The sequence below is a fragment of the Acanthopagrus latus genome, chromosome 3, assembly GCF_904848185.1.
Source record: "Acanthopagrus latus isolate v.2019 chromosome 3, fAcaLat1.1, whole genome shotgun sequence".
NCBI lineage: Eukaryota > Metazoa > Chordata > Actinopteri > Spariformes > Sparidae > Acanthopagrus > Acanthopagrus latus.
Window position 1 is genome coordinate 6,795,339 of NC_051041.1, and position 266,605 is coordinate 7,061,943.

At 43.7% G+C, this 266,605-nt stretch overlaps 8 protein-coding genes and 1 long non-coding RNA gene across 25 annotated transcripts; 6 read left to right on the forward strand and 3 right to left on the reverse strand.

Moving 5' to 3' along the window:
- Positions 1-7,096: 7,096 nt before the first annotated feature.
- LOC119016931 lies at positions 7,097-55,716 on the forward strand. Of its 4 annotated transcripts, none has more exons than XM_037093301.1 (24): positions 7,097-7,662; positions 16,301-16,397; positions 22,384-22,539; positions 23,213-26,064; positions 35,472-36,630; positions 37,525-38,289; positions 43,921-43,968; positions 46,619-46,737; positions 48,246-48,471; positions 49,372-49,511; positions 49,646-49,772; positions 49,873-49,908; positions 50,006-50,145; positions 50,262-50,388; positions 51,651-51,814; positions 51,910-52,036; positions 52,140-52,172; positions 52,550-52,662; positions 53,412-53,541; positions 53,634-53,773; positions 53,895-54,018; positions 54,215-54,373; positions 54,464-54,623; positions 54,722-55,716. In XM_037093301.1, the coding sequence occupies exons 1-24, from the start codon at positions 7,106-7,108 to the stop codon at positions 54,808-54,810; spliced, it is 7,788 nt and encodes a 2,595-aa protein (XP_036949196.1). In that variant the 5' UTR covers positions 7,097-7,105; the 3' UTR covers positions 54,811-55,716. The 4 variants fall into 4 exon arrangements, with proteins under 4 accessions (XP_036949196.1, XP_036949197.1, XP_036949198.1 ...); XM_037093302.1 differs by having other exon boundaries at positions 37,546-38,289; XM_037093303.1 differs by having other exon boundaries at positions 7,519-7,979; positions 16,260-16,397.
- A 733-nt stretch (positions 55,717-56,449) lies between these two features.
- On the reverse strand, positions 56,450-57,444 carry LOC119017184. Its single transcript, XR_005074359.1, has 2 exons — positions 57,296-57,444; positions 56,450-56,829 (listed from the first exon to the last, which is right to left on the reverse strand). It is a non-coding gene; the product is annotated as an uncharacterized LOC119017184 (long non-coding RNA).
- Positions 56,816-63,052, forward strand: zgc:101785 (uncharacterized protein LOC450032 homolog). Of its 4 annotated transcripts, none has more exons than XM_037093685.1 (13): positions 56,816-56,893; positions 58,088-58,132; positions 58,637-58,733; positions 58,879-58,967; positions 60,650-60,763; positions 60,875-60,965; positions 61,076-61,155; positions 61,263-61,301; positions 62,195-62,285; positions 62,379-62,474; positions 62,564-62,619; positions 62,702-62,809; positions 62,924-63,052. In XM_037093685.1, exons 2-13 carry the CDS (start codon positions 58,106-58,108, stop codon positions 62,981-62,983), a joined length of 948 nt encoding a protein of 315 aa, XP_036949580.1. In that variant the 5' UTR covers positions 56,816-56,893; positions 58,088-58,105; the 3' UTR covers positions 62,984-63,052. The 4 variants fall into 4 exon arrangements, with proteins under 4 accessions (XP_036949580.1, XP_036949576.1, XP_036949579.1 ...); XM_037093681.1 differs by having other exon boundaries at positions 56,869-56,928; XM_037093684.1 differs by lacking the exon at positions 56,816-56,893 and adding an exon at positions 56,938-57,111 and having other exon boundaries at positions 58,083-58,132.
- Positions 63,053-72,306: 9,254 nt separating this feature from the next.
- LOC119017355 (integumentary mucin C.1-like) lies at positions 72,307-80,496 on the reverse strand. Its single transcript, XM_037094009.1, has 3 exons — positions 80,376-80,496; positions 75,644-75,781; positions 72,307-73,525 (listed from the first exon to the last, which is right to left on the reverse strand). Exons 2-3 carry the CDS (start codon positions 75,707-75,709, stop codon positions 73,142-73,144), a joined length of 450 nt encoding a protein of 149 aa, XP_036949904.1. The 5' UTR covers positions 75,710-75,781; positions 80,376-80,496; the 3' UTR covers positions 72,307-73,141.
- zgc:114119 (uncharacterized protein LOC619273 homolog) lies at positions 80,474-84,832 on the forward strand. Of its 2 annotated transcripts, none has more exons than XM_037094006.1 (5): positions 80,474-80,634; positions 80,980-81,222; positions 82,509-82,667; positions 82,813-82,902; positions 83,873-84,832. In XM_037094006.1, exons 2-5 carry the CDS (start codon positions 80,992-80,994, stop codon positions 83,966-83,968), a joined length of 576 nt encoding a protein of 191 aa, XP_036949901.1. In that variant the 5' UTR covers positions 80,474-80,634; positions 80,980-80,991; the 3' UTR covers positions 83,969-84,832. The 2 variants fall into 2 exon arrangements, with proteins under 2 accessions (XP_036949901.1, XP_036949902.1); XM_037094007.1 differs by having other exon boundaries at positions 80,478-80,634; positions 80,984-81,222.
- A 1,743-nt stretch (positions 84,833-86,575) lies between these two features.
- LOC119017160 (exostosin-1c) lies at positions 86,576-174,896 on the reverse strand. 4 transcript variants are annotated; one of them, XM_037093637.1, is made up of 12 exons: positions 174,594-174,896; positions 161,981-163,380; positions 101,579-101,672; positions 97,939-98,046; positions 95,167-95,286; positions 92,316-92,448; positions 91,642-91,760; positions 91,304-91,399; positions 90,745-90,831; positions 90,473-90,633; positions 87,449-87,620; positions 86,576-87,363 (listed from the first exon to the last, which is right to left on the reverse strand). In XM_037093637.1, exons 2-12 carry the CDS (start codon positions 162,925-162,927, stop codon positions 87,178-87,180), a joined length of 2,223 nt encoding a protein of 740 aa, XP_036949532.1. In that variant the 5' UTR covers positions 162,928-163,380; positions 174,594-174,896; the 3' UTR covers positions 86,576-87,177. The 4 variants fall into 4 exon arrangements, with proteins under 4 accessions (XP_036949532.1, XP_036949535.1, XP_036949533.1 ...); XM_037093640.1 differs by lacking the exon at positions 174,594-174,896 and adding an exon at positions 174,372-174,466; XM_037093638.1 differs by lacking the exon at positions 174,594-174,896 and adding an exon at positions 173,389-174,352.
- Positions 174,897-176,641: 1,745 nt separating this feature from the next.
- On the forward strand, positions 176,642-180,053 carry LOC119017229 (probable thiopurine S-methyltransferase). 6 transcript variants are annotated; one of them, XM_037093765.1, is made up of 9 exons: positions 176,642-176,789; positions 177,342-177,464; positions 177,555-177,647; positions 177,744-177,876; positions 178,958-179,010; positions 179,099-179,173; positions 179,464-179,549; positions 179,656-179,700; positions 179,796-180,053. In XM_037093765.1, the coding sequence occupies exons 2-9, from the start codon at positions 177,367-177,369 to the stop codon at positions 179,912-179,914; spliced, it is 702 nt and encodes a 233-aa protein (XP_036949660.1). In that variant the 5' UTR covers positions 176,642-176,789; positions 177,342-177,366; the 3' UTR covers positions 179,915-180,053. The 6 variants fall into 6 exon arrangements, with proteins under 6 accessions (XP_036949660.1, XP_036949661.1, XP_036949656.1 ...); XM_037093766.1 differs by having other exon boundaries at positions 176,644-176,789; positions 177,339-177,464; XM_037093761.1 differs by having other exon boundaries at positions 176,731-176,878; positions 177,339-177,464.
- Positions 180,054-180,282: 229 nt separating this feature from the next.
- LOC119017228 (protein phosphatase 1 regulatory subunit 36) lies at positions 180,283-187,532 on the forward strand. 2 transcript variants are annotated; one of them, XM_037093758.1, is made up of 11 exons: positions 180,283-180,441; positions 180,674-180,738; positions 181,504-181,587; positions 181,765-181,901; positions 182,177-182,246; positions 182,357-182,455; positions 182,599-182,739; positions 183,075-183,117; positions 183,792-184,021; positions 185,394-185,597; positions 187,003-187,532. In XM_037093758.1, exons 1-11 carry the CDS (start codon positions 180,412-180,414, stop codon positions 187,244-187,246), a joined length of 1,347 nt encoding a protein of 448 aa, XP_036949653.1. In that variant the 5' UTR covers positions 180,283-180,411; the 3' UTR covers positions 187,247-187,532. The 2 variants fall into 2 exon arrangements, with proteins under 2 accessions (XP_036949653.1, XP_036949654.1); XM_037093759.1 differs by lacking the exons at positions 180,283-180,441; positions 180,674-180,738 and adding an exon at positions 181,104-181,364.
- A 3,495-nt stretch (positions 187,533-191,027) lies between these two features.
- On the forward strand, positions 191,028-236,400 carry sdc2 (syndecan 2). The gene is made up of 5 exons (XM_037093679.1): positions 191,028-191,562; positions 228,708-228,822; positions 229,475-229,647; positions 231,986-232,115; positions 235,773-236,400. The coding sequence occupies exons 1-5, from the start codon at positions 191,503-191,505 to the stop codon at positions 235,934-235,936; spliced, it is 642 nt and encodes a 213-aa protein (XP_036949574.1). The 5' UTR covers positions 191,028-191,502; the 3' UTR covers positions 235,937-236,400.
- The last annotated feature ends 30,205 nt before the right edge of the window (positions 236,401-266,605 follow it).

Below are 266,605 nucleotides of genomic sequence, written 5' to 3' on the forward strand. Positions count from 1 at the left end.
TTAGAAAGAACATGTTCTGCTAAAAGAAAGCGTCGAAAAGCATACAAAAACGAAATATCGAATGCAACCAGTGTCTCTCACAGATGGGTAGCCAGCCGAGTTCCCCACCCCTCCCCAAAAAACTGCAAACAGCTTTGTTTACCACATCCTGTGAAGCATGAGGTCATTCGCATGTACATGATGTTCATACAGGATTGAGTTGCATCAGCTCTATTTCCAGGTTTGTGCTTGAAACACACATTCTCACTGCAAGTAAGCACAATGGGAACCTAAAGAAAATGTCTTGGGTGTATGTAAAGTGGTTGCCATGTTAACTGGAACTGTGACATCACAAGTAACATGAATTCAAAAACAAAAAATACACACAAAAAATACAAATTTTAAAGATACCCGAAGATGTATTAAAAATAACTGTATACGTTGCTGATGTAGTTGTGGCTTATTGTTACATATTTACAGGTATATGGTTTTGCTATAGCCTACCTAGCATTATTTGGTCATCCAGCCGAATGTAATTTGAGTTATATTCTGTCACCTTTGTTAACTGTCATTCGAGTATTCTCAGTTTACATTGCCATTAAACAGAATTCTAATAAAATGTCAGGTCAGACGCGTCGGCTGCATCCAGTTACAAATATATTGGGTGTTGTTTCTGGACTCTCCTCCTCAAAGGTGTTGGCGTGTAGTTGGATGATAAAAGAATTATACCGAGGCAAGGCTGGGTAGAATGATAGAGCAATCTTTATTGAAACAGTTCTTCAAGCCAGCATCCGAAACAGAGTGCGGCCACCCTCTGGAGTTCTCAAATCTATGGTGAAAGTACTGCCAAACTGCTTCGCCCTCTGCTCCCTTAAGAAATCTACCAAAATACCACCCCCCGATTCTTTACTCGTGGGATCCCTCTTAAAGTCAATCAATCAACTAGAAAAGGAGGTGGTCTGTCTCCCTGCTCATCTCCCATAAATCTAAATCTGTTACCGTCACTCCTTGGGTCTTGTACGCCAAAATTAACTAAATGATCTCTCTGTCCCCTCCTGGAGATGTACATGTTTAGATATCTTCCTCCATCTGACATAGGAGTCAAGTTCCATGTAGTCCCTATAGTGGCCTTGTCTTCTGCTAACCTTTGACCCCCCCATGTCCCTTGGAGCTGTGAGCCCCATACTGTCTACATTCCCTAACTCACACAAGGAAGAGGAACAGGTTAAATTTAAACTGAGTTGGATTAAAGGCCAGAATGTATTGCCGTCCAGAAACCTCAGGGGCTAATATACGACCTAGAAAAGGACACTTTCAGTTACTGTCGACTGTGTGGTGAGGAGGACAGGGCTCAAGCGAAGCAGACATCCTGTTCATACTGTTTTTTTGGTTTTGTTTATTTGTTTTTTTTGTTCACTCTCCTATCACAAGACATCGTTTCTTCGAAAACAGACAGGCTAAAGTTCCCCTCTGTCGCAGATTCAGTTCATTTAACCTGTGAGAATCACTGCAGCACACCCACCTACACACACACACACACACACACACACACAAACAAATGAACACAAGCGTGTCTAAATATTGTGACAGTCGTTCAAGTAAATGAAAAATAAACAGTAACAGCTTCAATTCAAATATGGATGTGTCACATAGTTGCCTGACAAGGAAGTACTCCTCAGAGCGCATGTTAGGGTGCCAACAAAAATTTCCAGGGAAGTCATTAACTTGTGTCAGAGTGCATCAAAAGGTGAACACACATTTCACTTCCAGAGAAAAAAAATGGACATTCAAAGTTTCCAGTTTCACAGAGGAAAATCACAGCACGCTTTGTGATCACTAGAAGACTTTTTTTTTCTTACGAGAATCATTGCTTTGCAGAACAATGACATGTGCGCCTGGGGTAATTTTCCGCTGTTGTTTTTTCTTTTCATTATTTATTCCAAGGAACAGCGTGCCTAAGGGGTTAAAAACACACTCCCACAGATCCTCATCTCTTACTCACTCAACAAGTCAGGGCCACCGCAGACTGAACCCTGACCCCTCTGTTGGCTGCGACACACAGCGGATGCTGCAGCTACCGTCTCTGTTTCCAAAGTCCAGCTTTCTTGAGTGAAAGCGATACTGAATTCACTTATCTCTGCGCATCATGTCACTGCCATGTTGTCAGGGAAAGCATTGTCTGGACACAGCTGGTGTCAGCGCCTGCCGATGTTGCAGCCACGGCCCTTTTCTGGGAAATGATGATGCTGAGGAAATTCACTGAAATCCTCACGTTTTATGCTTAGTGCTACGGTAAATGAGAGGATGCTGACAAATTACAAGAAAGAGGCAGGCAGACCAGAGGCGCTCCAGTTGGAAACTGTTAAAACTTCTGCAGATCTTCACTTCAAAGAGGTTGCATCATATCCTACGCAGTACGTCATCAGATCCATACTGTTCAGTCGCAGGAAAAAAAGACAGCCGTGGAGAGAGAACATTTCATCACTGTGAGACGCTTAAAACTTTCCCTGCTCAGGTATTTATGATCCCACTCTCCGGAGAAATACATCGCAGGCTCCTTTTGCTGATGTACTTTGAATTCTTCCCCTTGATTTGATCAGATCAGCACTTCTTGCAGATTCGCTCTGGCTCACACCCATCGTTCCTTTCTTTTGTTTTTGCTCATTTATTCATATTAGATGTATTTTGTGCACGACATTACACTGGAAACTCCGTATTGTGTTTTCATCAGATACAGAAAAAAAACATCCAGTCATTGCTGTCGTTCGCTCACGTGGAGAGGGTTGTTCACGCGTTTGTTCAGTCTCACCTCGACAACTGTAACTCTCTGTAGACGCCTGCCTTAAAAATGCCTCCAACTTATACAAAATGCTGCAGCTCGACTTCACATAGGTTGGAAAAAAAACATGACCCTTGTCTTTGAGAATAGATTTTGAAATTCTTTCAACCCCCCTTTTCAGGCCCTGTCTGTCAGAACACTTGTGTGAAGCTGCTGTTAACACCTGATTGAGATTATTTCATCATCCAGGTTTTACTCATTTACATTTAGGGCATGCAACTTACAGTAATTCATACCCACATTCATACTCTGACGGAAGTGGCTGCCACGCAAGGTGCCGACCAGCACAGCAGGAGCAGATTGGGGTTCAGTTTCTTGCCCCAAGGACACTTCCACATGCAGGATCGGGGAATCGAACTAACAAGACGCTGCCTCTACCCCGTGAGCAATGGCCGCTCCTCTCATTTCATCTCCCGGCCTGTGTTACACTATCTGCACTTTAAACACGAAAGCGCTGACTAAAAACTAAAATCGTTGGTCACTATATAAAGACAGCCACTGAGGACTTGCAAAATAGCGGTTATGATTCATTTTAAAAGAGAAAGAAGTTTTTAACAGAAGTCAGAATCCAGATCTACGATTAAAACAAAAAGGAATGTTTTAATCAAATGGCGGTATTTCCATTTAAAAACGACAGGCAGTTCCTCAAGAAGAAAAACCGGTGATGCAGAAGTGGTGCTTTGGTCGGCAGCCAACCCGCCGTCACATTTTATCTTCTTACTTGGAAGAGTCGCGTTGCATAACTGATAGATCCTCACAGTGTTTTACCTTCGGATCAACTGATGAAACCCCTGATAATCAGACTACTTTCTCTTTGATTTCTGTGGAACGATCTCGGCAATGATGTGGCACTTGATCACGGGGCCGTGTTGTGTTTGCACGTGCGCTGACCGTGTCGACAGCAAAGACGCTCTGATGCAGGCATTCCCTTTTGTTTTTGAAGCTGCAGAGAAAAGACAGTTGAAAATCTTAAGAGGATGACAAACTTTAATGAAATGAACAGGCTTTATTATCAGAGGCTGACGATCTGTCTGTGCGTGCCTTTTAATCGTACGTCATCAGGGTTCAAGCGCCCTGTGTTCATCCCTCACACCGTTAACTCCAGGCTGATCTCATGTTTGACTTTCGGTTGCAGTTATGTTTTAGTCAGCAGCGAGGGCCATATACATGGGTGTGTTGCTCTGACTAATAACAGGAGATTGTGATGCAGCAGCGATCAGCCGAGCGGGTCTAAAGGTTTAACACATAAAGATAAAAAAAACAAAAAAAGTGTCTATGGCACCGTGTTCAGTGAGTTCAAGACGCTCTTAAAAACATCATTCATTGGTTCTCTGTTATAAATGCTTGTGAGAGACTCGTTGGAGCCTTCTGCTGACAAATGTCACGCCTACTCGTACAATATGAGACGCCCACAAAAACATATCAGGCTCAGCTGAAGCTACAGTAAAACAACAGCGGGCGACTTCAGACCTCAGGTTTAGCCCTTCGTTTGAAGAGCGGCCTGGACGTGAGGTTTTGTTTCGCTGTTTCGTGATTAGGAAAAAAACACTAAACCCTGAATATATGATAAAAATTCAGTCGTCATCTTCCCACCCCACGTGCCGGTTACAAGCCAGGTGAAACATTGCTGCGTTTTCCTCAGTAACTGTTTCAAAACAGAAAATAAAACACAACTGAAAAAAAACACAAAATGACTCCATGCAGAATCCCCGACATCCCAAACTGACTCCTGATCCTGGATGTGAGTCAGGACGGCTACGTTTTCATCCTGCTTGTAGATTTTTTCTGTTAAGCTAGGCTTAATTTCACAGGTCACAGGTCAGTGTGTTATTCACGTTAGTCTCCGCCTGAGTGCAAACAAGCGTACTTCCCAAAACGCTAAACCTTTATTGTATGGTAGGTTTTTGCTTCCTTGAGGGCTTGTGATCTATTTTTATCTGTTGGCACATTTCATTTCATTTACTCTCATTACACAGCAATTATCCAGCATAATTACACTGTGCATGACACACAGAGAGGGCGAGGAGCAGGTGTCGATCCAGCCGTTGATCCAAGTTGTTCATGTGCTGTAACCCTGATGGCTGCTACAGGGGATTGCCAACACAATCCACTGATGGCATGAGCTCACTTTAACAGCCCTTCATGTAAGTGTAAGAGTGGAGTCTTTCCATATCCTTATCTCTCTTAACTGTCATTACCAGTGCAACCAGTGTGGGTGGCTACTGTTACAGCAAAGTAATACAACGCGTCCTGAGTGTCTGATTATCATAATGATGACATTTAACTGCATCACCGCAGTTATAGGGGACCTTTCTTTCCCACGTCAAGGACTTTGACTGGCACAAATCAGACCACCGTCCTCCGTCTGCTAGAGTTTTGTCCCAGGATCCCCCATCAGATTCTTTTTCTATTTTTTTATTTATTTATTTTTCCTTTTGGATGCGTGACTGCAGAAAAATGTTTGATACCCACGACTTAAAAGTTGACACATTCTGCTACTGTGTTACTTCTGATTCGAGTAAAAAAGTGAATATGGTGAAAGTAGCCTCCACCCCCCCACCCCCACCCCACTTCCTTCCAAGGACCCCGCAATGAGAAGCAAGTCTGGTTTGGGTCCTGTTTGTGTCACTTCATCAGTCATTGCATCAGTCAGACGTGTCGCTCCCAACTGACTTTTTTTCTTTTAGTTCTTACATGTACAGTAAACACTGTCATCTATGATTGGATCCAGCATGCCGGCAGTGCCACCCTGAGGCACAGAGGGACACAGGCATGCAAACAGGCAGGAGCCTGCTGGAGCGTCCTTGTATTAAATTTGTGATCAGGTTGCAAACTGCAGAGAGACCACAAGGTGTCGCCGTCCATCCACTGACTTCACAGGTGGATATATCGAGAAGTCGCAGTATAAATGAAAGCTGTATACAGCTGCCTCAGGTGACTATTACTCTGCTCAACTGTTTTCATAATGACATGGTTATTATTATTATTATTATTATTATTATTATTATTATTATTATTATTATTATTATTATTATTATTATTATTATTGTTATTATTATTATTAGTAGTAGTAGTAGTATTATCATTTGGAACACACACTTTAATTTAAAATAAGTGTATATTGTACTAAAAGTGTCCATTTATGCCAAGTACTCCATTACAAGTAAGTCCTGGATCAAAAACCTAAATTCTTCAGATATCAATCTAATTGAGCGTCTGCTGGATGTGCCAGAACAAGTGTGGAGGTCCCACCTCGCACCCTGGGGCGTCAGACTGTGGGTGGGGGGGGAATGAGTGCACAGGACCCTCATGTGGGGAGGACCACCAAAAGGTAGTAGAATGAAAAGATTAATAAATTAACTACCATGGATTTGGGGAGAGGTCCTCTGATATCTTTGTAGAGGGTCTAGAAGTTGGTGCTGCAACCCTGCTTGCAACCGACAGGACACTGGGACAAGACGATCAGTGTATTTAATACATACAAATAGGAATACAAACATCATCTCAAAGGTCCAGTTTGTAAGATTGCTGATGATTGACAAGAGACTTAAAAGTCATTCATTTGTTAGATTAGTTTTTATGTCCAAACAAACTTGACTGAATGAACAAACTGACCTTAAAAGGACGACACAGTTTCATGCTGTTTTACTTTGTTTATATGTGGCGGACCCTGCCACCTTTCTAGCTTTAAACATTGTTCTGGGGACCTTACTGTTCTCTGAGAACAGCTTGTTTATTCAGTTATGGGAGTTCAGTTTGTATTATTACCTCATTCATTTTATGAATGTTGAAATCCAGAGTTTGAATTTCTTCTACAAAAAAACCACAGTGCCCCTTTAAACTACGTATTCATCTACCTATGTCTTGTCTGAAAAAAAATGTACTCTAAGGGTAATAAGTTACATTGATGTTAAACAAGATTTCTGACATTAGATCTGTTTTGTCTTCTCTAGTTTCAGTCATATCATCATATCATACAACTGACAGATGTGAAATCAGGAGTATCTGTCTTCTGTTTTTGATCCACCTTTAAAGGAACACCACATAGTTTTAGGGACTACATTTTTATGCCCAAATAAACAAAACTCTCTTTGTTTTAACGACTGAATAAACGCACAAACTGACCTTAAAGGACAACACAGTTTCATACTGTTTTACTGTGTTCATGTGTGACGGACCCTGCCACATTTCTAGCTTCAAACATTGCTCTTCATCTGAGAACAGCTACTTTATATAAGTTATGGGGAAAACTAAATATTTCTGAGTTTGTGTTCTTACCTCATTAACATGGTAAATCTTAAAAGCCCCAGTTTGAATTTCCTCTCCAGCTCCGCACTGTGGCCCTTTAAGGTGGAGGACCAGCCGTCAGTGGCGGTGGTGTGTCGCTGGGAGGCTGCCCGGCTCTGGGTGGTGCTGCTCCTCAGGGGCGTGTCGCCACACCTGAGCTCTGCAGCGGCTCCAGGAGCAGCTGACATCTGTCAACAGGAGCCATCCGCGCGCTGTGCCTCGCCTTTACCTCCCCCTCGACTCTTTAAACGACCGGATAACCAGCGGGGAGGAGAAGGACAGTCCAGGCAGACTTCGCCCCCTGAACACCCTCCCGCCGGTCCTCCTCTGACCCTCGGTGCCAGACCCGGAGAGATGGCGAAGAGTTCCCCCAGAAAGTCTCTGAAGAACTTGTTCTCCCGGAGCGAGGCCAACCTGAGCGCTCCTCCTCCGGCGGAGAAGGATGCGGACAGTAACGCGGGAGAGAAGAAGAAGTTCAAGTTCCTGAAGTTCAAGACGAAGTCGAAGGGGAGCTCTGCCCCGGAGAAGCCGGCTAACGAGAGCCAGCAGGTGGCCAGGTACGCTCCAGAATCCTCCTCCTCCCGCTAGGTGTCTGTGTTCGTGCCTGTGCGTGTGTGGTGCGGCTTCATATGGAGCAGCAGCAGCAGCAGCAGCAGACACAGATGCAGAGCTGTGAACAGCCTGCAGTGCTGAGCACCTCAGGTTACCTCCAGGTGCTCCTGATTTATTGCCTCAGACTTCACGCACCTCTCAGCTGTGAAGTGATCCATGCTGATGTTTGGGGTCTTAATATCGTCTCTTGTGACTCTGATCACATCTTAAGATAACTCAGCAGTCAGTGCAGTCAACTACAGGCTGTTTAATGAGGTTAATGGTGAGTAAAATGAGATTTCCAGCCGCATGCCAGATCAGATTCCTGTATTCAGAGATAATTCAGTTGATAGTCATATAGATAGACAGCGAGTACAGCTCTGTCTAGACAGGACTGTTGAAAAAGGGGGAGGCTGTGAAGTCCATGAAATCAGTCAGTCCTCTCAGTCGTTATGCAACCGTGCAAAAGAGCAAATGAAATGTGCAGAAATTCAACTTCAGGCTCTAAAATTCTCCAGGGAACATGCAGTGAAATAGCTTCTGAACGGTCTCACAAAGTTTTGCAAGCAAAACAAAAAAAAGATATTGCAGCAATTTGAGGCTGCTACATCATATTTTATTTTGGTCAAAGTACATGATGAAATGTTTCTTGTGTTTTACTGATTTGATGAGACCAGCATCAATTCTGCTCATTTATTGACTTGAAAACCGGCTGCAATGTTTCAGTTGTTCACTCAACTGACGAGTGGATAAAAAAAAACAAAAAAAAAAAAAAACCTTTGGAATATCTATTAATCGTCTAAATCATTTATAATCACAACATATTCTCTGGCTGTAGCTCCTTTATGCGTTTTGGTCTTTGAATTGGCTGGCATTTTTCATAGGCTGACCTACGAGCATATTTTGACTATTTTATATCCACAAAGTTTGTGTGAATAAGGAAATAAGGGACCTCAATGTCATGTTACTCTCAAACAGGGGTGTTTTGATGTCAGCACTTGTATATTTCCTTAGAAAAACACTGGCTAAGACTTCTCTATCAGTGATATTGTCATTTAATTCGAAACTGTACACTGAAACACAGTATGATGTGGAACTATTGTGTTTTCCAGCTAATAGGGGCCGTCACAGGTCATCTGCAGGCTTATATTTTTGCATTAAAACATTCAGGCGATAGATAAATAATTCAGTGTGTTCCATCTCCTGTAGATTAATGCCAGAGGCCCTTACAGAGCTTTTGACAGCATCGGAAACAAAACAGCTGATAACCTTTGATATACCTCACTTTTTTTATGAACATTTCCAGGGATAAGAACAGGTTGATATGAATATTTGCTGTTTTTCCTGGTAGTTTATGATATTTAAGTGAATGTCTTTGGCTTCTGTACTGTTAGTTGGGCAAAGTAAGCAACTCTGGCAAAAAAAAAAAAGTACTATCTTTTCTAATTTATGACTCTAACCCATTGCATGCAGTGTTTAAAAGTAAATACTTAAATGTAAAAATCAAAACTAGCAATACCCAAAGCGACAAAGAAGAAGCTGCATTTATATTCATTTCTGTTCCTGTTTTTGTCTTCAATTAAAATTAAGAACCCGCTCAGTCGAAGATGATACAACCAGTGATCCCTGATATTTAGCAGTTAATCATCCGACTGAGCCATAAAGTCATTTCCCCAAAAAACAGAGCTGGAAACGCCATCTGTCCGACTGTGATATGCCCGTTTGTAAACAGTACAGGCTGCCTGACAAGCTGGACAAACATATGAACGGCTTAAGATTATGATCCTTCAACAAAGATCAGTGTTTCTGAATTGCTACAAGTAAATATTTGTGATTAGCTCGGTACAGTCCAAACAAGAGTAGGAATCAGAAGTGTTGATAGACCTGCTCTTCATACTGCTTTAGTTCATGAGTGCCTCTATCTGTGGTCTCACACTATGTAATTTAAAAGCTCTTGTGCTCGCCATACGACAAAATATAACATACAACTGGCTGCATGGCTAACTGAGCCAGTCAGCTAACAGCATCTACAGTAGGCAGCAGTTAGCAGGGATTCCGGGGATACGCTGCTCCATATTTGCTCTGAGTGTGAATCCGACAAGACGCTTCACACTGCACCGTTAAACAATCACCGTCGTGAATGACAATGTTCACGGATGAGGTAACGCTTACCCATGATGCATTCAGTCACGTTGCTCGCTTTCTCTCGTCACCCATCATTTTATGTTTTCCTGGAACTTATAACAACAAGTGGCTAAAATAAACACACCGTTGCCTTGAGTGAACTCACTGCCATGTGGGGATGTGGCCGTAATGATCGAGTGCAACCTCACCCGAGCAGGACGGAGACATGAGTAAACTAGAGCCTAGATACAGCCACCAAAAGGCCCAAGAGCCCCCGTTTTTTATATACCAGCAGTGGCAGACTTGGGATGTTTGGGGGTCAGGGGTGAAACAGAATTGCGCAGAAAGTTATGAGATATTTGTAGCGAAGATAGGGTACTTTAAGAGCACCTTAGAGGGCACTTTATCATGTTTTATCGAACATAACACTTTTGTGGAACAAATGCCACCTAAATGTCCCATCTTGCTGTGTTAAAGAAGTTGAGAAAACATTCCGGACCCCTGTCCCTTTATCCGGATCCTCACCAAAAGATAATGGGATCTATTCTGGGTCGAGACCCGTCCTCCATCCTTGTTTCCTGGAAACCTGTTCAGCATTTTTTGTGCAGTCCTGCTGACAAACCAACCAGCTTACCAAAAACAACAAACAGACACCAGTGAAAAGATAACTGGTCGAGATAATGAAATGTTCGGCATTTAGGCAGCGTCGTACATGCAGGAAAGAAGCATCGGACACTTTTAATGTAAAGTTTGGAAGCACTCAACACTTTTAACGTTGCCGTATCGCTCTGAAAAGTTGTAAACGGCACAGCACTCTCTTTAATAAGCAGAGGTGTGTGCACAAACACACAGATGGAGGCGGTTTGTTTATACAGGTCACATGCCATGACGATATAATCATGTCCTTTGTGTGGCTGCGTCGACCAGACAGGGGTTACATCTTGTGTTTGCACAGGGAGAAGAAAAAAAAAAAAAGATGAATGATGAGCTGACACTGCGAGAAACGCCTCAGCACACAAGAGCCGCACACAGAGGTTACACAAAACCCAACAGTGCATGGAGGAGACGCATCCAGTCAGGAAAATAAATAATAATAACAAGCATCAGAGTCCTTGTCAGTATCAAATTTCAGGTCAAAATGTGTCATTCCTCCTTAACTGAGATATTTTATTTGTTTTTACAAAATATGGTTATTTTTTTAATATATTCTTTAATTGTTGACACTGTAGATGGATGTCCTAGATCAGAGTTAAATCCCGACATAGACTTAAATCTGTTTCTGTTGTTAGTTACGGATTAAGTTTTAATCCTCGTCCAGCGTTTTATCTGACACAGACTTGAGGATTTTCACGGTGTAAGAAATGCATCTTCAAGTTATTTAGTTTGTTTTGACTCATCTCCTACAGTTCAAGGGGGATGTCAAAGTCACGACGGACGTATTTGAAACTATAGCAGCGACACACACAAGTCAGACACACCCGCAGTTTTAGTATCTGGTAGAAGAATTGTCGGGCTCCCTGAGCTGACTTGCGGATTAATGGAGGTACTGTTGAGAAACCGGCCCCTCCACATGCCTGCCGCACACTCATGAACCTACTAATCAATTACTCAAGTTTGCCACACATGGAGCAGCATTGTGCCGGTGCGTAAACGCGGCAACATCTTAGTCACAGTCGAAGGTTAGATGTCTCGGCTCAACCAGGTTTTTAAATATCTGACATAATTCAGAACAATTGAAAGTGAGTCACTGTATCACCAAACCTGTTGCCCTTTTTTTTTTTTTTTTTTTTTGCAGGAAGTGTAAGCAGGTTAACACTGTGGTTACCGCAGGTGACACACACACACACAAACACCTATCAGTATTGCATCCTGAAAATGGCACCTGCTCCTCCTTCTACGTCAGGACAGGTTCCAGAATGTATGAACATGCAAGCGCTTTTCATTGTATCTGTTAGATATGGACAGAATTTAATTTTAAAGCTAACATTATCGACAGAATGTTAAATAACAGCACTATTGAGATATTGGATATCTGTCAAGCCCCAGCTCGTCCTGTCTCGTACAGCCCTCCATAGTTACCTTTCTTGACATTTTGTGAGCTTGAGATGAATGAATCTACAAAATAAACTCACAAAATGTCAAGAAATTAAAGTCTCTCACTTCAATTTTCCCAACTAAACATACACAAATGTGGACTGTGCACCTTCTGGTTTCAGGTTTTGCTCTGCCTGAACTGAGATTAGCTTAACTGCCTCGTGAACTCACTGTCGAACACACTTCATTCAAATACGACATAGATTAAATAAAACTCACCAAAAGCGTCTATCCACAACAAATCCACGCTCTTCTCAACCGCTGCTTATGTCAAATTCTCTCTTGCTAGCTAATTAGCGAACATTAGCTAACTACAGCCAAGGATAACTAGCAAAACAGCAGCAGGCATCAGCTACTCTGTTGGTACATAATGTTTCTACCTTTGAATTCTGGATGCATTTTACAAATTACACCTTTAACTGCTGGACTCGTCCAATCTCTGTATCAGTAATAAATGCGAAAACAGAAGTTTAGCGTCAAACTCTTGCACATACGTCATTCTTCACAGTGAGGCCCAAACATTCAATTAAAAAAGTTAGAAAGAAAGTTAAAGTGAAGTTAGTTTTACTTCTGTCGCCTGCTGCTCATGTCTGCTTGTGATAAGCAGCTTCATGCTACTATAGAAGAAGATATTTGAATCTCCCAACCGAACTGTCGGCAAGTTGCATCATGGGCAACGTAGGACTCAGGGTTTCAACGAGGAAAGATGCATGGGGGGAAAAAGGCGATCTTGGGTTCTGCTGTGTAATTGTCCCATCTTTTAAAAAACATTTTGAGCTCAGTCATGTTGTAAAGGTGCAGTAGAGTTTAAAGACTGATGATGTGTGGGCTGAGGCTTACTGGAGTGAACGTATGAGCATAAACAAATACTTCTGTGGAGGGTGAATTGTAACCAAGATGCACACTAAGCCAAGCATGTGTCCTGTACATTACGTTTACATATTACATGACATTGTTTCCTTGTTATGTTGTGCTGTCAGGTGTAACCCATGCCTGGATTAAGTTCCTAGGCAATGTTGTCTTTGAGTGAACGGAGTTCCACATTTATCAGGATGGATGGCAGCTGCACAAAGCACAGGACTATGACAGCGGAGTCCAGCGTTTGTCTGTGGTTAGTTTTTTTTACAACAATAACACTTGAGTTCAGGTGGTAAGAAAGATTGTGACTTCGGCGACATGTTACAAATCTCATCGTCAAAACCATTGTCTCTCCCTTACCCGACCCATTATAGAGGCTGTCGCAAATTAGCTCAAAACAAATGTCGTTTGTGTGAGACAGATTGATGAAGCAGGACATTATATAGTGGTCAAATTAACCTACCATTGCTCACTGATGACAGACTATATCGCCCCAGTGTTGTTTTTTAAATGGATGACACAAACATTTATAGGTACACATCTGCGAAAAGCTCATATCAGTTGGGAAATCATTGTCTGGAATTCATCCCGGCAGCTTTTTGCTTTGCTTTACCATTGTGTGGCCGTTATCGACACACCAGGTTAAACAGCGGTAGTTAAAGACAGCTTTGTCATTAAAATCAATGGCTGGCTTCGAAATGTGAATCGGTGACCCTGCTGTCGAGTTAATTTTTTTTGTCCGTTCCATACGTTCTATTCTTCTCTCTCAGATAGAAATATTGATTCCGGAAAGATGCCGGTGAACCCTCGTTCAGCGGAGAGACCTCTTCTGTCTCTGCTAAACTCTACTCAGTAATTTATTGCCACGATATTGGAATTAGTGTGTCGCTTTTGCGCACAACATCATCTGATGCGAAGCGGTCGCGGAGTAACTGCACGCCTTTTACATTTTTTGTTCCGTCTTCACATGCCCTTGTTTGTGAGTTCAGAGTTCAGGAGCAGTTAACTGTCATCGGGCTTAGCTGCAGGGTGTCTTCCCACAGCTGCCAGAGAGCCATGATTATGTTTTATGATCGAAAACAGAGAGTGACGGTGAAAGCAGCATAGCAGTGTACCTTTTTTTTTCTTTATGAATGTATTCAAAGAAGAGTAGTTAGTGATGTGCACAGCATCAGCTAACTGTTGCACATAAAGTAATAGCTTTGTGCTCTGAGCCATTCAAATGCTTTTAACAACTTGTAATGGCTAAGTAGTCTACTAAACAGACTGTAAAATGGAGAATGACCTTAAAAAAGTTCTTATCCCATGTGTCATCCACCTTTAGATCGATTGTTTTTGTTGGTTCCCATTAGCTCATCCAAGGCTACAGCTGCTTTTCCTGGCATCCTTAAGTCCTGTTTATGCAGGTCACACACGCTTGAATATGGAAACCAAGATGCCAAGAAGGGCAACAGGCTTTGAGGCCAGGTTTCACAGTGGCCAATTCTTGTGATTACATTGTTACAAATTACGCGATGCACTGGGGCGCAAAGAAAACATTCAGTTGAATGAAATGTATAAAACACTAAAAGAGCCATTCAAGTTAGCACAGAAGAACCGGATACATTTATAGCTGAGATGTTGACCCATTTTGGCTTAACGCGCCACTGAGCAGCTTTCTTAGGAATGAACCACTTCATGAATGCAGTGACCAGGCAACACAATTAAAATAAATACAGTTTTGACCTGATTTGATATGATCAACCCCATTTTATTAACAGTTAACATTAAAAACAAGAAGGGACGAACAACACATTTCACATGTAGCTTCATCAGATTCGCTCCGACGTATTGTGACTGCAGTCAGGGATGATTATTGGTACTTTCACCAAATATTAAAACAATGAAAATGTGATAAATGGGAAAATGACCAGACGGGTTAAGATTTAGAACAGATGGAACAGTTGATGAAATGACATCACTTTACTGTAAGTCAGCCTTTCAATTAACACTAATACCATATCTTGATATAAAGATATCCACAATCAGACGATATCCAGGGTCATAGCTTGACAACGATATGTGATGAGCTCTCTCTGTAAGTCGATCGAGGCGTTTCCTACTTCAGTGCATCTGCATACATCAGACATGGCTTCGCTGTGAGCCGGTGTCTGTCGGTTTGTAGATAAAGATGCAAATGTCTTTTAAAGCGTTACACTTATGTCGCCCTCGCTTCAGCTCCCGCTGGCCTCTCGCTCTCAGTATTAGTCTTATGCAAACATCCTCACATTTTATTGAACAGCCAGAGAACGTACAGGCGGCTCTTTCATCCCTCAGTTACATCCTGTTGAACTTCATCCAAATCAAGATATTCTTCGGATTCCCCCCCCCTTTTTTTTTTTCTTTACTGAAGGACAGGTGTTGTTAGTTTATGGAGCGAAAAGGCTTTGTGTGTTTCCGGGTATTGTGGTTGTGTTGATATGTAAACGGAACATCGCCTAGGGACAAAGATATGACTCATCCTTTTATGATCTCTGGACATGATTTCTGACAACGATACGGCTCTCGTGTCTCACACTAAAAGGACGAATACGCTGCATTTGGAAGCTTTTTAGCTATGAAAAGTGTGTTTATACGTCTGTCTTTTAGATATAAGACCATGTGAGCCTGTCTCATTAGACACTTGTCACCTTCATGGCTACACAGGAAGGTCAAGTTCCTACCTGCACAGCCAACACGTGAAATGTTGTCCACATTTGTTATGTGTTTTGTTTCTGTTGGCTATGAACCGCAGCACTGCGATTAATGCTTGCGTGTCATGTGGCTTCCTGTTTGGCGTTTTAGTTGTGCAAAGGAAAAAAGCCTTTGTGTGTGTGTGTGTGTGTGTGTGTGTGTGTGTGTATGAAGGGACCTTTGTAATTTGTCCCATGTGTTGACACTTATGATTATTGATGGAGCCGCTCTGTTGACTCTGAAGCCCTCGCAGCCTCGCACTGACGCCCACGTATCGGGGCCCAAAAGCCTGTTGTTTCCACAACCAAGTGGACGGAGATGTAGTTAACAATCTTATTTAGGCTACCAGTTTCTTCAAAGTGTAGTACCCCGAGGAAGATTTACGTTCACCTGACGACATAATTCTCCTTTGTTCCACACAAAAGTCACACTTAAGATGGAACGCTGCTCTATGAAAAACAAAGTCCCCTTTCTGCTGAGCCGGTTCTGCTCCACATTCCCTCAGCAGTGATTCATGGTTTTCATTTTGCCGAGCAGCATATTTTCCCTCTTTTTAAGGAAGCACGGATGGCACTGCACCCACTGGATGACACATCTGTATGATATTCCTCATGCGCCACCTCGTCGCAGCTGAGTAATATGCCTTACGTGGGACAAAGATCTCCGAAATCAGAGTTTTATTTGTCTTGGGGATCCCGTTTTGTTCGTCTACGGTGGTTCAAACGTGCTGTTTATTCACTCACTCACCAATTCTATCTGATGTATTTTCAAACAGATTCTCTCCTAATGTCACATGCTGCACTCTGTGCCCCTCAGTGCTGTCGAGCCCAGTAAAGCTGAGGAGAATGGAGAAGCCTACGCCGGCAGCATCAACAAGAAGTCTATTCTCTACGCCACCGCACCCAGGTCAAAGGTCAGTCAGCCCGTTTACACTGTCGATCTCTTTCCACAGGTGCTTATTAAGCGAGATCAAACCCCAGGTGCACGGCTGCACCCGAGGGTGTAATTGAGGACTGTCTGCGGCTCGCTCTAAAAGCATCCTGAGGACTTAATTGAAGACGGTTCACACCTGCTCATTTTCTAGTCTAACACTTGACTGACCAATGATGTGGCTTTCATCGCTGTCTCTCAGTCAGGGGACAGACTTTCTCTTGTAAAGGGCTGGGCCTACATCACCACCCGACAGCATTGTCGCCATTTAAGTCATTTCCTGATGGTGCAGTTGAGCTGAAAAGAGTTTTGACTGGAACCCATTAAAGGGGAAATCCACTGATTCGACACATTTGACACATTAAGTCAGTTTATAGGTCTTGGGGATGTACTGCAGTGAAAACGTAGTATATCCTTCTTTCTTTAAAATACCTAGTGCCTACACTGAGCCTCATCTGGTTTCGTGGAATCTGAGTATCTGTTTGAAAAAAGATTGCCTTTAGTTTTAAAAGCAGACAGTCACACATCCGTACACCTGAGGGAGCGCCTCGGCACGTAAGGGATTAGAACTCATTAATGAAGTAAATGCCATGATTACGCCACTATAGCCGTGACTATAACTAATATGAAGATGGCAGCTCAACAGACAAAAGAGGATGGCTAATTGCCACACGGGCAACCAGTTTTAAAGGATATGCTCTGCCCTGCCCTGAAGTGACCCCCTTTAAACTAAATTGTTGCCAGCTTCCTCATCAGTTTGTATTGATGCCACAGCTTCAGTGTTTTCTGTAATATAGATTCTGAATGTAGAATATCTGTTTGTAAGCATTTTTACAGCACTGTACGCTGATTTGACTGATCGAGAATGTTTTGAGACAAAGATATTGATTGGCTGGGTTTACCCTTTTATGACGAGCCAAACTTTTTACTCTGGGGTGTCAAACATACGGCCCGCGGGTCCAAAACCGACCCCACTCTATGACTTTTGTGTGAAAGTGTGAAAAAAGATAATGCATTCCTGATACACCGCATCGATAACATGTGGTGCAATTCCAGATTTGTCCACTAGGGGTCAATGCTGTTGTCAAGCATTTAGGCTGCTTCATTCAGGAGCCACTGATCCAGACAGTCAAAAAGTAGACAAGTACAGGTGAACCGGTAGCTCACCTGGTAGAGTGTGTACCTCCACATACAGAGGCTGTGGACCAGGGCCCAGATTCAACCTGTTGCCCAGGTCTGCTCAACAACTTATTTAGAGGGCCAGATTTTAAATAACGGAAAGTGCCAAGCAGTCAGACTTTTACAAAGCAGGCCAGACTTTTTTTCTCTATGTGTTTTCACAATTGAAAAAATAAATATTATAAAAGGCGTAGGGGAAAAAAACGGGCCTCTTTATTCTTTTATTAGTTAAGTAGGTTGTCAGTTTGATTCTGCTTAAACAGCCTTATACTGAAGCCGCAACTGTCACGAGTCTGTCCTCTCAAGATCTAGAGAATGTTATCCCATCATCTCTGGAAAACGTTTGTTATTCAATCATAATGACATAAATAACATCATAACCAGAGTAAGCCCATAAACTAAACTGAACCTGATACTCCCAAACCTCAGAGAATGTTGTGTTCTCTTGCTCTACTGTCCGGGAGGATGATATTAGGTTGAAACTTGATTTTAGCCCCTGTGGCTAAAACAACACATGTCAAACGCATTATGGCAGCAGCTTTAAATGTAGATTCTAAACTCGATTTTGCCCCTCAGGTGTTTCACGTGCAAACGGTGATGGAGAAATCACTCAGGGTCCACATAGATGGATTAATTAGTATCGTAAGACTAATCGTGAATCAGGCCTGTATGTTTTCTTTCAGCATTCTAAAGAAGAGTCCGTAAACTTGCCTCAACAAGATTATTGGGGGGGCAAAAGTTGCTTGTCAAAAGATGAGTAAAATGTCCCCCAATTAGGTGACTTCAACAATGATGGTTTGCATTCCACCTTTGGTTCGTGGAATCTCCCGAGGGGTCTTTTTTGCATAACTACACTTACAGAGATTAAAAACAAAAGAACAAAGAAATAACCCTAACCCTAACCACCCCAGCCATCCATGGGACAGCACCCCCAGCTGCCAGACCGGAGGCAGCTCCCAGTCTGGCAGGCCCCCATGAGGAAACACCAGGAATTAAAAACTGACAGACTAAAACAGTAAAATAAAGCAAAAAGCATGGAAGCTAAACACAAGAGAGACTAAAACATAAATATGTAGAGGCTAAAAACACGAGAGGCTAAAACATAAAAGCATAGAGGCTAAAAACGTGAGTGAAAAAATCAATTAAAAGCCTGGTTAAAAAGGTGGGTCTTGACCCTCTTTTTAAAACTTCAACAGCCTCCGCAACACTGAGGTTCTCCAGCAGGCTGTTCCACAGTCGGGGGGCCATAACTACTGAAAGTCGCCTCCCTGTGCTTTATAAACACAATCATATTTGCCCACTGGTATTATTTGAGTCCCACTGGGACTCAATAACCTGAGTTGCACCCATATGGAGACACACAGCTGATATACAGGAGTCCCCACTAGAGGGAACCATACCTCAAAGAATAACACACAACACAGTCTGCTCACAGTCACTCATGGTTGCTGCATACTTTAAGTACCACAGTGTAGAGGTACTCTGTTGCATGTGAAAGGCATGCATTTGAATTGTTATTTGAGGAAAATAATAAAAGCAGAATGCAGAATGGCATATTTCAGAAAAATGTATTGTAAATAATTTGATTATGATCATTGATGGATGAATGTGTTCATCACCTGAAAGTGTTTAACTGCTTTAGATAGTTTGTGCTTCGTAACTTGTGAACCAGTAAAGTTTCATCCTTATCCATAAATACATAGATTAGGTTGGTTATATTTGATTATATTTGTATTATTTAACTAAACCTGCCAAAGAGTCAGAGTCAGAAATTCCTTTATTAGTCCCGCAAACGGCTAAATTTGTATGCCACAACAGCCAAAGGACAGTTCAATATAACAATAACCAAAAATAAGTGTAAAAAATAAACAATATTATAATGAGTTAAGATGAAGAGCTAGAGCAGAAATAGAAACAGAATTGTATATACATAATATGTACTAAAGTAACGAGTGGCAGAAAAATTAATTTACTTTGTCTAAAGTACAACTGCTTGAAAACTGAACTTACTCGATTTTATTTTCATTTCATTTGACCTTTATTTGATAAGGACAGACACATTATACATGGACAGCTGCACAGCAGTTATCCAGTACAGATGCATCACACTTGATCCTGTCATTAGAGGGGCCTTACTCCATCCAGCAGAGGGAGCCAGAGCTTAACTTAGCAGCAGCGTTAGAGTGAAGCTCAACTGTAATCCATTGATTTGTTAGAAGCAGCATACAGAGAAGCATACTTTTTTGGAGTATGCAATAAACCACTCTGTGTAGTTCATGGTCGCCATGATCGCTCAAGGGGATGCATACATTCATGCAAGAAAAGTACATCTAGAATCACGCAGGATGGGACTGAAGATCATTGAACACTGTGATAATGAGCCCAAACGCACCACCATAGAAGAAAAGATTCCTATTATCTTTTGTTTTGCAGCGTGAGTCACTGATGGTCAAGGTGTAACTGAGACAAGGAATGCCACGGGTTCCTGTTTGTTTGCATAACTGTGCATGTACAACAACAGCGAAAGGGGATAACAACACATCTCTCCACTGTGCAGATAGGGAGCAAGAAAAAGGGTGTGTGTGTGTGTGTGCATGTGTATAAAGCTAAACACTTAGAAAATGAACAGATATGATGAAAATAACGTAAAGCAATATACAGGGGAAATCAACGGACAATCATAGAAACTGTACGTTCTGTGAAATCAAGAAAAAGTTAAAACTTATTAAGTCAGGAGTGTCATCAAATATCATTTACATGGTGCATTTATGTCACCGGTAATAACACAACTGAGTGCATTAGGATCCTTTTCCACTAATCATCATGACTAGTAATTCTCATGCAGCCACCCAACAGCTGCGGTTTATTGACTTACCGTGTAAAGGCATGTCGTGTAGTCAGTTGTTTGAAACGTTAATATAGAAACTTTAGCCGGTTAAAACGGGCACTGTGGTTATGACTGACACTTAAGAGGAATTGCATTGTCAGTGCCAAAACATTGTCTAACAGTGGCCCGATCGCAGATGAGTCTTGAGTCTTGCCTGTGAATTCAACTTGCCATTTTTCCTTTTTCTGTTAGCACCATAATCTCGCTCTGATTTTTAGAAAATACAGACCCGATGGATTTTTTGTTTCCGTTTATGATAAATGTTATATTTGTAAGACAAAGACGGTTACCCCCTCTTTCAGAAGTTCCTCATAACTTTATATGAATCTGGCAAGTTTTATCGTTTTGATGTATGTTGATGAGGTAAATGTTGATTGCACAATCTAATGGCTATGAAGTAATGACATAATTGGTGATTAGATTGTTTCCCCTCTGCAATTTTTTTAATTTTTGTTGAAATTTCCGGGTGAAAATTACGGTCGACTGGTGATATAGTCAGGTTGGCACCAATTCCATCTGCTTTCACGTCTCTATTACAGATAATATGATTTTTTTATTGGTCGGTGTTACTCTGAGGAAGACGGAAATGATCCGGTTGTTTTTACAACAGAAGCGCCAAGAATAATACAACTTTATTACACCTTCAGGTTTCCACACAAAGGACGTGTGCATAGGACTGAAATACTGGACCCACAGTGATGATGAAAACAGAAATTTCACTTGTGTTCTGATCCGCCGCCAACTTGATATATTAGCTTTGTCTAATGTAGAGTTACCCCGTCCCACTCCCCTGCAAACACAACTCCACTTCTGATTCTGGCACTTTCCGAAACTATCGAGTCAGAAGAAAGAATTCAAGCGGGCACACCCAGTTTTAAAAGCTGGCAGATGGCACTGACACACAGACAACCTCATGTTCCTTTGTCATTTGTCACCTCGCCTCAACAAAACATCCAAATATGATCACCAGAATCGCACCGCCTCCATTTTTTCCATCGATGTCTGTCGGCGTGATTGGTATCTTTTTGAAACGGGAGGTGTGGGAGCACCTAAGATTTACACTCATCTCCATCACTTGAGTAACGATAATGACACAGTGTGAAGAAATGTAGACGTCGCCTTTGTCACTTATGACTTGTACCTTTTTAAAAATGTTTCTACCCAAACTAAGCAGTCGGCCCCTGAAGATTGCATGATGTTATTTGCTACACATCCCTCATATACTGTGCGCTAGGTGCTACAGTGCACAAAATGGAACAGGAAGTTGCGTTTAAGTTGTTTATTTTCATTCCCAGCACCTTCACTGCATCATGATGCCAGATTTAGTGGATCGTGTTCTACCAGTCCTCCATTTTTTTGAAGGGCGAGGCAGCTTTTTAATGCTTGGAATGAAGTTTGGGTGTCAACCGTTTTTCTTATTTAAATGTGCATGTACTCATCAGCGTGGTGGAATATCCTCATTCTTACCACTGAAAGAAGTGTGTGGAGGTTTTCTACTGAACCTCTGACATGGCTTTAAACATTGTTAGGTATGTTTAGTATGTTTGTACAGTTTACTCTTTTTATGTTGTTGTGTTCCGGAAGTTTCTTTTTTGGAAGGCAGTGATTCTGGAGAAAGATAGTTGATCTCATTCCAGGTTTGTCTTGATTGGTTGTCAAATACCGACGCTTTAGGTTGGTGGCTTGCCAAGCTAAAGGGTTGGTACTTGGCAGAGAATTGCTTACAGGACCCATTCAGTATTATTATTCACGATCATCAATGGACAATTCCTGCCTAGTCTGCCTCTAATAAAGGTAGAGACTGAGATAAAGTTACCCTCCCAATACTTGATAACAACATGCACAATTTGTTAAAATAATACATCTCTATTTTCTTCCCTCCATCACTTTGTCCTCCTCTCAGAGCAAAGAACTCAGCTACTCAGAGTTGGACCTCCGCAAGCCCAAAAGGTTCGCCACCTTTTCTTTTGGCCTTAGAAAGAAGAAGAAGAAAGATGAAGAGAATATGTCCAAGAGCACGTTTGGCCTTCATGGCCCAGGCATTGAAGAGCAAGAGGAGGTAAACCTCAATCCCATGTTTCCTTGCTTTTTATTTGTACATTTGTAAAATGTGGTGCATCAGCTCCCTGTGCAGTTATAGATTCATGTTGTTTTGTGTGACCTCTCCATCACCCCACTTTGTGCCTGTTGTCATTATATTTATGTATTTATACCTATGGCTGTATAACCAATGCGTTGTTAAGCATTTGTTTTTCTTTTTTTTTTAAGGTTTGTTTTATTGACACTTACAACTGCCTTGACTCTCTGGTATTTCCAAAATCCCCAGAGACTAATTACCCATCAGTATGAAATGTTCTTCCATCTGCTTCAAGATGAAATTGTGTCTGTTGAATTTAATTCCAGGTTGTGAGTCAAGCAAACATGGAAGAGAGAAGTAAACAGAAATAACATTTCTCCTTGAATTGCATTTTTGTAATTAGTTTATAGAGTTGCAACTTTGGAAACTGTTCAAAGGTGTTTTCTTTTGATCAGCAGACAGAATATGCTTTTGATCCAGATGTTATGAAGGTCTTTATAGCAGCTATAATCAATAGTTTTAGGGTTAGGGTTAATGACGTATCAAATGACTATGTCAATCAATCAATCAATCAGCTATCTTTCTCTGTTGACTTCCCCTTTACAGTTGATACCTTATTTCATGAATCAACCTGTCAATGACCTTCTTCTTCTAGACTCTGGGCGTCAGTCAGATGGAGTTGGACCAGACCAACATGAAGAGGTTTAGTATGTCTCAACCAGAGCTTGACACCAGCGATATATTTGACATCCCTTCTCCTCCTCCTGTGGCCACAAACCAGTCAGAATCATATTTCACTTTTCTTAACCAATCGGAGTCATCTATCGCTATAAAAACCCAAACGGAAGCAAATGGGCCGCGGACGAATGCCTCCCATCCTGTTGATGTACATCAGGAACCGAAGAGAGCACCGATTGCTACCATTCCTGAGCTTCAGCTGGATGATCCAATCTCATCAGAGATGAAGCACGTTCCTGTTTGTGATAACTCGTCCAAAATAGATCCCAGGTCATCTGCCTCCACGACTCACACAACGACCACCTCTGCGGCTGATGACGAGACTGTAGCTGTCGTTCCAGTCAGACAGCCTGGAGTTGAGCTCGAAACCTCAGATCTCAAAGCAGCACCTGTTGACTCGGCACGCAGCGGAGAGAGTGACAATGTCATCTTCCAGCAGTCTGATACAAAAACAGACACCTCTCTTACAGAATCCACTGGAGTTTCAGTGTCAAATTATCAGCCTCCTAACGATAAACCCTACACAGGAAGTGTCGACGCCCAAATAGATGCCGTTATCACAGAGTCAAGCCCTGTTCCTCACACTGACAACTCGGCTCTCAACACATCAGCCGTTGGCTCCATAAATAACATCCTGTGTGACAATGACATCCTCCGGCAGTCTGACACTAAACCACACACATCTCTCTCCACTGGAGTTACAATTTCAAAACATCAACCTGATGCCCCCAACACAGCTGGCTGTACAACTCCCAATGATAGACCCTCTGTGAAAAGCGTTGACTCCAAACTTAACAAAACTATGGCAGAGTCAAGCCCTTTTCCTCCCACTGAGAACTCAGCGCCCAATGCAGTTTCTGCTTCTGCTTCTGAAGCCCTGATTTCTCGCACTGAGAGATCTCTTCCTGAAACCACCAACAGTGTCACCGCTGTTAGTGGTGAGAGGAGTTCTCGTCCTGTTGATCAAGACAAAGTCTATGGGGAGCTGTATGATTCACTTTTCCCCCAGAATTTCACCTCAGAAGTCATATCGTCCCTCTTAAACCCTCCAGCTCAAGTCTATTCTGAGATTAGGCACCTTGATGCCAAATCAAAACCCGTCATGATTAAAACTCGTAATGAATGTCAAACGGAAACTAACGTGATGTACTCTCACCTGTCAGCTTCACCTACATTTGACTCAGCTGCTCACAGCATGGATGATGCTGTTGCTGGTTATACAAACAGTGAGGTAATTTCTGCTGGTGAGAGCTCCAGGTCTACTTCTTACCAAACCTCCGCTGTTTCGGGCCTGGATGGAGACCTAGATATCCACCACAGATATCCACCCTCCTCCTCTCTTCTTTCAGGCTCTGAACCAGCTGACAACAACACCATCCCTTACTCAGAGCTGACCCATGATCCTTCAGAGGTTAAATCAGCCAGTATCAGAGACACTGTCAAGTCAGTCCCTGTGATTCAAAGCTCTGCCCCTCCTGTTTCCGACTATGTAACACCCCAGGGGACAGATTCTCAGATTACTGCCACCATACGTAGAGTGATCCTTGTCAAAGAGTCAGTCGCCGACAGAGCCAGCGCTGATAGTGGCTCTCTTGTCCCTGTGCCTGATAAAATGAGTGCAGCGGAGGACCTTGAGAGAAAACTTGAAATAGCAGTTCCTCCTGCACGGATGGAGGGGCTTGACGGGCCTTTAAGTCCGACATATCTGAGTGTGGGATCAGATGATGGCAGCGCCATGGAGATCTACTACAGCGCTGAAGAGGACAATGCAGATAGTGGAGAGGAAGAGATGTACAAGGTGGATAAATTAGAAGACCTTCACCTGGCAGACAGGGTGAAAGAGGCCATCAGACTGCCTGAGGAGTTTACGCAGCAGGGGGAGGTTACAGGAATGAGCGAGAGAGACGGGGGAGAAATGAGGGTGGTGAAAGTGCTGAGCGAGGGGGGCAAAATAGACACGGAGGAAAAGAAGGACGTCGGTAGCTGGACTGAGATACAGCAACAACTGAGAGGTCAGATTTCCTCACAGGCTCAAGTACAAGAACCTGGATTATCTGAGTTTCTTGAAGGCAATGATGCAAAGAGTCAGGCAAAAGAGGAAGCTACCAAAGTGTTTCTACAGGTGAAAGAAGAGGGGCAAGAGGAGAGAAAGGAGGAGTTACTGGCCACACCGGTTCAGCAGGTGAATAAACTGATGGTATGTGAGTTTGCTCCACCCTCCGGTGAGCCGCGAGGCCAGGGGGAGGGCTCGGAGGGAAACTGGACCAAGGAGCTGGAAACAAAAGACCACCGCGCTGGAGAGAAACTGTACCCGAGCCAGGAGATACAATACCTGGCTCACAAAGACATTAGTCCTGCACATACGCACACTGCATCCGGCAACACAGGAGAGGTAGACACGATCACACCCAAAGCTGGAGGTGAAGGGTGCAAAGCAAGCACAATAACCAGCACCAGTGCCACAACAAGTCCAGCTCAAGATTCCTGTGGTGGAGTCAAGGCTGTCACGGGTACTTTGACATGCGGCGCTGAGCTGCGATCAGATGCCACAGGGACTGAACACAATAAAGCTCCAGTAGAGAACCAGAGTAGTGAGTGGGTGGATACAATTACTCAGCACACAGACAGAACCTGGACGATTCAAGAGCAGGTGGCAGTTGAGCTGTCAGTCCCGGAGAAAGGCGCATGCCATCCTGACACCGACGCTACAGATTCGCTCTCAGAGAGATACGAGCATCCAGCGGAGCCCCAACTCGACCTGAATCAGGGGTAAGTGGAAAGTCGTGTTTTTTTCGTCAGTCACAATTATTTTTTTGTGTTTTGGGGGATGGCTGCTTTTCGTTAATCTCTGTGTGGAACTGTTAGTTTGCTATCAGTACATTCCAGAGTTAGCGAGCAATGCGGGAAAGTGAAAACACGTGAGAGTTATTTTGACTTGAGAGTGTCATTGAGGAAGATCGTGGCTGTGTAGCTTCCTGTTCTGGTATTTAGAACATACAGCCTGTGGGGAATGTTAAACACTTGAATTGGCCTCGATGTTGTCGTTAATGTAGAAAGATATACTGGTACAGCCCAGAAGACTGACTCTGACTTTCTCACCTTACCGTGTCGTAACCCGATGAGGGCCTGAAATGTGCGATGGATAAACATTTCCCCTGGTAAAGAATTCAGCACCTTGTTTACCAACAGAGCCGCCTGCATACCTGCGTAGTCCTTCACATTCCCTTTTTTTGCTGCAGTGCATGTTGATTGATATCACCTGACACCACTGGGTGTTCTGAGCTTTTGCTGTCACTTAGCCTTCAGCTCCGTGACCTGATTCAGATTGACTAATCCAAGATGCGATCCTAGACCACATTGTGATCCACTGGCAGTGTTAGACAGTAAACGGCTAACCCTCAGATTCTACAGTGCAGCCGTACTAGGCCATGTTTGTGGTGCCATCGGGCACCCCATTGTTTCAGTTAGTTAACAGTCTAATACAATAACCAATACAGTGATGAAATGAATAAGGCCATAAATAAAAATTCCTTCTTTTGTCCAAGACCCAAAGACTCTTTATCTCCTGTTATAAACGACAAAGAAAGGCAGCGAATCCTTCGATTTGAGAGGCGTGAACCAGCGACTGTTTGATATTTTTGCTCGAAAATTGTCGATTAACAATCAATTATCACAATAGTAGGTGATTCATTGTCTTTCAGTCGATTAACTTGGATCTATAAAACACTCAACGTATTGCAACCATTATAGTTTCATCTTGTTTTCAGTTTTGTTTTTTCTGCCATGTGTTTCTTGAAGAATTGATTAACAGCTCCAGTCATCAGTGTGAGATAGTGACAAACAGTGACAGATGAGCAGCACAAGTTCTGTGAGCTTCTCTCATGTTGTGTCTTCTGTCTGAACATCAGTTGAACATTCGAAAATATTCATTTTACAATAATCTAAAACAGAGGACAGGAGCAAATCCTCAGGTTGGAAGCCTGAACCACTTAATGTTTGTCATTTTTGTCATCATAGGTTACTTGAATGATTAAACAAGAGAGTTGCCCAGTCATCTTCTGTCGATTGACTAATTGATCAGTGAATTGTTTCAGCTCTTACTATAATGTGGATAGATATACCACTCCCCATACTGCCCTCATTCAAGCTCTGAGGGCCAGATGCTCTGCTTTGTTTGCATTTTGGTGACATTATGTTTCAGCGGCAAACAGATGGCACGAAAATAAACAGATAATTGCACGGCACTGTTGGAGAGTTTCGTTTAGGTGTTTACGGCCGCCTTTCAAACCTAAAGTGAGTTGGTGTCTCTGATTCTCCAGATTTGAGTGATTGGGTCACTGGCTTGGTCACGCTTGTGGTTTCAGTGTTCCTGGATGTATCACATGACCACACAATACTAACGCGTGTCATCGCTGCAGGAAACGCTTACAGTGTGGCACTGGGTCTCGCGGCCAGATGGCTCATTTGCATATAAATGTATGGACGGTATGTCACGCGGTTATGTTTTGGTATTGCGTCAGTTCCATCTGAGGCTGGCCTTCGTCCAAGGATTTATATTAACTGAGGGACAGATGAGGCTGAAGGTGATCTCACAGGGAAGAGCAGTAGAGACGTTTGAAAGGAGAGTTGCTGTCTTTCATGCGCCAGCTCCAATTTGCCCAAGGAGTCAAGTTAATTACCACGTAACACTTAACAGAAAGCACAGGTAGCTACTTTGCGTGACAGTAATGGTGCATTTGGTGTTAAAATCATTTAAATATTGATTGCTGGTGTCAGTTTCATACAGTAAAAACAGTATCGCAGCGTATCAGGTGTGATGTGCAGCACTACACAGTATGTTCTTTTGCATTTTTTAACACCACAAGATGGCAGCAAAGACATGTTTTCTGCTGCAGTGGAAGACACCAGCAGATCTTATTACCACACATAGAAACAGGAGACAGTGAAGACATCAGATGAGGGAAGAAAAAGGGGCACTACTCTATATGTCGAATACCAAGATCAACTCAAACAACCCTCCTCTGTGACAGTACAAATATGAATAAAGCATTGAATAAAGCTTTTATGCCATGTTTTTTATTCATGCATTCCACAGCAAATCAGCTTTCTGCTGTTGTTGTAAAAACCGAAAAGATCACATTTCGGGAGAGGCTGAGTGAAGGCAGGGAGCTGAATTGTGCCTCTTAGGAATGAATATCGACAAAGAACAAGTTGTTTTGGAGCGAGGGGTTTTGTGCGTGCTTCTGTTTCACCATTTTCATATATTCTTTTTTTTTTTTTTTTTTTTTTTTTTTTTTACATAATCTGCCAACGAGCAAGCTGTTTCCTCCTACGCTTAAAACAGCACCAGTGATCAGGCATGCTAATGCTCACTGAAAGATGAGGCAGTCAGCCAGCCCCACCTGTCTGACTGGGTTCTGTCATGACCAGTACTGTGCGTTCAGACACCCGCATCTGAGGTTGGAAAAAATGTGTGTTTTTGTCAGCCTCGTTCTAATTCTTGTTTTCCTTTTTTTTTTTTTTTTTTTTTTTGCTGAAAACAATGTTGTAACATCTGCCACATCATTAAGGCTCGTTTTATTTTTTCCACGATGAATTTATTAAGTGTAAAACACTTAATCAAGTCTTATTTTTAGTGTTTTTTTTTTTTTTAACAAAATGTGAACGAGACAGAGACGCCTGCGACAGGCGACATGTTGGTGGTAGGATTAGATATGAAGCCAGTTGAGCCACTTGTTGGTCTTAGTCAGAACTTCGCCTCATGAGCTTTGTCCCTTTTGTTTGTCTCTCATGTATGACTGACTGTTGTTTGACAGCTTTACCCTGTGAGACATGTGGAATGAGTGACTTACCTCTGCTTGTAAATCACCTGTCAGCTGAGCATGTGGACGGACCGCATCTTGACCTGACGGAAGTCATCGTCCTGAAATCCTACCTCTTCACAGCTTTATCATGCCGAGACCTTGGGCGTCATTCAGACGAGGCATGGGACGACATGAAGATGTAATGTCATGGTCATCCTGGCAAAAATATATGCCATTCACAATATTATTGTGGTAATCAGGAAAATGTGCCTAAGACTCTCATAATGGCATTAAAATATACAGCAATCACTTGACCTTACATTTTGTAAAGTTACATCCATTTTATTGAGTCATACATATGTCAAGCATGTTTCTTAACACCTGTTTTAGTGAAAAACAGTCAAACAAATCCAGTCATCCTTAGTTAATTATTGCCGTATAGACAAAGGATACATAAATGTTGGCCAGCTCTGTGAAATCCATAGTATTTCCACACATCTGTGCCCCGCTGAGCCTACAGCCATAGTGACAGGCTATAGGATTTGAAATGACTAGAGAGATTCAGGCTCCCCTTTGTGGCAATTCAAAAACAAGCGATATCATAAGTTATCGAGCCGGACAGCCTTTTAAAGTCACAGATATGAGGATATTCACTATTATCAGGGTAATAGAAAATCACCACGATCAACTCATCCGAAGTCTCTCTGTCCCGATCCAAGATAACATCTTCTGTCTTCCCGTCCCTGAGCCCAATCATTCAGACGCTGCAGTGAAAACACCAGTCCTCACATGCATTCTCAGAAAGGGCAGTGTGCTTAAGGCTGCTGGTAGCAATTGATGCTAACAAAAACCACACACAATGGCCCTGTGGTGAGAAGTTGAAACAGAATCAACTTCTCGAGGAAATGCAACCCAGCGTCACGCTGTGGTGAGCAATCGCATTAGCCGCCCATATTAAAGGACATCACAACCCTAATACTTTTAATCAATGGATTTTATGTTTTCTCATAGGCAGTAGTTGACCTGCTATGTTCGATGTGTGGGTAAGTATGATAGCGACACACGCACGAGCATTCAGAGTTCAAGTTGCTTTGAGAAAACCTTAAACATCATTCTGCTGCCAGATGATTGCACCAGCGAGGGTGGAGAAATACACTGCATGCTTGTTGCAGATGGAGAAAGGAACCACTGTGGAAAGGTTGTTGCTCCCAAGCTGGGAGCTAGAAACCAGGCGCTGTCCACACGGAGTTCACTGACCAACAGATCACACTCCCCCAGTTGGAACTTCTGATTTGGTCTGAATACAGCCGGTCGACCAAGAATCTGTCTGGTCACTTCTGTAGAGTCTCAGCCATTTTGTTCTGAAGTCTCCAGTCAGACCAACAAAAATGTTCCAGTCATTTCTTTGCCGTTGTCCTACATGAGCCAGCTTTATGCTGTTCGGACTCTTGGAGCTGCTGTTCTTCATGGAGAAACAAACCTTTCTCCTGAGCTTCCTCCTGAGCTGTCATTTAGGTCAACCAACTCTGAGTGGGTCATTTGCATCCCAGGAACTGCTGCACGGCTCATGTGCCATGCTTGCGAATTGCATGTTCTTGGGCAACAGCGTGTGTTATCACTGCAGGAAATCTTTATGATTCTTACCACGCATACTCATAAGACAATGACCCCCTTTTAGCTCCATAACATGTCCCGAAACCTATAGCACTGCATCTCTTGCCAGATGGCTCATGTGCCAACAAACATATACATGTGACACAAGTTATGTTAAGCTGTTGCAGCAATTGCAAGTATTTTCTGAAAATGCCCACCCTTTTCCCACACACTTCTTTCAACGCCTTTTTATGGTCCTGTGTGGAAACGATCCATCTGGCGCTTTGGGTGACCTGCCGCCTACATTGGCCAGCTTGGTCTGAGATAGAGTTTGATTTGCTGGTTGCCGCTAATGTGGCCACATGCTGCTAGACTCAAGCAGAGATGACGAGAGGCCCACAAAGATCTGGCAAACTCCTTTGGCCTTTCTATCTACACGCATGATATTCTTTTCATTTTCAAAGTCGTAGTTATAAGCTACCCTTAGTACCCTTTAAACCCTACGTAACCCTTGGTACCTACTGTATGACTATGGGTGTTCCGACTGGTCCGCAAAGTTTTAATTCTAACTTTTAGAATCGGATCAGTGTAACTCAACAGAAGGGTTGATGAAAGAATGCGAAAAACAACCGTTTTAAGGTGTACCGAACTGAACTGAACCAATTCACCCAGTTTGGCCTAGCTTCCTCTGGAACCAAAGTCACTTGCTTGAGACCTGTGAACAGACGTTTACATGCCAAACTTGAAAGGTGAAGTAGACAATACTGATTGTTTTAATCTCATTAAAGTTAAAAACCACAACGCTTTGGGTTGGTACTCTTAGTGAGCTACTGGGAAGGTGGCCAACCCAAAGCGTCAAGAGTTTTACGACATCAGGGTGAGACTCAAACATCAGCCGACTTTCTCTAGAAGTGTGTGCTTCACCTCCAGCAAGTTCAGTGCTAATGCTTCATTGTATGAATGCCATGTAGTAACAACTGGACTTAACATGATTTTCATGTTTGCCGTTTAACTTTTAACTCAGTGATTGATGGAGTGTAAGCTACACTTTAACCCTAATCTCTGAGCTCGGTAGCTCTGTAGGGCTGGTTGGTGTTTGACATCTGAACAGATGGCTGTTCATGTAGCAATCCAAACAATCAAGAGTCACACTACTGTACACTGGGTAATCCCCTGTAGGCATGGAGACAGACGAAAGTAAACTCACTTTTTAGCTTCCTTGGAGAGAAGGGAAGCTAAAAACGAAAATCCACTCATAGATTTTAATGTATTTTCAGAAAGACATTCAACCAGGTCTGACAAGATTTTTTTTTTCATCCTGTTATTATGGAAGGTATCACATGTCGGCCTCCTGAGACTTGCGTGTGTTCTGCTTGAGCTCGTCAGTATTTGCAAAGCGCTCTAACTGATTGGCAGTAATTCAAAATCAATGTTGGTAAAGGCGCCACCCTTGACATATCTGTTTCCAGTTGAACATCTCCACTCTGAATATGCTGCCATGTTTCTATGTGTTTTCTGGAAAGAGTATAAAATATCCCAAACATCCTTTTGAACCTTTTGTGTGCACATGGTTGCCATTCTCAGACCTGGGGGGCCTCAACAGGAGCCATTCCAAACAAAAGGCATGTTTCACAGTACTATTTGGTGTAAAACATGTTGGCTACATTCCAACATATTTTTTTTGTCACCAAAGGCGGAAGAGCAACATTAGAATTTTTTTTTTAAGGACTTTACTCAGTATGAAATGAACGGTATTTGCTGTGAAGTAGAGTTAAAGATTTGCATGGAGGTCGAGTGTCCTAAAAAAAAAAAGTCTACAAATTATAGCATGCTCATATATGTAATTACACAGGTCGTTTGCCGTTTTTATGTGCAACGTTAACATTCCCCAAATGTGGTGTCACACCATGTTCTAGTACACACAGATATGGGGTCGCTGTAGAGGCTGGTGCATGTTCTAACACATGTTATTTGCATTGATTTTGATTCCCAGGTGTGTATTTATAGAAGTAGTTCTCAAACATTTTTACTGTCAGATTACAAAAAAAGTTCACACCACCCACCCGACAACTTTTTACCAATCATATACAGTAATAGAAAAGCTGATGTAAGTGCTCACTAACATCAGCAAACTCTTTAACTCTTTAGTGTCACCCCATATATATCCCCCTGTCATACATGCCCCCCCCACCCCCGAGGGGAGCCCGCCCTCCAGTTTGAGAACCTCTGATTCTCAAAGAATGTCCCGGCCAGCACCTTTTAACTTGATACACTAATGTATCCATATGTGCCTCTCATCCATCAATCCTCCCATCCGTCTCCTCCAGTCTTATTGTGTCATTAGTGTTATAATTTGCATGCTCCCGTGAAGACTTGGATGAGGTTTGGGATCGCTGCCAGAATTTTGTAGGTGTGGTTCTGTCACTGGAACAGCAATGTGCTCATGATGTCCCAGGAGGACGTGGATGATAGAGGGAAGAATTTTTTGAGTCACGTTGCTGATTTGAAAGGGAACTTTAGTCAACAGCAGTGCTGATGTTTTTACACAACTCACCTGAGTTATTGCCACACGTTCACAAGAAAGAGCTTAGTATGCAAATGCTTGCTGAATTTTTCTTGCCCTAAGTCAACCTCCTGGGCTACATGCTTGACAGGCTGCTCCCCCTTAATTGATGGAGGTTACTGGGGGTGTATACAACGTGACATGAATGCCTGCAGACACTACAGCACTGACTGCTTGAACATTGGTTCTCAACTTGGTACTAGTGTCCCAAGGGAAGTTAATTTCCAGGGGTTGCACAGGAAAAAATCTAAATGAACATATATAAGACGGGTTCATTGAGTGTGTTTGTGAGTGCCAAGGTCAAGTATAGATTCAAATACAACATTATCAATCAAGGTATCAGATACATAATGTAGGATGAAAACAAAAATGTAGAGGATCAGTGTATCAACAGCACAGAGGTTTAAGCCTTTTAGTTTTTTTGTCATGCTGCCATCGTACTACTGTTATTATAAGCACAATAACAGGCTTCATTAAAATGTATGATTTGCTAGATTGATTAAATGTATATAAATAGCGTATATATTTATTTGTGTGCCCCGCACGTCTTAAACCAAACCTATGTCTCTGTGGGTGGTCAGAAAAATTCACCTTTAGGCTGAAAAGTACCCAATTAAGCTTAAAATCGGAAGGTAAATATAGTGTGGTTTGTGGTTAAGTGCCCAATTGTCATGCAGAAACCAAGCACTGTGTTAATCCTACTGTAAATACTGTCTCTATTCATCAACTTTTAGCTCTCATAGTTCAGGCCCACCGATACTCAAAACTTTTGCAGCGATGGTAAAAAGTCTCCAACACCAGCATATATTACCGTCGTCTTTTATTCTTTACCGCAGAGAGAGAGAGGGAGAGAGAGAAAAAAAAGCATTTTTATACTACTTTCTGCTGCTAGGTTCAATGTCAGATATTGGAGAGGAACAGAAGAAATGTACCATAAGGTCGAGTTGTGACCTTTTCGTAACACGTCACCAAATGCCTTCAAGTAATTCACAAAGGCAATTACATTCTCATGACCTTTCTGTTTAATCCACCCCGGGTGTACGCTCATCTGTTTCACCTTTTTGATGACGGTGAGTCACGGCGTCCGTTCATTGTGCAGTTTCACAAGCTCTTACACCTTTACTGGTATCCACTCACACAGTCAACCTTTTAGATAGACAGTTTTGGAATCCTACCCCTCCTTGAAATGTTCTCGCCATGCAGACTGCGGAGATCAAGATGTTTTACAGGTGAATGACTCCACTGATGGAGGATCCGATGAAACTACTGCTTGACTTCTGACAGCTGCTTGACATCCAAATTAAGGCATAGTTTTCATGCGGCAAACGATACTTGTGGAGACGATTACGCTGGTTTTTCTGTAATGCCTTACCTTCATCAGCTTGTCAGGTCTAAATGCTTATAATTCCGGCTCGCCTTTGGTGTACGCTTTGAAGAAAAAGCTGTGCAGATGTGAGAATGTCAAACTGTTTGACACCCTATTTACAGTGTACAGATATTTCCATAGTTGTCTCAGCTTTTGTTAATAATCTATGTTCTGCGACAGAGATGAGAATTCAACTTCTGCTTCACAAGGCAGCTGTTTATGGGGGACTCGTGAGAGACAGAACACATGTAAGAAACCATAACAGCAGCAGTTGCAAAGATATCCAGACTACTTGTTCCTAGTATTGGTCAAACTCCAGAAACACAAGGCACCACAATTCCCATAATTCAACTGGATAGCGTCTCAACTTAACGTTTCCAAGGGTTTACTTTCCATCACGATTAATTGTCTGCTAACCATTGAGTTCATCGCAATTTCTTGTTGCGCGTGCTGTGATTTAAATGAGGAAAAACATGTATTTCAACCCTTATTGTGCCTAAATAATGTGCTGTTGTAACTGATAAGCACCAGGAAGTGTCAAAAGCTAGTCTGAATTCCTGCGTATTGTTCTAAACTTGTACCGTGTTAAAGAGATGTCTAATTGTTAGAGCCATTATATTATATTGTACTAATTGTGAGGTCTTTATGAACTGTGTTTGGCACTGCATCCAAGGCGCAAGATCATCAAAGTTGCTTTGCATGATTTGCATTTTGGCATAATGTGACACACCACGCCCCGGAGGCTCTGCAGCCCTTGACACACTGATCAAATCCAACTCCCTCTCTGTCCCTTGTCTTTCTATTTTGTCATCTGTTGCCCTTTTTTCTCCTTCCCTCTGTGTTTATCCAGGTCCCCAACAGCTCCACAAGTCTTTGCTTCAGAAAATCAGCCGCCTGAAGCCGACCAGGAAGTGGCTGACAATATGAATTCAGGCTACAGCAGCCTGAGCACCAAACTGACCATAAAGAACATATCTGCCTCGCAAGAGGATGAATCCAAACGTTTCCGTAAACTTTCCCTGATCAGTGAGGGTGGTGCCACCGAGGCGGGCCAGGATGCAGCGGAGTCGAGCACAACTAGCACCACTGTGACTGAAGTAAACGGAGCAGATTTACGCTCAGAGTACAGATGGAAGAACAGATTCGAGTGGGTTTCTCAGAATAAACCATACAGACCAGAGGATTCCTCTTATGCTGATTCTCTGAGCAACACAGAGTCTGACACCTACTCCCGTCCCTCCTCCCTGTCCTCCTCTGCTCTCCCCGAGGCTACAGCATACAAATATGATAGCCACGCCTACTCCTCGGAAACCTCCACCCCCCCAGAGGAACACATTACCCCTGGCAACAGGCTGAATGACAGGGCCAGTGTTTATCTGAGCGGTGAGGGCGAGCCAGCAGGGGAGCGGAGATATGAGTGGAGGAGAAGCTTAGTGGAGCAGGAGGAGCCTGCTGCAGCTGCAGGTGAAAGAGAGCGACTGAGGGAGGCAGAGCCAGAGAGGATAAAGTCACGCTGGGACTCACCACAGCTCCACGTTTCCGGCCTCTCCTCCACACAGCAGAGCAGTTACGACGCCACAGACAGCTTCAGGGGCCACGACGACTACGACTCATCCCTTTTTACTGGAGTGTTCCAGGCCACGCGCGTGGAGCTGGTCTCCGAGCCTGCAGCTCCCCCCTCCACTCCCCCCGCCTCCCCCGACACAGACTCCCCCAGCCAGTTCGAAATGGATAGTCTGGTGGACACCCTGAAAAGCATGGGACCTACCCTGAAGCCCAGGCACACGCTCATGCGCGGGCCAGCTCCGACCCTCATCTCCTCCCTGCCACCGATTGTGGAGGATGCTCCCAGTCCTGTCACCGCCGACGTCCCCGATTCCGGCACCAGCGCCCTCAACGGATTTCACAGTCAGCCCACTCTGCCAACCCTGCCTGCCGACCTGGGATTAAAGAGGAGCACCGTCAGAGACACACGTTCACCGCTGGAGCTGATGAAGCAGAGCCAGCAGGTATCGTTACATTCAGAAAGAAAAAAACTTCATAGCTCTTTACACAGACTTCACAAAACAACAGTGAAAATCTATTTTCAGAGTAATTGTATGAATGTAGCATACATTAACTGAATAACTACACATTGTTGTTGTTATTATTATTATTATTATTATTATTATTATTATTATTATTATTATTATTGTTATTGTTATTGTTATTATTATATTTTTTTCTGGTTCTTCATGTTCCATGGCTGAGTTCCAAGTGTGATGGAAACAAACAAAGCAGTACCAACAAATTAATCAAGAAAGTCAACTGAAGAGACAAAAACGTCTGATCTGTATCATTATAAACGTGGGAAAGGTGGCAAATTATTATATCAGTCCACCACTTGATTTATTAGCAACTGAATGACAATGTATAGTGAACATTTGAAGGGACCTGGACCAAACTTTTAAGGTTACGTTTTCAAGGTTTTCCCTATCTGTCATCTTTTTAGTTGCTGATTGATCAGATAGTGGTGAAAATGGGAACATTTTTTCAGATTCCCTGCATTTATACAAGATGCAACCTGGAAAACAGCAACATAAAATGATCCAAGCATTTGAGCTTCTGTGACGTCAGAGGAAAATGGCCACCGTGTGAACCTAGCACCTAACAGTAATGGATGGAAACACACATAAATTCACTTGAAATGTGCCCAAAATATTGAGAATGATTTGGTCACAGTGTTTAAAAAAAAAAAAAAGAAGATAAAACATTTGGTTCTGCTCAAGGTTTCTGCCTGTTGAAAGGTAGCTTTTGCTCATGGGAAAATGAGATGACTTAAGACAAATAAAGATGACTGATTGGTTGATTGATTGAAAAGATAACTTTTAAAGGGATATGATTTTTTTCATTGCTACTTACAGAATGTGTTCAATCACCTGCAGGACCAGCAGCAGATTGGAACAAGAAGTCTCACCTTGCCCCTCAGAGCATCTGCCACCAACAGTATTGTGATGAGGAAATCCTCTGACTCTACAACTGATGACTTATTGTCCCCAGTACATAATGGAAATGGAATACTTCAGTCCCCCAACACTGGCTCTCGCCTTGATAACAGTGTCATCTTTGGAGGCTACAGGTCGTCCTCTGTAGATCAAATGCATGAAGGCAAACAGGCCCATCGTCAACTCTTCCGCGCCGCCTCGCTACCTGAAATAGGGCCGAAGGAGCCCGACGTGGGCTCTGGAACAGACCTAGCCTCATCCCGCTTTGAGCGCTTCTCCTTCCTTTTGAACTCCTCGTCCTCCGCGTCAGGCTCCTTGTCCGGGGCCGACGATTCTAACACTCGCATGAGTCGGCCCCCACAGTTAGGCATCACCTCTCCACCCTCAAGCAACAGTCCCACCCGCCTCCTCAGCCCCACCAGCTCCATAGACCTCCACAGACCGTTCGCACCAACAGACTCCCCCCTGTCGATGTTTGGCCAGACACAGGGGCTTGGGATGGGGATGGGTGTTGGCAATGGAGGACTGGGCACTCCCATCCTGCAGCGCAGCTTCAGCAGTGATGGCATCATGGGGGTCCAGCAGACTCCATTGTTCATCAGTGAGCAAGGGGGGCCTCAGTTCCAGAGCCAAGAACCCGAGAGGAATTTAACAATGAAATACAGAGCCTTCCCCGACGCTTACGTAAGTATTACCAGTGTGTTCTTAGGCCCGTGTCCACGTGGTGTTTATTTCTGAGCAGAGGGTTCTTTTCTTTTTTTTTCAAATGTTCCCAAAGTTCAGAGAGCGTAGAGACGACTGAAAAAGCAAGCAGCCAATCATATATTAGATGAGTTGTGACAGCATGAGCAACATACAGCATTTTGTTTTAGTCTCACCGCACAAGCACTTCAACCCAGAGCTCCCAAGCTCTTTTCTGCCTTGAAGAAATGCTATGTGAACACAGGCCCTTGCTAAGTCCTATAACTGCTTAGTTGACTTTATATGATAAAGTGATATGAGCTGTAGCTGTAGAAAATGGAAATGTAAAAGAAATCATATTTCTACTTTATGGTAATGAGCTTGTACAGCATGTTTATGCGGTAGCAGGCCTCAGCTCATGAACAGACATGCACGCGGTGTGCAAATTATGCAGCTCTTCCTGCGTACTGAGGCAAAGATAAGATAGTGGAATCATTCCAGTGTGTACATTTGCAGTCAGTGGAGGGTTGTGTGCAGCTTGAAATGGCACCAACGTCTAAGGTAGCAACATCAGAAAGAAAATCCTCTACATGCGTGTCTGGCTTTCGTACAATACATGTGTTTACTCAGCCTCGCTCTCAGATCTCCCCCCTCGCCACTGTACAGCAAGACAAACAACAGGTCGGCTTACAATAGGTGAGAGAGATGACATCACGTGCGGTTTGTCGCACACGCAACGAAAGTCCCTCTTTGTGTGGCTCTTGTCGACGTACGTATACCTTCAGGTACAGCGACATGTGCAATTTATAGAGCTGCTCATTGCAAATATTTGTAGAGCGCTCGCTGTCACTAAAACAGAAGTGGCTGCACGTGTTTCCAGTGTGTCTGCAGTGTCGAAATGTTCTCTCTCTGGCAGTGAGGGAACAAGTGTACTCAGCGGCTTCCAAACCCTCCACCTGCACCTGCACCTCCACCTGTCGGGTACATGCTATTCCCACTCAGCATCGCTAAATCACATGGCAAAAAGGGCGTGTATCCAGCCTCGTCCAAGCACATGTGTGCACTTGTCCTCACATGCAAGCATACGTGTGGGCTTAACCAATTAGGGCACGTCTTAAATGTATTTTTTTTATTGGCACGAGAGGTTCACGCATGGAGGCTCTCTCTCCCTTTTTTACATTCCCGTCTCTCGCACAAACTGATTCTGCACCACCGACGCTTCTTTTTAGTTCTTCCTCCTGTTTCACACCTCAGTGAAAGAAACCACAAAGTATTGATCTCACAGTCAGCCATTAACCATTACCGTCAAATGCAGACAGCGCAGTGTGCCAGCAGTTGAGAAACCACAGAACCGATCCCCGCGGGGGACGCAAGGATGTCGTGACAAGCAGTTAAACCAGAACTGTGCCCTCCGCCTTTTAATAACGCTGCTCTCTGCAATATATCATCTCGTTGATCATTTATCTCCACATGCAGCGATAGTGATGTTATTTTCTCTGCACGCAGACGACAAAAAAAGGAGCGTCTGCCGGCTGCTGGAGGTGTAACTACTCGTTAGACTCCAGCTGTTCGGCGCGGTTTAAATACAAATGTTTGCACAGGATGTTTGCTCGCGCTCAAACAATGCTTAGTTCACCCTCCGTGATGATCAGTAGCACGGCTCCTTTTTTACAGGCCGACTGCAGCTCATGTTACTGACCAGGCCGCTGAGACTGAGACTAACGTAGAATGATGAGTTTGGGCCTCTGCAAAATCCATGTAGGGAAATATCACTGCAGTAGCAACAGTTTAGAGACTTTTACAGCAGGGCTAGAGAGCAAGACAAGTAACAACATTACACTGTGCTACAAATACATGAAGCTGCATCCTTGCAGTGTAAACCCACCAGTTGGTTTGGTGGAGTAGCCATTTGAAGCCTCTAGTTTTGGCATTTCTTTAGTTTAGTTTTGTTTTCTGGAGCTCACAGTTACTGTATTTGGACTAGAGGGAGGAGCCAAGGGTGCAAAAGCGTTGCTAAGCGTGACACAATATATTTGACTCTAAACGGGAGCATAGCGTAATAAAATCAACATCACGCTGTATTAGAGAGGATTTTAAACAAATGATCGAGACCATAAACTCACCAGGAAACTGTTAAAATCGAGTGAGAAGTGGGTTAATTTCCACATAAGCTCATATACAATCGGACTACTTTTTGAAACCAGCGGATTCACCCCCACAATGTTGTGCTGAAATGTTGATTTTTGACGTTTTGTTGCAGCTTCCACACGCTAGATGTCTGATCTAAATGCCACTGGCAGTATCAGTATTAGAAAAATTGCAACTATGCAATCCTTATTTTTTTGCAAAATATTGCACGTGAATCTACATAACCTACTTTTTCTGTTTGTGTGACTTCTTGTGCCAAGGTACCCAGACAGTGAAAGTCGGCTATTAGCATCAAGTTGTCTGTTCTATCCTGCAGACAACTGACATAAAGGAGAATTGGAAGGGACTTTTGAACACGCTGCAGGGCTGATTGCTGTCTCTGTTTGTCAAGGCATTAATAAGGTTACATGCTGTAATCTCTAACTCTCAGTGGCACTTTCTCAGCCAGCCAGCCAACCAGGTGGGCGTGAGGCCTCTCAATCATTTAATCCCGAACACTGAACACTTTCTTCTTCTTCGTCTTCATCTGTTTTTTTTTTTTTCCCTCCTCCTGTCTCCACTGGGCACCACACCCTCTCCAGCTATCTGTCTGTTCCTGCAGAGACAGGGCCACACCTCGTCCTTTTGTGTTCATCTTCACATTTCTCTGCTTGTTTGTTTGATATTTGATGAAGTGGAGTTGACAGGGAGAAGTTTTAAGTTGGGATGGGGCAGGGTGAGAGTAGATGGCAAATGCGATTATCTGTTCTGTTCCATGAGGTGGCTTTTGCTTTATTCCTCAACTATAGTTAGCAAACATTCTTTTATATGTGATTTGCTGAAACCGCACATTCCATCTGCGGTAACTAATTTTACAGGAGAGCAGGTCTTGTGTCGAGGCTTCAGGGAGGGAAGGGACCAGGAGGGGAAAAGGTGTCGGGTCGGAGTTTTAATTGATCATCAAGGCAGCAGTGAACACACCACTTCCAATGAATGACACAGTTTTCTGACCTTGTTTTCAGCTGTAGAGTGAAGCAGAGAATGAAGTGAAGATATGAACCATACACAGACGTATCCTGCATTGGCTTCTTCTTATTTTTAGCGAACTGCTACTTTTTTAGGCTCAAGCTAAACTGTTAATCTTGCTGATTGCTATTTAAAGGAGTGCATCTAATTGCAAGAGCTGCCAGAGCCCAAACAAGCTGTAGCAAGTGGAAGTTTAAGCTACAGGCTGTTGATTTCACCAACTAGCGTGAAGTTAGCATTAGCACAAGGTGCCATGAGTCAGGTTGTAAAACATTGTCAAGTGAAGTAATTTACTTGCAGTTTATGATTAATACCATCAACTATCCAACTATGTAGCTGTAAAAAAAAAAAGACATGTCATGACATGTTTGAACATCGCAATAAATCTGAATATTAGGCTATGTCATTTTCAACCATGCTCTGGCTGAACACTCGATTCTGTTTGGCTGCAGGTTGGGCAGTTACGTGGCTGGATAGCCAGCTAGCTAGTGCTTGTTCCACATATTTGTCATACCCTCAAGTACCAGTTATTGCTTGTAAAAATGTAGAATTTGGTAAAAAAAAAAAAAAAAAATGCATGTAAATGTATGAAATAAGCGTAATTTTCTATTTACTTTTACACATAGCATAGCTATATTCAGGATTAGTGCCAAAGTTTCCATAATCAGGAATTAATGGCCTCCACATCGTCCATTAACTCCTGATAATGGACACCTTGTCTGGCAGACTGCTGTCAGCTTAATTAAATCCAAAATGGGGAAACCGACAGCGTAAAGACATCCAACGGCGGCCTGGAGATTATCCCATCTCATGAATAACCTTTAGATGTCACTTTTCCTTTTGACTTTTCTTCTGACTGTTTCACGCACACCAGCACTGTGAATTACTTGGAAGGAACACCTGTGAGACCGAGTCGAGTGTCGCAACACGTCAGGCTGTGATACCATGTCAGCTCTCCTCACATCGTCTCACACACCAGTTCTGATCAGGTTTTTCTGCCCAATAGCGTTCACATACAGTAAGCCGTTCATTTTACAGGCTAGAGAAACTTAAATGTTGCCTTTTTAGTTTTTAATGACTATGTAAAAATGACAGCATTGTTTAGGAGAAGACAAGTCCCCATTCATAGCATTTACTGCAGCATGTTGCGGGTGTAAGCAAATTGACAGCTGGAGACAGACTTTAGTGTAGAATTGAATAAAAACTTTAACGTCAACCATGGTGAAATATTGTATTTTGCACATTTGGCAACTTATTAAAACAAATGAATACAGCACATAAGAGCAACAGTTGACAAAATGAATACTCAAACTACAAAAGTACAAAAAATGAAAGTAAGAATCTCTTAAAATCACCAATGTCATGACTTTCTATATGTTTTTTGCTGACAAAGGCATATTGTAACCTTAACAATCAGGGCGTTGTGTGGTATGATATGTCTTGCGAATAGTCATGAGTCACTTTATTTACTAGGTCAGTGCTGAAAAGGTACCAGGCAACCATTCAGCCCCCCCGGCCTGCTCTCACTGAGAGCGTAAAAAAGGTGTTCGATTACGGTTTACAAATGTCCAACTGCTATTGTGTCCCAAATATTTAGCTAAACTTGGCCGAGATCGGTTCTTTTTTTCTCCTGAAAATGTACGAAAAGCTATATTAAATGAAAACAAGAGCTTACGCTAATGAGAACGAGGTGAAATAGAAGCTTCTGTCGGAGGCCCCTCGTTGGTCTGTAACAGGAGCCGGATGATAACCTGTTTCCGACAGAGCTTCCAGAGAGAGTAGGGGCCAAGTGTTACCTGAGACCACACACACACACACACACACACACAAACACACACACCAATCTCTATGATAAATCTATATGCAAATTAAACGACACCGACCTGTGACCACATTCCAAGCTGCGCAAGTCGACATACCAGAATTCCAGCAGCATTGCCAGCCAAGATTTAAAGGCTTGAGGAATGCACGCCCACACACAGGTGAAACAGTGGCTTTATTCATCACGGGTCAGTCTTTCAGACCAGATCTCAGGTGAGCTCATGTTGTTGTTATAAGCGGTGGGGTAAGTACAGTAGGAGATGTCAGGTTAAACAGATACAGGTGTCGGAATGTATCCCCCCCACCCAAAAAAAGAAGCTTGTTTGTCATGAGTGATGTCGTCTATCCTCGTTTCCGCTCCCTGACGACCCCAGAACCCGTCGAACAGGCCGACACAAACGTGAACCAGGTTTGGATCGTCTGGCATGTGTAGAATCACCGGGTGAAGACTGGGCGTAACCTAAAGGATCGCTGAGGTCATTGCATCATTGCTTTCAACACCAGTGATGATATATTGGCTTGTGTCCCGCCACCTTTCATGATGATGATAATGAGTTCCCTCAGGATGTCAGGGAATAGTAAACAGAAAGAAAATGCTCTGATGAATGGTATATGTATCGTTAAAAGCTTTGTAAAATGTGTTTTTGTCCTTGTCCGCAGCTCACGAAAGAGAAGGAACATGGCAAGCTCAATCCTCGTCCTGGAAAGGTGAGTCTTTTCTCTCTCGAGCACATTCTGAAGAACAAAGATGCCGCCGAGATCAAGTTCACATTCAGAGCTGATAGCTACTTTCTCCCATCAACTTAAACCAGCCACCAGGAAGCAATCCTCGAGGCTGCGTTTCTGTGGAATTTGCTTTGACACCGGCTGGATAAATAATGCCCTCATTTCCTCGTGTTGACAAGTGGCACAGACTTGAAAACAGTCACTGGAGGATGTGGGGAATAGAAAGGAGACAGAAGCGCCAGTGTTGTTTACAATAAATTCCTGGCAGGGAAAAAAAAAGAAAAACAAAACCGCTCCTTCACATAGCTTACATAGAATTTCGTTTTCTTTTGTCAGGGCGTCATTTCAGAGACTAAAGGAAATGACGGCTCATGTTTACCTCTAACTAGCAATTAGTTTGAGTCGTAGCTGTGGGGTAGATTTGGTCCATCAAAAGGTGTCAGAAAAGCAACACGGTGCCTTGAATAAGCACAGCGGAAACATCAGATACTGTAGGTCAGATCACCGCGTTTAACTGGATATCTGCAATCTCACAGTTATGGATGAAACTAACGATATCACTTATCTCAGCAATGCAAATTAACTGGCTCCTGTCTACCCAGGAGGGACTGTTGTTAGCATGACATCAGTGATTTATTCAATAGAGACGACAATGTCATTACACCCTAGTTCATTTAAGTGGGACAAAAAAAATCAGTTTGCTTAAGCGTCAAGTTTATTTTTTTTTACAATTCCTGACCTGATTCTTTAAGTCCTTTAGCTCGATGCTAACACACAATAAACATTTCTGTAAACACGCTGATGGAAATTAGCATCACGTCCACTATATTATGTAAATGTTTTTCTTTTTATAACAGTAGCTTGCTTTGAGATTACCTTCAAATTTGGCCCAGATATCCAACCCCCGATCCCAAGAGGATAAATCCTTGATCCAGTGACTTTTCATCAAATTGCATCATCAGGGGAAAATGTTGGTTAATGATTAAAGCCTTGCCAAGCTAACACGATTCCTGATAACCACGGCTCTACTCTCTTATTAATGCTAATTGGCACATGTTAGCATGCGAACACTCTATACCGAAATGGTGAAAGTCCTGATAACTGCATTTAAACCATCTCTGAGGAACACTGGGTAACCCTCACATATACATATGGCATTGTCATTGTGAGCAGCTAAGCATGCTAATGTTAGCACTTAGCACGAAGCAACTCCTGTTCACCGCTGGCATGGCTGTATACTCTTATTCTAGACATTTGTTATTACAGATTTTCATGCCATGAAACACATTTTTTTCCCAGTAACATTACGTTCTAAGTTGTTAAAGTTAATGTTAAAAAAGTGGTAAATATTCCACTGCAGGAACAGCTGTTTGTTACGAGCCATTCATGTGGACTGGCGTCGTGCAGTTACTCGTTCATTCACTGACTGCTTCACCTTCAGTGGGGAGGAGAGTCATCTGTAAAAAACGTTCACTCTGTTTTGTTTTTCTTCCGTTTAACACATGTTCTCCCATCAGGGCTATTTCATAATCTTTTTCATGAGGAGTGTCTGGTCAAATCCTTTTGTTCTGCATCAGAAAACCGTAAAAAAAATAACCTCTGTGGAATGTCTGGCTGTGGATGCCGTTTAACCGCATACCTGCTACCTGCGCCTATCCCAGGACTGCGTTCGTTATAAACTAAATGTCAGGCCTGCTGCTGCACGCAGCGGACGGGCGTACGGTTTCTCGCTGAAATTGTCCATTAAAAGATTCTGAATGCTGGAGGTGGAGCTGACATTTAGGCTGAGCTCCTGGATTTTCTTCCACGCTGCAGGGCCTCAGACCTGACCGGACGAAACATGCCGGCACTCGACTATTTTGAGGAGCTTTTATTCAAATTCTCTCTGGAGATTCAAAGAACCTTTTAGACTGATTTTAATACTGTTCTGTGTGCAAAATGTATTTCATGAACGTATCCCCAAATGTAACTCAGATAGATGCTGTAGTGCAAGTCAGTTGTGCTACTTCCTTGCCTTGTACGATTCTTGTATCAGATGCTTTCAGGGGATGATCCTGAAATTTAAGATTCAGGTTCCTATATGAAACTTGAGATAATGCCACCGGATGAAATTCTATCCTTTTATTCCCCCATAAACATATGTAGGATTCTTCAGCAGCACTGGTTTATCTTCTGCCTGCAGTCAGTAATTCTTTGTCATTGCTGTAACTGTATCCAGTCTGCCATTGTTTCCTCCTCCCTGTCCTCATAAATGGCTTCTAACATTAAAATAGAGTTTTGAATCATTCTATTTGATTTGGTAAATGTTTCTTTTAGACCTGATAATCCTTCTGCTTAAAGGTCCCATATTGTAGAAAATTAGATTTCAGTGTCCAATCGTTGGTGCTTGCTCAGGCCTGTCAGAGATGACCAATCAGAGCAGACTGGGCTTTCATGGCAGGAGGGTCTTAAAGAGACAAGCACCAAAACAGAAGGTTCAGACAGAGGGTGGATCAATGTGCTTTTGAACATTAAAGCATGGAGACATCCAAAATAAAAACCTGAAGATGAGCATAAAGTTGCACCTTGAAGAACAACCTTTAGCTTTCTTGCATTCATATTATTTATCGCATCTGTCCACTTTTGTTTCTAGATGTACATCTTTGACCGCCCGGGGATGTGCGGCCAGAGGACCGAGGTGCGCGGTGATGTCATCGACGCCACGTCCTGGGAGCTGGAAGAGACCATCTCCATCAGGGTCGTCAGAGGAGGGTGAGTTTTGTATTCATCACCAATTAAGGTCAGAGAATGGTGAAAATTGTGAATCAGAGCTTGTCAGGCCCAAGATGACGTCCTCAAATGTCTTGTTTTGTCAAGACATATTCAGATAGTTGTCGTAAAGGAGTCAAGACAACAGAGCACATTCACACTCAAGCTAGAATTAGATCGTTTTTACTTTATCCCCTAAAAAAGATAGAAATGTAATTCCCTCCAAACAGTTAATTGTCTTGTTATAACTGTCCTACCACCGATTTGTTTTATGCATCTGTGCGTATTTCTGTTGTGCACTGCATTATGGGTCAGTCGACAGCACACTCGGATATAAAGCCTAGATTTTGTACATTTGTTAAGTCATCAAACTACAGACTTAAAACATGCACAGACTTTAGTCTTCTCTGCTGGCAGGTAGTTCAAAAGCACATTTTAGATTTATGCCTCCACTTTGGGGACAGCCTAAGGCGCCCCACCTGACGATCCACATCTGCAAACTGGCTGTTACAGGGGTCAATATTTCAGCTCGGGGCAAGACCCAGACGTGCTTAACAAGTGAATGTGAAAACTACTAAATCAAACAAGGAGCAAGTGGAGCGTACCCAGGATTGGAGTTATGTGTATGTGTCGCCTGTCTAGCTGCTGCATTAAGAACTGGTTGGAGGCGAGAGTGACCTTTTGTTTAATGCCAGAGATTTAGGAGCGCAGCACGTAACCTCACTCGTCTTTCCACCTCAATTATATCAGTGAACAAATCACCCGCATGCCGCCGCCCTATTTGGCGCTACATTAAACGCGAGGCCCTCCTGAGATCCATCGACTTAAAGGTTGATAGGATGATGACACCTTTCTTCCAAACGAGTCCTTATCACAGCATGCAGTCATGTACCTCAGCACCAAAACAAAACAAATGCCTCCAATAGTTAACACGCCCACACACACGCTTAAATACACACTTACCTCAGGTTTGGAATGTTTTATCAGACACAACAGAGTCGACCTGCAGTAACACCGACGGTGCTGCTCTGACCTGCACTGCTAACACCAGGCCGACATTTGTTTGGCTTCCTATAATAAAAAAAAAATAAAAAAATTAAAAAAGTCCGATCATCACACGGCGCATGCATCATACTCTGTACTGTGGCCCAAACCGCAGCTAAAGCTCTCATTAAAGTGCTTGTATCCCATTGTCCCCCGGCCTTAAAATAGGATTTACTTTCTTTTATGAAGAGGCTTTTCCTCGGTCGAGCAGCGCTGTAGTTCCGCGTAATATAAAAGCGCTAGTGTTTTACTTGAGATTAGCCACTGAAATATGAATCTAAATCTTGGTAGCCACTTGTCATACCGGACCAACATACAACAACAACCTCCTGAGTGCGCTGAGTTGATGAGTGTTGGGTTTTAGTTCAACTTTTCACCTATAAAGAGAACGAAAATGTTGTTTTTTCCTTTTTTAAAAAGTTGAAATGACAGATCCAACTGCATCAAACTGTCTTTGTCTCTCCTAGATGGGTGCTGTACGAGCAACCGAACTTCAAGGGGGAGAAGATCGCCCTGGACGAGGGGGACATCGAGCTCACCTGCCCCTTCAGCCCCCCAGAGGAGCAGCCGCAGAACGGCCAGAGGGAGGGCGAGGTGAAGGGCGCGGAGCAGAACGGAGAGACGGCCGAGGGGCAGACGGAGGCCAAGCCGGCCAGGAGGTTCATCATCGGATCCATCCGGAGGGCCGTCAGGGTCAGTGCGGCTCGCTCTGTTGTTGCCGGGCGACGCCAAAAATAGCCGTCACGCACACGCCCTCCTCTCTAGATGATATGATTCGGCCGCAATCAGTTGTGATAAAGTTCAGTGGAAAGTCATCTTCTTATCATCTCCTTTCTTTGTAACATTGTTATCTGATCCTGAAAGGGTTTGTACTGTACATTTCACATTTTAGGGCGTTTAGCAGACACTTTTTGTCCAAGGCGACACACTGTAATTCATACGAACTGATACATATAAACTGACGGGGATTGCTGCCATGCAAGGTGCCGACCAGCACGTCAGGAGCAGTTTGGGGTTCAGTTTCTTGCCCAAGGACACTAAGACATGCAGACCAGGGGGAATCAAACCAGCGACCTTCCGTTAACAAGACACTGGCTCTATCCCTGAGCCACAGACACTCGAACTGTAGCTGCTCAGTGACTGTGCGCTCTTTAACTCAATAGCACCATCTAGTGTCGCATGTAGGAGCAAACACCTGTTGCTCTGGCCTGTGTCGTTTGTGTCACACAAACATATCCACCAGAAAGTTCTAACAAATGTGTCTTTCATTTGTAAAATGTCCATCAGATCATATCTATGACACAAAACATTGGTGTTAGCCTAAAGAATCCAGCCTTGGTTGTAAGTATGAGCCGACTCTAAACATCATTTGAGCTTTAATAACAGACTCCCATCATCTGTTTTGAGTTCTGCTGGTGAGAAAATCCTTCAGATCCCGTTCGGATCATGATTTGCGTCTTTCACTCTGAGGATTTCCCCCCCAGGCGACTAACTGAACACGTTTGCTCCGTCCCCTCAGGACCGTGGCGTTACAACCTGTTATCTTTTCTCCATTACATAACACTAACGTTCTGCTCTCCTTCCTCCCCTCAGGACTACAGCGTCCCAGAAATCAGTCTGTTCCCAGAAGAGAACGCAGAGGGCAAGAAGGTCATCTTCAGAGACACGTCTGAGGACGCCAGGATCTTTGGCTTCCCCATCAAGGCGACCTCGATCATCATCAACGCTGGGCTGTGAGTAAAATTGCGTGCTGGAATGGACATTACCCCCAAAAAACTGAATTTTTCTGACATTAATCCATTGACATTATGACTTAATTTCATCAGATTTGAAAATTGCTCTTGTTGTTTTTATCTTCTCTCCTCAGGTGGCTCGTCTACGCACATCCCTTCTTCCAGGGTGTGCCGCGTGTCCTGGAGGTTGGCGGGTACTCCAACCCCGCCGCCTGGGGGGTGGAATCACCCTACGTGGGATCAGTACATCCGCTCAAAGTCGTAAGTGGCGCTGTTAGAAGCATGTGCAAGCTTCGTTGTTTTCCACTGATTGTTTGCAGTAAGCACGTACATTTTTCTTTTTTTTTTTTTCCGATCTTAGGGTGAACCGAGAGTGGAAAACACAAGTGAGCCAAAGGTAGGAAAATGTTGTCGCTGTGATAAATTTGTGCAGAGTATTGAGACTGTTGCATGAATGATGACTGATCACCCCGATCGTCACTCTTTCACCTCAGATGGTCGTCTTTGAAAAGCCCTACTTCAGCGGGAAATCAAGGACCATAAACTGCAACACGAAAGACTTCATGACCAGGATGGACCTGACGCAGAAGGCCTTCATGCACAACATCGGCTCCCTGAAAGTCCTGGGAGGGATGTGAGTAATCGCTGATGATATAGGGATGATATCAAACAGCTCCCAGGCCAGAGCAACTGCAGAATAATCAGATATGCGCTCCTCTCTAACCCCCGCGCCTCTCCCTGTCACCGCAGCTGGGTGGGCTACGAGAAGGAAAACTTCCGAGGCCACCAGTACCTGCTGGAGGAGGGAGAGTACCACGACTGGAGGGTGTGGGGAGGCTGCGATGCTGAGATGCGATCGGTTCGCGTGATACGAGCGGTGAGTTTGCAAGGAATATTTCACTGCAGCCCCAGTGGGGGACGCAAGGATTATAGACTTAGATGGTCACGATCATATTCTGAGGAAAAATCCTGCTTGCATGGTTTCACAATTGTGCCATCATAGTGCATTTATTTATTTCAAACTGCATGTGCATCTTAATCAGAGGTGTTACTGTATTTTGTCGCAACGTTTGTTTTTAAAAAAAGGTCGCGTCAAAGTGTAGTTCTAATTAAACTAAAAATAAATCAATTGAGAACTCTTCCGGGCAGGTGTTTGACCTTGAGGGGACTGCATGCCGTTTTCGATGAGCGTTCATTTATAAACGGCGCTAACAGCTACTTCAGAAGATAATTTTCGCTTTTAGAATAAGCACAGGGTGAAATATCGACAGCGCTGCCTTGACCGAACCAGCTGCGACGCTGTTAGTTAATGAAACAACCCGTCGACTCTTGGAGGCCATGAACATGTAATATTAACCCACGCGTCATTATAGTCTAATCTAATCTAATCTAATGAATGACTTTTCACTCCGATGAATAGCCTTTTGTAGTGTTGATACTGAGAGTCACAGGTTGAAACTCGGCATGAAACTCGTGATCGCTTTAATGACTCAGGATCTGGTTTAAAAACAAACTGTAGCACGCAGCGATAAAAGATAATGGCCCCATGTAAATGTGACAAAAATAATAATGACTTAATGATGACTCATTGATCAAATATTATGAGTTGATAACTATTTATGTAGCACCTGACAAAATAAACACATCATAAAAGTAATCTAAATCCAGAATTTAACATACAAACAAGATTAAATCATTTGAGGGATTGCAATAAAATTTGATCAGTAAAGGAAAAGCCAGATGATGAAAGTCTTACAAGAGATTTAAAGAAGGAGGAATCCCTGTTTAATTTTTCATCCCTCCAAAAATGAAGCATTTTTCTCCTTTTGAAACATCTCAAAACATTTTCAAACCAATTACAAGCCATTTTTTTTCTGCTTGCACTTATTCCCAGTGTTTATCTTCTATTTTCAATATCAATTAAAAGGAATTAAAAACTCCATTATCACCTTAAAAAACACATAAATGTTAAGTAAGTCAGCATGAACAACACCGGCGACCTCAGAGGAGTGACCTACTTTCATATACAGTCAAAGATATTCGTCATATTCATGAAAAAAATTATAATAATCTATAGTAGTAATAGTATAATAGTATAATAATTTAATCTAATAATGATAGTTTAATTGCTCTCCTCAGGACCTGACCGACCCGATGATGGTGATGTTCGAGCTGCCGGAGGAGGAGGAGGAGCAGGGCACGCAGGAGGAGGAGAACACCTTCGAGGTGACGGAGGCCATTCCTGACGTGGAGCTGTTCGGCTACAAAACCTCCACGCGCTCCATCCACGTGCTCAACGGGGCGTAAGTTGACTTCATTGACCGCCGTTGCTGCTACGCCGCCGATCGAGGTGTTTGATATAAAACAATAAACACCTTTTTTATTTTTCCCCCTCCAGATGGATAGCCTACTCCCACGTGGACTTCTCTGGGAGCCAGTACATCTTAGAGAAAGGCTTCTACAATAACTGCGCCGACTGGGGCTCTCAGGACAATCGTATCTGCTCGGTGCAGCCCATCCTGCTGGTGAGCAGCGCTGGGAAGAAAGGGACAAACAAACTAATAAGCCAGATTGTAGTGTACTGATGTCATGATGTTACACACATTTTTTTGTTGTTTTGTTTTTCAGGCTCAAAGTGACGGCTCAAAGACCAGGAATGAGGTGACTACATGTTCTTGGCATTCTCAGTTTTGTGTTTGTATCTTCTTTTAGCCTTTGGGGCACGAGCCGGCTCATGTGCACTGTGCTCCGCGCTTCTTGTTGCAGTGGAAAATGTGATAAAAGTTAGAGGCTTCAATGCCCCTTTCATTTGTCCTCCGCTTATTGGAATGTTGCAAGTGAAATATTAAACAGTCGGCACAGTAGAGGACTCAAAACTTGACCTTTGGATGGTTGAAAGTGACGTAACCAAAGTGTTTATACAGGCAGAGACACGTCATGTGTGCAGCTTTAATGGCTGGAATAAAAAAAAAAAGATTACAATGAATGAGAGAATAAGGGAGCGTGTCCTCTGATCTCTCGATTTCAATGTCTCTCAGGTGATACTGTACTCCGAGCCGGACTTCCAGGGTGAGTGTCACTACATCGACCGCAACCAGGACGCCGTGTCGGAGAAGCTGCTGACCAAGTCATGCAGAGTGTCGGGGGGAAGGTGAGGAGCCCTGGAGCATTACAGATACAAGCTTTTTTAACTCTGCAGTAGAAACAGTCAATGGTATTTTCTTTTTCTCATTGTGATGTAATTTTATGGAGTATCTTCAAATGTTTCAGATCTCTGAAAAATGTGTACAAGCTGAGCTAAAAGGGAATGTAAGTCAGTAACTAAAAATAAGTGGTTAAAGTATTGAAATCATTAGATACATTTTAAAAATACATTTAAAAAAAATCTGACCTGTTTTTCATCAATAAAAACATAAAACTTATTGGTCGAGAAGCCAAAATTTACTAGAATCAAAACTACAAAATACATTCTAGGATTGGCAAAAAAATCAAATATCACCAAGAGATTTTAGATAGATAATGATCATTTATGTGGATATGATTAATCAGTGTATAAAGGCAGGTCTTAGAACAAGTGGAACAGAACAGAAATGACATCAATTTACTGTAATTCGGCCTTTAAAGCCATGAAACAAACACTTATGCCGTATTGCCACATGACGACATGGCAAATAGAGGACGGTACACAGTCTCATGTCAAGATAACGATATAGTATCAATAGATACAATCATCCAAGGAGAAATGGAGGGGAAAGAAATGAGCAAAACAATGATGTGTACGGCTTCTTTGCCAGGGTGAACAAGAAATGTATGCATGTTGGTAAAATTCCAAGGGTTTATTTTGAGATGAAAGCGCATAAATTAAAAATAAAAGTCATAATTGATTTCTCTGTGTTCCAGCTGGGTGATCTACGAGCATAAACAGTACACCGGGAACCTGTACGTCCTCTCTGAAGGAGACTACCCCAATTTAACCAGCATGGGATGCCCGCCCGGCTTCGCCATCCGCTCCATCAAGGCCGTGCCGATGGTGAGAAAATCGCTCGAGTTAAAAACGAGAATGACACCGCCCTGTATTCCTTTGCTCTGACTCACTCTGAACCTCCGTCTCTCCCCGTCCAGACGTTCACAGTTCCCTCCATCTCTCTGTTCGGCCTCGAGTGCCTGGAGGGCAGAGAGATCACCACGGACACAGAGATCATCAACATGGTTGAGGAGGGCTTCAACAACCACATCCTGTCCCTCAGAGTCAACAGAGGCTGGCAAGTGTAGAAACAAATGAAAAACAGCCTTATTAAAACACCCCTGTGGTCGGCTGTTACAGAGGAACAGTGATGGTCAAGCAACAAGTTCTACTCTGATTGTGTCTGTCTCCTGTTGCAGCTGGGTGATATGTGAGCATGGCAACTTCCGGGGGCGCCAGTTCCTCCTGGAACCAATAGAAATCACCAACTGGCTGAAGTTCAGCTCGCTACAGACCGTCGGCTCGATGTTCCCGATCAGACAGGTTTGTTAGAAATGTGTTTTCATGAACCGTTTTCACAATGAAAACAATACATCCTAGCCGTAACAAGTTAAATGTTATCGCCTGACTGATGAAAGGATATGTTCACCCAAAATAAATGAAAATTGAGTCATTATCAAGAAAAAGTCAAGCCAAGGATCAGTGACCGTGTGACCACAATCATGTCCTCCTCCTGCAGAAGCGCCGCTTTTTCCGCATCAAGAACAAAGAGAGGGGTCACTTCATGTCCGTCCAGGGCGGCGTGGAGGAGATGAAATCAGGACGGGTGGTGGTGAGCCCAGAGGCGGAGCCCATGAGTGACATCTGGTTCTATCAGGACGGCTTCATCAAGAACAAGGTATTGCGAGATTATAAGGGTCAAATGTTTTTCAAGTCATCCGACGGCGTCAACACTGAGCTGGTCGTTGATTCTGTGCGTTCTCTGTAGCTGTCCCAAACGATGAGCCTTCAAGTGATGGGCAACGTGGAGCCGGGAGCCAAGGCTGTGCTGTGGTCAGAGACCCGGCAGCCTCTCCAGACCTGGACGACCCAGATGAGAGGCCTCATCACCAGCCTGACCTTCCCTGGCATGGTCCTGGATGTCAAAGGTATGATACTCGAGTAAATGTACTGGGGAGGGGGGGGCTAATATGACTTTTAATTAGTTTTTCTAGACAATCAACATCTTATTTTTCCTTTTCTTCAGGTGGCAAAACGTATGACAAGGACCACGTGGTGATTTTGCCAGAGAACGACGAGCGGCCGAGCCAGCAGTGGGAGATAGAGCTGCTGTGAGCCGCTCTGAAAACCTCTGTCTTCACTCAGCGGTGCTTCTCCCACCGACTCTAGAATACTTTCCTCAGCGTACCACCACTGCCTTATGATGTCATTTACTCCAGTGCCTCTGACCCCGTGACTTATGTTAAAGTCGTCGAGAATGAAGCATTAGCAGCCACAAGAGAAGCTGCACCAGACAGTTGAGCACTTTTGTCACAGTCAGACGATGATTTTTACTGTGCGCAACGGCGACCAAAGCAAAACCTGTGAGTGCCTCGCCCTGCTGCAGCGACCGGGCTCGACACGGGAGCGTTGGAAAGCAACAATGAAATGTATTGTTTGTCGCAGAACCACTCATTTGTTTACGGTTCGACCTCTTTGACTTTGACTTTTTTCTCCGACATTCTCATCCATCATTAGTTTGAATATTCAAACCAGAACCTCTTTGTTTGTGCGACGCAAATTCCCAGACTGTACGAGCACCTGTCAGTCGGTGCCCTCATGTCTTTTTGTAGTTTTTAGTCGATCACCACGTGGCCACCGGCGCTTTTTATACAGACAAGTGGACAAATGAAGCCAAACACATGCGAAGTGTGCAAAGTATGTTCACTGCGCTCTCATTTTTTAAGGTATTTTTATATATAAAGTGTGTCTCAGTGTTTGTTTCTGTGGGGAAATGTTGCATCCGCGCACACGGCACGTCTCATTGCCATGAGATGGGCCGCGTGCGTGTCCAGTTACTCTCATCCTTGTTGTATGTATTTTTTTTTTTTTTTTGTTGCAAGTCACATTGTTACAGAGAAATATATTTACCTGCGTCGGCTGTATGTTAATATTTGATGATAAAGAATATGATGTGAAAATGTTCATGTAAGGGGGAGTGGTTCAAAGATATAAAATAAAATAAAAATGATGAAATAAAAACAACACTTTTATGAAATTATTTTAAAAATACAACAACCCATTTTAAAAAAAAAACACTATTTCCCAATGTGCTACTAACAAACAGCAGTCGAGCATCTTTAGTTATTACTATCAAGAGGCAGGATAACTTACATTAAAACATTTTTGCTTTGAATAAAATCGACCAGATGTTCAACTATTTTTCTCATCTTTTACGTAGCCCTGATCAGCCTTGGCCATGATTCTTCTCAGCATATTGAAAGAAAAAGAACAGATAACAGCGCCGCTAGTAGTACTCAAGTCATTCTGGGTCTCTACACATAGCTGAACTGAACCACACACACTCTACCCAGATGTGTCGATCCCAGAGTACGTCTGGGCTTCCATGACGACGGCTAGCAAAGCTAGCTACTGCTAACATGAGTTGCTCAAAAACCTTCTTTTTAGCAAACTGCTAAATGTATACAAACAATGTTCTCAATGCTGGTGTTCATGTGTAGAGACCCTGGTGATACTACAAGCAAAGATTCATGTTGTGTCGAGCCTTCTTAGTGTTTTAAACATAGAGATTTTGATGCTAGTGTAAAAGTGCCCCATGCACTCCCATTGAAAATGAGTTTGAGCTGAAAACGAAAATACGGTAAATCTCAAAAGTGCCTCTTTCGTCATAATTATGCTTTTACACGAAGGTTCGACTCAAATTCATTCACAAAAAAAAAGCCTAGGTTGCATTTTGGCGAGAGTTTCACTTTTATCATGTTCAAATGTTTAATCAGACTACATAGCATTCAAACATTCATACTTTTATCCATCCAGTTTCACTGCCTGTTTGACTCTCAGGCTAATTGTTGTGTATTTCTATGGGTGACGGCTTCCTGAGAGGCAGCGAGCCACCAGAACAGATGCAACACAGTAAAGTTTACAGCATTTATATTTGTTTCCATTCCATTTACATTTTACAGCGACTTTCAGTAATTCATTCATACATTCACACACAGATGACGGCGGCTGCCATGCAGGGAGCCGACCAGCACATCAGGAGCAGTCTGGGGTTCAGTTTCTTGCCTCTCAAACTGTGATGCAGCTGGAGGCCCTTTCAGTTTTCCACCCCGTCCGTCAGACAACCCGAGGCTGCTGCTGACAAAAAAGGCAAAATCAGTGATGATGCAGATCAGCTGTGTTTGTACTGACAACACAGGTGAGCAGCAGGTAGAAGGAGCACAGAAGGATTGGGTAGGATTGCCTTTTTATTGTGTGCTGTGTTTCCTGTCAGAAGGACTGGAATCTTTCCATGACATAATAATATACACGACTGGAATAGAGAAAACGCATGTGAAGTGTGGTCTTTGTCTCCCACTTTCCCCTTTTTCTTCTTTCCTTTCTGTCCTCCTGTCCTCTCGAGACTGAAGGCGAAAGTGCGGATGAGGGTTTTCTTTTGTTAGTATCAGATCTCTATCACAAATACAGGTACTGAAAGGCCGCTTTGTCAGCTTTTGTGACACAATTAAGTTTTTCAGGTTTTGCATTCAAAAGGGCCTTCGGGTTATACATGAGACAGATCTGCTCTACGCTGAAACCAGACCGCCCCCTCCTCTCTTACAGAGATGACTGGCATGTTGTCCGGTGGGATTCGTACGCTGGGTGTCCCCTCAAACCTCGGTGAAAAGCTGTAAAACGACAAGCTGTGACTTGTAAACCTCCACACGCTTAAGCAGAGGGGGTGGGTTCGACTTGGGCCAAAAAAACAAATAAACCCCAATATCAGACCATCACGAGAAAGGTCACCTGTAAACAAACCCGCCTGTCTGGATTCCTCCACCTGCTGAGGAATGTCACTATTTTACAAGTGGGTTGTCATAGTAATCCTGCAGAGCAACAGGTGTCGAGGATCCTGAGCAGCCGATTGGTCAGCTGTTTAATCTAGCAGTCAGGTGGTTGGTCTGCAGTAGGTGTGGCGTAGCGAGGGCGGGACTGAGATACAAGGCTGATTAGAGGAGGTTGTAAAAAAAAAAAAAGACAGAAAAAAAGAAAACACTCCATTACCTCCACACCTTCGTACAGCTGCCTCGGCCTTCTGTTACAGGTAGGAAGAAGAAATAAGCACTGTTTAAAGAGTTTTTGTGAGAAATTGTCGTTTTGTCGTTCTGTCCGGTGTTTGTTTGGGCGTGTTAAGTGTGTGGGTTCAGATCCAGATAAAGGTGTGGAGTCATGTAACTGTTTTATTGAGGCGTCTGGTTTTCATGGACTGTAATCAAGTGATTAACTCAGCAAAGACTCAAATCCAGGATTCAAATAACTTGTTTTTCCCACTTCTGTTGTTGAATTGGATGTCACTGTATTTGCGTACTTTGTCATTTACTGTATTTTTCTTACTCTTTCATTCATTTTGCAGCAGATAAAAACAAAAGCCATGGACCCCGACTACTTCAAATCTCATGTAAGTCTTACTCTTAGTGATCACATCATGATTCTATTTGCCAGGACGCCACATTACAGATAATTCAGTCTGCTGTCCTGTGTTTCTCTGACTATCTGCATGCCTTCTAATGTTATCTCCGATGGTCACTATGTACTCTGATAACTGCAGGCATGCTGGAATGCTGCGGTGTGAGCTCACACTTCCTTGCCGCTTCTTTAATGCGAAGGAATTGAGCCGAATAAGAAAATGTGTCAACTCCACTCAGAGCCTTGGTTGAGTGGAATAAAGGGCGAGCGCCTCTGGTCTCAAACTGCTCCTCCGACCTAGTCATTTTTTAACCCTCACCCCCACTCGTCATGGCGGGAGTACAGAATATTTGACATTCTTTGAATTCACTGATGAAACCGAGTCGTCTTCTGCCAACACCCACACAGGACATTCGCGTGAAAAATCCATTTTCAGATCTGCAAATCTAATTTGTTTTGATTTGTCTGAGAGTTTTGCCGTCTCTCTCTCAAACAGGACATGTGGTGGGGCACCCTTGGAACGGTGCGCCCCTTCTCCAATTTCAATCCTGAGCAGGACGTCATGGAGATCCGGGCGGCGCTGGAGAAGAAAGGTGCGTCTCGTAATAGGTTAAAGCTGGGTTAGGATCTGGTCCTGTTGACCACCTGCACGAGGGTCTCAACCTCTCCTCGCCCATGTCATTAAATACTCAAATGTTTTATCAGGATTGAAATCCAAATACTGTCTTCCTGGCACAGATGCGGTGACCCTGTTGAGCATCCTCACCAATCGGAGCAACGAACAGAGACAAATGATCGCCAAGACGTTTCAAGATTTAACGCGAAGGGTGAGGCAGATAATGACCTGAACATGCTCGCAGCTTTGCACTTTACGGATCAAAAGGGGACCAAAACATGATTCAGAATACCCGCTTTTTAACATCCAAAGCAACAAAAGCGTCACAATGTAAAATAGTACCTGAATCCTGCATCCATGCAATGCAGCATAGCAGAGTTGGAATGGTAATACTGTATGTCGCAATGATGTGTTTGCTCATCTGTAGCATTCAAGTGTTTGCTCACCAAACATCCTTTCAAGTGGTTTAAAAGGTTTGAACACGCCTTTGTTTGGAGAGGGAGTGTGACTGAAAATAATGAGAGGTAAGGCAGACAGTGTGGAGAATCAATATGGCGTTGCACATAAACTGCAAGGGAACATCTACTATTTCTTTGCAGTAGTTAATTTTCATGTGTTTTTTTTACTCTTATGCCTGTATTTGAACATTTTTAAAGGAAATGAAGCAGGTGATCCCAAGCGCAGGTATTTTTCTTAGACACATCAGTGGTGATAGTATCTGTCAGACACATACTTTCACACTATGGCTCTGTTGTCAAAGAGGCAGGAATCTCTTCTTCTTCAGTTGCAGTTGCATCAGTATGAGAGGAGCTTAAAAGGACAGGAGCGTATTTAATGTTGTGCTCGCCCACAAGTTGGTTTCAGCTATATTTTACAGAGAAGCAACATTTAAATTGTTTAACCTGCTTAGTTTTTTTGTCATTACTCTCTCAAATTAAGTCATCTTTTATTGAATGTGAGCATAAATCAGAAAGTGTCTGTGCAGAAGCTTTATATAATCAGACAAATTTGGTACAAATTAAAACTGAGGCGTGCAATATGGAAGTGGCTGGAAATTAAAGTATTGAAGTTATCTTCTGTTTTTATTACATGTTATTTAAGGTTATCCTGTTTCTGGAACTGTTCCACCAGTGAGTGAGCTCCTAGAAAAAGACATTACTTCATAATATAACAAATGTTAAGTAATGTTTTGCCTGTGTCCTTGTTTTACACACACAGGTTAGACACGCACACGTGCACAAACAAGGTCATGGCCTGAGTTAACATGTACTGAAACATTAGCATTTAGATGTCTGGTGCCTTGCTCCCAAGCCAGTTTTCCATGTTCTGAGCTAATGGGGCCCCAAACAGCAGCGAGTGTAGAGCCACTGTAGTTAAACCACTGTTCTGCAGAACAGTGGTTTAACTATGATTAAAGCATCTTTTTATGGATGCAAAAGTTGTGTTTCTTGTGGCCATTAATGAAGACGTACCATGTTGAAGGTGCAATATGTAAGATTTAAGTCGAAAACAATCAAAATTGTACTTAAAGTATCACCACAAAGTTGATGGAAAGTGTTGCAGAGACATCTGCTGCAGTTAGCATGCTAACCAGCTAGCCTCGGCCCGTCCTGGTCCAAAGCTCCTGTGCGAGAGGTATAACTATGCTAACTAGCCAGCAGCAGCTACAGCTGGCAGCAGTTATGGTTATTCTAGCGATATCTGTTTTGAGTATGAAGTCAGCATGGCTAGTTCTCAGATAATGCACCTTATTTACCTTAAGTATATTTTAGTGTTGATTCTTTTCCTGCCAAACTGCCTGAATAAGTGCGTTTTGTCTGATCCAACAGAGACAAAAAGAGATAATGACTAAGACATGTGAGAGCACCAGTGTTTGATCTGACTCTGTTCCAGGACCTGGCAGCTGGTCTGAAGAAAGCTCTGGCTGGAGATCTGGAGACGCTCCTGCTGGATTTGCTGACGCCTCCTCTGCATTACGAGGCTCAGCGCCTGCAGCAGGCCATGGTGGTAAGTCAGTGTTTCTCTTTGTACATATTGTGCTGGGGCTTCGGAGTGGGTGTATTTATGTATCTCCCTGTACATCCCTGGATTCATGTGCGCACTCGTGTGTGTGTGCAGGGCATCGGCACGGATGAGGATTCGCTGCTGGAGATCCTGTGCACACGATCTGGAAAGCAGCTGAAAGAAATCAGCGCTGCATACCAACAAGGTGTTAGTCACAGAACGTTTCCCCCCGAGGGATGAAGTGTGATTCTTGCATACATATAAAACCAAGCTCTGCATTTTTATATTTTTCCTTTTGTATTGATTGTTTCTCAGTGTATAAGAAGGACCTGGAGAAGGAAGTAAAAGGAGAGTCCAGTGGAGATTTTGCTAAGCTTCTTGTGGCTCTGCTAAATGTAATGCACCATCACCCTCAGCCTCATATTTAAAGCAATTGTCCTTGAGGCCGATGTGGAGTCAGTGAAGCTACAGTTAAAAGTGTTTTGTCACTCTCTCCCGACAGAAAGAAACTGTTCCTGGTGTTGTTCAAAGAGACATTGAGGTATTATTTTGCATGACATTTTCATCCACTGAATGCTTTACTGGTGTCTGCTCAGAGGACGTGAGGCTAGTCTTGTCCGATTGTGTTTTTTGGAACAATCGGTCCGTCTTAACATTGTGTCACCTTTTTGCAAGCATAAAATGGTCATTATGGACCTGGAAATGTGGGCGGTCATGTCATCTAAGATTACAACCCATCGCTCATTTCAGATGGCACACTGTGAAGAACAGACGTGAGACTAAACTAATGCCCTCGGAGAATAAGTCTTTTTCCACACTGCCACTTTGAATTTGTGGCTCAGAAAATGGCAGGGTAAACTTGCAGCCCTTGCATCAGCGTTGCCAGAAGGGAAATGTTAAAATATTATACCAGAGGAATGAAATGATTGTATTTTGGGGCAAAATGATCATACCCGAGTCATAACCACACACAGCCCACATCATCTGTTTTTTTCAAAGGAAGCTGATCTTGCTCTTGATCCATGGGTGGGGAGGCAAGACAACACAATTGAAAGTCTGTTCATATTATCGTACTTTAATTTTTAAACACATCAGCTCGAACACAGCTGAGAAAGTTCCAACCAAAGACAGCAGTGCTTATCATCATAGTCTACACCAAGCATGATTGGCTGGAAAGAGTTAAATGCAAGATCTATAGTTTGCTAACCTGATCATGTCTTGAAATGAACTTAAATAGGACAGCGTAGATTACAGCCAAGCACTAATACGAGTGTCACAAAATTGTCGGATTATCGTATTTTTCTTTTGCTATCATTGATTGTACAAAGGGCAAAATTATCATACAATTGCGATAGGTATCGCACATCTGGCAGCGCTGCCTTGTATGGAGATGCAGTCGTCTCTGATTGTGTTTTATTGTGTTGATCCTTCCAGTTTCTCATTTCGTCAGTGAATGGTAAAAAAGTTGATGCAGGACCATGGATCGAGATACTGACCTCCAGAGACTCAGACCATCTCAACGATGGTGAGGCTGTTAAAATGTTTTTTTTTTCTTTTTCTACGTGTGTTTGAAAGTCATCACTGCGTCGAGGCTGAACATGTTCATCTTTACTGACAGTGCTGTTGGGGCTGGAGCTGGCGACCGGAAAGATGGTGGAACAACTTCTGGAGAAAAGCTTCTCAGGAGACATCAGGCTGGGTCTGACAGTTTTAGGTAAATAGATACAGTGTGAGATGTCAGCATGCGCTTGCTGATTAGTGCTGATCAGTCTCTAATCTCTCTCGATGTCTGTGTTACAACAGTAAAGTGCATTCAGGACCCCTACCACTACCTTGCCCAAAGACTGACAATCAAGAAGGTAAGAAGCTGAATCGTCCCCAGTTTTTCATCATTGACTTTCATTCTGATGATACAATTATTCCTCTTATTCCCTCTTTCAGACACCAATAGTGCAGGGTATTATGGTGTCTCACAGTGAGGAAGATCTGCTGTGTATCCGAGCTGCCTACCTGAAACTAACAGGCACTTCCCTCTACACTGCTCTACAGGTGGGACAATGTACAATGTGTGCTTCCAAATTAAACATTTAAATTCCCAAATTCTCTAAATTCAGTTTGATTCAATTTTTATCTTTTTTTTTCTTTTCTTTTTTTTACCAACAGAATCAGTTCAAAGGAGATCACCTACAGGCTCTGCTGGCCATCTGTAGATCTGAAGATTAAACAAAAAGCCGGAATGAATTTATGGTTGTGCAATAAAATAAATAAACTTCATCTTCTGTTGCTTCCTTTCATATTTTATGAAATCTCATTTAAAAAGCAAACACTCAGTAAATGTAATAATACCAGATATGTCGTATGTAGCATGAAAGCAGTTTGGTGCATTCATCTTTTGTTACTTTATGCTTGTCACAGTGCGTCCCCTTCACCCCGATGTATCTAAATAATGTAATTTCTTTTTCAAAATGGTGCTTATAAACAGAGAACATTTGTCTTTTTCTTTTCTTTCTTATGATTAATTATTCTTTGTGCTTGTTAATATTATCATTTTGCATTCTACATTAACATTTGAGTCTTTTAACAAAAAGCAGAAAGATTCAAATTTAAGTTAATTAAGTTTAATTTAACAGTTCTGATGCACTCATCACATCACTTTCTCAATAAAGAGAGGTCCAATCATTGTATTGCAAATTCCTACTTCAAACCATTAATATACAGTTACATTAAGAGCAATCCATAAATGTTATACATACATTCATACATACAGTATATTAATCAGAAAAGGTTAGAATTTATCTTCATTTATAATAATAATAATAATAATAATAATAATAATAATAATAATAATAATAATAATAACCTTCTTTATATAGCACTTATCTAAACAAGGTTACAAATTGCTTTACATAAAATCCAGGTTCAAAATAAGCTTTACAGAATACATGAGAGTGAAACAAAAGTTAAGAGCACTGGCAGGTTAAAAGTGCTTCAAAGAGTATTTTGAAATAAATCAAAATGAAGAACATTGGCTAGTAAAGTACGATAAAGAATACATAAGATAAAAATAAAAAGTAAAACACACACAAGTATAGAATTTACTGATCAGCCACTAAAAAGGATTTCCTATAAAAGTATGAATAAAGTAAGTACTTAGAAACAGGGAGAGTGTTTGCCATCCTAATCTCCACAGAACTCCAGCATCTTATAGCTCTGATGGCAAAAGCCCGTACACCTTCGGTCGCCCACCTTGGTCTAAGTATGGTAACAAGGGTTGGTTGGGTGGATCTTAGTATGTGACTTGGAGCATAGAAAATCAATAATTCAGAAATGTCACTGAGCCAGACCACTTGGGAGCGTTGCCAGCAGCTGCTCAGGGGCAGAGTAAGTAGAGCAACAATGACAAAGAACCAGACAAAAAAAGAGAAGCTTTGATCTCTGAGCCTCCACTGTGTACTGTGGTGTTTGTCACTTTTGTGCAGATTTTTGTAGATGAGGGGAGAGTTGTAGCGGTGGTTGGCGCAGCAGTTGTAGTGGTGGTTGGCGCAGCAGTTGTTGTGGTGGTCGGGGCAGCAGTTGTAGTGGTGGTTGCGGCAGCAGTTGTAGTGGTGCTTGGCGCAGCAGTTGTAGTGGTGGTTGGGGCGGTAGTTGTTGTGGTGGTTGGGGCAGCAGTTGTTGTGGTGGTTAGCGCGGCAGTTGTTGTGGTGGTTGTCGCGGGAGTTGTAGTGGTGGTTGGAGCGGTAGTTGTAGTGGTGGTTGGTGCAGCAGTTGTAGTGGATGGGGCAGCATTTGTTGTGGTGGTTGGCACGGCAGTTGTTGTGGTGGTTGGCACAGCAGTTGTAGTGGTGGTTGGGGCGGTAGTTGTTGTGGTGGTTGGCACAGCAGTTGTAGTGGTGGTTGGGGCAGCAGTTGTTGTGGTGGTTAGCGCGGCAGTTGTTGTGGTGGTTGTCGCGGGAGTTGTAGTGGTGGTTGGAGCGGTAGTTGTAGTGGTGGTTGGTGCAGCAGTTGTAGTGGATGGGGCAGCATTTGTTGTGGTGGTTGGCACGGCAGTTGTTGTGGTGGTTGGTGCAGCAGTTGTAGTGGATGGGGCAGCATTTGTTGTGGTGGTTGGCACGGCAGTTGTTGTGGTGGTTGGCACAGCAGTTGTAGTGGTGGTTGGGGCAGCAGTTGTAGTGGTGGTCGGGGCAGCAGTTGTAGTGGTGGTTGGGGCAACAGCAGTAGTGGTGGTTGGCACGGCAGTTGTAGTGGTGGTTGGCGCAGCAGTTGTAGTGGTGGTTGGTGCGGCAGTTGTTGTGGTGGTTGGCACAGCAATTGTAGTGGTTGGGGCAGCATTTGTTGTGGTGGTTGGCACGGCAGTTGTAGTGGTGGTTGGGGCAGCAGTTGTAGTGGTGGTCGGGGCAGCAGTTGTAGTGGTGGTTGGGGCAACAGCAGTAGTGGTGGTTGGCACGGCAGTTGTAGTGGTGGTTGGCGCAGCAGTTGTAGTGGTGGTCGGGGCGGCAGTTGTTGTGGTGGTTGGCGCAGCAGTTGTAGTGGTGGTCGGGGCAGCAGTTGTAGTGGTGGTCGGGGCAGCAGTTGTAGTGGTGGTCGGGCCAGCAGTTGTAGTGGTGGTTGCGGCAGCAGTTGTAGTGGTGGTCGGGGCAACAGTAGTAGTGGTGGTTGGCGCAGCAGTTGTAGTGGTGGTTGGCGCAGCAATTGTAGTGGTGGTTGCGGCAGCAGTTGTAGTGGTGGTCGGGGCAGCAGTTGTAGTGGTGGTTGGCGCAGCAGTTGTAGTGGTGGTTGGCGCGGCAGTTGTAGTGGTGATTGGCGCGGCCGTTGTGGTAGTTGGCGCGGCAGTTGTTGTGGTGGTTGGCGCAGCAGTTGTAGTGGTGATTGGCGCGGCAGTTGTGGTCGTTGGCGCGGCAGTTGTACTGGTGGTTGGTGGAGCAGTTGTAGTGGTGGTTGGCGCGGCAGTTGTGGTGGTTGGCGCGGCAGTTGTACTGGTGGTTGGTGGAGCAGTTGTAGCGGTGGTTGGCGCAGCAATTGTAGTGGTGGTTGCGGCAGCAGTTGTAGTGGTGGTCGGGGCAGCAGTTGTAGTGGTGGTTGGCGCAGCAGTTGTAGTGGTGGTTGGCGCGGCAGTTGTAGTGGTGATTGGCGCGGCCGTTGTGGTAGTTGGCGCGGCAGTTGTTGTGGTGGTTGGCGCAGCAGTTGTAGTGGTGATTGGCGCGGCAGTTGTGGTCGTTGGCGCGGCAGTTGTACTGGTGGTTGGTGGAGCAGTTGTAGTGGTGGTTGGCGCGGCAGTTATGGTGGTTGGCGCGGCAGTTGTAGTGGTGGTTGGCGGAGCAGTTGTAGTGGTGGTTGGCAGAGCAGTTGTAGAGGAGGTCAGTTCTTCAGCCTGATTGAAAATAGACAGAATGTTCATTTAAATCAGTGTTAGAAACAAAAAATATGATGGTTTTGTACTCCAATACTTCTTTTCTCATAGTTACCATCCAGCTGTAAACATGATTTAGTCAAGTATTTGTGCCGGAGACAACTAGTTTTTTTTGTTTGTTTTTTTTTTTTAACTAGTTTTACTTGTAAAGTCTAATATGTGACAAAGAGCTTTTGTAACAGTTTTTGGTTTTTGATGTCATGTCTCAGAAACCTCTTGAACTATTTAGATACTTTTTGTTTTGATGTCGACAACTTGCATTAATCGTCTGCTGTCAAAAAATTTTCTTCGTAATTTTAGAGACACAATGTTGATTGAAACATTTTAAGTCAAAAGTTACGTCCCCGTTTGCAGAGGTGATTGTAACAGCACATGTGGGCAATGTAACCATACTCATAAAACCTTCACATAAATACCAAGGACTACAATAAACTCCAAATAATATACACTTAAAAACTATTTAAAACAATTGCTTACATTTCATATAACAATTCAGTGGTTGCTCCAAAACAGGTTTTGAATCTGTAAATTTGAAATATACAATATACTACACTCATGCATTTAAACTGAACAAAAAGCTCTTTTCATATATTAAATGGGCCAAAAAAATCTTCTATTTTCACATCCTGACAAATCTAGACACCAGTTCTGATAGTGTCAGAGTCCATCGTATCAGAGGGTTTACTTCAGTCGCCCCTAGCTGTACCAACCATGACAGAAGCTACCCATCTCAGTAGAAACAACTTAGCTGAGTTTTGATAAGGATATCAAATGTGAGACAACAGAATGTTCATCAAAACCAGACAGATTACTTTTTGAGACATTTAGAAGTAAATTGAGTATAGGGATGAACAGATAAAAACTTTAAAAATGAGTAAAAAATATCAGTTTGCTTTTTGGCAGAGAGGGATCATCAAAGACATGCTACAGTTGTAGCATATTACAACTGGTCTGAGTCTCCCCCACATTACCACAAATAAATGGTTTTAATAATGTAGGCTTCCTGATTATAGTACTTATTTTGTTTCACCAAATCCTAATGATAAAGCAATTTGTGCACAGTTAATATAAGCATCTGTGAGTATTGGGACACGTTACTGTAATTACCTTAAAAAATATATTGAATAGAATAAAACGATTTTGAGTAAATAACATTGATATTGTTCATTTTTTATTATGGTTTCAAGCATGAGACCATTATTTAACATCAAAAACATTTAATGTCGTTGACATCATTAACCTTTGATGTCTGAACAGAAGCTATTAATTTATATGACTTTTTCCAAACGATGGGAGAAGCTGGCTCATCCACACAGACTTAAAAGTTCTTAGCGCACTTTTTGCCTGTTTAGTTTAGCGTTGGTTATGGATTATTTGTTGGTTAAATTTAACTAAGATTAAGATTTAACTAACTAATATTTAACTAAGATTTAACTTTAAAACTCTTAATCTAACTTCAAATCTCTACATTATTATTATCATTATTATTATTATTATTATTATTATTATTATTATTATTATTATTATTATTATTATTATTACATTCTTGAAGAACAGTTTGAAAAGTTTAAAAGTAGTTACCTTTCTGAATGCCAGCAGAGCCAGTATGCAAAATCCAACAGTTAATATATTCATGCTGGAGAGCAGTGAGGAGGAGATGCACCAGAGATGTTATTAAAAAATATCCTCAAAGTCCTCCCGCTGCCACCTGCTCTATTTCCACTATACTCCAGGGAACTGAGTGCAAACTTTGTTTCGTTCTTGGCCTTATGCAATGATATCATGTTCGAGGAGGGGCAGGTGTGAATTTATGATGTGCGATTTGCCTGGCACAGGAATCAGGAAGTTGTATTTCCACCAGCCCATGTTCGGGCTAACACTGTAAATAAAAACATTAAAGTTAAAACAAATTCATATTGACTACGGAAGCAATTTCAGTGATCAGTTAAAGGGCATTAATTTTTGTTTTGTTTTGTTTTGTTTTTTTTAATGTAATATAGGAATAACTTTTACCAAAACTCAAAATTACATTTACTGTGCATTTCAGCACAGCACACAACTGTAAAAAAAAAAACCAAACATTGTATTTTTATTGTATTTCTCCTTCATATGTGGATGACAGTGATGGAGATAATCTACTTCCTCACTGCCTTATTGACCTCAGGATTACACACATTTCCCTGTACTGTTGGGGTTTTTTTCCGCACTGGTGCAATTCTTTCCAGTAAGTTGAAGCAGTTATGTCAATAATGCAAGAGAAAATGATTCCTCTTTCCATGTTCCTTCTAGTTGCTAATTGACAATCTGATAAAGAGATGGGTTACAGTATTGTCTATAATAACTTGAGTTGCAGGATATGCTCTGGTCACTTCAAGGATTTTATTCTCCACTCCCGAAAAAGTCCTTCACATGCCAGATACTACCTCAGAAGTTTCTCCTCACTGCACTTTATGGTTTTTGGTTTGCACCTGCCTTGATAGAGAGTTCTGATAAAGTAATTTCGAAACATCACGCGGTACACTGTTTGTACTTTAAGGTAAAGCGTTTGCAGACAACTGCACGTTTGCTGTGGAGAGACGGGAAGGCAGCAGTGTCTAAGAAGTTCCACGTTTTAGTTCAAGCATACTTATTGATACAAAAAAAAATGCCCTTAAAATGGATGTAGGTGTCCTCTCAAAACGAAAGTTATGAAATCGACACATCAAATTCTTTTGTGTCTTAGCTTTCATGTTCATGTTTTTGCATAGCTAAAAATAACATTCTGGTGCCATTCCACGCTGAAGCCTGGCATGAATGGCACTGTTGTGACCTGGTGATACCATCTAGCACAAACAAAAAAAAACAGTAGCCACGCTACTTTACAATGCGGGGTTACTTTGATTAAATCCACAGTGTGAGCCAATATGGAAAGTAATCTAGCGATATTTGAATAGTGACCAGACTGCGCTGTTGGTCTTGTTGTTTTGGTAAAGACGGAGCTGTCGTCCAATATTCAGGGGTGTCGGCTCGATGTTAATGTCAAATCCTCTTCACGACAGACAGCAAAAGCTTGTGTGGAGCCTCCCTCTTGACTAAACCCTCTCTTTTAACCAAAAAAAAAAAAAAAAAAAACCCAAAACACTTTTAGATGTGTCAAATGACATGCATACATTGAAGCTTTGTTTTTGATCATAGGGAAACCACAGTAAGTGTGCAGTACGGTCAGAAGGTCTTATCAAAATGATCCTATTTTGCATTTGTCACAAAGGATGTCATCAGCCTAACGATTCAGGTTCAAAATTGCATGTTTGAAAAGAATATTATGATACTTGGCATGTCCCCCATTTGCTTGAATTACTGCATTCACTCGAGCTGGCAAGGACTCCACAAGTTTGTGCAAAACCTGACGACGCGTGTTATCCTGGCATGGTTTTGCCGTCTTGTGATGTCACAAAATCCTTGGCTTTCTCTGCATTTAAAGTGCCCCACAAGTGTTCATTGGCGTTGAGGTCTGTGGCGGAATGTCCTTAGACCATATTCGCGGCAAAAGTAAGACAAGACAAAAGTAATTATATGGATGCACACACACACACACACACACACACACACACACACACACACACACACACACACACACGTGGCTTCAAAGGTCAATACAACATTTTTTTTTTCAGTCATTCATATTTATTAATGTGATATATTCAATCGAATAGATATAGTCATACCAGACAATAAATAGCTCTACAGTATGTACAGAGTGTAAATATGATTTAGGATACATCACCCTTGAGTACAGATCGGGCAGCTATAATCTCTTGTAATGGAAACTAACGTGTAAACTGCTTGCGATTTTTATTTAGTCATTTAATTTCTATTTAGCAGAATCTGACTCACGTCTGTCAAAAGTTTCTAAGCAAAATAATAAACCGGCTCTGTCTCTGTCACTCACTAATCATCATCTCATAATCACAAAAACACAATTGTCTTCAACACAGTCAGCTGATAAACGGTGTTGTTGTCACTCCGGCTGTGAGCCTCAAGAGGGTGCTCACTGCCAAAATGCATGAAGAACACATGCTGATGAAACCAGCAGGCTGGCAGAGGTGAAGCTCTGGCTCTGTCCGCTCTTTGTAGTCATGGTGGCCGTGGTCATCTTCGTTGTCGTGGTGACGGGGGCCTGGGTGCTGATGGGACTGGTTACCGTGGTGCTGGTATTGGACACTGGATTGACTGCGTTGGAGGTGGTATTGGTCATAGTCGACGTGATATTACGCCCGGGTTGTTCGTCTGATCCCTGGAGGAGAAGAAGAAGAAGGAGAAGAACAGAAATACTCCATGAATCCAATTTTCAATCTTGGCACTGATTTAAATTACATTCATGTTCAATTTTTTATATACTTGACAGAGTATTTAAATCACATCGGTCAGGAAGCACAGTTGTAAAAGTATCAGAAAGTCATACTTGAATAAAACAGTGTAATGTAAGTATATGTACAGTTCTGAGGTATGGTACTAGTATTTAATTGAGTATTTCCATTTTCTGCTACTTCACACTTCCACTACACTCCATTTTGGAGGAAAATATTGTACTTTGTACTCCACTACATGTATTTGCTAACTTTAGGCATTAGTTACTTTGAATATTACAAGCTGCATCTGAGCCAAAGTATCAAAATCCGATAAGACAAAACAAAGATTTTAATAATCAGAAAATTCTTATATACATACAAAACTGCACACAGTTAAGATATTGTGTTTAAAAATGACTTCACTCACAGAAAGAGTAATTGAGGTAAAGTCAAAGTATCTGATAACAAATGTATTTGAGTATCGAGCATCATTTTTAGACAATAAATGTACAAAGTATATAATAAATTAATACATCAATTAAGTTATGTACCGTTTCCTTTCTGGTGCAGCATGTAATCTGCAAAGCAACTAGTAACTACAGTAATCACATACATGTATTGCTCAATATATGCCTCAAAAGTGGAGTGAAGTGAAAGTATTGAGTGGCAGATCATCAAAATACTATGAAATAGTATGAAATTACCTTGAGAGTACCTCAAAATTATACTTGAGTATAGAACTTGAGTAAATGTACTCAGTTACATTTTGTCTCTAATATGACTAATGTCTCACAGGAATGAATCTGATCTTGTGATATTTGAGCTTTTCGTGTGAGAAATCGGGTAATTTCAGTGGTTAAACTAAGCAGAAACCATAAAATCTGAGGAACTTTCTTATTTTGGATTTAGATTTTTTTCTTTTCTGTCTTGCTCTTCGTTCCCGTCTCTCTACTTTACAGCCAGCGAGGAAGATCTTTTATTACCTCTGTGCAGAAGAGTCCCAGCAGAGACAGTGAAAACAGCCCCAGGACGATGAACTTCATGTTGGATGAGAGATGCTTTCCTCTTCAAGACAATCAGACAGTGGGATGTCTCCTATTGAAACCTCACCTGTTCTTTCTAAATCAGCTTTTCAATTGTATTTCTTTCTTTTTTAACATCCAGCGTGGTCTCCTTGCAGAGAGTCTTAGCTTTGTAAACTGTGTCTTTCTTCAATCTGGCTCTTTTATAGGGCAATCAGATTTTTTCATCTGATACCTGCTTCCATTCAGGAAGTCTGGACTCAAGTCTCCACCCCAGCAACGGACCACAAATGCAAAACTGAGCCAAATGACATCAATCCAGACATGGATGTAAGAATATCTTCGTCTCTGCTGTTCTTTTTGTTTCGGCAGAGCTCCTCCAACTGCTGTTTTTTTTTTTTATCATTTCAAGTCTGTGATTGTCTGCAGAATTTAGGAAGACAGTCACAGATAAACTGTTTATTTTAACAGCTTCATCTTCTTGAAAAGAACAGCTACGTGACGATGGACAGATTTCTCTAAAAATGTCCCTAAATCTGTCAGATATTCGACTGTATTCAAATTTAAATTCCTTATTTAGTTGTGATTTGAATGTTTTCTAAAAGATGTATCCTTCTTTAAGTCAGCTCCAGCAATTTCACCACAACCTTACATCCTTACATTACTCGACTCATAGCTTAAGATACAAATACACAGGAATACACACAACACAATGTCATTTCCTGAGAGCCTGTCACTGTGGTCAGGAGATAAAAGACAAAACAAAACACTGAAGGTGGTTCAGGACAAACAGTCTGGTTTAAGAATTTATTTTTGAAAGGGTCAACTAAAATGATCAACAGAATATGAAAAAATACAATATTGTGTTCCAGAGATAACTACTGATAACTACAGCTGCCCGCTGTGTGTTATGAGTATGAATCCAACAGGTGGCCGATTCTTTGATTGTTGAATCTTTTCGTATAACCAAGGTTCTTCAGTCTGCACACAGGTAACATGAACATAGACTTTTAAATGTGCAAAAGGCGATTCTTGATCACAGACGCTTGCATGCAAAAAGTCCAGTTTTATGTGCTTGTGTTACGGCACTTTGTTGCCTAAACCTAACCAAACTGCAAACGCTCTGCAAAGCTAAGCCCAAGTTTATTTTTGTAACCATGGTGATGGGGGTGGGGTGTCGCCCAATCGTCGATCTGCTCTCCGCGGACTTCAACGAGAGGGGCTGGCTTATCAGCTGCACACAAAATTTGACCTTAGTCGTTGAAAACCTGAAATTGTATTAATTTAAAACACTTTGATATGCATTTTGACAATATATGTGAAATCCAGTGGCAATTATGTTGTCAATTAACATTTGATTTTCAAAAAAAAAATACAGAGAAATGTTGTATCCGGTGTTTACGTTTGTTTCTTGTGATTAAAATGCAGCAACAACGAGATCATACATTATTTAGTACAATTGTGTGCAACAGTCTAGAGTGAAAAAGAGCTCAGAACAAACAAAGCACTTCATAGCACTGATAGGAGTCACAGTAAGAGTAACAGGAGGAGATAGGAGATAGATCAAGTATCTCGATTGAGGAAAGGTGAATCTGCGATTTGCTTTCACCTTTTCAGTTGAGTCCTATGCACCGTAGATCAGAACAGAGATCACAGGCACCAGGAGTAGACTGCACGACCCGGTCAAAGAGCTGGCCATGGAGGTGGTTCCAGAGCTCGTAGTGGACGTTGTGTTCTGCATCGCAGTGGTGGCGTTGGTGGCAGTGGTGGTGTTGGTGGCAGTGGTGGCGGTGGTGGCGGTGGTGGCAGTGGTGGCGGTGGTGGTGGCAGTGGTGGCGGTGGTGGCGGTGGTAGCAGTGGTGGCGGTGGTGGCGGTGGTGGTGGAGGTGGTTGAGGGTGGAGTCGTGGTCGTGGTTACAGTGGTTACAGTGGTATGGGTGGTCGGGGTACCGGACAGCGTTGTGGCTGCTGATTCGGTGCTGTTGCTGCCTGCTGTTGAATTTGTTCCCTGCAAAAGAGATCAACAGTTCGTACTGTAGAAGAGAAGAGACAAGTCCAAAGTGACCTATTTTCTCATTTTCTTCTTGGGCTGCTGAGCTTGGTAGTTTGGGTTTTATTAGTTCAAGTTTTTCAAGAAATGCATGTTGATCTTTTCAAGGTATTTTTTTACTTTTTGTTTTTGTGGTTCCAGTAGCAATAAAAAACAGAACCATTAACATTTTAGATTTAAAAAAAGGAAAGAAAAACACAAGATTAATGGCAACCCCACGACTTTGCATTTAATTTGGAACTGGAGTCAGCATGTATTTAGCGTAGTTTAGCTTCCGACCCCTCGAAAGCTGTCTTTTTATACTACGAATCATGAACGGAAGGGTAAAATCAATCATTTGTGATTTCAGTATGAGTTACAATAGATGTTGGAGCATGCATCATTTTCATGTCCACCAAGTACTTCTGCAGCATCTTTGGGGTGCCGATTATTGTGATCACTGTTGTGATTGCTGTCATGACTAGAGTTCAGAAAGCTGCACACAATAACAGCGCCTGACTGCTGTTTGCCAATAAATAGTTTCAGGAAGTAAACTTCCTCTGTAACCACAAATGTCGTAAACAAGTTGAGCAAGGCAACTGTTGTCTTGATGGAGCCGATTTCCCGTCTTCCAGGTGTTTTTTTTTTTTTTTTGACTCCGGCTGCGTAGACGCACGGACGTGAGATCAATATCAAACCTTGCATTTCACTTTTGGTGTGGGAGAAACTGTATTCCCTAAGAGGTTACATGTGGGAATAAAAACACTGCTGCTGATTCTCTTTATGTTCTTCCACTTCCCTCCAAGTCCTCCACTATGTTTGGGGTTGCAGAAAAATCCCCAGTGCAGACCTGGCAAACCAAGAGGAGCCTGCAGCTGTGTGTCTGCAGCCCTTATCGCTGCGCTGAGTCCTCCTCCCACCTTCTGATTTAAAAGTGTTATGATTTCCTGTCCGTTGCCGTAGATAAAGCTTCAGTACACCCTGGCTCGGTGTCGCCGACAAATCCCAGCCCCACACTGCCAAAGGTCAAGCACCTGCTATTCCGACCGAATACATGAGGCCCGGAGACATCAGTCCTGCTTTGCATACCGCTGTGGTTTTTAGAAGAGGCCTGCAGTGTGCGCCTGCCCTCCATAAATTGACTAATAGCACACGGCCGTATCTACATTCTGCCTGTGTTTCATCTTTCCCCGCCGCCCAAACCGATGTCCTGCATTTCCTGATAGGTCATATCTGCTCCATCTGGAAATACGAGCACTCCAGTGACTCACCTCAGCAAAAAAGAAAAAAAGACAAAGTAAAGTAGGTCCGATATATTCGGTTTCACAGATTTATAGCAGCGGAGGACTTATTAATACATTTCCCGCTCACGATTACAATAGAGCAGGGGAGATCTTACCTCAAAGGGTTGAGGGAAAAACAGTTTTCAGGAGAAATTTGACCAAAGGTTAATTAAATCCATCGACTAACGCTCGAAATCAGCAATGTAGGTAACCAATGTTTTTATCTGTTTTAGATTCTATAAAGTATGAAAGTATGATTAGAATAAATACCAAAATGCCACAAATACAAAATAAGCTGCTGTTCCCGAGGTCAGGAATGAACTTTCAGCTGCCCATTTTTAAGCCGACATTGATGGAAAGTTGTTTAAGTGCTCAGAACAACTTTTAAATGGCCCTTGTGATGAGTAATGTCTCATTGTTCAACAATGAAATCATTATTTTTGTTCTCATTATATTATTTATTATTTTACTCTCAATCAAATGTTCCAGTTTTGCGAGGTGAGTGTTTTTTTTCTGTTTTTCCTGCACAAAATAAAGCCCAAACACAAAAATCCACCGCCTGAATATAAAAAAAGTGCTCTATTTGCCTACACTTTGAGATGCATTTAAATGTTTCATTTACCTCCTTGAATCATTTGAATGCCACCATACTCACAAGGGGGAAAAACAAAGAGGCAGTTTGCTTTGCGTTCATGTTCCAGATACGTAAATGCTGTCCACTTGATCAGAGAGGCTGAACTGCTCAGCCATCACTGAGCCATCAAACTCAGGCTGCACGGCCCTCAAAAAAAACAAAGTCCAAAGTGTCCCTTACCTCAACGCAGCCCACTGACATGAAGGTCAAACAGACACAGAGCGCAAGCATCCTTGTTTTCTCCATCTCGAGCTTCAGCTTCTTCCGCTCCCCCCGTTCTTTATGGCCGTGCCCACCTTCACGTCCCTCCTTTTATACCTGTCGGCCCTCCATAACACGGACACTGATAAGGAAAGGGAAGAGGAGAAAGGGAACAGCACAGAGCTCCAGAGCAGTATTACTGCTAAGAAACAAGTGAAGTGAATGAAATTGATATGTAAATTAGAACTGCCGCATGGGAAAAAGGCTCACACCACAATTTGTCAAAAGTGCATGGTGTCGTTCCTAAAGCTAGGGTTACACCTTGTTTTTGTTTTTTTTAACCGAATACCTTCCTGTTCAGCCCTGGAGATTACAGCGTCCCAATGAATAACTTTGGAGGAGAACGTCCCACATTGTAAAGTAGCACCATATCATGTAACCACATTTTATCCCCGCTTAAATAGATTGTTGAGGATTGTGATAACAGGGCTGGGTGTTCCGCATGCACCTTTATTTTTCACCTGTAATGTGTACCGACTGCAGAGGCTTTGGCCTGTGTGTGTTTATGGTGTGTTATCTTGGTAAAATGTGCTCCTGGAGACTTCTACTGTAGCACTGTGGGTTGTTCTGCACGTGTTTGTATGTCTGTCTGTCTGTCCATCCATCTGCCTTTCCATCGGTCCGTGCATTCGTTTTTATGTCTGTCTATAGATCTGCCCATCCACCCATGCTTTCGTCTGTCCATCCATCCATTTGTCTTGTCTATCTGTCTTTCTGTCTATCCGTCTTTCTGTCCGTGCATCTGCCGCCTTTCTGTCTGTACGTGTGTGTTCGTCTGTCCGTCTGTCCATCCATCCATCCATCCATCCATCCATCCATCCGTCGGTTCATTTGTCTGTCTCTCTATCCATCCATCTGTGGTCCATCCATCCATTGTCTGTCTGTCTGTCCATCACAAATTTCTTAAGACAAACAAAGTTTGACAAAACTTGAATTTCAAAGGCCACAACTGAGTTAAAACCTGAGTTAGAACCTGGCAATTTAAGGTAATCATGTAATGTAATCATTATATTTTAGTTTTTTTGTGCTGTGCATTTTTAAGGAAACAGAAACTAACGCGCCTCTTCAGATTTCACTTTCCTCTTTTGACCGCGCCAAGATAAACTCTGGTGCAGAAAAAGGAAAAATTGCTGCGACACGATAAGGCAACTCTCCTTAGTATGCACGTGACCACAGAAACTCACTGCCGCAGGGTTACTCTGATAACACGAGAATTCTATTTTGCTCACTTTGACATTTTTCCGTCCCACCTGACTTTATTTTGATTGAAATTTTTTGGGGAAAGGCACGTTTGATTTCACCTTGCCTGCTGACCAGCGGCTGGCAGGATCCGTCAGAAACAACTGAAGCAATCAGGAAGGAATGTGCCTCTGCTGTGTTTGATTTTTGATATCCAGTGTGCACAAAAACTAAAACAAAACAAAAAAACTGGCATCTTATCACCTCCAAAGGAACAGAGCAAGGATGTGACAGGCCCTTTGCACTCATGCATGAAATACCAATAACACTTTGGTTCTGGACTTTGTTTCAACTGTCCCTCAGTACCAACATTACATAATATAACCAATCCTGGAAATAACTTACCTTTGGTGAGTGAAATGTAACTTCACATAAACATGTAACAAAAGGAAAAGTACATAGACAATCCCTCTCATTTCGATTTTGTTAGGTTAAAGATGTCAGAGGGAAGGGTGGGACAGGGAGGCTTCAAGTGATAAGTTCTCCCGTTTAGCAAGTTCTTTATGGACTCCACAATTTCACTGCTTAACATGTGTACGTATACCGGTGATTGAAGGGAAAGGCTCGGACTCAGAGACACTGGGACACTTTTAACAACAATTGTCGATGCCAAACCACAGCACACTTTCCACCCCGCATCACCACACAGCCATTATAAAAACCCAGAGATGGAAAACTGGTTGTTCTGGTGGCCTCACAGCCAAGCCTTTGTCCCGCTTTATCGGCTGTGGGATCAGCGTGTCCTGCATGTTTCCTGGAATCAGACATTTTACTGTCCCTTCAGATAAGCCAAAGCCCCACTGTCAGTGATACCAGAAACTACTGCATGTTCAATTAGCTTTTTTTCCCTCACATATGTTGTTACATAGTGTGTTAGAAGACTTTATCGTGACATTGTTGTCTTCCTTGACTTGCCCCGATGCCGACTGTGTTACTGTGTAACGTCTTTATCTGAGGAGTTAATAATTGCATAAAGTAGCGTTTCATTTCCTCGCCCTGAGGATGAGAGAATGCAATAATAAGCAGAGGGAGGGGTCTCGTGAATATTTCATTGGATGCTCAGAGAGAGAGAAAAAAAATGTCCCGTAAACTCAAAAGCACATTTCAACAGGAGTAAACAATGGATGATATATAAACTGAAGAAGGATCCGTCTTACAAGGCGCGTCGAATTCCTCATGATCGTGCTGCTTCTCAAGGTGAAAGACAAAAACAGATGATGCGACTGATTTTCATTCTAACAAGAGTAAACAAGCCACGTTGGCCTTTGTTCAGCAAGTGTAATGCTTGGGGTGGCTGTAGCTCAGGAGGTAGAGCGAGTCATCTGGTAATTGGAGGATCACTGGTTTGAATCCTGTCTCCCACCAGCTGCATGTCAAAGTGCCCTTGATGAGTGCTTGGCTGCCTTGCATGGGAGCCTCGGCCATCAATGTGTGTGATTGAGACAAGTGTCTAAAAAGTGACTTCAGTGGTCAGTAGACTGGAAAAGCCCTATTGAAATCAAAGCCGATTTGCTATTTTTGTTGTTTTTTTTTCCCCCAACAGATTTCCCCGTTTGCAGGACAAAATGAGAAATTCTGATTCTGATTCTGAGACCATTTTCAGGTGTCACAATCAGAGCAGGGTATCAGCATGTTAGCGTGCTAACATTTTAGACATTTATACATTTAGACATGTATTTATCCCACATGGGCTAATGAGCGGTACACAAAGAACAGGTGAATTTGATGGGAATGTCATCACATTTGCAGGTATTTAAAGACTTGATGATGGTAACAAATGTCTTATGAACCGCAAACCTTCACACACCTTCTGCTGGCAAACGTCATTTTTGGGTGAATTTTTCCTTTAAGCTGTTAGAGGAGTTCTTCAAAAACATCGACATTGAGATAACTTCTCCTGTGATGTTCTTTCATGCAAGTAATAACTGAATAAACAGGATGCAATCAGGACAGTAAAACCCTGTTGGTACCTAACAAGGTATCAGTGGCAGCTAATTTATCTGTTAGATTCATGCTTTCAAAAGGGTCATAATATTAAATACACACAATAAAGAAACATATGTTCTTGTCTCTGTGTGGTGGAGCATTATATATAACAGAATAATATTGTCAGGTCAAGACAATGGATCTAAAACGCTTCATTCTTTGACCATCCCTGCCGGTCATCACCATCAGTGAGTTCCAGTGACCTCTGTCTATAACGCCTGCCTGCAAACCAAATTTCCTTCAGGACACTGATCACGCTCTACAGTGATCAAACAAGTATGGAAATAGTGAAGTACCTAAAAAAGGGAGCAGAAACAAAGCATCCCAGCAAAGTCAAATCAAGGTGCAGCCGAGCAGGGGATAGAAAAACAGAGCTCACAGTCGATATAGCAGTTGTTATTCTGATTATTTGTTCGGTTTTTGCTGGTTACGTTGCACTCAATTTGATCAGTTCTGGCCCTGACAATAGAGGTAAACATTTAAAAAAAAAACAAAGCTTTTCTTGCAGACAGAAAGTTTCCTGGACACAGAGAAATAATGCACTCAGAATTCAACCTTTAGCTTATCAAGCACTGACTCATGTTCCTCACGTTACCTAAGGTCAACAGGGAAGGGCATTCAAAGGCTATAAAACCACATCACAAGAAAAACATTGAGTACTTCCTTAAAACTTTTGGCCGGCCTCAACGACAGAAACCTTTCATCTTAGGCAAACACTGATGAAGCCTGGCAATGAATGATTTGGCATTAATGGACATCATTCACCAAGACACACTCTAATGACCTTTAGATCTATATAAAATCATCTTGGCAGGTCAGGTATAGGTCGGGTTATAGGTGGGTCACAGGGGTCAGTTCTCGGACTCGGTGGGCTAATGAGTGGCTGAGTGACTCTTTTAACTCTTATGCTGGACATTATATTGTAGAGCAGTTTTATAAATCTCATGAGCTCAAGGTAGCCACATTTAATGTTGCTTATCTCACATTTCACTGATATAAGTGTACTTAAGTATCAAAAGTCCAAGTATAAGGAAATTATACATACATGTACATGTATACTATATGTGTATTTGAACTACTATGGGTTGATTGATTCTTGGCCAGGCTGACTATCAAATCTGATATTTAGGGTTTTTCTGGTCAGAACCAGTATTTCATTTTATTATCTAATTACCAGTTAAGTAAATAATATCTAAAATATCACATTTTGGTTTGGTGCAGTATACACTCTTGGATCATTCTTGGGGCATTATTTTGGGTACTTTTCAGTAGGCTTGATGACAATAACTCTATACTTTTTAATGTAATTCATGCCACTTGTAATGGAGTATTTTGACACTGTGGTAGTGGTACTCGTGTAAATCAAATCAAATCATTTATAACGCTCAAAAAAGTATGTACAGGATCTGAGAACAGGTCTACATACATCCATTGCTGCTGTGTTACGGTGAGATTGGTCCACTATCTCCATTTTGGCTCCATCTAGTGGTGCAACATGGCTCCTTCTGCACCCGGAAGTGACGCAATGAAAACAAAAAGCGTGCGGCGCTTGCTGAAAGAAATCAGCGGGACGGTCTCATTATGTCGTGTTTAAAGTAATAAATCAAAACAGACGTTATTTTGGACAGCTACTGCAGCTAAACGCATATATTTGGACAGCATTTTCTCACAGGAAGTTGATTTCGGTAAGCTGTGTTCAGCACTCGCCGCCAGCTAGCTAGGAGGCTAATAGCTAACTAGCTTGTCTTTCTATGAGACTTTCCATTGAAAATTGCTAATGCTAGCCTGTGTAGCCACACAAATGAGGTCATGTATGCCAACATAAACTGTGTTTAATAGTTAAGTACGAGCGAGAACAGGAGTTGTCGGCTAGAAATCCATTTACAATAGAAATAGTAACGTTACATTTTCAGGAAATTAGTCTAAATGTCGTTTTAAAGCTCTTTCAGTTATTCCAGTGTTATGTTCTGTCCACTGAAACAACACATTTGGTCTCTTCATCAAGCTATTAAAATTATTTTTCCCAATAGATTGACTCAGTTATGGCAGCCTCATTACCTCAGAAGCCAGGGATGGCAGGGATGCCCCCGCAACAGCAGCAGCAGCCCCACCTGCCCCCCGGTGCTGCCTCAGCCCCAGGTCAGCAGCCTATGCCCCCGCAGGGAGCCCTGAGGGAGATCTCCCCGGTGTTCCTCTGTCGGATCGGGCAGGAGACTGTGCAGGACATTGTCACACGCACCATGGAGATCTTCCAGATCACAAGAGCTACGCAGGTATTGGACAAAAGTCTTTCAGAAAGCTAACACAACGGACAAGGAGCAACCCATGTTTCTGTGTGAGATGCCTTTGTAGGATCCACTGTTAGAGTGGCTGCCCTCAGTTGAAATCTCATGATTTCTAGTTCAGAGGCCTGGCAGCAAATAATTTGTGAAGTATTTTCGTCTGTTATTGAGAAAAGGTGTTAGTAGTTGCCGTGTTGGACTTCATTTATTCTTGCTGTTGCATTGACTTGAACTGAAAGGAAATTTTCTCAAGGCCTGAAAGTAATCCTTCTTTTCAATATTGTTATTTCGATAAAATCTTACCTCGATGTGCACTTGTGCCATAACTTTTGGTCTATTACAGTTTCATAAGAAAAAGAAGATGTTGAAAAATCTGATTCTAAGCACATCTGCTGTGTCTCAAACATATTGACTTAAAATTAAACCTTTTAATGTAAAAACAACAACAAAAAAACCTTTTGTATTATTTTGTTATTATTAGCTTTTAGAAAACACAGACAGTTGCAGATTGTAGAGCCTCAAGTGTTGTTAAGCAGCTGCTTATTTTGTCGGAACAATAAAATACAGGATTCATTTTTAAAACGCTAGGTAGAGGCAAAAGTTCACATTGGAGAAACTGGAGCTTCCAAATGTTTGGCAATGACTAGATTATTACACTTGTTTTAGACAGTATTTCTGTTCAGTTTCACTTTACAAAATGTCTGTTTGTTTTGTTTTTGTTGTGTCGTAAAATATGATCTCCCTCTCAGGTTTGTGTGGATGCTGTTACAGGGTTTCTCTGGCGTCTGTCAGTCTGGATTTGTCCCATCCTCCTCTCTGGCGTATCTGCTTGGCATTCTTGTCAGCATCTGTGTCACTCACCTCTCCATCTCCACCTGATCCGTGTCTGTAATTGTGTCTCCCTGTGTGTGTCTGTGTATAACTCGCCTCTTCCAGCTTGTCGCTGTGCATTAAGTGGAGTCCTTTTTTTTTCCTGCAGCGTAAACTCTCAGCATCAGGACCAGGGACTCGTCATGCATTTAAACCCAAGAGTGACACACCAGTATCTAACTGCTCTTATATCTAAAAAGACACTAACCTAGAAGAGAGAAACATTCTGCACAGTGTCTTACTGAATCAACATCTGACTCAACAGGAATTGGAAAGAAAACTTTTAAAAAAATGAGTCTTCTCCGACTCCGACTAAATCTTGATATCTGCACATTGAACTGCCATCGGAGCCAAATATGTTAACGACCCATGAACTGATAAGAGGCGCTGTGTGTCCTTTGGTTTAGCTTCCTAATGGCGTGACCCAGAGCCAGGCGATGTACCAGGACCGCTTCGGGAAGCTCCAGGAACACCTGCGGCAGCTCGCCCTGCTGTTCAGAAAGCTCCGTCTCCTGTACGAACGCTGTGTGGAGATGACCTCCGACCTGCAGGAGGGGCCAGCAGAGGTCAGGAGGGAACTGGAAATTTCTGTTCAGATATTAGATATCATGTGTTTGTTTATTGAAAAATTCATCCTTTTTTAGGATTTATACTCTGACAGGACTGGGAAAAAAACAAAAACTCTTTTTAGTATGTATTTTGCGTTCTCAGATTCTGCCGTATGTTGGGGAGGAGCTGGTGTCGGTCCGAGTGGAGCCCTGCAGTCCTGCTGTCAACCAGGAGAGAAAAGAGGTTCTAGAAGTATGTTCCTGTTTTGTTTTTGTCACAAGTAATAAGTCACATTTATTTCTTTTGTGCGTAAAAGCACTTAGTGAAGATGGCTGCTTTTCCCAATATTACTACCAAGCTACTCAGGCTTCTATTTATTTCTGTTGTTTGCTTTTAAAAATTAAAGTAGGCCTCCCATCAGGCTCTGAGAGAACACAAAGCAACACTAAATATTTAGCTTTAAGTAAGTAAGCCCCCTGCAAATGCCTCTAGGTGGCAGTGCTGACACAGATCACGGTATGGATGACATGCAGAAACTTAAAAAGCATCATTTGCAGCTTAAGAAAATGTTAAGTGTCAGGGGGTTGTTTTAAAAGGACCAAAACCTCACGCCACAAGAACAGTTTCTTCCCGTCTGCTGTCAGCCTTATCAACAAGGCCTGAATCCCCCCTGACACTCCTCACACTCCACCTCTACCACTGACTCTACTGTCACACTGACAGCACCATAACTTTATGCGTTACATTAACGCTCACCTTGAACATCCTGTTCATTTGCACATTTTCATTTGCACATCATTCTTGTAATTGTTCACTGCCAGCTGGTCTGCTCCTTTTTATCCTTTTACCCAAAAAACAGATTGTGTATATATATTTATATTGTATAGTTATATTTCTACTTTTTAAAATAGTTTATATTGTTAGTTTGTTATATTTTCTATTCTTTAAATAGTTTATATTGTTAATTTGTTATATTTTCACTTAATAGTTATTTGATGCATGCACCAATATCACCACAACAAATTCCTCGTATGTGTAACATCGTACTTGGCAATAAAGCTTTTTCTGATTCTGATTCTGATTCTAAAAGTATTAGAGCAGACTTTTCAGGGAGATGAAGATTTCAGATGCCACCAGGCAGCCGGTGGGAAGGATGGTAAATGCTAACGCTGTGGTGCTTTTAAGATGTCCTGCTAATGGATGCCTCATGGTTTGTCTGCAGAAGGTCCGTCAGAAGAACCAGGAGATGAAGGTTCTGATGGATCAGATGAGGAACCTGCTGTGGGATGTCAACGCCATGCTGACACTCAGGAAATGATAGTTCCCGTCGATCCTATCAGAGATGCACTCCTGCAAGGACGAGGTGAAAATAAGGGAATTTCTGTTGGATTTTAAACATGGGACCTTCCACTGCCACACCACCTTTTTGCTGGCACTTCTTCACTGACACTCACAATTCACTCGTCGTTCACCTAAGAACTTCTGCTGTTTACTATGTATTATATCGAAGTTGTTGTGGGGGAAAACAAAATGAGAAAAAGGATGATAGAAGCTTGTGTCAGCCTGAAACACTCCAGCTCCAGGAATCATTTCCTTTTCGTACGAGGCAGCTGACAACCCGATTTTTGTTTGCCAAGAAAAAGCTGTTATTTTGTTACTCTGTGTTTATTCAAATAAGTTACATACTCCTATAGATAATGAGTAGACACCTGTAATGCCTCAGGTGAAAACACAAGTTTTCTAAAAAAAACACTGTATTCATGGTGTTTTGCCCCCGGGTGCTGAGTTGACACCAAACAGACTTGAATTCATTGCAGGTAATTGCAGAAAGCGCAGGAGCTGATTGTGCGACTGTGTTTACAATTGGAACAATTGCCCTTATTAAGCTCTGTCAGTTGTAAAAACACTATGGGTTCAGCATGCACATTAGCCCCTTGGCAGCTATGTATCTCAGGTGCTTTGTACAAAAGTGTGTGTGTGTGTGTGTGTGTGTGTGTGTGTGTGTGTGTGCGCATGTGCTTAATGAGATTAGCTTCCTGAGTGCTAGACAGCACACCTGTTTACCCCGAGGGTGTTAAGACGTGCTTGCCTGTGAATTTATTTTTGTAAACTGTTGGACGAAAGATAAACCCACTGGGTCGTTTCTGTTTTGTATAAAATAAACTTTTTTTTAAATACAAAATTCTCAGCATATATTTTAAAGTCCTGCTTCTGAATTCAGGATCAGCTGGCTCAGACTGCAATATGAGCTCCATTGTTTTGGTTCCAACCCTTGAGGGTCGATGTGGGACTGCATGATCTCCTCGACAATGGAGATGATGTATAAATACATCAAGGCGTATTCAGCAACACATAATGATGCATATTCTGACCCTGACCTGTGTATTTATCCCTCCTTTACATAACAACTCAGTGTAGTACTCCCACACAGCATCAAAGACAATCCCAGAGTCACAAAAACTCAGGGGACATGTGAGTGAGCTTTGCTTTTAATTGGTGTAATTGTATCTGGAATCATTTCACAGCTAATTCAATCTGCCCAAAAGGGTTTTTCCATTTAAGTCTGTGCCCAAAAAATTAAATCCCAGGATTTCTTCTGTGTAAGCAAGTACATGCTACTCGCCTCAAATTATCAGTGTACCCATTGGATAGGAAAATATGCTTGTCTCAGTGTATATGAGCTGCATATGTTTACACAAGATGAAGTGGGGGCTGCTGGTAATTTTATCTATGAATTGTGAAAATGGAGAGTAGGAGTATGCTTAGTCGGGAGTAAAACTGAAACGATTAGTCAATCAGCGGAAAATTAGATTTGCAAACATTTTGATAACTGATAGGTTGTCTAAGTCAGTATGTCTCCAGCATTCTATGGTGGTTCTATCCATCCATCCTGTTTTTTTCCTACCTATTCAGGGTCAGGTTATAGTGGCAACAGACTAAACAGGGTATTCCAAACGTCTCTCTCATCAAAAAACACTTTCAAGCACCTCCTTGGGGATCCCAAAGTGTTTCTAGACAGGATGAGATATGTCATCCTTCCGGTGAGTTCTGTTTCTGCCTTGGGGTCTCTTGCCAGTTAGTCATGCCTAGAAAACCTGCAAGGAACAATGGCACTTGGGCAGACTGCTTCTGTTTGCCAGATCTGAAGACCCATAGCATGGCCACATGTCAGCAGAGAGCAAACCGAAAATAAACCAGAACTGGCCCAAATCTGGGCCACAGTTCATTCTATTCTGGTGGGCTGGATCTGGCACAGACCCAAGTGCCATCATTCAACACGGTCTGTGGACCCGATTTGGGTGTGTGGTACAGTTTTCTATTTGGGAAAGGGAGGCACCCAGAGTTCCACATTGCTAGGAACAGTCTGTGCCACTGTCAGCCACATGGCACACATTGCACCTGACACCATCACCTGTCACCTGTAGTGGGCCCAGAGTGTAGCAGCTCCATGTTATTGTGGCCAGGCCAAGCCCCATGGAAATAGACTTGGCCAGCCACACACTAGCTGGCCTGCTCCCCTCCCGGTTCTGGCTCCAGAAGGGGGCCCCAGTTGGTTGGCCTAAAGCAATGTGAAAAAGTCACCTTGGTGATGGCCATAGGTGCAGTACTAGTGGTGACTGATGGACCCATTGAAGGACGTTCAGTGCACAGGACATTCCTTCATGTATACAGGGCCTGTATAAAGGTTTTTTTTTTTTCTTTTCTTTTCCTACTCTTTCAGGTTTTCTATGAAGTAATAATCTCATTCTTGCAAAAATTGCATGCCAAAAAAAGATGCCTCACGGATGTGTTTTTCTTTTCAAGTATCTTAAAATGCACCATGAGGCAGTGTGCTTCTTTAATCTCTGATGAAAACCTGTACATCCTCGACCTCTTTGAAAAGAGGGTATGTGCCAAGAAGGTAGAAGAAATGCAGCACCATGAGTTTGCATTTATAAATCATTTTATTGGTTTAACAGTTAGAATTTTGATGTGAAATGATCTGTTTCCACGGCAACAGTCCCTGCGCAGTAACGCTGGGACACACATTGACAGCTGGTGGAGTGCATGGCACCAATGCAAGTCCCTTGGGTGCTTCTGGCATGAGATAGCCATTCCCTTTCTCATTGTCACGCCAATAGCACCTTCATCTGCAGTGTTCACACGCGTTCCTTTTTTTGTTGCTGTCCAGTATAGGTTGTCCTTTCTCAATTAAAGGCCCAATCAGCAGAGGTTCTTTCAAGGCCCCTAAATGTCCTCCTCTGTTGTCCCACCAGACTCACAGAGGAAGGAGAATCATTTGAAACCCCTGAAACTTGTATAGGCCTCTTTCTCTTCATATTAATATGTATAAGTCCAGAACAGTCCGCCAGGGTCTGTCTGATGATTGTATTATGTCCTTTTCACAAATGGACCACACTGCCGCTTTGTCCACACGCAGTCTTGACTGTCCCATCTTGACTGTCCACCAATGTTTGGTCCATTTGACTGTCCAAAAGGCCACTAGACCAGACCTCCATGCTACCCAGCCTTTCTGTCCATCCACATTTACGCTCTCTCCAGGTCTTTGTACTTCTTGCGCAGGACAGACACTTGATCTTTGAAGAGCACGGGGTCCAGGCGAAACTGAGAGTGGACCAGAGGCATGTAGCCAAACCAGTTGGCGAAGGTGTTGACACACTCTTGCCGCTGGTTGAAGTGCTCCGGGTTGGCCCATGGGACACTCTTTGTACCCTAGGCGGTAGAACAAGATGCAGTCAGTCAGCATCCAGTGCAAGTGACCTAAACACAAATAAAAAATAGACTAATGGCTGCTTACCTGTGGACTGGGCAACTCTTTGTACTGCTTCCTTTGGGCCACTTTGATTGGCGGCAGGTGGGTTACAGCAGAGACCAGGAAGTTCATGAGGATGTCCTCACAGTTGGAGGTGCGATCCACCAGAGTCCGCAGAGACTGGGGTAGGTAGTGGGAGAACAGGTAGTGGTAGTACCTGTGGGTAAGTCAAAGTGTGTTACACAGGAATGTGTTTAATGTTAGAATATTAAAAAAAAATAGCTTGGGAGATGAGCATTCAGGTTATTCTTGGGGTCAGTGAAAATACAGCAAATGCAGGCTAGAGCTATGGAACATTAAATCGTCCATCTTTGCTCACTGCATTTTGTCCTCTCTTACACTCAGATGTGCTGAAACTACAGGTTAGGAACTAGTGTACTTGAGTGTATCGAGACCCAAACAAGACCGGGACCTCGAGAAGTTGAGACAAAGACCAATGCACAACAACATGTGGAACCTGCAAACCATAGCTACTCCTAGAGTTGATCTTGAGGATCCACATTTGAATAAAAACACCCAGAAAATACAATATTTCCCTTCATTCCCCTCTTTTGACAAAATATATATCTAAGTGTATGTCTAAGCATACCAACAGAAATGTCCTGATAAAGTGATCAAAAGCATTGCAGAAAATACAAAAAAACACAAAGACCAGGGTCTTAAAATCAACTTAAACTTTCACCTAATGCAATTCAATTTTTTGTGCAAGCATGAGGTTTTCTGGGTGACTCTCGTCTTCTCAATGGGACCACAGTTACGTGTATGTATCAAACAATTACTCAATACTCAGTACGATCCCTGCAGTTGTCGTCTTGACTGGTTCCAGAGTCTTTTTTTATGTCCAAGACAAGATACAATGTATTCTGTTATGTATAAACAGTTGATAAAGAAACCAATTTTCTCTCGACACGAGTGCGAGTGATTTTGCTGCAGGCATTCTTCACCCTATGAGTATATGTATTTAGTTTTAAAATGACTCGATGGCACTGAATTAAACAAGCAACTGACTAAAGGACCGTCATTTCACATTTCAGTCATGTACCTTATAGAATCTTGTGTCATTATGTAAAGAAAAGGAGTAATTACAGAGATGTGAAAAAGAGGATATATTCAAAGAAAAAAATCTGGTATTTTTACATCTCGCACCAAACACGTTGCCTCATTATTCCTCTAGCAAGAATATTTTGTCACAACTGTCAACAGTGCGCAAAACCTGATGTTCTGCCTCACTATTATTAGTCTCAAATCACAATTCCAGCCTCTTGTACATGCACTCACAGCACAGTAAATCGCTCTACACAAGCACATCAGCTAACCCCCCCCCCCCAGAATTGTACAGAATAAATGCAATTTATCTGAGGTGGAGGCCAGGCGACCAGCAGCTGTAGGGTTAAGAGGCATGGGAACATCTACAGGAGAGTAGATGATGTGCTGTATGTTGATGATATGTATCTGGGACGAGTTAACCATTTCACAGCCAGTGGGATTTGATATTTATAGTGCACAACAAACTGAATCCCTGTGGTGGTACAATACATACTATTCTTTACGTTTTTCTTTCACTGAAGACTGGAGATTTGAGTGCAATGCTTTCTATTCAGCTTGTCATTTTACATTCCGTTTGTTGGACCTGGCACCTGTCATGGTGTTCTTTTAAATATGTTTTGTGCCGGGGAATTAAAATTAACCGCAATTAACTTTATGTCAATTGTATTTTGTGGGGATTTTTTCATTTTTATTTTTTTTGCAAAGCAGCCCCATTGTGAAAAAGGCCGTTTGTCACATCAGTTTGCTAATACAATGTAGGGTAGGTAGTCAGATCATTTGCATGTAAAAGACCCCATTGAGGGTTCTCACAATGAGAAAGGCAGGTTTAAACTGACTGCTCATTGTCATTTTTTTTTCTGTTAAAGTGTTGAAACAAGCATTTGAGCTAATGCAGGTGGGCCTTGCAAATATCAGTGGGCCGAGCCGATGGGGCCGTAAAGATTCAAATTAGCATGACGACGAGGTGTTTTCATTGAAACTGCTGACAAAAAAATGACCACTTTTGTCTGAATATGTCACAAGGTGTTGGCAGCTTCCAAAGTACCCTGTATCTGAGGTCATTACATTCACATTGTGTAAGGAACTGCATGTCTTTGCCATTGCACATATCAAATTCAGGCTTTATCAAATTAATCAAACTGCTTTATGCAATCCCTGAACTTACACCTACACATATTATCCTTGACACTACTTAATCTCTTTGACTGTCATTTATTGCTTTTCATGTTCAGCTCAGTATCATTGTGCAGGCTGCCGCTGCAATTCACAGACTCGTCCCTTGTTTTTAGCTGTTGATCTCAGTTGCATAACCAAATTCAAGTCTGTATTTTATGCAGGGAACTAAACTTTAAACAGAGATGGCAACCTTGGTCAGATGATCGATCTACAACTTTGGTTGGTTGCTGTTGAATACTGTGCAGTCATTCTTGGTCTCAGAGTATAAATCCTGTTTTTGCAGGTAAGATGCAGCATTCTTGGAGTGCCTGGATCACCAAAGCTGATAGATCAAGGCAAAGGACAAGGGATGAAGTGGTCGGGAAGGTCAAACACGGGATGACACTCGTGAGACTTGGGATTGCTTCCTATGTTAAACAAGGTATTTCAGCGAAAACCAGGACATATTTCTCTTCTTCATTTTTCGTAAACATCCCGCTACTGCCAGAAGAAATGGCATGTAATACATATGTAATATGAATCCCCCAAGCGTAGAATTAATCATGTTGCAGTCTTTTGATAATGAGGTGCATTTAATGTGTTCTGGCCCTGGAACACATCTACAACCATATCCGTAGTGATGCTCAGCTCAAAGCATCACTGCACGGCAGTAGACATTTTTTAAAATATGTTTTAAGATAACAATTAAAACATACTAAGAGGTAAAAAAATGGGAAAAAAAAGCAAAGAATAAGTCGCTCTGAATGCCATTTTCCCCATGTAGCTTCCTGCTGTCTGTCGGTGTACCTGTGGTAGAAGGCAGCTCCAGTCAGGACGATGGAGTAGTCGTTGGTCCATTTAGAGGTGTAGCCCCAGGCACGCTTCAGGGGATCCCAGAAGTGGCTCCGGGGAGGGTAGCCCACGATCCGCTCGGGGAAGCTCCTCCACACCAAGAAGGCAAAGTTCACCTGCAAGTGCAGAAATGGGGCACTCAAGTCGTTGTTGCAACTTCTCCGGGAGTATTGATTTGTGTATGCGTGCAGTTCAGCTGTATGTTTATTGACAACACGTGCACACACCTCACTGGTCAGAAGGACAGTATCCTCGTCCAGACTCAGCACTGCTTCTGTCTCTATGGCAACATGAGGTAGGAACCGACTGGTGGTCTGAGAAGGAAATACAATAGCTAAGCTTATTTCTGGGACTGTAGTTGGCTATATGTTGTCTGGCCTGTGCTCTGGCAGATTACGAGGATGACTAAGAGATGATCATGTTACAGTAAATCATGTTGAGTGACTGAGAAGGATGAATCACCATAGATTTTGCCTCAGGAGTCAAAAAATAAAAAGACAAGACAATGAGAGACGCAGAAGGGGAGAGACGTTGCGGGCGAATGACATTCATGAAAGCGGACGCCACACGGATCGGTGGACATGTCAGATATACATGGATAGCAAGCGAGACAGAAAAAAAAAATACATCAAGGAGAAGGACCAAAGAAAATAGAGTCACAGAGATGGGAGAGTAAGAGAAAAGAGAGAGATGCATAAACCCCACTGAGCAACTGACAGTCCGTCACGCTGTCAGTCAAGACGTCAGCTGGCACCAGCGTGAGGTGTGAATTGCATCATTCCTCACCTTCCTCCTGCCGTCTGTCACGGTGAGGGGGACGGGCATGGGAGGCCATTTGCTCCGGCTGGGAGGTGGCTTCTCGCTGTTCCAGAGAATGATGATCTGGAGAGGCAGGGGAAGGGAGTTTTTACGTTAAACACAGATAAGAAATGTTGCCGACATGAATCAACCAGTAGGGCAAAATATAGTTTCCTCATTGAAATATCATGCTAAGCTAATCGCTAAAGCTTTACTTTTAGTGTCGAAGCTTGTGGGTGTGTTGAAATATTGTTTTGAAAAGTTACTGTTTGTGTCTACCATTATGCATTATCCAATCGGCAACTCACAAAGTCTGTCTTGCTTACCTGTGAACAGTATTTTGACTTTGAGACCACCTGCAGCAGCTTCATGATTGGCTGAGACTGAGAGACCAATGGGGACACAGCGTGGATGACAGCAGTGAACTCTTGACCTGGACTGACCCCTGAACAAGGTCGTGACAAAAAAACAAAACAGAACAATGAGATTGTGTAACCTGTTTGAATATACAGTTGCTTTTGTATACAAGAAACAAATGTTTGTTTGTCCAGCAAGAATCATTAGTGTAATTTAAAGGTGCAATGTGAACACATTTTCGTTCAAAACATAAGAAGAATAGAAGTAACAATTCTGATAGGCAGCTATATATTGTGTTGTAGAGGTATCTACTGAATAAACTCCAAGCTTCCAGTCTGGACCACTGGCTGCATGGCTAACTAGCTAACAGCAGCCAGTTCTTACATACTACACCTTTTAAAATGTGAATTTGAAATAGTCTGAAATAACACCGAGGCCTATTTGTAACATAACATTCAAGCATGATTGCAAAATCAAAACTAACACAGACGGGGACTTTACTAAACATTTGATTACGATTTCCTGGTCGAGAGTTGATTACTCGTCTCTACCTCCTCAGCCCTGACATAATCGTCCCATCGCCATCCTGTGCAATCAAGATTTCCATGTTGTGCAGGCTAATTTGAATGAAGTGTCTGTTTACCCAGTCCCAGGTAGTAGAAAGGGAAATGTGCGAGGTGAGTCGAGTACTCTGGCAGGACCAGCAGGCCTCCTGGCAGGGAGTTCCACATGTACTTGTTCCTCGATATGTGAGAGAACACGCGGTCCTTTATGATCTGAGGGGGCAGAGAAAAAAGATACGGCCGGCTGTCAGGAGCAGAGTGAACAGGGGGGTTGGGGGAGGTTTCGCCTGCATTGTGAAGTGGCTGTGTGCTCATCTCGCATAAGCCCCGCACCACATTCAGTTGTTCTCCTCTTAAGCTGCTGGATGAGTGTCTCGGAGCTTAAATGTAAACTCCGCTGCAACTCGAGACCTGACACACTTGTGTTTTCCAGCAATCCCCTCACGATATGCTCCCTGTACTTCCCATTACACGCCAACAGGAGGTGTCCACGTAGCAGCAACGCGGGCGTCCTCTCCGAAGGCCTCTGCCTGACTGACCTCAGGCTGACTGCACAGCTGTCTCCCATGGGGAAGAGGTTCCCCTCTGCATGCTGTATGTATATAAGCAGCTTATCACCAACCTCCAGAAACCTCTCCTTTATTATCTCTACCATAAATCCCCGGCACTTGGGGGCTGCCAGACTGGCCTTTGTAAACATCAGAGTCCAGAGCCTCAACGCCTCACTGTGCGATTTCTCCAGGTTTCGGAGGGGTTAAATCTGTTGTTTCCCCACATTCTTTATGTGCTAAAATTGACACCGGCAGTGTGTGCTCATATATGGAGATTTTTCTTTTTTCATGCGTCGTCTCACCCTTGGGCTAACCTTCAAATGACTTTGTCTTAGCCGGAGCAGCTGCCTTTGAAGTGCATTTCTTTCTCAGCTCGTTCAAAGACAAACAGACGGACAGAGAATGGATGCTAGAAACTGATGAAAATAAGGGTAGAATAATCCAAGTGGCTCTTTGTTTCTCCTGCATAATGCAATAACTCTTTCAAAGATGAAACTTTTTTTTTCTCAAGTGCTGAGAAAAGAAACACTTCTTAGAATTTTGATCGCAGCAAAGCGGCGAAGCAGAAAACTAGCAGGTCGAGACTGATACGTGCAATGTAATATGTAATTTCTATACGTTCGGGGGATTTCTCCGACACTTCAGGGGGAGGAAGATCAGATGTGAAGGGGGCTTTGAAATGCTCCCTAGGCTTCCAATGCAACGCAGAACAGAGACAGTAAAACGAGTAGCAATGTAGAGCATGGGCCGGGATCCAACCCCATAATCATAATGATAGGAGGGTAGTTTGATTCAAATGTGAAGAAAAAAAAAAGTTGGACAGGCTTTTCTGAGAGAGGGCTGATGATAGCACAGAGGCAGTAAAACCGCAGAGAGGTAGCAACTAAGGCTGTGTGTTCAACAGAAAACCGGTGTTTACAGCCGTGGCTTCTTTTTGTAGATGTTTTCACTGGATGCTGCTGCGCATTCCTCAACAGAACTGTGCGGTGGGAGTTATCAAACATTTCAATTAGGCCAGTCGCCTGTAGCCAGAAGCAACAATATCTGCTAAGTGTTTGCGATAGAGAGGGAGAGAGAGACAGGCACGGAGGTCAAAGCTAAGATTTTAAATATGATACAGCCAAACAGAATGGTGCAATTTTAAAAAACGCAAAATTTTCCAGTTCAAATTGATTCATTCCAGTGGAATTTCTTGCATTAAGTTCAGTTTTGGTTAACTTTGACAGGCCTGTGTTTGACCAGCGCACCCTCCCAACAGTGCTGACCTTAAAGGGAACCGAGGGATGGAAAAATCTGGAATTCAAGGGAGCGATCAGTTTATTGAACCTCTGTTTAACCCTCCTCAGTTGTAGTATACACTGCTGCACCAAAGAAAAACAGGAGTTAAAGGAACATTTATGGCTTTTGAATATCCCACTTGACCTTATTGTACCGTTAGCGACAGAGCTTACTAGCTTGCTAACTGTCAGTTTTAAACAATCAGGGTTTTATTGCCCCCTCTCCAGTAAACCTAAATAAATACAATCACACCGGCTACAGCTCTGAGAACAAAATGCCCGTGTACGAGTTTGGTGAGCTTTGTGTGACTAGGACTAGCACACTCTTGGCTTGCTCACATGTTAGCACTTAGCTACAGTAATTCACCAGTTAGCCCAGTACTAGACAAACAGTATCCCAAGATATTTTTTAAACTTCATGTTATTCAAAGATGGTTAGCTTTACTGCTAGCCTTAAATTGCACAGCCTTTTTGAACAGCTTACTGCAGCAATTAATTTTGCAGGCTTATGTGTTCAGAGTGTGAAAACGAGTACAGACAAACCTGACCAGCTCATTTTAAACAACCTGAATCAGTTCTGTTGGTAAGTATTAATTTAGACTTGTTAAGATAGTAATGGTGACATTGCAGCCATTTTGCTACAGGTTTGTCGACTGTTTACCAAACGGGAGATATTGAAGCAGGCAGAAATTCCGGATATCTCCAACTTGGAATGACAAGTTGGAGATATCTGGAATTACCCTAACTGTGTGAACTCATTGTGCACTTAGTAACAAAAAAAGCAAGCTAGCTGGCAGTTTTTTTGTTTGTTTTTTTTTTGACAACTAAAAGCAAGTTTAAATGATACAATGGAGGCTAATCCTCAGAATAAAATACTTGGAGGGAAACACGGCACATGCTGTCTAAATCTCAGGAGGCTGTGTTGCGTCTGACTCGCGCTAGCATGTTCCCAGCTTGCTAAAGTTAGCTCACTACGCTAGTTTGCAGCTAGCCCCCCGCTAGTAGGTTAGTCACTCGCCGAGCTTCTCAAACCATACTTCAGGAAGAAATGTGGGTTAAATTTGGTAACACTTTATGCAGAGTGTGTTAAGGCTTGGGCTCACCTCCAGTGTTGTGAGGACTATCTTGTCCACCGAGGAAAAATAGGCCTCCCACAACATCTGGGTCCTCTGTCGGAGGGCCAGCACCCTCTCGTTTCCCACCGCTCTCACCGTGGATGGCACCTGAGGACAAAAGAAGAGAGCCGTTATGGATCCAGACAGTGAAACTGAAAGAGAAAATAAAACTTCAGAGAGCTGAGAGCTTTTAAGGCCAAGCCTCTTAAAATAGACTGGGCTAACAAGAAGGAGGAGGAAATGGCATTTAAGAGATCAAAACTGAGTAAACTGCATCAAGCGGCTGCTTAATTTGGCCCCCCGAAAAAAACACATTTGACAGAGAGCTGATTTAGGATCTATTGTTCAGACAATTAGACCCTTAATTAGTGAGGACTACATTGGGGGGTTTTTCGAGTAAATCACCAAAATTGATTTAATCACTTGGAGAGTTAAGCTCAGCGGCTCAATCAAAGTGGAAGAAAGCCACGTTTAACCGAGAAAAATGAGAGCAGTTGACTCCTTTAAACCCTTTTTTCTCTTTACACAGCACTCAAACATTTTCTAATGAGCGCCAGTTAAGGAAGCCGGGAGGCGGCTAAAATCTCTTTCTCATCTATTTTTTTTCCTTCGTTCTTGTCCTTGATCCTCCGTACTGTTTTTTTTTCTACATACCTCCCTTGCCCTTCGTTACTTAACCTTGCTCCCTCCTTTACTCCATCACCCTCACCTTTCTACTCTCTTCTTTTCTTTCCATAATGTACATCTGAAGGACACCTCCACCATCAGGCCTTCCTCTGTCTAAATTGTCTTTCCTCGCACAACCGCTCGTGTAAAAGCTTCGCACTCGTTAACCTCAGATCACGGACGACATGAATGTGTGTGTTATCTGCACGTTTCCGTGTGAGAGTTTGCGCAGGTATGTCGATACGATTCTGTTTTAGCTTTGAAAATGTCTCTGCTCTGAGCTCTCGGGGGGGGGGGGGGGGGGCTGTCTTCTCCTTGTTCATTAGCTGAATGCCAATTTGTGTCAGAGATCGAAACCGGATCAATGCAGAAGGCAACGTGATGTCATTTGTGTGATGGAGGCGGATAAAGGTTTGCTGCCGAGAGCGAGCCGGACACCCTGCCATCCCTCTGTGATCGTTTACGTACATTTGTGTGCGAGAGGAGATGCGGAGGATGAGCAAGTGCTTTTTGAAATGAAGCTGGATTAAGGCCTCAGTGGGGGTTTTAAATCTCAGAGGGGGCCCCCCCGACCTGTAACCTCACCGTCTGGTACAGGTGGAGAACCGGGTCCGGCCTCCGTAACTCCATGCAATCTCACCCTGCATTTCTTTCATCTGTCTATCTATCTGTCAAGTTTAAGCTCTGTTCTGAAGTCATTTTTCAAACTTTTGAGCCCTAATCTCTTTCTAAAAGCATTTGATCTCTCCTTCCTGCCATGTCTGAATGACGGGCCCTCTATCCACTCAAGATCTTAACTCTTGTGTCGACACGTGACGTTAAGCCTGCAAACTTCTATGGGTTTATAGGAAATGATGTTGGCTAACCATAACGAAGATCAAACTACCAAAAACCTGTGAGCTGCAAATCATACTACCATTGATTTTTATCTGAAATGACCTCAGTCATAGGACCATTATCATGCTCTTTGGTTTTTCTGTTTATTTTGACTCGCTGAGTAACATGAAAATTATGATTTGAAATAATTACAGTATTAAAAAAAAAGGGGGCTTGCAACTCCCCCGATGGCTCTAACAGTTTAAAAAACAAACAAAAACAGCACATTAGCAGAGCAGCGGCTTCAGTATTCAGTCCGCGTCCACACGGGATGCATTCAGGCACCGTGCCGAGTGTAGGTCACTTGTGTTTTGGCATCACTCGGGAGCCAAATGAGGGCACGGTTACAGCGAGACGAGCATACGAGGCGGACTCTGTGTTTACATAACTGATGCTCTGAACTCACACAGTGTCGAACATTTAATGTGAAGGTGACAGCCATATTATCATCACCATCTCGTTGTTGTTTACATTCAGCCAGACGCAAATAAAAAAGGAAAAAGGCACTTTGTCTTTTAGCATATAAATAACTGCATATATGATCTGTGTTTGTGCAGCAGGAAGGAGTTTACAAGCCTCAATTTGGTTATGCAACCCTGACTTCCAAATCACTTAATCACACAGTAGTTGCGCACAGAGGAAAACTGACGGCTTGTGAAGATAACTGCACACTGTTTCGGTCGAAAAATATAAGTGTGTCTGTTTTGATAACCTGGTGCAACTCATTTCAGTGTACTGTCCATTTCCTTTTCTGACTGGAATGGTCTTCTGAGGTGCGCTCTCCACAATATGACCTTGTTTTGTCACACAACGACTTTTGTGCACTTGCCAAAATAAGACAGAAATTGAAAACTGCTTGGCCCTTCCTTTAATCTGTCTTTCAATACCCATGGTGCAGCACTGTAACAATCAAAACTGTAAAAAAAAAAACGTTGAGTGGTTAAGAAAAACCTGCTGTTCTGAATGCCACAAACGCTCAATAAACCATTTCCTTTATTTTTAATGTCCAACATTAAATATTGGTTGCTCTTGCTGTTGGATTGCTGTGCGTGCCGCCTGCTGGCGTTCCCAATTGACTGTTATTTTTCTGAAAAGTACAGTAATGGCCCGGTGCCACGCTGAGGCCCTCGATACTATAACGGTAAATTTTGCCCATCTGAGCGTCCAATTTGGTGCATTTGTGCAAGCGTGCACCTCTGAGTGCCACTCATCTGTTACCTGTAGCAGCAACCTCTCATCCCCCTCGATGACCGCCTGGTTCCACTGTATGACGTCGGAGAACGGCAGCTCCCAGCCGTTACTCAGCAGCACTGGGATGCAGGCGGCCTGGACACATGTAGCACAGATAAAAAAAAAGAATTAAGAGACTCTTCAGGGAGACAGCAATCCCGATAAACGAGCTGATACAATACAGAGGACACTGAAAAAGTTTGGTGTATATCATTTTAATTGTGACCAGCTGCGCTTTGACGGGGGGCTCCTCCCTCGCTGCCGGCTCCTCTTTGCCAGTAAACAACATAACATGACACACTGCAGCTGCGCGAATCTAATACAATCTGTAGGAGGTCAGTCCCAGCTGCCTGGCGCTGCGATATCGCAGGGCCGTGGCAGATAATGTGATCAATGCCCTTGTGTGTAAATGTATGCGCAGCTGAGTGCGTGCGAATGTGAGACCCCGATATGGTGGCTGGAGTGAGTATGAGCTCGCAATCTCTTCGTCTTCTCCCGAGGACCCCTGGCGGTTTGTTAAAGGCCGTCACTCACACTGATGCGGCTGACAGCGCCGACTCTTTGTGTACTAATTAGATACAACCGCTGAGGGGGGGACGCAGGCAGGCGAGGCGGTGAGCTGAGGGGGGGAAGAAGAGAGGGATGAGAAGATGGGAGGAGAGTAAGGGGGAAGCTGTTGCTGCGTGGAGGCATCATGCCTTATTTAGGTGGATTTTTGATGTTGCCGTATCCCCCCGTTTACTGACAGGTTTTTTGATGTTGTTCCACTTTCTTTTTTTTTTCTCCCTGCTTTGGTCTCCCCCCCTGCTCCCCCCGCTCTCTCGTTTTCTCCCTCTGTACTCCTTTTTTTTATACCATTCCTCTCGGCTGCACTCTCATCCCATCATCCTCTCTTCCTCTTTTTTTACTCGCTGTGGTCTGGACTGTTGATAGGTCTGGGTGTTTTTTTTTTTTTTTTCTAATTAAACCACCAGAGAACAGCAGCCGCCGAAAATGGTGGAGATCAAACGGTCTCTCCTGGCCCACCGGGGGCTTCCGATGCTCCTGCATTTCATCTGAGAATAGACCTGCTGAAGGACACTCCGGCAAATAGGACGACTCGTCTGTGTGTGTACGTGTCAGAATCGGCCGCGGGTAACATCGAGGTCACATAAAGACTCCCAGAGTGATAATCCAAGGCCTCTAAATTTGAAATGCAGCCCGAGGCTCGCCTGAGTCCTCATCCCTGAGAGATGAGGCACTCAGAGGGGACGAGTTTCAAATATGTCAAGCCCTCCCTGCCCGGAGGTTGGGGTAATATGAAATCCTATATGTGCTGTGTAGTTGTTTTTGGTTTGTTTGCATTGGGAGATGAAAACAGGGGAGGCTTTGAGCAAAGTGTGTATGTGGGGAAGTGTGTACATGTGAGGCCTTGTGTGTATACTGGAAAGCTGGCAGGAGGTTTCTTACCACACTGGTAATTGCCAGGTCTTTTGTGGGCTCGGGGCTGGCACCAAAATAAAAAAAACAAAACAAAACACACACACACACACACAAGCTAAATTCTTGAAAAGTTCCTCGGATGGAAAAAAAAGAGAGAGGACGACGAGACCAAGCGAGGGGGGGACAAAAAGAAAAAGAAGACAGGAGGAGAAGGGGACCATGACCGCTGCCAAGCCCAAGTGGGTTGTGTGTGGATTTGTCCATTCAGCAGACATCAGCGGTGGGGCAGCCTGCCACTCCTATGGATGCTTCCGGACCATTCAAGCGCACACACACACACACAGCCCCAGAGAGCAGTGTGGCCAGGGAACACTGTGGCAGCCAGGGAGTTCAGTGTTTGGCTGAATCTAAAAACAACCACTACGGCTTCCTGCGCTGGTGTGAGACGTCGACTTGGGTGGCAGAAGGAGAACCGCAGCAGGCCGACTGCTTTGAATTGTTCTATCACTCGGTCGCCTGCGGCCCATTGTTTGTGTACTCGCGAATTTTCGCTGATGGACTCAAATGAACGACAGCGGTGTTTGCATAAGTGTGCTCGTGTGCGCCAGCGTGTGTTAATGGACCCATTTCGGTTTAAAAGGCCCCAGCAAATAGCAAATAAAGCCTTTATGGGCCAGATCTGCAGTCGACGGAACACAACGGTCGACAGGGAAAGCACTTGCAGATGTGAACGTTAAGGTGTCAATAACCAGAAGACTACATAAACCACGGCTGTGGAACATAAACATTCTGCATCCTGTGCACTTCCTTGTTGACTGAGCTGTATATGAGCTGAGGCTCATTGAATCAGAGCTGTTTCCTGTGAGGGTGTACTTTGGTCCCTCTGTGTTATGCAGAGTGAAATGCTGCAGCTATTGTTTTGATGATTGCTGTGTTGGCATGTTGCATGTAGCAGGTTTTAAGCTGGTTGTTCATGTGGGCCTTAGAGAAATCCGAAAAGATCCATGCAGGGCGGACCGTAACACAGTTTTACAAAGGATATAAATCAACATTACTTGTCAGTTTGATGTTGCCGTATTTGACACGGCGAGCCTATTTGTAACCGAATGATTTATACTTTGTCCCCACACAAACAGCTTTTGTAGAATATCAATGTTCTTGTGAAGTAAATGGCAGAGTTTTGCAGGGTAACATTATACAAAGACAAATCACTGCACAGATATACTGACAGTGGAAGCAGAGATGGTTTCGTTAATCACGGTCGGCAGTTGTCGCCTTGGACAGATGAGGGTAATGTGTCGAAGCCTTTCATCCTCAAAGCGCTACTCTGAAATCGGTTATGGACACAAGCTTAGGGAAAAAACAATGTTCCGCTTCTGTCCAAAGTTCACAGTTTGAATGTTAAAGCACCGTTTAAAATGACGTTGGCTATAACACAGAGGTCAGGAGCACTGCTAACTTGAGGCAGCAGAATGCGACCGTGACGGACCGACAGAGAAAAGCTGGTCCAAAGTCAGTGGCACAGTACGTTCAGACAGTAAGATGTACCACGCATACACTCTTTTTAAAAAAGTCTGCTTTCTGTCCCTTGAAATGTTTCCATTGCAGCAAATATAGTGGCACATTTAAACTTGGAAACTTGACAGGACAGAGGAAACAGAATTCAGCTTTAAGCTTCTGACGTTAATATTTTCCGACAGCTCTGATGGAGCTCAGGATTTACACGAGGGAGGGCCGTTTCACTGTGTGAACCGTCTGCGTGCGAAGACCAGAACATTAATCAACATTAGATCCAAACCGATTCTGTCGGTGTGTCGGGAAAGTTAAATAATAAATGACGCTGAGCTGCTGTGCCTTGTGCGTAAATTGGTCTACTTCTGTAGATGTTATTATTCGCTAAGAGCTTAATCGTCATAAATGCAGGTGATCTGCTTCATCAGGAGGGATTTGGTTTGATCAGACATAATTGTCGGTTTTGAAACATGGTAAACAACCTCCCAACTGTTATCCAACTATCACACAATGTGGCTAAACCCTCACTGGTGCATTTTTCCAACTGGGCCAACCCTGCATGAAACTAATGAGAAGAGCACTTACAGAAACACAAATAGAGCACGATCACAAACCAGACCTGAATAATGAATATTGTTCATGGCGTGTATTGCCTTGAATAATATGCCAAAAAAAAAAAAAAAAAAAGTTTTACCTGTAGCGACTCCAGGAAGCGAAAGGAGCCCAGGCGACGACCTCGAGGCACCAAACAGAAGGTGGAGTTGTGGAGGAGCTCCTGGTAATCGAACCTGATGGAGAGAGGGGAACAATTGCAATACATAAATATTCATATTTCATTTCATTTTCGCTTCAAAAGGGAGAAAAGAACAAAACTGAAAAAACAAGAGCACAAGTTAAAAGTGAATAAATCAATAAAAAGAATACAGGACTTGTGTACAAAGATGCCAGAGGTTTTTTTTTTTGAAACGCTGAGTATCTTGAGCCACAGTACCCAGGGAGAAAGTTTAAGATGAACCTTTTGAACTCAACAAGACAGAATAAAAGTCTGTTCAATAAGTTCAAGGAGGAGACTTGGACTCCGTGAGTGTAAACTTCATGAAAATGTGTATTAGAAACAGTGTGTGTGATACATTATGAGCTGATCTGACTGATAATTTTCGTCTTCAGCTCTTAGTATAAACCTCAAAGTGTTTTATGTGAGCCTCCGCCCTGCCAAACTACAGATAGAGCCGTAGATTTTCAGGGAGAATGGAAATAACGTGCATTGTCAGGTGGTAAAACTGAAACATGATGATGGGACTACCCGAGAATCTGATACGTCAACAACCATCAATATATTGATCTGTGGATGACGGCGCCAGAAACGCACGGAACGCTAACTTGTGAAAATAACTCGGCGATAGCAAACAAATCTAATAACTCTCCTGCCAGCGTGGGACGGGACACACACTTCGGCTGTGATATACGATGTTCGGCATCTGTCACACATAAACCATACCAGGATTTTTGTGGCTTTTCAATTCTGATGTTTAGTCATAATGACTCCGTTTATGTGCAGTAATAAATCTTCACAGGTTTCTCCCCCGCCCCCCCTCGCACAGACATCTTGGCACCACTACAGATAGCTACTGTATGTCTGGAAAATATATGTCCATCACCGAGCTCTCGTGCAAAATATGGTTTAATCGCTGTTCTCTATTGATTTGTGCTGTAGACAAGAGGGCCCCTCGAACTCGAGCCAGAGAGAGACATTTTTTTGGAGCGTGCTGCTCCCACCGGCTGCTGCCACGCGTCGCCCTCGTGAGCTCTGCCACTCGGCACTCATATTTCACACCAGCGCCATGAAAGGAGAAGCCGCATGGAAAACCTCTGCATCAATGCTCGCCTTCATCTGCTAAGTGGAACGCCAACGGACGAGCAGCCTGGCTGGCATCGCACTGCAGCGCTCGGGTGGAGTAAACACATCGAGAGACAAACAGGCTCTTATGAGAGAGTTCCCCCCCCTCGCTCTACTCATCACCCCCCACAGCCGTGGATGGGATCATGAGACAACAGGGCTCTGGGCACAGACATGTAAAAGGTCTCCCAGCCCCTCCTTTACACTGAGAACGACACAGCGTCTCTTTAGAGCTGTTTCCTGCCCACTTTGTAGTCGTTATGTGTCTCTGTGTGGTGGTTTTGTGTTGCTTTGTGCTTGTCAGGTGTGTCTTTGTGGTAGTTTGTCTCCTTTTCGCGATTTATTTTGTCTTCTTGTGGTACTTTCCTGCTTTTTTTGTCTCTTTGTGGCACCTTTGTGTCTCTGTAGCTGTTTTGGCACTTAGTAGTCATTTTGTGTCTCTTCGTGTCTCTATATCCTTTTTGTGGTTTTTTTTGGGTACATTTGTGTCCCTGTAGTCATATTGTTTTCTCTTTGTGTGTCTCTATAGTGTTTTTTTTTTTTTGGCCTTTTTCTGGTTGTGTTTTATTGTGGTTCTTTTTAGCGACTCTTTGCAGTACTTCCGAGTCTCTGTTGCCGTTCCGAGACTTTTCATGGTCCCTTTTTGTCTGTATGTAATTTTTTTTTTCCTATTTGTGGTCATTTTGTGTCTCATTGTGTTCTTTTCTGTCTCTTTGCAGGACTTCAGTGTCTCTGTAGTTTTTGTGTGTCTCTCTGTGGTATCTTTGTGTCTCTTTGCAGTACTTCAGTGTCTGTAGTTGTTTTGTGTCTCTGTGGTATCTTTGTATCTCTATAGTTGTTTTGGCTCTTAGTAATCATTTTGCGGTACTTTTTAAGGCTCTGAATTCATTTTGTATTTCTTAGTGGTCCTTTTGTGTGTCTCTGTAGTTATTTTGTGTCTCTTTGTGGTACTCTTGGGTCCCTTTGCTGTCCTTCTGTAGCTTTTTTTTGTCTCTTTGCGGCCATTTTCTATCTCTTTGTAGACTTATGATTGACATTGCAAAGACATCTTAATAGTCTCTTCCGACAGAAGGTCTGGCCCAGCAGGTCCATGCCCACCACACCTCCTCCTTCCTCTTCTCATCCTGCTCTCTCCTCTCCCACCGTCCCAACGGTTCTTCTTTTTTTTTCTTTCGCATCCAGTTCTCTGCTTGTTTATTTGTCGAAGGAGCGTCAGAGCGAAATATGCCTGCCATTAATCTTCCCGCCCGCCGAGTCATTTATTTAACCCTCCATGAGTGACGAGACGCAGGCCCCTTGCTCCCTGGATGAGAAAATTGGGATTTCATTGCTGATGTTGGCATCATTTAACACCGCTACACTCAGGCCCGGACATCGAGATCTGAATGAACATTGGTATGTGTGAGCGTGTGTATTGAATATACACTCACACACACAAACACTAGTGTCACTGAAAGGCAGCCTTGTTTGGCGTTGGCCGCGGCTCTGTTGCGATATTCTCCCACCTGTTGACAGAGCTTTGCTGTTGCCACTGCGGCACACGTACATGTGTGCGTGGGCGTGTGATGGATCTGTGTGAATCGGCAGTGAAGTAAATCTCCCAGTTGGGCCGGCGATGTACATTTGAAAATCAGTCTCCGAGCTAAAAAAAAAAAAATACTCGTCACGACGGTTAAAGAGATTTACACGATGCATTACTGAGGGATTTCGTGTCCAAATCTCGCTCTGAGCTCAGGTTTTTAGAATGTAAACACCTTCATTTAGCCCCGCTGTGAGTTTATGAATTTGTGGAGATGCACAGCTCCTCCAGGAATTCACGTGTTCGAGCGAAGGGAGTAAATAAATGGGTAAATGGGCGTGTGTGTGTGTGTGTTGCGTCCAAAATTATGTATATTTACTCCCTTGCGAGCAAATGTTTGGGGGTGTCGGGGCAAGAATGCATTAACATTTTCCTGCTTGTGTGTGTGTGTGTGTGTGTGTGTGTGTCGTATGTGCATAATATGGGTGTGCTTGTGTAGTATTTAATATGAGACAGTGGGGCCTCCTGTATGCTGCAAATATAGTGAGGCTGATCTGGTTAGTCTGACCCAGTTCCTGCTGTTTGTGTGTGTGTTTGTGCATCTGTCTTTCTGTCGTGTGTGTGTGTGTGTGTGTGTGTGTGTGTGTGTGCGCGCGTGTATGTCGGACAACGCATATCTAGGTGCCAGCCCCCCGTGCACGATGTCGTGTGCTTGTATGTCTGCATGCAAGTCGGTTTCCGTCTGTGATCCGGCGGTCTAGTCGGCCAGTCTGCTGTTCTTTAACGAGGCGACTGTACCGAAAACGCAGGGAACAAGTAAATCATTTACCAGCACTTTGTTTCCAGAAACAAACGACCAGGCCCGCTGTGCCTCTCCTTCACTCTCCTCCCCAGCCCCACCCCCCGCCTTCCTTCTCTGTCCTCTTCTTCTTGTCTGCCCTTTGTCTCAGCAGCTCTTTCCCTTAAAGTGTGCATGTGTTTGTTGCCGTCCTCTGTCACTTAGATTCCACTGGAAAAACAATATAAAGAGCTGCAGTGTAGGTTCCTGCATTATTACACAATGCCGAATGACCTGTGTGAATGCGTGGCTGTGTTTATGTGCGTTTCCATTTAGCAGATGCTCTTTTGTCCAAAGTGACTTACAGTAATTCATACATACACTTGTACACTGAGGGCGGTGGCTGCCATGCAAGGTACCAACCATCAGGAGCAGTTTGGGGTTCAGTATCTTGCCCAAGAACGCTTCGACATGAAGACCAGGGGAATAGAACCATCGACCTTTCGATAAAAAAATGTTCATCCAAAAATGAAAATGATTTTGTGAGTAGTTGACAAAGTGTCTGGGAGGTTTACCGATTTAGATAAATAACCTTGTAAATAAAAGGAGCAGTAGTAGGTAGTGGTTTCATCCTCCTTTTTGGTTCGATAATATCCAATCTGTGAAATTCCCGCCATCATGTCAAAACCTTTAAGGCAGATAAAATGCTGGCGGTGCCTTTGGAAAGAAAAAAAAAAAGAAAACTGCATCAAAAAAAAGATTGACTCAACAGAAAAACACCCTCAAGGAGCAGAGTCTGTCTTCTTTGGATATTCTACAGGGCTAAACTTCAAAGAGTTTTTTAACATTTTCAGGACAGTTTCCTCAGTAGAAGGCACTAACTATTTCTTTTAAGACATAGATATCCGTATGTTTATTCAAGTTCATTTGTGCCATTTATTTGGTGAAGCAGTGCAGGATTTGAGCTACAAGGGATCAAGGAGAAGCCATCAAGAAGACAAGCCACAAGGTTGCATGATGTGAGATATATATATATATATATATATATATATATATATATATATATATATATATATATATACACATACATGTTGAGCAAACGTACATTTTCTGGAAAATTCATTGACAGTCGACAGTTCATGGATGCATGTTTTGAGCACTGAATTAAATACGAGTCAAGGATCATCATCACATTCATAGGGAGTCCCACACAGATATGACATTTGAATAAAGCGGTCCTGCTCATTGATTTGCTAACCTTGCCGACATTCGCCTCACGCGGCCACAGATGTTAAAGGCAACGCTGACTTCTCCTAACAGCTGAAACGTTTCTATGATTCCACATGCGTGGCCGAAAATGTGTTTTATAACTTGGGTTTCCCGACCCTTTGAAAACACCTCCTCTGTGTTTCCTACAGACATTAAAAATCGAGCGTTTGCATCAGCGAGCAACTTAGTCGTTGTGTCTGACTGAAGGAGTGCTGGTAGGTAACCCCAGCTACATGACAATGACTCACTGTGTATTCATGTGAATGTGACCGGACCCCCTTCGTGTTAATGTGGGAAAGCATGCGTGCAGTATGTGTGCTGTAACGTACACGTATAGACCTGCTCTCACTGTGTAACATGGGGAGAGAGGGAGTTCAGACGGGTGCCGTGTGTGATGATTGTTATCTGGGAAGCCCCGCACTGTGAATATGGTCTGATCTCTGCTGTATGTGGATTACATTAGATTACATTACAAAACGGGTTTACAACAAGATTACTGTTGAGTCAAATGCATATTGGGATGAATACAAGGGATTTATGGTGTATGCATACAGCAATATACTGTCTGCTGCGCAACTAACATCTGTGTTCGCTACCAATAGACCGATTCATTGTTCAGACCACAAATGAAAGAAATGAGGGAAAATGCCAAGCGAGCAGCATCTTTAGGTAACACTTTATAACAACCATCGTTAATAAATGGCACATTTATGGTGAATTAAACTTTAGTTCATAGTTTTTTGACTAATAACAGACAATGTAGTGCTTTTGAAACCAATTGTAAAAGTTCATGAACATCAGTTGCTTTATAACATCTAAGTTATGTTCATGGATGATAGACACAGTATTTATTATCCATTTATATAAAAAATGTGTTCATGAACAGTTTATAAAGCATTTTTCTTGTTTGTTAATTTGATATGTTTAATTTAATATCAAGTTACCATTGATTAATGATAGGTAACTATCCTTATTGGATGAGAGCTGAGCAACATGGCCTTAAATGAATATTTCTATATTTTTAGGCTGTGTTGCGATATATAATATATATATCCATGTTTTAGCAGTTACCTGAAAATGGATATTGTAGGGATGACTGTTGGTACTTTGACAAAACATCAATGCAAGAGTTTTTGGAAAGTAGGGTAAATGTAAGCAGGACAATCTGCTAAGTTCAGAAAATGACATCATGTTACTGTAGTCTTTAAAACCAGGAAAAGAAACATATCTGCTGTATGAATATCCAACATTTAGGATGATTTATAGTCTCATATGACGATGTGATATCAGTAAATTGCCCTAAATCGGATGATTTTGTTTCTCGCCTCGGGGCAAGACGGTTACATTTGCTTGTTTATTTGTTGGCTGTTTGGTTTGATTTCCACAAAAACTTGGATGAATGATCCTCAGCCCAGAATAGACTCCGTAAAATGTTGGTACAGATCCGGAGCGAGGGACATGTCCAGGATTTCTTTCCTCACTTTCTTTAACATTATCAATTTGGGTGTTGTTGTTTTTTTAGTGTGTGGATCTGGTGGTGACACTGGACTGTTTGGTCCTGGAGGAGGTGTGTGCTCCACTGAGTGTCATTCTTTGTATTTATATTTTCTCTTTGTAACATCGCTCCGTATCCGCTGGACATTTAAATATGTCAACGTTGTGTTCCCATCTCGCGTCTGCCACCTCCAAACCCCATAGAACCACCGTATATTTAGCTATTTTGCTTCACAAAGGCTTAAATGAAGCACTGATTATCAATCAGCTGCTCAATTACTCGACTAATTCCTGCACTCGTGCGCGATCTGCAGCGATAAAAAAAAAAACACGGTTCGTGTTTTGACGTAGTGTTGTCTGAACACACTCTCATCTCATTTGTATGCTCTTGATTGCACATCGAGTGTGTTTGTTGATGAAGGATGCTGATGGCGCGTACACTTACATCAGTGTTTTCGCGTGTGTGTGTGTGTGTGTGTTTGTCTTTGCACATGCTGCCACCTCCCACCTTTTTCCAATCCCCGAGACCTCCCGGGAAGACAGATATGGTTAAATATTAAACATCCAATATGGCGCCAATCTATGTAGAAGGATAAGAGGAGCCGATTTTGTAGTCAGGACACACACACACACACACACACACACACAAACAAAAACACAAACACTGACACACAGAGATTTAAGTCTGATGTCTTCATCTTACTACCCTTTTCGGTATTTTTGTCTCAGATAGCCGGTCACACGCAGAGACATAAATAGAGACGCAGACCACAGTTTCTAACACCCACCCATGGCTCACACACACACACACACGCACACACACACAAACACACACACACACTGCAGCAGGCTCTCTCTCTCTCCCATGTCAAGGCACTGGGCTCACAGTGACAACACTATCATCAAAGCTGTGTTTACTAAGACGGCAGCATTCCGAGCCGAGTGTGTGTGTCTGTTTGTGTGCGTGTGTGCGCATTTTGTGTTGTGTGATAAGCAAAAAAAAAATCTGCTCCTCCTCCTCCACCCTATCATCTGCCGATTTCCTTCCTCTCACTCACGGACCCATCAGCCGTCAGCTTCGCCCCTCCGTGACTTGATTCCCCACCGACACACACACATTTCTACTCACCATCCATTTTGTCTGTGTGTGTGTGTGTGTGTGTGTGTGTGTGTGTTGTTTTTTATTTATCCCTCCTGTCCACCTCACCCCATCCTCACGCGCTGCCATTCCTCATGTGTGCTAAACACTGACTTTTTAATGAATATCGACTGGGCGAAAGTGGAGAGGTGAGGGATGGAGGGGAGGGGGCGGATGCTCTTTGATTGACAGCAGCTTCTGGTCAGTTGATCTCCACTCCACTTCCTGTAAAAGGTCAGGTGTCAGCAGGAGCGCGCTTCAGTATCCGCGTTTGTGTGTGTGCGTTTGTCTCAGTGCACGCCAACACAAGTGTGTGGTAAACCAAGTTTATGGATTAGCCGCCAGAGCGCTAACAGGCTACTGTCGATACTTTTCATTCTCATGTACACCCCGTCGAGCACAACAAGAGCTGAGTGACAGAAGCGACTGTCTTGGTAATGTCAGCACGCACACACACGTCAAAAGCAATAAAGCCCGACTAACAATATCAAGCGCAAGTGTACAGTGAACAGGACCATAACTTTTTACAGCCTTTAAAGTGCACAAATGGGAGCGCAGACCAAACATCCACACGAATCAAAAATTAGCAAAACGGGAGCGAAAAAGACGCATCGGACTCTGCAGAGCTTCAGTATCGACTTACTTAATGCAAGTTATAAAAACGCACAAATTAAGGATCTTAAAGACGAAAAAAAGATAATGAAATTAAAAAGCGGGTCACGTTGTAGCCTCGTCGTTAAGATGCGTGTTATATTGCGTGATTGCAACGTCCCCCAGTTGAATCCTGGACCCATTTTCATGTGTCGGTTTACGGACTAGCATTTTGAAGCCTCAAGGTTGATAATGCCATGATGGCTGTTGCCACCTCGATTTTTTTTGGTGGGGGAGCCAGAGGTGACCATATTTAGACTAGAAGGGAGGATGTCTTGATTGGATCTGACTGAGAGCCTGAGGACGAGCCGTGGAGGTGGCCACGTCCTAAATCTTACCCTGCTTTGTTGTCTTCTTTTCTCTAAATAGGTCCATAATTTATGAAATACACATCATGCTGTGTTGAAGATGACTTAAAGTCACTAGGGAACCGTTTACTGAGGTGAGAAGTATGTAGGTTCATTTTCTCATAAGCTTCCATACAGTTGGACCTTGTTTTGAAACCGGCGGACTGCTTTAGAAACAACGCTGGCTTCACTTTTTAGACCCGCAGACATCCATATTTTATGCAGTCAGTGTTCTCTCCCCCTTGACATTTGAACATTAAAAAGCTTGTTGTTGAACCTTTTTAGTGCATCCAGAAACCCTCCTCTGGCTGAAACCACACCTACATGCATTCATGTAAGTTGTTTGTTTTTTTTCTCGGTCCCGAGTGGAAAAAGAAGTGCACCTCTCGTTCCAGCACCGTTCAAACCGCATCACCAAACCTGCCCTTTTCCCTGCGAGAGAAATGCAGCCCGTCTCCACTCATCCCTGTCCTCCTCCGCTGCTCAAATTATGATCCATGCCCCAATTGCGTTCTGACTCGACTGCTGCAATTGCACATATATTTTACAATGTCCTTAAAAAGTCTTGAGCGTATTCAGAGCTCTGCTGCTTTCCCTTTTTTTTTTTTAAATCACTGTCACAGTCCTTCTCTGTAACACAGGACCAAGGATGCTGCAAACTCACCTCTTTAAAACAGACACTCAGTGTTTGCTTTTATATACGGCACCATGTAACTATTGTACACTTCTGATGGATTGATGTGCCTGATCTACAGGTAGACAACTGAAGTTAGTCCATGAAAGACGTCGGAAAAACTTTTAATTTTGAGCCACAATAAGCTGGGATTGTTTAAAAAAAAATTCCACTTGGCATGATGAGCATGCTGAGTGCTAATTGGCTCACGTGTGCAGATGGGATTATCTCTCTTGGTACTGAAATCTGGTATCAAACGAGAAGACATTTTTCAATACTCGATAGTATCGAGCACTTTGGTCGGGAGTATCGAGGTTCGTTACCCAGCCCTGAAAGTACGTTCATTCTCACTCCTCATTGGACAGCCGATGGCATCTTTTGGATGTGTTTTGCTCACCGGGTTGGACACAGTTTCTTTCAAGTACGTCGAGTAACGTCAGTGCATTTCATCTAATAATCCCACACGGGAGAAAAATGAAACAGGAGAGCGATGTAGGCTGCTTAACTCAGTTTCCCTTCTTCATTTGTACATGAGTGACATTCGCCTGCAACTGTACCCGGAGCAAACGTACCGTGCGTTAGTAATGCGATTCCGTGTGTCTGCTGTGTGATGCGAGGCACACGCTTATGCATGCTCCTCCTCTGCAAGCCAGATGAAAGACCTGCGCCGTACATGAACCGAAGATGTGACCGCAGCTGCCGAGATCTCACCGGACAAGCGGCTGGAGGGAGGAAGGGAGGGTGTCTGGATGTTCGACACAGATCGACGAAAAGAGAGAAGGAGATGAGACGGTGAATGATGGATGGATGAGGAAGAGGAGGAGGAGAGCAGTGTGTGTGTGTGTTTCACCAGCTGCTGCAGCCTCTGGGATACAGGAGGGAGGGAGGGAGGGAGGGATGGGGGAGAAAAAAAGTCACCAAACTGCAGCTCTGTCTGCAGGCTGTGGGTCAGGCTGCTGGGCTGCGACCCACACTAAACATGCCATCCGACAGAGGCAGAGGCAAAAAAGGGGAGTCGCAAAGGAACCATGTTATTTGCCCGCTGCAAGAAAAAAAAATGCACGAGTGAAAAATGTGAAGGGGGAAATTGCGAAGATTACAGAGAAAGAGGGGAAGAAAGATGCAGAGGGAAAAAGGGAAAAAGAGGCCAGCGGGCTAAATAGACAGTTCAGGTTTCGCCGTGCAGAGGAATGAGGTCTTCTAGTATCCACTTACATTAAACATAGAGAGACAGAGAAACCGAAAGAGGGAGGGAGGGAGGGAGGGGGAGACGAGAGGCTCATCTCTGTGTCTCGGCGACATCGGTGGCCGTAATCTTCCTCGTCTTCCTTCATCTTTACGCTCATTTTCGATAATCTCTGAACCGGTGTTTGCTTGCGTTTGTGTCAAGAGAAAGAGAAGGTGTATCCAGATGTTAAATCCCTTCCTGCAGCTGTCGCACGTACGCAAGTCGAGGACAAAGACGGTTCCACGTCCCGGCCTCCTCGGCTGTTTGAACGGCAGATGGACAGATAAGCCGCGCGCCTCCATCACTCCTTCTGATTCCTCCTCTCTTCCCTGCCTCGTTCTCGTCTTCAGTGAGGGTCAGGAGGGCAATTTATTCTTGGGCGCGCTGTGGTCCTCGCTCGAAGGATCATGTCTGGATGCTGAAAATGTCAATATTCAGAAATTTAAGATGAACGCCTGCTTCGTGTTTACGGCTCGAGCGCGGGCCAAGATATCGGAAATGAATGCAATTCATCTGTTTCTTATCATTAATATGCTTTGTTGAGTATCAAGTGGTTGCATGTGACGAATTTTGAGGCATAATCCGTTTATAATCGCATCATAGAGCCTCAGATAGGAATTGAATCTTGAGATTGCGTGCGGAGATCCCCGTCCCTAATCTTGCAGCACCTCGATGGCAATCCGCCGCAGCAACGACTCAAAAGTGCTCAACAGAGCTGAAATGCTGAGGAGCCGCCGTGAAAGTCTGACAAACCTTCAGAATCCTAATAACCGTATTTTCTAACAGGATTTTCTTTAGATACTTTCTATAGCTATTAAGAAACTTGACAGCGTGGTGGAAAGGAGCTTGTTTGAGCTTCGAGGTTGAAGGCCCTTAAAACTCATTATCAGCATCTTTGCTGAGTGATGGGATCTGAACTGCACTTCAGACGACTTCTGCGCCTGAAGTGAGTGTAGTTTTTTTTTCCTCGTGTCGAGCTCTTTAAGAAAACACACCTACAGATGTTTTCTTAACTTTTATCATTGCTTATTTAGTCCTAAATATTTAATGTTACGGGGAAATACTTCCCTTTCTACAGGCTTTGAGGTGCAGACAACAGAGTGCAACGGTAACGTCCTTTTGTTGAACGTGCTCCCCGATCCGTCTCTTTCCTCTGATTTACTGTCAGCTCACTACTGTCTGCTCTAAAGCAGAGAAATAATTCATGGCGAAAAAGTTTATGGCAACAATTCAGATCACAAAGTTTCTTTGTTTTCAGCCAGGCCGGGGCCCAGCTCATGAAAAATAAAAGACGCAACACATTTATATTTGAAGCTCAAAAGGACACTGGGGCTGCTCGCATTTTGGTATTAACACCCGTCCAGAGTGATCCGATCACACACGTGGACAGCTTCACGCCCGTCGGTTCACACCTGGTGATTGGATCTCATGCCCGCCCCTGTTTTATGTGGATAAACTCACACATCGCTGGAAAAAAATGTCTCAGAAAGAAATATCTTTGTGTATGACATTTGCCGAATTAACAAGAAGGCCCGAGCTGTTGAGAATTTGTTGTAGACAGCATTTCAGAAAGTCGATAAAGTTTCTCCGAACGCAACAACTCGCAAAATTGAGAGATTTCTTAAGGGAGTCTGGGGACGTGGAGCACCTGCAGAATGGACACAGTTCAAAACAAGCCATTTTCAGCCGAGGAATGACATTCACTGGTATTCCTGTCGACATTCTGGCATCGTAGTCCAATCCCAGACTCTCAGCCGTCCTCTTCCCTTTGTCCCTTACACTTACAGTCATGCCCCGACCCACACACACGCAAACACACACACACACCTCAGCTCCACGGGAGTGTTTCAGACATTAGTCACTCACTCCGGTTCAGACGTGGGGAATAACTCCTGCCAGCCTCCTCAGACTCTCGCGGAGGGAAAAAAAAAAAAAAAAGGACGAGTCGGTTATTTTCTGACGCCTCCAGTGCAGTCGGCCTTGCCGTATCAAAAAGCCACCATTCCTCTGTGTCTCTTTGCTATCTGGCAGCAGACTCGCTAATGGATTTTCTGCCACGCAGTTTTGTCTTCCTCAGTTACCAACAGTCATTACTGTTGAGGGCTCGAGTGCAGGGCTAAAAAGGAGCAATTTCTTCTTTTTTTTTTCTCCCTGTGCATTTAGATACAATGGCTTTCCCTGTGTGACAGCACGCTGAGTGAGCCGCTGTTTCTCGTGGCGGTGCCAATTAAACTCGAAGAAAACGTAATAATGATGAATCTTCAAGTATTTTCCTTTACTCGCTTACACATTTTCAAACCCCAGTGGCCTAAAGATGTGTTAAAAATCGCGTCTAACCTAATCCAAGACGAATAAAACAAGTGGAGGGAAGGAAGGGTTACGTTAACGCCTCGCCCTCCCTCCATGCGTGTGGCTGTGTGGTATTGGTATCACTCAGTTAGCACCGTTATTTACACCGGCATCAGCTCGCATTTTCACCTTTTAAATTAGCACTCATTAACACCCCTCGCAGCAGAAAGGACGACGAGAATCACCTGATGCACTTCCGCTCGCACAGCCAAGCCTCCACTCCCGTCACAGTAACACTCGTCAGACACGCTCTCCTTCTGAAATTCAGCGACCGGATCGACGCGTTGTGTTATAATCCAGCAACAAGTGGGAACCGTGGGAGGGTCAGAACAAATCTCAGGGGTCACGGGACAATTACAAATATACAAGAGAAGAAGAAAGAAACATTTCTGCTAAACAAAAGAGAAGTTAATACTAGTTTGTCCTATTCAAGTGCTTTTTAAAATGTATTTTTGTTGCGAACATCTGGTATGTTGCCCTGAGGAACAGTTTGAAAAAGAGCAGGAACTAACGTCAGCCAATCAGATCAAGAGGAGGAGGAGCCTCACCACCAACGGAACCAGTCGGGAAAAGGAGTGATAACATCTTTTCCACTGAGAAATTGTTTGTAGTGTTCAAAGGCCGTGAAGATTCAAAACTAAATGTGTGTGTCTGCGTTAATGTAAATTTTTGTGTGTGTGTGCTGCACTCGAGGCCTTCATGCAGCTGCATTCCTGCCGTCCTGCAGCTCTTCTCCCTGTTGACATGACCGAGGTCCTGAACTCTGCTCGACAAACCGCGAACCCTCGGTCCGACCCGTTTATATCCTATCTTGTTGGTTCTGGACTCGGCTGCTCGGCTGCACACACGGTCATCATGTACACAAATACACTGACCACCAGGCACCCTGTCATTACACACAATCCCTGCTCTGCTGAGTGCGTTCCTGTGTGTGTGTGTGTGTGCACGCCGGCTTCTTTTAATACCACTCTGCATGTGCACACGCTCCGCTCCTCGCCTCTTTGTCTTTATCTGCTTCGTGCCCTCCGTCTCGTTAATTACACGGCGACGGAAGGGCTTAAGCTCTCCTAATCTGAAAGAATACGACCCCATCACCAGCTGATCCCTTAACACTGTTACTTATACCTCGATCCGCCACTCCAGCACACACACATACACACACACACACACTGCATGTAAATACATAAATATATACTTAAAAAAGCATAATAACATTCATTCCACCACATAGAAATGAGGGGCTGATAGGGCGATGGTGTCGTGACGGAGTTCAAATTGTGTTTTCTTAACTCTCGAGGCTTGTAAATGTCCCTGAACGCAAGGATACTGTAAGTGTTTCAGAGAAAAAGAGACGCTATTTTTCCTTTAAGGAGGAAATGCTGCTGCAATTTCAGACTGAAAGGGCTTTGTGTGTGTGTGTGTGTGTGTGTGTGTGTGTGTGTGTGTTCTGCATCCATTTAATACAAAAATTGTGGTTTTACGCAGATTAGAGCTACATTAAATACCGTACTTTAAGTAGTCCTAGCGAGGCTTATCAAAGTGCTTGCTGCTAAATCTATTTAATGTGGCTATATTTGTCCATAAAACCGCATTTTTTTATGTTCTGCTGAAAACGATGGCAGTTTGTTTGTTTTTTTAGCTAGAAAGCCTCTGAAAAATTTGCACAAAAAGGACTGAAGATTAAATTTCGTCTATTACGGCGCTACAAACCTACAGATCACAGTCGCGCACACAGCGTACAGCGTTTCCTTGGGCATTAGCACAGCGGTCAGTTACACGAAGTGCCCCCATGAGAGGGTGTGACAGACTTCATCATGTGGGGTTGTTGGTTATATATAGAAATGGGAGCACAGCTGTCTGTCCATTAGACTAAAAGCACAGCAGTAGCAGCAGCGCAGGAACATGAAGTCAACGTCCTGCTTGACGAGGAGGAGAAAGGAGGAGGAAGAGGAGATGGATAGAGATCTCAGCGTAGCCACTGAGAGGGGTTAGAGAAGGGAGGGAGGATGGAGAAGAGATGCGAGCAAAGGGACGGCATTGTGCACATCCGCGTAACATGCCAAACATCACACTGATCTTGCGGGATCAAACAAAAAAGGGAAGTTAAAGACGGATATTCAACTTCTGTTTTGGCAAGTTGGGTAAATTATCTTTTAATGTTGACCAAGACGGTAGCCACGACTAACTCAGCGTGACACACCGCAGAAAAGAAAAAAAGACGTCTGGATTAGCATTCAGGCTAAGTGGGCAACCGCCTCGGGGACCAGATCCTTCAGGCCCCCCCCTTAAAAAAGCCACACTTTCAACCGCATGTCAACTGATTTTCAGGTCATTTGATTAATTGCACAGTTTTCTTCTTAAGAGAAGCTGCACCATTAAAAGTCCAGTCACATTTATTTATGTAGCACGTGAAAACAACACGAGCTGACCAAAGTGCATGACAAAAAAATAGGCTAAAAGGAAACAAGGTCAACAGAGCAGGCAACAACAAGCATGCCTATGCCCAGGCAGAGATAGAGATAAGAAGTGATGAGTGATGTAAAAACGGATAAAACAACCATTTTAGTATATCATGTCCACATTTTGTTCTCTTTCATGATACCAGTTATCATGCCTATACAGTAAATATTCAGGTAATTGGCTTAGCTTATCACTACCTTATTTTGCTAAAGACAGAACCCGTCCTTATGCTAAGCTAAGCTAAGCTAACAGGTAACTGGCTGCAGATACTGCAATGGTGAAAACAGAAAAATAAGGAGTTGCTTACTTACTTTACCCAGGATTCCTGTTTTCAGGAGTAAACGTGTCAAAATGTTGTATTTCAAAGGAAAACATATTTGCTTTGTTGCCAAGAATAACTTTGAACTGATACTCATCGTGTCTATACCGTAAATATGAAGCTAAGCTGGTGAGTTGTTAAGTTAGTTTAACACTTTTTTATGGATTAATTATGCAACATATGTTAATTAATGTGCTCAAGAGACATTTGTAGGGGGATTTTACAACCAACGACAGAATTTCCAGTATTTAAGCTAAGCTAACCTATAAACCTGGAAAGTCCTCCGTTTAGCATGGCTCTTTTTAATTCATTAATCATGCAGGATCTATTGTATTAAGTAATTGAGAAGCGTTCATGGGGAGGATTTTGCAGCCAAAGGACACGGGCAGGTTAGCTTTCATTTCCAGTGTTTATGCTAAGCTAAGCCAAAAGCCTGGCAAGTCCTTAGCTTAGCTTAGCTCTTAATGCATTCATCATACAGGATATATTATGTTCAGCTTGAGTTGCATTTTTGGAAGATTTTGCTACCTAAGGACCTAGGCTAGCTTTAAGTCCCTGTCATTATGCTAAGCTTAGCTAAAAGGCTAGCAAGTCCTCCGTTTAATGTAGCTGTTTTAAATGCATTCATCATAGAAGATATTTTACATTAATTAATGATCTCGAGAGGCTTTCGATGGAGAATTTTGCCAGAGCCAGGTTAGCTTTAATTCCAAGTCGTTATGCTAAGCTATGCATACAGGCTACTTGCTGTAGATATGAGAGACAGAAATGAACAGAAATAAATTGTTATTCTTGTCTTTAGTCATTGTACATCAACATGAAAAGGCATCTTTTTGTGAATGCTGTGCAAGAAGCAATTTTATTTCATAGATATGAGCTTCACTGAGTATCGTTGCACTGTGATCAAAAAATGCCTTTTGATTCTACAAACTTTCAGGCTTGAAATGATCTCACCGCAGTGGAAAAGGAGACTTTTAAACAGTCGACAAAGTAACTCGATAGGTTTTTTCTTTTTTTTTTGCGGCTTGAAGAAAGTGCACTTTCTCCGTGTTTGCTGGGGGGAATATCAATAAGAGCCGGAGGTAAATAAGGACAGAAACAGAAAGCGAGACAGCAAAGGTATAGAGACGGAGAAATAAAACACAGCATGCAAGAGCAGATAGAAAGAAAGAAGTAGAGAAAGCTCACTCAATGCCTGCATGCCTGCCTCCCCCGGTGTGCAGTAGGTGTCTGCTGCAAGTCTAGCGTGACTGATCTGAAATCAGGTTTTCTGCCTATAAATATAGAGCCGAGCAAGACGGGGGGACTCTTCCACTTCTCCTGTTTTTCACACGGCGCCGGTGCGTAGGCCACAGCCCCGCTTTCATTTTCCATTACGGCCGCTGGAGCCTTTATCCAATATGCCCATCAAAGTGGGGCCGGATGACGGAGGGTCTTGGAAAACACAGAAAATGAGAGTCTTTCATTACTCTGCTTCATAAGTAATGATGTTGGGAGGGATGGATACAGGAGGAGAGGGGAGGGGAGGTGAGGGGAGGGGGGAAGAGGGAGATAGGCGTAAAGCCGAAAGCAGGAGCAGGCAAAGCGAGCGTCGAGATGGTCTTTTGGGTGAGGCGAGAGAGGAATTATTTATGGTGAATTTACACATCAATGACAGTTCTCTCTGTCCTTACGATTTCTCTGCTTCGATGCCGCGAGCACGATGTGACGCCAACTCGTTCGGGTGGTCGCAAAAAAAACCTGCGTCCGCGGGCCTGCGCATGCAAACGGAGAGTTCACGCGTCGTCGCGTGCGTTCAATTGTTAAACCTCGGCCAACAGATCTTTTGTTCGGACTGAGAATTTGCCAGATTTTGGTCCCAGCGTTGATGACACAAGCCAACTGGCAGCTCACTGGGTAATCTATTAACAACAAAACACACACACGCACACTAACACACAGACAGCAAGACAAATCCCATCGACTGGACCACCTATGGGCCTTTAAGCCCGACACACAACAACAGACATTACATCAGTGACAATGGGGAGCCGCCTTTGAGAAGACGGTGTCGAGCACTCTGTCATTAAAGCTATTTTAGGTCTGAACAAATACCGCCACATATAGACGAGCAGCTGTACTAATAGCGGCGGTCGGGAACGCCCCATGCACAGGTGGGGCCACAATAGGTACGGCTGTCATGTGGCAGCTCCTTTTGAAGTCAGACGAGAGAAGAAGGTGAGAGGGAAAGTTTGCAGGATCATTAGTACGTGTGTGTGTGTGTGTGTGTGTGTGTGTGTGTGTGTGTGTGGCCATCAGTCATACATATAAAAGCCTCCTTTCATGTCATCACAAAGCCCCAAATAGCTCCTCCGTGAACATAAAGGCCACGGCACTGTATGTTCTCACAGCACATGTGTGATGTTAAAACAACCACAAAGGTTGCCAGGCTCAGGTTAAACAGTGTCCCCACATGTTTTTCTACCCTCAACGAACATTCTACTACCAGAGATTAACTGCCCTTCCGCAGAAGTCGAGAATGAATCTCATTTTTTGGGGGGGGACTTCAAACGGCACTGACCTCAGGTTTTATGACGAAACATAAAACAGCGGACGACTGCTTGTTTTATGGAGCCATCTCTAAATAGAGCCGCCATTCATAAAGTCGGAGACATTTATCATAAACCTTCACGGTCACATAAGTGGGGATTGACTCTTCCAAGTGGGCTGGCTAAACTTGTGATTGAATGACTGTCCCCCTCGTCAAAGAGAGGTTTTGTTTTATACACAAAGCTGTGTGTTTTCATCCTGGTACTTTCCTCCTATAAACCATAAAATGGGAGATTTTTATTTCGATCCATTGCATTTACATTGTAAAAAAGAAAAAAAAAACATGATTAAAGCTGCTGTAATCGAAAGACGATGCATTAAGAATGGATTGTAATGTAAAATGGGTTGCTCCTTTTTGATGACCCTCTGGAGAGTTATCATCCAGCCACAGTTTGCCTCTGCTCCATGGAGCATTACAGCGTCTTTCAGCTTATTGCTTTGATTTTATCGACCGAAACTCACTGCTATCATCAGCAGGCAGCTGTTGACGGCAAAAACCCTCTGGTAAACCCACTTGTGTGGCACCAAATGGCACACAGGAAAAGCTGGCTAAAAGCTGCATTTCGATATTATTCTCTGGAGGTGGTGGAGACCAAAACAGAGCTAAAAGAGTTAAAACTGGACATTGATTCATCAGGAGGCCAAAAACACTCAATGTGTAAACAAGTTAAACAGTCGGCACCCAAATTTAGCATCATGTTTATAGCCTGCATTGGCCAGAAATGTCAACTAACATAACATTTTGGGAAGTACACTTCTTGGTGCAAGTGTGAAGAGAAGATAAAGACCCCTCACTTGTCTGTAGGATAAATAAGATGAGGCAGCTAGCAGTTGGTTAGCTTAGCCAGGCACAACAAGTTTTCAGTTTACCCCCGTTTCCCAACTTTGATTGGTAACCTACGCTAGTTTGCAGCTGCTTTTAGTTTTATAACAATCTTCAAGACATGCTAATGGTGTCAAAATGCTAAAATGTCTGAATATATCTAAAGGTGCAATATGTAACTTTGCCAACTGTTGCATTCATACTCTAAACAAATCCAAACACAGCCACTAACTGTAGCTGCCGTTAGCTAGGAAGCTTGGTGAACCATGCAGCTACTGGTCCTAGTAGCTGACTCTGCCTCTTCAGGTACAAAATGGTTAGGGCCTAGGTGGTTAGCATACCACCTTTAATGGTTATCTCAGCAAAACAAAACAACACAGACATCTTTGGCATAATGGCAAAACTGTTATTTTTTAATACTCTGTTGATAATTCACATTTTTGAATGTTTTAAGCTTAAATTCTTTGAGGTCTTTTTTTGTGTCTCAATTTTGCTTTTGAAATTGCACAGCTACGAAGGCACTGTGGGAAGTAAAATGATCCTCGTGAATGGAAGTTATGTGTGTCTTTGTACTCTCTTTCATATTCATTCTCTGTGATCGTCGGCAAAAACACCAAAACGAAAACATATGCACTGTAATCGCATGATATTAACCCAGATTGTTGTCGTGGCGGTGGGGGATGTTCTGCATTGTTGAGGTGGGGGACTACTAAAGACCATGGAGGGAAAAAACTCTCCGGCGAGACTCCCTGCAGTGAACATAATCTGTATCTGTGATATTTCGCCTTCTATTAATAGTCACACGGTTTAGAGGGTTTTGCATATTTCAGGGAGCTGCGCTGAAAAAAAAAACATTGAGGAAAAAAAAAAGGAACTCTGAGTCATGATCAAGCCTGGCTTAACAGCGATCTGTCAGTGTTATTGTCGGGCATTCTGTCTGACTAGTGTGCGAGTTTGGACATAAAGGCAGAAAATAACAACACAATCTGTAACTATTCCGTGTCCCCCCCCCCCAAGCGAAAAAATTGACATTACAGCCACACACAAAAAAAAAAACAACACATTTCTGTTTCACAAATCTGACAATTTTCAGCCTGACAGTTTTCACCTGTGGAGAATATATGCTAGACACACACACACGCCGCCCTTATTTTGGAGAGGGTTTTAGAGGATATTGGAGCTCGGGGGTGACCCTTTTCACCTGTGAGGGGATATTGAACGGACAAAAGACAGTCTGAGGCGGCTTCACTGCAGACGTGTGCAGACAAGTGGAGCGGAGGGGAAGACGAGGAGACCACAACGGGGGGGGTGAACAGACAGCAAGGGGATGGGCGGAGAACAGATGTGTTCCTTCGTAAGGGTCGTAAACATGAGTCATTCAACTCTGAAGATGGCCGAAGGGCACGGCGGGCTCGTGGAGGAAAGTGTGAAAAAGACAGGGTGGTATGGGGGGAAAAAAATCCAAGGGAGGACAGCGAAATGCACAAGACAAATAAAGAGTTGTGTGATGGAGGAAGAGAGGGAGTGAGGTAGAAGTGGAGGAATTAAGAGAGCGGGGAAGGGGAAGAAGAAGAAGAGGGGAAAAAAAGGCGGTCGGGAGACTAAATGGTCTGTTTTTCAGCCAGCGAATGCGCTCTCGGTGAAATCCATCACCGGCGGAACGGCTGGCAGCTCATCTACACTGCAGCCTTTGTTTTATGGCGTTGACACCGCCACCGCCGCTGTGTTTTCATCAGTCAGGGTCCCTGACACCACCCTGGGGAGCAGCACATGAACAGGCATACGTGTGGGCGAGGAGATCTGCATATCTGTGCATGTGTGCGTGAGTGTGTGTGTGTGTGTGTGAGGTCACGCTTGTTTGTTTCTACCTGTATGTCCTAACGTAGTGACTCATCTCACAGATTAGTGAGCCAGACGCTACTGTGGTGGGGGGGAGAAAAAAAATCAAAATGAGACGCCGCAGCGTTGTCGGCCCCTGATTAAATCCTTAAAATACTCAAGTAATCTACATAGGGAGCCTCAGCGCGAGGCAGCTCTGAATATATATTTATTTTTTTCTCTTCTCCTAGTGTGGCGGATTATATTTTTCTTTGTGGCGCAGGGCTCGCAGCTCCTTGCAGTTTGTATTTCAAACACTAATTCTTCATGCTCCCGGGGACAGCGGCAATACTTCCCGAAGAAAAAACTCCCAGGGGTGTTTATTTAGGCCACAAACACAAGTGGTGGGACCGTGTTCAGCAGTTACAAAAACCGCAGCTTTGGAGTCTAGTAGAAAATTGCCTTTTCTAGTACCCGTGCGTGCGTTTGTGAAGACAATAACGTGGCGACTTTTAATTCTCCGTGTGACCGTAACTCATCCGTCCTGGAAAATAGCCTCTTTCGTATTTCTTCATGTGGCTGATGCATGTGTCTCTTAAGCCCCCGCCACTCTCCCACCGGGTCCGGAGACTCTTCAACAGGCAGACACTGTCATGAAATATAGATCTGGAAAAAAAAAAAAATGCCCAGCTCCTGTAAGCTGCTGGATGTGCTCCGAATCAATAGAAAACAAACCTAACATTAAATTTCTATGAAGGCCACCGATCAAAGTGCCAGTGTCATGACAGAACTTTCCCCCTCTTCAGCCTCAGACTCCCATCTCTCCCCCCGCGAGCACTGCATGTATAATAAATCATTGTTGTGTCCCAATTCCATACCAAGTACCTATTGTATACAGTATATACGCCACCGTTTGTGCACCAGCAGGGCACATAACACAAGAAGACAGACATCAGTCAGACTGAGACATTGGAACTGGACTGGCTTTAAGATTTAATGATTGTTTGACCTTTTTCAGCTGTTGGAAAGAAAGTAACGTCTTTATATTCTTTGCGCAATGCATTATGGGAGAACAGTGCACACGAACCAAGAAAACCAACTGTTTTTTACTATGCATACCTTATATGCACACCTTATGGGTTCACCCACAGTTGAAACACTATGAATTCAATACATCGGTTTTGTGTAATTTTTTAAGAAGTCAGTTGTCTTTCCCAGTTTGTTAAAAGATTTATTGATACTTCTTTACATTTAATATCGGAGACAAATTAGTATTTTATCACAATATCTGTACTTTTACTCGGATTTGACTTTTGGACTGTTCAAACAGACTATTTAGGCCTTGATGACAGAGTTTGGCTGAATTGTGCCGCTCACATTTTGATGTTTCTTTCCGAAAAGCTTCATGACGGTGATTTATGAGCCGGAGAATGCTAACAAGTTACTTCTCAATGTCTGCCAGCCATCTTTTAAACTCTTCCTGCCTCATCCAGTCGCCAGCAGCCCCTCGTTTCCTCTTTCAGGTCCAGTGGAGACTGTATACAATCCACTTTCCTACTTCTATCAGCCACAAAGTTTGGCCTGAGGACAGTCTCTGCATCGACCACCTTGGGATCACATTGCTACAGGGGACAAGAAAGCCACCAAAACGAACACAGTCATCGATGCAGCTGAGAAAGCAGCTGTGGATCAAGAGGGGTGATCGATGGCGTAGCACCCTAATTGGAAGCAAGTGAGGACAGATCACCCATCCTGGCTGGGTCGACCAAGGTGTGGTGATGGTGTCGGATGATCGAAGACCCTCAACACCCTCTGACCCTGGATTCATGACTGGAGATGTGTCCATGTTGCACCACACTGCGTTTGAGAAAACCGCCCGATTGGCAGAATAAACGTTAGCATTGCATCTTGAACTTAACTTTTCTTTAATCTGCTTAGGGTTTAGGAACACAAACCACATGGACGAGATCCTGTTTTGGCTTAAAATACGTCTTTTGGTCGCCAATGGTCTTCTTAAAAATATATCTGGTGCTGTCACAATTTCAATTTACAATTTTGGAACACAGTCTTGAACTGTGGTCATTGGCCTGGCTGGCTCCTCGTCTGTATCACCACCATCTCCTTCACCTTCATATATGAGAGTCACGTCACGAGTGTGTAATAAGAACATGATACGTTTCAGTGGTTTACAAATGTTAACTCCTAACCTTCTATCCTGGCCGCTAGGCTGCACCACAGTGCTCAGTATAAATCTTAAAAACCTGTCTTTTCGTCAAGTCCCGTCTCACCGCCTGCACGCCTGTTCATTCACTGTGAATTGGAAGGAAAAGCAAAGCCTTTTTATTCCACATATCTGCTCTGAGTTTTTGCATTAGAAGATCCTCTTGCCTTCTGCAATGTTCCTCAACTGTGACAGCCCTTCACATTTGCCTCCGACTGTGTTCCCTCAATCTGACAGCAAAATGAGCAGAAATAAATAATTCAGGAGCCTGTGTGCGCATGAACCTGGGTCCATGCGTGCGTTTCTTTCCAGACGGTGGGTTAGGAGGTGATTACCTGTGGTCCTCGGGGGGGGGGACGAAGGAGGCCGCGGCCTTTAGGAAGCGGCTCCGAGTGAGGTGAGGGGAGAGCTCCCTGACCAGCAAGCTTTTTTTTTTAATTACTCAGATTGCTACCGTGGATGTGTGTGGTTCAGACTGTACGGGAGACATCCAGTGACGGATGTTGTTCCATCTTTGCGTGCATTTGTCAGCCAAAGAGCTGTTTGCCTGTGTGAAAAGATAAGTAGTTTTGCAGGATAACATTTCCTGTCCTGGTATGTGACCCTCCTGGATTATCTTGCGGCCTGTTGTAGGGGTCACGGTCCTGGGTTTGTGTGTGTGTTTGTGTATACATATACATGTGAAAATGGCCATATGGAGTCTGTGTGGCTGTCAGTGTGTGACACCTGCGTAAACACAGGTCAGCTCGGATAAATAGCAGACGCAAGAGGTCGTGTCCATGGAGCCAGTTGCATTTTTATGTGTGTTTGTGTGTGTGCTGGAGGGCAACAGTGACAGGTATGTGCGCGTGTCTAATGGCACCCCCCCAACCCCCGCCCCTGTTCACTCAGACAGTTTTTACAGCTTCCAGACACAAAACACCATGTCTACTGAGGCTCGCTGAGTCGCCATCTTATCTGGATCGCAGCAAAACACACACAAGCTCAAAACAGCGTGACCAAACAACACACACACGCGCGCACGCACACACATTGTGAAGTAAACTAGGAAGCATATGACCTCAATTGAGCTGGACACAGGGTGACTCTGTGACCTCACTTGTTTTGAAATGACCCAAGCATATATCACCAGGTTCTCCACACAAACACACACAGAAACACACATACATTTGCATGTGAGGCATTTATGGAATGTGGGGCATTTGCCTGCAGTTGGCATTTCTGTGAAATTCCTGACTCTGGGAGTGTGTGCGTCAGTTTGGTGCATTGTCTTCCCTGTGTACGGGCGTGTGTAATTCATGAGTGTGTGTGAGTGTGTGAGTGCGAGAGCTTAGTCATGTCTCGTCTTTGCTCTGTTGTGATTTACGGCTCAGACTGTTCTGTTAATAAAGATCTTATGTAACGGTTTGTCAAAAGTGTTTCTTCCACTGAGAGAGGTTCCAGTAAAGAATGCAGGCGTTTTTTAAAGGGACGGTGCAGCATTTACAGGATGTATTCTGGAAATATTCTCATTGATGAGAGTGTCTCTGTGGTAAAGCTGGAGCCAGGAGATGATTGGCTTAGCCTAGCATAAACAGTGTAAGCAGGGGAAACAGGGAAACAGCTAACCCTGCTCTGTCCAAGGGGGTTCAAAAATAAATAAAATTACTTTCGTAGTTTGTTTATTGTGCAAATTCAACAAACATGATATTGTTATTTGGTGGGCATTGGAGGTGCTGGTAGGTGGATTTAACTACTTTACAACAGGTGGCGTCAACCAAGCATCCAGTCTTTAAGCTAAGCTAAAGTCCTAAGTCAGTACAAGCCCCCCAAAAGAGCGTTTCTGGCATCACAACCCCCTGTAAAGATGTCTCATGTCACTATCCCAATTTTAAGCCGTTCATTCAGCTAACATTTTGTAAATCTAGAAGGGCCACACAATTGAATAAGTGTATTCCCATTTAAGTTGGTCCGTCGCTAAACTGGAAGTTCGCTGGCTTGGTCGGCAGAGGGGTCTCGTGCACACGCTTGTGCCCACAATGGATGACGATGACCCAGGCTGGCTGGCTTTGAATTGTTAGATCCATAAGATAACCAGGAGTTTGCTAAGCTAAGCTCACACCTGGTCCCAGCTTCATAATTAATGCACAGACATGAGTCTGGTAGCTATTTCTCATCTAACTCTCAGAGAGGGAACAAATAAGTATGCAGTATGCTTTCCAAAATGTCAGATATTGTTTTAAAAAACTACAACACTTCAGAGGGGAAGCTTCTACCTCGAATGTGACCTAGTTAGGTTGCTTAAATCACCCAGATAATCACTTTTTAAACAATGATTCTCAAGAAGACATTTTATTTATTTACGTAGCTCAAATGCCAGAAAAGGTTGGCAGCCACCGCCTGAAGCATTCTCCTCTCTGCCTCCACCCATCCCAAACAATTTTCATCCAGTCCTTAATGGGACCACTCAGACGACGCATTGAAGCGTTTGATATGCGCGCTATTTCCAGTAACATCAAGTCAGGGTCGCCTTCCGCCACCTGACGCGACATCCGCTCCAGGGGTCCAGCGCCAAACTCCCGCGTGTGTCCGTCCCACGAAGGAGAGCATAATCGCTCCCGAATGAATCGTCTGTGATCAAACGCTTCTTCATGTTGGAACTTTCTCCTTAAGAGACACCGTCAGCATCACCCGCTCCGCGAGAAAAGAAGCAAAGGTTAGCAAATGTTAACCGGCTCCCCGGTGCGACATCATCAGTCCGCCTCTGAAGTTTTGTCTGAGCATGTTGTTTCCTGGAGGACGGCGATAGGTCAGCTCCCTGGACGTACGCTGAGGCTGGTGCAAACGCAACCATATGCTCCCATTTCCAACCTGAGAGAGGCAAAGCACACAGGTTCCTTCTGCACTTAATACCTCTAAAAACAAAGTACTAGCGGGGTACTTTTTCAAATACAATTACGTTCAGTCGGATTAAGTAAAAACTCTCAATCAAAATGATTGGCGGTTAATGTTTTAAAGACGCGGGACACGTTCAGAGCCAAGACACACCAGGCCATTGTTTTTGGATCCGAATCAAATCGACTCTTTTTGACCTTTGTTCAGGAGTTTGTATATATTTTTGTCATCCCTGACATAGTTAACCTTGAGAATAGCTCTGTAGTTGTAAAACAAATGTTAATTTTTCACTCAACAGAGGTAATTTTGGGGGGTATTTTCTCATATCACAGCCGTTGTTTTCACCTTCCCTCGAAGCCTCTCTTCATACAAAACACCAGCGCTCTGTCACTGCAGGCTCAAACAGGGTCAGCCAGTCCCTGCTAAATATTCAGGCATCCACATTTTGCCAAAAACAACTCCCCGCTCATCTAGTTACCTCTAACAAAAAGTCCCTCTTCCAAAAATATTTTAACCCTTAAGTTCAAGTACTTGTTACGGCAGTGGCTCCCAATGTTTTTAGCCTTGTTAAAACAATGACGTGTCAAGTGGCCTCTTGTCACCACATATGGCCGCCTGTCGCTGTGACTTCCGAGGCTCGAATGAGGAAGTGAATAAAACCAAAACATTAGAATATCCGTGGACGTTTGTGCCCGAGTCATGGCAGATGGATTTTCATGAGCCATGGTGGTTGTTTAATGGTGTTCACTGCAAGCGAAGTGAGTTTGAACGTGGGGTCAATTACTGAGCACTCACCAGAGACCAGTTCTCTCACTCTCTTTCTCCTGTCTCTCTGTAATGTTATATTAATGCGGTAAAGGTCATTTCCCGCCTAGTGCCAGTCATTCAGCAGTTAACATTACAGCATATAAACACCCGACAATGTAGATCATCTCTGTAAAATGCTGCTGCAGTCAGGTCAATAAACAGGAGCAAAGATAGAACCACTTTGACCTCCAAAGTAATCTTCGAGCTCTCCTCCCGTCTGTAAACGGCTCAGGATCAGAGCAGAATCCGATGTGACTCTGGGTGTTTATTCCTCCAGGAGGTCAAGCTCTGCCCACACACACACTCTGCCAGCAGGGGCACCCTCGGATTCTAGAGGATTATAGGTCTAGTTAGTAGGATTTAGGGGGAATCTACTGGTGGAAATGGAATATTATATTCACAATTTTTCTACGTCCACAGAGGGGGTGAATCCTTCCGTAGTCTGCCATGTTGTTTTCGACAGGAGCCCAGAACGGACAAAGAAAACACTGGCTCTAACAAGGGCCTTCAGTGTTTTTAGCACCCACTACAGGAGAGGGTGGGATGAGGGGGTTTGTTGCACACTTCGCCCCCTAGATGCCACTAAAATCACAACACAGTGGACCATCAAGGTAAAACCAAAGACTATACAGACTTCCTCCTCGGTGAACGAGCGAAGCGAGTGCAACCTTTCTCCCAAGCGGTTACAAACAAGTGCGGGCACCTCGAGGGGGTTCCTGCTGCACACACGGACACGCACTCAAACACTCTCGGGGCTTTTTCCTCCTCGGCCGTGCCCATCCTCGCCTCATGCAGCTCTCAGCGCGAGGCGAGACACAGTGGGTGCAGTGTCGGAGAGACTGGCCTCGCTCCAGAGACTCTCCAGAATATTCCATTGAGAGACCGCTGGCTGGCAGGCTGGATGGATGGTTGCCGGTAAACACGCCAGACAACAAACAACAACACCGGCTCTACATAATTCCTACGGAGAGGGAGGGGGGGGACAAAAAAAAACATCCACTCTGAATGGGGATTAACCCCTGTCGTATTATTCCTGTGATCTCTGACAATTCTGCCTCATTCTGGGAACAAGGAAACAAAAAAAAAAAAGAAAGGCTTGATTATGCTATCAGTGGAGAGCTGCTCGGCTCATTCTGTTATGGTATTTGGGATAATTTTACAGGGATAAGCACCCATTTTACAGCTACCGACCATAATGAACGTCATGCTCGTTCTTAATTTTAAAACTCCTCCGATTTTATGGGGGGATTTTAGTGTTTTGCGGCGAGATACTCTGAGATGCAGAAGAATTTCCTGTCAGAAGAAGACCGCTCGATGCAGCAAACCAACAGAATAAATTAGCAGTGCTTTCCACCAAGTGCCAGCTGTCGACTAGACAGCATCTGACTCTTTTCCGGTCCGCCTCGTCTTTAATAGTAACTTTTTGGTGCTTTTAAAGATAAGCACTTCATGCGAATCCGTCTGATAACTTGGTGACATGGCGAGCGCGGGTTTAAATGAGAATTCCTGTTGTTTGGCGCTCGGGGGGTGCGCAGTCATGACAGCTCTTCTCAACAAACAGCATTAAGAAGATGTAATGAGCAACACCGGCATGTACAAATAATATATCTCCTTTAAAGAATAACTCAAGAAATGGCTTGTTATTGCTGTGCAGTCAGCAGATTCTTCCTCAGAATCTCAATAGATTTCAACTAATCAGAAAAAAACCAGACGGACCCTGAGAGACAAAGACTCCAGCCGTTCATTTCTGGTTCGGCTGACGTGCTCGCGATTGACAGCATCTGACTGGAGCTCCGCACCGCCCGCTGCAAGTCCACACACACATCAGTCACGTCGCTATGTGCTGAAATGGCACTGAGTGGGTGGAGAGTGCCGACAGTCATTCCAACCTGGAAAAATAATGCGGCTTAATAGCCTGTGCACTTAAGTAACAAGCGTGTAGGCAGCACTCTGGTTCCATTTTGTGTTGACCGCAGGGTCACTTCACAGGTGGTTCATAGGGGTGGCTTCTCAGACATCGAGCATTTCAAAATCTTGGGTGATAAAATGTAGTATTTTTTGGGGGGCTTTGAGACAGGAAAGGGTGGAGAAAGAGAGAGGGGATGGCACCCAGGCAGGAGTGTTACTTTTTTTGCCCTCTTGTTTGGGGGGCAGGTCGAAACGCTGACACTATTCATGTCTGTACATTGAATATGAAGCTTCAGCTAGCAGCTGGTTAGTTTAGCTTAGCATAAAGACTGGAAACAGGGGGATACAGCTAGCCGAGCTGTCTGGGGGTTAAAAGAAACCTGCCCACCAGCACCTCTAGAGCATGTTACACCTAGTTTGTTTAATCTGGCCAAGGTTTTAGGTTTTATGGGAAATTGGGGTTTGTTAAAGTCTGATAAAAGTAGAAACATTAATTAATTTGCAATATTAGATATCTTTTGTAAAAGCTACCATCCTCATTTTATCCTATTTAGAAAGCCACACAACATACTGCGGAGAAAATCTCTGTTCCAAAGTTATTTTGTTAGCTATTAGCATTGTTATGTTGGAGCCAGGCTAACTGGTTCCAGTACCCATGCTAAGCTATCCCATCGGGCTGCAAACTGTAGCTGTACATTTGTCCCAACAAACACTGTCGATCGTCACAAAGCAGTCAATTCTGTCAGCGTATTTCTCATGTTTGTGACTCATTTTGTTATTTTCAAGCATGCAGTTCAAACAATATTGTATTATCCCCTCCACCCGTGTATTAAGGTGCACATAAAAACTCTCAAGTGTCCGTCTGACACAGTTTCTGCAGGAAATAATATAATTAAAACCATAAAAATTCTGGCATCCACTCCTTCTCCCTCATTAAAAAAAAATCCAGAATGTTTGATTTATGTGCAAATATTTTTCATTTCATGAGACGAGCTGCCGGACACGAGACGTCTCCTACTTCGCTGTAAAGTCCACTCTCCAGTTTATGTGCAGCCAAAGCTGTTTGTCACAAATTGCGCCAGTAGCTTCGCCTCTTAAGATCATACTTGCAGTGAGCAAAGAGAAAATGTGCGCTTTCGGAAGACGAAAACAAGACCTCTGCGCGTACATCACTCGACGGCGTGAAGTTCAGACACTAAACTGTAGGAACAAGGAGAGGGAACACAGTTTTGACTGGAGTGGGGGGGGGGGGCACAAATAATGACAATACACAGAAAGCGTCGGTAAACACTCAACTGTGCGGCGTGGGCGGATGAGAGTGCATGCAGCTACAGCAGACTTGTGTCTTAATGTGTTATTTTTTTACTGACGTAAGGGTAGAGCCGTGTTGTCGGGCTGTAGCGCCGCTGCACACCTGCCACAGACGCATCCTGTACAAGCTGCAGACAAAAACACCCACAGAAAGAGCCAACACTGACTTAAAGCTAGAAGCAATTGGAACTTATTTCTAATCGATTCACCAGGTAACGAGCAAAGAGGTGCAAGAAGGCAGCCGTGTGTGCATACATATTGAAATCATGCTGATTTATTCATCTGTAGTGTTTATAGAGCACGTTTTTGTCTATTTGTGTGAGTGTTAAAAAAGCACATGAAAGTGTGTGTGTGTTATCAGTATCAGTCGGCGGGTTGCAGACTCGGGGTTCGAGGTGCACTGTGAATTCAAAGTGGACATGTGATTAATGAGTAAATACAACGGTGACAACAGGAGGGCCCTACAGGACGATCGAACCCCGCAGAGTTTGCTGGTGTTAATATAAAGTGTGTGTGTGTGTGTGTGTGCGTGTGTGTTTGTGTGCTGTGTCTCAGTATTACCCGGGACATAATCCCACTCAGCGTGATCCTGCTATCGACAGACCCCCCCGCTCACACTCCCACAACCTACACACACACACACACACACACACACACTTGTGGATCCACACACTCGCAGATCCACACACTGCAATGCAATTAACGCGTAAACACTTCCTCCTCGGCGCAGTCGCCTCCCCGTCAAACATCCTCGCTGTGTGATGCCTGACAAGTTGAGCTGTGACCCTTACATACACACATGGTCGGGTAATTCCGGTCTCATGCATCTCTCGGTTCGGCGGTCTTTGTGCTCGGCCAGTTAATTTGCGGAGGTTCTGACATGTTTTGATGGCGTAAGAGGCGAGACCACGGGGCCCTGATCGTCCATCGCTGTTTACAAACCGATGCTCTGATACAACTTCTCTATTCCATACGTGCTGCGTACTCTTACTCGCTGTAACCCGCCTGATTAACATAAAATGAGTTCAGATCCTGCCTTCTGATTCCTGGTTCAGATTCTGACACGTAACAAGCAACCGATACAAGCTCTCGTCCTTTCCCACTCCCTTCTGAATTAAAAGCAGAGGAGTAGGACATCTGTAAGTTGTTCTCTGATGATGATGACGGCTGTGTGACTGTGTTTTATGATGCCGCTGAACCTGGCTAACTGTTGTTTTTGTTTGTTTACATATTGTTGCGTTGATCATGGATACCGGACATGAGCCGTCGAGACCTGTTGGCACCCGCTCAGAACCGATTGGCCGGGTGTCATTCACACAAAAAAAATTAGGAAACAATGTCTGTCTTCAGGTCAAACCGCTGGTTTGTGTATGTTAGCGGACTCTTCTAAGCGAACGTTAGCTACTGTTGCTCTCTGTTAGCCGAGTGAAGAGGGGCATCAAGACGAGCCACTTGAACATGCATAAAGTCACGGAGAGAAGAAGAAGAAATCTACAGCCAAGCGGCATTAAAAACACTGAAACACATCATTCACAGCGTCGATTAGAGACGGGAGGGTCTCGTTTTTCATGCCACGTAAGAATCTGCTTACACGACCAATAAGAAAACTGAGAAAGACGTGTACATTTCTACAAATCGTTACACCTTTAAGTTACTAGTCACTTTGCAGATTTGGATTACTCAGTGTTAATTGGCTACTGCCTGTGACATGTAACCAATTAGACTTCTGTGGGCGGGATACTGAGTGAGAGCACAGACGGAGAGCCAAAACAGCACATTCTTACATTATTTTATTTGCTATCAGACAAAAAAAAATGTTTTCATAATCAGTAAAATGCTGAATATGGATCCCATAATCAGCCAGGCCAATAATCAGTCAATCTTTACTATAAATTCAAATAAATAACTGTGTATATAGTAGTTCAAATGTGCTCCGACTCCAAGACTAAACCATTCTAACAACTGCTTTTACTTGAAAACTTTAAGCACATTTGCTGTTCACACTTTCTTACTGGTTACTTCAGTATTTTTACTCAGCGGTGCTGCAATTTCTTAAAAAAAAAAAAAAAAAAAAAACAACCCAAAAAAAACATCTGAGCGCTTCTTCCACCACTGTAGGGGCTGTAATAAACCTGAATTGCCCTTTCAGAGCATGGCGCGCACATCTGATGCACGCTCACACACACACACACACAGCGATGATAACAGCTTTCAGTGGTGCCCCTCTGCAGCTTCACTTCGAGCATCCACGTCAACATCCCACAAAAATAACAACATCCCTACCCCCCCGAATTCTCTCTGAACCCAGACGATCACACGCTCATCACAGCTCTCCCGCTCCATTTTTCTGCTGAATCCTCCGCCTCCCACCTTCTGCAGCAACACCAGGCCAATATTACAGTCTCCTTTTAAATATTTCACGTTTCATTTTTGAATAATTCGCTCTCATTTTTAGCACCAGCAAAGGCCCACAATGCGCTGCCGAGGCCCACACACACACACACACACACGCTACACAAACACACATGAAATGAGCCGTAAAGTTAATTAGACATGGAGCTGAGAGAGAGCCTCTTCCTGCTGTGACACAATCATCTGCACAGCACCTCTAGGGGGGAAAAGAGGGGCTGGGAGTGTGTTTGTGCCTTTATACACACACAAATACACCCACACTCGAGCTTATATATGTCTAAAACACTCGGAGATGTGCGCAGAAGCAGCAAAATGAAAAAAAAAATAGTGTACACTCAAGATAGGAAAAACAAACACAGCCACTCAGAGTCTCTGTTCACTGCTGCGAAGCCGCCTGAATTACAACAACACACCGTGCTAAATCATTATCTGACTTCATAAACTGCTCTCAGATGATACATAAACAGTGCAGCGGATGTTTTCCGCCAGGTACTTTTCCCTGCTTCTCCATCTCCAGCGTGTTTTGATTTCCTTCTGGATCGAGGTGGAGTGAGAGCACAGCGAGTCTGTCCGACAACTTCCTGGTTGAGTCGCAGCATTAACACGCCGCCCGGCTGCCCCGCTCTCTCCCAGCCTGAGCTCGACCGCACTTTGGATGCAGAGCAGCTTCTTTTTTTTTTTTCTCGTTCACATGCCCCACAAGCCCCCTTTTGTCTGTCTTGTGAAAGAGTGAGATAGAGGAAAGGCTGGTTTTGAAGTTCGTCTCAGAGATTTCTGCCTCCAACCCAAATCGTTGGAGGTGATGATTTGTGCCGCACAAAGGTTTTTGGGGAAATTCAAATTTAAAATAGTGAATGGCGACATGTCTTTGCATAACATGTTCCGGTTGCTCGGGAAGTCCTTGTAATCAATTTGTAATGGAAATCGTGCGGCGACTTTAAATTAAAAAAGTTAACAGCGGGTTCTGTGAACTTATCCAAAGTAACCTTGTTGCCGTGAACTTTTTGAAAGTGATTTTTCAGTGTAATGTAATGAACGGTTAGATACCACTAATAGAGCGTTTTTTAAATTACTTAAACAAGTCCTTTTTGGGCTTAAATACAAGTATAGATTTCATGCCTAAACCTAACCAAATATCTTTTGTGCCGAAAACCAAGTATATTTTTTAGCCTAAACCAAAGCACAGCTGTTTGACAACTGTGTGAACTGTTTATCAGCAATGTTTATTACCTTAAAAGTATAACTTGATGTCGCACATAACGCATTATTACTAATTTGACCGCGGAGACCTTCACATGCAAAAACCATTGCCTGAGGGTTTGTCAGAGTTTAAAGTTTAAAGCTTAAGCCCTTTGAACAAGCTGCCGTGTTTGATAAGTCGGGACTGAGAACATTTCCCGTCATTGCTGTGTTATCTTGAAACTTTATCATCCGTTCCTTCTTTAAAATCCTTCTTTTCCTTTTTAATCCCGTACACACCGTGCTGCTGCCATAAAATACTCAGGAGGGAACCAGATGTGTGTTAATCCACAGCTGAAAATAGTCCACAGCAATGGTACCTGCTCCAGTTTGAGTTAATGTTTGCTTGAAAAAAGGAGAAAAAAAAAAAAAACTATCATGCCCTGCAGTGTAAGTAAACTACTTTGGATGTTTTCGAAGAAATCACTCCTGCGGTTCGGCTGAATAGGCTTACAGGGCTGAGTGCCACAGACGGGCTGATGAAGTTGGAAAGTATTGAGAGATGGGCTATAAAGTTGCTGGTTTTGGTCTTTTTTCGTGGGATTTGCTGACAAATAAAAAAAACTAAAGAATAACGCCGGCCTTATCGTTTTAAATTTCACAGGCATCTGACAAACTCTCTCGCCGAAGACAAAAGAAAAGGGCTTTATGCAGTTTTAAAACACCCCGGATCAGTGAAAAAATAAAAGACAAAAAACACCTTACGAGGCATCAGATGCCATCTGCTCCTGAGACACAGTTTCTGCTGATAAATCTCTCCTTTAATCCCTCTGTCTCCTGCTTCACTCCCTCTCTCTCTCCCTCTCTCAAAACTCTCTTCCTATGCTAAACTGCTTTTTATTTGTCTCTTTCAACTGTCCAAGCTTATTTCTACGCAGCCCTTTCTTTTTTTTTGTTCGTCTCGCACTCAGATGCTCAGGGTCACCGGGAACGCAGACTGTAACAGAGAAAGAAAATGCTCGTGTTGTCCTTGTGTGAGGAGGAGAAAAAAAAAAAAGATGGAATGGAAAAAACAATGGAGAGACAGGGGAGGGGCTCAGGAGGAAGATGTCCAAATGTTTGTTTATGCCTAATTGGGCCACGGATGAGCCGGCGGCCATCTCAGATAACCGTCCGTCCGGGAGGAGAGGATGAGACGAGGGCGAAGAAAGGGGATGGAGAAATGAGGAGCGGGCGGTGGGGTTTCAAGGAGGAATAGATAGAGGAAGTGAAGACGGAGGAAGCCGGAGAGAGAATATCGAGGACAGTGCCGAGGACGAGGGGATGAAAGGAGCGAGGAGGAGAGAGAAATTAAAGGAGTAGCGGTGGGACCTCGGGGGGGGGGGAGTGCTATCCAGTAATTAAACAACAGGAATCGTGCAGCATGTGTGGCCACACTACAAAAAAGTCCTTACTGCTCCCCACTGAGCACATTCAAAACGGCACTTTGCATCTAATTAGGGAAACATATTGGAGCTAACGTTCTCACTGAACTTGCCCAGTGGGCTCCATGGAGGTGCGAGTAATGTAAAAGCATACATAAAAGGGCACATCCAGCAAATAGGCAAAAACATCCCACTGCATTGGACACCCCTCAAAGATAGAGGACCGACGCGAACGGCGAGATCAAAGTCGGTGACGACGTGGACAGAAAAAAGAAAGGGATCTGAAATGAAGTGAACTCTGAGCACATGGCGTTTGTGGTGGAAACAAGCAGAGGCACCACTCGCTGCTGTGTACAGTACACAGAGGCTGTGGGAAAGTTTCACTCTCAATGTGACCTCCCTCCAATCAGTGCAAGTGTTGATGACCGTCAGTCTGTGGCGTGATCGCAGAGGCGCCCCGCTGTCCCAGTGACGTCAGCGTGACGCGGACCATGTCAGCGTACGATTGGTTCACAAACCGCAGTGACCAAAAAAGACACAGCAGCACATGCAGCAGACTCCTGGATTGTGACATTTTGAAACCTAAACAAGGAAAAGATGTGACATGTGATGAGGAAACACCCTAAAGCTGCAGAAGTCGTCAGTATTTTTTTATTCTGAAGGGATGAAATAGCTGCTTGTAATGTGAACAGGGTCGCTCCAGGGGCCATAGCTTGGAGGAAGTATCAATCAACTGCAGTTTTTGCATTTTACTGTCTCTCAGCTCATTGTTTTGGTTTTAAGTGAACAGCAACAGGGAGCTGATTTTGGGTTGGGTTGGGCCAATTTTAACATTTTCAAACCAGGTTGTTTTGAGGTTTAATACTGGCAGGACCGGTAACGCAGAGTGTCAACTCGAGGTCACATGTGACTCAGCTGCTCCCAAGGGGAACACAGTTACAGCCCATGAGTAACAGCAGCACTACAGTCCATCAGGTCAACTGTGACACAAACCTACCTGACCTGACTACCTGTGACACATTTAATAAAGGTCAAAATATGTAAACGTTGTGCTAGGAGCTTGTCCTGATGCCCACAGGCTGGCAACACATAATGTATTGCTATTTTAATTATCATTATGCAGGAAGAGTCATTTATCATTGAAACTAACCTTATACGTCAGCGTTTGAGTCATTTGGCTGATAACCCCTGTGATACAGCCCCAAACTTTGAAAAGGTTTGCACAACTTGGATCTCAGCCATTCCTTTGATGACCTAGGACCTACATTGTAATGTGGAGCTATTCTTCAGCTTTTTTTTTTCTAAAATGACAGGACGGCACACAGGGACACCAGGTTCAACCCCCAGTCTGCCTGATTCTTTTAAAAAATCCACAGCCGGCAGAGGAAGAAAAAAGACACTGAGAGTCCTCTCCATCATCTGTATGGATCCCACTGGACGGGGATATTCAAAGGCCCGTTCTGTCATTGTGAGACACTCTTTTATCCCTCACGCCATCAAACTGTTAAATGCTCATCATTCGTCTTTCATATATAATAAGTGGGTTGCGATGGCAAAGTCGTTTTCACCACTTTATGAGAAGTTAAATGATGATGGCTGGCTCCACTCCATTAAACCTTAAGATATACCTTCTTAGCCTGGCTGTTACTTAATGTGGTCCATCATTTTCATCAAGTCTTTATACGTTTCTATACCTGTCTATATTTCTTAAAGACTTGTACTTATTCTTTTGTTTACATATTGAAGTCTTGCACGCTTCATTGTTGTCTGCTTTAGTTTCAGTCTTGCTCTGTGAAACACCATGGATGCAAGTCTTGTACGTGCAGTGCTGCACAAATAACGTTTGAGTGCTTGGTTCTAAACATATTTGCACCATGTTTCATTTATTTTAGCGTGTTCTTCTGTACAGTATCGTTTGTTTTCATATGTTCATCAGCTGCTTATTTTTCCCTGTCGCGAGACAAAGTTCCCCCTCAGGAATTGCGGCGGATCTCGGCCAACATTGTTTCAGTCCGAGAGCAACGCAGAAAAAGCTGCTGCACCGGCATTTAGTCAGCAAAAATATTTTGTCTATTTGTCTCGGGGAAAAAATACACATCAGTTACACTTGTTTGTGCCAAATTTTGCAGAAAAGAAACGTGCAGTGGAGAAAGAGGGAAATCAAGGTTTTCGGTCTGCTGGTGACGCGCTGACTACGTCTCCTGCCTCTGTAACAAACGCTGACACAAATATCCTTCCCCCTCCCACCACCACCATCATTCCAGCTGGGAAGAATGCATTACATTCCTCTCCAGCTGTCCATCAACCACTCCCTCCTGGAAAGGGTGACTTGTTTTGCATTTTTTATTCTTTTTTTTCCCCCTGTTACTGAGAAATTACAGTGCCTTTTTCACTCCCTCCAAACCAGCCTTCAATTTCCTGTGGGTGGCTGACGTCTGCTGGCTGTCGGCGCCGGGTGACACCAGGTATTTGATGTCGGCTGGTTTTAGAGGGGTGGGCTGTTTTTTTTTTTTTCCTCTCTCTCTGCTGGGACCCTAAAGCTCTTGGGAAAAAGTACAGAGAAGAGCAGGAGATTGAAGTCACTCCAGCTCCCGCCTCAGAAGCTGACAGCTGAGAGATTAGTGGTTAATTAAGTCAGGCGAGTTGACTGGCGTGCGGGGAGCAGCCCCCCGAGCCAATCAGAGTTTCTCGTTCGGTCGGGAAAAAAAAACAAGCGCAGAACCAGCGCAGCCTCTGGGGAGAGCTCACTGGAAGACACTAGATTGCAGCCAAAAGCAGCACAAATACTTCCTGACTCCCCGGTTCCTCATCCCTCTCACACATCTGGAGAGGCTAGATAAGGAACATGTAATGAAAAAAACAAAACGGTGATTGACACCAAGCTCGCTGTGCGCGCATTTAAAGCCATGTGAATTTACATTTTTCAGGTTGCGGGAGGACGCAAAAGAGAGAGAGGAGGAGGAAATGAAGATACAGTGTGTGTCACTCGAGAAAACTGAATGAAAAAGCGGGAGAGGAGACACACACCGAGAGCGGGAACAGATTTGCATGGAGCATTTTTATTATTTTTTTTTTAAATGTCACGCCTCAGTAGGACCGAAAACACCATTCTCTGACTTTGCAGGGCGGCCAGCACACGAAGACACACACCTCAGAGAAAGACGAGGTCCAACCGCTTCACAAAAAACACTACCGCTTTTCCCTTTGATAAGCTCCATCAGAGAGAGCTGTTTTGCTTTTTGAAGGGCATGTAAATAGCCCTCCAATAACATCAAACAGGTCATGGAAATCACATAGAAAAGCACGGGCGAGCTCAAGGTTTGTACTTGAAGCGAGGTCCCAAGCAGCGATTAAACCGATTCCCAGCGTTTTTTGGTTCAATTATGTTGCACTCCAAAAAACAATTTGAGATAGTCCAACATTTGTATGTTCAGTCCAAGGTTTTCTTATTTTAGGAATATTTGCACATTCTGGTGAATATCCGAATGTGTTTTCTTGAGTTGGATAAAAACTTTCCAGCCTTCAGAAATGCAGAATAACGAGACGTTTCTAACATTTGTTTTTTGTTTTGACAATTGAACGGCTTGAATAACAATTGTGTGCACAACTTACCACAAGTTGTAACCACAAGCTCATGGGGTTTAAGGTTAACATACTGTGATCTGTCCTACAGATTTTGTGTGGTATAGACAAAATAAGTATAAAGTGTCTAGTAGTGAGATTTAGAGGTCTGACTGGATTGATTTTGTGACCTTTTGTGACAGAGCAAGGCTAGCTGTTTCCCCGTCTCTGGTCTATGTGCTAAGCTAAGCTAAACTAAGCTAAGCTAGCTGTGTCCTGGCTGTAGCGTCACTTCCTGCGCACACATGCAAGAGTGGTATCAATCCTCTCGTCTCACTCTCAGCAATATAGCAGATGAGCTTATTTCCCAAAACGTGTCTCTCAGTTAAACTGTCAGAGTAGTTGTTGTTTCTCTTTGAAAGTTTCTGAAATGTGATTTGCGACAGAGCATCGGGGCAGCTGGAGGAAATGTTCTGAATTTTCAGGCCACTATTCATGACATTGATGCACACAAGACAGACCTTGTGCTTTATATTGAATAATTCTGGCAGAAATGATTATTGATTCGACCTGTACCCCCTGAACTCTGTGTGCACAACTGAAAAAAGCTAAATAAAACAAACAAACTGAGTGTCCTCAAGGTTTTCAGATCTCCAGAATCACTTCCTTCATCTTGTGATTGCCACACACACACAAAAAAAAAAGCTGCACGTTTCAATAAAAGCCTGAAAAACCAGCATTTCAAGTACAAGCTCCTTCTTTTTTTGTGAAGTCTCTGCCCTTGGCCAAGTTACCTCAGGCACTATTCTAATGGGTTTTGTTTAATTGTAGCCACTGTGCTTTAGAAGTCACCCCACCTGGCATTCAGATGATGAATGAGGGGAGGGAATGAGCATCCTTCTGTTGTAGTGAGGGAGCAAAGGAACAGCAGACATCAGGGTGAGGGAACATTGAGGACTGAGGCTTTTATGTATTAAAGAGAACTCCTTGCAGAAAACGACACACACACAAACCATGAAACTAATATATATATGAATTGTGTCCCTCTCGACATTCATTATATCCTTTCTTTTATCCACACGGCACGTTATTTTCTCGTTGTTACCGCTCCCTTCGCACATCTAGTTGTTGTCTATTTGCTTTTCCATTTTTTTCCCTCAGACTTCCTGGTGTCAAATTAACTTTTGCAATAATAACCTCCATTCTCTATTCCCGTACATTTTTATGATTCGCTGCATCAATCAGAGCTTTGTTGCAGCTGACGGAATCTAATCTAGAGCTACCTGTGACTTAATGAGCAGCTTCAGGATTGAACCCAAACCTCATTTGAGATTCGCACACTTATATGATTCCCTGGATGAAAGCACCAAAGAATGAGGAGGAGAATAAAAAAAGAAAAAAAAGTTTCGGAGTCATCGTTAAATTTAATTTGTCTGTGCTGTATCATTTCTGAGAGTTTAACTGCTGCAGAAGTTTTCCCCCCCTACAACTTTCACACGGCTGGGAGCGCTGCTCATCAAATCATCGCTTCTACCAACTCAGTTCACTTGGCACTTGTGCTCTGGCGCTGTCATCATTAGCGCCACTCGCTGCAGAGACGAGGCTGCCTCGCCATTAGCCGGCAGCCACCCTGCAGCACGGAGAAGGGCTGAAGGGTTAAACTTGTCCGGTCGGGACGCTGGTTAAAGCTGAGGGAAGCCGCGAGAAAAAGGGAACATCAGGGATGAACTAGCGCAGTCAGCCCGGGGCAGAGCAGAGGGCCGAGCAGGGTTCAGTGAATTAGCGATATCTTTTTCCCAGCACAGATCAATGGAGCATTACCGTAAGGATGAAGGGGAGATGGAAAGAGGGAGGGATGGTGGAACAGGAAGAGGAAAAAAGACAAAGAGAGAGAGACCGTAACAAACTAATAAATTTGTCTCAGCCTCCAGCATACTTTCCCTCTCTCTGTGGATCTTGCTCTGAAATCCCACCGGTGGTGGAATCTCCAATCAAACAGGGAGATCACGGACGCAGGGTGGCAGGTTTCCAACCGATAATCACTGAGCAAGACCGTTTCAATACGAATGAAGGCCTGATTATAGGCTTAATGAATTAAGCGACCACCGGTGGCTAATAGCACTTTTGTGTGCCAAAGGTTGAGCGGCCCACACACACATACACCCAAAATCAAATGTCATCTTAAACAATTGCACCCTAATTTCCAGTGAAATCCTGATGCTGCTGTTCTTTGTGACTATGTTGTTGTACCGGCTGAGGATAGAAATCATCAACCATCATCAAGACACAAAAAAAAACACCTACTGCAGACATCTGACTAAAACTGTCCTCCCTGGTGTGCTGATGCTGAACTTGTGAACTTGGCAATGCATGTCCTTAAGTCATTAACATAATTAGATTTCCTTGTAAACTATCACTGGACAAGCCAAATTACGCTTCATTTAGTTGCACCCATCTCACGTTCCAGTCGTAATATAAACAGCTTGTTACACAATAATAGGCACATGTCTTGTTTCTGTCTGATGTATTAAACCTGACACAGAGAGACAGACACAAGGCGGTCACAAGAACCAGATGCCGACAACACATTATGTTGTAAATCCCCAGTTCCAGTATAGACAAGGACGTTCGAGACTAAATATTTTAGCAGGGTTTTCCCCTGTTGCTGGGGATTTTAAGGCAGATATTGTGATTCTAAACTAAAAACTCAAATATTCATAATTGTGCCCCATTCGAAAATATCAACACCGCCTGGCTGTAGAAGCCGTCTTTGATAAGGTGCTCTGCTTGCAAAATATCCCATACTCCCGTTCTCCCCGTGTCTGTGTGGGTTTCCTCCAGGTTGTCCAGCTTCCTCCCACAATGCAACGACATCCAAAAAAGAATAGGTTAAGCTGTTACTCTAAACTGTCCATAGGTGGTCGTTTTGTATCGATATGTCTATCCTGTGATGAACCGGCGAGTTACCCAGGATGAACTCCGCCGTCGGCCAGTATCAGCTGGGATCGGCTCCAGCCCACCCATTACCCTGACGAGGATCAGCGGTCTCACATGATAGATGGATGGCGTTTCGAAACCACAATCAGTAATGCATCCCTGCCGGCCTGGACCCTGACCAGTACGCTTTCAGAACCAACAGATCCACAGCGGCTGCCATATCCACTGCCCTCCGCCTACACCAGAAAGCTGTTTGTTGACTTCGGCTCAGCATTTAACACAATCTCACCCTTGAAGCTGATTGGAAAACGTCACGCTCCGGGTTCGAGTACCACGCATCCTCTGTGACAGACCCATTACTGCACCTCTGGACATCAAGCAGGACAACACTTCCAGTACATCAAGGATCTTGCAGAGAACAATCTGCTGCTCAGCGTCAGCAAAACCAAGGATCTGATTGTTTATTTCAGAGAAAAGTGCCAAGGACAAACCGCCTTTCTACATCAGTTATTCATAAACCAAACGGAAGTCCGGCAGGTGGAGTGATCACTGCTGGGACCGCGTTGAAGTGTCACCGACTAACCAGCTGAGACACCTGTCCTGTGGCTCTTCCTGACCTCCGAGTGAAGAGAACTTTTCTACAGGGATCGATAAAGCCCCCCCACGTTTAATCATCATTGCATTAACCTAAGAGGCGACGCGGCGGCGAGGGGGCACTCTCATGGGAAGTTGCGTTTTATGGGACGCTAACATCGTTACTCCCACTGTCTCATCTGCTGCAGTCGCCCTGTGGAAACCCGATAGCCGCAGCGCCGAGAAAACAGAGGCTCATTACCTAATCCATTCTCTCTTTTTCTCTCCCTGACTGTGTTGCTTTCACTTAGTGGCTCCCTGTTACGCACCGGGCCACTAATGCATGCGCACACACGCACCGAACCTCCACTAAACCACTGGACCTCGACACACAAAAAGACACGCAAATAAAAAATGACCGCACTCAGCCTGCACAGAAAACCAGTCCGTGCCCCGTGGAGTATGGATTGCATTTAAGCTAGGGTGCCTCCATAGATCACAGTACATTTTATTGGCTCCATGGATTCCCTCGAGTTCATCAGGCTCCAGAGGAGGAGGAGGAGGAAGTGCAGAGACTGAATATAGATTCACTCCACCACTGTCTGCTGAGCAGGCCCGGCTGGTCCATCAGCCCGTAGCCTATTAGAGGCCATGATGGAGTGTGACAGAGTGTGTTTAAGTGCTCGCATGTGCATAGTAAGTAAGCAGAGGCTGGGCGGGTAAAGGGAGCGTAATGCACATACAAATTATTAGAAGCGATTTCATGCAGCAACCACTTTCTGGATTGTCTAAAACGCCTCTTCACATCATCCATATTTTCACTGTTCCCAGTTTTTGCAATGAGGAAATGAATACAGCCTCTCATATGCTGTAAATTCGCCCTCCACATCACGAAAAAGACAAGAGTGGATGACATGATTTTTTTTAACTAAGATGTAAAAAAGAACACTTGTTAACCAACCGTAAGCAACTGAAACATCGTTATAACTGGGTGTCAGCTCTCTTTATGTTCAAACGTAGGCTACCTAGCAATTTGCTTACCCAACTGGACTCCACTGTCGGGATGGGCTGTAAATCTTTCCCAAAGTTGCCGACGTCCCTGTGACTTTCTGCTGAATCGCTTTCACAAAGGATCTGAAGCTGGATGTCTGACTGCTCTCCACAAATGAAGCAGAAGCTGACTGACGCTGTCTGTGATTATGTTTAGGAACATAAATCATAAATGCTTGAAACTGGATGATCGCCGTGTCGGAGGAAGGAGGGGTGCGCTGAGAAGGCGACGTTAGCGGTCAAACACACTGCACTGCTTCAGACTGACAGAGTTGTGCTCGTAAGTGTTTCATGAGGTTGCTTGTGTCACCCTCTTTATGTGCAGCTGCAGCTTTAACAAGCGAGCCCATACTTCTGAATGCTTTGTCCCGTCAGCCATGACTGCAAAGCACAGACAGTGAACGCGTGGTTGGGCCGCGTCGAACGCGATCACCTTATATCGGTATGTTCATAATCAACCAGCAGGTACGGCATGTTAGAATACATTAATTAGCAGGAGCAAAACATCCTATCAATATTTCAGATTCAGATTTTGATCTTATGAGCCTCCAGAGGGGCACCAACCCTTTAGATCAGGAACCACCAAACTAAAGTATCTGAACATCTGAAACACAACTTGCATGCCGATATCAAATGTCGTACATGACAATTCATCAATAACAACAGACATTTTCTCTCTGCAGAATGAGTTATTTTACTTTCGACATTCTGCTGATACCAGAATGATTTCAAACGCGGTGCTTTTATTTGTAATTGGGTACTTTTATTTAGTAGCTCTTGCACTTTACTGCTTCCACCACTCAAACCCCCTTTCCTCCAGCGATGGGGAGATTGAGGAGAGGGGAGATAATTACATGAAACGAGAGGGGAAAAAAGGAAGAAGAAAGAGACGTAATCTACTTTTTGAAGTGAATATAAGTAGAATCGTTCACAGGCACTGCACCTGATCACATTACATCCTTATAGGCGGAGAAGGCAAAGGGGGGGGCAGCAGAATGAAAGACAACAGTGGAGCGAAAGAATGGATTGTGGAAATGAAAGCAAAGCAGGCAGAATGCCATAAATGTCTCCTCCTGGAGGATGTGAAACAGAAATAGGGGAGACAACAAGGAGGCGGTGAAGTATGTGAAGACGTGTCTTACAGCGAGAGAGGGAAGGTCACCACATGGAGGAAGCGACAGAGACGGAGTGCTCTGGTTTCTGGCAGTCGGTGGACAGAGAGACGGAGAGAGTGATAACCAGGGGACAGCTGGAAACACAGGAGCTGGGCCGAGCAGGCAGGCAGGCAGGGCACCTCCGGCTGGGCACACGGCGAGAAACATGAGCAGGCGTGTGTGTGCCTACATGCATCTTGTGTTGAGAGGAACCATCAAGGGAAAGAATGAAAGAGCAGCAGTCAAAGACAGGAAAGAGAAGGAAGGAAGGAAGGAGCGCGCGAGGCCATACGAGGCGTGTGTATGTGTGTTATCTGTGCACTTGGCACTGGGTGAAAGGTTGGGAGTGACACTGAATGCACCAACGGACTGTTAGAGGTCAGTGTAGTAGATGCCAACAGGAGGCTAATAGTAGTATTGGTATGAGGATATCACAGCGGGCAATAAATACACCGGGCTAAAGATGAACAGCTCCAAGAAAAGTGGCGGAGTGTGAGTTACAACCTGGAGGAGCACACATCATTTTAGTTTGGTTTCATTTTTGGTGGCTTGACTCTGGGAAGGGAAATATTGGTCTAGTTGGTCCGTCCAGACCAAAATATCTCAAAGGTTATATGGATTTGCATTCAGTTTTAAACAGACATTCACAGTCCTAAGAGGATGAATCCTTGTGACTTGAGTAACCCCCCCCCCGACATTTTTATCTTGCACCACCTATAATAAGATTTTTCCTCTTCTATCAACTACATCATTTTTTGACAGTCCAATTAGCAACATGAGACATGAGACTGGAGTTTGGATTTGCACAAAAGCAGTTTAAAAACAGCAAAATCCTCATCAGACGACCGCCGATTGGTTCCAAGACATCAGCTGATGCGCTCTGCAGCTTTTGCTCTCCACATCGATTCTTTACCTTCTATGCAACCTGAGCCCACTCAAACATGATTGGTCAACAACGCTCAGGCAGCAAACAAACTATGAACAGAAACCTGAATGCTTCTGTTACCAGAATCTTGTACCGTGATGCTGGCGTTGTCGCTTAAGCATGTTAGCATGCTGGACTTACCATTCAGCTCAAGGCACCGCTATTTATCACATGGCATCAATATCCCTGCATTAGTCGATGCTGTCTTTTTCCCTCGCCTGCCCCAACGCACCTGCCCACTCAGGAATGGAGATGCCCACAGATGGCTTGATCACTAAAAGCATGGGACGGCGCCATGGCAGGCATTGAACTTAATATGCCTAATGTTGTGTATAATGTAAAGGAAATGAGGACTGAAATGAGCGGCGGGATGGGAATGGGTCCAGGCCTGCTGTAGTGTGAAGGAGCTCAGCGTGTCGAGGATTTAATCTAGACTGGAGACTTCTGGGTCGCGGCGGCGGCAGCGGCAAGACACGCAGACCTGAGGAAGTGTGTGTATATTCGGTGCCATTTGGAAGGCGGCTTGTTTTGTAGCGTTGCTGTAGGTGAGTGTTCAGTGTAGTAGGCCATCTGACAAGGAAGTGCAGCAGGCGATACATCACGCACGCCGAGGTGCGACCACGGCTCGCAGGGTTTGTGTCTATGGTGCACTTTCTGCGAGACTACAGCGCCGACGACATTTTGGGAGCAGCTGAGGGAAAGTTTTGACTCCCCTCTCTTGCTTTCTCCACTTGTTTCACATTCATCAAAGGTGATGGGGGGGGAGACAGGCGAACGGTACAGAGCGGTCCCAGCACGGCTATCATTAAATAAGAGTTCAACACCGGAGCTCATGAGTAATTCATGATCTTCTATATTTTTCCTTATTTGCTAGGTAGGACTGTAAAAGCCCTTATCTGGGGCGCTCTGTATTGTACTGTATTGTGTATTGTCTGCTGTAAGGCTTGGCAATGCATGCAAACACACACTCGTGCACGCTCTTTTTTTTACAACATGTGATGAGGGGATTACTTTGCAAAAAGACGCAAAGAAAAGTAGGTGATGCTCCTGGAAATCTTCAATCTCATTCTTGCTTTGTCGTGCGCTGGTGAAACTACGAGAGGGAAGAAATATATAAAGGGGATTTTGTCAGGTGCTCTGTCCGATTTGCACTGTTTGGGCAGTGGTTTCCACCCTTGACAAAGAGGTGTTGGCCAAACAGCACAACAGCAGGAGTGCAGCAGGTCAGATTTCATATCTCACACTGCACGAGTCAAGAGGTTAAGGTGAACTAATGCACCGGCTGCTACAATAAACTGCCCTTTCAAAGCTGCTTACTTATTCATCCAGTATCCAGTATATTCCTTTAAAGCAGCACAAGAAGCACAGTAAGTACTCCGGAGATAACACAGGTCAGGTCAACCTCCGAACAAACTATTATCCTCCCCAAATGCCAATTAAAATGTCTACAGTGATGATGAATTGAAACTATTTTCTGTGAGGCAGCAGAAGCCGGTCTGTACAGGAGCTGTCAATCCCTGACACGTCCAGAAGGAGAACACTATGAACTAAGAGGAAACGTGAAACTTTGAAAAAGGCACATTTTAAGGACGCCCATTATGCTTTTTCGTTTCCTTCCTTTCCTTCTATGTTTTGTAAATTCAGTACTCCTGCATGTGCATGTAACAGATCTTGAAAGTTGAAAAAGGTCTGCACCGACAAACGCTCCTCTCTCCCACAGAAAACACAGCTCCTCAAATGCCTCGTCTTGCCTTTAAAGGGGCACTGTGTAGTTTTGGAGAAGAAATTCAAACTCAGAATGTTTTAATATTTACAATACTAATGAGGTCAAAATACAAACTCAGAAATATATATATTTTTTTTCCAGAACTGAAATAAGGTCCTCAGATCAATGTTTGGAGCTTGAAAGGTGGCAGGGTCCGCCAACGTAAACAAAGTAAAAAAGTATTAAATTGAGTTTTACTTTAAAGTCAGTTTTTCTACTCAGTTTATTAAAACAGGAACACATAGTTTGTTTATGTAGCTCTTTTAGGTTTAGAAAAGCAGTCAATGTCAAATTTCATCCTGAAAAAAGCACATAGTGCAACTTCCGTGACTTTGTGACATCACAGTACGTCACGTAGTCGCATATTTGCATAATTCATGTCTGCTGGCTTATTTGGCACGTAAGAATTGATTCAACACAGCTGTTGTTGCCTGAAGCGTGTAAACTTATTCCAGCACTAACCCTTAAATAAAATTAGGAACCTGAAATCGGGCATAATATGGCCTCCTTTAATTAACAAGCACTGCTATAAACACTCTAATAAATGATGATGCATGGATGAAATAATTAAGCAACATACACGGAGAGCTATGGAAGAGTTTGCATTAGAAATAAATAGAACGCTCTCACCCAAATCCCAGTTTAACCCTAATACCCCACTGCGTTATTTGAAAAAAAAAAAAAAAAGGGGGTACGTAGATCATTTTAATGCTGATAGTGCAGCACACATTAGTGAGTCCTTTGAACCCTCCAGCGGTCGGGATTATCAGCATGTATCAGTCATTCATCTCAAGCCCCGGCCAATCAGAGCGCTACGGTACGACATCAAAGCCAGAAAAATAGGGAGAAAAAAAAAAGGCGTTATCAAAAAGTCTTTTCATCTTATTGCAAACTTACGCTACACAATATTTTTCTGACCTAATTTTACACCATATATCTCAGGCAATTTGGGGGTCCTCGGAGAGAGTGCTTGGAATAATAAAAAAAAAAAAAAAAAGTCTAGGGAATGTGTTTGGGACGGCCTAATTGAGGCAAAATCTGGTCTGAACGCTGCGCGTATGTAAGTAATGATTTGGCTATGATTGCTTCTCCTGCACACGAATGATTTGAACTTCTAAAGGCCAATGGTTCCCGCATATCTTTCTCCAGTAACTTTGAGCATTTTTTTTTTATTAAAACAAATTCTTTCACTTATTAACACAAACCTATTCAGAGGACATGGAGGTACCACTAATCTGGCAACTTACTTCACCTCCAAGCGCAGGCCGCATGTGGTGCTGAGGTCAGAGGTCAAAGAGAGGCGATCAAAAACCAGTAAACAAGTGAAAATCTGTGCCAGTCAGCGCAGCCTCGGCTCCTTATTGCACAAGGAGTGAAAAATGCTCTCCCTCCACGTCTCTCACTCTTTTTTCCCCCCTTAACTGCATTGTCATTGTCAAAGCTTTTACGCTCCAGTTGGCCTGGACAAAAGCGAGCAAGGTCGCCAGAGGCTTTTCCTGCTATGATCGCTGTAGTGTTAGCGGGGGTTGATAAAGGGCCCATTAGGGCGCTGAATGGTCACCCATTAAGAGGACACCCATACTAGTGAGGGAGCCCCCGGGGCCAAACGGCTTTCCTTAAGAAACCTGATAGGCACCTGACAGACTGTAGCCGCCCACTCGATACACGCCGGAGTTAAAAAAAAAAACCACAAAGCTCGAGTTTAGGTGATTGAGAAATGAGGAGGTGATGGTGAAAAACGCCCGCTCTGCCAGCGTGAAAACCTGTGTGTTACTCACAGGCAGCGGCCGCATTTATCTCCGGCTCGGTTATTCACTCGCAGTTCGAAAATAGAAAAGAGGGCTTGGGAGGGAATTTGACATCCTCCACACTCTTGGCCAATCGCTGCGTGAGGTGGGTGTCGGGTTGTCGGTTTTGGATAAGCAACAAAGCAGCTCCCCCTTCTCCTCCCCACATCGATTTCGTTACCAGAAGGTTGGGCCTTGAGTCTGGTCCAGCCTGATTCATTACAGACCAAGCCTCGCCTGGGCCGGACAGAAAACAAAATGTCCAAGCCTAAAACCATCCGGGAAGGCTGAAGCCGATAGTTTTTTCCCTTCGAAAACAAGTATAACAATCAAACCATCAGAGCTGACTCATCATTTTACACTGATGTGACAAGAACACAATGACATGAAGCAATACTGCAAAATGTTCCCTTAAATCATCTCAAAGCAGATAAAGAGCAGAACGTCCAGGCCCTGATAAACTGGTGCTTTATTAGAAGTTCTCCTTAGTCTGCTTTCTTCTTATTTCTCTGTAAACCTGCAGTATGCACCAGGAAGCGTGCCCAAAGACGCCAAGCCCATCAGGCCGGGTCAGGTGGCAGTAGTCACTCTGGTGAGTGCTGCAGGAATCAGTCCTAGAACCAAGACAAAGTTGGCATTTTTGCACTTGCAGTTCCCTCGTATTTTGATTGTTGTTGACACAAGCTTGAGAGACTTTCCTGTTTTGTTCCAGGACATCTTTAAAATTCCCCACTCATGAATTTACATAACTTATTACAAGTGGTTGCCTCTAAGTGGCTGAGCGAGACAACACCGATCGCTGGGGACATTAAACATCATTAAAAGACATTAAAAGACGCCGGCAGTCTTACTAACATCATGTAGTAACCATGTAGAGGCAGCGAAACAGCCTTTCACTCTTTGGAACAGCTGCAAAGGTAAAATTTTCCTCTGTTTACTTACTTGGCCGCAGTGTAACCAGACACATCCATGTGTCTCCGGGACTTAAACAAACAGCACTACTTCCACTACCTTTGTTTGCTTTATTTTATGCATTGATCCAAATCCAATGGAAAATCTCCACTGCCTTTTGTTGAGGGAAGCAGGGCCAAGCTAACTTCAAACAACATCTGAACCACTTAAACTCCTCTTTGAGTCGACAGCTACTGTATCTACCAATCCCTTCTTCTGCATTTGGCTTTGGTTATTTTTCCACTCTGCACTGTTTCTGATGAAAAAAACAAAAAAAAAAACATTGCCGTAATTACTCTCATAACTTTGAGCCTAATCTCCCACATTATCAGTGAGACGCAGACACTCTACTGTAACTGCACGGGCCCATTTATACAGTAGGCCTGGATTAGACAGATCTTGAATTCTTTTGAAATAAATCGAGGTTAAGCCTGTCAGGATTTGCCAGGAGAACAGTTCCTAAATGATCGTTTGTTTTCACATGTGTCCGTAATGAAGTGAACGCGGCGAGGTCAACCCACAGACAGCGGATATTACAGGTAAGGCGATCTCCTTTGAAGCAGCTGGACTGTATTAGCGGCACAGTGGGACTGGACTGTATTATTTGTAGGATGCTCAGTGAAGTGGATGAACGACGGCGGGGCTGGTGTGTGTGTTTCCAGAAATTAAATAGCATGCATTAGTTGAAATTGTTGGGTTTATGTTTTGCAGTGAAGCAGCACAGAAGATTGCAGTTGGGCTCCCTTTATGATGGGCGGTATCATTTTATAATAACCAGTATTAATAAAATTGGACATTTATTGTCAATTAGACTTAATAGTTGTTTCCCTGTTAACAAGCAATGACATGCTTTATAAACCATTTGTTAGGCGATTATTTGTTGTAGCATCACAACTGATGCTTATATGATTAATAAATTCTGTTTAGTACTTCTATAAACATTATTTGGAGGGCCATTATAGTGTTACAGCTACTGCATGATTAAAAAATGCATTTCATAGTTTAGTGACAGCAAAGATGAATATTTCCCTTCACCTAATTTTCTGCATCCATCATAGGCTAATACGTCTTGTATTTGCATTTACACAAAACGTGTCGACGTTACGTTCACATCACATGTTTAGAAAACTGACTTTCACGTCTGGAGGTGGGGGGGGCGGCGCATGTTTCCAAAAAGGGGACGGTGCCATTTCAAGGTTGTTTTTTTTTTACAAGTGGATACTTTTAAAGAGAACTCGGGAAAACTTTTTTAAAAACATGTCGGTATCTGATGGCAAGTCGGGCCATCTGCGGACAACAAGTTTTATTTCCTCTAAAGCATATATTAACGGACTGCCAATAAGACAAGCAAAATCAAATCCCTTTGGTTGGTGTGCGTCCAATATATATCTATAAATGTGTTGGTAACCCATTAAAAATAAAAAAAAAGTTGAGTTGTTAAGAAAACATATTTTTTGGCCAGATCCCCTGCAGCTCATTCCAGATGGTCCGATCAGTCAAAGGCAATTTTTAACAAAAGACAAGTTGCCAATTTGTCAGTAGTTGATCATGACTGATCGACAAAAGTTTAGAAGATGCCTTGGTTTAAAGAATTGTCCATGACTATGCAGTGTAGGGGACTGCAACAGGAGTGCAGGTAATAAGCCGTAACATGCTCGAGCTCCTTATTTGTCGCTTCTTACGGAGTGGATTAAATGAAACCTCGTGTGACACTCTGCGGCTCATATGCTGTAATTCCTTTCCTCTCCTGACCTCTTGATCCTGTCCGGCTCATCAGAACATGCATTAAAGGTGAGCGTCCGGTGGTGCGGGGGGGTCGGGAAGCATGTTGTCAGATCAGGAATGCACAGATTAGCAAGCGAGCGCAAAGAACTGGGGACTGTTTGTCAGTGTTTGTGAGCACGCACAGGTGCACTCATGTGCATTTAACCGACACAATGGCGTGCGAGACAATTGTGTGCAACACCGCAGACATCTGCGCTGTCAAAGAAAGTTTGCCTTCGCGGAGGAGCTGGCTGCGTCGATAAATTATGCATACTCAGGGCTCAGAAATGTGGTAGGAGGCTCGCAGTCGACTGGAGGAGGACTTTGCGAAGTGTGGAGAAAAAAGTGAGGGAGGAGGAGGACAAGATGTTAAGAGGAAAGTTATGGCGCTGTGCGGAGGATACACTGAGAAGGTGTGAAACGGAGAAAGAGTTATTATGAGCTGCAAAGTCCTTACCCGCGCACGCATGTGCACAGACATGCCTCGTTGTGTTAATCGGGGCAATTAGATGATTTGCAGGCGTGTTTAATGGGGATTAAAACTGAGACTTCTCAAATGTAGGTAAAGCCTGGGTGCGGCCCACCAGGCATTTTCTGATCTGGTTTCAATATGAAGGAAAAAAAAAAACGCTGGAAGTCTTCAGCTTGTACAACACAAAGCCGCTGAGACCTTGATCGTCTTGTGGTTGTGTGGTTCCAGTGCCACTGGTTTTTGCCAGTGCGACTTGCAAACAACAAACTTTTGTCAAGCTGAATGCCCAACAGACCAGACGGACAAATTATAAGTTATTCTGAAAAACGGAGGAGTGAGACAGACGACAAGCTCAAAACTGAAATAGCGGCATTTAGGAAACGGGAGGGTACCAGCATGACTCAAGCCCTCGAACACTGAGCGGCGGTTGAGAGAACAATGAGGGAGCGAAAACTCGTCTTCCTCAGACCGTTAATGAGAAATGACAAGCAGGTTGTGACTTGCTTGTCATTTGACCAAGAACACAACATTTTGTTGCTGCAAGACTGAGGAATGAAAGCTGTGGTCGCTCTTGCCTTTTCAGATGGGCGGCTTGGGGGAAAACAGAAAGCCGCCAAACAATGAGCGCTCTTCCAAGTCAATATTGTAGCCAAAGACATCATTCCTATCAGATGAAGTGATGCTAAATTGATTTTGTGACCTTGTGAACGTGCCTTTTTGGATTCGAATTCGAGATTCTGCCTCTCTCATTGTTGCGGCTTAAACATAATAATCATCTAAATCTTGGAATTTCAGATGAGGTCAAACCCAAGACCTAACAAATGATTCACTGGCCTGAGCGTTATCTGTCATCTGTCATGATAACTCGGAGAAATAAACGCACAAAGGCTTGGCAACATAAAACCGAGGTCTGGATGTGATTAACTGATACAAATTTACTCCTGAAACAACCCCACCACTGTTGGTAAAGATTATAAAATGCAATTAGTTCTACTCCATTAACTCCTGTGATGACATTTAACCTGTGTCTGCTGTGATATTTATTAGTTTCAACCAATTAAAAATTCTATTAAATTTATGCAGATTAAATCATGGACGATGACAGATTTTTCTTTTTTGCCAGCGATAGAAAAAAGACGACCAGAGGAAGAAGCTGTTTCATCGCTTGACTTGATTCTTTCGGCTGCTCTGGAGACATAGAAACTGAGAAACACAACAATGAGAAATAAGTTATGATGAGCTCGATGGCAAACGGTCATCTGTCACCCTTTTGATTAATATGGAGCAACCATCGACTAACACTGATTTAGAGTTGTGTTCCTGGCCACCTGAGGAGTGTCCAATATTTTCTGTTGGCTCCGTTTTTGGTCTCCACCACCAAAGATCACCAGCTATCTGCTCTATTTGTCAAATACTAATGTCAAAAAGAAAAGAGCGCACAAAAGAGATGCCTCCTGTTGTAAAGATGTTGACATGCATTTGTTTTGGAAACAAGTGAGGGAAAGTAGAAGCGTTTCATAACCCTAGCATTACTTATTCTGTGTTTTAATATCTGAAACAATGAGCTAAAAGATGCTAAAACGCAACATTGGTATAAAAATTCTGATTGAAGTGGTGATGAAAGCATTCTGCACAACTTCAGCTGCCCTGTAAAAAAAAGAACTCCGTGACTTTATAAATATATTTGACCGGACTTCACAGCAGCGCAGCGCAGGGAGGAAGACTGTTGTGTGGGATAAGAAGAAGACACAAGCTGGAAGAGGAGGCAAAAAAAAAAACACCGAAACGGAGGACGGAGTGAACAAGCGCCAGGGAATCATGAGGCCGCCTTCTCGTTTCCAAGTATTCTAAACAGAGACAGCAGAGACGGACCACACAAACCGCACACACACACACACACACACACACACACACTCAGACCACAGCATCTTCAGAGGTACAATTTCACAGGCTCTAATTACAGTGGGGCTGCAGCGGCTCTTATTTGGTTTGCCAAATTCTCAAGTCACACACACACACACACACACACACACACACTCTCGTCTGGTGCTCACAGATCCCGACACACACAACTCTGCATCCAAACTGTGCATGCACGGAGACAGTTTTTTTTTTTTATGTTTTCCGGCTGATAACAATGACGCTTCCTTCAGTTTTCACGCAGCACATCAAAATCCTTTGTAAAAGACGGCGTTTGCGGCATAACAAAGTCTGCAGATTTCCTGTTCAAACTGCATATGCACAAGAGCGCTTCCAGAGCATTTCCCTCTTAGTTTCACCGTAGCCAATATACGATTAAATCGTTTCTCTCATGCAGTCCCGCAGTTGTGTTTCCTCTGATTAGTATGCTGCATCCGACCCGAACCCCCTACCCCAGGTTTTAAAGTCTGAACGCCTCACTCTTTCTCTCTCAACCTTGAGTTTCCCTTCAAGGAGGGTCATGAATAATGACCTGCCGGGTTTTCAGGCATCACACAGAGGCCGAGGCCATTTAAGACAAACAGAAGAGGAACAGCGTTTCGCCATTACACATCCTCCCCGTCACTTCAGCCTCTCCCTCTCCCATCCCGTCCATCTGCCTTGCACCCCTGCTTCACCTTCACAATCACTCGGCCCCCCCGAAAGGAACCTGAGAACTTTGCAGGTTTTTTTTTTTGGCGTACCTTTTGTAATCCCCTGAATATATCCCTCCCTTTTTCATCCTCCCCCCTCTGTTTTTCACACTCTCGCTCATTTACATTCACTGTACAATGCACGTTTTCTCTCTTCCCCTTTTCTTCGAGAATCCTCTAAAGTAAGGGGAAACTAGGCCATTAGGCTGCAGCACAGCTTCTCCCTCGCTTCAAGTATCCCCTCTCTTCCAACTTCCCCCCCTCTTTCTCTCCCACTTTGTCACCCTCCTTTTCCCTGCCCCGTGTCGCTTCCTTTTTTCCTTTTTTTTTCTTTCCTGAATTCGCCCGCGGTATCCCACTGTCCCCCCCCCCCCCGATTTTTTGTAGTCTTTATCACATGACATTCTCCTTTTTTTTAAAAAATTCCTTTCTGTCTTGCTGCTCTTTCTCGCCTTGGGTACCGCCGTGTCCTACCTCCAACTTGTCTCTCTTTGCTACTCCGTTCTGTTTTCTCGCTTATCATCTATAATCCATGCACACACACACACACACACACACACACACACACACACACACACACACACACACACACATTTGAACTTAACACACCAATTCAATAGAGCAGAAAAGTATTTCCAGGCACATTCTGTTCCTATTCAGATTTCTTTTTCCCTATGGCAGATTTTAATGGGATTTTTTGGACACCATTTACGGATCATTCTGTGCCTTTTAAAAAGAGTAAAAATTACATTAATAGACACAGCGGGGCCAAATGTGCTCAAACGTTATCTGTTTTAAAAACTATTTTTGCTAATAACCGTGGCGGTATTATCGTTGTTTCATATAGCAATCCAGTCGGACAAAAAAAAAGAAGAAAAAAAGCCCAAAGAAACATATGTAACATCAATATTTCAGGCGAGCAGGACAGCTTCACACTGCTGCCTTCTAGCAGTGAGTGGCACAGTTTAAACCGGCAGTAGCAGCCAGTCTAAATGTGTGTCTTTCGAGACTGTTCTGTCTGGGTGAATGGGAGCCTTTGTTAGGGATGACTCAGACCCCATGAACAGTTTTCATTAAGCTTTTTTTTTTTTTTTTTTCATGCGGAGAAATATGCACCATGTAACCTGTTGACAGAATGGTCTGTGGATCAGAGCAACCGGGGGAAAAAAAAAAAAAGATGTTGCTGCTGTGTTCGATGCTGTGAGGACCACAGATGTGATTCGTTTCCCCTCCAGTACCTCAAAAACCAGGAACAGGACGGACAGTTTGAGTCATAATTTAATAAGTTTGAAGGTTTGTCAGACATGATAACACGGCACAGCTGAAGCTTTTCTCTGCCTACAAATTCGTCTGACAGAACAGTGCATTTGCTCATATTTGATTGGCTGAACGAGCATCTTTCAGGATGAAAAGTTGAGCCAGCATGGTGTTTAGACTGACAGTCTCAGACTATTTGACCGTACTGTACGTCTTTATAGTAATTACAGCATTTGATTTATGTATTTCATTTGCGACAGTGGGTTTTTATATATCTGTGTTTTGGATCAAGTGATTAATTAATTAATTGAAGAATATGTCAGCAGATTAAGATCATTACAGTCCATCAAACCAAATTATTATTGTAATTATTATTATTATTTATTTTTTTTTATCTAAAAACAAACGTTCACTGTAAACAGATAGCAGAAACAGCTCCCTGGAGGCGATCACATCACTTTGAAGGACTATTCATTATCTTATTTGTTTAAGACAGGGAGGTAGGGGGGGTTTGTTCAGAAAATGATGTCATGACAGTCTATTGATCTGTTCTCCGGATGCCCTCCTCCTCCTCCTCCTTCTTCTCCTCCTCCTCCTCCTCCACCTCCTCCTCCTCCTTCTCCTCCTCCTCCTCCTCCACCTCCTCCTCCTCCTCTTCCTCATCCTCTTCGTGCCTTTTGTCCGCCGGTTGGCGTCTTGTCCAGGTCCCTCAGGGCTAATCTGCTGGTGTACCAGATGCGTGTGCTCATTAACCTGGTGCCACCTACTAAGAGCCTCGCTGACCGTGACACAGTCTCACACCACCACACACACACACACACACACACACACACACACACACACACACACACATAGCGGTTGCATGTGCTCACTTGGTGACATGGGCTATTATTTTTGGTACACAGGGATTTTTTCGGGCAAACACAGAAGAAGAAGACAGGAGCAAAAAGAGAAGAAAACAACTGAGGGAAGGCATGAGAGAGAGGGGGAATGTGTCAGAGCGGCGGATGGATGGAGAGGTGAGGGTGATTCTCCACCTGGTCCCAGCTTGGATTCACGCAGAAACCTCACTCGTGTCCCCCGACTTCGTGTTGTTTCCCTCATCTGGATTCCGCCGTTTGTGGTGTTTCGCACGCTCTCCCCTCTGAAACCTGTTTCTTCTCTCTCCCCAAAGGGACATCCAAAGGATACGAAAGAGAAAAATGGATCCCTCATCTTCCCTCCCTTCCTTTTTCCCTTTACATCCCTCCTTCACACCTCTCTTCTCTCTCTCTCTCTCTGGGGCTAAAAGGCTTGTGTTTCCAGAGAAAGAGGCTTCATACAAAAGGGGGAAACGAGGGAGAAAAAAAGGAAAAAAAATATCATCTAGCTTTTTGTGTTTTTCTCCCAAAACGGCAGCTGTCTCTCACATTGCTTCCCCCATTCACACCCTTACACCCTGAGAGCCGTCGCCGTGTCCAAATCCACCGCAAAATACCACATGGGACAAACCCCCACGCCCCACCTCCCCCCCTCGACTATCCTCCCTTCACACCCCCCCTGCCCACCCGGGTGTCTGAGTAGCGGGCTGTGTGGAATAAATGAGCTCATTCATACAGCGCTGAGTGGCTCCATCCCCTTCGCTGCCCGGGCCCAATGTAAACAAGCCTCAGGTAGCTGGTTTATAGGCCACAGCAGCAACGAGTGCGCTCGGATCAGAACCACCTCCAAAGTGCTGATCCCGGGGTACATGATGAGAAGTGTATGATTTAAAAATACTTCTGCTTTGAGCGTTCATTTGATAGCAGTTGAAACAAGCGGCCACCTTCCAGAGGCTTTGGATCTAAACCGGAGTTTAGCAGTTGGCGTTCTCTCGCGCCAGAAAAGGTTCAGTCGGTCCAACAAAAGGGAAAAAAAAAGCTTAGAGACACAGATGCTGGTTAAAAAAAATAGTACAAGGCTCAATCAAAATGGTGTGATCTTTGAATGTAATGCTCTTTTCATTCATTTCAAGTACCAACTAGACTTTGGAGAAATCACATTCACCCTGGACGAACTTACGTGGGCCGAGTTTCAGGACAAGCAACGGACAGCGGCGAGTGACCTGGAGCATTTTTAACACTTTTCACCATCCTCCTCTACTTTTTACTCAAGTCTATTGTGTTTCTGTTTGTCTGGGTATGAATCAGACAGGGCTCGAGTCCAGAACACTTATAATCTCACTCATTATCTCACAGAATAACGCCTTGAAACTGACAGCAAGTCTTCGCTGATGATAGTCTACCATACACGGCAGACTTTATTAACAGCCCGGAGCGGCTCCAACTCGCTATTCTCACTCGTTCTTTATTCTTTCCTTCCACGGAAATCTATCTCCTCCTGTCTGCCGATGTCTCTGCACCATCAGACTTCCCCGCTCCCCGTGTATGAATGGACAGCCGCAGACTTTATAACGAGGAGCTCTGTCAGCACTCCGGCTTCAGAGACTTTTATTGCAAAGTGTCAGTCAAGCAAGTAGGAGTTAAACAGAAGAGGCTGTGTGACGAGACGGTGCGGTTCCTCAATATCAACTGTTCAATTACAGCTTTATTGAGTAAGAGAAGACAAAGAGCCTCCGCCCTCGACTCAAAGTCCGCCCTCACGGGTTCACCAGCTCGCAGACAACAACCCGTGGCAGCTCAATCAACACATTTGAGATCGTCACATAAGTTTTCACCACACCACTTAAAACAAGAATCCACAATTGCAATTAGAGAAACAATGGAGGCCTTTATTTTACCTCTAACACGAATTCACTGAGCATACGGATGGCAATTTTTACACCCCAAAAAAAAAAAACAGCCTTTCGTGGGTTTTGTGCACAAGCATCTATTTCCATCTGTTGTAGGAGTCGGAGAAAAAGCACTCAGAGGATGAGACATGTTTACCAAGCTGCTGCCTCAACATGTATTGTTGGCAGATGGGTGTTTCCAGAAGCTTTTATTAACTCTACAATGGTGCTCACATACTTGAAAAACCACACTGGCCCGCGAAGCGCACAGGGCGGAGGAGAAAACACATACTGTATAACACAAACAGTGTTTCAAACCCTGGCTAAAGGTCACATGCTCAAACTAATTGGTTTTAATTATAAATCATTGCTACATTTATTGCAGATGTTGCTGGAAAAAAAAAAAAAAAAAACAATTTCCCGAAGCCTTGTATCCACTCCACCCACCATCCAATTAGGGAGCTCCAAATGATCATTTAAATGAAAGTGGAAATGGCAGGTTTATCTGCTGTGCAACAGTAACAGGGAGAAAAAACCCCTTCAGAAAAATGTACAGGCTGGTTAAAGGTGCAATGCGCACAAATTCTGCATTTAAACACATGAAAATAACTCATAATAGAATGTAGAGAAACTTTAGGTCAAAGACATCTCTGTGCTGTTTTGACAACACATTTAGTGTCATGTTTTGTCATTGCGTTGCTTTTCATTGCTGCTCTTTGCGTGAATTTGCCGCCCTTTGTCTGGGTTCACCTGTGTCTTGATGTCAGTCAGCACTGTGTGTAGAAGATTTTGTCAGTTTGTCCTGTGCTATCCACCTGTGCCATTCCCCTGAGCCTCTTCCTGTGTCACCCCGAGGTATGCTTTATGGTTTTCGTTCCTGGTGTTTTGTTTTCTGCTTTGTTCCTTGGGTTTTTGTTGCATTTTCCTCTTCTTAGTTGGTACTTTGTTTTGGCATCTGTTTGCTTGTTTGTATTTTTCAAATGTACTCTTCTTGATTTTTGGATTGTACTTTCTGGATGTTCATTAAAAGTCATTAAAAGCTTGTTTTTGCTCCATATCTTCACCTATTTTTTTTCCCAGAATGCAACGGTAGCTAATAAGCGAGCCCTAGCCTGTCCCATCTCGTAATACCACCTCCGGCTCCCAGTCTGGACCGCTACCTGCACGGCTAACTGAGCTAACCTGCTAATGGTAATGGCAGCTACAGTCAGCAGCACTTAGTGATTACTCTGGTGAAAAGCTGCTTCTGTTTTGTTTAGAGTGACCTTGCTTCCACGGCTGGACAATTCTTACATATTGCACATTTAGAGGATGATAATTATTTAGCAATCACACCCAACAGCAATATATTCACAGAGGAAATTTCACAAAGCAATTCTTTGTGCTGACCTTTGCTTTGGTTCATTACACAGTTTAGTCTCTGGTATAATCAATTAGCTTCAACTTTGCATTTCTTTGTTTTAAACACTCAAACACGGAATAACTGCAACTGTACTTTTTTTTTTTTTTTACAGTTCTCTGGAGTGCTCGTCTTTGCTCGTCTAACACACTGTAACATCAATTTACACTGCAAATATTGGTGCATTAGCAACGGCAACAATTGCTTAACTGTACTTTCAACAGCACTAGTGCAAGAATAAGAGAATTTCCTGTAAATAGTGACCTGAATCGAGATTTCCAGAGACTTGAGAGTCTGCGTCTCAGGTCTTTGATCTCCAATGCAACTGCCAAACATCATAAACCTAAATAGTCAAAAATTGTTGCAGCCATAAAAGAGAGACAGAAATAAACCAGTGGGACCCAGAAGCTACCACTGACACTGCTTGTAGAAAATCATTGACATCAAAAGACCAATAAAAACAGCATGTAAGGTTCAAATAAGAAAGGCAAACGGAACAACACCGCTGTGTATTTCCTCATAAAAAAATTATACTTGACATTCTGTTTCCTGCAAGTCCCTGTGCAGCTCCACACTGACTCACGCCACACTCAGCATTTTAACATTGCCTCATTACTGCCCTCCCCACAGGCGCACGTGACCCCCATCTTACCTCTCATACTCGAGGTTGTCATGGTCGCAGCGGGCGTCTTTGTGCTTCTCCCAGTCCTTCCCGTGGCGGCACGTCGTCAGCGACACGATGTCCTTCCCATTGTGGATGTGGTGTAGTGCGTTTCTGGTGTCTGACCCGATGCCTGTCAGATAACGCTTCCCTTTGAACATCAGTAAGTACTTTCTCCGTGGCGGGATGGTGTTCCTCACCAGCCAGCCCCGCTCCCCACCCTTCTGCGGGTGGTCCTTAGAGAATAGCGGGATGGAGACGTCAAAGCCCGGCCTGAAGTGTTCCGTGTTGAGGCTGGCTTTGGCTAAGATGGCCTGGCCGATGTTGAAGCCCAAGTCCTCTGTGTAGTTAGGCCAGGTGCCTGAGTACAGGTTGAAGATCAGGTGGTTGCGCCCGTCATTCCAAAGCGGGTAACCACGGATACGTTCATCCACATTGGGCACAAACTGTCCTGATAGCTGGTCCCGATCTAAGGTGTCTATCCCGAGCACGAACAGACATGCTTCCCGGGGGTCTGTCGTGTAGTACCGTGACTCACCTATCGACGTCAGGATCTTCCTGTAGCTTTCCGACACGCGATCATTTTTCTCTGATGGATATATATACACCCTGAACCCCTCCCTTCCTCTGCGGCGACACCGCGAGAAGTCAAAACAAGTCTCCATGCGGCAGCGGCTGTCCTTATAAATGGCGGACCACGCCTGACGGCGCTGCCGGGGCGACTCCGCCGTCCCGGGGTCCGTCTGGAGCTCGTCCAGGTGGGCATAGCGGGGCAGAAAGGCCCGGTCGGTCCAGTTGGGCCAGGGGCGCACCACCTCCCCCCGGTGCCGCGTCAGCAGCCGGAGCAGACGCAGCTGGACTCCTCCGCCCCAGTAAAAGAGGACCAGCCAGCAGCACGCACACAAGCCCAGCAGAACATACTTCTTACGCGCCTGCATGGGGGCCTGTCACAGTCTCTATTTCCTTGTCAGTGTCTCTCTCTCTCGTCCTCTGCTTTGCTTCTCCTCTGCCCCTCAGCTCCGAGGCCTCACAGGGGCGGGGGGGGGGCGACTGATTTGTGATTTCTAACAAGGAGCCTCTAACGGAGGACAGTGTGTTAACAAGGACATCGCTGCCTCTGAGTGTGGCCCGGTCCACTTTGCCATTTAGGATGACGCGATCTGAGTAACTGACTGCCCTCGCTCAGTCTCTTCCTGCCTTCCCCATTTGCTCTCCACTGTACTCTCAGATGTGAGTGTTAGACCGTCTCTGCTGTGGCATGCGCTGCTTCTGTGTGCATTTCTTCCGCTGCCCAGCCTGGTTGAGAGTGATGAAGGGTGATTTCTCCGCTCGCTCGGGCCAAGCCTGCTGCCTCATGGTGCCTGGCGCGACTCCTGTCTGCAGGGCCTCTCCTGGGGAGAAGTAAACAAACAAGAATACAGATCAGTACACAGACCGAGTGGCCATTCTGCAACCGACACAGAGACATACAGTGTGATTAGTGGGGTAAAAACGCTGTCTCAAGAGAGGCCCTAGCTTACACTTTCATGTGCTTTTCAGTTTGGGCAGGCGCGTGTAATCTGCAACCCCAACCACAGTAAATACAAACACACATACAGTGGAATCAAACAGCATTAAACTATCCCAGCTGGGTAATAGTTCACAGGCAGAAGAGGAGTTTTAAACTGTCAGAGTCCCTCTTCAGCGCAAGCTATGAAGAGAAAGTTGGGGAGAAAAAAAACAACTGAAAAAGACATCCAGCCCTGATAAGCCACGCATCAGAACCATCTCTCAATGGACCCCACCTCGCCACTATCTCCGTCCCTCTCCGGCCTCTCCGACATTCCTGTGAGAAAGATTGATATTTGCAGTCTCACATGCGCTGCGTTGTGCGCCGACCTCATCCGATAGTGCGCCAGACCTGGAGCGGCAGACGGAACTAGATATTATCATGCTCTTCAAGCTCCAGTTGAACCGAGCCAGATACAGTCAAGGTGACGTGGAGGAGAAAATAAGAGCGCGTTGAGCATCTTGGAGTGGAGATTTGGAAACGGCACCGAAGCAAAACAGAGCCGCGTTATGGCTGTTAAACTGTCCGTTCGCCCCGGGATTGAAGGCCTTTTTTGTTACACTCGTGAACCTGCAACGGTTTTTCAGCCTCGTAAATTTTTTTGCCCAACATCCCCCCTCTGGTACTCCACAACATGTACAGTACACTCGAGTTGTGTGTGTGTGTGCGCCTGTGTGTGGAGAACACTTTACAGTGAAGGGCAGTGTTCGCAACTGCCAGCTGCCACACAAAGGCAGCTTTCAGGTCTCACCTGGCCGCCTCTCACTCACATTCCCCCGTTCCTGCCTCCGCTCCAGCCAAGCAGAAGTGATGCCTGCCTTCTCTGCCGGGGATAAAACAAACAGCACGGCGGCGATGCCAAAATAATAATGCATAATGCATCCTCTGATTTCTCCACCTCAAACGGCTAGAGGAAGTCAGGATATAGGTGTGAAAGGAATTGCTTTTACTCCGTCTCACTCCATGAATCAGAATGAAATATCCCAGAGTTCAAAACAAGAAATGTAAATATGTTCTCTTCACTTTCATATGTCAGTTTCAAAGTTTTTTGGGATCAGACGGAATACACAGATTAATCAGTAAAGTTAAGCCCGTACGCAGAGGGGCTGTCACTTTTTATTAAAAATGCAGAGAAACATTTGAACGTGCTCAAAAATCAAATATTCAATCTGTTGTGATCTGCGGAAATTCAATATTCCCAGCGTGCACCACGCTGCGCCTTGTTCTCCGACGGGGAACGCAGTGTCACTCTGATCTGTTGTTGCTCTCTTTGCTAAAATGAAGCGGAGGAAAACTAGCCCGCTGTGCTTGAACGGATATTCGTGTCACCGAACCCGGGCGAGCTTTATGTGTGAACACGTCGGGATCCGTTGAACATTTACCGAACTGGACCCTGCAACATCCCGAGTACGAAGGCCGAGAAGTGTCATGTTCATTGTCCGGAGAATTCACAGCAAGCACATGGTCGTGTTGATGTTGTAGCGGCTTCTAACTCTTCGCAGCTTCACTGATACCACAGATACATCTAAGTACATGTAGTACTGATGTTAAAGAGAACCTACGAGACAAATGGCTCAACTGAGACTGATTAGATGTTCGTGGTCAAAATCTCAGGAACGCCCGGAGGGAATTTCTTCACGTAGCATAGACGTCCACTCGGACTCAGGTGCGTGAACTGAATTGGAATTTGGTGGTCAGAGGTCAAAGGTCGAGGCCACTGAAACCTCCGACTACACAACTCAGTAGATCATAATGCTCATCATGATATATCAACTTCACTATGTTCTGCAGAAAACACTTCTCTGGTCATTATTTAACTATAACTCATGGACAGAAGGGGAGATTGTGACTCAGTAAGTTTCACATTTGGTCGGATACTGAATTGGGGACATGATCTGGCACTTGGGTCTTCACCTTGAAACTGTTATAAATGTTTAGATCTTCTGTGTTGTCATGTAACTAATCTATATGTCAGAATTTTAAGCTCCTTTGCAGCAACATCCACATTTGAGGCATGTTAGGCTCGAGGGTTTTGCTGATATTGAGCTTCAGGTGATGTTCAGCATGTTTCTCACTGGAACTACACGTTTCAAACTTCCCTCAGTCTTCACTTACATGCAGTATGTGAGTCTGGACTGACGTGAATTCGAGCTGCAGCTTCACTGGTGCGTGCAACCGTGAGGCTGTAACTCTAGCCTGAAAAGGGTGACAGCCAGCCCTTGTATTTGGCTGCGCGGCTTCACTGTGGCAGAAGCATCTGGACACATGAGCCTTTGCGGAAATGCATTCTGACTGCACCAGTGTGTGTGAACAGCCGGCGGTGTCAGCCAAACTGCACCGGATAATTCAGGCTAGCTAATCTGCCTGTGGATGTTTGTGGGTGGCTTCTTGGCACCTTCCCTTGTTTTTACTTCCCCGGCTCCGACTGTAAAGCAGCCCGAGCAGCGGGCCGTCCAAGTTGGGGGAAGAAATAGACACTTGGGATCCCATTACACGCTGCTCATCAATAATTCACCTGCTCCTTTAGTTAAGGCATTGATTTTGCCTGCTTTATTTATTTCTTTTTGTCGTGCTTTATATCCCCTGCCACCAACGCACACAATTACACCTCAATCTTCGTCAGGGACTGTACGAGCTCTGTCCTGGTGATTTGTGGTCATGGGGATAATTGATAGTGACGGCAGGAAGGTGTACCAGAAAAAGTGATGGAGGGTATCATTACGCTGACGGTAACGATGATGGGCATGATGAATTTATTCCACTGCCTGATCCGATCTAGTGCCGCTGGACACCACTGCTTTGTGAAAACAAGTCTGGTGAGGATATTTATATTGATTCACGTCCACCGAGGTCTCTCTATCACCGCTGGATTAACAACAGTAATTTTCATTTGCAGTCTTGATTTGTCATTTCAGAGGAAGATTAAAAAAAAAAAAAAACCTTCACTTGACAGTTTTTTATTCACTGAACTTCGAATCAAGTAAAAGCAGCTCAGAGCTCCAATCTGAATCGATTTCGAAATTACAGTTCACGGAGAACTGTATCACAGGTGGATGGAAGATAATGTGTGAATTGAACACAATCGCGGAGATAATATTTCAGGATATTCGGGCATGAAACTACCAATTTTTCTGATCCATTCCCTCCAGGTGTGTGACGGCCTCCGTCGAGCATCACTGCGTCGATCGCTACCGTCCTGCCTCCCCGTGCAGGGACAAAACCGTGCAACAGCAGCGAGCGGCGGCCTTTAACTGGGAGCAATAATGATGAATGCAAGCCAGCGAAACTCTGGGGCATGCCCGGGCCTGACCGAGCCTGACAACATCCTTGGGGTGGCAAATCAGCAAGAAGACGCACACACACACACACACATAAGTGGTTTTAAGTGGTGAGAGAAGTCCCTCTGTCATGGATCAATGATGGATCCTCATGGTTGGGTGACTAGCACTGGAAAAAGCCACAAGGCTCATTGAGTAGAGGGCCCTGAAGGTGGAAGGGACAAGGTTCAAGGAGAGGTGAGAGCCGGATCCAGAGCCCTTTAATTCCACCCGTCACCATTTGTTTCCTGTCTATACCGTCTTTCCTCGATTCCGACCGGTCGCGCCTCCTTACATTCGACTCTGCTTTACGACCCCGAGTCGACCAGAGGGTTTCACGTACAAAAAAAAAAAAAAGAAAGCAATTTTTCTGCTGTCGTTCCCTTTTTCAATTATTCCTGCTTTAGTTTTCAGAAGAGGGCTGGTGGGAGGGCGGGATGAAGCGAGGGGCACAAAACACTTAATCACAGGCATGAGGTGCACACTCTGCGAGGTCGGCCGCTCTTTGATCGTTCGCTCGCCTTGAGTGCAAACAAACGTCTCGGAAGGTTCATTTGGAGTGTACCCGAACGCGCGCAGAAATTGTGTCAACACCGCAAGGAGAGAGAAAAATAATAATTTAAAAATGCACACCGCATTACAATCAGCTAATATAAAGTGGCAGGTGGATCATTCGCAGTCGAAGCAAGGCGAACCAGCTTTTCTCCCCGATACTCTCTGAATATGTTGTGAGTTGTTTCCCCCCCACAGCTAATATGCTTCGGTTTTGAAGTACTCTCCTGCTGAATACAGTCTGATTTAAAGTTATAATCCTCTAGATTTTCATGACAGCTAACCCCCATTTTTGATACTATTCACGGAAAGTATTTTTCAGCAATGGCTATTAATGTATTTACATTCTGTAATCAGCTATTTACATAGAAGCTTTCATTTTGAGAGGCACATTCACCCGCAGGAAAACGGCGCACACATGTAAAAACTGACTGATAGGACTAACAACGACAACAACAAAAGAACTCGATAATCCTGATATCAAGTCTAAAAGTCATTGAGGCAGATAATTAATTAATCTGTTTTCTGTTCACTCCCATTCAGCCATACTGAGTTACAGTCAATGACGCTGCCACTGCGTAAGCAGCTTTACCCCGCCCTGCTGACGTTTACTCTCGTGTTAAATTACGCTTGTTCATGCCAGCAGTAACCACGGGGCGTGGCTGTAGCAATCATTACTACTTCAAAGAGCTGAACATCTTCGCCGAACCGAACGCATATTTACCTTGGCGGAGGTAAATATATCCAGCTGCAGCCAGAGTGTGGACGGAGGGGGAAGCTGTGGGGAAAGTGAACTTCCATATTCGGGCTGTGCTGGGCCACAGAAGAGACATTCTCCTGAACATTTTGATGTTCGTAAATATTGTAGCCCAGGGTTATACTTCTGAAGATAATAAAATAGTAAAGAAGGTCCCGTAGTCTAGAGTCAAGACGGCAAACTTTTATTCCGCTCGTACATCTTCCAGACGGACTCCCTCCATTGCCTTCCTTTCACAATAAAAGCCCCAGACGTAGAGGTATACGCAGCGTAACTGCTTATCAGGGAGGAACTCAATGTCACTCTGATCATTTTATTTTTCATCTGCCGGTTTATTGCACAGCATGGTTTGCAGGGTCTGCAAGGCTGCAGCTGGACCCTCCTGCCTAACTGGAGGACGCGGGAAGGTCAGTGTTTAAAAGGCCAGGAACGGAACGAGTGAAGCGGGATACAAGGTGAGGATGAAGGACGTTGCGTGACATTGAAAAGGAGAACGACAAAGACGAGAGGGACTTAATGATCGATATTTCACGGATGACAGCCGGACACACTTCTTCCCGCCGTCGATCTCTTCCCCCTCCGCAGAGGCTTGAAGGGGCTTCCCTCGACTGTTCCTACCTGCCGCCAAACCACACTATTAAGTCATTCACGGAAATGGAATTGAAATTTGTCATCCCATCTGTCTCCCCTTGAATTGTGTTTACACGGCGGCTTATTCAAGCGAGGTGATGCAGGCTCTGATAGAAAATGAAAACCGACGCGCTCCGAAATGGATGTCACCGATGATGGCCTTCTCGCGGCAAAAAAACAAGAAAAAAATCAGTATTTGTCAATTTGTGTGTGTTTTTTTTACCCATCAATTGGTACTTTTTATTTATTTTTTTCATAGAGTTCTGCCTTTCAGGGACAGATTGGCTTCCTCTTTATTTGCTCAATTTGCTGTTTCTCTGGCCAACAACACCGGTGCCGAGCGAGTGACATTGTAAGCGCTCCAAAATGAAATCCACTACCATTACCGTCCTTCTCCGGGGGTAGTGCAGTCATTGCCGGTGTTAGAGAAGCGGCAGCAGTGGCATTATTATGCCTGAAATGATTTGGGTAGTGACACAGAGCAGGCTGTAAATTGGCGCTGGATGGGCCAAATGTCTGGTGGAATGAGATTTCCATTCTTACCCAAATGATGCTGTTAGCTTGTAAACACAGACCACCTGAAGGATGGGAACCTACCCTACGCTGACACAAATCCCAGCTGACTGCGCTGTACAAATGCCGGCAGGCCTCTCTGTTTTTTCTTTTCGTGGCTGCGCGTGCAAGCGTGTGTCTGAACTAAACTTAAACACACATCTGGCATGTGTGCTTTCGCCCGGGCCTGAAGCTGGCGATACACTAGTTCAGCACAAATGAAGTGTTCTGGGGAAAACACAAATCTTGTGGTCGGCGAAAGGCTCGGCCGAGCTAAAATTAACCCCCGGACTCTGTCATTACGGGACCAGAAGAAAGCCACGCTGCGTTGTTTGTGTTATTTCACCGGGTTCCAAACCTCTTTCACTTTTGACCTCTTAAAAATAAGGCCGTGTCCACGTGTGACCTCTCGAAACAGGGTTGCATGCGTCAGCAAATGATCCATGAAAATTTCAATCTTTGTTCGGTTCCCGTGATAACACAGTGCAATTTTATGGTACAGATGCCACAATAATAGGAGTAAACCCTCCTTGAGCAGCTACCTTGTCAGAAATACAACAGAGGACTCACTGGTGTGTCTGTTTAGAGTCGAGGAAGTTGTTCGAATGAAGAATGCAGCTTTTTTTTTTCACCACGGTTGGAACAACCACGATCGCCGCAGCTCACTGCCACCCCTGCTTATTCCCTCTGCAAGAGGATATGATGCAGCCAAAGAAATGAAGAAGTGTCCCACAAATACCCTTCGATTTTGCATTCATTCTCCTATCCAGAATAGCCCAAATGACCGGAGATCATTATTTAACCACAGCGATGCAACTGGCCTCTAAATATTTTTGGGAAGCCATTCGGTGGGGGGGGGGGCCTCAGCAGTCAACCCAGTGGTTAGACTGAACCCATTTAAACGCACATTAATCTGATGTTCTTGATCTGACTAAGCTCCTCTTTCTATTTCGAAGTTGTAAAAGCAACTCCAGCTTGGCGTAGGCATCATTGTGCACTTGACACCGAGGCACGAAGCTGTCAGCCTCGTCGAACCATTGTGCAGGGTGTTTTTCCCTCCTCGTACAAAACATTACTGTCATTGCAAACCTTTCACACAAAGTAAGAATCTATTTGTAAAGAGGACTTTCTGCGACCTTAAAGCAAGAGAGACCATTCAGAGAAATACAGTCGACCTCGCAGCCTCCTGACTACTGAATCGAGCTTTTGTGGCAGGCGATACCATCTCTCGTAGTGTGTAGTATGTTTTTATCTCTCGTGAACTTGGAGGGGAAGTTTGGGGGCCAGTGTGTTTGGCTCAATCCCATTTCCAGTTTTTTTTCCAGACTTTAGGTAAATCTCAGGCGACGCACTGTACCGCATCAAAAGGGGGAAATGCAATTTGGAGATACGTCAAAAGGAGGGACTGTGCAGCGCAACATTAACAGCATCAGCAAACTAGTAGCGATTGATTTAACTCCAGCCATCTATCCCAACAAGGGTCGGGGACACCCGGCCTCTGGGCGTGACTGTGCAAAAGGGAAGGGAAGGGAAAGGGTGAATAGGTAGGAGTGAGGGGTGTACTAGTAGTTTTCGATGGCTGCGTAACAGCGTGGGTGCAATCCTCTGTTTTTCCTGACTGTGTACGATGTGAGCAGGAGTCACTTAGCGGCGTGTGAGGTTCGTCGGTAGTCATTTCAGTCAGTCTGGGGTGAGCCGCAGAAAACAAAACTGCTGCAGTAAAAAAAAAAAAAAAAAGGCCGAGGCTGTCTCCACTGACAGACCTGCTGCATTAAAGGCTTACAACCGGGATGTGATCCATGTTCTATTTTCTGTCCTCACCTACCAGTTGCCCTTTGAAATCGAGGTGCTCTTCACACACCCACACACCATATGCATATATAAGCAGGCACACACACACACACACACACACACACAGCGATGTGTGCGTTTTTTTGCTCTATGCTGAACAAATGGCTCCTTTTTCAAACATAATCTCTCCTTCTGTCTGCAGGCAGCTACCCGAGAGTTTTTCCATTAGCTCGACCACCTCTGAACAATGATGACCATTAACTTAATCAAGCGCTGGTTCTTTTTACAAGCCCATTTTCATAAAAATGTACAACTGCACGCTTCTCCTTTCTCCACCTTCATAAAAAGCACACCCGCTCCACGTGGGCTGAGGGACTCTGACACGGTTAATAAGATGTTCACCCCGAGCTGAACGCCCTGCAAACCAAGACCAGCCTCCCAACCGCGCTCGCATTCCAAACCCAGCATAATTACAAGCCGGGGTTGATTAATTATGTCTCAACAATATGCTGCACTCCAACGCCACAAGGGCTAATTAACAGAATGAACAAGATGGGTAGGAACAGTTATTAGGATGGTTCGAGCTCGCTCTCCAAATCTGGCAAAGCTGTTTACGGTCCAAGAAAACGGAGAGGGGTGTAAACCGTGCAGATTCAGGCTCTATCATGCAGAGATCAGAGGTAACTCTGGCACACAGCTCCGAGCATATAGAGCGGAGGAACCCAGCGAGTGCACTGCGCCACGATCGGGGGCGCCTGTGCCGGCGCACCTGACAGCACACACGGCGTGTAGTGCCATCCATCTGCCTCATTATTCGGCCCTGCTCGCAGTGCATCCAGCCTGCGACTCGCCTTATCTGTGCAGCCTCGGGGGCCCGGAGGCATCCCTATCGCAGGGCTCAGATCAGATCAGCCCTATAAAACAATCTGACCTTGACAACGGCGGGGGATGATACATGATCTGACCCCGGGCTGAGGAAGATGGGGCTCAGTCCAGACAGGGGTTCAATCAGTGGAGTGTCCCTTACTTCTTAGGTAAAAGCGGTCATTTTTTGGCAGAATACTGATGCAGTAAATGAACTGACTGAGTGCGCTAATTGTCCGTGTTAACACCTCAGTTTACAACAACAACACGTTCCTTTACTCTGAACCTTGATTCCAGTTGCATATTTCCACCCAGAAAGTCCACGAGAATACAATCTGCACGGTGATCCCTCGGGGTTAATTCCCACCCCCCACCCCCTCTAATGAACGCCTGGACTTACACCTCTGGAATATGAATACTGTCCGTATCTGCCGATGCTTCAGCGAGACAGGATTTCAGCTTCCTCTTAATCATCGGGGAGGGTATTACAGAACCATCATGGCTGCAGAATCCCATTAAGGGCGGGGGGGGGGGGGTTGCCATTACAATAAAGTCATTGCACGAATCAGATGAAAACCGTGTGCAGGATCCCCCTCCCCTCCCCAGGGAGCCCTTTTCCCGCTCGTCGCCTGATAATGACAGGCCTTTTTTTTTACTTTAGGATCACTGAAGTCGCCATTTTTCCCTCATCAGAAGGCGATAACCTCGAGAGTTGTAATTAATCGCTGCAGCGAACTCGGGCAGCCGTTGTTTGTTTCTTCGGGATTCATTCCGGAGCGCTCAGTAGTACATATGATGTGTGATTTTTCTGCTCCCTCCTCAGCCAGAGCGAAGCTTTTTTTTTATTTGGTCTGCATCTATGAGACACTTAGTTAATGTGAAACTCAGGTGTTAGACGGTGAAATGGAAATTCCCCCCCCCCACACACACACACACAGCTGTGAAGGGAATGTTTCACAGCCTTAGAATCTAATTTAGTTGCAATGGCTGACTCAGGACTTTAAAAGAAAGTCATGTCGTCCATCTCCACCAGCAAAAGTTATATTCACACTTTAAATTCAGTGCATTTCCTGATTCACAGAGTGACAGCAGAGCCCCATTTAATATTTTCTTGGATTGGTGGCAGAGTCATGTGCAAAAAAAGAAAAACCAGCAACCCCATCTGTCCTGGGGGAGTGGGTGGGTGGGAGAGAAGAAGCAGATCTGCCAGAAAAACACCTCAGCCAAAAAACCTCAACTAGAGTTGGTCTGAGCCTTAGAAGAGGCAGAAGAAGAAGAAGAAGAAGAAGAGGAAGCATCATTATCTGCAGTAACGTGAGAATTACAGGTGATCATCGTTTCTTGTGACACGGCCACACTGTCACAACACGCCACCTGCTCAGCCTACCTGTCACAGGATGACACTGACATCCGTCGCAGGTGGCAGCAGCAGCAGCAGCAGGTCCATCCTGTCCTGAGCCTGGGAGCTCCAGACCCCCATCCACCTCCACCTCCACCTCCACCTCCAGCGCCCCTGAAGCGGGATCAGCGCAGTTTTACGCTCTGAGCTGTTGAGCGTCCTCGCTCCGCCGCTGACACCGGCTGCAAAACACCAACTTCTCCTCGATTTTTTTTTTTTTTTTACGAGCGCACCCTGCGATGTGATTAAGTTACCGGAGCTGGTCGCTGCACAAACACACTCACACGCACTCACACACACACACGCACATACATACACTCACGCACGCACCGTCCGGGCGCGTCGGTGCAGGAGGATCTGAGGCAGGAGTGTCCCGCCGCCCCCTCGCGTCTGTCCTCCAAATAATTTCTTTCCTCCCGGATCCGCTCCTTTATCATCCAGCATGCACCTCTCTCTCTCTCTCTCTCTCTCTCTCTCTCTCTCTCTCTCTCTCTCTCTCTCATGGATCGCACATCATCGCTCCCCGCTGCTCCCGAGACAGGCTGTCTGTCAAACGGGCTACAGGCGTGATTCTCCGCCGGTACATGAAAGTGCCCCTGTTGCTCTCACACTGAGTTCTGACCTCCCGCTGACAGATCGCCACAACACAACAAAAGCTCCTCTAGTTTAGATTTTTTCCTGAGATATGCTGCCGACACTTTGCGCTCCAAATCGGAGGCATCCGAGCAGCCCCGGGTGGACAAAGGTGCGCTGCTGAGCGCCGTGAACACACCGGGAGCTGCTGGTTATAACGCATCCCTAGTTGGTCTTACAGTCGCCACCTGCGCTGCCACAAATACACCGGCGAGGCGATCAGACGTCTGCTCGTATGGATAAGAGCTCGGGGATGGCAAGTGATGCCTCCAGAGCAGAGGACGATCTTACAAGCCACATGGAGAATAACCTACAACTCTGATCGGGGAGAATGTGACCTGGGATGTCGTCGGGAACAATCGGCGCGTCTGCTGTTCCTCGGGCGGATCAACAATGAGCGCATCGTCCAAACCTAGACAGCAGAAATCACCCAGCACGATCCCCGCTGCGCTCCGACTTCCACATACACGCACACACACACACACACACACACACACACACACACACACACACACACACACACACACACACACACACACCGACAGAGAGCTCGCCCTTACCGGGTGGCGGTGCCACGCTCCTCGCCTCGCTGCTGATCTTCCTCTTCACACCACGGCCGGGCATTTGTGAATCAATTCAGCGTGCGAGCGCAGGTTCCCTCCTCGTCGGGATACGAGTGATGAATGTGCGTGTTAAATTGTCCATTTTCCATATCCACAACAGTCCACACACACACACACACACACACACACACGACCCGCCCCCGGGCGGTAGCGATTGGTTCAGAGGCTCCTCGACGTCTTCGTCGCGCCGTAAAGAAAAACACACACACGCACATCTGGATGGGACCCAGCGCAACTGGAGCGCGCTGGAAACACCGAGTTACGCACGGTAACTGAACCGGCGTGGAGGAGCGTCACCATCTCCAGGGGCCTCTTTTTTTCTTTTCTTCTTTGTCTTCTTCTTCTTCTTCTTCTTTTTTTTCTCTCTGTTGTTTATTGTGGTTGAAGATTACGATCTGGTCACCTTGGCGGAAATTGTGGTGTCAGACACATCACTGTAAACACAGACCGTCATGCAAAAAAAAAAAAAAAATAGATAAATAAAGGCGCTCTGATGGTGGCTGTAGCGATAATTCAGTCTCAGGGACACCGGACCGGACTGGGAGGGTTCTTTTGTTGTTGTTTCAGCAGGTGGACAGGACAAGAGGAAACACAATGGTGATGATAGTTCAGCATGAGGAGGCCCCTCAGAGCTGATTAGATGTGGATCCAATAGCAGGTGGATTTAAAACACACATGGCAGCATATGTACTCTTTATCACATATATGATTGGTGTGTTCTTGTGCATGGCTCATCACCATATTTGCACGTTTAGTGTGTTACAGCGTGATGATATTAGAGGGCACAGAGCTGAGAGTGTTGGAGTGCCTAATTTCCAAAAGGGGACCTGGAATGTCTGGGACTCTTGCGCCGCCTACTGTCCGGATTAAGTCATCCTCCTTCCTCCCCCCCTCTGATTTCACGTTGTCTTGCTCTGTGGTGGTGGTGGTGTCTCTTGTCTCTTGTCTCTTGTCTCCTGGCTCCGGCGGAGCGCTGAGCCACACCGAGCGTGGAGCGAGGCGCGGCGAGCTGGGCCGGCGAGACTAATGAGAGAGCGGCAGAGCGCAGGCTTTCTGAGGATTAGTGACAGCTGTCACAGTGTGAGTGTGGCTCCAGTGAGCTGTCACAGGACAAGGAAAGGAAAAGTAACATGTATATTTAGAATTTAAAAAAACAAAAAAAAACAAGGCTGTAATTATTATTATTTTTTATAATTAGAATAAATCAATTAGAAAATGTAACTGATGAATTGATTTTTAAGATAACTGACCATTCATGTTCTGTCTTCTGACAAGTCTGTGAATCGTTTTCATTTCAAATTAACCACATCGTTTAGAAGTAATGCAGCCTATAGTATCAAACATTAAATAAAAGCTCGGTAGGAAAAGATTTAACACCAGTGCAACGTTTTTAAGTGGGATGGTGGAATCTCCGACATTACCCCACGGAACTGAATGCACCATAAGGCTCCTCCCAAACCAGAAGGCAAAAGGGGTGAATGGGACTTTGTATCCCAGAGTTTAGCCTGTCAGGCAAAGCTTTGTTTAGCGTCCTGCCAGTTTTCTGCCTGTTTTACTGAAATTCACGTTATATGAATATAAGAAACTAGAAAATCGCTCAAGGGAACAACAGGATGGTAATAAAATACAAAGGTAGCTATTTTATACATGTTATACTAAAAGGATTGATGATTAAATTCTGGTTATTTTAATGTTACGTTTTTAAGCGAAATTTGATATGAAATTCAATAAAAATTAAATCCTATAAAAAGTTATGTCACAAAGATTGATAATCTCATTACAGTTCTTTTATTGAGAGAAATGTAATAAATGAACAAAAATAAATCAAAGAAGAAAACGAATAAATAACTCAACACACAGGGGAACATGTCATGAGTATCATTCAACTTTTTAGCTATTATTCCATTGACTAGTTAAGATTTTGGGAATTATTTAAAATAATTCATGAAAAAAGGGTGTCAAACGAATCACTACTTGGAGAGAAAAATAACTGGTCGCCTGACAGACTCAACTCAGGGCATACAGCTGCCCTCTCCCACTACCCGGCACTGACTGAAGCGGGTCATTGATCGACGCTGCTGCTGCTGCTGCTGCTGCTGCTGATCACATAATAGTTGTCTTCGTTCCAGAAAGGTACGCTCTCTGTTCCAGTCAGCAAACATGCGAGGTTCAGGTGTTCTCTTGAAGGTTCTGGGGTTGGTTTTGTGCCAGGCTGCTGCCAGGTGAGCTGCCATGGACCTCTGACACTGTCTTACATTAGAGAAGGCGTCTCTTGTTATGCAAGCAGTTTGGTAAGTTGTCCGTGACGTCAGAGATGGTTGATCGAGGCAGTGAACGCCTCGCTTTAGAGCACCTGGACCAGGTATTTCAGATTAAGAGCGTCTTAAAGCTAAAAGCTGGAACTTTTACGCATTAGAAGACAGAGTGTGTGTTTGCATGGTCGTGACCCTTTGTTCTGCCCCCACCTCTGTCTGTTCTGGCTTCAGCTGATTCTCCTTTAATTATCTACCAGTGGGGTCAGCCTCTCCAGAGTCAACGTGCATCATGATTCTGTAACCCCACAAGCTTGTTAACTGTTTGTGTTCACACACACAAACACACACTGCAGCTGTTACACGTGGGTTTATGTGCAGTAACATGTGACTGTGTTTATTTCCTCTGCTCTTCTTTGTGGTCTGCCAGCAGCCGGGCTCAGGCAAACATCACCAGCATGCTGGCACCGCAGGCGAACCGGGTCATGGAGCTTGGAGAATGGGAGGAACGCTGGCAGGACAACAGGATCGGCTTCCATCAGCCCGAAGTTCACAAGTAAAGGCTCCACTTTCATCTGTGGGATGAAGTTTTCCCGGTCTGTGTGTGGTTTTTAAAAGGGTGGTGTTTTTATTTCTCCCCCAACAGAATGCTGGAGAGCAACATCGATAAAGTTCTCGCCGGCCGGACGGGAGTTCGCTTCTTCTTCCCTCTCTGTGGGAAAGCTGTTGATATGAAGTGGTAGGAAGAAGAAGATTAAAGACGCTCACATCCGTTTTCAGTTTATTTCTGCCTTGTGTGGACACCTCTCTCTCTTTTTGTCTGTGTGGATCCCAGGCTGGCGGACCAGGGCCACTCAGTGGTCGGCGTGGAGATCTCAGAAATGGCTGTGAAGCAGTTCTTCGAGGAGAACAACATGACATACAGCGAGGAGCCCGTCCCTGCCATACCTGGAGCCAAGGTGTATAAGGTATGTGAGCCATACACGGTTGAAAAGACATATTTGTACTCATAGCACCTGGATGGAGGCGCTAACTGTACTCACTAGGGGCACATTCAAACACATTGTGCATACTTATTTAGCTTTAATGTTCAAATCCTGTTGATTTTTAAGACATCAGGACCAGTTTTTGACACTTTTCATGGTAGGTGATTTCCGACATTCACATAAAAATGATACAGTGTGCCACCTGATGCCGCTGCCTCTAACATGATCTCACTGATATCAGCCTCAAAGCTGTATTGGAGTTGTTTTCCGTCTAAAGGGAGCAATTCTCTACGGCTACGGCTTCACGTTTAATGCATGCAAACATCTGAACACGGCTTCACACGACATCACTAACCACGACCGTTCTTCAAACATGCCCAGTACAGTTGAGCTTTGTCAGATTTTTGTCTTTTGATTTGATTTTTTGCCACGTAAATGACCATACTAGTGTCATTTCATGTGTTAGATGTTCTTACAAATTGCATTTACATACAAAACCCCCTGTGGACACATATCCTGCAAGAAATGGAGTGTAGCTGTGAAACACTATAAGGGAGAAACTAACTTCATTACAGCGTCACAAAGGTGCTGGTCCTAGTCCCTTGTATAACGTCATCATGTCGTATATCATGTCCTCTTTTTTTGCTATCATATTTAAATTTCATCATAAAGACACAACATAATGACAACTACAAGTCAACTACATACACATACACGCGCCCCACAACGAAAAACAAAACATCAGCAAAAAAGAAAATACAACAAGAGACAGCAGGTTAAGTGACCAATATCTTGGCTGCATTAACGGAACAAATGTAGCTTTGTCACCAAAATAAAAGCGTACTGGATGTTTTTCTGTCACCCAGCTCAGACAGCCCAAAGTAACAAAAACAATCTAGCATGCTATTACATGTGACACTGGTGGTAAGTGTAGTATGTGATCTGTAAAAGAACGAAAACACAACAGAATTACTAGTGTCACACTTAAAGAGTTTGTTGTTTTCCAGTGATATAAAGTCCAGTTAACAAACCAACCGATGCACGTGTGTCTCTGATTCCACAGAGCTCAGAGAAAAATATCTCCCTGTATCAGTGTGACCTGTACAGCTTCTCCAGGTGAGTACACTCTGTGTGTTTTTGAAATGTTCAGTTACCTTTTTTAAAAGATAACGTTTAACAGAAACTCTGTTTTTTCATGTCACAGCTCCATCGGGGGTCAGTTTGGGGCAATTTGGGACCGAGGCTCTCTCGTGGCCATCAACCCAAAAGACAGAGAAAAGTAAGACGAGATTGTTTATTCAGTTATGGAATCAAATCAGTATATGTATGTATGTATGTATGTATGTATGTATTATTACCTCATTAATATTGTAAATATTGAAATGACCTATATCTGAATTTCCTCTCCAAAACTACAGTGCCCCTGTGACGCCTCCACCTAAACATCCTAAAATTAAATGAACATTTCTTTAAAACAAATTAAATGTGTAATTTGGATATAATAATCATTCATTAGATATTACACAGTTTGGTAACATCGCATTACATTCTCTCACGACATCACCACAGGTACGCTGCTCTCATCATCTCTCTCATGGCCAAAGACTGCAGATACCTTTTGGACACTTTGTTGTACAACCCTGAATTATATCCAGGTAAGTGCAGAGTCGTACCCATCCCTCAGTTAAATGTACCCACAGTATGTTTTGTATGAGTTCAGTGATAACAAAAAGATATCTCAGACTGATATTTGTCTTTCAGGTCCTCCCTTTTTTGTGCCTGATGAGCAAGTGCAAAGCCTGTTTGGTGAGTGTTGTCATGGGCTCAGTGCATTTCCCATTCTTGAAACAGGCGATGATGAATTTGCAGTTTTTTTTAACGGTGCCTCTCTGTTTCCTCAGGGAAGAGCTGCGATATAGAACAGCTGCAGTCGGTGGACGCCCTGACGGACAGACACCGAGGCTGGGGGCTGGACTTCCTGACTGAAAACGTGCACCTCATCACTCCAAAGAGCGTCTGAGAACAAACCTCGAAACCCTAGAAAAGCAGATGTTGGGCATTTTAATCTTAAATATTTTCCTGTGCTTGTTTTTTTTAATGCTTAGACATCGTATATAGATTTGAATGCTTGACAAATTAAAATGTTTTATATTACCAGATGTCTGTGGCTTTCTTGAAACCTGTTTGGTAGCTGTTGGCAATATTGCTGTTTGCAAATAGGCAAAATAACTTCTTTATAAATTAAAATTAATTAAGGCTTTGATTCACTTAAATTTGTTTTTTTGCAGGTTTGAGAACAGAGCAACAGATGTCTGTATTTTTTTTCTTTTTAACTAAAACAGAAACAGTTTCTCTTGCAACGCGGAAGTGTCCTGTGCGCGTCATGGGGTCAGCTCCCTCCTCATTGGCTGTTGCCTGGATACAGTGTCCAACATTAGCAGCGGAGAGGAGGAAGGAACCAGCTAAACCAGGGTCCCAAAACTAGAGCTGACTCGTGGAAGTTTTTCATTCACAGAAATGCCGAAATATCCAGAGAAGCCGAGAAGTGTAGGTTGCTACACTGAGACAGACGAATTTAAATGTTTTGAGTGGCTAAAAACGTTAAATACCTTAATTTGTAACAGGTAACAACTCGTACCGGCGTTTTAGTGCCGCAATGTTAACGTCATTAACCATTAAAAGTCCGAGTGCCTAGTATATTTAAAGTTCATGCTTACATTTAGGGACACCTTTAAATGTCCGGTTTATATATAAAAGTAATAATAACGCTTTCTTTCAGGTGAGTCCGCCGACTCCAGGCCGCTGGGTCTGGAATGATGAAGCTCGAAGTGTAGAGTTTCTCAGGTGAGCCTGCTAGCTAGCATACTGCACATGCTAGCAGTCCTATGGCACCATTAGACTACAGAGCACAACTCTAAATTAGTCAGGGATCGTGTAATATGAAAAAACAAGAAGGTATTTAGAGTCATTAGGAGTAAAGGGGATAAAAGCCATTAAACAGGCAATATCAGAGAGAATGATAAGAAAACAACGTCACATCAGACGAATCAAGAACAAAGAAAAAGATTAAAGGACAATGAATAGATTAACAATAAACAAATAAAACCAGTAAAGGAAGAAAAAGACATGACGTGAGAGGAATTATAAAAACAGATAAATAGACTATGATGAAAAGATAAAAAAAATATGTTTTATAGGGTGACTTCACATGAAAGCAAGTCTGTAAAAGTGCGTTTTGAGAAGTGATTTATAAAGGATGTGGCCAGCTGTCTCCCAAAGAAACTTACGATGGATCTTGGGATAATATTGATGAATTAATGTGAAGTCAAGATAAAACTGGAAATAACATGCTTTATGTCATCTAACTTGGGAAAAATATCCATATTCGTGAAACAAATTGCCATAATCCGAACCAACCCCACATTATCATGTTAATGACAACGTGTTTAGTTGGTATGACCTTTTTAAAGGTAAATTTAATACAATGCGTATAACACAAACTCTAGCACTGTGAAACGGTAAAGTGATCTGTATCATCTATGAATCTGTTTGTACCTTTGTATGAAAACGTGTATAATTAAGATGTAAATAAAACTCCTTCCTTGCTAGTTCTGGTCCAGCAGAGGAGGCTGTTCTGAAGGAAAGGAGACAATCCAACAGCAATTTCAAGGATCTTCATCAGCGATCAGAGTGGTAGGCCTGCGTGAACCAGCAGCTTTCGAAAAGTCTTTGCATTTAAATGTCCAGACGTTATTTAACCTGATTTTAATTATTTGAAAGGGCAAAACATGTGAAGTTAAATGCAGTTATTCTTTGCTCTTCATTTGAGTACAACCTGCACATGTTCACCGTGACAGTTCTTTCTCCTAGGTTGGCTGCCATCTGTATGGTGAACCATAGAGGGCGCCAAAACATTAGAAAGAGCCTGAGCCCTGCTCACCTGAGTGCCTACAGGTCCTCGATGATGAAGAGGCAAGGAGACCGTATTACCATCGATGATGTTAAACGTAAGTGTCGATACGTTGTTGAACATAGCGACAATAATACTGCTGGCTTAAATCAGCTGATCCTCTTTGTATCTGAAGTATGATAGTTGGTAATGAAAATGGGAGTTTGCTGAGCGGGAACATAAAAGAGTACCTTCATATCGAATCCCATCAAATAATAAGTAAAACTATACTTTGCTCTCAGGTTATCCTGATAGAATTCAGCCTGAAAATGGTGCATTACTGTAATGAGTGAGTGCCAGATGACCTTTGACCCCCTTCTATCTGTGTCGTAGAGGTGGCTGTCGGTTTGCTGCAGGAGAATTATTCGCTTCCCATTCCGCTTTGCTTCATGACTGTATTGAAGTGAGTAATAAAAACACACGTTTTCGTCCTAACATACGTACAGTTTGGCTTTGCTGTATATTCTATGACAAAATAAGCCATGCAGTGATACTGACTGCTTGTCTGTCCAGGAATAAAGAGCTTGATGACGTTCTGGCTGCCCTTCTCCTTTACCTGTCTTGTTTCTTCGAACACAAGTCTCTAGAGAATAAACCCAAGTCTTTAATGCCGTAAGTTTGCTTAGAATAAAAGAATGTAATGTTGTTGAAAATTAGTGGTATCTTTTTGTATCACAGTTACTTAATGCATTTCTCCCTCTCTTCTCTGTCTTGTATTTCTACACCTTTGATCTCTTTTCTAACAATCCTCCCAGTGTAGACATCATCACAGAGCACCAGATGATGGCGGAGGCTTTGGCCAAAAAGGAGATAGCACAAAAGAAGCTGGCTGTCTGCTATTTCAGTCTCATCATGGGCCTGGAGATAGAGCAGCACCAACACACGTCGTATCACAAGTGAGTGTCTGTTCAGATTCAGAACAGCTGTTAGAGAAAGAAAAGTGTGATTCTGTCTGCAATATTTTCCCCCACTTGTCTGGTTACCAGGATGCATCACTCGTCCCACCTTTTCAAAATGGATCCTGTGGGGACCATTGTATGGCAGTTGTGAATGTCTTCCCAAGAGGCTTTAAGGACGTCACTGAGAAATATTTAGCCCAGATTACATTAATATAAAGATTACATATAAGGGCATTTTTATTATTTGTAATAAAACAAATATTTATAGTGAATCATTTCTGTCTGTAGTACCAGTTTGCCACAACACACTAACTTCTGATGTGGTTTTCCAGGGGCCGGATGTCATCAAACCGTACAGAGTGGCAACTACATGCGGTATGGGCAATAAGAATCCTTTAATGTGCTCCAATAAAACCTTTCAAAGCTTTTCAAGACTTTAAGGAACTTTTTCGGACATGGTTATTGTTACCTTATCTGTCTCCTTACCAAGTCCCACTTTTTAAAAGGCTTCTTGAATCTGACCCGTAACTGACCTGAAAGTCCTTTCCCTGCAATTGCAGCATGTTGAAACATTCAAAGACACATATATTGCCTCATCTGCACATAGAAGAACTGAACCCTCAGCTGTCAGAGTGAAGGCCAGTTCACCATCTGTGAATACAGACGGCAGCGAGCAGAACAGAACGACATTGAGTGCTGGTTATGCCTGGTGGCCTTAATGAATTAGTTAGTGGTAGGAGATGTTGACTCAACACAGGTGCTTTGCTTTGACAGGCTCTCCCCAGTATTTAGCCAGGTGGGTGGAAAGGTAGAAATATCAAGCTAAGAGCAGCAGCTTATTGTCTGCCCTCTATGTGACCGGTTCTGGGAAGAAATAGCTGTTGTGACCTTTTTAAAAATACAGAATAAATGTCTGTCTGGGTTTTCTGGTAGAATTAAGGATTTAATTAAAAAAACAAATGCATGAATGTCTAACTATTAAATGAATTAAGAGGTCACACTCTTCACTTTCTTGTCACCCTTCTGTGTCCTCACCCTGTTGTTTCTAGTGTTTGTACAGCTTCTTCTGCTTTGTGGCCTGGGTGACGTTTGGCAGGAAGGACCTGAGGGACATCCAAGAGGAGGTGGGGCGACTTTTGTACTCTGACACCTTCAACTCGGCACTCAGGAACAGCAGCGATGGGAACTCTTGCACGACCCTCTCTGCCGTTAATGGTTCAGTGAAGATGGAAGAGGCTGACCCCAAGGACACGGGATGCGATGGCACATTCAGGCACAGGTAAGCTGAAGCGAAGGGAAGGCTGGGTAGTGTGATACAATCAATGTCGGAATGTACTTTTTAAGATTAGAAGACTTTTTTTTTTACTTTTTCCCTCGTCAGTTTTTTATTATGCCTATTTTGCTACTATGTAGGTTCATATCTCCAGGAACTTATCCTGTACATTGTCCCCACAAAACAGTTTCAGAGCATAAGCTACAAAATCCTTGGCGTTAGTCAAGTAAAACCCGATTCTTGACATTATGATTGGCTGTTAAACTTGCATTCAGCCAGGTTGTATGTGCATCATGTTTCCGTTCTAAGCTGGGCTACATCTTGAGTTTTGAGGTGAGGATGGAGTGTAAGCAACGAAGAAGGAAGTACATTTTTCTGTTTATTTTAATTGTGAATCAGAACAAATATGCTTTAAAAGTAGTTTTTAAAGTAGCCAGTAATCATACAGTCAGAAGAAATGAACCAACACTACCAGCAAAAACTTTGATATAGAAGTAGACATGTGATCCACTGTTGATATAAAAATATATTATATATTGTCTAACCATCAGTATGTGTAACCAGCCTCCCTCTGATTTGATCTATTAGAGCAAATAACTGAATAGCTCCGGCAGTAATGTTATCTGTGTTTGATGGAAGTCACGTCAGACCTCTGACAGGAACATGATTGATGTAGACAGATTCATAGCTTTGTCCGATAGCAGGGACTGCCTGACAGACCGTTTTATGTTGCACCACTGTGTCTGACACAAGATTGGCAGTTGTGTAAGCTGTCAGAGGCCTCAGCGCTCTTTCCTGCTGTCAGGTTGAGACCAAACAATCAAACGCTGGGCCTGAAGCTCGCTCTGCTCCTGAGGGTGGGTGTACATGACATGATTTGTACAAGCTCCAGCAGCCTCCAACTGTCTGGCAGACACTAAAAAGATTGTCAAAGGAAAAAAAAAACATTTGATTATATATATATATTTTTTTTGCATAAGCACCTGGATCTTGAGAATTTGGCTCCCATTACTGCTTTCCTGATTAATTAGTTCTGGATATTTAAGTTTCCACCATGAGCACTATAGGTATGTATGACAAAATGGAACATGTGTGGAATGTCTGCTTTTCAAAATGCTTATACAGCTGTTGTCAGTGCATGAATGAAATATTATATAAACAGATCCTCAACATTATAATATTTGGTTTAATTAAAAAGTTTCTCCTCCTACTTTTGTACTCTCAGTTGAGTAAGTAGAACGTATCAGACAGAATTTTGTCCACACTTGTTGCCCTCTGCACCTCCTCTACACATTTGCATGTTTGCCTGTGGTGTTTTTTTATACACACTAAATTCACAACATTTTCTGTCCCTGCTCCTTGACCTGACTTTTTTCAGAAGAACGTCCCAGCGGCGTCCTGCCCTCAGCACTGTGGTTAATCAGCGATCCCCACTGATGGTGTCTCTGCTGCCCTCGCCCAAAGAGCAGTCTCCCCATCTGTTCGTCCGCAGCCCAGCCAGGAGGCAGAGCCCTCTGCAGGCCGAGCTCTGTGACATCAAGGCTCTGACGGAAAAGCTCAACCAGCAGCTGGCCAGCGTCAGGTGGTGAAAAACTTGATAGATCATGTCACTGATAATATCAAGAGGGTGGGATTTGTTTTTGAATCATTGATATGATTTATCTGTATCTCTACTTCTTAACACAAATAATCAATTACTGCAGTGTGCACAGTGATTTATGGTCAGAAAGTGACTTGTGACCACTGAGACAGCAGAAATATTTCAGACAAACTAACAGTGGTGGAATTCACTCATCTAAGATTGTTTATTCGCAGGTTGTATGCTGCCTCAGAGCCTAAATACATGTATTTTGTCAGCAACCGGATACAAAAAGAAAATTTGGATAATGTCGGATTTAATAATAAGCCAGGCTGATAAATGATTGACCTGTAGGGTACAGTATGAACATACATTTAAATAATATGTACAATTTGCCTATACTTGCTTTTTTGGTTCTTAAATACCTTATTGCCAGAATAATTACATTTAAAAAAAATTTTAATTAGATACGTAGACTTTTACTTAAGTACTATTCATCTACCAAATCTATCATAACATCTACCATCCATGTGAGGCTGAAAAAGTCTAAACCACAAGCTCAAAGCTGCACAGTGCTGCAGAGTGAAGCAGTAACTTTAGTGGGTCAAGTGCCACAGTTGATTCAATGTGAAAACAACAACAACAAAACTCTCCTGCCTGTTTTGTTTGACTTCTTAAAAATGAGCAACTAGTACAAAATAACTGAGCCCTATTGTAATTATGTGCAGTCATACCCACTCACTCTACATAATGATCATTGAACACTTTGTCTGGCTTTAAACAGAATAACAATAGATTTGATTCATAGCAAAATCTTAATCATCATCTAACCAGATCAGCTGAAAGAAGAGAATAATTCACTGTCTTGAACTTACCTACAAACACACAACTATTGTGTATAATTAATGTGTGACTTTTGGGCCAACATAACAGAAAGTACAGATGTGTTTATCTTTTTTTTTTTTTTAAGTTTTGTACCTTTTATTCAAACGAGAAGACCCTTGAGATTAAAGCTAACCATTACAAAGTTTAACAAAATAATCAAATAGAGCATGTCAACAACGTACACATAGGAGTTTATGGGATAAAAATAATAAGAGGAATGAAAGCTACACAATAAAAAAATCTATTTTCGGACTAGCAAAGTCTCTTCAGTTACACTAAATCAGTGCTTTAAATTCAGGGAGAAAAAAAAAAAATCATTAATGCTGCAATATGTTCTGAAGGTTATTCCATGACCGGGGGGGAAACTGGAAAAAAGACGATCTTGACTTGGGTTGTGGAAAATCAAACAACAATGAATCCATCTTACTCTGTGTATTCTCTCTCTCTCTCTCTCTCTCTCTCTCTCTCTCTCTCTCTCTCTCTCTCTCTCTCTCTCTCTCTCTTCATGTATTTATTAAATCAGCTTTGGCATTCTTGGCATGCCATTGAGACAATTCAGTCGCAGTACCCTGATACCCTATGAAGAAGAGAAAAACAATGGAGACGAACAAGAACCAGGGAGTGACGTTAATAACAACAGCGAGGACCATACTGGCATCCATATTCGAGGTGCCAGCGCGTCCTTCGCGGGACCCAAGTCGACAGGTCTTGCCGGATTTGGCAGCACCACCCACATGAACTCTCAGCAGCTACAATTCAGGCAGTGACCTCAGACGCCGAATAACTTCTAGGAGAAAGTTTTTTTTGCATTTTTATTGGCATTATGCAGACATTGCATGTGTAAATGCATTCCTCAGCACAGCCCACAGGGTCAGAAACAGAGAACAGAAAGTAGCAGGTTTTCATTCTGCCCCTGTTCATGTGGGGCTCCTTTTCAACGGCACCTCCCTGGACTGTCATCACACACACCGTGTTTGCTCCTGAATTTAAATCACTGTCTTATTTGCCAGCTGGTGGTGCTGTTGAATAAAATATAATGAAATCCGGAACAACTTTGAAGGTCTGCACTTTTCTATAGAGCCTGAAAAATATTCAGTTCACATATGAAAATGAAAGAAGTCCAACATGTTGCATGCATAATTCACACTGGATTACATGTATTTGGGAAACCAAACGATGCAGCCTTTACAGAGCTTGTCATCTCGACAAGTTCACCTTCCTTTTTATTTACATCATTGAAGGCTTCCCTGTAGACCACTGAGTCATCCTGTGTCCTGGCCTCACAACAGGCCATCAATAACATGACCGTATGCCACACATGCGCACACACAAGCACAAACATTCTCACACACCGCTCTCTAGGCAGGATTGGTAGCAGAAGGGGCTTTGGCTTCGCCCTAATTGGCTGCATAATCTGGGACACCAGGAGTAGAGCTAAGCCCTCTGAGGAGGAGGAGGTGGAGGAGGAGGAGGAGGAGGAGGAGGAGGCCTGGGAAGCCTGTGCATGAAGATGGGGGATGGGTCACACGATTTATTTCAAATTAGTTTAAAAGAATTGAAGTGCTCTTGGTGTAAATTTAAACTGTTTCACACCAGGAACGAGTCAAGCTCTTCCTCTGTTTTTTTTCTTTCTTCTTTTTTCTTTTTTTTATTATTCAGAATTAGTCAAATCAGATGGGACCTGCTTCTTTCTCCCCTCTTCTTCTGCAGCTACTTTCACCTGTTCTCCAGACCAGTGTTGCTAATCACCTGGCAAGCAGTCAGATACCTGACACAGTGAAACCTGCCTTACCAGTGAAAATGTCCTTTTCCCTGGACTGACTAAATAATCAAAGAGGTGCTACAGTGGCAGTGGAACAGAAACTCAGTATAAATGAGAGGAAAAGATTGGCTGTAATCTTGACTACTATATTAAAGGAATAGTTCCAAGTTGTTGGAAGTGTCATGTTTTTGCATCTTGCTGAGAATTAAGGGAGACTGACACTCGTTGATACTCGAAACTTAATTATAATAAAAAGGATAACTGTTTCTACACTTTTTTATACAGATTTCAAGAACAAGATAGGTGCTGAGCTTTAAAATGCAAGTCTTTATGCTAAGCTACAATACTGGAGACATTATAAGAGAAGGCTCTGAAGTTATGGCTCTCTCCCCATTCGGTAGATAGGGGCATGGTTTTGTTAGAACAAAGTAACTGCCCAGGGGCAATGCCAATAGGATAGACTCGCCTGTGAGGATTTTGACGATACGCACAACATAAGATAACAGTTGCATATTTAGATATATCCTTGTTCGTCAGTTGACAGAACGATACAAGTTGCCTTTCAAAATTCCTGAAAGTTTGTCTTTTTCTCCAAATGAGAGATCCAGCAATGGCACTAATTAGCAAAGCTTCATCATTCAGCTGTGAATCTCTTCACGGCGTAATTGGTTCAAACGTGTCAAGGGTGCGATATCATGTCGTTGAGCTCAGCAAGCATATGCAGATACCACAGCGTGTACTTACCTCGAGCACCAGGGCAGGTGGAGCATATTCACATTTCAGCCAAATTATGATCGATACATGTCGTGTTTCTGGGAGTAGACCACCTGCATTCTGTTTCAGTCTGCTTTACAAACATCAACAAGTCCTGTCCTCTGCATCTAAAGGAAGTCACCTTCTATCTGCACAACTACACTGACTTGACGGCTGCTAATCACAAAAGTGCCTCTTAAATCGAGCATTTGGAGAACATGTTTTAAAGCTTATCTATGTGCTCTGCAAGTCTGTTTCTATCCAATAAGGCTTCTTAAATAAAGTGATAATTGTGAAATATTAAATCAGTTAAATAATGTGCTAGGATATATATAATGTTGCTCCTATAATCTTAATTTGTCACTCTAAAATAATAAATGCAAGTTTTCATGCATCAGTCCATCCATTATCTGTACTGTCATCGTTTGTTGGGTTGTAGCAACACATACAGCATATTTGGACAAGTTTCTATATTCAGGTCTGAGCTTGCAGGATTGATTTTAAAAACTGTGAGGCATTAACAAATATGTTCCCATTTAAAATTAAGTCCCCTAACTCTATTGTTTTAAGACAATGCTGCAACACTGTGCTGCTGCGAAGGACAACAAAACTTCGCCTGACTTTCCATCAGCATGTGAGTGAATAGATAATCACTGAATGTTTAATTTTCGGGTGAGCTTATCCTTTAATCCCACAAGCACAGAACTAATAAAAATGAACTTATCATTGACTCAAAACACTTCCAACCTGAATAACCTCGAAACCTTGGAAGGGAGTTTAAATTGGGGCAGAATGTGGAAACTTACATACATGTGACCGAGGTTACATTGTCAGAATTATAAAATTGGGAGGATAAGTTCACCCAAAAATGAAAAATCAGTCATTATCTACTCACCTACATGCCAACGGAAGGATTTTGTAGTCCACAGCAAAACAGCATTGCAGCATTCTCCTAAATAGCTTACGTATTTCAAGTCTCTTTGGAAAGTACGATTTGTAAAAGTCATACTTTGAAGTGGGGTGCGTGCTAACTCTTTTAGCTTTGCAGCTACAGTGAAGATTTTGCTTATGAAAGGGTGTAAATAACATCTTTTTTAATCAATTTGGGTTGTCAGGGCTTCTGAAGATTATGCCAAGGAAATTGAACCTTTTCATGTTTGTTATGTTGGATTTTTTCTACATTTTTAAATCAAGTTCTCATCTACTTGTGTGGGGTCTACTATCTACTAAGTGTGCTGCCACACTGGTTTTGCTGTGAAGCTCCAGAAATGTTTTGTGGACTACAAAACATGTCTTTGCATCAGCATGAGGGTGAATAGATAATGACTGGATTTAAATTTCTGGGTGAGCTCCTGCATGTAAAGACCCAGTTATAAAGAGTTTGGAGATGGAGACTGTGCAGTAAATGTACCACTGTGTTGACTGTGGATGAGTTACTAGCTCACAACACCAGCAGGGGGAGACTTTGCCCATGGATGGCTGAACTTACAAAACTGATACAACTCCTTTTTTTCTCTGTTTAACTCCAGTGCATCTCTCTTAACTGGGATGTTGGGTATTTCATCACACGGTGAAATTACAGAAAACACCTTATCGGATGTGTCCACAGGATCTCTTCTTTTTTTTTCTTCTTTTTTTTAATGCAGCAATGAACAGAGGAGACTCGTTTGTCATTCAGAGAGGCGATTGAATGGAAATACGGGAAAAAAAGAAAAAAAATTCTCATTAGGGTGCAATTAATGATCGTTATCTCGACGTGGAGATAAATGGCTCAATTAGCCGCGCGGGTTTGTTATCCGACCTCCCCTGCAGATACAAAATAATAATAACAATAATGCAATAATCAGCAGTAATTCCTATCAGAGCGTCAACGGACGATGTAATTAGTTTGCTTTGATCGGTGTCTTATTTTTTAGGGGGGGGGTACTTAGTTGCAAGTTCTCGCGGTGTCACGGCCGAAAAAGGAGCGCACGCACGCACTCACAGCAAAAGCGCGTCAGTCCGTGCGCGCGCGCCCCTCTCTCTGTCTCTCCACGCTCCGTCCTCGTTATTCTCAAGTGAGCGCTGAGGGAGAGAGCAGCGCGAGCGAGCCGTCTCGTGCGGATTTTCTTTTTTTCTCCACTCACGCGGGGCGCGCGGAGGACTTTTGCAGTTTTGCTACACAACAAAAAAAAAAACACACGCAAAAAACAAACAACAACAATAACAAAACGTGCTTGTTCGTGCAGCTTTTACGTTTTTATTTGCGTCAGATTTAAAAAGAAAAGAAGAAGAAGTGCCTGGAGAGAGAGAGCGAAAGAGAGCGAGAGAGAGAGAGAGAGAGAGAGAGAGCGAGAGGGGGGAGGAATAACCCAAAACGCAACACGTATCCGGTGGGATCCCACTCCTGAGAGAGAGAGAAGCGGCAGGAGTTGGAGCGAAGGGTGCGAGGAAGGAAAGAAACGAAGAAGAAGAGGGGGAAAGATTTGACGTTTTCGCTCCTAACGACGCGTTTTTAATTGAGGAATAATGAGGAACGCATGGATAATTTTGACCCTCGGGCTGACCGTCTTCCTCTCCGGGGAAACGGTAAGTTAAACTCTGGACTGCGAACTACTACTTGACAAACGGTGGTGATTTGGTGTGGTGTGGGGGGGACCTGGGGTCCGATCGCTCTCTGCTGCGGTCTGTGCAGTTTGATTGAGACACACACTCACCCCACGAATCAACCTGTGTGTCTGCTTTTTATCTTAAAATGCTCCCATAGATGTGTGGTACAAACCCGTGATATCACAGTTTGACAAGTTGGACAAGTGTGAGTCTCTGTCTGACATCTGACTGTACACAGGCCTATTGCTGACTGCCACTTTGTCTCTACAGCATTTTTCCCCCTCTATATCATATAAGATGCTTGGATGGAGCCTGCAGAGGTTAATGTGATTATCTTCAACTTCAGTTTTTTTTTTTAAAGGGACCAATGTGAATAAAGTTGATTGTATTTACTGTGATGTCGTTGCACCAACAGCAAAGACTCATTTTCCAGGAGATCTTTAGAAATCTCACATGACATTGGGACAGTTTGAGACTATATGACACTTGAATCGAAGGAAGTTATCACCAGGCTGACTGTCAGAGCGCCCCTGGTTGTGTTTCACCTGTATAAACACTGATTTTTTGTTATGATGCAGGGCTGTGCTCGCAGAAATGGATGCAATATTGAGTAAATGTCATACTTATTGGATCCACGCAGCTTTGCCAGACAGATGCATCTTTATCCTCTCCTTTATTCTGGCAATTATTGAGCAGTCGTGGCATTTAAATGGCATAACGCTTATCCGAGCAAACTTATGAGTCTCATCTTCAGTGTTTTCAGAAAGTTTTTAAAACCCATTCTTTTTTGCTGCTCCATTCCTCTTGATTTCCTCGGTCGTGCCTTTCCTCACTCGAGTGTGCATCGGCCCTGCAAATTGGCCGGGGCTGTGCGACTGACAGATTTTGGCACATTCATGTCGCAGCCCCTGTCATTATTTGTCCCCTCCTGTTGTTTCTCTGTGGGTTGTGACTTGTCGCTTGGCGCACTGCCTCCTCCTCTGTTGTCCAATTAGCTGATTCAGACACTGTTGTTTTAATGACTCATTGTTGTTGCGTGAGGTCACCCGCCAGAGTACATTTTTCACGTTTGCTATTATCTGCTTTCACACCACGGCTGTGTATTTGCACAAAAAAACTCTTAGTTTTTTTTTGTTTTTAGTCTGATTTGATCACGATAACCCGACGTACACCGACAGAACTCCATTAGCACAAACCACTGCATCAGAACTACCGATACAGTCGAAAAAAGGCTTTCCACGAGAGTTCACTGAGGAGGCATTTCAAGAGCCATTGACCACACTTTACGCAGACAATTCATACACACACACACATGCACACACTTTAGCCTGATCAATATCTGCCTCCCCCTTTATCGGTGTCCCCTGAAGGCCTCCCTGCAACTTGACGTGCGACATCGATTCTAAATATTGGCGCTTGTGTTGACGAGCGCTTGATAACCTGCTTCAGGCACATCTGTCTGTGCTTTAATTACCCCGTCACATCACAGCGGTACAGTGGTGTGACTCTCAGCGGCACACTAGGAAACAAATTAAAAACTCGCCGCTCTTTTCAGAAACAATTTCAGCGCTGAGGTAGGTTGTTTAAAATCCCGGCTCGTGGTTTATGTACTTGCCATCTTTGAGCAAAAGGTTCTGCAGTGAAATACAAGTTGCAGACTGTCTGTGCTTCACAAGAAACACCAACTGCTGCTGACTGTAGCTGGTGTTAGCGTATTAGCTCCAGGAGCTGTGCCGTTAGCAGTCTGGTGGTGGAACTCAGGTAGTTGGGTAGTTTGAGCGTCTTACACCTCTAGCACAGGAGCTTTGGAGCGGGATTGGCCACGAGCTAGCTGGTTAGCTAGTTCAGTTTACTAGTTCAGTAAACATCTCTGCAACACAACATATAGATATCACAATATCAGAACTGTTATATCCTCAATGTTTTCAACTAACATTGCCCCTTTAAGGATGAGTTAAGGAGTCTCACAGCCTGAGGAGAGAAGCTGCTCTGTAGTCTGGCGGTACGGCAGCGAATACTTCTGTATCTCATGCCAGACAACCACAGGGTGAACAGACTGTTGGTGGCTGTTGTCTTTTAGTATCCTGGTAGGTGGCACCAGTGATGTTCTGGGCAGCCGTCTAACGAATTATATCCATTTGTGGTGTTTCCAGTGGGTATGCTCCCTTTTCTTCTCTGTTAAATGTTGACAGAATTGTGGTGCTTTTGTCTAGAAACCCATTTATGTTCCAGCTCGCTTAGACAGTAATGCTTTAACAGCGGTGCAACATGTGAGGTCTCTGCACATGTTAAAGCCTCCACTTGAAGGAAAATACTGTTTAGCCGTGCTGTTGTGTCGCCATCGTAGCTCTCATTAGATGAGGTCAACGTGTGGCGCTGCAACGGCCTGCTTTCCTCTTTAACTCCTCTCTCCGACTGTTTTCTGTTCCGCTTCCCACCCCTCTTTCTTCCAAGAACTTTTATGAACGAGGAGGAAGAGTTGGGCCGGGCTCAGCCTCGATGTTGTGGTCTGTAATTTGTGTCATGTTTTGGTGGGAAGCGTGGGTGTCCACCTCCCTGCACGTCTGTGATTTACAGGGGGGGTTCTGAGTGCTGGATGCCGGACTCAAAAGAATCACTCCAGGAGGAGGGCCGGGTTGGGGAAGAGGGTCAAAATAACATGGGAAGTCTCTTCGAGTTCAACAAAAGAAGGAGATTTCACATATCTGTTTATCTCTTTTCCTCCTCTGTGTTTGTTATTGACCGATCCCATTCGTGAGGATGATGCAGGGTGAAAGCTGTCTTATAGTCTTCTCTCAGAAGGGCAAGTTAGGTTGGATCGCTGTAATAAACTATCCTCAAATAGTCAAAAAGAAGAGATGCTCTAAGCCCGAGCAAATCCCTTGTATTATTTCAAGGGTGAGGAGGCCGAGGCGCCGAATATAGGAGTTCAACTCGAAGCCTTTGATGGCTTTTCAAGGGAAGGAAGACGGTGCAGGCGGTGTATTGTGAGGTATGTATTATCTATCAAAGTCCCGCAGAGGTATTCAGGTTTCGTTTTTTGGCTTGGATTCTTCTTTTTTTTCGGTGTATCTGCTGATTTGCCGGTAATGAAATGAACAACACAGATGCAAAAGCTGACCTTCATTTCAACTTTCAGTCCGTCTAGTTCCTTTTTTTTTTTTTTCCCAGACAGACTCATGCGCATCCACGCATCGAGACGTGTCATTCACCCAGATTCACCAAGAAATAAATAACCCATACAGCTTTTTATTGATCCGAAGGCCGCATGAATCCTCAAAGCATGTTCATTTCAACTGTTCTCAAGTTTTTTTTTTAAATCCTCCATCCCCCCTCCAAGGCCAATGAACTGAATGCGATCCTTCGCTCGGTTTTTGTTGTACAGCACAAGGCTTTCAGATGGAGCCCTGAATGAGCGCCGCTCGCTGAAAATGTTCCCCTCTGTTCTCCGACGATGCGAGCAATGCGCTTCATCTCGAGCACTTCGTTTCCAATGTGCTCGGTGGTGAATAAGTAAAACATCGGTGGGCAGATGGCAAACAGCATATTTTCGTTCTGCGCGGAGGAAATGTAAGGATGGAGAGGAGGACAAATGTGCGAGACTATAAAATCACCAGATAAAGGATGTGATAGGTGAGGTAGCAGAGTAACGACAGGATGCAGTGCCGCACAGACAGAAGCAGAGGCCAGATGCTGCGCTGTGGCTCCTCCTGCTGTATATTTAATGACGCTCTTTTATTTTGCATTAACCTAGAATTCGTCAAACTGACGACACACACAACCAGCCTCCCCCCTGCGTGAGGCCGCTTGTGTTTTGTCTGACTGTGGAAACGCCGCCGCTTTTCCTTTTTTTTTTTTTTTTTTAAAATCTTTCTTCCTCCTCCTAATAAATCCGCCGCTGACACACATGGGAACGCCGAGTTTTCTTGCCTACCTCCTCGCTGGTGTCCGACCCTTCAGGGGGTTGCATTCACTCGTTCTCCTGTCTGCCAAGCATTATGCAATCACTAATGGACTCCACAGAAGGCAGGAGGAGGCAGGGGGCTGCTGGACCACTGAAAGCCCAACAGAAAAACCACCACGCACCTCCCTCTCTCTCTCTCTCTTTTTTTTTTTTCTTTCTCCCCCCTGAATCCATCTGTGTCCACGCATGAACTCCTGTTTTGTCACCGTGCAAGCACACACAAGTAGATAAACACACATCCCGCACACATGGTCTCTCGCCCTCGCCTGCGTTGTTTTTCTCTCGCCAGCATGGTCGAATATGCTGCCTGTCATTAGCACAGTGTCTTCTTGCATTATGTTTTCTTCTGAAGCAGCTGGAAGAAATGAAAGGAGAGGATATAGATTTCCCCCCCCCTCCCCTTTTTTTTTTTTCCATTCCCTTAAGATGTGCATTGACTTTTTTGCGAAACATCTGCAGGACGTATGTGCGTTTGAAAGGCTCTTCTCTCTCCTCCTCCTCCTCTTCCTCCTCCTCCTCCTCCTCCTGGCTCTTGTTGACGAGTTGGAAGAGGCTCTTACTTTGGCAGGGACTCTCGCACACTAGTAAAGACTCACAAATAGTCCAACTGTGTTGACTGTGCATGTGAGTGTGTGTGTGTGTGTGTGTGTGTGTGTGTGTGTGTGTGTGTGTGTGTGTGTGTGTGTTGCCTGGGTTTACAGCCGTGTTTAAAATACACTGTCATCCCAGTCACCAAGGCATAGGGAAAACGCATTAGGGCGATGCGGCGCTGGTTGATGTTGGGCCGCGGCCACTTTAGCTCACAGGACTGTCAGAGGCTGCACCGGCGGACAACACAAAGCCTCCGCATGTGCTTGTGGCCATCTGGATGAAAATATTTAGACATCGCAGACCTGGATCATCACTTCTGGCTCTTTCTTCCTCTTTTCCCACCCTCTTTATTTGCCCTTTTAAGTAGCTTTGCAAATGGAAACTTCCTTGGCAGGACTGCGGTGGAGGGGATTGTGGTTTGTGACAAAGAGAAATGGGGAAAACCCCTGTCTCAGGACGTCTGTTTTCTTCCTTTCTTTCTCTCTCACTCCTTCTTTTTTTCTCTTTTATTACTGCCTGCTGCCTTCCAGTTTCAGTCGGTAGGAGGGAGATGAAGGAATAGGAGTGTGTGTGTGTGTGTGTGTGTGTGTGTGTGTGTGTGTGTGTGTGTGGGGGGGGCCAGACAGGACCTGTCTGGAGTCTTTGCTGCGCGAGGTGTGAAAAGTGTCTAACTTGGCAGGGGGGCTGAAATGACAGAGAGAAGCCCATGTGGGAAACGGCGTGCTACTAATGGTGTTTGGTATGTGACTACTGGACTGGCCTGCTTTGGTAACAGTTTGCAAGACTTTCAGGAATCTGCCCTTTCGGTTCGTTTTCTAACCACTGTAAAAAGACACGTCGTGCCTTCACCCTTTTCCCTACTTGATTTTACAAAGAAGACCCGACTAATGTAGCATGCTGTTATCAAAGTATAATCACTGGTGTGAGATTACACTTGTGTGTTGAGAGAACCGAGACTTTTTTTTTTTTTGTCAGAAGAACAAAGAGTACAAAAGAGTCTATACTCATGGAAAAGAATAGACTCTGACTGACATACAACACATTTAATAAGAAAATTCCCCTGGACACTGGTGCTGCACTAAAAATGTGTTTTCTTGTCTGTCAGGTTATGTAAAGTACAGTTGCAGCTGATGGTTACTGTCCATTAATCAATGGAATCATTTGTTCAATTATTATCTTAATAATTGATAGTTATCTCAAGTCAGTGATAAACAAGAATAACTACAGTTACATTGTTTGTATCAGATCCATGTCAGCTGTCTGATTGTTACTTGGGCACCAAACTTGAGACCAAAATACTGTTTGTTATTCTGTCAGTTACTTGTATTTTTTTTTTTTTCTGCAGTCCAATACTGTGTTGACATTCCATCAGTTTCTGCAGTTCAGTCCAGGTATCCAGGCTGGGTTGAAGTGCACAGAGCAACTAGTGTTTCCCCTGGCTACTTCCAGGTCTTTGAACAGCTTCCTCCTTTGAAGCACCTCCGCTCATTTTTACCTGCCTATCTAATTTTGTGTTTTTAAAAAAATCTGCCTGTCAGACAGTATAAGACTGAGAAAAAAAACGAAAATCCTCACATTTAAGAAGCAATCATGAGTGAAATCACTGAAATGATTAATTTGTTCTCAGCACGTTTGGGGATCGACTTTATATTAATTGTTGAGGGATGGAACTTGTACAGAGACATCACAGCACATAAGAATTGTAAATTACAGGGTCGCTTTCCCTGTTCCTCCCTTTCTTTCCTTCAAAGCTGTGTTAAATATTATTAGCTGTGGTCAGCTCAGGTTTTGTTGGTCATCTTTACGAAGAATGAAATGAAATTGAATGCCGCTTGTGAAAACCGTCTATGCCGACTTTGTTCTGCTGAGTAGACAGCGATCTAGGGTGGGCCGAATGCCTTCCATCTGTAAACTATCCGAAAAAGAAACGCCAGATATTTGTAGCCATGATATCAGCTAGGTTTTTCCTCCTAAGATTGCCGTGGAAAAAAAAAACAAAAAAAAACCGGCATGCCACATTTAACACATCTGCGCTCGCTCATATTTACGAGCACGCTTTATCGTCTCTAAAGGGCGCCTAAATTGATATCTGCGCTGGCGTTTCTCCAAGCAGAGAAATGTGCTTATAATGTCTGGAGTTTCCATTGCTTCCCCCCCAAAAAAATCTCAAGTCAAAACAGCAATCGAATGAGCTAAAGTGTGTAAATCATGCTCTCTATGCAGGGTGTATCACCAACCGCAAATTACACTCCATGCATTCACTTAATTTAGAGCTGTTTTCGTGGGAAACCTTTTGAGACTCCAGAGGGTATTTGGGGAAGCTGATGAGCTGGAGAGGAGAATTCATTAGTGAACTTCCCACGTAGCGCATAGCACTTCCTCATGCTGCTGTGTAAACTCATCTCATTTTAGTGGAAAAAAAAAAGCAGTGACTTTAAAAGCTCCAGTTGAGTGCTCATGAATATGCATCACTGAGAGGTATTGAGAGAGCTCACAAAAAAAAAGGCAGGAAGTAGATGTGTTTCAGTCCCTGTCTGCACGCGGGTCGTCTCGGCAGACTCCCTGAATACTTCCAGCCTTCAATAATTTCCTTTCCGGGCGCACAACCTGTAATTTAATAATAAGCTCGTTTTTTCCATGCTTAGAAAAATGTGCATCCGTCTCCGTATTCTTGGCAGGAACAAACACGAGTGGTATTTTTGTATCCCAGTTCGATTTCAAAGGCGTTTTGTGAGTGCTGACTTTGCTGAGGTCCGATTCATTTCCTTATTTAGATTTGGTGGAACCGTGATGTCACAGCCCCTAGATCTGTGTCCAGATGTTCCCGTGTGCCGCTGTGGCAGTCGTCTGATGTTTGAAAGTCTAAACTGTGACCACACCATCAAACCAGTCCAGACAGTGACTCACACTGTAAGGCTGAATGAGCTAACAGTGGTGAAATCGGGGGCAAATGTATAAACGGGTACATTGGGCAACAAATTAAAAGAAAATACTTGGAGTGGAGTTTCATTTGCGACGGAGGATTAAACTGAGGGCCCTTTGACACCAATGCTAAAAGTAATTTATAGTGTGTAATCTGAAAAAACAAGATATTTTGCTGATAGGAACCTTTTTTCCCTGCAAAATAATTTGCAGTGGAGTTAAAAAAAAACCTACATTCTGAAAAAGAAATAGTTAGGACAACTTAACAGAGTGGCACATGGATCAGGAAAATATACTGTTAAATTGATTATGACATTTGGTTATTATTCTTACAGGTTGTCATAACGGGCATGATCTGATATTGCTGTGTTCCTGGAACATCATAACTAATGTTGCTCTACGACCATCTTTGCAACTGATGAGTCATATTTCTGCGATGTTGTAATCTCATAGCTTTTTGACTCGGGGACAAGGTGATCTGTAAGAGCACATAATACTTGTTGTTGAAAGGGTGTATTTTCTCCCAAGGCTAAATGTTTGTCTAAATGTGACACAGCAGTTTTGTTGCCTAAACTCAACCAGGTGTTTTTGAAGAAAACTGAAATTAACTGTAAAATAATAATGGAATATGGCGATATCAGATTGACTGTCTTAAGAAATACAAGCAATAATTATTTTATAATTAATGTGCTTGTTTCTGTATTGTCAAATAATTGTTCAAGAAAATTGTGGAAAATGCGTCCCGAAGAATCTTTTTTTTTTTTTTTTTTTTTTTTTTTTTTGCCCAGCCACCAGTCCAAAAATAAAGATATTTAGTTTATTTCCACATAAGGGGGAAAGAAGCAGAAGTATAACCATCAAATGATTTCCATATATTGGGATCGCTGCTTAATTAATTGTCAAAATACTGGCAGGTTAATTTTCTCTTCATCAGTTAGTTCCAGCTCGAGTTGTCTTGCATGAAAGGAAAATAGCAACATATAACGTACACAAAACAGCTGGCATCTCTTCAACATCTTGACTGCTCTTATGAGCTCTGTTGGATACTCTGCACTGTACGACTTTTTGATGTTTGCGAATATTTTCCCAAACGTCACATCTAAGGGTAAAATTTGACACGTATAATTAAGAGCGAAGCCCCAGATGAAACTGCAAGCCCTCATCATACCGCAGACCGTCTCTCTGCCGTGGTTGTTAACATGATCACAGGCACTAATGTGGCGACTCTACCAGGCGAGTTAATCTTTACTAATGCATTCTGTTAACAGCCATCTGTGTTCTCAACGCCCGACTGTAAACCCTTTCAGCAGAGCACCAGGCAGCGTGCGGCGGCCCCAGCAGTCGCTCCTCCATTACGGCGAGGGATTGGGTTTATTATTCAGCCCAGAGAAGGCTTTAGACCAGAGAAACCGTGTCAGATGGAATCCATTTTGATTTTAAATGCAAATACCGCTGACAGGCTCACTGCCGACGCTCTCCTCTCGGGCGAGACCACACGGCCCTCTTGATGGGTGGAAAATTTCAGGGAGAGTTCTTTAAACAAACACGAGTCAGCCGGTCAGAATGTGTCGCGTCCACGGTCAGGTACATGGTTTGACCCTTTGACCCCCTTTTACTTGAAAACCTGTTTGTGTGTGGTTGACTGTGTCACAGGCTTTGCTGTGCAGGGGAAACTGAACATTCCCACAGATTTTAAACCTATCACCAAGTCAAAGTACAGACATTTTGGGGACATGAACCAGCTTTAACACTCCATCTCTCTCTTTTTGGGATTCTCTGTCTCCGTCTGTCTCTTGCTGTCACCCTCTCTCCCCAGCTCACTCCTCCTCTTACTTCCACCCCTCCAAAAATAAGCCCTCTTGACGGCGACATCAGCCAAGGTCATAGCTTCACTTATAATCTGTATGGTTTCAATGCTACGCTTAAACCGGTTTTCATGGTATAATGGAAGCGGGCTGGCGGGGTGCAGAGCTTGATTACTTTGATGATGATAATTTGTTTAATCAAGTGATTGGGTGGGTTGAGTGTGAGTGGGATAGCTGCATGACCGCTACACTCCAGACTCAGCAGGGTATCCCTCCCTGCCCGGGCAGCCAGTAGTAGCTGGAGCCTCCAGCGCAGTCTCTGTTGGGGTTTTCTGATTCTTCACAACAAATTAAATGGGGGATGTAAAGAGAATAAAGGATCTTCAGGCACTTCAAGCAGCTATAAGACTTGTAGCATTTAGGCTAACTCAAGGAATCATCTCTTGTATCCAGTACTGCTTCTTAAAAAATCCTTGAAAGGGTTGTAAGCGACCACAGGAGCTAGTTTTGTTCATTTTCTAAGTGTCTTTGTTGAGCTCAGTCACATTTAAAGGCGACCTGCAGAGTTTCTTTTTACCACTAGCAGCGCTATGGAGGAATGTTTGGATAAAGTGGATCGTTGATAAGTATATCTGGATTGCACACAAGCCGCTATTTTCATGCAATACTGTAGTAAACATAAATGTAAACCTTGCAGGATTGTTATTTTCTTCTTTAAACCCACTTTTACATTTTGTTGGAAAGAAATCTCAACAGATCAGCTTCAAGCAAAAAGATATTTTTTCATTTCCCCAGTGTCAGCATCAAAGTAGTATCATCTGTTGATCTTCCCATCCTTTGTTCTCTCTGAATCATTTTGTTGATACGATGTCAGAAAATGGTGAATAATGGCAGTTTCCTAAAGCTCAAGGTGACACCTAACTAATTCCAAAACCATGACAGAAGTATTGCAAAGATTGCAAAGATAAAGAAAGGAGCAAATTGTCCTGACTGGAGGGCTGGAACAAGCTAAAGGTTTTGACATTATTGCTTGAAAAGTTATGAATGACTTATCAAAATTTTTTTCTGTGTTTGTGTCAGCTGTAGTGAGGTTTCTCTCACAGCGTTAAACCCACACAAATTTAAAGGGAATATCCCACAAAATCAGTTGAGAACTACCCAGCCTGTGAAAATAGCTGTGCAACGTTTGTTGAGGTTTGCCATGTCTGAAAACAATACCTCATGCTGGGCCTGGGACAACCCAATCACCACAGTAAATGTTGGCAATGTGTGACGAGGACGCGTTCCAACTTTGCGTTTCTTTAGGTTCTGGGTAGGTTTCGGCACAAACAACGCTTTGTTAGGGTTCATAAAAGATCGTGTCTTGGGTTAAAATACCAGTTTTGGTTCGCCACAAACACAACGGCATGTACCAAAGTCTCCTTGAAAATATCCACTTGTGTCATGTTTATAAATGTTGAAGCGCAGTCTTGAACAGTGGCCACTGGCTTGGCAGCCCTCTTGCCTGTAACTCCCCTGCTATCAATCAGCGGTTTGCAGAAACGTTAGCCGTCGCCATTTTCTCCCGACTTCTTCGCCGAATGGAAAGCCTGCGTGTACAAACCAAAAACGTGGAGGAGTGTGTGCAGTGAGTAGAAGTCTTTTAAAATGCAAAGAAAACGCTGAAAAAATGTCGTCCTCTGCTGCTTTGACTTGACCGTTCTTTTTCTAATCTTCATCTTATGAGTCCTCCCGATGTTTTTAAAGTAGAATTTTTTTAAATAGATTCCAGTCATACTCTTCGAGCCAAAGATCAGAGTGTTCTGGTCATGCAGTTTCAGTTTGGATGAGCAAAAGGTCTCTCTGATGACCTCCGCTGTCATGTGATGAGAGCTGTACGCATCTCTCCCCCTCAGCTGTGGTTACTTCAGCTCTTGCTGGCTTTGGAGACTCCCCTTTACAGTCACTGTGGAGTGACACTGTGGCTTCCTGCTTTTTTTTTTTCTTTTACAATGTGCATCTGATGAACTCCGCTGACCTCACTGCATGTGTTTGAACCGCCTACGCGTTCCCTGCGTCGACACACGGCCACTGAAGATGTGCTTTTTGAAGATGATTTCTCACTCTAGCAGCCTCTGCTTTTGTTTAATGTGGTTCCCCCCCTCCGCTCAGTGTGACTGTGTGACCGCAGGTTCCTCTGTGACAAGTTTTGTTAGACCTGCAGTGCAGAGCAGCTGGAGACATCTGTTGCTCGGTGCGTTTTTTTTTTTTGATAGTGGCTCCTCTTCAGTGCGGGATGCACCGCCGCAACCTCTGGTTGGCAGCTTTCACAGCACGTCCATGTCTGTTCTTACTTTAAGTCTTTTACATGCACATACCATCGATTAGAGCTGTCTGTTAACTCATCTTTTGATTTTTTTTTTTTTTTCCTCACAAACACTCGTGATGCCTCTCTTGAGACCCCAGCAAGGGAGGTGGTAAAGTAAAAAAAAAACCCGGAGCACAAGGGTGGAGCGCCATTCGGCCAGCGTCTTGTGTTGTTTCTGGACCTTTCAGGAGAAGCCAGACTGCAGTCCTCAGAAACCACACATTCTTGCAGAATTGCAGCAGAGGGGGGAAGAATTGGGAAAGGCTGTGTTGTGAGGAAGGGTGCAGAGGTTTTGGCAGACACATTAAAAAGCCATTTTTAGCTCGCAGGAGTTTTTTGTCAGTGATCTCTGTCCCGCATCCAGATGATGTGAAGGATTGGGCCCTTTGCTAATTGTGTGTTCTCTCAGTTGAAAGTGTGTTTTATGTCTCGATAAACTGGCGCTCTCTCAAAGTCCCGGCTTATTCTTCCACAGAGTCATTAAAGATTGAAAATGCAGCCGCGCTGTGTTCCAGCGCTGGGCTTATTTTGGTTGCCAGAATTCAATTATTTACACGGGATGGAACATGAATAAGAATTTTGCCCCATCATTTTTAAACATGAGCCAGAGGCTATAACACTTTTACTTTTCGGAGAAAGTCACACAAAATATCCCCAAGAAACCGAGAAACCGAGATGGTTTCTGCCGCAACATTCAGTGATTCACACCTCATCCTCCAAAGTGTGAGAGTGTGAGCTCATTTTTAATTTAACGTGATTATAAAAAGCAGGCTCATCTCGCAGGAGTCTTTCCAGTTTAGGGGATAATCAGAGCTGAACCGCAACATGTAACTGCACCCTGGAGGACGCCGTCGCCATTCACATGTCGGGGCTCTCTGTTGTTTTGTTTGATAAGAGGAGAATGCATCGCGCATCAAGCAGCTGGCCCGCATGTGTGAGCCATGGAAGCGTTTTTCTTTTTTTTTGTTGTTGCGGAGCAATTTGTTTCAACAAGCACAGGAACTGAGCGTCCGGAGCTGCGGCGCTTCTGTCAAACATCGCTCACATACACAACACGGAGAGAAGGATCGCAGACGTACATTACGAAGACTTCCTCTTGTCACGTCTGCTTGATGCATTCTCCAAACAAAATCACGTTTGTTGTTGAGACGCTGGGTTTACGAGCTAAAGGAAGTGGTCGAGAGCGCTGCAGTCAAGCTGTTTGTTCAACAGCAGTATATTTAGTATGTTTGTTCCCTCTTTTGTTTGAGTTCAAATGAGGGCTGCAACCAAACATTTGTTTTATTTTGTGAATCATTTACTTTCCCCCCCTATTTTTAGTTTACAAATTGAGTCTCTGAAGTCAAAGGTGACATTTTTAGAAATTTTCTGAAATTAAGCACAAAGAAACATTATGTATACAGTAATATCTATCGATAACAACACTTAAATTAATGTTTCAGTGCACTGAGGTCATTTTAAACAGTATAGTTGGTTGTTAAAGGAGTTTTATTATGCATTTTTCGGGTTCACAATTTTATTTTAGGTTACTTCTAGAACATGTTTACATACGTCAGTTTTCTCATACTATCCAGTGCTTCTGTCTTTAAGACCCCTCCTCTTGAATTCCCTGATTGGTCGCCTCACACACGCCTGAACCAGCACAGCTCACTGTGTACCCGGTCAGAAATGTATCAAATGTGAGAAGCTGCAATAAGAGAAAATGTTTTGCTTTTGAAGACAAATCACTCATCAAATGCCATTGCATGTTATTCTCCTGTTGAACAGACAGCTGCTGTAATTGTCTGTGTTCCCGCCCATGAACAGACCTCGCGTCGCAGTGGTGACACGCCACACTTGGCGTTCGCATGCCAAGATTTGGATTTAGTTCGGACCACATTGCTAAGAGGTCTGAGGCGCTCTCTGGCCACGGCAGGCTAATCTGCAGCATCTGCCAGCTAAACCTCAGGTGACTCTCACACGCCGCTAATCCACACAGGTGACCGTGTCACAGTCCAGTCAGTGTCACAGTCCACTCTGTGCCTCAAACCTGAAGCAGGACATCAGGATATATGAACAGGTGCATTAGTGCAACTATACAATAAATAGCTATACTGTACAAGCTTCAAGCAACAATCAACCTCAGTGTGGGGCCTGGCTCTACGGTGGTGGGCCCTAAAATTCACTGCAGGAATTAAACCTGCACTCCAAGACAAACAGTGACATTGTAAGGAATTCCTTTGTCTGCCTCTGAAGATATTTCAGGTCGGAGTTTTCATGTTGATGCAGACGTGAGATTAAAAAAAAAAATCCCTGTGTGGTTGTGGACCCTACACTGAGTCTGGCACGCCGCTCAGCTCCCCGCACCCATAATTAGACAGTGTCATTAATGTGCAATTACATGAGTCATGCTTAGCCCACGTTGGATCTAGTCAGTGTTTATGCTGGCACCCACCAGGAGAGAGCTGCCCTTTTTTTATTTTGTCGTGATGTTGCCCGTCTCTGTCCAATTTATAAATGCTTCATGATGTCTCCCAAAAAAACTTGCGTCAGAAGCTTAAAGGCCCTAAAATGTTTAAGGAGTCCTTGAAACGAGTTAATCATCACTTGAGTCTTGAGGTCTACAAGGCTGTTATTTCAGAATCACAGCGGATATTGAAGCTGTTTCGGGGGCCGTGACACCACTTTGCACTTGTAGCTCGTGTCACGTTATTACAACACTGCTTCTCTTCATAACGTCACACCACAGCAGGATGTTTGACATCTCTACATGGGGATAAAGTAAGAGTTGACATCCTTCGCAGTGTTTTCTTCTTTCAGAGAAGACCTTTGACATTGCTGTGATAACGTGTCACTAATTCAGTCAGTGGCTGATATCATATTTGTCTCTGCCTCGAACAAAGGGAGGATTAAAGTGTCATCGGACGGACATCTTATTTTTTCTCCTGAGGCTTAACATCCAAACACGACACTAATAATGACCTGCACATCCACATCTGCAAGTCGTTCGGCGTTATCATCATGTGACATGGTGGCCCAGACTGGGATTAGAGCCAGAGTACGGAGCCCTCTTCAAACACAACAATGCACCGAGGGCAACAGCTGATCTGATTAAAGCGATAGTGCACACATTGGGTCTACTTTTTGTTTTTATCCGGTATTGATCTATGACCTACTTTTCATTTAGGTCTAAGTCCTGACGTCAGGTCTGAACCCACTTCTGTTCCACTCACTCGTGTTAGTCAGCGCAGCCTCTCGCTGGGGATTTCTGTCATGGTAAACATGTTTGAGACACACTGTCATCTACTTGTCATCCATTCACTATTAGACATTCAGAACTGAATGGTTTATCTAAAGTTAATGCAGAAAATGTGAGAAAATGTGTGCAGAAAACTACTGCGCCCATGAAAACTGAACACCACTTTGGCCACACTGATCAGACACGAAACAACCTTTAAAATAACCTTCTTGTGCATGAAAAATAAATTCTTTTTCATTGAAGTGCTGCTTCAAAATCCATTTTATTCCGCTGTACAACTACTTCCTCAGTGACGATGCGTTTTCAGTTCTTACGTGGCCTTCGCAAAATGATGACAAGGATCTCTTGAGCCATGCTTACGGTGAATGTCACAGGCCGATAGCAGTCGGATACTGACTTCATTCTGACATGCTGAGTGAATCGCACTACATATACTGTTTAGTAAAGCTCCTTCAAGGCTCGACTTTTGGTTATTTGCATTAGTACGACTTTGAAAGGAGTATTCTGATCTGCAATGGAACCAGGAAGTTGTAGTTTCACTCTCTCTGATTATCGTAGTATGGCAGGAATGATATCGTTAGAGTTGGAATAAAATGACTGGGACTGTCAGTCTGCAGCGGTGGCCCGTGGCGTCGAATCTTTTGTTTGTTATTTACATAAACACGCCGTGGCCCAGACACACCGACTCTCTGTGACTATTAATACACCCTGTACATTCTGCTCTGTGGGCGACGGCACTCTGGACTCTCACCCGGGGCTGCCAGCTCTCCTGCACCGAGCGTCAGACTCGCGCAAAACACACCTGCTGTTTCTCGACCTATCAAAAAAAAAAAAAAAAAAAAAAAGTTTACTCCTGAGTTTTATTATTTCGCGGACCGCCAGCCGAGATGTACGGGTTTCATTTGACGAGCAGAGAGCTGTCAGAAAAGCCTGTTGTTTTCTGTAGGGGGGTGAGATGAAGAGTGAGAGGAAAGAGGTAACAAGGAGTGAAAAAGAAATGGCTCGTTATAAACGCAAGAAAAAAAAACGTACGCCTCTGTTAGTATTCGCTGTATTTTTAGGACTTCATTGCAAATATGTTTCACTGAATAGCGAAAACTTCTGACATTTGACTGTACAAACATAACTTTTGTTCCCGTCACAACCGCAGAATTTCCTGCTTAATTTTTGCATGTTTTGTCTTTAAAGCGCTGCGCCGTTTTGCTCTGAATCAGATATCCCCCCCGTCTTCCCTGCACATGTAGCTACTTAGCACATTTTATTAATCAACCTTTTCGAGCAGATGTCGCCCTCCGATTTTCCCTCGATTCTGGCTGCAGGTTTGACTGACAGACCTGATGCGTCAGCAGGTGTCGTGCCAGCAACAAACGAACACACACACACACACCGCACACCACCCCAACTTACAAACACGCTCACTCCTGGTCAGGATTAGCCCGGGATAATGGGATCAGAGATCACCACCTGCCGCTCCTCTCCCGTCATCTCATCCTTCCTACGCTTCTCTGCTTCTTCTGTTTATCCGTTCCTTACTGTCCCCTCTCTCTTTCATCTCCTCCGTCTGACAGTTATAATGTGCGCGCGCCTCTTTCATTAACCTTTCTTGCCGTCTCTCTAAATAGCCGGTGAGTTATCCCTGCAAAATTGATAAAGTTTGCCTCGACTGAGAGGACTCATCCTCATCGACCTTGCTTCCCGCCCCCCCCCCTTCTCGAGGTTCTTATTTATTTTTCTGCAATTTTGCAGTCCACCTCTCTTCCCCTGCACCCTTTCTCCCTCCCATCACTCCAATCGTGCCATCACGGGTCGGTCCCCCACTCACACTGTAGCCCGGTGGCCTGCCCGACTCCCTTGAGTCCAAATCCTCTTAAAGGGAAAAGGCTTGGAAGGGAATTCAATCGCTGCACCACAAGGATTGAACCAGATCAGCCAACAAAGCGGCAAAATCGCTCTCCTCCCTCTCTCCAACCGCCCTCCTCCTCTTCCTCCTCCCTCCCTCCCTGCATGCCTCTGCCCCATCTGCTTCTCCCTCTCTCCCCCCTGGCTTTCATCTCAGGTGATAAAGGCCTATTTGTCAGAGCTGGCAGCGCTGAGAGATGGTGTCCTGGATGGAGGAATGTGGCACATCATTTTTTTTTGTGTGTGTGTGTGTGTCTGCAAGAAAATATGGTGCATTTGATTTTTTTTTTAAAAGAGAGCAGATTGTGACAGGAGACAGGCAAACAATCTGTGTGTTTTTTTTTTTGTCAAATAAGATAAACCAGAATAAATTGAGCAATAATTCCCATCTCGTCTCTCACGTTCTCCTTCTTATGGTGGGATTAAGTGGCAGACAAAACACAGGTGAATGAAGAAAAACCTCAACACGGACACGGACAGTTTTCTCCTGGGTTTCTCCTGAGTCTTTTGTCTGATCGGTCGATTTCTCGGTCCTTATACCACACCTGACTTCCTCTTTTGCTCCCGTCTTTGTCACTGCAGCCACTAGATGTTGGCATCCATGTAAACATTGGCCATTGTGACCCCCCTAAGGCTGGTGTACAGTGTGTGATTTCCAACCAGTGTTGTTCTGTGGCATGTCTCCGTATTCTTGTTGTGTTTTTGACTCTTTACATTCAAAATTGGTGTGAAACTGAAGATATTTTCTTCATTTGCGTGCTTTTCGCATGACTGCATGTGTTTTTGTAGCTGTAATGGCCACCACACCTCCTCCTCCTCCTCCTCCAATCCATCCTTTTTATCTGCTGTAGTTTATGTGGTGAGGAAGACATGGGGCAAACTCTGACCCCTGCAGACCCCGAGAGAGCTTTCATGTTACGGTGTTAATGATCTGGCAATGCAGAGCTCAGGGGTTGTTTCTCCTCTCAGCAACAGGTTCGGTCAGAGGCACACCGACAGAACGTTAGACCAAGAGATTGATTATAATGGGGGGGCTGCACTGTATTACATTTAATACTGGTTACGTCGTTCATCCATCTAGCAAAAAACACGCACACTTTTGTGAACACAGATGTTTAACACCAACAATCACACGCGCCTTTGCCTATGGTGGTGGGGGGGGGTTTATAACACCGGTGAAACACACATGCTATGAGGAGGCAGGAGTTGATAGAAACCATGCCCCCCTCCAATCGACAGAGCGACAGGAGGAAACCAGACTGCGTGAGGTGTGAGAGACATGTTTTGTGACTGCTTGGCTGGTAGTGGCCTCGACAGAAACCAAACGCTCCACAGTTCAGCTATCAAAGTTAACTGAATAACTAACTAATTTGCCTTTCTGGCTATTGAACAAATACTTTATAGACTCTGAATTATCCCCCCGTATCGATCACTAAGAGACAAGTTGATTAGCTTAGCTCTTAGTCTCGAGCACATGATCGGTGATTAATGACGTAGCCCCCACCCCGCCACTTGAGCCAAGGAACTATGTGCATGCCATTGTTCCGAAGATTAAGGGCACTGAGTTTAAAACACTTTTGCAGCCCCCCCACCACCACCATTATGTTTGACATTATGTCCATACTGATGGTGGAAAGGAGACTGAGGGGACGGAGTGTCTGAAGTACACCACTTCAGCATTGTTGTTTCCAATCGGATTGAAGACAAGAAGTTTTGAAGTCCATGTCGTCTTTCGCCGTGTAATTTACGCGAGCGGCATTTTGGCAGCGCTCGAACACAACTGCTCAAGCTCGAGAACAAAGAGCGCGAGTACAAAGCATGTGCAGGCATCACGGAACAAATGCACGCTCATACGCAGAGCCTAATTATAGTGATAGGGTTCAAACAAAACACATTCCAGCGTTGTGTGCGTGCGCACGCGCTTTGTTGACAAAGCGCAGTCGGCGGTGCTTGAACGGACCCCTCGTGCCTCTCAGGTGATTATGGTACTTTATATTTACGATGTATGAATTTGTGTGTGCGTGCAGGAAAAGAGACACACACTCGTACATTGGCTATATTCAGCACCTGTGTTAGTGCGTGGTGCAGGCCTGCCGAGGCTTGAAAGACGGCATTGATCCCTTTCCAGAGCATTGACTGACACACTGACGACCCAATAGAGGAACTGTGTGTGTGTGTGTGTGTGTGTGTTTTTGTGTTTGTTTAGGGATAAGACTGTAAGGCTGTATGTGCACACATTGTATAAAAGGCAAGTCAGTGCACAGGTCAGAGCAAGGCAGTAGTTTGTGCGATCACGCGGCGCTGATGTGCTAACGCATACATGTGTGTGTATATATATATATCTCTGAGGTGCGTTTGTGTACGTACCCAAGGCACCGTGCTGAAAGCGTGTGTTTGCCCGTGGCACAGGTGTACGTATGCACAGCGGAGGTTTATATAACAAACCAGTGCGATAGATCTCAGCTGGGAGCGTCAGGAAGCGTTTGATGTCCTCGCTCCTGTTGTTGAATAGCGGAGTCTATATTTATTGAGGAGTGTGTTTTTTCTAACACAAACAAAATATCATTGCATTCATCATGATTCACTGAAGCATCCGAAACACATTTTAGTGGCACTGACACTTGAAATGGAGCCTAGTTTCGAGCCTTTACGCTTCTGTTGTATGAGTAGAGGTTAATAAAACAGTCATTTTAAAAAAATATTTGAATGGATATAAATGACATGATGTCACAAAAAGTCGCCCGCATCTTCCCCAAAAAAATCAAAGACAGTTTATGTCAGAGGCTCAGGCAGGATGCATTGTATCTGGGTGTGCGTGGCTCATTTTGGCTGCCTGTCACAGCGGCAGTGGCTCGCAGATTTCCCACAAGCGAAGATAAAAGCGGTCGGATATCAAAGTCGAACAGCAAATAAAGCGCAGATTTGTGCGCCCGGCATCCGCGGCACCGGTGGGTGGGAGGTCAGAGGACACGTGTGTCCCCGTGCGTCTATAATTGGACGCCTCCTCATCAGACAGATTTTTTATTTTTTCTTCGTTGGCTTTTCATGCAGCGTGTCAGGAAAACAAAGTCGCTGCTTTCAGCCAGGATGTTTGTCATGAAGAATGCCGTGAAACCCGATGTTGATGGAAAACTTGTGCGAGATCTTTTCGGATGTATATTTACATACGCCCACAGGCTCTAAAGTGTTTGTATACATGGTTTAAAGTTACTGTGGCGGTATGCACATTTACTCCTCCGCTTTGTTTAATATATAGTGCATAAGATGACGCTCTTGGTATTTCTACTTCCTTGGATTTACTGTTGGGCATCAAATGTTTACCAAAGCGATAAACCAGTTAATCTAAGTATTCCACATGAATGATGGTTGCAATAATGATTATTCTGGTTAATCTGTCAATAGATGTTTGGTTAACTGACTCACCGACACAAGAAGCAAACCTCGTTTGAGGAGATGAACCCTTTCCTTTAGCGATTGCTCCATTATTAATAAATATCATTATTGATGGATTGACAGTTGACAAGGCTTGGGTGATATCCACAATTTTGATATATTCGATAATATCAAATATCGGCTGTTGTTCCGTCACTTTTGTCCCTGAACAAGAATATCTAACACAACTTATAATCCAGACAGCACAGCGCACCACAGCCTGGATATTTCAGCCTCCACACATAACTGCAGAGATATTTTCCATCTATCCTGCCGCCTGCCTTCTTAGCAGGCTGGTCCAAGGACGCGAGATAAAGAGAGACCTGTTTTCCCTCCCGTGCTCCCTTCCCCTTACAGATGGTCTTGGCACTCTTCTGCGAGTGGTCCCTCCTTCTCCCAGCTTTTTTAAATCAGGAGAGTCTCTCCGACCCATCTGACAGACGGCTTGAACACAGCGGCGCTTCAGTTCTGTGGGCCACATGCTCCTCGGCCGAAAGCCCCATACGCTTTTGCTCGGAGGCAGCGAGACGCCTGTTGGCTCAGAGAGGCAGATAACAGTCGCGCACGCATTTGAAATCGAAGTGGATGTATGCACACACGCCTGCCCACCGAAGCGAGTGTTGCACAGCAGGCCTGAAAGACGAGGAAGCTTGTACAGGCAGCGACACGGGCTCTATGTTCTCCTTTCTCTGCAGCTCCTTGGAGAATACCTGCTAAGTCAGAAGCATAACTATTCATTTCCTGTTCTCGCATAACGACCTGGGTATAGTGTGCACCTGTGGGCTAAAAGTCGGGCTGAGTGAGTATTAATGTGACGCAGGTGAAGGAAACCTATTGTTTCTGGGGGACGGAGAGCCGCGGCGACACAGGGCCCGGATGCCCGATTAGCCTCATGTTATATTAAGAGCGAGTGAACAGAGGAAGGGTCGCCGAGACATTTGTGAGAGACGGAGCTTTTGTCTCGGCGCTAATGGTCTCTCCAGGTTAAGCGCTCACTCCAGGCTCCAGTCATTTCCCAACCACGATTTGGTGAAATATGAGGGAGGAGGAAACGGGAGGTCCTCTCTCCAGTCCAGCTCTCAGAGGTCGTCGTGAGAGCCAGAGGTGGCTGTTAATCAAAAGCGAGGAAACCGTAACATGATATGGAGATTCTGTCTCAAGAGTGCAGGTGTTTTTTTGTATGTGTTTCTGTTTGTGCTGGCTGTAATTGCTTTATACCCAGGGCTTTCAGACGTCCTCGCTTTTTTTTCCGTGTTCGCTCGCTTTTAGTCATCCTTTTTAGTCTAGGAGCCGCTTTGAAGAATGACTGTCATAGGAACACGGGCTCCCTGGTCACCCGTAATGTCCTTGTGAGCTCGTATATGAATGGCTACAAAAGCCATTTTTTGTAATAAAGAAGTATTAACGGCAACACTTTGTAATAACTTTATAACAAATGGCGACTTTACGGTTAATTAAACTCTGGGTAATACTTATTTCCCTATTAAGCAATTATAAAGGTATATAAACATCAGTTTCCATATAATGGCTGTCCAATTAATGTCTAGAGCAGGGCTGCCCAAGGTGAGGCCCGGGGCTGCCAGACGGTTCCAGCTATGAAATATGAATTACTGTTGATACCTTTTGTGTGCGAGATACAGAGTTAATTTAAGTAGGCTGAAATGTTTGAATCGAGCACAGCAGCCAGAGTGATTTGTGCGTGTAGTCAGTCAATTAAGGGAACTCCTTCCGAAGCCCTGAGAGACAAACGGAACAAAGAACATAACTTAATTTGTTCCCGGGGAGGCAATGTAAGGCACGTGAAGTAGTTGTACACAGACACACACAGGTCAGCACATTTAGTACACAAGACAAGTCAGACAGAATAGACTCGATAAACCGAATTAGGTATTTACAGGGTGCAGTGTCAAAACCGTACAAATCAGCTATGAGCTAACCGGTCGACCGCACGAGCAGCGACCCGGAAGTGGAACTTGATTCTGCTGCGCGCCCCCCAGAGTGGGCAGGTGTAAGGAAGACCACCTACTGATGGTTTACACATCTGCAAAAGGAATCTCATTTATTTCCATCTGTGAATTAAAGAGTAATTTTTAAAGGTGCACTTTTTTTTTATAGGCCTATAAACACAAATTGTCAGTTTGCAAGAGCCAACATAAGTTTAAGATGTACTTTAAAGCTTTAGATTAGCATTAGAGAAAAACAAGCTTGTTGTTGGGTTATTGTGGGGTGAGAACAAAAAGGTGGTAGAAGGCATACAGTTCAACATCATAAGACCTTCACTGTTAAGTCACACAGTGCACCTTTAAGGATAATAAAACACTGAGAGAAGAGGCGGCGACGCTATAGGTTCAACCTGTGATTGGCCAGTTTGGGGCTGACCAACTCCCAGCATTTATCAGCTCTTGTAAAACAAGCGCCGTCTCTTTTTCTTCGTACAGCTGCTCGTTTGTGTTTACATGGCAGGACTCCATTTTGAGTCCCTGTGAGTGGTTCGAGCCCTGTGATACCGCAGGTTTTTCACAATATGGGCTGTGCTATCACTCCCAGCTAAGAAAAAAACTCCACATTGTTCCCCTCGCTGTGCCCTTTAGTGCTTTTCAGTGGGTTATTTTAGTGTTTTAAGATCCCGAATATGAAACCTGTTTTGTAGGACGCACTTACATCTCTCGTGCTGCTCGAGCTTTTCCCTCTTAAGCTTCATATTTCTCTCCTGCCTGCAGGGGAGAAAAGCTGTTTTGCGCTGCAGCAAATCTTCCAGTTTCCCTCCTCCTCAGCACCAGAGATGGCTGGAAGGTGAAGCCCATTTCCCAGTGTCTAGGGTTTCACAGCTGACAAAGAATCTAGGCTTTCCCGTGTGTATCAGAAGCAGTTTAACGGAATTCCCCCCCCACCCAATGCCCGACCGGTCGACGGGCAGGCAGGGGAGGCGTACGGGAGGGGAGGAGAGGAAGGCGGGAGAGCTGGTTAGGCCCTGGGAATCTGCAGAGCTCCTTCTTGTGCAGAAGGCAGAAAAGAGAGCCGGTTACGGTCCATGAAGCTGGATACCGCAGCACTGAGGTATTCTTTAAATAGGGCCATGTTGAAGCCACATGAGCTCCACATTGTTCTCCCCTCTTTATGAGTCCTGGCGGCGCTGAGGGAGAGATTTCACAGCGAGAAGGTTTACATTAACTTTGCATTCAATCTGATCAGGGCCTCAAGGGGGCCACCTGACAGGATCGGGCTGCCTTTAATTAGAGCAGTTATATTGAATATTTAGTGCTGCGAGATGAAGTCAATCAGCTGTAAATGTGTTGCAGCATGTGGGAGAAATCCATATTCTCACACCGACGCGCTCGCAGTGACACATTCTCATAGATGCAATGTCACAGGAATGTTACTGGGTTTTTTTCACACCATCTTTTTCCATTTTGTGGCACTTGAATATTCGATTGTTGCCTCCGTTCGCCTCTCAACTCAACAGGACAGGCAGTGGTGAGAGATAACAAAGTACTTTTCACTCAGTACACAGTAGTGAGAGGTGCAATGTGTCAGAATTTTAGTTTGAAACATTAAAAATTGTCTAAAATTCTTAACAGGATGTGAACGGAATGCTGTCTGAAATTAGGATGCGAACTCGCTAGCCAAAGCCTGTCCTAATCCAGAGCCTAGCGGTGTAAACACCAACAGTCCCTTGTCCCACACGCTGCAGAGCTAACTGAGCTAACTAGCTATGGCAGCTAGCTAGCACACTTGGCAGCAGTTAGCAGTAGTAGTAGTTTTCAAGGTGTAACAAGCATCTGTCAAATTCATACTAAAGGGCAGCATGGGTAACCTCTAACTGCTGCTGACTGTCGCTGCCCTTAGCTCAGTTAGCAGTGCAGCTAGCGGTGTGGACAGGGAGCTCCAGAACCAGGGGAGTGTTGGTGTTTACGACCACTAGCACAGGAGCTTCGGACCAGCATATAGCTTGGTGGATAGCATGCTAACTCCGACAGATACCTATGAAACACAGAACATAGACATCTTAGAGTCAACACTGCTGTTTATTCACATGCTGGTGATACGTTTCTGTTTTACTAAAGGATTTGAGTACTTCTACCACTGCGGACAGGTCGGGATGACAGGGAGCCAGCCAACCTTGTGCACTCTTGCCTGTCAGTGGTCTGTCAGCATGCATCTGTTTTTTTTCTTGGAAACCATGAAATTGACTTACTTCCTGTTGGGAAGCAATAGTGCAAGGGAGGAAATCATAGCCACCCCATGTTGTGTCTCACTGGTCTGTGGGGAGGGAAAAAACAGAGGAGCGTGCGGTGATGGTTCGGAAAGCAGCATGTTATGGTCGGCGGGGTTACGACACTCCCCGCGTGCACTGTTTATATGGTATGAGTCGACCCAATGAGCCCCTCTATAGCTCTCTGCTTTCACTTGTGTTTGTTAGCTTGGTGCTGCAACGCAGGGATGATGGCCCATCGTTTTAGCTCCCACCTCATCGACCAAAAACCCTCCCAACAGCCAAGTTCTTGATGCTCTCTCCGTGGGCAGAAAAATGCTCCGAGTCGTGATCCAACACATATTTCAGAAAGTCTGTGTGTTTGCTCGTCAGTGACGGGCCCGGACCAGTCGGCCCACACGTAGCAGAAAAAGGTCTGCTGCGTTTGATTGTCCTGCAGCCTTCGACAGTTTACTTAAATCTTTATGGGGACATAAAGTTGTGCTAATGCACCCGTAAAAGCTCATCCCTTTAATTAACAGTGCGCAGGGCAGTGTCAGAAGGTAACTCGTCTTGAAACCCGCAATCTCACGCCCATGTGAAAGTCTCGTCAGCATGAGTCAAAGGATCATGGAAAATTGTAGCTGAGATTTCCCATTTTCTCAGGTCAATGAAGTAGAGCTTTAGAATGGGTTGCTAGTAATCAGGGTTATTTGCATTCACAGCAGCTGCCACCGACAACATGATGTAAAAACTAAAGCTCCCAGTGTGCAAGCGGACCATACGCCACCTGCTTAGTAAGGGCCCCAAGTAACTTAGTAGCCGGCGAAGACATTCAAAAATCTAGCGGGTCAAGAGACCCACATGTTTTTACTCAGGAGCTGGCAGAACAAACTAGGGCTGAAACACACGCAGGAAGTAAGAAAGGACTCCCAGCCAATGTTGCTCTGTTTCTGATGATGTCTGGGAACGTTATCGCCAAAAGGTTGATCTATTAGTGTGAGTCTGTGACTTTTATTTGTGACCAACCAACAAGTGTTTGTCTCTCACACTCGAGACCACCTTTTTAGAAACTGGAGTGAAAAACAGGAGTAAACAAGGCTTTTTGTTGGCAAGCGTTTTCAGCTGTGGATGTGTGCACCGAGTATTTCCAGAGGCCGGATTCGGTGCATGTGGGGTTGACTATATATAAACTAAGGAGTCTATGTTTATTGTAATGAAAGAACTTGTCAGGCAGTGCTGCAGTGCGGTTTGCTGATGTGTTTGTAGACGTTTTCAGTCAACAATGGAGCGCCGCGGCACAGAAATAAGATCCGTTACATGTTAGTAAGATCTGTCCACAGTTGGTTTTTAGTCACTGGATGATGGGACTGACAGTACGATAAATACAGAACATCACAACTTGTCTATTTGAAGCAGCTACAAAGGAACTTATTACTTTTTGAAGAACCCACTTTTGTAGCATATTTTCCCGGGAAGGATTATTTTTCCTTTCCTTATACGTCCTTGAAACTTTTTTTAATTTGAAAGTGTTGACCTTCATGAAAAATTCAAATCTAATAATGTTATGAAAACAGCTCTTTTCTTCCTGCTTTCCACCGGCTGCCGTATGACATTCAGTGGTTTTATATCACAGATGCGTATTCGAGCTTTTCTCAAGCTTTTCTGTGCGGTACCCAAAGAGACTTGGTCTGAGGCATGGTCTGTTGTATACTAGATGATGACATGTTCTTCTCCAAGGACAAAACACTAGTTCCTGAGCTCACAACACATATATCATCTCAGAACTTAAAATTGCTGCTGTCTGGCAATACAGAAGTCTCCTCTGCCGTACCACCAGATCACAGAGCGGCCTCTTCGGCTGTGAGACTTGATGACATGCAGTAAAAAATAACCAGATAGAAACAGCCACTCCTCTCACTGATGGCCTCATTTTATTGTGCAATCATATGGAGGCATCGACATTGAATTAAATGTGGTACATTTTAATCATGTGCATTTCTAGTTGTGGTCCACTTTGAGTTTTTTGCAAAGGCCCCTCGAGTTGCACACTGTGTACGGTGCAGACACCCCTGGAAGCTTGAGCTGGAAACCCCGTCCTGCTCCTGCCAACCCCCTTACGCAGGGGGCTTGAGCCCTGTGGAATGCAGCGTATGCCTTTCTCTGTCAGACGGCCGTTTGTTTTGGAACAGGAGACGATATGAATCTGAGCCCGAGCGCACCCACATGCTCAGGTTGTTGAAGGGGGGCCTTTCACCTACCGAGGCAGCGTGATCTAATCCCTCCGGGAGCAGCGGGGGTGGGGAGGGAGGCTGGGATTGGTGGGATGAGATTTCCATAGGATGTTGTGCAGCGTTGAGCCTCTGAACGGAAGAGGTTGCATGAATTGGTAGAATGTTTTCGTGTCTGACTGCTTTCATAGCAAAATGCACTTTTTTTGAATTCATCAGGTCAAAGCGGAAACTTGTGCGGCAGCGACGCAAGAGGCATCGAAAGACGTGTGGACCGTAAATGTCAAGCCCAGACTGACGTGCTCTCTTTTACACTCGGTCGCACTCTTTCGTATTTCCTCTCCGCTCTCTTGTCTGTGTCTGTTTCCCACCCACCCACCCACACACTCATAAACACACACAAACACACACATGCACACACACGCACACGGCAACTGTTACCCACCACAACTCAGCTGGAGTAGCTCCAGACCTTAAGGGCTCAGGGAGAGTTTGATTTGTGTTGACTTCCTGCAGGAACTCCCCCTCTCCTCAGCCCGCGACTCAAAGACCATCAATTAGTTCCTTATTATGATCCCTGGGAGGGCAATAAAAGTTAGAGTGGGTTCAAAGAGCACAAAAGGCAGACACACACACACACACACACACACACACACACACTCTTACAAACCTCTTTGGCCTGGTAGAGTTACAGTTTGGACATCCTCTTCTAAAGTCCTGTAGGTGGCTGCTCCTTCCCCTTCTTTCCTATTTATCATTTACCAAACAATGCTCTCTACCCACGCGTATGACTCACCGAGACCTTTTTCTCCGTCCGTCTTGCTGCCAGTTTGTTCAGTTTATCAGCAGGTCTTTTGGGGGGGATGAATTCAATGTTTGTGTTTCGCCAGCCCCTCCTGTCCTGTTTTGCTATCCGGCTCTAATAACGACACCGACTGCCGATCCAGCTGTTATCTGTACTTCTCCCACGAAGGAAGCAGCTGTCCGCGGTCTTGACGGCCAATGCTTCATGAATTCAGGGAAAGCCAATTTGTCGCCCTACATAGCCGTCAAACTCTGCCAGACTCGTCTCCCCCCGTCACTTCTCCGATCATCCGTTCCCATCCTCTATAAGGTGGGCGGTGTGGTGTGGTGCAGCACGGTCAATCGCTCTAAATGCCATACAAGTAATGACGCTGCTATGGTTAAGAAGTCAGAGGCAACAAAACACAGCTTCAGCACTATCCGAACCCTTCAGAACAAAACACAGCAGCGTATAGTCACTAAATTCATCTGACACTAACCACAAAATCAGAAGGCTAATTGATTCAGACAGCTGAATGTATTCTGTGAGGCGTCTGCAGAGCATATTCCTAGTGTTTACCACATTATTAGTGTAGCTGCCAAAACACACTTGCAATACAATAAAGGTCGAAGAACAGCACTTTAAAGAATTTGCGAGTCATGGGCGTAGTGTTAGCTTGTAGGACTATTCACAACATGTTAGCCTCAGGCAGCTAGTACAAAGCTAGCTATCTGGGGTCATTAATGAGGTCATAACAAACCCAGAAATACTTTTTTATATAACTCAATAAACAAACTGTCCCCAGAACGCTGTTTGAAAGGTGGCAGGGTCCGCCACATATAAACAAATTAAAACCATATAAACGTTATATGGTACAGTACATTATATGGGGGAATCCAGTGGTTTCACATTGAGAAACATGATGACATCAACAGAAAAAGTCAAATGTAAACAGTGGGATCAGATATATTCAGAACCAGGAGCTCTGCCCGCTGCATCTCCACTTCTCCTCCACCCTCCAGGTGGAGTAGGAGGACACCTCTGATGCCCCTCTCGGCTCATACCCCCCTCTCTTCTGCCTGCCTGTGGCGCAGCGATAAAGTCCAGGTCACGGAGGAGGAGGAGGCGTTGGGAGGAGGCAGGGAGTGGAGGCTGTTTGCTTTGTCGACAGACAGCAGAGTGAAACGGGGGGAAGAGCACAGTTGCTGCCTGCCGGACTGTGCCGCTGTATTGACCTTGTGTATGGATCCGTGGCAGGCCAAGTAGAACAGATAAAGTGAAAGCCAGCAGGTCAATCTGCCACCTTTACTTTGTTAATTAGGGATTAAGAACCCCCCCTCTCTCTTCCTCTCTCTCCCTCCCCCCACATAATATCGAGTTCTCGCACAGTTGCAGACATTCGCGCGCCCTGGCTGTGATAATGAGAACTGATTACTTTCACAGGACAGAACAAAGCAGACAATACACTCCACAGAGTCGGGCTGTCACAGTGCGCATATGAAGAACCTTGATATTACGAAAGTTGCTGCACCTGAACAAATAAAGAGACAAAGAGAGTGTCTCCAGAGCGTCATGAAAGAGGACTGAAGGAAACTCGGCATGCACTGAGCGATAGTCCCTCACATTGATTATTGATTTATTGTTGAAGTTTCACATCGTCAGATCACTTGTTTTGTCTGTTAAACAACCCAAAGCTCACAGATATTCAGTTAAAAGGCACATAAAGCATTTTGGGAAATAAGCTTGTTGGCTTTTGAGTTAGGATATAGAGACTTCATGCTAAGCTAAGATAACCAGTTGCTGGCTTTTGCATAGTATTTAACAGACACATATGAAGGTGGTCTCAATTTCACAGCTAACTCCTAGCAGGCAAAAAGTAGGTGTATCTCTTCAAAGGTCAAACTATTAATTTAAATATGAGGCTGCAAGTTTGTGGATGATTAGATTAATCTCAGCTAACCGCTAGCAAAGACACATAACCATGTGTATAACTATAAGTTATAATTTTGCACTTTTTGTATGGGACATGTGACTTGATATTTTAAGCTAGCTGTTTCCTCCTGCTTTCAGTCTTCATGCTAAACTATGCTAAGCTAACTGCCTCCTGCCTGTCGCTTCATACTTAACCGATGGATATGAGAGTGGTATCTCTCTTCTCAGCTAGCTCTCAACCAGAAGGCAAATAAGTACATTTCCCAAAATGCTCAGCTTTTTTTTTTTTTTTTAAATAACAATCAACTCAGAGAATAAGGTCAAATTTTAAAGAATGATTATGAAAACTGTAGTCGAATCACTACCACCTTGCTTGTGTAAATGTACAAACTGAGATAGATAGAGAGCACAATGCACAATGCCTTGCTTGGAAAAAAACAGATCCGAATGTTGCTTTTTCTTTCTTGTGTAAGCTCCTCTCAGTCGAGCGAGACTCAAGGAAACATGGCTGGGAACCAGAAAACGGCAGCAGACCAGCGAAGGAGGATCTGAGACACGGTCTGTCTGCCGGCCCCCGTGTGCTGGCCTTCCTCCTTATTTTTTTTTTCTCCTCCTCGTCTGAAGTCGGCTGAGAAGTGTTATGATGTGCGTCTGCGTATTCGCCTCACGCCTTTTGGAGAGGCGAGAGCTGGATGAGGGGTTTCAGTGTGTTGGGACATGCGTGCGTCCCATGGGTGCTTCCGTGGACACAAAGATGTTCAAGTGTGTGTGCGTGCGTGTGCATTCCTTTTGAGGAACACTATTTCGCCTGGTCTGACTCGGGAGTCGAGCTAATATTTGTTGTGTTAGAAGTGAGAGCGGTGTGTCAACAGTGGGGAAGTTGGGAGCCCGGGGGTTAGTTCAGTGGACTCCGTTTTCCTCCATCTCCTCCATCCCCTCCACCCCCTCCACCCAGCTCTTATAGAAAAGAGGCAGATATGCAAATATTACACGGACACACACGTACTGTAAGCACACATCAGACCCCCAGTGCCTTTCAAGCCCCGCTAGGCATGTACATGGTGGTCTTGACAGGCTTTTAGCAGAGCATCCTTCAGGCTACGGGATTGTCTGCAGCAGTGGGTTATTTCCTCCCTCCTCCTCCTCTATCTCTTTCTCATCCTTTTCTCCTTTTTTTGTCCACCCCCACTCTCTCTCTCTCTCTCTCTCTCTCTCTCTCTCTAATCCCTGCCTCCTCTCTGCTGCTCATGTCTCGTCCCGTATTGGTCAGCAGCGTCCTCGTGTCCCTCTGCAGGTCAAACAGACACTCTAACAGTGCCGAAGCTACCCCCTCATGCTGGCTTATTAGTTCATGAGGCAGGCAAAGATGCCAGTGATGGCGGCTCTTCTCACAGCTAATGGAGGGTCATACATCGCAAAGCTACCGGCTCATTACAGCAGCTGGTCCCTTACTCTGTCACGTGCCGTGTCGGTCCCCTTCCATCTCTTTTCCCATTCGCTGCCTCTGAGACTCGGTCAGACTGTGGTCGAGTACAGAAACGCTTGTTAAGGTGTCCAAATGAGGCGCTCTTGTTGTGTGTCCATGTGCTCATTCAAAACCCCCCCTATACACACACACACACTTGTCCTTGAGTACGACTGAGCCATGGGAAGGTTTTACCAGTTATTCACTGTAATGATGAAAAGGATGCGACAGTTCCCCGACGAGGCCAGCTGTGGCTGAAGTGAAAAAAAAAAAATGAATGAGACTCAGGAACGCAAAGGTTTGGTCTCGGAAATATGTTTCCATGATGGTGGCGAGGTTCAAACAGAAGAAGAAAAAGAGAAAGAAAAATCATTTGTTAGTTAACTGAATGCAGATTTAGCTGTTTTTAAATCAACTTTAATGTCACTTTTGCTGAACAGCCGCATACGTGGAAGGAGTTACTTTTCACCTGTTGAGGGTTACTCTGATGCTCGAAAGATCAGCGATGTGACCTTTTAAGCTGTTGTTTTGTCCTCAAACACTGCAATGAAATCAGTCCAGAGAGTTCAAGTTTTTAAGTGGATCCATGAGTTCGACAGCCAAAACACTGCACAACTGTTTACGTTTGAAAACCATACCATGAAACAGGAATTTACGAAAATCAGTCAGTCTTTATTGCATTAAGATGATTTTTTTCTAGCCAATAAATACATTCTGTGTGTGCATTTGTAGTTAGGTTTTCCTGAGCCGTTAAGAGGTGGACCCTGGTCAAGGTCAGGAAAAGATGTGTTTTGATATTGATTGCAAGATGTTGAAACCATCAGCGTTTGAATTGTTGTTGGTAGTTGCAACAGAAAGTAAACAGAAAGCGGTTCTTCTGTCTTAATACCGTTAATACCACTTGGTGAGCAAGTAAGTTGTCTGTTTCCATTTTTAAGGTTCCAAAAAGATTGTGATTTGGGGCTGCGTGTTTATGAAACTCCCATTGCTCAAATTTCAACACCATTTTCCCAAATTTTCCTATGATTATGCATTGGTGTTTGTGTTTGTGAGTGTGCTGCTCTTGGGCCCGCTTTGCGACAATTGCATTTCTTGTTTTGCTGCCCACAAAAAGCCAAGGCCACAATCTTTCTGCAGAAAGCGTGCCTTCAATTATCTACGCCGTGCCGCACTCGGGACTGTTACTCAGGAGATACTGTTGCATGTCTCCTCCTTCCCTCTTCCACGGGGCTCCGAGGCTTCCTCTTTTTTTTTTTTTTTTATTCTGAAGCAACTTTTTTGTTTTTTGAGCTCGCTGCGAGGTGTGCGTGGTTTTCAAGCTCGAAGAACGTGACAAAGGGGAGCTGTGGAGAGCTGAAACCTCACTCATGAAGAGTGACCGAGTGTGTCTTTGACCCATGTAATCCACTCTGTATTTGATGTTGGTTGTCATAGTGAAGCACTGTGAGTCAGTGCCACTCTGCTGTGTGGTGTTCAGATGTTAGCATGGAGGAAAACACACAGTGAAAATCAAATGGACGCCAAAGCTCAGTTATTAAGTGGATTGTTATTGATTTGTGTGTGTATACGATGATGTGACTGTGACATGTAGGACAACCTCACCGATGTAAACAACAATGGTTAGCCTTCAAAAAGCTTTGTTCACGGTCCCCTCGCTATAATTATTACAATGTATTGATTTATGCTGCTGTTAAAGTCTTGACAAACAAAACTTTAATAGCTTTCAGCTTTAACAAGTTAGGAGGTGTAGGAAAACTGAGGAAGAGAGCAGTTTTTTGGTTGCTAAGCAGAGGATGACTCAGTCGACTTCAGCTCTGTAATAAATAGGATTCAGAAAATTGTCCTCCTTCATGCGAGACCTCGTGTCCACAGCCAGAATTAGATGATAAGTTCTAAATTAGATAATTCCAACTGGATCAGTTTGACAAGCTCTTCCTGACCTGAATCTTTTTTCCACAAATAACACTGCAGGATTTTTTATTTTTTTTCTCTCAAATAACTGCCATCACCTTTATAAAAAAAAAAAAAAAAAAGTAGGACCCCTGCACGGCCGCATCTGGTGCATCTAACTGTTTTTTTTCGCCTTGCTGTCCGCCTCACTCGTCAGCGGACTGATGTCTGGTGCTGCTCAGACTCTGTGATAAGGGGCGGAGAGCAGGCACTACCTGTAAATGTCACAGGATTGATAAAGAGAGCGAGGTTTATCAGTGGGGGGGCTGCTCTGTCGGCGTGGAGGCATGTTTGTGTCTTGGCGATAGACAGAAGCGCTCTTTATCAAGTTCGGCTTGTGTACACATGTTTGTGGGTCAGATAGAGTCGCCGGAGTTTATCGAGTTCAAAAAGACCATCGCCTCCCCTCGGATCTGCGCTGATTTGGCGCCGCTGTGTTGCTTGTGCAGTCGGAAACCTCTGATCCACAAACACTTTGTTCAAACTGAAGTTGAAACATGAAGATGATTACACAGGGAGTCAGAGGCCTCTTCAACCTGCATGTCAAAAACTGAACAGCCCCTCTTTCGGCTCGCCCTTCCTCAGTGCTTTCCCTGAAAGGAAGAATAATTCCTGGTTGGATTTGGCCGTATTATCCTTGTTAATAAAACGTTTTTTTTGCTTTCTTGCGGAGAGCTAGATGAGAAGGTGGATGCTGCTCCAAAGGTAGATAGAAGGAGCCGGGTAGCTTAGCTTAGCACGAAGACCAAAATCAGGTGAAAACAAGATGCAAGCTAATGAAGGAGCTCTTAGACACGCCGGTGGGTTTCTTTTGTTTCCCTCTGTTTCCAGTCTTATGCTAAAGCTAGGATAGCCAGCTGCTAAATGTGGCCGTACCTTCATATTCATCTGATTCTCAGTTTTAGTAAACAAGATGTTTTAAGAGATTGAGATTTGTTTGTATTGTGCATTTTTCACTATTTGCTAGCGTTGTATACACCAAATGATTATTGATTTCTCGAGAAAATAATCTCTAAATTATGTTTCAGCCGTTACATTGTATCTTAAGAAGATCTGGGTTGAAGGCAGGAAAAAGTAAAACCATACAAACCATCCCACTTGTTCTAAACTATGCACATTATCCGTCCATTTATTCATTTAACAAGTCAGGTAAAAGCATTTGTTATAATTACCCTTTCTTTGAAGTCTGTGTTTAATAGGTCCGAGGGGAGTGAAAAAGCTTCTTTGTGAATACTTAAGCTCTTTATGCATTCCTTCACACGTTTCCACTCCTGTCATGTCATATGCTCAATTGCTCCCTCTAATGTGCGCGTATGTATAATCAATGAATCAATGAATGCTCGCATACATTTGTTAAACACGTCCGCTCATGCATGCGCCCTTGTGTGGCCTCTATCTCATTAGTGCCCTTTGTCGCCATTTGATCTGTGGCCCTTCCCTCCTCTCGGTTCATTGTGCTCGTATCGGGCCAACGTGGACCGCATGGGCCGATGGATTGGTGTGCAGGCTGTTGCACTGCAGGTGGAGGTCGGTGATCGTGGTGGTGGTGGGGGTGGAGGTTTGTGTTTAGAGGAGACGAAGGCAAGAGAGGTTAAGATAAAGTTGCTTTGAACAAATTCTCTCTTTGATCAGGCAGCTCGGGCGGTGAAAGGACCTTTTCTTCCAAAAGTCAGAGGCAGTTGAGAGAGGAGAGACGGAGATACGTATTGTTCCGTTTCATCTCGGTCTGTGTCTTTCTCCTTTTTCTTTTTTTAGCCTCTTTCACACAGCGTTTGTAAGCCGTCTGTAGTGTGTGTCTTTTGTTATGGAGAGCGCCGGGCCTCTCCTTTCACGACTCCGCACAAACACACATATGCACATACAATGACTTTAAAGCGTTATTGAGAACACTCGCATCAGAATACAGAGTGTAATTGAGGTGCAGCAGGGATGTAACTGAAAAAAGAAAAAAAATAGACACACCCGGAATGTTCTCTGTTGCTGCTTTTGGTGTCTCTTCAATGAGTCTGATAATTAGTTAATCATCAAAGTCATTGATCAAGCAGGTTTATATCTGTAGAAATTGAATATATTTGAGTTTTGCCGCTCAGAGGCAGTGTGAAGATGCTTTGATGCTAATTGTGATGTATATTTTATTAGGATTTTCTTCTAACTTTATTGGGTGAATTGCAGCCAGGAGAAGCACAGAAGACACACCTGAACATAATTCACACAAAACATGATAGAAATACATGAAAATATGGCATAAAGACATTAATGACTGATTACCTGGTAATGAAAACCATCTTTGTTGCAGCCCTGTATGAACCTTGTCGTCTAAAAACAGGCATGAATTAGGACTTGAGATCATATCTCTTGGCCCATTTTCTCAGCCTGTTCTGTGCTGTGAACAAAAAAAACACTTATTTCCTGCCAAGCCAATTGATTATTTCCTCTGGTCCGACTTCATTCAGCTCCCGGTTTATCAGCACAACGTCCCCGGAGCAGACCTCAAACTGTAGCAACCAGCTTAATGGATGCAATAGACGTAAATGCACAGGGATGATGTAGTGTGGGCTCTTTCTTTTGTACTCTTTTGTACTTTTTTTTTTCTAAAGCAGGACTATCAGTATAGAAGGCTGGTGAATAGGAGTTGAATGGATGTTGCCATGGATGCATTTATAGCCATTCTAGTCACACACACACACACACACACACACACACACACACACACACTCAACACAACATATAAATAGTGACATGGGCCGTATGCACACTTGTGTAACAGCTGTAATATTTAAGTGTCGACTCGAGCATGCTTCTGCCTCTGTTTGCGTCTTAGAGTGAAAACTACATTTTCTTATCTGATTTCCTCGTTAAAATCCCAACTTACACACCGTGTGAGGAGCTGCTCTTTTAAACAAACAGCCACTGTTAAACCGAGCTCTTTTCAGCCAATCACTCCATTAAGCTGGAACACAAACATTCCCACCACTCGGGCTTGTCGTCCAGACAACGATTGCTGTACGAGGGGCAACGCGTTGTGATTGGTCAGTCACCTGTGTGGCTGTGCTTCACTGAAGACATTAAATAAATAAGGCCGTGTCTCGAGCAAAACAGGGATGGTAATGTTGATCAGTCACTGTCCAGAACTTTGGTCCAGGATGAAATATCTCGACTTTAATTGGACATGTTACCATGAAATTGTACTGTACTGTACTAAAGGTACTGATATTCATGCTCCCCAGGGGATGAACCCTAATTACTTTGGTGTTCCCCTCACTGTGCCACTGTGAAGTTGGCATTGTGTTAAGTTAAATATCTCAACAGTTATTGTATGTATTGTCATGATATTTCATACCAACATTCATGATCCCCAAAAGATGAATTTAACAACTTTGGTGATCCTGTCACTTTTGCCACAGTGCCACCATGAGGTTGCTGTTTTTTTTCTGTGAAATATCACTCAACAATTATTGAATGCATTGTGCTGAAATGTAGTGGTTTGATTCTCTTTGGTGAATCAATTTCTTTTCCTATGGCGCCCCCATGAAGTTGGCATTGTGTTTAATGAAATATCTAAATTAGTGTTTGCATTGCCACGACACTTCATATTAACATTCATTGCCCTCAGAAGATGAATCTCCATAACGCTGATGATCCTGTCACTGCCCAGAGGATAAACCCCGCTGGTTTTGGTGATCATCTGACTTTTCTTCTCATGCCACCATCTGCTTATCCAGTGAAATAAGATGTCAACATCAAGTCATTTTTGTAGAGATGATTCATCTTTCCCACAAGATGTACCCCAATTATTAAGATGATCGATGGAGTTTTCCATTGCTCCACCAACAGGTTAACGTTAATGTTGACATCCTTAAGTTTGCTTGAACTTGCACAGAATCGACTCTCACTGTTAGGAAACTCTTATCTCTCAGATGTGAAACACAGGCTGATCTGTTGATACTATCCATCGCTTTAGCACACACTAGTTCTTTACTTTATAGCAGATAGAAGAGACAGATCATCACTTTATGTATACTATCTTGGCAGCACAATGAGGTTGCAGAATGGCAAATTAAACAAAGATTTATACCATTTAAAAATGCACTAATGATACTCGCTTTGAATTACTGCTCAAGAGGTTTTCATGTTTCACCAGTGTTGGTCTCGAAACAATGTGGCTGGGATTAAAAATTAAAACGCTAAAAATCTCAGCCACTCGTCTTTCTGACTCTCATTAAGATGTCGGTAATAAAATACTGAAATGGACCTTCACTTTGTCGCAGTGATGTGGTGCCGAATGAACACTTTCACATGGACTTCCATAAATAGGGACGTGCAATCAAACCGACATTAATCCCCGACACCTTGTTATCTTGTTGTTTTGCAGATAGCACAAGCAGCCAAGGCTTCCTCTCAGGCTGATGACTTGTACCTGGATGACACAGGCTCAGGAGGTTACTACCCTGAAGATGATGATGACTTTAACTCAGGGTCTGGCTCAGGTAAGACACACTCACACATACACACTTGCATGCTCAGCAGTCAGTTGCCCGGAGGCGTCGTGACTTAATTTTCCAAGTCTGCTGCAGGTAAGTTTTATGAATGCTAGGTTTCTTTCAAATTGTGCCATCACTTCTCCCCCTCCTCTCTCTTTATCCCTTGGTCTGTTTCTTCCCTTTTTACCACCTTTCTCTTCCTCTCCCTCGATTTCAGTTGAGATTGCCTTGTCACCCGGGCTGCCGCGGGCAAAGTGTGCAAATTTTACACCTCTTTTTTTTATTTTTTTATTAGCTCCTCTGCTCTTCGTGCTTTAAGCACCTCTGCAACACTTATTCCTTTCTCAAAAGTTACTCTTTTTTTTTGAGATAGAGAGAGTTGGATAACTGCGGTGAGAGAAGGTCACGCTAGGCAAAAATGAGACGGTGCCATGATCAATACCCTTTCCAATACTGTATATACACTCCATTACTCTGCTCTGCCACTCTGTATTCAAGGTTCAGTTCAAACTGTAAATAATACATAGAAATTAAGATGCCGGTGTGAAGTTAAGTGAGACAAGACAGCTGGCGTAAGATATTGATAACATGCATGTACATATTTGCACATCAACTCATTTAAAGGAAAGTTATTCACCCATCACTCTCTTTCTCCCAGGTGGAGATGAAGAAGAGAAGGAGGAAACGGTGACTGTCAGTGTGGTTTATATCGAGCCCAACGCAGCAGAACCCACCCAGGACTCCACCAAAGACTTCACCCCCAGGGTGGAGACAGCCACGGTCAGAGAAAAGGCCCTGGGCGTCACACCCAGGAAACCAATCAGAACAGAGGTAAGAACTGTGGCTTGACCCATACGGGATGTTTGATGTTTGATCTTTGGTACGTGGGTTTAACCAAATCAGTTTTCTAAGCACAACGATTGAAAAATGAACTGGAAAAAACATACATCTTTGGCATTTTCATACATATGCACTGATGTTAGCATGCTAACTAGCTACTTCTTAGCCACTTTAAAACTCAAGAGATGATAGTCTGATACTGAACAACAACAGCACTCCCCCAGTGTTCCTCGATCCTAGTCCAGGCAGAGACCGCTAGGACGATGATTAGCTGTACAGCTAACTGAGCTAACTAGCTACAGTTGGCTGCAGTTAGTGGCGAATTCTTACATACCGCGCCCATTAAAATCAGAGCAATGGTTTGACTTTTTTGGAAATACACTTATTGAAAAGATTGTCACCTCTCTTGTTTTTCATTTGTTAAATGTAAAGCTGGATCCAGGAGATGGTTAGCTTAGCATAAAAGCTGAACACACTGAAAAGGTGGACTCCAGGAAGTCATTGTGCCAAACCAACATGTGTAAATCAGTGAGCTTTAAATGTCCTGGTTTGTCATGCTAGCTATTCCCTCCTGCCTCCAGTCTTTGTGCTAAGCTACGCTAAATGTCTTTTTGCTGTAGTTTCCAATTTAGAAGCAGGCAAAAAAAAAAAATCTTCCTATTACTCATGGCAGGAAAACGAATAAGCACATTCTCCCGAAATGTCGAACCTTTTGGCTCATTTTCTACATTCCTTTGAGTCTAAAACTCGCCCTGTTCTTTAGTGAACCCTGGTGTGTCATATTATCACATTATGGAACTTAAGGTCATTTATAATCACGGAGGCTCTTTTTCCTGACTCAACAGAGAGCGACAGGGCACCTCAGTTTGTCTTTATCTGACCCAGTATGTCATCAAATCCCCTGTAATACCAGAAGCCGTGAGGTCACTTTCAGGATAAAGATCAAGTGCTCACGTCAATTCTCAGTGTTTTCGCTCCATTGCAAATTATGGAGGATTACATCTCTATCGGACATAATCACATATTCTGGAACCATCCTAGATCTCACTTCTGTGTTGCACTCTTACTCTACTGTACTGGATACTACATCTGTTTGGGATTAGTTGTCAAGGTCTCAACCCCCCTAAGCCAAGCCTACCTGGCCCTGTTCCATTTTTTTTTCCCCTCTTGCCTCTGTCACTACTCCTTTCCAAATGCAACTGGCTCTGTTCCACTTTGGTCCTCTGCACCCTTCTCTCGTGTTATTGGGAAAAAAAGCACTGGATGCATGGGCCTGCATCCATACCAGATACTTTGCTTCTTTTCCTAAACTCCCCCCCAAAAAAAACCTTGGGGTCACTGGCTGTGTTTTCATTGCACTAATCTTTTTGAGCAATCTGGATTTGCTCCATTTTCCTCTCTGGCCTGCTTCTGTAGGACTCACTGGGCAGGTTCCATTTTGGTCCCTGTTTTCTTTCTTTGACTAGACTTTCTTGCTAAATAGGCCAGTCGAATCCTCACTCTTTCGTTAGATAAAGTGAATAATATAGTTAAAGAGGTCATTTTGCCTTTCTTTTATTGTTTTATGTAGCATTTTTGTGCCTGTGGAAGTTCTGCAAAGTCAAAGTCCAACACTGCTCCTTCACTGCTTGAAACACCTGGTTTGGAGTCGAGCCTTTACTTCTGTAACTTATGTGCTTCACTATGTAATGGGCGTTATATAATTATGTATTTTTATATATTTATTATAACATATACACACTCCAGTAAGTCTGCATAAATACAGATGCTACTGCTGTAGCAGCGTTATTTTAGATCACACTGCGTTGCTTGGCATGACCTGCCCTACTCTGACCTCTAAAGCACATGTGCAGCTCACTCATTCATTATACATGTTATATCTGAACTATTTCTTGGCCGAGTGCAGTGACTTTCACGGGTCTTGGCTCGTTGCCTGATAACCTCCAAGAAATTACTGTGCCTGACCAAGAAACAGTCCCGGATTTAACAACAAGATATTTTTATTTTAACAACTGAGCAACAGTGTGCTGTTGGGCAGATTTTGTTACCTCTGTCGTCACGCTAGTTGTTTCCTCATTTCCAGTCTCTATGCTAAACTAAACTAACTGGCTGTAATTTCCTGTTAAACTCACAAATATCAAAGTGTTATCAATGTCTTTTGTTTAACAAGGTGTTGAGGCATTATACCAGAACACCAAAATGAACCCAATCAACACGCAGACTAAAAATGTCGTAGGACATAATGTGAATGTCAGCTGTCAATAAAGAAACCTTAATCGTTTTTTCCCCCTCCCTTGCCTCTTTCCTGCTCCTGTCTTTCCTCATGCAGGCACCAGTGCCAGTTACAGAGGACATGCAGAGGAACCAGATGACTAGTACGACTAGTGCCCCCGGCTCACCCCAGGAGGCCGTTGAGGTCCGCACTGAAAACCTCTTCCAGAGGACAGAGGTGTTGGCAGGTATGTGTCATAATAGGCTGCAAGAAAACATCAGACCTCCACTTCTTACATACAGTATTTGTCCTATTAAGTTGACTCCACTTTGTGTTTCTATTTTTGACATCAGTTCTGTGGTACCTTCCTCTTTATCAAAGACAGTGATCTGTTTTCATGAAGCTGAGCACAGATATGATGATCGCCGTCTCAAACGGCTCTTTCTGCATTTTGGAATACATGCTTTTTACATTTCTTGCCAACTGTCTGTGAGGCAAACATGAAGCTACTGCCTACATCTGGTTAGCTTAGCCTAGCAGAAAAACCAGCCGGGTTGTGTCTGAAGGAATGCAGATCCACCCACCAGAACATCTAAAAGTAATTACAAAGACAGGAGTATAAATGACATGTTGTGGTTTTTGCAGCAATCGTCTCACAACTACAAGGAAGTCACTACATCCAGACATCTGGAAACACAACCTCTGGTGAAACACAACTTGTAGGTTTTAAACAGCAACCGAGGTGTAGCATGCTAATTTGTGAGCATTAGAGGTGACTGCTAAGTGGCTTTGTTGCCTTTGCATTTCAAGTCTTTATGCTATGCAAAGCTAAGCTACGCTAAGCGTGTCTCAGCTTTATTGTTACATCTATCATACAGAGAGTGGTGCCAATCTTACTCTTCCTCTTCAAGAAAAAAGCATAATTCCCAAAATGCTGCACCGTTCCTTTCCTATTTCTTTTCAAAATTAAAGTAGCCCGTCAGTTTGACGCCCCACCAATAAATTATTTGTTCATTGGGCTTATTTAGATAATATATGTTTCAGCATTTTGGCGTATTTCAGCAGCAAAGCCTCGAAAAAAAAATTGCTGAAATATCTTCCTCATATCTCCCACCTGATCCCCTTCGCAAAATAATTACTTTTAATAAACTCCATCTGGGTCCCTCTGTGGGACCTTGTGGAGTTCACAGAATTGTGGGTGTTTCAAGTGTCTCTGCTGCTCTGCTTTGAATACTTGAAAGAGGGTGGAAAAGGAAATTATCGGACTCAAAAAGAAAAATCACTGTATACTCTCAGATGCAGTCTCTCTCTTTTCCTGCGTGTCTGAGGCAAACATTGATTGGCACCTCGCTTTTTACTTTGTAGTCGCATCCATCTGGTGCCAGCAGTATGCAGAAACAACATCAAGTAAGGGACAAATCAGGACAGCCACACACCTCTCTCCTAGTTACAGTCTTATTTCATCTTTTTGCATATTGTTTCTTGTATCGTGACGGAAAAATAATTGCACTGCCGGTAAAAAGTCTTTGGATAATAATAATGTATATCCTATACAGGGTTCATGTCCGCTCATCTCTCCCCTCTCGCCGTCTCCACCTCGTTCTCTTTACCCTTCCTCCAGATTACAGTCATTACTCTTCATCTCCCGTATGACTTCTATAAAAAATAATTGCCCATAATGTAATTTTCATTTATCCGCTCTGCATTGCTTCTCGGAGCTCGGCAGCTGGGCGTGTGCCGTGATCTTTTACCCGCGGGGCTGTGAGGCAAGTCAACATGGTGAAACCTAAAGTGGAGCACAGGGTAGATTGTGGCACCGGGAGAGGCCTTAAACAGATTAGGAAGCTATAAAGAACCTCATACAGGCATAATTGGGAAGGAGAGTGAAATAAGCCCTCGTGGTGAGTTAGGAGCTTTAGTGAAAGTCGGGTTCAGAGATGGTGGGGGGGCGCTTCTTAACGCAGCCTGGGCGGATTTATGCAGATTTCCCCGTTACACCTCTGTAGGCCAACTGGTTTACAATATGTCCTTTTAGAGAAAGTTTAACCTACATAAAACAGCCCAGCATGGACATTTGGATCAGCTCATACAATTTGTTAAAGCTTCCTCCAGTAGAAAGCGAGGATTTCATGTTTTCTGTCTTTTTGTTCCGAAACTGTACCTTTTTTTTAAATTTTTTTTTTTTTTTTTAAATGAACCATTGTGATTCCCGTATGGTTGTGATGTCACAACGATGCAGTCATCATCCCCAGCGTCCATGGTGGCAAAAACACTGCCGGAACTGATGCGGAAAACAGAGAGCAGTGCTTCCTCAGGCCTGAGTGCCGACCAATCAGAGCAAACAGGGAGTTTATTGAGAGGCGGGCCTTAAAGATACAGGCACTGAAACACACTTGAGGGTAAAACACAAAAACCAAACATGGCTATCCAACGTGCCCACATTCACTATCTTCTTGACGTGGGCCGCCCAGGTTATGGTCGAGGTTCGGAACTTGCACAACTCGACATAGCATCTGTTGCTCCTCACCTTTCCGATCTCTTACTACACACACCCTAATTTCACCAAACTAATAAAAACTCAGAACATTAAACTGTGAAATTGCTCAAGTTAATTTGCGAACAGATGGCGACTTGGCGTAATGAGAAAGGATGTGAAATCTCAAGGATTCACTTAGGGAATGACAAATCACATTAAACAAGCTCCGTCGCTCGGAAGCAGTGGCTCCATGTTAATAAATAAAGGGGCGTTGTGCTAATTTTACTGATGAAGATCAGTCATCTCATCATGGTTCTGCTCAGCTTGAGAAAACACTTCGTCAAATCCAGGAATATACTATAATTTTCTTCGTCGAGGTGAAGATGTGGTATATTTAATGAAAGACACTTTTGTTTTGTGGGAAGTGTGGGATCCAGTAATTTTTAAGCTTGAGCCACTGTTGGGACCAAAAGTCCGGAAATATTAGCCACCATTGCTACAGTTTTGACTGTTATTCTGTCTCATGGGTGTCCCCCAATACTAAATAGCTCTTGACCCCATATAAAAGTCGAATTCATAAATATCTAGATATACACACATAAGCCCAGCCCACATGGATATTCCGTATAAGACACCGAAAATGCTGCTGTGGTGGTGACACATGGGAAAAAAATAATACCAAAACCAAAATCCTGAAGTTTTTTTTCCTATCCATCCAGCCAGAAAAACCCCATTAGAAATGAAGGACCCTTTTGACTTTGTGTTATTCTGCGTTGCTGTCAATATTGAAGCCTTACGATGAGACTTATCCATCGGTTGGGGAACCGAAATAGGATTTAGCTCGAGCCACGCTGGACTGGCTGCTGTTTGTTTGTCTCCATTGGATTTACTCGTCTGACTGTTAAGCAATGGAACCAATACCATCAGCTTCTTCCTCTTAAGCCCCAGTCGGCAGTCGGTGATTGGAATACAGACCATGTCGAATCAGCCACGCTTGAGACGGCGTGGCTCTGTGTACCAATCAAGGATCAGAGCCGTAATACCCCCTAAATTGAACACTTACTTCCCTCGCCAAGGGGATACGTGTGAGGCGAGGTGAAACGAGCCACAGAAGATGATTGACTTTTTGTATCTCTCGGGACAAATCGAGGGTTTTTCACAATTGACATTAAGTAAGTGCACCCAGCTGCGATGGTTGCCACCTGGTCACACCACATTTAATCACTCAGTTGTGGTCATTTGCTGGGGAGCTGCATTAGTAGTTTTGGAAATGTGTTGCATCAATAGTCGATGGTGTTGCTCAAATAAACTGTGTCGTGATTGATTGCACAAGATAGCCGGCTCATCCCGTGCTCGGTTCATGTTCAGGTCGCTCTGATTAGACCTCGAGCGTTGACGGTTTCCATTCTGTCTCCTCTCCCTCCTCAGCCGTTATTGCAGGCGGAGTCATCGGCTTCCTGTTCGCCATCTTCCTCATCCTCCTCCTGGTCTACCGCATGAGGAAGAAGGACGAGGGCAGCTACGACCTGGGAGAGAGGAAACCCTCCGGCGCCGCCTACCAGAAGGCCCCGACCAAGGAGTTTTATGCATAGAAGCCGGCCCCGCCCCGCCCCGCCCCCCACGTCATCAGAACGACAAAAATCGCAAGTGACTGTTGGAAAGAAAAAAAAAAAAAAAACGCAGTCAACAACAGCAAACCTGTTCAAATACGACAAGAAACAAGTTGATTAAGGAAAAATAGCATAAAGGAAAACTTTTGCATAGAGTATTGTAATTAAGACCTTTTCTCTCTTCTTTTTTTTTTTTTAAATGAAAACCAAGCATTTCTCATTTTATGGCAAATCTCAGTGTATTTAAACATTTTTGTGTATTATTTGAAAAGGCTGAAAAAATAAAAAACAGGAATCTGTAAAGGCGAGGAAACCAATCGCATCTGTCTTCTGTCAAAGGAGCTGTTTAGTTTTTTGTTTTTTTTTTAGTCGCTGACTACTTTTAACCGTAGCAGTGTGGTATTTGTAAAGAAAAAAAAAATTAAAGTGGAAATAATTGAATATAATTATTCTGTATCAATCCTGCTTTCATTTTTTTTCTTTTTATTTTGTCCTAGCATGTTTGATGTTGATCTCTAAAAAGGTGTATTACATTAATTTATCTTTTTCTCTGATGTTTAAAAAAACAAATGCCTTTGTAGTTTTGATGAAGCTCTTTGGTCTTCATATTAACGCTGTTAACGGTTCAATGTAAATGTTTCTCCCTTCAGGTTACAATGTTTATTATTTGCTCTCACATCAGTTTTTTTTTTTTTTTTTTTTTTTTGTCAAACGTGAGCGTTTCATCATGTCTTGTTTATTTGTTTGTTCTCTTTCTCTGTGTAGCCTTTTTTTCTTTTCTCTTTTTTTCCGACAGCATTTCATTTTCCATACCAGGTCTTGAAAAGACAAAAAAACAAAAAGCATGTCAGGGCTCGAGACAAAAAAAAAAAAATCACAAATCTCGCTTCTGTTTTGTCTCACTCATCTTCTTTTTTTTTCTATTTAAATGCGTTCTGGTTCACGTTGCACAATCACCGCTTTTTTTTGTTTGTTTTTATCGCTTCCCGCTGCTGTTGTGCAGCTTTCGCGTGTACGTAGAGTGTTTTGGGGTGAAGTTTTTCTTCTCGGTGGCTTATGGTGTTTTTTTGGCCCATAGCCGCCTCCGCCTCCCTCTCGATTTGTTCCCCCTTGAGCTCACTGACAGCACCCAAACTCTGCTAGCACCCTTTCACCCCTTACATCTCCTCCCTCTCTCTCTGTTTACCCTAAACTCCCTCCCTAACCTCCCACCTTCTTTTTAATCAGATTGGTGCACGGCCAGTCGAGTTGTCAACCCCCAACCAACAAATCCCAAACTCACTCTCTTTATCAGCTGTATGGAGCCACCCAGGAAGCCCGCTGTTATTGTCCCGTGTCCCTGGTGTTGATGCTTTAGGCCCAAAGATCCAGCCAGCGGAAGGCCCGCTACTGCTTGGGTGCAAACACACCACGTCAGGGCCGAGTCCCCACATGCAGAGCACACAACCTCTGCAGCAAACAGCCCCCTCCTCTCTCCTTTGGAAACCTAGTTTCTCTCAGAGGGATTGATAAACAAGGTTGCACAGAAAAATGTAAGACTTCAGTGTTACGTCTGAATAGTCTTTGACGAGACGCGTTGAGGGCTATTTGTGTTTTTGTTTTGTTTTTTTTTCTTCTTTTTTTTAAGTGGCTTTTGCTGAAAGATGAGGTTGTTCACCGGGTTTAAAACCTACATCGTTCTGATGGCGTTTTGCAAACCCCCGAAATGAGTTGAGCTGACTCACAAAAAGGGCCACAAGATGGCTGTCGGGGGAGGGAAAAAAAGCCACGTAGCTACAGCGAATGAAAGCACAGGTTACCGTCACACGACAAGAAACAGTTACTGAATCCTCCTTTTTCTTTTCTTTTTTTTTTAAAAAAACATTACATAACTTGCTCCGAGGTGACACATACAAACACGCGCGCGTTTTTGTCCGGCGAGTTTTGTGAAGTTGCCTTTCTTTCAGCTGTACAGTAATGTGAAGTAGAAACAGTAGATTGCTGTCACATCGTCTAAACTCCTAACACCACCCACATGAAGCTGTTCATCCCTCGTGTTCCTCCTCCTTTTGGTAGGTCCACTCCCATCCTCCATCCTCCATCCTCCTCCTCCCCTGTTGTCCCCCGTTGTGTCCCCTCTGTTGTCCGTTCTCGTCATAAAAATTAAGGTACTGAACTATACTGAAAAACCCAAAGACTCACAGTATTTCTACTCCCGACCCTCCTCCCATCTACCACCCCCACCTCCTCCACCCACACGGCCACATCATGTTGTTTCCTCACTCTCTCTCTTTCTCTCTCTTCTTTTTTTTGTCACTCTCTTAGTTTTTTTTATTTCCTCTCTCTATTAGAGACCTGACCTTTTGAGTCCAATTGCTTATTAGTATATGAAAAGATATATAAATATATATAAATGTATATTCACAAATGTTTTAAACCTTCAAAGTGCCTACCATTCGGAAAAAATGTACTTGCTCAAGGCGAGCATGTGGCAGGTGTGTACACGCAAGGAGGGGTGTAAACGACTTGACTGGCATTCTGTGAGCATGGATGACTGTAATGGTAACTTTTTTTTAGTCTTACAAAAGCTGACAGTATTGTACCTATAAGTTGAAACAACACTACTGAATAAACATTGTGGCCTAATATCAAACTGTGTCTGCCATCTTGTTTTAAAATCACACTTTTTTTGTTGTTGTCTGTTTTTTGTACCTCCTGCGTTTTGTTTCGATCGTGGCAAACTTTTTTCAATCAGTGAAATAACTTGGTAAATCAACGTTCATTAACACGGAGCACAACGCTCACAGTTGTGACACAATGTGTGACTTCAGGGATTTGGACGATTTTTTAAATGATTTTTTTAACGGGGAAGAAGTTGTTTATCCTGGAAAGAAATGCAACACGGTGATTTATTGCAGCTTCGCAAATATTCAGTTTACACTTTGCTTATCCAAAACAAACAAAAGGAGGAAAAAAAGGCATATCAAAATACAAAACAAACATTTTTAAAGAAATCGTGATCAGCCTGGAAACTGATTATTATCACAGCTTCTCAAATATGCACTTTTTCCCTCCTTTTGTTTGTTTTAGATGAGCTGATGTAAACCGAATGTCAAAAACAAAAGAAACATTATTTAAAGATGTCATTGGCTGGGACGTTATGATCACCCTGGAAAACAGAGAAGCTAGCTCGTTAGCTTGACTCTTTCCAAAAGGTAGAAAACAACCACAAACAAGATGCAAGATGTTAATTTGCAGCATGAAGAGGTGGTTTATTAAACTTTTGACTGAGACAGGCTGGCTGTTTCCCCCATTTGCATGGCTAATCAACACCCAGCTTCAGTTCTTAACAGGAAGACAGGCCTGTGAGAGTGCTTTCAGTCTGAGCTAACTATTAGTAATCAAGTCAGCATATTTTCCATTGAGGGTGTCATGCACGCTGTTGTGTCGTAGGGGGAGGGTTTTATTTTTTTTGCTTTTAGATACTGTATTTTCTGGGATGAGTGTTGCTTTTTCTGTAAAAAAAATAATAAATGGAGCGGGCACTTTGCTATGTTGCATAATGAACCCTTCATTATTTTGTTCTTGTCTGTGCACAGGTTAGACAAGATACAACATTTAAGTACGGCTTTAGAGACTTTAGAGAGACTGTTTAAACTTTGGGACAGCTGGCTGCTTCCTCCTGCCTCCATTTTGCATGCTAAACTAAGCTAATCGCCTTCTGGCTGCAGCTCAGAACAGACAGAGTGACATCGCGTCTCCTCATCTGAATCTCTCCAAGACAGTTAATCAAACTATTTCTTTAAAATACTTGGAAAATACACTCTTATACTATCACATACTGTGTCAGTTACTGCTTTTCTGTTATAATTAAAGGGTGTTTGCGGCTTTAAGATCATATGTTTCCCATTTTATGTGAAAAACATTAACTCAGTGATTTCTCCCGGGGTCTGTCACTGGATGTTTTGTCTAAAAAGTTGAGAGCAGACGCCTTTTGCTTTAACGGCCCATTAAACTGCTTCGACGTCTTCAACAAAGCGCTCGTTTGGCTAATTAATCAAAGGTAAGGGGTTCTCGCGGTGGTTACCCTGAAGCCAAAAATCCTGCGGTGAAGCCGTCCTCAAAATGAAAAAAAAAGGTGGGGGGGGGCTCTCGCTCTCTTTAAACAGAACGCATTTAAAATGTAGGGCTGCCTTTTATCACATTTTCCCCCCTTTGCATTACTTAAAGTCAGAGCGGGATTATAAATGTGCAGATGAGTAATCTTTTATGTGGTAATGTGCTCCACCGTATCATTTTAGCGCCCTAATCTCGCCCTGTTACAGAGGGAGATTAGCGTAACGGTGGGGATTAATCTCGCGCAGGATTGCAGGATCTTGAGCGGCGCCGCGAGAGCGAGCGCGGGAAAACCAACGAAGCTGACGTGACGTGATGAGACACCCCGACAAAACTCTCATGGGGAGAGTGAACTGCTTTATTTATTCATTCAGTTATCGCGTAAAACACATCAGGGCTTAACGCAGCCGGTGAAGTCAACGCCTTAATCCCTCTCAAGAGTTGTGGCGATGCACGTTCAGAAAAAAAGTTTAAAAAAAAAAAAAAGGTAGCGTGCGTGGAATATCTTCCCCTTCTTTTTGATACCCGATCCGTACAGACTTGTGATTTTTACAGGCCGCTTCATCACAATGGCGTTATTCATACTCAAGAAAGCCCCGAGAGGCCTTCATGTGTGTGAAAAATCCACCTTGTGATCTTCTCTTTGAAGACGAGACAAGGAGCAGAGGAACTGAACATGCATGCATCAGTGCACACGCCAAAAGTGTGTGTGTGTGTGTGTGTATGTGTGTGTGTGCGTACGCACAAGTGTGTTGAACTTGACTGTGTCCGTGTGCGGTGCATCGCATCTCCTCTCGTATCTAACCTGAGGGGGGGAGACTCGGATCGTTGAGGGGGGGCGGACGGTGGATAAAAGCCACCTCTGGTTCTCGATATGTTGTTTTAAGTGAATACTCCTCTTTCTGCTCTTTTCTAAAGATTCGGGTCAGTATGTTCTAATATGGTATGTGATATTTTGCCCCGAGGCCAGTTTGTACAAGGCATCCCACCAGGACAGGGCCCAGTGAGGGAGGTGGTGCAGCGGGGGAGCCAATAGGAGAGGCCATTTGCGCTGAATGGCCGAATCCAGTGGCCAACGTTTCCCAATCCGTCTGTTCCACTCTGTGCAGCTGTGGCGCACGTGTTTGCCCTTTTTTTAGTCTCCGGTTTGTGTCTCGAGTGCAGCCAGGATTTAAATTGCGTCCGCGTTTCTGCATAGGTTAATGTGTGTTTATGTCAGGAAACGGAACGCAAACCACACTTTCAAAAATAAAGGTGCGTCGCTCTGAGGCTGCTGCATAACCTCGTCTTCTCTCTCTTCTCGCTCTTTTGCTCGTTTTTCAATCTTTTTTTTCCCCTTTGTCCCTTCTTTTCTCTTCTCTGCCTTTGTAGCCGCAGAGCTAATTCAATAAAGCCGCCAGCCATCAACTGGCAGTCAGCGCCAAACCATGCAGAAACGTCAAGGAAATGGCGTCCAAGGTAAACAGGCTGTCAGGCCTCATAAGAGCCCATGGCTGGAGACTAAGCCCGGGCCCGACCGGGGTGGACACGTAGCACCTCACTGACCAAAACACAGAGCACAAGCAGCATAGCAGGCAGACACAACACCGAGCTGCACAGGGCCAATGCATGAGCACAGGCCTGGCAGTCGCAAACGTGATAATTATAGCATGATGGAGCTCGAGTCTCGGTCCAGGCTCCGACCTCAAGTCTGTATTCTTGCCTGTCGCTGCCACAAGCCTCAGTCTCGACGCTACCGGCTGCGGCCACTTCTGCGCGGCGCTTTGCAGTTTCAAAAAGAAGCAACATTGCCCCGCCGCATGAAACTGGAACAGACACTCAGCTGAAAGGACAGAAGCAGGGTGACACAGAAACTAGAGATACAAGATTGAACTCTCTGAATGAGGAGCAGTGAGGCATGTATGTCTGTGTGTCCTGGTGGAGAGGGAGAGTTGAACACACCAAAGGATTGTGGGAAACTCTCTCATGAGTAATGTTTAGCATAAAGCTTATTCTCACTTCTCAGCATGAATAACGGCGCAAGAGGCAAGTTAAAAGCAACCCAAAGCGCAGCAAGACTGAATGTCGACAGCCATGCTAACAGTTCTGTGAGGCTGCACTCAGCCACAGCAGGGCTTAAGGTGAAATGCTAATACCCACATGCTAACAAGCTAAAATCATAGAAGAAGAACTAGATACCAAATGCAAAGATGGCACCTGTTTAGTCCAACAGGAAAGAGCAGAATTAAACAGAATGGTCCTGCACAGCAGTGAAAGTGATGGGGGTGAGGGAGCATCCACCCCTCCAACGGCTCTTTGGGGAGAAAGCAGTCGGACGGGCACGGAAGATTACTGCCGAGTCCTCACATGCCCTGCACTCTCGATAAGGATGGAGCTGCCTCCATCCAGTCGGCGTTACAGGGTCCCGATTAAATTTAAGAAAATGGATACAAAACCCATTCATTCCCATAATCCCTGAAGTTAGGCGGGGGCGTGATGGCGGCGAGGGGTGGAGTGTATTTGGAATGTATTGGCACTCACTGTGTTGTTCGCACTTACGTTACGCGTTACGGACTCATGTCTTGTGTCTGTTCATCTACCTATTGAATTATAAGTAATGTCATGTGGCAGTCTTGAACCTTAAATCTCTTTCATAATGGCAATATACAGTGAAAAATGCTTCCTGGGCTGTAGGGGAACTTACAGCTGCAATACCATGTGTGACCACTGAACGCTACATCATGCTGTTAACAGTAGATCCATGGCTCACAGAGACAATGCTAACATGCTGGTATTTAGCATTTATTTTAACCATGTGAACCATATTTACTTACTTTGTTAGCATGCTAACATTATTAACGCCAAACATACAATACAGCTGAGGTTGACAGTCATGTAATTATTGGAAAAATGACATTTTTTGACCTGGTGTTGGCACAATATTGACAGTGGAGGGATCATCAAATTAATCCTACTCATCCCAGAGAGGATTTCAATATGTGTACCACATTTCTTGGCAATTCATTCAAAAGTTATTCAGAAATTTCATTTGTTGGGTTGACAGAGCATCCATCCATACAACCATGCTTCTAGCTAATAACAACATGACTGACTTTGTGTTTCATGTAACTGCATCTCTCAGAGTTTTAGTTTTCTCCCGTCTGTATAATTGTCTGCAGATTATGTTACATGCATTGTCCATTTAATTTTCGGCACATTGTCTGAAACAGTTGCCATCAAAACGTTTCTTGTAAATGTGCTTTGTTCGCTCAGATTGGATCTGATCAGTCCAGGTTAGGGAGGTCCAGTTAACACGATGATATTTCCAAGCTGGCGATAGATTAAATATTAAACTTTATGAAGGTTTTTATAGGTAGAGGTTAATGGTCGATTCAGCATGGGAAATGATGACTCGGCATAGATGGGATCAGAAGTGAAGTGAAGGAATATTGGTTGACGCCTGGCACAGGCAACCCAAAACATCTCTGCTCTGCCCGAGTCAAACTAACTGCTCTCTTATCGAATGACCTGCTGGACTGAAGGTCTGACTGGTCGAAGTGTACCAAGGAGATAAAAGCATGAACAGTGTTCTCTCAGCTTTTCCAAAAAAGCAAAAGCTGTCTGAGAGCTTGTGTAATGTACCCCGGCGAGGGAGCTGAGCTAAGCCGAGTACTTCTTTGGATCAGAGGTCTTACTGGATCAAAGATGCTTGGGAGGTAAATCACGTAAATGTTGTAAAGAAGCTGCTATAATGTGGTGAATTTGTACCAATTTTGCGTGGGCTTAACCTCCATCTGCTTTAATATCATTCCACTTTCAAAAAGCTCTGAGTCATGTATAAAAAAAAAAATAGGTAATTTGGGTCTTGAGGTTTTAAAGCTTAATGATGCTTTTTACATTAGGCAGGGAAGCATAAACTAATTATGCAACAATTTTTGCTTAGCTGGGATGATCCACCGGGGAATTCGCACAATTTTAATTCCTGGTTGAAAGTACAAACAGAGTTGGTGCAGGTTAGAATTAGAGTGCAATGCCTGGCTGTTATTTTTTTTTTTTTTTTGAAGTTGGTTGTTGAATTTGTTCCAAACATTAATCATTTAAGTCTTCGCTGCTGCTGTATAAAGAACAGCACATTTGGTATTGAAGAATGATGAAACAGCTACTTCCTGCACATTCTAGTGATGGGAAAATTAAGCTAACACGAACCAACCACCTAGAACCACTTTGGTGTCTGCAGGTGTGTCATCTTGTGTTTTCACTGTTCGCTGAGAAGCCGCTTCTTAACTTGTTTGGTATGTGACGTAATAGGTGAACCGAAAGAAGGTCCAGTAGCAACTTCCTGAAACGGTAGTCGAATTGAATGGCCTAAACGAGCTATGACCAAAGGTTGTCTTGAGTGTGCATCTGAAACGAGAGAACGACCACCCCAGCCACCGTCTGCTCACCAGGCTGCCATCTGACGAGCAATACAGGAGCGTCCGCTATCCGTTAGACCACAAAGCAGCTTTGTCCCCTGAGCTGTGAGACTCCACAACCCATCCTCCGCAGTGAAATAATAAAAATACTTTAAAAAGGTGAGAAAATAATTGTGTGAATGGTATCAGAGGGATCACAAACTGCACTTCATCATTCAACCTTATGTTGTAAAATAACAATAATGAAAGAACATTGTAGCTTGTTAATAAAAAGATACAAGAGTTTATTTTCGTCTGATTGCTAATAATAGATTTTTCTCTCTTTTGTATTAGAACACAAACATCTTAATATTGCTTATCAAGCACACTTCAAAGAGCAGAATTACATCTTGGTTCAGTTTAATCTGATTTGTGGTCCACTTTTACGTGGGTCAGTGTGATTTAACAAGATGGATAAAGCAATGAAGGGACAAGATGGTGTTGTGAGCTCACATGACTGGTTTTTGAGCTTATTCAGTAAAATAAAAATGTATTCCACACAGTTCCCACTTCAGCCTCTGCACCAATTTATTTTGATAACCCCGTGTTCCTTTGACTCGGGACTGTGAGTCACCTTTCTAATTGTGAGTAATGACTCCTAACATAAATACATTCATATTATGAGGACACAAAGCATGTTGTTAGCACATAATAGTATGTTTCACCCCCGAGGGATGACCACACCCTACGGTCTGACAAAACACGTCGAGTCAGTTATTCAAACAAAACCAAAGTATCATTTTCAACAACGTTTTGGGAACATTAGGAACATCGTGCGCCAATTAAATCTAAACACTCCGCTCCCAAACCTCCAGCTGTCCCAGCTTTCTTCTGACATGATTTAGATTTATTGGCACGAGTCAGACGTGTATCCTGGATACGTTGTTGAATATGGGAGCGCTCCAACAAACTTTCAGCCCTCGAGCCATTGACCACGAACTTGCAGAACATACGAATGAGGACATTCAGAGTTATGGTGTTGCATTTTCCACTAGTAATTTGTTTTCGGTTCAGTTTAGTTTTACTTAGTTTCCAGAGGGTTTGTTCCTTTGGTTTAGGTTTCATTTGAATGTGCTATTAGGTTCAGTTTTTTTTTGTTCTTTTATAGTAATAATAATAATAATAATAATAATAATAATAATAATAATATGGGGGTTAATCATCAGGGGCAAGATTTTAAAATCAAGACTAGTCAAAGTACCCAACATCCTTTCCTTTTTTTTTTTTTTTTTTTACTTTCTTTTAAAAATAATAAAATGTTTTACTTCAGTTAAATTTTTAGTTCGGAAGATTAGAGGAAAGGTTTATTGAATCATTGAAGTTGTTACATTTCACCCCTAGGGTGTGTGTGTACAAAATCTTACTACAGTCCATTCAGTATTTGTTAAGATAATTCACTGAAACCCAAAAAATGTCCATCTCATGGAAGCCAGATCAAACAGCAATTTAGTTTTTGAGATATTTTATTCTGGACCAAAAAAGAATATGTTGTCAGAAAGCACCAGATACAAAAGGCTATAAAAACAAGTTGATTTTCTGCTGGCATAGGATAGTGCATGTAACAAAACGCTGACTGGTGCCATTTAAAATGGCTAATGTAACCTTCCACACACACGACAAACCCAATTTAGAGAAACGACATGCTGCTCACATTGCCACTTAATCACAGAGTTTCTTGATTAAACGCCGGCTGATAATGAACGCCAATGTGCCACCTTTCTACCTCTTGATAGGATTTGGAAATCGCTCCGTTCCCCGAGCACCCTCCGTATGAACACGCACACGCTTCCCAATCGGTAGACTTCTCATCTTACCCGGCTATAGTCTGCAACATGATATTGCCATCATTTCATTTGTGGCCCGCTCATCGGAGGTCCATTGGGAGAAAATGGAAGTTTTGTTTTTGATTAGAAGGCCCGCGATGGGAACGTTTAGAGACATTATAGACTAATTAGATCTGAAGCTATGGGGAAGAAAAGTCATATGATTTTGTGCTCAGGGCCCATGGGAACTCTCCGTTTACTGGGACTGGAATACTTTCTTCAGAGCTGGTTTGAATTATGGTTTTTAGTAGTGTGAAGGCCCTGTTACACTGACTGCATCTATACTTATTCTCTTCTCACTTCATTGACTATTCAGTGTTGTAAAATGTATTCAGCATAGTGGAGGATTTCAGACACATCCAAATTGTTCTGTAAAGATCAAGGCCAAAGAGGAAAAGTTGAGTTTTGATGTTGAAAGCTGCGGGATTAACTTCTAATAAAGCACGTATACATTTCAGTTAGACGGTTCAGTAAAGTCACGACATGCTGATTCCATCTTTTTTTATTGTTTGATTATATATTCATCACAGAAAGAGGATACTTTTCAGCCCGCTGAACTCAGCCAGACCTTTTTTGAAGACCCGTCTTTGCACTGCTGCCTTTGTTCTCATAATCAGTGCAGCGCTATATGATGAAAGCCTCATATCTCCAAATGAATCATCTTTCCAGGATGTTAAAACCAGGGGGCATGGAAGAGGATGTGCCTTTGAAGTCAAGTATTGATGGAGAAACGCGGGAGGGTGATGTGCACTGGTCTAGCAGACAGAGTAAATGTTTGTTAATGCTTATGTTAATCACTTATTTGGACTGGCGCGCAGAAATCATCCTGACGACAGCAGCCTTTAGCGGCTGAGCTCCGGAGAAGTCTCGTCACATTAATCTGCTGGTGATGGATGCGCCGAAGCATGACGAGCGCTGCAAGCCACTTTCTGTGAGGCAGGGACGTGTTTTGGTGAGGACAGACTGGACAGATCATTAACAGCCAGGCCTCCTCCCGGACTGCAAATGATCCCTCCAGTCCTCCCCGTGGTTAAAAGCTGCAGAGAACCCGTGAAGCTGCAAGTCAAAAGGTCCTCCACGTATTAAGAATTCAAATGAGGACATCTGACGTTGTATCAGATGTGGATTACCACCTGACGAGTGGCAGCTGCACTCCGTAGTCAACAACCACATGTGTCCAGTTCTTGACTTTAAGGCTTCTCTGGTGCACCGTTTGGTAGGGGACTCAAAAATAAAAAAAAACTTTCACCTCACATGGCAAGAACTTCTTGTAAACCACCATGTTGTTGCTGCTGACCCGACCCGACCCAACCTCGACAGGCGTTTCGTATGTCTTAACCTGACTTTAGTCCAAGTCAGCTGAAGTAATGTTAAGGCACGTTATCCTGTCAAGCTGTTGTATTTCATCAGAGTCCTATATTTTACATGGCCTGCTTCATTACTATCTGCATGGATGACTAAATTGAAATGTTTCCGCAGTAGAAAGCACTTGAAAGCACCATGTCAACTGACGTGACCAAACCTTACCCGAAGCCGGACATCATTTTTTTGTTGTTGCCATCAGGTCCCATCGTGTCCCAGTGGGCCTTAACAGCTCCCAACAGGTCCTGACAGGTTCATGTATGGTATCTATACTTTTGGTACTATAGTGATGGCAATCCTTTTCCCCCCTGACTTTTTCTTTAGAGGCATCTTAAGGTTCACATATGTGATTTTGAATGAAAGTCTTGACATCTATTGGATAGAGTTCTAAGACACGTGGTTCAGACATTCTCGGCCCTGTCAGAATACATTTTATTAACTTAACAATTGATCTTGTGGGGTTTCATTCAGAGCCTTCACCAGGTCAAAATTTCCATCTGTCCAGTACTTTGGTTTCTGTCCAAATGCCTTCAAAATTCCATCCTGTCAGGGCCATCCCTCGAGGTCGAGGATGATACTCTTTGTTCTGTTGATTATGGACTGTGCTTGGCCCATAAATTGAGGATGCCTGTGCCCGTATTTGTTTAACACAGATTCTCAGTTTTGGAAAAAAGGATGATAAGTCCTTTAAATTTTGTTGCAGTTTTGTTTTATTAACTGATATTTTATTACCTATGACAGAAGTAGGCTGCCCCTGGCTATATCCACATCTTTACAGAAAGCCATCTCTGCATCTTTACAGAGACCTTTCTGAGACTCTTCGTGAGGCCTAAGATGAAGAACGACCAATGAAAATGACGAAACATCGAAAGAATCACTCACGTACACATATTCACATACATCTTAATGCTAATGTTTGGTGAAGTGAAGGCACATAAATGTACTAAATTAAGGCAGTGCTGTAGCAGCAATAATGCAGTGCTGAGCATTGGAATATACTGCCAAATATGTTCCCAATGTTGGAGATAATGTAGGTTGAAGTCGTATTTGATTAGATGGTAAATCAAAGATGTGACTATAAAACAGCTTCTGTGCCTGACTGAGCTGCTGAGAAGCTGTTTGTAGGCCCAAGCTGATCATATCTTTTAATCATAGTTCTTACCTGAAGTGGCTGTAGTGCATTACATCATTATTATTTGTTGACAAAAGTGTTGATGCCAGCGTTACTGTAACTCTGATTAGTGGAGCTGACAACGAGCGCTTGAATCGTGTACCACCGATGTGACAGCCTAAGCAAACATTCAAGTTGTGATGCAAAAACTGTCTCCTGGCCATTCAGCTACACCATCCCGTCATTAGATTTTGTATATGCCTCTACATCTCTCTGTCACCACTTCCATCATGGCTACCGATGCTTTTTCATCATTTATGACAGACACGGCCTCCGTCTGCAGAAAAAAAACTTGTTTTTTTGTTGTCATTCTGCCTGACAGATGTCCTCGCCTGCATGCCCAATCAGAGCAAAATGACACTTTCTTTTTTTTCTTGGATTTTTTATCTGCCGACTGGAGTGTGTTGTCTCAGGGGGGATGCACCACATGTTCAGTTGTCACGCTGCTAATGATCAGCTGTGCTGCTCACTCAGTTGACATGAGTTGACGCTGAGTGGACCTGATGTGTTCAATGCCATGATCAAATGTATCAGCAGCACCTAACACATCGTGTGCTCTGGTCATGTGCGAAAAATCGAATTAAAGGCAGGCGATTGCTGCTCGACATCAGAACGAGAACGCAGCACCATTTTGGCTGAAGATTCACATGAAATGCATTGACGAATTTAACAATTCTCAAGTTCTGAGACTGACTTTTTGGGAACACTGCGCTCTCATGTGACAGTTGATAAGTTATGTGACACATCACCTAATGCGGCAGGCTTCAAACGCCGTGAGGCATTCGCATCTGTTTCTATTCTGATTCTTCACTCAAGCCTGTGTACACCTTTTCATCCGTCTCTGACTGAAAACCATTCAAGCCGTGAAGAAGGAGAGCAAGACAACATCGCTGATTGAGCCCAGGCGACAACAAAAGAAGATGGATTCTAAGAAAAGACATTGCCCATTCGACTCAACAGACGTGGCTTTCTGTTGCCTGCATGGTTGATCTTTCTCCCTTTGTGTCCTTTTGTCTCCTCCCCGCTCTTCTTGTCTTTCACCCCCTTCTCTACCTGCTGTTTTTAATGGCTGAGTGCAGGCGGGGAAGAAAGAGAGAGAGAGAGTGAGTGAGACAGACGGTGAAGAAAAGAGGGATGAGGAGGATGAGGATGGAGGGGAGGGGAGGAGGGGAGGGGAGGGGGGGGGGCTCCCGTCTCCAGGCAAGGCTTTAATGAAGAGCCTTTGAAGTTGCTGTGATTGAGCAGCACCCGTATCCTCTTCGAGAAGGGACCAGCACCTCTCCGAAGACACGTTGCCGCTTCCTCTCCCTTCCAGTTTTCCATCTCTCCCTCTTGATTCCCTCGCTTTTTGTCTCTGTCAATTCCATGTGAGGTCTTCACCTCCTCTGTCTCATCTTCTCGAGCTGGCTTCTTTTGCCACCTCCCCTTTCACCAGCCCCCTTCACCTCTCGTCCGTCTCTGTGATCAGGACATGGATCATGTCTCCACTTAACTAACCGTGGTGGTCCCATCCCGTTAGCTTTAGGACTTTGAAGCCCGTGACTGCGTGATGGGTGGGTGGGAGAGAAGAAGAAATGAATGTGCGCAGCGTTGGTGGCGCTTGCATGTGTGTATAGCTGAAACACACATTCAAGAAACACACATGCACGCACACAGCATTCAGGAAGAGATAGTGATTCGCCCTCCCGATCATCCCGCGGCTCTGATACCACTCTGTTATCTCAACAAAGTGGCTCCGTGGGCAATCTGGCCTGCTGTCCACCAATCAGTCCAAACCCTCCCACGCTTCCCTCGTCTTCCTCCTGCAGGTCATCTTCGTCTCTTGCTTTCTTCTTTGCAGTGGCTCTCCATTTACCCCTCCCCCCAGCTAATTGATCTACACTCCTCTATGCTGAGTTCCTGCCATATACAGTCTTTGACTCCAGCCTGAAGCAATATTTTTAAGGCCATGTGTTATCAAAAGGAATACTGTGCCACACACGGTTTGCATTTGAACTGCGGGGAAGTGAACTTCAGATTGTAATACTTTGAGAGTGATGAAGACGTCCATCATGTGTTGTGTATAGCAGCCATTTAAAGGGCCAGTAGGCAGGGTTTAGTCCATGTAGCAGAAATAAAACACGTATACAGTAAACAGTAGGTAGCATAAATCATAGGCCAGAGAGGTGGGGTCGTGTATGACTGTATGTGTGTGACAACAATTTGGAAAAAAAAGCTTCCCTGTTTCAACCCGACAATACAGCTGTGAGTAAAATTAAGTCTAAACTGAAATCGCAAGTTCCAATCGCAACACATCCTTTGCCCCTACCATGTTATTTTGCCCAGAAACACCTAAAGACAGGGTGTCCCAGTTCTTGTTTGGATAGAGGGGATAGGGGAAAATGTTGCTGAGGTTTTCTGGGGCACGCTTAAAACCAAAGTTTATAAGAACTCTCTTGTTTCAGTTAGCGTAAAGCATTCGCTTTAACCAGCTAGCTGATTTGTGCAAGACAGTCCCGAATTTTTGATGGACTTCAATGTTGCCCCAAGAACAAGAATTAGATGACATATGATGCCTGAAATCTTAAATCCAGCAGTGAAGCAGTTGCACCCCTCCTCAAACACCAGCGTGGACTGGCAGGGTAGTGCAGGAGTACCGGTATGCTAAAGTTAGCCAATAAAGCAATGCTAGTGTCCGGGTAATAACGCAGTTTTCTTTTTAAATGTGATGACTTGACTGTAAGCATGAAGTTGTGAACTATTTGCAAGCTGCCATGCAATTCCATTTCTTTCAGACACACGGCAAATGGTGTTGTGATAATACCAGAACTGCCAGAGACAAGAGAAGTCGTCACAGCTAGCGATGGCATGTTGGAAATGTCTGGTTCTGTCTGACTTCATAATCGCCAACCACCACTGCTGAGTACAAATGAAGGCTCTTGAAGGACCATAGTTAAATAAATGGTAACATGTTCAACGAATGTGTGGGAGGGAAAAGAGCATTATTTCCCTGTGAAATGTAGTGGAGTAAAAGTATGCTGGAGCCTAAAGTGGAAAGTATCTCACAAGTTTATCTAAGTACAGTATTTGAGTCAACGTACTGAGTGTAATACTGAGGCGCACCTGAAGCTGCAGGGCAACGCTGAATTCAAACGTGCTTCATATCGACAAGTTCTGCCCTGTGGCTTCAGTTGTACTACGGCAGCATCTGACTGTGCTGCCGTGTTTGTTGGGGCCGAGGCTGGCATGCGTGAACTTAACTCTGGATTTCATGGAGCGGACAGGAGGCCACTGGCAAGCTTAGTCTGTGTGATTACAGCCCCCCTCTCATCCAGGCCTTGTTTTTGCGGCGTGGCCAGCGAGAGATTAATGGGTTGAAAGAAAACATTAGCGCAGCGCTATGGTTCACGCTCACCTCTCTCCGCTTCTGCCTGCTCGAGCGTTTCGCCTCTCACCCCTTTTTCTCCCCCGTCTCTCTCTTACTCTGTCAAATTTTTTCACACCGACTCCAGACGCCGTGCTTGTAGTCGTCCTTCAGAGTGGAGGAGGTCTTTTTAAGGGACATCTCAGTCGCGAACACTCCAGGTCTTTCTACTTAATATGATGCGAATCCTGCTTTTTGCTATGGCATACTGAAACTTTTACAACCAACAGTCAGCCTGAGAGACAAATCTGTTTTTTGCTCTCTGCAGACAACAAACAAACAAAAAAAATCAATAAAGGAACACAGCTCTTTGTACTTGAGTATCTGTTATTTATAAAAATGACACCAATTTGAGGCGTTATTTGGCTAGTATTGGTGTAACCGCAGCCTCAATTGTCTCTGATCATGAGACACCAGTCAGTAATAACCTAAATTGCAAATAACAACAGTGAAAAAAATAAATAACTGGCTGGAGCAAAAGATTTTTATGATGCTTTTCTTTTCCGTGTGCTCCCTCTCTTCTTCTCTATCAGCTGCTCACCGAGGCAGATGTCTGAGGTTTTTTTTTTTTTTTTTTTTTGAGTCCTGCCTTGCCGCCTCATGCCTGGAGAACAACTTTGATTGTTAACCCATAAATGATTCACTGAGTCATATTTTTAGGGCCGCAGCCATTTTTAAATGATGTATTTATCGAGTGAGCTGTTGGGAACGTGTCCCATAGTGGAGCCGGCGTGAATTAGTCTGCCGATGAGATTTGGAGTTTGCTTTAAAACATTTATTTTACTGCCTCGGTTTTGTGGATTTATAATCCTCTAGAAGGCACGGGGGGGTTGAAATAAGAGATTTGAATGTTAATATTGTTTATTAAATATTGATCTGAGCTGGATTTTGTTGAAACTGTAGTTGATGGAAGTCTTACAGGAGTCAATCTAAAATTAAAATCTTTTTTTTTTTTTGCTAAGGAATCAGTTCATGTGTTCTCGGTTTTCGTTTTCACATGTGCACCGACAGAGTATGAGTTGAAAATGTCAAAAATAGGATATTTAAATGCATTAATTTTTTTTTATGATGTAGACAGAAAAGTGAAAAAAGAGAATTACGGACAGGGATGAGGACAAAAAATGTTTTTTGTTTTTTTCCCACTATGAACAAAATTGTCCAGAAAAAAGTCAACTCTTCTGGTCCCTCAGGTCCAGTAAGGGGAGCGACTGAAAGCTATGCGAGCTGCCTGAGCATCCGTGGACTTTCTGGCTCTACATCCCCTGACTTCTTCCTTTGCTCACGTTATAATATCTACGACCACTAGGGGTCTAACTATGAGGACGACCTACATGGTAGTTTTTTTCTGTTGATGGTGAGCTGATACAAACTTTTAGCACAATAGGTCCTCCCACAAATTGAGCACTGAAACATAATCATAAAGAAGGAGGACAATGGGGGGCAATGCTTCATCTCAACATTTAGTGGTTTGCCAGTGTGGCGAACACGACGTTTTGACTTTGCTTCCACGACCTTGATGGGAAACTACCACTCAGGAAATTGCTGATTTACGGGTGAAATCTACAAAGGGTGAGACAAACTCGGGGAACAGCACTTCTCCGAAAGCTCCACACAAAAGGAACTGAATGACTGAGCTGCTCCTTGTTTGGTTTCCCACCCTGGAGCCAGTATGTGGGCAATAATGAGCCTGTCACCAGAACTATGGACCACACTGAAGTCAGACGTCAAAGAGAGGACTTCCAGCACAAACAACACAATTACATACCCTGCACACGCACGTGAACACGCACACGCACGCACTCCCGACATGTGTCGACCTGTTAGTGAAGCCATCCAGTCACCTTTTTCTTTTTTTTCTTCTTCTTCTTTTTTTTTTTTTTTTTTTACAGTGAATGGATGTCTGGGTGAGAAAAAGGGAAGGATTCATAATGGATGGAAAGGAGGATTTTCTTGTTTCGCACACCCACTCCGACAAAAGGCAGACGTTACTTTTGAAGCAGGGAAGCGGTCTTTTGTGGGCCTTTTTTAAGAACTCGCAGCAAGTTCTCAGTGTCACCGGCATGAGCGATTGATGATTCGTGTAAGAGGGAGGGTCAGTGAACCTCTCGCTGTGCAAACAGAAGCTGTGGCTTTTAGCTCTTCCGTGTCCTCTCCCAATACAGATTTGAAAGTTCAGAGCATCTGCGTTTTTTTTTGTTTTTTTTACAGGTTTCCCCCAAAGCATTACCTCAGACTGAGCGTGTGTGTGAGCTCTTAAGAGCTGCTTATCATCCAGTTTTCATGATGCTAAAGAGGTTGCTAAATAGACTTTTGGTGTAATCCTTTTGCTGTATGTAAATGCTGCAAACGATGCAAAGATTTGTTTGCTCATGTTTGAAAGCGCTCTGTAGTCTGAGCTTCGAGCCTGCTGCTCCCTATGAGAGATGTTAATAAAGTAAACTTTGGTCTGTTTAGCTGCTAATCACGCTTGTGTCTTGTTTTCTGCAGCACTTTTCCTCCATTCTGTATTCCCATTTTAAATTTTAATGATGTCTCCGATGTTACTTTAGAAAAGCGGGATTCTCATGAATAAGGTTCATGTTGCGACCCCCTTCCACTTAGTTTCTGAAAAAACGTTTTTGTCCGTCTAACTGGTCTAAGTACTTCAATACTCCGGCGCCTCAGCTGTTGTTGCTATGCCATTTTACACCAATCAAACATTCTCCAAACACTGGCTTCAGAAACGACCTCAAAATGGAGAGTTAAGAGGATATCAGCTGTAATTTAGAGACACTCTTAGTACCATTACGGTTAGAAGTGGCAAGACGTCTTCAAACATGCAAGAAATATCCGGAATATCATCAGAAAAGCTCAAGGGAGTTCATTTTTGTTGTAAGTGAGGGGAGATGAAGACAGATCTGGTTTTGTAATCTTCTCCGGAGCTCCACCGGAGCAGCACTGCAGGCTGTCGGAAAAGGTTACACCACGTATGAGATGTCGAAATGCTAATTACAGGGACTGCATCACTCAAGGGGAGCAACTGATGGTCACAGGCAGCAGGCGAGAACCGAGGATAAGTAGCACGTAGTTGATACGAATGAGTTTACCGCTGATACTGGTCCTGCACGAGCTGAATTGCGGCAAACTGTTACGCGTACCGACTTGGTATTTGTCCATCTGAAGGCGTGGCAAACTGACCACTCTTAAACAAACAAAGATTGACATTAATCTTGTAATAAACATCTTGTTTGCTGCAGGTGTCGGTGTAACAGATACATGCAGTTTATCTTAAGTTCATTTGTAAAACGGCAATTTACAAAGATTAAGAAGCAAGTGGTCAGTTTATTCACATTTTTGCGGGTTCATAGCAAGTGATGCAATAAGTTAAACTCTCTTAAAACGTGTAAATGATTGACTTCAAAGTGTTTGTAATCTCACTTATACTGCACTTGTAATATTTTGGAAGTCAGTTACTGTGATGATCATTTCCTTGTATCTTATTTTGAAAGTCTCACGAGAATAGTGGCCTATGGTTTCATTTCTCAGCAGGCAAGGGACGAGTGGAGCCAGACATCTTTCAATTTTCACCTCTGGCTGTCCAACGATTCTTTCTTCAGTAATTAAAAATCAATTTTTAAATGTGCAGTTTTTCTGCACCTCATTTTCTTCATTCATTGGAAACCTACAGTACAGTATATAATACAGTTGCTGGGAGGTCCAACATTTTAGTGCTTCCACGCTGTGAGTCATGAAATGTTTTCTCTGGTAAAAATAAACATGACGTTTCCTTCTTTTACTTTCACTCCTAAAGACAGCATCTGAATTGTACATCAAACTCAGCTTAGCAGATAAGTGCTTGGACTTAAATACGAGCAAAAAATAAAAACGCACATTTTAGCATGACATGTCGTTTCCGTTTTTCTTTCCTTGGAACATCTCCAGACGCCCCTTCGGCTCCTGTGAGTGGACGGGAAGTGCTCGTTAGATTGCATGTCATGAATTTTGATGCTTTTTGGGGAAACAAGGTCGGCAAGATGGATCATCTCAGATCTGAGACAGGAGTACGGAAACGAGGCCCCGTTTCAGAGATGAAGAGAGAGGGAAAAAGCAATGATAGCGGCTGAGCAGCATCATCTGAGGAGACACACACACACATAGACACACACACACAATCACACACACACACACATTTTGCACACAGGCTGAGCTGTTTTCCTGTTTTGACTTATTGCTTTGCGATGCACTTTTCACCTCTGAAACATCATGAAAAATAAATACGTCCACCTCTTGTGCGAGCCCTGATACTGCTGATAATCCAGAGAGCTGAAGATGGTCTCTGCTCATTTCTCTCCTCGTCTCCCTTCTTTTTTTTTTTTCTCTCGCAACAATTACTTTGATGAGCAGCAGTTGTTCCACGCGATGACACGTTTCATAAAGAAGAGGAATGAGAGTCGAACGTGCTCCTGGCTTCTCTATTGCTAGTTATTCGGATATGTCATAGAGTTCACACGCTCTTTAATGGCACTTTTCTGTGTTTTCAGGTACCGAGCGCTCCTCTATTTATGATAATGCATTTCCGAGCTCCCCGGTTCTCTTATTACCCGAAGCCAGTGGTAACGACTGACAGTAAATCACATTTGTAGTGCGGCAAAGAGTGGGTGTTTGAATGTGAATAATCTTTTATTCCTCCGCTTCAGAGAAAAATATGAATATATTTTTACTTTTTTGCTTTGCAGGGAACATCAGATGATCTTCTGATGCTCTGCTTTGTATCCTCCGCCTGCCTCCCTCTATACTTTCTTGCCTTTAGTTGTAAAAAAAAATCAAGACAGAGTGACAAAGCCCAAGTGCTCATCACATGAATCTATATTAGGATGGCAAGACGCTGAAAGAAACGCTTAGACCCCTCGCTGGTGATCTCAGCTGCGTATTGGCAGTACGCTTAAAGATTTACATACAAATCCAGGATCGTTCACCGAGCATAGGTTTCATTTTTTATCAACTCATAATGTTTGAGGAACACCGCCATAGATGGATAAGGAAAGTAATATTGTTGCATTATCTATTTGTGGCTATAAATAGAAAAAAAAAAAGATGCATGTCAGGGCGAGAGGAGCTACCGGTGCGTTATCACGATGTTAATAATTCAGAGATTGTAGCCGTTTCTTCAACAGCGGTGTTCACAATACTGAGGCTAAGGTTACTTTATAGTCTCCTGTGGGGAAACCTTGTCTTGATTAAAGGAACTGCTGCATTAAACCAGACGTTTACAGTAGAAACACATCAGAGCACGTGTAAAAAAAATTGCCTGGAGATAAAAAAAAAAAAAAAACACCAAGCAAGTTGATCACAAAGTCACTCTGTCCAGAACACGCACATCTTTGTACATAAATAAAAGACGACTCACTTTGCAGGCTTACGGAAAAACGGCTTGTTTGAAGGTAGACCCTTCGCTCGTTTTAGATCTGAGTCTGTTTGCCCTCCAGGACCTGCCTGTTAATAAGTTAAACTGGCACTGGGACCGATTAATGTTTATGTGCTTACACAGAGGGACCCTGTACCTCCTTCCAGAATTCATCAACACATACTCAAAGTTTAACATAAAGGAAGGGTCAGATAGGAACCCTATTGGCTGCTGAAGGGTCGACTGGGGGGACTGGGATTTCTTTGGGGGGGAGTTGAGGAGTGTAGCGCCCATAATCCTCCCTGCCATCATAACTAGATAACTGTTCAGATCCACATCCACAGATCAGTTTCGTGAACTGGTTCCTTTCAGGATTCTGGGAGTGTGATGATTTCTAGACCATGATATTCGAGGATGTGTCGTCAATCGACGGCACAGCGCCTGCCCACTTTGGTTGGCGCCTGAAGCCAAAAGCCATAACCATGTTATTTTTGGTTCCGGCTGGTTCCAAACTGATTTATTTGGTTTTTTGCTCAGAATGGTTCAACACTGGTCAAAGAGGGTTGGCTTGAAAACCAAAACAATAACCTGAAAGACAGTAACATTATCTGTAGAGTTGAGGGGAACCAGACATTTAATCAATTGTAGCTTTGTAAAGAAGAAAAGCTTTTGCAGCACGACAGCAGGACCCTTACAGTACAGTCGCGGTTTGGTTATGTTTAGGGGAAGAAAACTACTCACTCCATTACTTCTGTAATGCCCCTTACCTACGTGACCTCGATAACTTACAAACATTATCCTTGGTCCATGACGCTAAATCACAATATTAATAAGTCAACAGAACTTCATCATCATCATTTTGTTTTTTACAGTTTTCCCTCACTCCCACCTCTGAAGATGTAATACTACAGCCTACAGCAACATGTGTAATATAGGTTGTGATCAGTTCTACAGAGTGTTTTAGCATCTTTTAGTCCATTGTCTTGGTAACAAATGCTTTTTCTATTTAAAACCAAAAATAAGTTGATTCGGAATCTAAAAAGTTGGTTCCCAGCTGAAACTAAGAATAACAGGTTTTCACTGGCTTCAAGTGTGAACCCCGTGTAATTTTGTGTGTTGATGACACTTCCTTGATTACAACGGTTCTGTTGAAACTGGTTGAAAACACGGGCTGGTCGACGCCAGCGTTCCAAGAATCTTGAATGGAACCAGCTCATGAACCTGAACAAGAACTAGTGTCATTTATTTGCTACAGAAGGCAGCTGTTTCCAGCAAAAAGAAAAAAAGCTCTTAAAGAATCCACTATGAGCTACTTGCCCCTCACCAAACAGCAGAAAGATGAGAGTTGGCCAGTGGGTGAACATTAGAGAGCACTTAGCAGCTGAGAAGACAGACAATTCCCTCAGGAGGACAGAACAGAGCTGAAAGAAGAGCGAATACTGAACTTTGTGTCACATTTTGCTTCGTTAGCCTTTCTGTCTTCTAGACTTTTTTGGCAATTCATCTCCACAATGTTTTTTCCAGGGCTGAATGGAGCACTGTGGTGCTGAAGTCACTGAGCTCCACCTCTCTCCGTTTATGCTCTCAAATGTTATGTTTGGGCCTCGTCACAGATTACACTTTGTTTTTAGTCGAGAACTGCTAAAGTGGTTACGTTCTGTCCTTGACTCCACCCTCCACCAAATCACCCCATCCCCCCGACCCCAACAGCCCTCACACCCATCTAACTATACCCTTCTTAGAGAAAATTGCATTTCTTGCAAACACACTTAGAGAAAAACACTCCCTTGTAAAGTTCTAGTGGTTGCATGCAACTGCTTATAAAAACAGATAGTGGCCCATTAGCAGCAAATTAGGCTTTTACACAGTGTTATGAAAGGGGAGGCTGAGCAGTCATTACGGTAAATGGTGGCCATAGAACACAGTGGTGTTTATATTGAAATTGGTTTCTTTTAAGTCTACTCCTCTTCACCTTCATCTGTCCGCTCTCCGGTGCCATCCCCACGGTTTCTGATTGATATTCACCTCTTGATCTCGACTCCCCACCCTTGACTGGTCCAACCTTTGCTCATGAGGACAGCCTTGTAGCTATAACATGCTGTCACACTGTGCCCACTGATATTCAAATATTGTGTGGGTGCACATCTGATTCAACAGGAACAATAGAAGAAGAAGGTTTGCTGAGTGTTACAATACCACGATGCAGGAATCATAATCTCACCATGTAACATGCGTATAATATTTGTTCCTAATAATCACAAACTTGTTATTTAAGTTCATAAATTTGCTTTGCTTTGTCTTTTATTCTGGATTATTGCACTCAATGGTTTTACAACATAATCATTCTTGTTGATTTGTTGAATTGTTGATTTGTATCGGAAAAGTGATATTTGCACAGCGGACTGTCTCAGACAGGCATGTGGGGTGATCAGTCAAACTACTGAATATAGTCAGAATTTAGATTCATAACTTATATTTTGCAGTGTATTTTATTGGTAACATAGCAGTATAAGCTCTTACAATAAGCTTATTAAAATTATTGACTGTCAATAAGACTGTATAAGTGTTAACAACAGCATCATGAAAACGTTTATTGTTTACAGTTAACAAACATTGATTACAACTTTGGCTTTCTTACAGTCATTTGAAACAACATAAAAAAACATTCATTGAACTGAACTAACTCACTTATTATGTCATGGATAAAGATGCACTAGAGGGGACAAAGGGCTAATCGAGGGTTATCAAGTGGTATAAAGGTTGGATAGTGAGGTTAGGTATTAAGGACTGAGAGTGGGGGGTACACAGGGATATACGGGGCTGATAGAGGGTTAGAGAAGGGTGTAATTGGCTGAGGAGGAGGTATAGAGTGGAATAAAGGCCTGATAGAGGGCTAAAGAGGGGCATTAAGGGCTGAAAGTGGGGCGTAAAGGGGTACTTAAGGGCCAGTGAAGATTTACAGAGGGGTACAGTATAAAGGACTGATCAAGGGGTATAGAGGACAGCTTTTGTTGCTTTATCAAGCTTTATAGAAACTTTATTTGCACTTATTAATCAGTTAACTGTTTTTTTTCTTGTGGCTATGAAGCGATAAAGTTAATACATCCTTTATTATGAACTTCTTAACAGTTGTTTGAAAGTTAACCATTGGAAAGAACAGCTATAAATAAAGGACATGCAGCAACAATAAATGTGTTCATGATGCTATATTAAATGTAATTTCTGTTAATAAGCAATTTATGAGGACTTACATGCAGGCCTTACGACCAGTCAAATAGTGCTCATTACAAGGACCTTGTGTTAAAAGTGTTACCTTTACTTTTTTTTCATTTACTGCATACGACAATAATAAAGTCCTGATTTGACTTTTCCCCTCTTTTTAAAAGAGAACTTTCTCTTATGATCCTAAACATTTCTGTCCTGCTTCATTTGGCAACACCTGTTGTCACCGGTGGTGGCGAATGGGATCTCACACTGCCAGTCCCAGACACGTTTCATCACTGAGATTAAATTACAAACATTAGCGCTAGATTACGTGCTGCATCTTCCTCCTGTAAATCCTCCTGTGCTCGCGGAAGCAGTTTGTACCTCCTGCAGGAATGGCCGCCTCCGCCACAAGCAGTGGAAACTACTGTGTTGATAGGTAATTACTGTGCGTCAACACTGAAAAAAAAGGCATAAAAGGCATCCACAACTGGATTTTATCTCATCAAAGATTTAAGGGTTAGAACATTAGCTGCTTGGTAACAAAAGACTTGACAAGACGGATAAGTAAAAGGAGGTAAATCTGCATATCTTCCCCCCGACTCCTCTTGCTACGGGTACTTTGATCTCTTGAAACAAACACAACCTTCAACATGTTTGCTTTCAAAGAAACCCCTGGTGTCAGAACACCAATACTGCTGCACTTTAACCTTCAATCCAGTATCAACACACCACCAAACCAGCAGGATCATAGTGCTCGCTGCGTGTTGAATCTTCATAACAAACCAAGAAATAGGACCGCATATTTATTAGTATGCATAATTCGACTTCAGCTGTTATTTTGTTGCTTCTTTTGGTCAATGTACCTGCTCTGTTTTTTGTTTAGTTTTTTTCCTATCCAGCCTACCTTGTGCATTTCAACCGATTGTCTGGTGATCACTGCTGAGAATCAGGCCTCATATATAGACCCCCAAAAAAGTGGTTCTATTGTTGCCACAGTGTCCAGGCAGCAGAAAGGCTCCTTTGTTTCTCCTCTAGACAAGAGACGTCGGTGTGCCATCACTTGAAATACTCCTCGTCTAGGCCGCACACCCGAAAGACCCTAATAAAGGCTCTCAGGTTTTGTGTTACACCCAATCAACATACCATGAGGATGTGCTTCAGACACACTTGTGTGGAGCGGAGGATGGAGGATGAGTCTGGCTTTCCGTTTCTACTCTAAAAGGGAGATTCCACTCAAATGAATCCTCTCTCATCTGGGTTTTTACGTCAGCTTCATTGCGCATACAGAGTGAGATTACAGTCTCGGGGGGGAAAAATGTGCTGTAAGCCACATACATGACACACCCCCGCGGTAAATGCTGTAGGTGTATTTACTGGAAGAGGAGTGTCATGATGGTTTGTGGTAGAGCAGGTGTCAGACTGAACACCAGTTTATGTGATCTATCTGCGTACTTTCACATAAAGTACAGCTGTGTTGTCACACAGGGGTAATAGGGAGGACTTCAAGTGTGTAATTGAGAATCGCTGGTATTCATGACGGGACGCAGGGATGGGATACACATTAATCAAGATAAACATACAGTGCGCGCACACACACACACACACACACACACACACACACACACACACACACAAACACACACACACACACACACAAGATCTGGTTTATGAAGACACACATAGATCTCTGCGGACTCTCAGCAGCATTTTTTTAATCACTGCTATGTGACAGGAAGTGCTAGGGGCAGCAGATTTGTGACATGTGTTATGTCACACAGAGACACTTTCTAACGAGGACAGATGTGATCTTGCTCCGGATCAAATGGGACTATACAGCACCAATAAAGTCTGACATCACCAAAATCAAACCCAAGAGATTATTTTCTATTCAGGTAACAATATGAGATGTCCTTTAAATTTCCTCTCCACTCTTTTCAGGGTTATCCACTACACTTTTCTTCATACTCGTCTCTCCAAACCAAAGCAGAAAAGGCACTTTTTTCATTTGAACACAGCTTTTATGAGTCTGCTTGAGTGTTTTTAATGCATTTCTCGGTTAACAGGATGACAAATCCCCATCGCAGCCACATCAAGAGCATGTGGCACAAAATGCTGCAGTGTACAACTATCTAAGGAGTGTGTAAGGTCAAGTTTCAGTTTCTCAGAATAGAAAAGCTTCACCGTTTCAAACAATTACCTAAGAGAAAGTGCATCACACATAGAAGCAGCAGAAACTGAAATCTCTGCTGACAGTGGCTGTAATAATACCATAATGTAGTGCAGCTGGAGAACATTTTATATATATATATATATATATATATATATATATATATATATATATATATATATATATATATATATATATATATATATATATATATATATATATATATATATATTTATAGCAGGTTAAGCTGGCTATACTTACACCCACATGTTGAAGGCAGTCAGTTCCCACCCCATCTCTGGGGACACTTAACATTCATTCTAGGAAATGTGGCTTAATGTAACTTTAAGTAGAAGTAGATTAGGTGGGTTTGAGGGAATGTGGGTACACCAATAAACATTAAGTTCATCACATGGGTCCCAAAATAAGTCCTAGGCTACCCTAAATATCTCAAAATTGCAAATATACATAATGGTAGTGTAGGCGTACCTGACAGTAGAATGTAATGTAATGGACGTATAATACATATTAACATGCTATTAGAAAAGGGATAGATAGAGTCATACCCAAGTGGTTACCTCTGGAGCTGAAAGATGACAGCATGTAAACACCAAAAACTGTAGGCTGGTACAAAAAATGGTGTTGTTTCTATAGCTTATTTGCTCTTTTATGACAACTGCACTTGGGGTGAGTTTTAATCTAACTCACTTGTTTAAATTATTTTAAGGACTAGAACCTGAGTGGAGGGACAGTTATCATGTTTAGAGCAAGCAAATCTGTTAGCTTTAATTGGCAGACAGCTGCTGGAGTTGCCGAGCTCTTTAGGAGACAGCGAGGGCAGAGCAACAAGCTTCTGGAGGAGTAAACAGTGGTAATCGTGGGAAAGCAGAGAGTTTGTTTCTTAACCTTTACACAGTAAGTTTTTCTCTCTGTTTGGGCCAAATGAAGCCATGCTCAAACTCATACAAGTAACTTGAATGAACACAAATGAACCCATGACCAAATTTGCTAAATAACATGGGGTGAAATTTACAAATTGTTTCAAAACTCTGTAAACACAGATAGCATTTTAGCCTTAGCTAGCTTGCCAGCTACCAGCTTGCCAGTTACCACTAAGATGGCAAGACCCTGACCTTTTTTTTTTTTTTAGCTCCTCAGAAAACCTATGGGTGCTGTCCTGGTGGCTCTGTCCACTATTTTTTTTACATTGCATAGTCATACCTGACCAAGTAGGAGTAGAAGTGCAAAGCTTCAAAATGTATTTAAAGGATGCATTTTTATTACACTTCAACTTTGCATTTCAATGAGAAACACTGAGTTAGAACCTCTTCAGAAGGCCACACTGTCTATCTTTAATGCTTCCGAGCAAAACACTAACCTTGACCGGCTCCAGCTCAATACACAATGGTTTTGCATTGCAGCCAGCATTAAATAATGAAGCAGTGCTTGTGTAGTCAGACATTTTAATTGGATAAACACAGGTTAGGTGTACCGTTTTTCCCTTGTCAGCATGCTGCCATTTCCAGTCCAGCATTTACCACAGAAGTGGCTTTCTCACTTTCACATCTTTGTTTTTACGACTAAGGCCGAGCATGTGGAGTCTTTCTGCCTAAAAATTCCTGATGGTCCTTTTGGATTCTAGCAAAAAAAATAAAAGAATGCACTGAAGTAAAGACTCAGCTGTAACTATGCTGATTTACGTGTGCTGACAGTGACAGTGTCTTTAGCAACGCCTTGTTTTTTACAAGAAAAGGGGCTTCATCTGGACTTCTGGAAATGATGGATTTTTAGCAGTGCCATAAAAAGCAGCTGAGGCAAAGCATCGTGCTTGCTAAGTGGGTTAAGGAGCGAACCGTGTATCTGCAATGTTAAATTCATTAAAAAATAAAGTGAAAAAAAGGCAGCTGGAGCCAAAAATAAACGGTATCCCAGTAGGGCAGCTATTACCCATGCTGCCACCAATAAGGAGTGACGGGTGGGTGATGACACCATTCAAACCAGTTCTTATGATGAGGTATGACGAGACACCAAATGCAGGATTAATTATGTTTTCCAGCTATACATCATAAACATTTTGGAAACATTGGGGAAACCTGACTGCTGTATCTAATAAACTAACATTTATTTGCATAGTTGCTGCTTAAAACCAGCTGGCTGCAGGAGAGAGTTGGGTGAAAAGGAGGAAGTCAAATTGTATGCTGCTCTGATCCAAACACATTTACCAACGGAAGGAGAGCTCAAACTTTTTGGATTAAGAAGTAGATCTATCTTCACTCCTGTTTATTAACCTGACTGCAGCAGCGATCCACGAATGTGACTTCCATTGTCAGGTGTTCACGTGCTGTGAAGCTAACTGCCGACTGGAGCTGGAGGGGAAATGGAGTCTCTCCTGTCTCTACTGAGTTCTGAATTCAGTGAGAGTGGACCTGATTTCAAACACACAGACACACACTCTCGATGCTTGTCAGTGCTTGCTAGTTCACAGCTAATGTACATTAAAATAATCTGGTAGTAAAACACAAATAATCCCACTGTCAAACTTGCTTTGCTGGTCGTGGATAAGCCATTAAACAATTACGTTGCTGATGAAAATCTGTCTGATGTGACTCAGGCACAAATGTTGACAGACGAGGCAATGTTTCAAAGTTTCATTTTCACCAGCTTTTCTATCAAATCAAACACACCCCTGAGTAAACTTGTGGATTTCTGTGGATATGAACTAAAAAAAAAAGCATTAATGCAGAGGCAGAAACACTGACAACACAACAGATTCTTTACTTATTAAAACAGTGAGTCAGAGATACACTGAAGGAGTCAAAGGATCATGTAGTATTTTAGTATTTCAGCCCTTACTGGAAGATGGAAAAGTGGACTTGGTGTGCCAGCAGGATGCAGCTGATGCTGCACACACACACACACACAGTCCACCCATGAACAACAAAGATACTCAATCAAAACATTCACGCGCACGCTCACAACCTCTCATAACCCCTTGCCTAGCTCAATTCCACCCACACACACAGTTATACAGCAGCAGGCGTGATTAGAGCAGGATGTGTGTGGCTGAGCCCAGCTGTGGTGAGCCAGCCAGTGGATGTGGTATATCAGTCTCTCGGCCCGCTAAATGAAAACTAAATGAAAGGCTCTCAGATGGTGTGAGCGTTGCGTAAGCGAGGCACCGAGCAAGGTCCCGGGATAAGCTGATTACGTGGCAGACTCATATTCATTTCAACATCCCTTAAAGAACCAAGCGGCGTGGCTTAGCGAGACCCCGTCTCTCCGCTCCGGCACCCAATCTGCTCCTCTCCTCTCTTTGTTCCATATCTTCTCCTATTTATTCTCTGTTTAGCTGTTAGTGTGTGTGTGTGTGTGGTCAGTGTGTGTCCGTGTGTGTGTGTGTGTGTGTGTGTGTGTGTGTGTGTGTGTGTGTGTGCTGCGAATGATCTCTCACGTGCTTCCCCTGACCGCAACGGCAACTGCTGAAGCTGCTCTGGATAGCTGTGGCAACACGGCTCAAAAACATGTGCCCCCAGCAAAACACACACACACACACGTGGTTGCGCATATATGCTCACAGACACATACAAACATAAGCACAATACTTCGC

Coding starts and splice junctions, on each gene's coding strand:
- LOC119016931 (XM_037093301.1), top strand. CDS start 7,106: ATGGTAAATCTTAAAAGCCCCAGTTTGAATTTCCTCTCCAGCTCCGCA. Junction 36,631..37,524: donor TGATGAAGCAGAGCCAGCAG/GTATCGTTACAT, acceptor TGCTACTTACAG/AATGTGTTCAATCACCTGCA. Junction 46,738..48,245: donor ATCAGGGTCGTCAGAGGAGG/GTGAGTTTTGTA, acceptor TGTCTCTCCTAG/ATGGGTGCTGTACGAGCAAC.
- zgc:101785 (XM_037093685.1), top strand. CDS start 58,106: ATGGACCCCGACTACTTCAAATCTCAT. Junction 62,286..62,378: donor CTCAGACCATCTCAACGATG/GTGAGGCTGTTA, acceptor CTTTACTGACAG/TGCTGTTGGGGCTGGAGCTG. Junction 62,810..62,923: donor CCCTCTACACTGCTCTACAG/GTGGGACAATGT, acceptor TTTTACCAACAG/AATCAGTTCAAAGGAGATCA.
- LOC119017355 (XM_037094009.1), bottom strand. CDS start 75,709: ATGGAGAAAACAAGGATGCTTGCGCTCTGTGTCTGTTTGACCTTCATG. Junction 73,526..75,643: donor TGTCAGTGGGCTGCGTTGAG/GTAAGGGACACT, acceptor TCTCTTTTGCAG/GGAACAAATTCAACAGCAGG.
- zgc:114119 (XM_037094006.1), top strand. CDS start 80,992: ATGGCAGCCTCATTACCTCAGAAGCCAGGGATGGCAGGGATGCCCCCG. Junction 82,668..82,812: donor TGCAGGAGGGGCCAGCAGAG/GTCAGGAGGGAA, acceptor TTGCGTTCTCAG/ATTCTGCCGTATGTTGGGGA. Junction 82,903..83,872: donor AGAGAAAAGAGGTTCTAGAA/GTATGTTCCTGT, acceptor GTTTGTCTGCAG/AAGGTCCGTCAGAAGAACCA.
- LOC119017160 (XM_037093637.1), bottom strand. CDS start 162,927: ATGCAGGCGCGTAAGAAGTATGTTCTGCTGGGCTTGTGTGCGTGCTGC. Junction 101,673..161,980: donor GACAACCTCGAGTATGAGAG/GTAAGATGGGGG, acceptor TCTCTCCATCAG/GTTCGATTACCAGGAGCTCC. Junction 87,364..87,448: donor AAGAGTTGCCCAGTCCACAG/GTAAGCAGCCAT, acceptor TCTACCGCCTAG/GGTACAAAGAGTGTCCCATG.
- LOC119017229 (XM_037093761.1), top strand. CDS start 176,817: ATGCGAGGTTCAGGTGTTCTCTTGAAGGTTCTGGGGTTGGTTTTGTGC. Junction 179,550..179,655: donor CAACCCTGAATTATATCCAG/GTAAGTGCAGAG, acceptor TTTGTCTTTCAG/GTCCTCCCTTTTTTGTGCCT. Junction 179,701..179,795: donor GCAAGTGCAAAGCCTGTTTG/GTGAGTGTTGTC, acceptor CTGTTTCCTCAG/GGAAGAGCTGCGATATAGAA.
- LOC119017228 (XM_037093758.1), top strand. CDS start 180,412: ATGCCGAAATATCCAGAGAAGCCGAGAAGT. Junction 180,442..180,673: donor ATCCAGAGAAGCCGAGAAGT/GTAGGTTGCTAC, acceptor GCTTTCTTTCAG/GTGAGTCCGCCGACTCCAGG. Junction 185,598..187,002: donor CAGCAGCTGGCCAGCGTCAG/GTGGTGAAAAAC, acceptor TTATTAAATCAG/CTTTGGCATTCTTGGCATGC.
- sdc2 (XM_037093679.1), top strand. CDS start 191,503: ATGAGGAACGCATGGATAATTTTGACCCTCGGGCTGACCGTCTTCCTC. Junction 229,648..231,985: donor GGAAACCAATCAGAACAGAG/GTAAGAACTGTG, acceptor TTCCTCATGCAG/GCACCAGTGCCAGTTACAGA. Junction 232,116..235,772: donor GAGGACAGAGGTGTTGGCAG/GTATGTGTCATA, acceptor CTCCCTCCTCAG/CCGTTATTGCAGGCGGAGTC.